The sequence below is a fragment of the Trachinotus anak genome, unplaced genomic scaffold, assembly GCF_046630095.1.
Source record: "Trachinotus anak isolate AG129_WGS33_773 ecotype Australia unplaced genomic scaffold, CSIRO_AGI_Tana_v1 ptg000010l, whole genome shotgun sequence".
Lineage (NCBI taxonomy): Eukaryota > Metazoa > Chordata > Actinopteri > Carangiformes > Carangidae > Trachinotus > Trachinotus anak.
Window position 1 is genome coordinate 28,771,172 of NW_027273861.1, and position 288,358 is coordinate 29,059,529.

At 42.9% G+C, this 288,358-nt stretch overlaps 3 protein-coding genes and 3 long non-coding RNA genes across 14 annotated transcripts in view; 2 read left to right on the forward strand and 4 right to left on the reverse strand.

The window, feature by feature from the left end:
* Positions 1–2,355: 2,355 nt before the first annotated feature.
* On the reverse strand, positions 2,356–194,946 carry pik3r3b (phosphoinositide-3-kinase, regulatory subunit 3b (gamma)). Of its 6 annotated transcripts, none has more exons than XM_071486604.1 (16): positions 194,374–194,946; positions 193,914–194,036; positions 192,884–193,221; positions 137,554–137,628; positions 136,244–136,321; positions 114,245–114,376; positions 103,967–104,159; positions 100,385–100,470; positions 15,294–15,429; positions 14,756–14,854; positions 14,219–14,399; positions 12,802–12,927; positions 12,388–12,707; positions 11,470–11,544; positions 11,116–11,286; positions 2,356–9,997 (listed from the first exon to the last, which is right to left on the reverse strand). In XM_071486604.1, the coding sequence occupies exons 3-16, from the start codon at positions 193,122–193,124 to the stop codon at positions 9,799–9,801; spliced, it is 2,112 nt and encodes a 703-aa protein (XP_071342705.1). In that variant the 5' UTR covers positions 193,125–193,221; positions 193,914–194,036; positions 194,374–194,946; the 3' UTR covers positions 2,356–9,798. The 6 variants fall into 6 exon arrangements, with proteins under 6 accessions (XP_071342705.1, XP_071342706.1, XP_071342703.1 ...); XM_071486605.1 differs by lacking the exon at positions 194,374–194,946 and adding an exon at positions 194,241–194,348; XM_071486602.1 differs by having other exon boundaries at positions 192,884–194,036.
* LOC139626311 (uncharacterized) lies at positions 44,605–52,887 on the forward strand. The gene is made up of 3 exons (XR_011692201.1): positions 44,605–44,889; positions 51,110–51,408; positions 51,651–52,887. It is a non-coding gene; the product is annotated as an uncharacterized lncRNA (long non-coding RNA).
* Positions 194,947–202,309: 7,363 nt separating the features above from the next.
* On the reverse strand, positions 202,310–204,114 carry LOC139626308 (uncharacterized). The gene is made up of 3 exons (XR_011692199.1): positions 203,816–204,114; positions 203,314–203,411; positions 202,310–203,224 (listed from the first exon to the last, which is right to left on the reverse strand). It is a non-coding gene; the product is annotated as an uncharacterized lncRNA (long non-coding RNA).
* Positions 204,115–204,264: 150 nt separating this feature from the next.
* Positions 204,265–209,308, reverse strand: LOC139626310 (uncharacterized). Its single transcript, XR_011692200.1, has 3 exons — positions 207,180–209,308; positions 205,153–206,470; positions 204,265–204,333 (listed from the first exon to the last, which is right to left on the reverse strand). It is a non-coding gene; the product is annotated as an uncharacterized lncRNA (long non-coding RNA).
* Positions 209,309–214,702: 5,394 nt separating this feature from the next.
* The window catches only part of pomgnt1 (protein O-linked mannose N-acetylglucosaminyltransferase 1 (beta 1,2-)), a 94,109-nt gene continuing 20,453 nt past the window's right edge, over positions 214,703–288,358 (reverse strand). Inside the window, exon 22 of one of the 2 annotated variants that reach the window (XM_071486610.1) lies at positions 214,703–214,832. In XM_071486610.1, coding sequence (XP_071342711.1) covers positions 214,766–214,832 — 67 coding nt within the window. In that variant the 3' untranslated portion in view covers positions 214,703–214,765. Of the gene's footprint in view, positions 214,833–283,807; positions 284,311–288,358 lie in introns of those variants that run through there. The other variant, XM_071486608.1, reaches the window with a different exon arrangement.
* LOC139626307 (tetraspanin-1) overlaps positions 272,612–288,358 on the forward strand; it is a 16,642-nt gene continuing 895 nt past the window's right edge. The window contains exons 1-6 of one of the 3 annotated variants that reach the window (XM_071486612.1): positions 272,612–273,114; positions 273,496–273,558; positions 277,861–278,067; positions 280,638–280,712; positions 285,368–285,466; positions 287,137–287,280. In XM_071486612.1, the coding sequence (XP_071342713.1) occupies positions 273,502–273,558; positions 277,861–278,067; positions 280,638–280,712; positions 285,368–285,466; positions 287,137–287,280 (582 nt within the window). In that variant the 5' untranslated portion in view covers positions 272,612–273,114; positions 273,496–273,501. Of the gene's footprint in view, positions 273,115–273,495; positions 273,559–277,262; positions 278,068–280,637; positions 280,713–285,367; positions 285,467–287,136; positions 287,954–288,358 lie in introns of those variants that run through there. The other 2 variants (XR_011692198.1, XM_071486611.1) reach the window with 2 other exon arrangements.

Here is a 288,358-nt window from a genome sequence, read left to right on the forward strand (position 1 = left end):
TGTGTGTGTGTGTGTGTGTGTGTGTGTGTGTGTGTGTGTGTGAGGCTGTGGTCCTGTTACATGACTGTATGTGTGACTGTACGTGTGCTGGAACGATTTGATTGGCACATGTCACGCGTGTCTGTCAGCGTGAAGAAGGAAGAGGAACATTTACAGCGTGGTGATTCATGCCCTGCTGCTCTGTTTAATGTCTCGCCGAGATCTAATTACAGCCTCTCCAAATCTCGCTCACTGCTTTTAATTAACACGCCCAAAAAAGGGAAATGGAGCAAAAATGTAAAATTAATTGAATGGAATTTGTAATTCAAAGTGCGAGAGTAAAAGAAGAAGGAGGGAAAGATCAAATATAAGTCCGTACTTTTAAGAGTTGACTCCCGCGGGGTTTCCTCATCCTGTGTTCTAAGGTTTGTGTGTTGTGTGTCTGCAGTGGGGCCACGGCCTCCATTTTCAAAACGAGGCAGCAGAATTAAGCTTTATATAGAGCAGAATATTGATGTGGACTCCTGCTGAGAGAAATAGTCTTTTAATAAGAGAGGGCTGGCAGAGAGGGCCACTCTCAAGGCTGCAGAGAGTCTGGATTAATGCAGCAGGCACGAATCATTTATAGAAGAATCACTCAAGCTCACACACTATTGATTTTACCTAACGGGTTTGCCGGCACACACACAGACACACATACAAGCACAAGTAAAGGACTTAATTCCATTGCCTATTCAAATAAAGTTAGTTTGGAAAAGACTTTATAAATTCTACAATACGATCTTTACAGTACTATTCATTACTGAATGAAAGGGTTTATAAATTCACAACACTGATCTTCCAGAAGGAAAACTGTTGGTGCTAAAATCAGAACCATTAATAGACGTTGCTTTGAGAAAAACAAGAAGGGTGTCGTTACAGAAACTGCAGTACAAAAAAATAAATCTTCCAAAATATTAAAATTGGCAACATTTAGCTATAACCACATTATCTCAGTCATGAGTCTATATACACACATAAATACATGCGTGTGTGTGTGTGTGTGTGTGTGTGTGTGTATAATATATATATATATATATATATATATATATAATATGATACATGTATGTATGTATGTACATAAATACACACAAACATATATGTACGTTTATGTACATGTATGTGTGTATGTAGGTATATGTTTGTATCTACATATATGCATGTACATATGTATATGTACATATGTTTGTATATGTTTTACATGTATGTATGTATTCATGTATATTTGTATGTTGATATGTTTATGTGTATATGTTCCAATGTTTTTCTATGGTTGTATGTATACGTTTGTTTGTACATATGTACATAAATGCGTACACACTATTATTTGCTTGTATGTATGTACGTATATATGTATGTGGGTATGTGTCTTGATGTTTGTATGTACATATGTATATGTACATATATGTATATATGTATTTTTATGTATCCACATGTTTCTAGGTGCGTACATACATATATGCATCTGTGTGTATGTATGTTTGTATGTGCATGCATGTATGTATGTTTTACTTGTATGTATGTATGTATGTTTTTATGTATTTGTATGTATATGTTTGTAAGTATGTACATAAACAAACAAACACACATACATACACACAAACATTTATGTATGTATGTATAAATGAATGAATGTCCATGTTTGTATGTACCTGTATGGACATACATGCTGTGTATGTATGTTTGTGTGTATATATGTATGTATGTGTGTGTGTGTGTGTGTGTGTGTGTGTGTGTATACGTATACATATATATGTATATACATATATATATATATATACATACATACACACGTATATATGTATATATGTGTATATATGTATATATATATGTATATACATATATATATATATATATATATATATATATATACACATGTATGTATGTGTATATATGTGTATATATGTATGTGTATATATATGTGTATATATGTGTATATATGTATGTGTATATATGTATATATATGTGTATATATATATGTATATATATGTGTGTATATATATATATATATATATGTATATATATGTGTGTATATATATATATATATATGTATATATATGTGTGTATATATATATATATATATATATATGTATATATATGTGTGTATATATATATATATATATATATATATGTATATATGTGTGTGTATATATACATATGTATATGTGTGTGTGTGTATATATGTATATATGTGTGTGTGTGTGTGTGTGTGTATATATGGATGTGTGTATATATACACATATGTATATGTGTGTGTGTGTATATATGTATATATGTGTGTGTGTGTATGTGGGTGTGTACAGACTGATCAAAATAAAATACATACACTGAGAAATCTGTATTTGAACAAAATATTTTCTTTATTCTGCAAGAGAACTGAATATGGTGGAGCTCCACTGATAAACGTACATGAGTTCAGCTCATAAACAAATGGAGAATCTACAACCAACAAACTATTGCAACCGATACGATAAAGTAAATTGTACCGTGATGGGCCAAAAACCATTTCAAAGAGAGAATACCAAGAGAAGCTGGTAGCGGGTATGGCAGAGGGTAACACTGAGAAAGAGACCGGTTACAGCCAGTCAAACAGCTGTATGGGAGCAAACAGTCATCACACATGGCCCCTTGTATGAGTTCTTGTTCCTGGATCTTAAGAACATTTCACTGTCTGGATTTAGTGTTTAAAATGTGGAACAGTTGTTTTTTAAGGCCTGTTTACACCAAACTTTATGACAGCACTGGTCATACTTTAGACTCAAAACATGGCATAAGCTATTTATCTTTATTTTACTTTATTTTAAGCTTAGTCTGTTTTGTACAGTCCTTATCCTGTACAATGGCCCATAACACAGTGACCTAAAGGGCAATGTTCACCAACTCTTCAAAACTGATCACTTTGTGGCGATAAGACACAGTTTCGACAACATGATCTGTGAAATCAGGACAACTTTCAGTAATGATGACAGAAATACTCAGAGCCCCATGTCTCAGTATTAATAAAATATTAGTGATGGTCCACTTTCTCAGTATTACATTGTCATAGCTTTATACAACTGACACAAAAGACTGGAACTTGTTTCAGCTGTAAGCAGTGATGTTAAATTTGCTATATTAAATTCAGATCTGAATACACCATAAACAGACAAATAACAGTTGTTTTTCAAAGACATCTTTTTTACCATTTTTCTTTTATACACAAAAAACAACAGTCAAGAGTACCAAATATGCATGCTGGATCTGTACGTATGTCAAAAAGGGGTAAAAGGGGGGTATGGGGAGGGAGGGGTGTCATATACACTTTTTTTAAAATCTTTTTTTTTAATGTTTTTCTAAAAGTTCTTTTTTTCATATATATAAGAAGCTGTCACTCCTCGAAGCTGTGCTGGGTACTGTGATCAGATAAGCAGTGGTAAGAACACAACACGACTCCTCGGTGAGAATCACAAACATATTCAAACCTGGCTGCAAATAAAACTTTGCAGAACTGCTTGAGGGCGAGTAGTAGTAGTTGTAGTAATAATAATAGTAGTAGCAGAAGAACAACAGACAGTTGCTATTTTAACAGTCCTGGGGTGGTAGTGAGTATAAACACTCAGAAAACAAAGGTAACAGTAGGCTTATTGTACATTTTTGTGACTGCACCTTTGAAATCAAAATGTACCTTTATTTTCTGAGAGGTGAAACTAAGCCTGTTTCCTGGAGTTATTTGAGTTAGAGTTGAGTTTTCTAAAGTGAAAACTCAACTAAACAGTCAGTAAAAATTAACTTGACAAAATGGATATTTTGGTTTGTCCCACTAACCCTTTCAACTACTTTTATTTCCACCTGTTTTTAGTACAACTACAAACAGAACCCCGCCCATTCAGAAACACCTGCATTGTGGGGTCTTGATGCACCTGAAGGAAAACAGTTGCCCCTCCATCATGAACCCCTGGCTGACAGAAAAGGGAATATTGCATGTTGTGATGGCGTGAGATATGAAGGGAAATCGTCCTGCAGATACCTCAGATCCGTAAGTGTTGAATTTATCTTGAGTGAAAACTGACATATCAGGAATAAAAAAAGACCAATCAATTAATGTGTTAAAAACATTGTTTAAAAATGTTTTGTCCGTGTTGACCTTCCGTACTTCCTGATTTTGGTACCACGTGTGGAAGTATCAAAAATAAATCTTGTACAGATTGAGATTTTAAAACAACTTAAACACAGAAAGAAGCTAAAACTAGCTGAAATTAAATTGTATAATTGTAAATTGTATAATTGCGCTTCTGTTGTAAAACATACGGAGCCCCTGAAGTTCCAAAAAAGGTCCAAACCTTGTGCATAATTATTACTAAGAATCCTTCACTGTGTGCAGACAAGCTAATATCTGCCCCTGTAAAACTGAATTTTGTTTTGTTTGTCAAACAGACGGAACCACAATACAAAGTTAATCAGAAATCCCCCAAATCCATTTTTGTTCTTGAGATTTCTACAGGACATTTTCCACACAGAAATAGAAAAGTTTCTAATGGCAAACCAAAGGAAACTCCAGCTACTGTCATCATGTGCAAACATATGAAGTTATGTGAGCGAGAAAGCTGTGACTTTTGGTAGTTTTCTTTTAAATCCTCACAGAAGTCGGTAAATACCAACTGAAGAAGACAGATCAAGTTAAATCTGATTGAGTTTACTGGGACATCATCGAACAAGGACTTTAAAGACAGATCCTTCCTAACAAAAGTTACCTGTTTGACCTTTTCTTCAACACAAATGAACAGCTCAACCAACAATCCTAGCTAGCTGTACGGGACACTCGTTCACACAACATAGTTTTATCTTCTGAGTTATGACAATATCAAGGCAATGGAGATTTAAAAAATCCCAAAAAAAAAAAAATCACTGAAACATCCCTTTCCAGTTGACAACTGAAAGATTAACAAGAACTGAAATCTTTGGTCTAAATGTCGTGTTTGGGAGGGGGCGGGGGGGTGAAAACGGTCAAAGAACAATGACTACGACTCAAAACAACCCTTCAAACTGTGATATATTTTAGCATTATCTGTGTATGTGTGTGTATGTATGTGTGTATATATGTGTGTGTGTGTGTGTGTATGTATGTATATATATATATATATATATATGTATATATATATATATATATATATATATACGTATGATAGATATGACATCTGTGTAAATGTGACTCGCAGACATCACAGGTAAATATTAACACAAGTCTCCTGTAGATGGTAATGTGTGCAATTTCAGACAAGCCCTCTGTGAAGGAAAAGATTCAAACATATCGCTGAGAAAAGTTTCAAAAAGCGCCTCCATCCCTCCTAAAGTAGCTCTACGTTTGCCTGTAATGAATACTGTACATCTGTCATAAAACTCTGAAAACCGCAGCCCTGCTCACCATAAAACAAAAGGGAACTCTTCGTTTTCCATTTTTTTTCTTTAATAAATGTATATTTCCATATAAAGACATTCAACAGTGAGCAATGCAATATTGTTCAAGTAATAGAGTTAGGGATTCTTTGAGTTCCCTATGCAAATAAGTCAGCTAATAAAAAAAGAAGCAAAAAAAAAAAAGAAAAGAAAAAAAAACCTTCAAGACTGTGTGGTGATGGAGGGGGAGGAAAGACTATGACATCCTGTTGGTGATGATGCTGTGTCTAGGCTACAGGAAGCCATGAGGGACAAGCCTCTTGAAGTGAGGACACTACAAAAGTCAAAGTCGTGGGGGTCTAGCTTAACTGACTGAGAGTGATTTAAGTATCAATGAAGAAAAAACCCTGATTTACTTTTTTTTTTTTTTTTTTCTAATCGCTGGCTTTGTCGTGTGGTAGTTTCTACGGTAAACTTGAAAACACCTGAGGGTTAATGACTTTGAGATGGAGACGTTTACAAGTCTGCCGAATCGAATGGGCCTGCATTTCCGATAGCACCTTGAGTTAGGATCATCTTGTTTCTGTTACGGACAAACACGTCAGTGGTGCTTTTAAAAAAAAAAAAAAAACCTGCTAAAGAAAACAAAACTGCTTTGGACCTGACGGATCCTTTTGTACATTCAAGATTATATCGACAAATCCCGCCTTACTGTCCCCTTAAAACTACAGTCCTGAATCTCCAGAGAGGAAGAACACAAATGAAACACCATCATCACAGCTGGACAGAAACAGACAGGAAGTTCATAAAGGCCCCGTCCCAGTTCCAGGGTCTGGTCTTTAAAAGGTGAGGGTTTGTTACGTCTCACAAATGACCTGCACGCTGGATCCTAGGGCCAAGCTCAGTACGGTGCCAGACAAAAACTCTAGGTTGGATATCTTTACCCTGAAGCATCATATAAATATTTGCAGCCACAGTTTAATTCAAAGCCCCCACCCCCACATCTCCTCTCACCAAATGTCCAGCTGTGTTGATACTGTCTCTTCCATCTTCCTCCGCACTTGCTATTTTTAGCTACACTACGGTGGCAGAGGGGGCTCGTTGGGCTGGCAGCTAAATCAAATTTGGTCTGTTCTCACAGCTGTAATATGAGTTTACTTTGACAGTTATCATAGTTTTCATGTAACTTTGTCTACTTCTTGTTTTTAGCCATGTCTGCTCCAACCTTGTCTACGCATGGACACTGTTCCACAGAAGACCTGGAAGTCACAGTAAGTACAATCCACCTTCTTTTGTGCATTTCTAAAGGGCCCATTATAGAGCCATATGGAAATACCATCAGTTTTATAAGTTTTTATACTTGTCTAAGGTGGAAATGTTGGCAAATTGATAAGGTTTAAATAATGAAAACGTTGCCAATTTTGCTGCAGTAACTGCACAAACTGATGACATGATTACAGAGAGCAGTAATAAAACAATGAGGCCGTTTCAATTATGTTATCTTGTTACGACTTCTTGGAAATATCTGCGTGATCCTAGTTGATGGAAAATTTCCTGAAATTTACTCCAGTGGTTTTACATCATTTTGCTGTTAGCATGCCTGGAATTCAGTGTCAGAACAGGCCAAACTGGACTCAGCGCTGCCGGCATTAGGACGCACCAAACGTGTTCAGTCTCTGCTAAAAAACCAGAACACCATGAAGAGGTTACTATCAATGGCTTTCAGCTCCACAAACCTCACCTCACCCCAACTCATCTACCTCATCAGGATGGACTATTCAAAGGGGTGGGGTGGGGGGGGGGGGGGTAGATAACGGTGATGCTGTCGAGGCTCACTACACTACAGGGTGTTGGGGACATTGAGACGGGTGTAGATAAACACATGGTGGGTACAACCAAGGTTGTATCATTCACTCACAATGACTCCTCTGCAGCTTCTCAAACAATGGCCCTCTTCCTAAAACCTGACACACTCTCTCAGATGTATGTGTGTGTGTGTGTGTGTGTGTCGGTCCCATATACTCTAATGCTGGCTTATTGTACTGTGAAAAACACTGCAGACGACAGAGGGGGGAGGGTGCTTTGTCTGACTTTGTAACCAGCGTTATCTCGTCTTTTTAAGTGTTATCCTGTAAAAAAAATTTAGTTTTAGAGAAGGGGGTGGAGTGAATTGAGAACAGCTGCCTTTGCCATAAACCAGGATCATATAATCATTTCCCCCCCTTCCTTGCAGCTCCGCTAACCTTCGCTTTTCATTAGGACCTTAAAATAGCTGGATATTATCAGACAGGCAGCGATGGGACGACTGTCTGGAGCGATCTCTCCCCAGAGGGAACAGCCAATCAGCGACAGAGAATTTCCAGGAAGAATAGAATAGAATGCAACTTGGTTGTGGTTTTTCTCTTCAGTTTTTGAAGATAGCTTTTATTGTGTGATGCATTTTTGTAAGTCTGACAGAAAATTCTTCCACTGGTTATAAAGTCAAGCACCGGGCAAGAAGTTCTGTGTTTAAAAAAAAAAAAAAAAAAAAGGGAACCTAAGCAATCAAACAAACTTAACTCAAGTTCACTCCAAAAGCTTCACTGTGCACTTTGATTATCTCTCGGACCTTAGTGCATCTCACTCTCTCTCTGTTTGACTGCTGAACTACATTAACACAATGCTAGATTGCACGTTCTTTCAAGTTTTCAGTATTTTCTTCTAAAGCCTGTGTCTTGAGCTCGGGACGCCGCCTCCGCCTTCTCTCTGCATTACACAGAAAACAGTTTTATCAAAAACACAAACAGTCCCAGTTTTCAACCCACAGTCGTTAGCATATATGCATGTATCTCTCTCTCTTTTAAACCACACATAAAAAGGGTTTCAGGTCTTATGGTCAGACTTTCTTTTCCTCCAGAGGATGATTTTATTTTGGTGAAACTGACCATCTGTAACCGTTTCCTGTCTGGTTCACGCGTCCCCATTTGTGACCTCAGCATGTTACTCTGTGGTTCGGTCAAACAGCATTCGCTACGCAAACACTTCAAATACACTATTACTACACGTGTGGTGAGGCTAAGCTGAGTGGAGCAGAACAGTCCACAGGAAACTACTGGATTTCAACTAACCAACACCTAGGAAACAACATTTTTTCCCATGTCACTGCTGATTATTTTTCAGTTGAGTGTCTAATTGATGGATTAATGATCTCAGCTTTACTTCTGACTGAACCACAGGGTGACGTACAGGAAGCTGAGGTCACAAAAGGGACTGGTTTAAGTGCTTTTTGCTCAGCCATCTGTATTTACAGAAGGTCTGAGCATCTCCATTTATGTACCATTTGCCCCCCCCCCCCGCCCCCCCCAAAAAAGCTATTTGGTGCAAAAGCACATGGCCCAAAACTCTGTTTTATGTGTGGTCTCAAACACACCGTCCGTTTGCTTTCCTTCACTCTCTCCATTCACGAAAAGAAAGAAAAACAAAGAAAACACGCTGCCCCCCCCCCCTCCCTCTCCACACCAACTTTGGTCTCTGGTTCGAATCTGTGACGTTGCCATTTAAAAATTGGCAAAAGAAGAAAAAAAAAAACTTTTACAGTTAGTATAAAAGCAAGCCTTTTGTCCTTCTTAAGACTACAGGACTGTTGTGTCACTTGTGCTCCCCCTCCCCCTTTCAACTCCCCCACCCTCCCCCTAAACCCCTCAGCAGCAGCAGTCTACATGGAGGAACACTTAACAGAATAAGCGCCCGTTGTCTTGTAATGCTACATTATTTTTGCTTTTCGTACGGAGAGGGACAGAAACAAGACACTTGACATCATCATCATCATCATCATCTCCTCTTGCATCTACCACAAACAAAGTTAGGAGTAAACAAAAGAAAACATATGAAACATGAAAACGACTCCAGAAACAAACAAAATAATAAAAGTTGTAATATAATCATCTGAGGTGAAAAGAAAAGGTTTAAAATGGGAATGTTTTGTTGTCGTCTTCCGTCGTCATTCGTGTGTTTTTTTTTTTTTGAGTTTCTGGTAAAAAGTCTGAGCTGGAGTTTAGGTAGCAGCGGGGTCAACCTGAAACTCTGAAGTTGCCTACTCCGTTTCCTTCCTTCCTTCTGTCGCTTTTTTTTTTTTTTTCACATTCACAAACATTTAAAACTTCCTTGTGCAAATCAAGCAGTCTTTAGAAAGAATGCCCTCCGAAATTGTTCTTGTAAAAATATATAACTCCAAGGTGGCTGACGTGTGTGTTGCAGCAAGTGTTTAATTCGTTTCTATCTATCTTTGATGGGTCTGGTGTTGGGGTTGCTTTGTATTTCAACCAATCCCCTCCCTCCCCTCCATCCTTCACTCTCCCCATTCTCCCTTCCCCAAGAGGGGGTTGGTTTGTTGTCTGTGTGGGGGGGTCGTGGCCAGGTGGGTGGGGTTCATCTGCGTCCGGAGGGCATCTGTGCGTAGACGGGGTATGCGAGGCGGACGTTGAGCGAGTCGTTGTGCTGCACCAGGGAGGTCTGGTGGTAGTGGAGCACCAGGTCCTTCAGGCTGCTGTACAGGTTGTAGGGCTCAGCGAAGCCGAAGCCGCGCGGTGTGCTGTAGATGACGCAGTGCTTCACCTCACCTTCAACACTGACAGAGACACAGAGGAAATAGGTTCAATCAGCTGCCAGGTCACAGGTTTACACGTGGTTTAATCTTGTGGCTCAGACTGAAGCAGATACTGTTTCAGTGTTGTTCAGAGAAAACTGTGTGTTCTTCCTGGAAGAGACACTAGTTACATGGAAATGGAGACTGTTTAATTGGTTTCATTGATTCCAATTTACTGAGTCCTGTATCCAGTCTTTTAGTTAGTGAACGTTTAAAAATGTGAAGTTTTTCTACAGGCAAACAGAATCAGACATGAAGGAAAATTGTTTCATTAATGAATGGATGGATATTTCCTTTCTCGTGTTGATTTAAGGAGGAATTTCATTGAAAGAACTGAACCTTTAATTCTTTTACTGGCACAAAATTACAAACTTCCTGAGAAATTATGACCCATTAAATACAGTGTTACCATTCTTTATCCAAACTAAAACAACAGGAGCTAAAAACCTTAACATGCAGCTCCTTCAGTTTCCTGACAGTTGGCCAACAACAAACGCTCCATGCCACATGTTTCATTAAACAGGAAGTGGGAGTAATGTCTTCTACATCTGCTGTCAAATCATTTGAGCTGATAAATGTTAATTGCAAACTGAGGCTAATGTAATTAAGAGTCATTTTTTCACAGCCCTTTAACAAACGTCATCTCAAAGCTCAGTTTCTGGAGTTGAACTCACTGTGGCTCTAAGAACAAAATTATGTCACAACTGCAGATTGAAGTGCAGAAGCTGAGAATCTTCAAAATGTGTGAACGAGTCACCGTCACTCCGTCTCTCTTTTATGTAATAACCTGTTTCTGGTACCTTCACCTCCTTTGTGACTAAAGCTGCTCTTATCTTGTGAAATGCTCTGGAACTGTGTTTTGAAAATTGTTTTATACACAGTTAATGAACATTTCTGTTGACACCGCCAGTGTATCTGAGGCTGCTTTATTCTCTAAAACTCTGACCTTGTCATGATCACACACTGCACCTGTGTCTTTTGCACTCACACACGTGTAGGCGAGTGAGTTTCAGTGCAATGTGACATCTCATTAAGTGGAAATTTTGATGAGCTGTCAAGTCAGATACACATTCTTACAACCACGTCTTGTGTGTACTCACACTACAGAGCAGGCGTAGCAGCCCTTCTTGCTGCTTTCTCGGATGAGGAACGCTCCGTCTGGCTTGCCCAGGAGCAGCTCCTCCGCCTGCGTCCGGTTCAGGTCCCCGACGAACCAGCTCTTCTCGTCGTAGTGAGGCAAGTTCTCATCCTCCTCGCTCACAAAGTAGCCTCTGCACCCACAGCCACACCACGAGAAAGACACGGGAGGAGAGTTAGTCACAGAGACATAAATAATACTCTCAGTGCTTTAAATGACAGATTCAATTAACACAACAGCTGTGAACAGTAGCAGCGTTAACCCCGCCTCCTCATCTTCATCTCAAAGTTTCCGCAGAGAAAACAGAAAAACTTACTCGTCAGTGTTCTCGTTCTTGATTCCCAGCCAGTCGTTAATTCGTTTCTGACGAACTCCTTTGTGATTGAGCCAGCTATGGAGGGAGAGAGAGAGAGAGAGCCATTACTACTACTAGGAATCAGTTTAAAAGGCTTCTTTCATTGACAGCAGGGTTTATGGTGCAATGAACGAGCACGAAGCTGAACAGAAATCAAATTAGCCAGCATCCAACAAATGTCTGTACAGAATGATTTGGGACGAGGCCAGGACTCGTTCTAAGAACCAAGGCAGGAAAGACCCACAGTAAGAGGAAACACAAGTTTCTCATCAAGCAGCTTGAGAGTCACTGAGGTCTTGAATGTCAGATATTTAGCTTTACTGTTACCACTCTAATACTTCATGTGATCATTACTATAATTGTTTCGGGCTCAGATCCTCTCTTCTGATTGGCTGACTGACCTGTTGTTACTAGAGCTCCAGAGAGAAGCCTGAGAGAGGAGATGTAAAACTACACTGAGATGGTTTTTGGTTCTTAAAACCACAAATATATCTTCTGATGGAGATCAACACGTAAGATAAAACACAGGAAAAGTTAAAATATGGGACCTTTAAAATGAAACCACTTTCTCATTCAACTTGAGCATAGTCGGGATGAAAAGTGTGAGCTGAAGACCGACTCTTCTCTATCTACAAAGTCTGAGATCAACATTAAAGCAGGAATCCTATATTAGTTGGAAAAACTCTTTCAGAACGACATGGCCGACCAATGAGTCCCCTAACGTTGTGAACATTGAATGACTGCTCTTATAAAAAGAGTGAGTTTGAGGATAAAGGGAGACAACAAATAATAAGGTAATTCTGATAATTAAAAAAAACAAACAAACAATACTCTCCCACGATCTAATTATTTTGATCTAACTCCACATACTGTACTTACACTAGATACTGATCCCTGATCTTGCGGAGCTGTATGAGGTCGGGCTTCAGGCTGTTCATCTTTTTGTCCGTCTCGCGGTTGTCCATGGCTTGGGTCTTCAGGTCCTGCTCCAGCCGCACCTTGCTGTCGTGGATCTCCCCAAGCCGAGACTTGAGCTTCTCGTAGTTCATCATGATCCGCTCGATCTCTTTGTCGTTGCCCTCGCGGCGGAAGCGCTCGATGTAGTCCTTGCTGTAGCGCTCCTGCGTGTGGCACTGCTCCTCGAAGATCTTGATGGTCTCGTTGAAGGCTTCGATGGCCGTGCGCTTCATCTGGATCTCCTAAAAGGGGGCAGAGGTGGAGGTGAGTGAGTGAGTGGACAAGAAACCTGATTTTTTTCCCCTGTTCAGTCATAATATGCGAGTAGGTGTTTACCTGCGACGTCTTAGTGTATTCTTCGTACAGTCTGTCGTACTCTTTGCTCTTCTCCTGGTACTGATTGTGATATTCCTGGAGCTTCTTCCCAACAGCATCAATATTATCCTCCTTCACCAGCTGGTCCTGAGAGATGCAGGGGGAGAAATGACAGCATTAGAGATTGATGCCAGGATGAGGAAGAAGGAAAAGGCGATGTGTCAGAGTGTGAGCTGTGAAAGAATGAGAGCTATTTGTAATTAAGGACAGAGGGAAAAGTGCACGTGCATGTTTGCTCCCTTCACCCCTGATTCTGCTTACCGAAGGCGACTTCCGAACAGGCTCGTTAATAAACCACCCACAATGCCCTGGGTGTACGCAAGGTGTGCACGGTCGAAAATATTGCATCGCTCTGAGTAATGACTCGCCTGGCAAACGAGTGGAGCGAGGGAGGGAGGGAATAAATGCAACGACGGCCCTTTGACACGGTGGATGTGTGCAATTATTTAGGGGAGTGTGGCACGAGGGCTGTGGAATGGGGCAATATTTCAGCGAGCAGAGATCCTGCTGCCGCTGCAGTTTGGAGTGGAAGCAACCAGCACGAGCCACAGGGTGTGGAGGGAGGGGTGAAGGGGGTGTAAGAGAGGAAATGGTAAGAAAGGTGTTTCAAATGCTTCACAGACTTGTAATTTGGGTCTAATTTTTGTAGTTTTCCTGTTGGTTGTGATCTCATTTGCTTTATCTCAGACACTTGTAGATGTGCCAACACCAGAAGGCACAAACGAGTCCAATACAAGCCACCAGACAGGTTTTAAACAAATACAATTAAATGGAATAACTCACTTCATCACAGAAAACTACAGCATTTGGCCATAACGTGTGTAAACACCTGAACATTACACCTCTATGATGGTTGAACATGTCATGAGGTAAAAAAAAGTCTGGCTCACGGTTCACTGGATGGGGTTGAATTTAAAGGTCCCATATAGTCTAAAGGTAGATGTCCATGTGTTTCTGATTATAAAGCAGGTCTAGGTTCTATATTAATACTGTGAAAGTATCAGAGCCTCAGTCTTCTCTCAGGACTTCTGTAACTTTGTGATGTCACAACAAAGAAGTCTTGAGAGAGGAGATGCAAAACGACAAATATATCTTCTGATGGATATTAACACAGGAAAAGTCCTTTAAAAGGAAAGTATTGTCTAAAATATCATTGCAACATTAGAACAGAGGATCTGAATCTTTGTGACCTGTGACCTCTTCTCACAGACTTCAGTTGTTTTGCTTACATCACCAAGTCTCTGTTTTTCTAAAATAAAACTGAAGAGAGAGGCTGCAAAAACCCTGGATTTCCCTTTTAATGAAGCCATAACAAACAGACAAAGTGTGTCTTGTTGGATGTGTGTGTGTGTGTGCGGTGTGAATATTTTATGTGTACCTGCTGGAAGCGGGAGATGGGGTACATGAGCTTGACGTCCAGCTTGGTGTTGTACTGAGCCAGAGACTCGTGTCTGTAGTGGCTGATGAGCTCCACCACTGAGCTGAACGTCAGGGGGTCGGAGAAACCATACTTCCCGTCCCGGTGGTAGATCTTTATCAGCTTGTTGTTGCCCCCTTTCCTGAACACAGGAAGGAAAAAAAAAAAGAAAGGCAAGGAGATGAGAATGTATCCACAGCACATTCAAACAGATTCTTGTTAGTATTCACACTTTAACAGCTTCTCCTTCAGAGCTCAGTTCCCCCTGAAACACGTTATTTCCAGGGTAGTGGGCGATTTGCTCCAATTTACCAGGATGCTGCGTAGGCAAAATGCTTCAACACATGATTTCCCTCAAACTCCAGTTAACTAGAGGGGGTGGTTGTATAAAAGTGGAGCAGAAGAAGCACTCTACCACTCCCTCCAGCCTCCATAAATCGCCTTGTGGTTTTAAATAACACTCCATTCATGATTCTCTGATACAAACTAAGAGTTTACCTTAGTGTGAGCGTGTAGTCGCCCTGCATCTTGGTGGAAGCGTCCCGCACCAGGAAGGTCCCATCAGGCATGTCTCTGAGCTTGTCATTCACCTCCTCCCTGAACACAGAATCAGACCGTACAGAGAAAAAAAAGCAGTGTTTGAGTGGGTTGAGTGATCTGTGCACAGATGGTGTTCATTTTGAACCAGTCTGCCTCCAATTATGAGTGGCAGGCGGTGAGGACTTTCCCCGCAGCCACACACACACCTCAGAGTAAACAGTCCATCAACTAAATGATGTTGGGAGTGACTGGATGGACTGGTCCCAGCCAACGGTGTGTCTCTGCTCTGCATGAGTGTGTGTGTGTTAAAGGTGGCAGACTGGCTGTCTGCACTGTAGGTGTGGTTATCATCTGACTGTGTGTGTGTGTGGACTGTGGCTGAGAACTAACCTACACTTATGGAGGTAAAGCAGAAAGAGTGAAGACTCATCACTTCAACAGATTCACACTAACAAAACTGCCAATGTTATGACAAAGGCCCCTCTCAGCCCCTCACCTGGATATGTCTCCCCAGTACCATTCAGCCTCTTGCAGTGAGCCTCCTGCTCCCCCGTCCTTGGCCCCGTTGTTGCTGCCCCCTCCCACCCCGACTGAGGAGGTCTGCTGGGGCTTTGCCGGCTTTGGAGGAAGAGCTGGAGGAGAGAAGAGAAAAGATGTTACTACTGATAAACACTTTGTACACACACACACACACACACACACACACACACACACACACACACACACACACACACAGACTGAGATAGAGACGGGTCGAGACGAGATATTTTCCAGATATTTCACATTAACACTTTGAAGTTCTGCTTCATACAGTCATATGCAGTGGAGGCCCACTTTCAGAGGTCTCAGACTTTTGGGCCCCACTGTGCACAAACAATTACACCAGAAAATGAATGTTTCATTATGAGACATGCACACATGCTTCATATGCAAATTTCACCACAGAAGCTGTATTTATATCTGCACACAAATGCAGCAGCGGTGCAGTTGGCGACTGTGTTATTAATCACACGAGCAAAGAGCGACAAACAGAGCCCATACATCATCACTGTAATTATTCTGTGTGTCATAAACCACACACACACACACACACACACACACACACACACACACACACACACACACGAGGCTTAAAGCAGTTAGTTAAAGTTACAGGCTTCCTATAAGAGAGCTCAGGACCTGAGGAGGGATGGAGATGTTTGTTACACCTGCCAACGCTCTATTTTCCCAGAGTTTCTCCTGTCTTTGAACTCATCCTCCCTCTGAGCTGCTGACGGGAAACTTCCTGTTCATCTTCTGTGGTTGTTATCACAGCAGATAATGTGAATTTTAAACCTCTGATTTTATCTCAGGATCATATTTATGACCATATAGTTTTTATATGTGACAAAAATAATAACCTTAATAGACATAGACATTTTTTCAACGCTGTGCAGCCTAATGGAAGCTTATTAATTAAAGCACAAGAACAAAAAAAATTCCCTAACCTCAATGCAGAAATTACTGTAGTACAACAAGCTCTCATCTTGCTTGTAATCTTCATTTATTCTTTGAAGAGAACGTTTTGGATTAAATATGAAATTTTATTTGGTTTAAACAAAGTGTGGTTGGTTGTGTTTAGAGATCAATAACAATCTTCAAAGTAAGGGATGAAGAATCTTATTAAGCTTATCAATAATATCCAGTGCCACTGATAAAATGACCATGAGTCAACTTTGGAGCGATTGCAGCTTTAAACCTTTGGGTTTTTGAATGTGTGGAGACCGTTCAGTCAACATTCAGATCACAGACTGCACCTTTAATCAATCACCAGGGAATGCTAACAGGCTAACACACAGTAGCACTTGTGTTTGCTGCCATGGTGTGTGCAAACAGAGCTACCTTGAATATGACCCATAATACCCCCCCACCCCCCCCACCCCACACACACACACACACACACACACACACACACACAGAGTGAAGCAGACCAAGGTTTACAAGACTCCAGGCACATCTGGATACAGTTTAAGGAACAGTAGTGTAATTACTGGAGAGCTCCTACATCACAAATCAGTTTACACACACACACACACACACACACACACACACACACACACACACACACACACACACACACACACACACACACACACACACACGAGCAGCGTTCCCCTGCAGCAGAGCGCTCACGTGAGACAGGCTGGAGCATCCGTGACCGTTCTGGCTGCACAAATCACCACACAACATGCACACACAGCTGACAGAACCAAGACAGGGGAATTCCCACAATGCACTGGGAGAGCTGAACAAGACTCAAGAAATGATAGCAGATATGATCTCTGTGCATGTGCAGTTAACACGATCATTACTCACAGTGTTAACGTGTCACTTCACTCACTGCTACTGTGTTACTGCAAGTGAGCATAACACTCAACACACTTCTACCCACCTCCATCCCCACCCCCACCACAACCACAACCACTACCACTACCACTACCTCTACCTATGGACTATACTGTGAAAAAAGTTACAGTCAGTTAAACTCACTGTTTACATTGTACAACTGTACGGTTTGTCTTTAAAACATTTTTCTGGCCACTTGGCTGCAGCGGCTCAAGCTGAAAATATATAGTTATAGTTCCAGAATATTAGTTTCCCACTGGAGTCTTGTGCCCAATTAAAAGAATGTAACTCGAATATTCACTCTGCTTCTAGCTCTGATTTGGACGTTAGTACATGTTCCTTTTGTATGAATTGTTAAATAAATAGAAAGTGATCCTTTTTCATAATTAAGATTTTAAGAAAAGCTATTTTTAATATTCAAATTTCCACACAACTGTAGCTAGACACTGGAGGTGGGGTCAACAACCTTTACTTAGGGCCCCACAAAGGCTTTCTCCGGCCCTGGATGCTCATGACTGCCTCCACCTGCTACCTTGTAATGTATGTGATTTCAAAACACTACAGGAGACAGAGGTTGTGTATTTCTGATTCTCTCATAACGCATAATGTGAATTCACAAAAAGAACTGATAACAACCGGTCGAGGCAGACGGCCGCCCACCCTGAGCCCAGTTCTGTTGGAGGTTTCTTCCTGTTAAAAGGGAGTTTTTCCTCCCCCCTGTCGCCAAGCGCTTGCTCGTTGTGGGAACTGTTGGGTTTTTCTCTGTAACAAAGTAAGGTCTTGACCTTACCCTGTAAAGTGCCTTGAGATAATGTATATTATGATTTGGCGCTATACAAATAAAATTGAATTGAATTGAATTGAACTGGTAACAGTGGTGAATGTAACAGCCTGGGGCCTGTTGCTCGCTTCATGCTGAGAAGACCTCATCAAAACATGTTGGACTGCTAATAAAAAATAATTGGTACAAACACACACAGCAGATTTCAGTTCAGAGGAATGTAGGGAGGTGCACGGTGGCAGCTCCTCTTCCTCTCCTGCTCTTTGTTCTCCTTCTGCCCTCCTATACTTCTCACTTTTTCCTCGCCCGCTCTCCCCTCTCCTCCCTCCTCTCTCACGTCACCATGGCAGTCAGTTACTGCGGCCAAAAACTGTCATTCTGCAGCTGCACTGTTCCCCTCTGTCAGCACTTTATGGACTCACACACACACACACACACACACACACACGTGTGTACATGTACACTTCCATACACAGAGTGGAAATTCACTTCATATTTAAATAGAAACTTTTGCAATATTAAACATTTCAGGAAAACAGAGGATTAAACAAAGTTAGAAAGAAAAACAAAACATTTTCAAACTGCTCTAACATCACTAAAACATGACGTTCCAGGTGTGTGTGTGTGTGTGTGTGTGTGTGTGTGTGTGTGTGTGTGTGTGTGTGTGTGTGTGTGTGTGTGTGTGGGGAAGTACATGGACCACACAAAGGACAGTATCATATGGGACAATAGGTGGGTCACCAGGGCTGTAAATAATTACTATTTTTATGTGCAACTAATAAAATATTTTTGCATCACTGATTAGTCTTTTCCTAATTTTGCTAAATAAGTTGCTTGAGCAACATTTCAAAAAACCCAAAATATGGCAATGATATGAAAATGCAAAAAGAATCAAATCCACACAATAAACAACTAAAAGTTATGATTTGATCCTTTCATTTTATTTTTTTATTGTCATCAGCAACATAATTGTGATTACTTTTTGATTTATCATTTCAGCATCACTATGAGAAACAACAGGACAATGAACAGGACCAACACACACGTACACAAGTCCTTTGTTGCAAAGGTCCATTGGAAACTTGAAGCATTAAATAAAATCTACGGAGCCAAGCCCCCAATCAATACCTCTGATTGGTCTGTTATTCTAAACATCTGTCCTGCATAAACACAACTCAAACTTACAAACTGACAACTGTCCTAACAAAGAGGATGCAATCAGAAGATGTGAAAAAATGTGAAAACTGAGCATGTTACACAACTGTAGTGTCGGAAATCTGAGAAAATATCACAGCTACAACTACTGTGCGAAACCCTCAGAGCGAGGGACGATGAACAAAGGGGACCGTCAGTGCAACCTCCCCTCCTCCCCCCTCCCCCTCACCAGACAAAGGAGCAGCGCTCTGACACACACACACACACACACACACACACACAGAGCGATATCACTTGTCATCACACATGCAGGCAAAAACCCACAGCTCTCCCGAACAATGACCATCAGCACAGACTGACACACACACACGACAAACACACAAAGCATCAGGATGGGTCTTGGTCAACCTCTGGCAACACAGCAAGCTTACAAAAAAAAATATCATGTGTGCACACTCACAGCTGATCAGGGGTACAGCATCAAAGATCTTCACTGCAACACGAGTTCACACACATGAGTGAAATTACTGCACAGACTGTGAGAGCGACAGAAAACTCAAAGCATGAGGCATGAATCAACCTAACCAGAGGAAGCTGCTTTTATTTCCACAACTTTACATCTGGGCAAAGTAAGGGGCTGCAGGTGGTGTGTGTGTGTGTGTGTGTGAGCATCGACTGTATGTGGGTGTGTTTCAGCTGTCATGCCTGTGAAAGCACACACACATGGAGACACCTGACAGCTTTCCTTTTGCAGTTTCTTCCATACCGAGGCTGTAACTAATATCTTAAATTGTTTAGACAATAAAATGTCCTGTATTAAAATTACAATATATAAAAGAAAAGAAAAGGAGAAACTCTACACATCTAAGAAGCTGAAACCAGAGAGTGTTTTTTTTTCTTAATAAGTGACTTAAATACTGATTATTTGAGCACCAGTTCCCTCAAAGCTGAGCTACAGAAGCACAACAGCAGCAAGAAACCAATAAACCCTATTGCACAGACACAGACACACACTCTGCAGTCTTTGAGCTGAATGACAGAGGAGGAAGGGGGCTGCAACGACAAGACAGAGGGGAAAAAAGAAGAAAGAAAGAAGTGCAAAAGTAGAAAAATGCAGACAAATGGATGCAGAATGGAGAGAGAAAAGTGGGTTAAGCAACTGAGAAAGAAAGAAAGAAAGAAAGAAAGAAAGAAAGACAAAGAGAGGCAGAGTAAGAAGAAAAAAGAAACAGCCCAACAGAACAAATCTGTCCCGTTCAGTCTCTTACCGTCCTCCACCATCGTGCTCTCCGTTAACTGCATGCTGCCACTCGTCTCTCAGCTGTTTCCCTCCTCCCTCCTTCTCTTTCTCTCTCACTCACTTACTCTCTCCCTCTCTCTCTCTCTCCTCCTCTTCCTCCTCCTCCACTGCCACCTCCTCCTCCTGCTCTCCGCTCCGTCAGACTGAAGAAAAGAGCGAGCGAGGCTGATCCTAAAAGACAGATGACGCGCTAACTAATCCCTGCATGGAGGCCCGCCCCCTCAGCCAATCAGGAGACAGCAAGGATGGGGTGGGGGTGGGGGCCAGACCTCACAAGAGAAAGAAAGAAAGAAAGGAGGAAGGTGGAGTTGCCCGGTGGTATATCTGTTCCCTCTGGGTCACCACACACTCACACACACAGCCCCTCAACATCGAGCGTTAAATCAACAGGTTGTTTCTATTGAACTCAGAGCGACTGGCAGCTGAACGTGTGTGTAAGAAACTCATTTATTCATTCATTCACTCTCATTTCAGTCAGGTCAGTGGATAAATCCAGCACTGACCTTAAAGCCAGAGACCACAGTGACGTCTTCAAACGTCCAAAAATAAAACACCAGAGGCCGGAACCAGAAAATATTTGGCTTTTTTTTGCTTTACACCAACCGTTTGCTTCAAGATGTGAACACACACACAACCAACTGCAAATTCACTCATATTCATATTACTCATGGGGCAATAATCTGTTTATGAAAAAGTAAACAGTAATGAAATCATAGCAGCTACTGAATTTACATGTCAACAGATTCATCACCGTGTCAACTGAGCAAACTATCCACTGACAAAGACAGAGATGAGGTCAAAAGCTGCACAAAAGGACAGTAAGTAGTGATGGTAATATTCTGTCATAGTTTCAGACACTGTTGTCTGTCACTGTATGATGTAGGTTTAGTCTATGGGGAGATTATGATCCTCATAAAAGGCTTCTTATCACTTAGCAACACATATGGACGGCAAACATTCAGTGGATTACGTCTCCTATGGGCCACATGTCAATCCAATCCTGCAGATGATGATTACGTCCTGTATGTAAAGAGGCTTTGACACATGAATGATGCCACAGACCCACTCACCTGCTGTCATTCATATTAGCCACTTCAGGTCTGTGCTACAGCTCTTTTGTCCCATTTTCAAAAATCATGTATATTTCCTATACATCTTCCAAAACATGATGCTTTAGATTTCTGAAATGCTTTTCTACTTCCTAGGTTCTGCTCACTTCAGAGTGATATGCAAATAAAACTGAACATGAACAAACATGGAAACTAGCAGCTGAGATGTACTCAGGTCGCTCCATCACGCTGCTTTGTAGAGTTGTCCTTGAATATAGAATTATTGAATTGCCCTCAGCGTTGTTCTCCAGTGTTGTTCTCCCTTTGCAGGTGAGTGCACTCATGCAAATCTCTTCAAATCGACTGCTTATTACAGACAACAGTAGAGCTTGGCAAAGGATTAATATATTAACAAGAATATCATTCAGAAATATCACAATATGGCCAACGTACAAAATATTACATATACAAGGCATCAAATCTGTGTTAAAAAACCTTCATTATATTGCTTCGTTTTAAATCATCTTTGAGCAACAGTTTAGAAATTATTCCACTGAAAGACTAATAAAAGCAGCTTTACAGCTTCTAATGTTGGCAAAGTAACATCACTGTTGCATAATAATGCAGTGTAAAGGGCAGATTGATTGGTAATATCTGCTCTACATTACCACAGTTGCACAAAATCAAATGCAGACATCATGTAAACTCTGAGGAATGCAGATCCAAGCCTGTGCAGGCTGACGTTCCTGCTGTTCTACATGTGAACAGAAAACTAGAACTAGAAACTGCTGCCAATGAGCTAAGACATGCAAAGAAACTCTGGCATGGTCCTTTAACAATAATACCCCGGTGATTTTCCATTGAAAGATGAGACTCATCGTTAACCCCACATCCACACACACACACACAACCTTCACACACGAAGTTGCCAGTGGAAACGCAGGCTTTGCCCTCCCCTGGGGAGGGCAGTGACACTCCACCTGTGCTAATCACCCTACACACAAAGGCAATACACACACACACACACAGACATACACTTTAACTGTCACTGAGGCGTTCACGTTTCAATTCCAGTGTAATAAATATTCTAATGACCATCTGCAGGATGCTCATCTTCTATTTTCTCTATCTCTCTCCTCAACCCTTCATCATCCCTCTTTCCCTCTCTGTCATTTCTCCCTCTTTCAGCCTCTCTATCACCACCCCTTTGCCTCTCTCTCTGCTTTACAGATTACATGTCAGGTATGTAAACACAAAGACACACACACACTCTGCATACGATGAGACAAAGACACGCTGAGAGTCAGAAAAAGATGCAGAGGTTTAGGTAATGTTATTGATGACTGGATGAGCTCACTCAGGCAACAGAGGTTAGACACACACACACTCTGAAAAGACCTGAAATACTGTAAAACATGCTGCAGGTATGAGAAAAAGTGCATCTGCATTGTCAAAAATCCGCATCAAAGGCTGCTAGTGGGAACAGCAGGGGTGCTTTTTATCAACTTTTCACAGCAAACCCTCTCAGATCCTTCTTTGAAAACTAGCCAGATTCTGACTGCTCTGAATTTTATTTCACATTCATCACTGATAACTCAAATCATTCAAATTAATTCAAAAGAATCCACAGTGCAGCCTTTATGTATATTTATGTCTTTGCAAACTGCAGTATTAACAGCATGGGATGCTTGACTAAGCTGGGACAAAAAAAAAAAAATTTAAATAATTTTTTTTTTAAAAAATCATTATTTTTCAACCCTGACAATGACCCCACATGTAAAGCATGAAAGACTGAATGACTCTGGGCGTAAAAGCCAAGGTCCAGTGGCCGTCAAGTGTGTGAATCATCAGCAAAGAGCCAGTGTGTTACATTTACATCCACCGACGCATTGAGGAGCATTGTCCATTCAGGAAAAAGGGAGGTGTTAACTTCAAATGAGCAGAAAGAGGCTCTGGATATGTCACCAGCCCACTTCACCTGGACTTCAATATGCCTCAAATGAAAGACTGCACTTCAGGATGCAAGAATCTAACAGAAAATATAACTGTGCATGAAGCTGAAATGTTTTTTTTTCCTCTTACTTCCTGACACAAAATTCACACTGGGTGAAAATACATCCAGGATATTAAATCAATGGGATTTTGAGGTGGAAATACTTTCTTTGATAAAGCATCTTAACCTAAGGGGGTTGTATTGCATTATCTCTGCAATGTGCCAAAGATGAGACATAATACTGTCACTTTATGGTGGCTGCAGAGTATACAGTACATCTCAATAGACAGATGGGGGAAGAGAAAGGAGAAGAAAAGGGATAGAGCTACTGGGCAAACTGTATGCCTGGGGATGGGGGTGGGAGGGTGGGGGTCAAATGACACTAGCACAATTGCCGAGGAATGAATGAATGAATCGCATTCAGTCCTGGCTGACAGTTAGCTGTAAAGGCGCACAAAGAATTAAAGAATTATAGCTGCGTGTCAGTGAAGGATGTTATGGTTATAAAATGCTCCGGAGCTTTTTATTCCCGGTTTCACTCATTACTCCGGTCCCTCTCCGGTTTCTGCCCCCCGCACCCCCCTCCCCGCTGTCGGCACCTGGCAGAGCTGATGTCGGGGTGATCTGCATGGAGCTGTTCGGACTTCATTTCATTCAAAAGGAGATTAGTAATAGATTTTTACAAAGTGCAGGGAATTGCAAAAATAGTTGTTGGCCTAAAGGAGGAAATCTGGCTACACTGAAGCGCGTTAACGTTTTGTGCCTTTTTGGTAAAAAATGATTCATGCTGCGATTTCTGCCATCTTTCCCATTCATTCATCACATAAAATCATTTGCAGATGCACAGACGGATTTCGGCTGCCTCCATGCGCGGACTTCACGGGACTATTGTCTGTCTGCAGCCTCGGAGAGCTGCAGCCGCTGTGTCAGAGCAAAAAGGCACATTTCTGCTGTAGCAGACGCACCAGAGAGCAGGAAACAATGAGTATTTTGTGTTTACAGCGTTGTCATTTGGGCTGGAAACTGTTTTTATTGCTAAACTAAAAGACAAAAATGTCGCTAAATGGTTTCCCTCCAGCTCAGGTTACGGGCTTCCCGCTAGAACAAAAACTGATGAAGCTAGGATAATGTGCTTTTTCGTGCAAATGTAACTGCAGAGGTGCCAAAAATGACAAAAATAGCATTAAAAAAATGAGCAGACACGTAAAACCCCCCGGGAAAGACGACCCAAATACCGCTAAGGACCGCCGAGGGGGGGTAACAGCAGGATTTGTGCTTTAAACTTTCCACCAATTTGAACAAGACACCAAACGCAACACCTCCTCTCTGCTCCCCGGCTACCGAGCGTCCATGCCCGGCACTAGCCGCGGCTGTCCCCGGCCTCCTTACCTGGCGGTTGGTCCATTTCCAGGTAAAAGATCAGCTCTGTGGAGTAGGGCATCATCACGTCCCGCCAGCCTCCTTCCTCACCGGCCTTTTCCGTCGTCCAAACTGTGTTGTACATTGCTTTCGTGCGGCTTAATCTGACAATCTTTCTCCACGGAGAGGGGGGGAAAAAAAAAAAGCTTATAAAATACGAACGGATGAAAACGACAAAAACAAAACGAACGTATAAAAAAAGCACTTGATTAGATAAAGTAATCTATCTGTCGACTTGGAAGTCTCGTATCTGAATCCCTGCTTCAGACGCGAATAAATAGACGAACTGTGAACAGCAAGCACCGGGCTGCGACTGCTCCCTCCGACATAATAATAAAGTTAATAACTTGGGGCTCTTCATGAAGGCTCTGTGTATATGTATATACACACATATATATATATATATATATATATAAGCGTCCTTTAACCGGTGGGACAGTAGATGCCAGCTCTACATTTCAGGCCCCGCTCCCGCTCCTCCGCGGGTACCGGCGGCTCGCTAGCTTCATTTTAAGAAGAGCACTGACAGGAGGAGGCTGGCGAGGGCGGACAACGGCTGGAACAAACCACTACACCGCGGCTCACGGGGGAGGACACAAAACTTCTCCAACCGTGAACACACATAAACATATATCCTTACCCTGATGGATAGTATATGGCGGATTTTAACGCTACGTTTATATACTTTAAGAAGGAAATTAGTCCATACACCTTTTCTATCTGTATTTTCTTAATATCGTGTCACCTCTATCTCACACTCGGAGTGGTTACCCCCCTTTTTCTTCGGCCAACCGCTGAGTGAGCCAGTGCGCGCATGCTCAGAAGCTGGATTTCAAAGCCAGTAGGGAAATTACTTCAGCCTTCAAAGAGCAGGTTACAGATTCTGTGGTTTTCCAGAGACATCCTCACCTTCTTACTGACAAACTCTGTGTGACTGTCCTCTTTACTACCACTGGCGGCTGCTGGTTCACACAGCAGCAGCCCCCTGGGATATGACATAACAGGTTACAGGATAATGAGATCCCAAACATTCTTCCAGAACACACCTGAATGGTTTTACATTTGTGAATGCACTTTCCCTACATTACATGCAGATACTGGTTTCTCTTCATTTCCATACAGGTATGGAAATCAACTTGAGACGGGGACTTGAGTTATGTAATCCGTCACTGTTCAATTACCATGCCGGTTTTTATTAATTTTTCAAAAGGAGAAGGCTGCTGATATTCTATATTGTTCCTGATGTCCAATAATAAAAAAAAAACAAAGTCAACAAAATGTTGATTCTTCTTACAACTGTTTTTTGTGTGACAAAAGCTTAATATATCTTATTCCTCTGTCATCCAAAAACACATTATGACATCAATGAGCCACATTATTGCACCTACATACACCATCTTAATCCAGCACTGAAATGGTCCCCAACAAATGCACTATTTCAACATTTGCTAAAAATTACACTCCTCATTTTAAGGCAATGAATATAGCAAAAAAATATAGATAATATGAAAAATACAGGAAAATGCAAGCACCTCATTTTGAGGTTACCATTGCACAGTAAATGTGGTGCATAAACTTTTCAAATGAATGTACTCTTTCCCCTGCATCAGCACACAAAATGACAACAATGGTGGAATACTCAAATCAAGCAAGATTCAAGTCTCTGTTTCAAGTTGATTTTCCTACTATAGTGAATGAATTCAAATGAATTCAAACAATGGGTGTCTGAAAGGTAGGAAAAACACATTTAAAAATCCCATATCATCACAAAGTTGTTAGGAAAACGGTCAGCAGCAATGAAAAGTGCAATGACACAGAGAGTGTAATGTCTCTGAGATTGTAGATTGTGTCACACAGACTAGACTGTGTGATCTACCTTGAGTTTATGCTCCCACGTCAGCAACTCTCCACCTAGCTGTAGTATCTCTTAGCAGGATACTGAACCGTTGCCTGCTCTGTACCCAGTCCCATACAATGACACATCTAAAACATTATCATATTCACTTATACTAGCTTTGTTAAATTTATAATGGAACCCTGTCCCAATGACAATGTAAAATGTATTCTCTTTGATCATAATGCCCTTTTCCACTGCAGTGATGTGTTTGTGGAGCTATAGTTTGTTTGCTCAGTGGGCTTATTTAACTGCAGAGGAGGAAAAGGTGCAATTTACTACATGAACCAACCTACAGTGAGGTAAGCCCAGTTACAGTAAATGATATGGAAGCTTAACTATGAGCTTAGGGATGCTAGAGAGGTGCAAACATGTATTTAGGAAGCCTATAATACAGGGATTACTGCAAACTCACATTCAAACACACACCTGCTAAAATGGATATTATGGATTTGCAGGATTGTTGGTTCAGGTCTGTTTCAAGACTTATCTGTAGGGCGTCTTATTTTCAGATTTTATTCTTTTAAAGCTGCTGTAATCAACATTTTTATATTAACGATGGATCAGATCAGCATGTGTTATGGGAAAGGAGTTTTCGGCTCATTGTGCTCATTTTGCAGTGGGTGTAATTATCCTCAAGTCTGTTTGGACAGAGTCAGACCATCCACTCATCCCTTTTGGATCAAGTGTCTCTTTAAAATAATTCAGATGTTTCAGATCCAACAGTTTAGGCTGATGAAGATTTCTAGTTTCTATCACTGAAAGTGTATTTTGAGCTGTTGCAAGTGAGCAGTCTCAAAATTTGGGTAATAATCTGTTTAGTGATTTACACTCTGTACAAAAAATGTAGAGAAAGTTTCTTTTTTTCCATGAAAACTGAAAAAAAAGTAAAACTATGAGCCTATCACTTCCTCTCTCTGTCTCTATTGCTGCTCTAATTACAGAAAGTAGAGCACTTCTAATAACAAAAAAAACACTGGTATCGTCATAATCAGCTGACCCCCCCTCCCCTCCACACAGAACACAGTAGAGAACCAGACTGGCCCAGACCCCCAGTCATCCACATGGTAATCTCTTGCTAACAGCGTAATATCAATACAATATCTTCAGATGGGGGCTGCTGCCACCAGTAATTACAGCTGCTCTGTCTATCTATCTGTCTGCCCAGTGTCCTACTTCAGGGAGCAACAATAAATGAAAGGTCTGCTCCCCAATCTGCCATCCGTCCATCCTGTCCTCCCTCTACATCCACCCACCCACTCATCCATCCATCCGTCCATCCGTCCATCCATCCAGCTCTCCTTCCCCTCCCTAAACTCATCTGTCGCGTCTGTCCATCACAACAGAAGAAAAGGAGGAGGACGGAGGCTCCTCTTGCCCCAGCCCTCCACCCCCCCAAAAAATAAGAAGGGGGCTGGGGGAATGTCTGTGAATGAAATCTATTTAAAGCAGCAGACACGCACACACGCATATTGATTGTGTGTGTGTGTGTGTGTGTGGAAGGGTTGGTGGTTGTTTCACAGATGGCTCGTGCCGGACACACACAGCCCAAAGCTCGTCTCTGTCAAGTGTGTCGAACAGGTTTAATTGCTGCTGCCGCTGTGTGTGTGTGTGTGTGTGTGCAGCCAGGCAGATGGATCCCTAACAATGACACAGGAACTGACTCTGCCCCTCGTCATACAAAAGAGAAAGAGAGAGGAAGAGGGAGGGGCAGACGGAGGGAGGAGGACGATGGGAACAGGAGTATTAATCTGCGCTGTCCCCGGCCATCAGCACGCTGCTCCCCATTTAACCTTCCCAACAATAGAGCAGAGTGGCATCAAGTGGCTCATTTGCATAGTGTATGCATAATCACATATGAAGCATAGTCACATATGATCCAACCCCTCCCACGACTCTAAATAAACCCTCAAATTCTAATTATGTTTCCATCCACCTGTTCTAGGGACATTGTGAATCTGCATATATTAAAAAGTATAATGCCAGAAATATACAGAAAACGCCACAGAAAACTTTTTTAAATCCTGGCTGACAATGCAAACAAAAAAGAAAATAAAAATTTGTTGCTGGAAAAGTTTTTGCCTGCTTCAGCTTTCTCTTTGCAGTGTTTTCATATTGCTGCCACCACTAAGGCACTCAACTCCACCAAATAATATAAAATAATAAAGGACAGTTGGGTAAAACAATACCACAAATTCATTTATTAAAATAATAATTGATAATGATATGCTAGGTGGAAAGCAGGTGCCAACAAGTCCTCCAGCTTAAACAACCATAGAGGTCGCTTGCCCCTACCCTGGGATATGACCCATAGGAGTTTACCAGCGGCAGATGTAGGACCTTTGTTGTCATGGTAATGACAGTAAACATGCTTAAGGTTAAGGTTGTGAAATGATCATGGATAATTGAAACAATGTTGACTTTCACTCCTTAAAACCTACTCCGTCAACAGACTTCCTCATTTGCCCCATCATAATTAACACGGCTGCAGTGAGGTTGCCAGGTTTGGTACCATCATGACTGTACTAGGACCAAAACTTACTGACTGTACATGGCAACCACACTGTAGTTCATTAAGTAATAGTTCCAGCACAGGAGTCCCCCTAAAACCACAAAGTGTTGAATTACATCTATAAAGAGATATTGGTTGATTGGTTGGTCAGGCCAGCAAGAGAGCCAGACGAGACATTTCTCTCTGCTTCCAGTCCTTATGCTAAGCTAAACTCAGCTAACCACATCCAGCTCTGTGTTTTACACACAGACTTAAGACTGACATCCATCCAAACATGTCAGTCTTGGAAAGACTGGAAACGAGCTGATTTCCCAGTGTGTCACACTATCTCCTCAAACTACGAAGCAGAATAATGAAACAGTCAGATGTGGCACCACGTGGACCAGGAACAACATTCAAGATAACTGGTTACAGACTCACAAATCAATAATTTAACACTCAGGGAGGGGCCATTGTCCAGAAGGAGTACTTCTAGTCTGGATACTTGTTGTACACTTAACTGATTATCCTTTTGAAATTTTAACTTAACAGGGGAATAAATGATGCAGATTTGTGAATCCATTATGGTTTTGCCAGTTTCACTTCTAAATACCTCTCCTGGTTTGTGTGTGCATGAGTGTGTGGCACAGAGACTGCAAGAAAGGAATCATGTGCATGTGTGCATGAGAAAGAGAGAAGCCCCAGGTGAGCTCCTGGGAATCAGGTGTTGAGTTTGCCGTTTCTGTCGCCATGGAGACCAAAACATCCAGTGAGGTGCTAACAATGTCTCCTTTAAGGGGCTTTAAGCACAGACAAAGGTGCTGCCTGGAAGCTCATATCACATGCCGCCTGCTGAGTTAAATGCAGCAGGGGAGCACAAATCCATGCAGGCATGATTTTTCAATCATGAAGGTATGTCAAACCGTAAGTAACACAACCTCTTCAACTTTCATTTTTCGAAAAAAAAATCTCCCCCTAAATGAATATTTTTCCCACGTCACGCAATATCACATGAATATCCTCCATCTGCTTGTTCCAGCACTTCATTCTGTCTGTATGAAGCTAATGTTGAGGAATTATAATCCCAGAATGGTTCCATCAAACAGTGATATTTAAAGGTCCCATATTGTATAAAGTGAGATGTGTTTTTTATAAATACTTTTATTATTAATACTGTGAAAGTATCAAAGCCTCAGTCCACAGAGAAATGCACACAGCCTGTATTCAGAAACTGAGCCTTAAAACCAGCTGTCAGGACTTCTGGAACTTTGTGATGTCACAACAAAGCAGTCACTGCTCTCAGCCATGCTCCAAGCCCCGCCCATCTGGATCCACCATCCAACCTTGCAGGACTTGGTTTCTCTAAATGTTCACCTGAAATCTGCCATATTTAAATTGAATCGCTCAGAAAACAGTCAGCCAATCAGAAGAGAGGCTCAGATCCTCTGTTCTGATTGGCTGACTGACGTGTTCTTACTAGAGCTCCAGAGAGAAGCCTGAGAGAGGAGATGTAAAACTACACTGAGATGGTTTTTGGCTCTTAAAACAACAAATATATCTTCTGATGGATATTGACACTACAAAAAAACACAGGAAAGGTTTAAACTATGGGATCTTTAAGATTAAGTCTTGTGAATCATTTTATATACAGTTGAAATCCAGACTAACATAGTTGATATCCTTGGAAATGTAGGAATCCTTCCTTCAATTTAAAATAAAGTCGTGTGAGGCTGAAGAGTGTTTGGCCATGAGGCGTATATTTAAAGTCACAGACCCACCTGTTTGTCTATCAGGGTTTTGTCTGTCATGTTCCTGAGCTTCAGTGTAGCAGATTATATTTAAACCGTAAGAAGGAGACAGAAGAGTTTCTGATAACGCTGATGTCTAAATATGTCCCTGGAATAAGTCTGAAGCTAAAAACTTCAAGTCCTACTGTTGCTGCTTAAGAACAAGCAGTTCAGTAAACTAGTTGTAATCTGTGGTTTTCTGTGTGTGTGTGTGTGTGTTCTAAATTGTGCACTATCTATCTGTGTATGTGTGGAACACAATTGAGGTCAAACACCACCTGTGCCCTGAGCTACAGCTGCCCCCCCCCCCCCAAATCAGAACATAGTGTCATGTTCTACTACCACAGAATAATATAATCATTTGATTCAAACTCTACTTTGTGAAATGAGGTAGAAAGCCAGACACACTCTGACACAGCTGACGGTGCCCCCGTGACCCTCCAGCACCTGCGAACAAGCAGCTTATCTGGATGACTGTCTGCATCACACACACGTGTGTCTTATAAGAATTTCCTTACACTGAAACAAGAACATAAACTTTATAATATACGGCCAAAAGTATATGGACACATGCATTTGACCACCTGGCTTATAATGACCAGTGTGGGATGGTCTGTTACTCTTGGTATGGACAACTACACCCCTTAGTTCCAGTGAAGGGAATTCACAAACCCTCATCATACAGTTTTTTAAAAATACAATAGTGTCCTTTCAACAGTTTGTGCTTGTCTGTACAGAAATTGTTTTCCCAGTTTGGTGTGAAAGAACTTGACTGGTCTGGTCTGGACAGAACCCTGACCTCAGCCCCATCCACCACCTCTGGGATGAGCATGAATGCCGACTGAGAGCCAGACCTCATCACTAAAGATCAGTGTTGGCCCTCACTAATTGTCTTGAGTCTGAATGGGAACAAATCCCTGCAGCTGGGTTCGACATCTGGTGGAAAGTGCAGCATGTTAATGCCCATCATACAACGGTGTAATGCTTGTCCACATACTTTTGACCATGTTACTTCAGCATGTGTGACAATAGCTAAACACACTGGATGAGGCTCTAGTTATATACAGTTTTTTATTAGACACATATACTGTGAAACATCAACACAAATAGAGGGAGGTTTTAGGTTTTAGTTATTTTCAGATGTAGATTATAAAGATGCTTCTCTCACTCTGACTGTGCTAGTCACCTGCACACATGTGCACCATGTGTTGCAAAGTACTTACAGAGTGTAAGCAGTTGCGCTGCATTAGCCAAAATCTAGACATACAGGACTCAGGTCGGGTACAGGTCTCAAATTTGTCGTTATTAGTTGGGTTCAGGTCTTAGATACGAGGGTATGGGCCAAGTGTGGGTCTAACAGGGGTCTAATGTAGAGATGCAACTGAGTGGTATTATAGAAATTGTTGGATTCATTGTTTCTGGAGCTTGACACATTCAGGACTAGGACTAAAAGTCAGGTCTCTGTCTTAACTTTATGCAAGAGCAATCTATCACTGCAATACTACTTAAATCAAAAAACGTTGTACATACAGTAAGAGAGGCTTATCAACAACTTAATAGATATGTATTGTTCTCGGCTGGTCTTTGTAAGAAGCCTGTAAACTCTTTGAAGTGGAGGACAACTATATCAGTCAGAGAAATTGAGTTTTTCTTCCACTGCTTTTACCAACAAATGGGCATGTGTGCACTTTTCAGTTTTGTCTTTTATAGGTTTAATTGGTCCCCTGAGTGGGCATGTGTCTGTGTGACTTTGTGTGTGTGCTGTAATAACGCAGTGATTCAGAAAGAGACACAATAGTGTTGTATATCTCCCCGACACATTCCCTGGTGTCAGAGAGTCACTACTGTACAATCTATCAAGCATGTGGTTAAAGCTTTTTTTCTTTTAGAGGAGAGCCTGCAAATTGCACATTTGCTGTCATGGGAGAAACAGAGGCAGTGGACTGAGGGAAGGAAGGATGGATGGAAGGAGGAGGGGGAAGGAGGGATCCTAATCTGCCCGGCTGCAATGCTAGACTGAAGCAAACGATGCAGGAGAGACAGAAAGAGGACGACAAAGGAAGTGAAGAGGTGAAGTTCTGGTCGGGACAGTGATTGTCTCGTGGATTTAGGAACAGCAGTGCTTTAATGTATGAGTGTGTGTGTGGATGGAAGGGCAGGGGGTGGGGGGGTGGGAGGGTGTTGGACTGTACAGTGATGATGAGGCTGTGGGTTGCTCACTGCCTGCTCTATTTCTGTGCTTATTATCCACGGCCCTCAGCGCTTTTCATATTTTGTCTGCTGCTGTAATAACTAGAGTGGAAAGTACAATTTAACTGAAGACACGAATAGGCTGCTAAACATAGACATTGGTGGAGTGGGGTCTGGGAGAGCACACACACACACACACACACACACACACACAAAGAGAATGGTTGCATAATATGGCGCGGCACTTTTGTATATATTATGCATAAGCGTTTTTGGAGGGTGCAGGGATGTACACAGTGTGTCATCACTGCTACATTATCATTAAAATTCAAAATGTGACTGAGCAGACATTTTTGTTATCAAGTTTTTTTCAACATTAGATTTTCTGTGGTTGTTAAATATGGCAACGTTCACACTGCAAGTCATTAAAACTCTGCTAGAGACGATGTCTTTGTCCCAAAGTTTCCAAATTAAACAAACATATTAGACTCAATCTGAGGTGAATATCTAGAATATTCAGGCCACGTCAACACTATTACGTTTAAGTTTTAAAATGCATCTCTTTTGCTACGTTTACTCCTGCTGTCCATGTAAAACGTTTAAGTTTGAACTCTGGGGTTGTGTTGTAGTCTGGACAGACAGAGACCACAGACTTTTGGAAACAATGATAGCATTGCTGATCTTGTTGTCTTTACTAGTTCAGTTAAAATTCTACATTTTAACCCTACAACTGTCTTTGCTGTTCCTCCATCATAGTATTTTCTGCAACTAATCAACTGCAGAGTAGACAATTGGCTTCCTGTTTACAACGCCTCGAGCATGCCCAGTGTACGTGAATGGTCATGTATGTTTGTGTATTCAGGCGTGTTAGCAGGACAGACAGAGATTGTTTTCATTTTAAAATGAAAATGTATTAGTGTGGACGTAGCCTTATTAGATTTGATGGTGCAGCCATGAGATACACTGCTGGATTTAGAAGTTAGAGTTAGTTAGAACAAGCAGATACATGAGTTAATGATTGAAAAAGGTGCCAAGTAGAGTGAAACAGAGGAGTTCAAGTTTCAAAGAGAGGATCTTTTCATCTGGTCCTCACCTCTGCAAAGGACTGAAGGATTAGATTTGGGGTTATTAATGAGGGTCCTCACAGGTATAGAACTGTATGTATGTGTGAGTGTGTGTGTGTGTGTGTGTGTGTGTGTAGTATGCAATCATGGTGTCAGTGGGATAGATCCACTGCAGTGAGCCATGCAGAGAGGCCATATTTTCTGCTACAGTTACATATGGCCACTGAAACACTCCCCCCATGCATGTGGTGTTCAGAGGTATTTTCACCATAAAAATAATATTTGCGAACACATATTTAAATTATTCAGCTTGTGTGCAAGTGTGTGATGAACCTCTGACTTTGTACAGAGAACATCACGTCAGTTTGTCTCTGTGATGACAAGATCACTAAACAATGAGACAAACTCCTTCCTCATGATCTCTAAAATACTTACGTTATGCTGAGATAATCACTTAAACATTTAATCAAATCATTTCTACCCATGTCTCCTCTGGAGCTCATCATGCACTGCAAAAAGGGAATTTAAAGACAGTACAAAAGCTTTGTTTCTAGGAAATGAATCTTATTCTTGTTTAAAAAGAAAAGTAATCCTGTCAAGCATGTTTAGCATTAGAAAAGTAATCTCATTTTAAGAAAACACACTAACAAACTTATATTCCAGCTAATACTGAGCTGATTTTACCCAGGAACAAGCTATAATGATGTTTTACATAATAACCCAGTAGAGGAACAAGACTGTTTTCCTTATTCTAAGGGTAAGACCAGACAACTTCTCAATTTAAGGATCTGATGAAACGACAACATTTAAGTTTGTGGATCTGTTTGTCTGCATGTCTCACAAACACCAGAGAACTGAGCTCATGGTAGTGTCTGAGAACATTTTCTGATCTAAATACAAACTAATGGATTCTAGAAGTTCCACTGTTTTCTGACTGAGTCACGATGTGATGATACATGCAGTAGGATCCTGCAAGCATCATCGTGAGTACAGCTGTTCACTGTTAACTTATTCTTGTGATTTCAGAAACATTTATGCAGTTCCCAGGTGAGAAAAAAAAATTCACAGCCATGTTACACATGCAGAACAAAGAAGCTCAGCAGACCCCTGCTAAGTGCCTTTCTTCTGAGTGAATGAACATCTGCAGGGGTAAGACCAGGCTTAAACATCACAGACTAGACACCATGCTGCAGTTCACATCACTGAGGCCGGTTAAAATGCATCACTGCCCCTGGTGGATCCTGCACATCGGATTTACATCGGCTGCTTTGGCCTTAGTGAGCTGTGCGCTGGCCGCGAGTCATGTGCACTCCAACTCAACACGCCGATTAGCTCTGCTGCCTCAAACTTTCCAGCTCAGCTAATTCAATGAGGAGCTTTCCCCTAACTTAGCTCTCTTGATCTCTCCTCTGTCCACTGAACCAGTGGACTCATTACTGTTGAGGGTGGATTCAGGTCCTTTCCTGGCATTGACCGATCCTGTCTCACACAATTAAACCGGTGAAAACTGCTCCACCTGTGCAGACTCAGGTTGTGTCACACACACACATACACAGGCAGATGTCAAGTCTCAAATAAACTATGGGATTGCTGTGATACAAGAGTGTTGTTGGGATTCTGATGGGAAAACTAAGGAATTTATATGCTCTATGTATTAACTTTAATTATGTGGTAATGTGTGTTTTTTTCTTCTTTTCTTTCTCTTCTGATTCCCTCTGACCCTTTAGCATCATTTTCAATCCAATCGAGTTCACTGTTCTCTGCTGAGTTTAAAATTGATGCATGAGTCAAGCAGACCACAGCCTCATTGCCTAAACCACAGGCAGGACTCTGGATGTGAACCCCAGTCTCTGGTGTGACAGTCCTGCACTTTGTACATCCGCCTCAACCCCCTCCTCTTCCTCATGTTGCCTCTGCATGTTGAAAAATGATGTTACAGGGGAAAATAGTGCCTTAAAAAGCGACACCAAGGAGTCTGGGACCATGAGTTGGGAGTGAGAAGGTGCTGAAGTAACAGGATCAGGTAAAGGCCAAACTGGGCATTAAAAATGCAATTTAAATACAGGTCCAGGACATGATTATTTTCACTACTTAAATTAAGAAAATTATATTTATGCCCATCCAGGGACTTAGTCAAGAGGGACATAATTACAGGATTGGGACTGAAAGTAATGGAATTGGGTGAGAATATAAGTGCCAAATTCATTTAATCTTGGGACCATGGTGTGTGATTATTTGCTCAATTTAAATTCAGAGAATCACATTTCCACTGTGCCGTGCATACTTAGGGACTGTGGACAGAGGCTCTGGGATAGTCACATGGGAAATAATTACAGGGACATGGAGTATCAGTAACAGAACTGAGTGAAGGCGAGATTGGAAATGACCAACACAAAGTTTAACTAGACAGGAAGAAATAAACCAAGCAGAAGAGGGAGGAGGTTTCACTCTCGTGCCTCCCTCTCCTGTGCATTTTTGATGTTAAAAGGACTAAGAATATGATTCTGACTCTTGCAGTGAGATGGATTTTTGCTGTTGTGGTCAAAAATAGGGACGATGCCCCCTCAACCCGATCTGCCTCTTTAGTTGGGTGCAGCGGACAGGGACACGGCTGCAGAGCAGATAGAGAGGGGAAGGGCAGGAGATAAATGACACACACACACACACACACACACACACACACACACTAATACACACTTTCCAAATGAACCAGACCCAAATCCGTCCGCTCCTCTTTTCTCTTTTTTAGATTGCAATATCATGCTGGCTGAAACTCTCTGCGAGCATCTGCGTTTTTTTCCTCTCTCTCTATCGCTTATGTCGCTCTGTTCATCTGTTGAGCTGGCTCTTTGTTATGCTCGCAGACAGACAGACGGACAGGCAGACAGACAGACAGACAGACAGAAATCGAAACAGTCCACATCTCTCTCTCCCTCTCTGTGCAGGCAGACAGAGCCAAGCAGACAGGAGCTGACTCGGTAACGGGTGATGTCATCCTGCAATGTGAGCGTCCCCGTGCTCCTGATCCCATGATGCAACACTCTGGTGACACTGTGAAACAGGTTGCTGCTGCAGGCTGCCTCCAAAACTGCTGAGCCGCCTCTCTTTCTCCTTTTGCTTCTCTCTCCTTTTCTGTTCTCGTGCATGTTTTTGCTTTGCATCTCTTCAACATTTCTCTGCCCTAAATAAACTATTCCCTCATTACTCCCTCTCTCCAGATCTCTCATCTCCGCCCTACATTTTTATTATTTCTGTTTTTTTTTTTTCACTTGATCAGATCCCCTCAGCACCATCCTTCCTGCTCCCCCTCTTCTCCTCCTCCTCTCCTCCTTTGCTCTCTTCTATATTTGCTCTCTACCCACACAGCCCCAACCCCCTCTCCCTCTCCACTGGTTGTCAAGGCAGCAGGGCACCATGGCTCAGCATTATTCATGCAGTAGCACAGTCAGCCAGCCGCTCACACAGACAGACAGTCAGACAGACAGGCAGTCAGATGGGCACAAAGCCAAGTAGGAAGGCTGCAAGGCCTTCAACCGGTCCAGCAGAGTCAGGCAGACCTGCTCTGGAGAAACATTTAACTCCTTCCTGTCTCCTTCTTCAAGGATAAGCCCAGTTTTATAACAAGTTTGGTTTCATTGTCATAGTTTCATTCATATCCTCAATGAGAACAACTTATCACGTTATTTAAGCAAGTTAATGGCTAAGATCTGGTATCAAACATCACACGTCTTTACTGCTGACCATTTCTAATGTATGCTGTAGTTTTACTTATCATCAACTTGTCTATGGGAGTGGAAATGAAAACTGAAAAATTAAGCCGACACAGTGAAGAAGCTGCAGTTCCTCTAATGACCACTAGAGTCTGGCTCCAGCAGTGAGTCAGTCCCCAGAGACTCCCATGTTCAAATGTCCAACTTCACAGCAGAAAGAAACATGTTTACAGCCTGGTACAGAAACTGTTCTGGTCTCTAGAGCTAATTTCCTCCTTCATGACGACTGTATGGCTGAGTTTTATAGAACTCACCTGTTTACATTTTATTAAGGCTTAGAGTTATGAATAATTGAGGGCATGGCCTCTTTGAGTGACAGGTGGGTGAGTGTATGTAAACTAGAATGCACTGAAGTCTCGGTTCCACACATGCCCCACCTTTTGACCATTTTGGTTTTTTATTAGCTGGGGGTTAGGCGGAGTCAGGTATTGCCAAGATGGCAACGGTGCAGCAGCCTGCTCTTCAGAAACCTGTGGGTGACGTCACGGAGGCTTCATACATCTTTTGATTAATTTGAAAAGTCTTCATTGGATTGACCAAAATAAAAGCAGACTGTGATTGATTCCTACTTAAACAACTTTTAGGTCTATAAAAGCAGATTTTTATCGTGACCAGGAATTAATTGAAACCACATTTAAAAATAACTGAATGACATGCCGTGCAAAATGGTTAACAGTGAAGTAAAGTGTACAGACTGATGAGTGGTTAAGGGGTTAACGTGCAAAGACACTAGAACGGTTCTTTAGAATGCAACAGGAATAAGAGCCTGATAAAGGACTGAGAAATGCAAATAAATGCACTCAAGCTTATTCAAGCTTGAGAACAACTGTGGTGTGTGTGTGTGTGTGTGTGTGTGTGTGTGTGTGTGTGTGTGTGTCTACTTCCCATTGAATCGTTTGAGGCCTTGTTTTATCAACAGCGAGCGAACAATGAGCAAGCTCTCGGCTCGACAGCAGCACTGAGGCAGAGCTGCTCTGGACGAGATTACAGCAGAGAACAAACGTTTCTTATCTGATCTCTAATACAGTACATCAGTCAGGAGGATGACCTCCTCCATCTTCCTCTGCTCCACCCAGACCTCTCCTCTGACTCTCTTTCGCTCGGCTGCCACCTCTCTCTGTTATCTGTTTATGGGTCTCGCACAAGCACTTGCTTTGCATGCACCATGACGTATCTGAGTTAAAACAAAACTGGCTTTGAAACCAACTGCGTCGCTAATAAAACGCATGTTCAAACCTGTGGCAGAGTTTCCTCTACACAGTTTAAACAATTTCACAGAGAAGAATATGGGACAAAGTGCTTGATTTACCAGTCTATCTATGCTCCAAACGTCATGAGCTATGGGTGGTGATACTGTGGATACAAGAGGCTGAAGTGAGTCTCCTCTCAGGCGGCTGGGCTCACGGTCAGGGACAGAGTGAAAAGCTACGACATCTGGAGGGAGCTGGAAAGACAGTTGAGACATGTGGTCAGGTATTCTGGACACATCCAGCCAGGAGGAGACCCTGCGTCAGATCAACAACACACTGGAGCAGAGACAGGCACCTCAACTGCTGTGTTTAACACAACTACCAACACAACCCAGACTCACACAGGCAGCAGAGAATGATGGACGGATGACTAGCATGCTAGATTAGCATGCCAGGCTTTATTGGATAGATGGTGACCTGGTGATCTCCCAGTGATGTATAAAAAGAGCTGCGGCATAGTTTTCCTCGCTACCAATTATGGCCAAATATGGTACTGCAACAGGAAATTCCCTTCCAGCCCAGAAAGCATTTTCTCCACAGACCGCCACTATGGAAGACATGTACAAAACTGCTGACAGGGCGTCTTGAACAACACAAAACATCAGTTACTCCTCTCTCTATATGAACTTTAAACAGTGAAGCTTTCAAGGTGCCTTCAGATTGAATGTGAAGTGAATTTCGGAGGCTATTTCAGAGGGTTTCAACCTCACTCTTCAGACAAATCTGAGCACCTTTAATATCTGGAGTAGAACCAATAACATGCAAGATGTGCCAAGTCAAAAGATTACAGCTGTTTCTACATCAGATTTACTGCGACTGCACCATCATAGGCATAATGGTCTCATCAAACCAGCACAATGACCCAGTAAAGACTGTAGAAAACCTTTTCTAACCCAGTTTAGGTCGGAGGAGCAGCACAGTTAAAGCTGTGTCACAGGCAGGCAGAGCTGAGTGTTTGCTGGCTGGAGGTGTAAAAGCAAAACAGCAGGTCATCTGAATGGACAGTGAGAGACGCAGCAGCAGCAACCCCCAGCATTTACAGGATGTTTGTGTGTGTGTGTGTGTGTGTGTGTTGGGGTGGTGAGGAAAATCTGTGGCAGGTGAACAAACAGATTCACCCTGAGAGCCAAAAGGGACAGACAGAGCCTGTGTTTGTCACACTCACACACTGCCTGCTGTGGGGACAAAGGTGGAGGGTCACAGAGCCCACAGGGCCATGGCAACCACACACACACACACACACACACACACACACACACACACACACACACACACAAACAGGCATGCACACACAGTTACTGTATTTCCATGACACCCACAGCTTACACTAAACTAAATGAAACACGTCAGAGTGAGCCAAGCTGACCGACCGACACCGCCTGACATAAGAGGGATTCCAACACCCCCCCAGGCGGAAATGGAGGATTTGCTGTCGGGGGAGAGGAAAAGTAAAGAGGGGGAGGTGAGGAGGAGGAGGAGAGGAGCATGTAGGGTAAACACGATGGTCCTGTGGTGGAGAAAGTATGTAGAGATGCTGCCAACAGGTCCGGAGCCGGAGCTGCAGAGCTGTGGGTGTTGGAGAGAGACAGCAGACACGTCTGAGCGTGGGCATCAGCTGAGCTGCTACCAAGACGTGATGTGACCCAGTTCCATACAGTATGATGGTTTTGTAACTGGTATATTCTGTAAACATCACTGTAAATTCAGCAAAAATTTACTTTTGTTTTCTTCCTTCTTTTCAGCAATGAGCAGCAGTGCATTGTGGGACAGTCCAGCCCACTTTTGCTTAATTTAAATCAGGGGCTGATTTTTTGAGGAGGACAGAGGAGAGTCTGACTGGTCAGGGAGCGCCAGCAGCACCTTCTCCATCACATCACAAGTCAGATATTAAAAATAAAGAAAGTCCCTGAGTGTTTTCCAGTAGATGTTTGGTGCAGTCATTTATTTAACACAAGTAAACAACCTTATGAAGGCTTCGTGTAAACATCAACCACTGAGTTGATGTCTTCAAAGCAATGATTCCAAGAAACTTAAAGGTCAAAGTTTAAAGGTAAAAGGTCAAAGAACTGGCTGTGCTGACAAAGTGTGTGTGTGTTTTTGTTTTGTGTGTGTGTGTTGGCTGTGCCTTGGGCTCTGCCCTTGAGACAGCCACGCTAAGACAGAGAGATAAGAGGAGGTAGGAAGACAGATGGGTCTTTCATTCCTCAGATCTGCCGACCTCCTAATCTTACTTTGCTCTCAGTGAAACAAGTAAGAAAACACATTATTCTACCTTTAACGCTGTTCGTCTTCTATCCTCCATCTATCAGTGGATGTGCTGAGAGTTTACTTCAATTTCAAATCGATCCTCAGTGTCAGACACTAACTTCCTGTAGGTTTGAGTGGTTTAGGTGACGCGTCCCTTAGAGAGGCAAGATTGGTGACAGAGACTTTGTGGTTTCAAATCCTCTCTGGGTCTTTAAAGTTCCCCCAGACATTTTTAAAACTCTGTAAAAAATACTTTGCTATGATTAATGTTTTGTTTACCACAGTTTTCCCACATAGACACTAGGTCTGAAGCCCCGCCCACCACCTGCTGGCTCCAGGTGTCCAGGTGAAAGAGCAGAGAGGATGAAGATGTTAGAGGAGGAAACATCAGAGACTCAGCCTCATGTTGGAGCCTCAGTCAGACCCAGACTCAGAGGAGGAGTCTGTTGAGACCAGAATCAGAGACTAGCAGACGGATCAGAACGGCGTAGTTAGCATCTTTTATTTGTTTATGTTGTTTGTTAGCTTGTAACTGGCAGTGGCTGACACAGTATTAGTGGTTGTGCTAATGCTAACTCTGGCTCTCTGTACTGACAAGTTTTCAGGTTTATTTAGCCCTATAGCTAAGTGTTCTTGTCTTTGGTCCCGACCCTGCAAAGAGTTAACTCCAGCATGCTAAACAGAGGGTGAAGCGAATGTCTAACTGAGCATCTGAATATCATTGTGACAGCCAAAGACCGAGATAAAACAGCAGCCAGCCTGCCGTCTCTCCCCCTCCATCACCAAATGCCCTGCCTCCAAAAAAAAAGATCCCCTGGTTCCTGCTGTGCTGCTCGGAGGTACTGACTTTTACTGAAAACCCTTGATCTTGTTTTTGGCTTATAAACTTTCTCACCTCATTACTCAGCAAAATGTCACAATGGCTCCTTGGTGGAGCAGAGGAGTTGAAGTGTGAATTACTGACATCAACACTGAAATGACCTGAAATAACTTTAAGCCTGACATAAAAAGGTCCTTTGGTGTCAGGAGCGAAACTGAGGCTGCTTGTTTTAAAGCTGAGAGCGCCACAATGCACCGTATGAGTGTGTGCGAGTGTGATCAGCTTGTGATCCACTACATATGAGATTAGAGGTGAGGCAGGCTGGGAGCAGGAAGGGGGATATGGACTGAAAGGATGGCTTAGTAATGTGGAAATAGCTAAAAGGCACAATACCTCTCCCCTTCCCTTCAACTCAGCAGCCAATGCAGCGTAACAGATGAGAAAAAATAACTTTACAGAGCAAGAAAATACACACATGCACACAGAACCAGCTGTGGAAGCTGCAGAAAAGCAAATCCAATCAAGGTTTTTGCAATAAATAATCAAATAGAAGATATAGGGCAGATCGTGAGGAACAAAAGCACTTCTTTACATTTCATTTTCCTCATTTTGTGCAAATCTACATGAGCAGTGTGTGTGTGTGTGTGTGTGTGTGTGTGTGTGTGTGTGTGTGCATGTGTGTATAAACAGCTGATTAACCTTTAACCTGCCTATGCAATCAGCACTGAATCTAATCCAAACAGTTCATCTTCCTGTTGCCAAAAAGTGTCACAACATTCTGGCATTTAATGTGTCACTGTGGTCGGCTGGTGGTCACCATGGGCAACAGTAACCCATGGTGACGGAGCCACACTGGGCCATCAGGGCAGGGACGTGACAAGCGACACCATTGTGAATGTGTGTGTGACTTTGTGTGTGTGTGTGTGTGTGTGTGCATGCGTACACGTGTGTCTATGTGTGACAGTGTCTCTTTGCTTTGTGACTTTGTGGCCCTTCACACTGAATAATTGACGGGGGCCATGTTTGCTGTGTCGCCCTGTAGGACACAGATGCTGCTGATGAAGTGTGTTCGTGTGTTGAAATCTGTGTCAGGTTCACTCAGTCGTAAAGGTCACACAGGGATGATTGTGTTACAATAAAGAAAAGTTGCAACTAGTTAGGAGTTCATTAATTAATGTGTATTATAGAATAGTGCTGTGTAAGCTTAAAGGTCCATCTCTTCATTAGGAAATGCTTGTTATTAGCTGAGGAAGATGAGGTCCGATTGGCTGACTGTTTTTTGAGTGATCCAATAAAAATATAACAGATTTCAGGTAAACACTCAGAGAAACCAGATCCTGCAAGGTTGGATGGTGGGTGGGGCTTGGGGCATGGCTGAGAGTGGTGACTGCTTTGTTGTGACATCACAAAGTTCCAGGAGTCCTGACGGCTGGTTTTAAGGCTCAGTTTCTGAATACAGGCTGTGTGCATTTCTCTGTGGACTGAGGCTTTGATACTTTCACAGTATTAATATAGAACCTAGACCTGCTTTATAAACAGAAAGCACCATCTACCTGTAGACTATATAGGACCTTTAACTTAAAAAAGTCAGCTGTTATACTCCTATATACTGTATTATCTCGGTGTATCAACATGGAACCTGTGGAACAGCTCACTGTCAGTGGATACACAAAGAAAATCAGTTATTGTTAGATCCTGGTGCTACTTAATATTTAACCGCCATGCACATATCTGTTCTGTCATGATGATGACAAGTGTTTAGCTGACTGAAAATATAGAAAAAAAAAAAAAAAAACTTTAAAGACTGCAGTTCCAGTTACAAATATTGGTGTGAATCTTCAATTAATATAATCTAACACAGACTCTACAGACATTTAAAGTTATAGTTTCATGTCATTTTAAGTTTGCACTTGATTCAAACTCTATTTCTAAAGCATCTTGTAACTAACTCAACATAACTAAAGTTTTGTTTCACGGTTTCAGAGAGGTCTGACTATTTGACTGCCAAGAAGTTAGACTGAGGAGACGCAGGTGAACATAATCCACTGACAAGATAATTGTATAATGTACTGGATTAATGAGATTGTTAGAGGAGACAGAGGGCAGGGTTCCTGTCCAGGTTGAAAATATTTGCCCTTGTCATTCAGAGTATGTAGATGTTTTATATTCTGTCAAATTGTTTCTATCTGAAAACTTAAATGACTGTAAAAAGAAGAAGTGAGAGCTGTGGAGCAGTAAATGGATGGTTTAGCTAACGGGCAAATGCCTTAGTCCACTCAACCAGGGAGCCCAGTTACATAAGCTCTCCATAAAAGTTAACAGAGCAGCGTCAGAGCTTTGGCATCCACTATTCTGAAAAGACTACAGGACCAATGTTTTATTCTACCAGAAGGAAAGTGCGTTGGACCAGAGCTAAGCTGGATTTCCTCCCTGGTTCAGTTTGGGACAGCAGAGACTGAGGAGAGTTCCTCACAGGACAGAAGCAGAGGTAATCCAGGTGAGCCCGTTACTTTAAAACTCTGTCTTATCTGCACAGTCATGAATGTGACACACAGACACAGAAACGCATTCATAAACAGACTAGGCTTGAGTAATGAGATCTGCTACAGTTGGCTTTCAATGCTAATGGGATTTTAAGTGTGTCCTTACTTAGTCTGATGAAAACCTTTGGATGAGGAGCAGTTGTTCTTTCTACTGGATCTTCCTATTCTACCTCTCTCTGAATTTACCTATAAATTCATCCAATGGTTCAAGGGCAGTGGCAGCATTGTAATGTTTTATTCTTAGTCCAGGGATCCAATTTAAATAATTAGAGTCAATGTCAGCCAGTTGGTCAGTCCACTATATTTGGTTCAGAGTGAAATGTCTTGACCATCCACTACTATGCAGCAGCTGAGAGCTTGGTAAAGAGCTGCTGATGCATTAGCATTATCACTGTGAGCATGTTAACAAAATGATGTTAGCTTTAAATGAGCTCCTAACCTGTGTTTCTTTCTGGCCAAAATCCAAAGCATTTTGAATAATGTATAGTATGAAAACCCAATAATGGCAAGAAAATCAGTTGGAAAGTTTTCCTGTAGAGGATTAAATGGGGCTTTAAATAAAACATGAGGTCTGGAGGTCATCAAAAGCAGAGTGGAACCTGGAGAAAGCCATTTTATTGATGACATAGACGGCAGTATTATCGGCATAAAAATGTATATTGGTGTGCTGAGGTGGAAACAAAATCTTTCTGTGTAGAATAAACAAGAGGGGACCCAACATGGATCCTTGTGAGACACCTTTATCAGCATTTTGGGGATTTGGCTTGAAACAATTTCTAGTAACACTAAATTCCAACAGAAAGGTTTGGACCAGCTGCAGGCACTTGGATCTGTTCACAAAGAGAGCAACATGTTACTTTTTTCATGGATTTAAACAACTATTTACTGGCAAAGAACACAGTTAAGTGTCTATCAACGTATATAAACATTCATTATAGCCTCAGTTGTAGATAATTAGAGAATTGTTTTTAGAGGCTCAGTTCTTCTGCTGGTCCTGGTGTATGGATCTCACAAACACTCAGAGGTGACATGAAATCAACATTTATCCTTCTTTACCATTGGCCAGCTGTTACCTTAGCCCTTGTCATTTACTCTGCCCCCAAGCCAATCAGGCTAAGAGGGTACATGTCATGAGATGAAGCAGACAGAGCTCTTTGTCTGCACTGTACATGGTGACCAGGAGGCTGGTGTGCTTCACTCCAATCTAGGCCACGCTGTCACCCACATGCTGTCTGCTGAATAATTATAGCTGAGTCGCGGGCCCACAGTGACATCCACAAATCCTGAGTGCAAATTAAAAAAGACAAATGTAAACCACAGCACACACCAGCGCGCAGGGACAGGACTGCTTCATCTTCTCACTCCTGTCCATTAATATTTCATGTCTTCAAAAACCTTAAAGCCCTGTATCAGTGCAGTGTATCATGCATGTTTTAGCCAATGTGCATTATTTGAATTTCTACAAACCATTTCTGAAAACATGCTGCTGTGTTTTTAACTGTTCTCTTTATGACCTTCACAACATTTATTCTTTTCATTAAAAAATCAAGCAGCTGGACAGTGTAGCAAGAATATTTGAACTTCCTGTTGAGATTTTTCAAACAAGTTGATCGGAAACAGGTTGAAACATTTTACTGCACAAACAAATGACTTGTACTTGTTTTGAGAAGATATGGATTTACAATTCAAATAACTCAGATAAAGACCTCTGCAACATGTGCTTCCTAGAAAGTTGAGAATTCTGTTGAGAACACTGTAGCGTAAAGGTCACGCAGCAGCAAAGCTGTCTTTAAGTTTGCCTCGGGTTAATTCAAGTCAAGGATCAAGTCAAGTCCAAAGATAAGAGGGTAAGTGAATTCTCAAATCTTCATAAGCAAAACTGCTGTGAGGCTTTGCAAGACCTGCCAGCTGCCATCTTTTTAGCAGGTCAAAACCAGATATGTTAATGTTCTGCTTTCGAGTCTCAAATCCAGTTATGTCTTCAGGGAGTAAAGTATAAAGTGGCGTTGAAATCCATGTCAAATATGATTGAATAGTTTTTGGGACTTAGAGTCGAGACTCATGAGTCTAAATCTCATGTCTACAATTATGTGGAAGAGTCTGGGAAGATTCATCTCCATAAGAGATGAAACTGGACGGAGTTGGTTCATCCATCAAATGAACATTTTGTCCATTTTTATCATCGTGTAAGTCGACGAGCAGATTGTGTAATAAGATTAGAGAGGTCAGCTGTAACATGTATTAATCAGGCTTTACACAGAGACGCCATGCACAGTGTGTGTGTGAGTGTGTGAGTGTGTGTGTGGGGAGACCAGGAGGACTCCCTTCACACAACTCTCATGTGCACAAACAGACACACACAAACACACACGGCTTCTAATTCATTTGCTTCTGTTTTCTTTGTATATTTACTGCAGTTCAACCTTTCATTTGTTAAATTAATTCACTTTCAGATGTTCTGCCTTTTCTTGCTTTGTTAATACAGCATCAGTTTGAAACTGATGTTTATTTTGATTGAAGCACATCCTCCTGTATCTGTCCTGGACACGCAGGGTTGAAATTAATATTCATCTTATCATTTCACTCAGAATCTGAAGGCTAACGCGACGGTTTCCTGAGTGTGTGAGGACCACAGCAGAGAATTTCTCTGAGCTCTCAGCTGTGCCATGGCAGGTTACTTTATTTATTTATTTTTTGCCTGAAGCTCTGCTGCACAGCGTGACGTCCGTTCAGCCCACCGGAGGACTGAGTCAGAGCTCAGGACGAGGAGATGTGTTAATTTAGATGCACATGATTTTAAATGGACTGTAACCGTGTGTGTGTGTGTGTGTGTGTGTGTGTGTGTGTGTGTGTGTGTGTGTGTGTGTGTGTGTGTGTGTGTGTGTGTGCATGTGTGTGTGTGTGGGAGTGTATGTGTGTGTGTGTGTGTGTACAGGGGGTCTTATCAGGTTGAGCAGCTGTTTCCTGCTCAAACCCAGTGGCCAGCAATGCAAGACCACTGAGTGGCCACAGGGCAGATCCAACGTGCATATGAAAAAGAGTAAAATAAAAAAGAGATCATGTTTCTGTGTGTGTGTGTGTGTGTGTGTGTGTGTGTAGGAAAACGAGAAGGATTGCAGTTGCAAAGTGAATGTATATGCAGGTGTGTCTGTGTGTGTGTGTGTGTGTGTGTGTGTGTGTGTGTGTGTGTGTGTGTGTGTGCACTTGTGTGTCCAAAATGATGGATTAGTGGTTGAGGTTTGGAGGATTGGTGGAAATGTAGCATGAAAGCTCTGCCCTGGGGCAGAGACGCTACTGACAACTGGTGACCAGTGTGTGTACGTGTGCGTGTGAGATATAGAGTGTGTGTGTGTGTGTGTGTGTGTGTGTATGTGTGTGTGTGTGAGCGTGTTGTGACATTTATGCAGCTCATTGAGGCATCTGTGCTTCACAAATGACCCTGAAAAACCTGGCACACTCACACACTTAAAGGATAATTCTGCCATTGTTCTAATTATTCTATATGTGTGTTATTCTCAACAAATCTAATCAACACAAAACCAACAATGTGTACGTCCATTTCTTAATACTTCCTGTCTGTGGCTCTCAGCACCGAGCCCATTGGTTCCAGCTGAAGGTGTAAACCTTCAGAAATTACTTCACAAATATATAGTTTCATTTTTTTTAAAGTCCAAGTAATTTCCTGAAAGGTCACTGAAGTTTTTAGCAAACGTCAAACAGGAGGAAATAGTGGTTTTGTTGGGGACTATTTTTAGTGGCGGATTAATCCACATTTGGTGATGCAGTAAGTATTTAGGGCAGAAGGGTATGTTTTACTGAGTCATTGAAAACAGTGAAGCTTTATGGCACACAGGAATGTGATATAACACAAGAAGGGGGATACGTTGTCAGTGCAGATGACGGCTTAATTTCTATGTTGCATAAAAAATAGACCCAGGGAGAACCAAGATCAGGCTCTGTTCTGCAGACGAGCAGAAAGTGAAAGTGAAGCGCTGCAATACACACGAACATGAACACACTCAAACAGACACACACACACAGAGGAACATGATATTAAATTTCCCAGAAGTGTAGATGTGAACATCGCTCTGAATAAGCTGTTGCTCTCTTCTTGTTGTTTCTGCCGCAAAATGGATTTTTGCACAAATCTTTCAAAACACAATCCAATCCTAGAGTGGTTATAAAGAGAAAAGCAAGTTAAGTTAGAGTATTTCTACAGACCCTTGTGGCTTTAAGCTTTTCATTCAGGTATTTTGTGGATTAAAAAACTGTAAAAAGCACAAATCTTGCTGCACTGTGAGATTTCGAGTCCTACACTGCACGCTGAACTTGAAATGAAGCGGCAGGGAGGTTTTCTCCTGCGAACTTTACGATTCCATTGGGTTTGACTTTTTGAAATTAAATTATGGCTGTTTTGGGTGCATGCATGCTTCATGGGTTCATACCCAGACTGCAAGTGTGGCACATATCTGATCTTTTCATGGCTGTCTAAACCATGAGAAACCACGCAGGATCTGACTTTCCTTCGTCCAGACAGCCGTGAAGAGATCAGACATGAGCCGCAAAGAAAAGTCAAAACTCAAAACTCAGTCAAAACTCACTGTGATTAGATTAGAGCTGCAGAATGCACAGTGCAGATGTTATAGTGCTTTAAAGCCAAAGCATTTTTTTTAAAGTTAAAATGGATTTAATGAATCATCAGTCCACAGTTACAGTATTTTATATATATATATATATATGTTGTGTTCTACATCCAGATTTATAGGATGGCAGTGGTTAAAAGTGACTGTGAGGTTCAGTATCCACGTAGTTGTTCTTAACTTATAAATTTTTACTCAGCAAAGTTCCAATAAAACATAGATTTTTATCTAAAGGAGCCTCTGACTCTTAAAGTTTACCTCGGCTCATCCTCGAGTCCTTGAAACCATGAAACTTTGAAGTGAAATATGCATTTTTCAGTCACTTGAAACCTTTGAATTTGATGGTAAAAAGACACATTCTTTATCCTCTTTATCACACTACTGATTAAACCAGTTAATTTAAGGTATATTCAAAAGAGCAGCACTTGCACCAACACTTAGATGATCTCTTCTCGCCTGGATTATTGTTACTCTCTATTTTCGTCTGTAAGTGAGTCTGAAATTTCAGAGCGCAGCAGCTTCTGACAAACTCTAAACAAAGAGAGCATCCCACCCCCACTCTGGCTCAACTTCACTGAAGTTTAAGATCCTCCTGATCAAATTATCACATTCACAGCCCCCCATGGCCCGCTCTTATATTTCTGAACTTATATAACACTACTCCTCATCAAGTTGCTCTTACATTTCCCACAGTCCAGGCTCAGAACAAAGGGACTGTGCTCTTTCTGTTTTAGCTCCAGCTTTATGGAACATCCTCCCCCTCATTGTCAGGTCGTCTAAAAACTTTTAAAACCCACTTGGCTTTTTATGAGATTGTTGCTTATTCCTGTTGGTTTTATCTGTGTTGTGCTTTTGTTTGGTTTACTATATCATTTTTTATTATTGAGTTTTATGGAGTTTATTACTAATTGTGAAGCACTTTGTAGCTGCTGTTTTGAAAAGTGCCACAGTTTCTCCTTCTTCTTCTTCTTCTTATTGTTATTATTATTATTTCATGGTGCTCGCCAGAACACCTCTGCCTATCGTTTCCTCTGTGAACTTATCTTTTTCCCAGCGTCAGCATGAGTCAGCTGGAGCTGAGCGAAGCAGGATCGATTAGTTGATTGACAGAAAACTGAATCTGGAACAAACATTTGCTGGTTCCAGTTCCTGAAAATGTGAATGTTTGCTGGTTTTCTTTGTCTTTTTTATGTTAAAAATTTGTAGGAAACCAAAAGGTTTAGGTTAAATTCACCAATCTCTCTCTCTCTCTCTCTCTCTCTCTCTCTCCACACATCTCTGTGCACCTCTCGCCATCTGTTTGCACGTGTATGTGTGTGTGTGTGTGTGTTTTCTGTGTGTGTCAGTTCGTCTCCCTGTCAGTGTGTCACAAGCTTCACTGTGGGAACATCAACCCAGCATTAATGACAATGATGCGTCAGTGACATCTCTCACTCTGACACTGGCCAGATGCACAAACGCCTGCAACATCAATGAATGACAACCGAGTGTGTGTGTGTGTGTGTTTTTGTGTGTGTGTGTGTGTGTGTCTCAGATCCCCTACTGTGCCGGAGCAGGGGAAAGAGAGGGATGACAGAGAGGAAGAAGTCATCAGAGAGATGGAGAGGCATGGAAACAGAAGAGATGCCGATACGAGGGGGGGGGGGGGGGATTCTGCAGAAAGAAAATGATGATATGGAGATTTGCCATTGAGAGGAGAAAAGGAGGGGAGAGAGAAGAAAGGGAGAGCGACATCTGCTCCAGCTCCCTTCACACCAACGCGACACATGAGGGAGGACGTCGGCCCGGCTGCCTGAATTTATTACACTAATAAGATTCGTCCCACAGCTCGATGTATGTTAAACAAACACAGTCACAAAAAGCTGTTCCACACTTCAAACTTTTATCTTCATGACTGTTTGCTTTATATAGTTCTGAAATGATAGAAGACGTTGGTTCAACCACAGTTCATCATTTAAAAGTTTCCTTTGAATGACATTGTGAACATAATGAATTTAGTTTTAATTATTTTAACTTTGTTACTGCAAATTCATGTTTCTCATGTTCTTAAAATGAGCCCTCTTTCCTCTTTCAAGTTCTAGGAAACTAAAACTACACTGTCAACCCTCTGACTGTGGAACGGAGGATGGATGGAGGAGTGTTGTGGAGCAGCACAGTGTGACTGAGATGAACTGGTTCCTGTGACCACATGTACAGGAACAAGTGTAGCTTCCTGACTGAAATGTCCACCCTGGAAGGCGGAGCTATAACCCTGCTGAACATAACCTCCTGCATCGCCATGAACACTCAGTGTGATGGAATACATTCGTACAGATGTGGAGATAACGGCCACTTCAGCAGTGACTGATCAGGTGTGCGGGGTTTGAACTTCTCTCTAAAGCTCTTTTTTTCTATTTCTGACACTTTTCACACAAACAACAAAGAGCGCAACACCATGAAGGCCTTCAAGGAGAGACTGTCTGGAAATGTGCTACAGAGACAGAATTCTTGGAAATAGAGATCTAGGAAGTGGTTGGATACAGCGAGGAGTAGAGGCCATGATGGCGTTTTTTCACTTCACCTTCCTAGGTGGACACAGAGAGGTGCTGGAATGAATCCTAAAACCCAGAAATACATTAGCATTTTAGCACTTCCTGTTCCCTCGTCCTGAAGTCTCTGGGTTTCTTGATTGGTAGCTATAACAAGATCTGTCGTTGACACAAGCTCAAGACATTTTCACACTTTATCCTACAACATAAAATCCTTCAGTAAATCCCTCAGCCCTGATTCCTTGAAGCTTTTCGTTTGCTAACAAGCGTCTAAATGAGACGACAGAGGTCGTCGGGGACGTTAAACGTCATCACTCAAACATGAAGACTGATCTCCTCACCAGTCCACCTTTACAGCCTCGCTGTGTTTCTACAGACTGTCACTAACTCTGTCAGAGGAAAGGCTTCTGTAGAAGAGCTCAGAGCTGAATCAGACCACAGGCTGAAGTTTATTGTTTATTCATTGGCTTTTTGTGGAGGGAACCAGGGTGAAGTGGCGACTGAGCCGAGTGGAGATGAAGCTGAGGCCTGTTCATCGGACTCCTCCCTCTCACACGGGCTTTCCTCCCCGTCCCATCCCTGGTTTTATCGTCACAGGCTAATTGATTGTTGACATCATGAAAAGCAACATGCAAATGAAGCTAAACAGGCCATCGAGCCGGTGTGGGGATAATTAATGACGAGGAAGGAGAGAAGAAGAGGGGATATTGGAGAACAATGGAAGCTCCCGGACGTACACAACACCAGGCGACAGAGGAGAGAGAACAAAAGCAATATTACAGAGAATGAGGTGAGGCGTTGGTTGGGTGGAGGGGGGGTGGTGGGGTGAGAGTGTGTGTTTGGGAGGGGAACAGGCGAATTGGCTAAGAAGAAATGAATGAGGAAAAATGGTGAGGGCTAAGGCATTAATAATTAAGTGTGACACACACACACTCACAGACACACTCACAGACACACAGTGGGTAAGCCATGACACAGATAAAGGATAATGCCCCCCTGTCCCCTTTACACCCCCCCCCCCCCCCACCCCCCCCCCCACCCCCCATATTGCTATAACTATATTGGGCTTATCGCCTGGACACAGGGCACCATTCACCACCACAATATCATCATTATTTACACCCAGATGGAGGGGGCCTATTGTTAGCTGGACACATGTGTGTGTGTGTGTGTGTGTGTGTGTGTGTGTTGTAGATAGGGTGGGTGGGGGGGGTGAGTGGATAGTGGTGGCTGGGGGGGGGGGGGGGGTCGTGGGATGGATGGCGAGGCCACAGATTTATGTCCGCCTGTGTCTTGACCTTGTGCCCTCGTTGTCCATGGGAAGCCTCCGCAGGTCTCTGTGCTGGTGCTGGTGTGTGTGGGGTGGGGGGCGGTGGGCGGGGCAGTGGGGCGGGAGGTGGGGCGGGGGGAGTCTAGGGGCGAGTGCCACTGCTAACAATAGGCCGGACAGTGGGAGAGAGGGGTGTGGAGATCACATATGGAGGCTTGAGTGGGAGGTGAGGTTTAAGGTTGGGGTGCAGGGCAGACAGACAGACAGAGTCCATGTTCAAAGTAATTGAAGGATCAGTATTTGGCATTTTCAATTAATGTTCTGACCCCAGTGTTTCAGTCTGCTCTGCTCTCAGACACAGGAACCCTCAGATAGTAAAGCCTGGTGACAATGGCAACAGGAAAATCTGCCCTGAATGTTTAATAAATGTGACATCTGCTGTCGGGGGGGAAATGAAGCTGAATGGTTTCTGCTGTATGTTGAAGACTTTTTGTTTTTTACAGATGACAAAAGAGATCAGTCAAAAATGGGCTTTATTTGTGACAGTGAAATGAGAACATGGGCATCAATCTCATGTCTGTGTCTGTCAGTACAGAGCTGGAGATATGACGTGGTTAGCTTATCTGAGCTTGGATTAGCTTAGCCTAGAAGCTAGAACCAGGAGGAACAGCAAGCATGGCTCTGTCCAAAGTTCAGAAACACACAGACGTTCTCTCCTCTCCTTTCACTCTTAGATAAAGGTAAAGAAATCTTTAAAACTAATTAACACTTTCATACCCAGGTCCAGTCCAGTTAACCCTCTCTGTCCTCTGCAGGTCAGGAGAGCTCAGGATAAAGTACCAAAACTCAGAACATGGTTCTAAAGCTCAGGATATGGTTGAAGAGGAAAATGTAGAACAAGCTTGAAATATATGTCGACCAGAGAGTGACATACACTCAGCGAGTTCATAAAACACCTGACAAACAGACAAACAAGCCCGGCTGCAAAAACATCTCCAACCATCAGAGGAGTCGGAGGTGACAGGGCGTTTCGTCAGAGGTCATACAGTCAAACAGCAGTGTTTCTTAAAAGCTCGGTTTCCAGAAAAAACTCTACAAAACCCTTAAACAACGACACCCAGGTGGTCCAGGGAACACGTTTCCAGTTTCAGCTTCTAACCCAATGGTTAACCCGACATTGGGTCAGGCTGGGTCCTGAGCAGAGAGCGGTTCAACCACAGTGATGTTCCCTTCTCAGAGGTTTTTAAAAAATAGTTTCTAGAGTCCTGAAGGATGAAACTCTGGCATTTCAAAAGAAAGTCTGAAAAACGTTCTGTGTAGCAGAGCGAGCCCATTTCTTCTGGTTTTTTTATATGAGCTGCTCTGAGCGATTCTTTTTCAGCACAGCCTCCTCCTAACATCCATCCTCAGCGTTCATGCACAACACTGGCAGCAGAATACCTTTTTTTTCTTCTTTGTTGACATGAATTTATCTTCCAACCCGTTCTGCAGGTCCTGACATTCAGGGCTGAGGGAAAAAAGATGCATATTTGAAATTCATCCATCATCACTGTGGACATGACGGACACTGTTCCCAGGATGTGTCTGTAATCTCACACCGTCTCGATTACTTCTAATTAGTGATTTTTTTATTTTAGTAAACTAGACCAAACTTGTAGCGGACATTTTTGATGAGCAGGAACGAGCCGGCAGAGTTGTAAAGATTTCCAGGCCTGGGGGGTCTGTGGGGAGGCATCAGAGGGGTGGTGTGGAATATTCATCGTAAGCTGGATGGAGAGGGAAGAAATCTCAGCTGTGGAGAAAAATAACTTGGAAGGAATTTTAAACCTCTGCATCAAGTGGCCTTTTTAATACGAATTTACCAATACGTTGCCTCCCCTCATGGGGAACGTACAACACAGTCAAGTACAACAGCACAGCTCAGGGGTCACTGATCAAATCCAGTGAAAACATCTTCAGTGTGACTGAAGAAGCAGAAAAGATGCTCTCCGATGAAACCGCAGCGGCTGCCTCCAGACAATTACAGTCACTGCATTACCATCTCCCCCTACAGCTATGTTCATACGCTCTGAGTGGCTGAATGCTGTGGGGACGGTGATTTATGGATAAAAAGGCCCCCCTCCCTGGAGGACCCTGGCAATCTAATGTGAGGGCACTTTATCAGCCTGAGCACAAATCAAATCCACATGTGCAAAATAAATGTTGGAAAGGGAGTTGAAGGGTTATCAGAGCGATCTGAGATGAGCCAAGGACTCTGGGAAAGTTTGCATGATCAAGTCCTTTCCCATGTAAACGGTTTAAATAATTCATTCACTTTGTCGTATTTTTGTGATGATGGGAAGGTTTGGCTCATCTCATGACTGAATACGCAGATGACTGCTGCAGTCGGTGTGTTGATGTTCTTTCATTCACTTTGTGTGAGCAGGTGTCGCGGTGACAGAGGTGTGCAGTCGCTCTGCAAAGTGTCGTCACTGAAAATGAGAAGATTATAGTTTCTTTCTTCAAAGTGCTTCGTTTTCTCTTCAGCTTTTGTCTTCATTTCTGTCTTCAAGTTCTGCATGTCCCCTTCATCCACAGGAACATATCGTGTCTTGATGTAGTCCAGTTCTCTGCAGATGCTACACAGAGGAGAGATGGTGTGAGACTTGCTCATTGCTCCTTTCAACAGGCCGAGCTGTGGCAGTTTCCAGCCGCTGACTTCCAGCCGCTCTGCCTGGCTGTGCTGGGTGAAGCTGCGGCTGCAGTGGTCACTGCTCAGACTACGGTTCTATGATGCTGTGGATGTGGCTGCAGTAGCTGTACCGTGACTTCTCTTTGCTGCTTCTATTAACATTAACCAAGACAGCATTGTTAAGGATTCGAATCTGCAGCTTCAATCCGATATGACATCCAGTCACTGTCAGTGCAGTCGATCTCAATCAGCCTCAGCAGTCAGAGTTATCTATGTAGCTGCTGTCACTCTATAGTCACAACATTTTCAGACAAAACCTCCCCACATTATAACTGTTAAAGCTCTGTAGCTCTCAATCTGACTTAAATGAGGACTGAAGACAAAATCTAGCGCGGATATAGTCTGAAGAAAAGAAAAAATATTTAATCCATAGTTTACTCAATTTAAAGGTCCCATATTGTATAAAGTGAGTCCAAATGATCCAAATCCAAGAACACATTTGTTGTCCGACCAGCTGCCTACCTGTGAGCAGTGATATGCACACTTGGCTGCCCTGATGGACAAGCCCATTCTGACTGTAACAGCCTCTGTAATTTCCCCCTTGTCTCTCTCTCTTTCTCTCTTTCTCCCTGAGACACGAGGTCAATAATGTAAATCTGAACACTTGACTCTGCACGCGAGCGAACACATTCAGGGCGCTCTGTGGGCTGCAGATGCTTGTGCTGAGCATCACAATTCGATTACACAGATTAGACTTACACAATCCTGCCCTCAATAACAAAAGCAATTTTGATTTTGGAGCATGCAGGGGAAATGGAAAGAAAATAAGGAATGTGAAAGAAAAATGCTCTGTGGAGCAGAGCCTTCAGGGATCAGGAGGAGGGAGGAGACTCCCAACATACAGGGACGAGTCAGTCTGGATTCATTTATGTCCGTCCATGAATGAAATGTAAGAAAAGCAGGAGCAGAGGAATGAGGCTCCCATTGTGTCCAAAATGCTGCAGCTTTGTCAGCTGCTGAAATCAGCTGTGAGGCCTTAAAAGGTAAAAGTATCCAGGTTATTACAGGGAGGAGGCAAAAAGAGATTAATCTGATCTAATCTGAGATTAAAATATTTTCTTCATAAACCAGCAGCGTCTACCTGTCTCAGTCAGACATCCGTCCACCACCAGTTCACAATGCTGCAGCTCGGGCTCAGCATCTCTACTCTCACTGCCCTTTTATTTTAGGATCGATTTTTAAATTCTTTTCATTTCTTTTGAGACTTGGAGCTGGACCCTCCCTTTATTTCTGAGCTTTTATCCCCAGGACGCAGTCTGAGATCCTCTGGTGATGCACTGCTGGCCTTTCATTGGTCCAGGCTGAAAAGCAGAGGACACGGGCCTTTGCTGTCAGGGCCCCTAAACTCTGGAACAACTTGCCAGAGGAGATCAGACTCAGCTCCCTGTTTTGTCTTCTTCACTTCTTAACACACAATTAAAAAAAAGAAGCTTTTATTGTGTGATGTCTTTTTAATTTCATTTACATTTTACTTTGATTTGTTTGGATGTTTTATAAGTGTGATACAAATTTTAAAGTTTAATTATTATAAATAAAGTCTTATTATAAAAGACATCTTCAACCACACTGGATGATTCTGCAGCTGATGATCTAAATGCAGATCTGTGCCCTTTTTTTTTTTTTAAGCTATTTTTTTGGGCATTTTTTGCCTTTATTGACAGGACAGTAGAGAGTGACAGGAATGACACGCAGGAAAGAGTCAGGCCGGTGCTTGCCTGCTGAGTGTGTCCGCTCATGGAGTACGTGCCCTAACCGCTCCACCATCGGGCCACCCAGATCTGTGTCCTTTACGTAAGATGTAAGATGGAGAGTAAACAGACAGGAGTTCACCTTCTGCAGAGTCCTGGTGATACGGGGGGGGGGGTGTTCGATTAAAAGGTCAACGTTCGCTTCAACACAACACGAAGACGCTAGCGACGACAAGGTCGAAGACAACAACAAACATAACGACAAGGACAGCAACAGTCACAACAACGTTAATTACAATTAAATCAAAGATAACGACAAATTCAAAGGCAACATTAAAAATAGTGACGGTGAGAATGAAAAGAGCTGTGAGAAGGACTTCACCCACACAAAGACGACAGTGACGGTGGAAAAACAGGGACATCAGATCATTTTTACAGACACACAGACTCCAGCTGTGACAGAGCAGCTTTGGATCTTTGCTTCATCATCCCGTCTAAAAGAGTTTTACCAGAGTGTGGATGGAGCCTCAAACCACGGAGAGGAAGACGGGTTTTCAGACTGAGCAGGGTTAGTGTAGGTTCAGAGGTGTGTGACGTAGCCCAGTGTGTTCACTGTTTTCTTGACAAGATCTTACAATCGAATTGTGTTTGAGGAAACCATCACCTCAAATCTGAGGATCTGTAGTTACAGAGCCGTGTAACCTGTCTGCAGAGCTCCAGTAAGATATATGGATTCAGTAATGCAGTTGTGTGTGGACTTGATCATTTGTGTGTGTGTGTGTGTGTGTGTGTGTGTGTGTGTGTGTGTGTGTGTGTGTGTGTGTGTGTGTGTGTGGAGGAGTGATTTAAATAAATAGAAAGAGAGGAAGAGCCGTGCAGAGAGGAAAATTAATGGCACCTGGGGTAGAATGTTTTACATGAGAGGGTAAAAGCAGCTGAGTCAGCACATGTGCTTAACCTGCACACACACACACACACACACACACACACACACACACACACACACACACACACACACACACGTGCAGGGACAGAGATTCTTTACCTGCCAACATATACATTTGACTGTTATGCACATGTGCATACAATGTATGTATAATGTGAGTCAGTATGTATATATTATGCAGTGTGTGTGTGTGTGTGTGTGTGTGTGTGTGTGTGTGTGACTGTCCAGATGGGAGTAATTGTGACACAGAGCAGGAGGTGGAGTCTCTATCAGAGGAGACGCCAGCACGACCAGGCCATTGTCTGAGCGGTCAGAGGTCATAGGGGAGAGATGTGTGTGTATCTGTGTGTGTGTGTGTGTGTGTGTGTGTGTGTGTGTGCGTGCGTGTGTGTCACTCGATGAGAGACAAAAAATCTTTAAAATCCCCGAGTCATGTCTTTATGTGTCTTAAAATAAAGATCGCTGAACTTGAAGGTTCAACTTTGACCTTGACAACAGCGGCTTAAGAACTTCCCAGAGCTTTCAGTCACAACTCATGGGCTTCATCACCAGATATAGATGCAGCTGAAAGCTCTGATAAAAAAAAAAAACAAGATGTGGAAATGTCACCAGGTGACAGTCCCTGACATTCGCTGAATTATTGCACTGAAGAGAATTTTCTACAACTGAACAGAAAAAACTGAAAGAATAGTTTTTGGCCCCAAAGAAGAAAAAATAAAAGTCAAAAACTAAAACCTACAAATCAAGCCAGAAATCTTGATGTAGTTATCGTCTCAGACTTTGATGCCACCTTAATGTTGTATTTTAATGTATTTCCATGCCTCATTTTAAACTGCCTTGTGTCTGAATGGTGCCATACAAATGAACTTCCTTGCTTTAAATTTACATTAAACAGACAAATCTTAAATAGATTATGAAAATATTAGGATGGTTTTAAAATGTACCTCATTTTAATGACCAGCTTTACTGTACATGACCTATAAAGTGTTAAACCACCAGTGCTCAGTTACTGAGTTTTACACATCAGACTGAATTTAGGTGACACATTTATAAAATACTGCACACAATGAATGGTGCATTAATGGTGCAGAAATATAAAAAAACAAAAAAACACATGGAGCACTGGGTTTGTTTCACTCAGTGTGAACTTTTGTGATAATACTGATGGAATCTGAAATATTTTTTATCAGGTAAAATTAGTCCGTGCATATTTATGTCTGATGGTTGATATTTTATGAGTAGGTTTAATTCCTATGTAATTTTGATTTTCAGTACCTGTCTTTGCTCTGTGCTCAGAGTCTGTGGGATTAAAGATCATTTCACTCAGGAGGAAAATTAATCTCCATTTTCAATGTTAAATTTTCCATTTAAACTTTCCAATTGAGCTTTTTTAATAATAATAATCACTTCTTAAATATTTCTTTACACGTCTCTTACAGTTTTTTCTCTCTAATTGTTTCTCTTTTAATTTGAATGAAATCATGATCGTGACCTCTCAGACGAACCTGCTGCTCAGTGTGACATGATCTCAGCTCTCAGACAGATTTACATTTTAATCAGGAGACAGACATAAAGAGAAGGAGACAGGCTGTACATTTTAATTTGTGACACTCCACTGAGACGGACAGACTCACAGACAGAGGTAATATCCCCCCTCAGGACCCTCAGCAGGCAGTCCGTGGGCTTACAGCCGGCCGCCTCACTGCCTGATTGTCCATTTTATAGGCCTATTGATTCCCTATCACCTCCCTGCATCAATATACCTCAGCTCATCTCTCCCTCCTTAACATGCATGGAGGTCATGATAAAAGATCTAATGGATGGAAATCCTATTAGAGGAAGAAAAGTATGGAGGGAGGGGCAGACTGAGACAGAGGTGGAGGAGCTTCTGGGATTTTCTATTGTCTGCAGTGAAGCTGCTAAATACAAATGGAGAGGATCAAAATGTCCATTTTAGTGTAAATAATGATCAGTTTACAGGAAGTTCACAGGTCTTTAGACGACCAGGAAGCAGAGCAAAGTGGAGGAAATGAGTCGATACAGAGACGATTTCTTTAGACAAGAAGATCTAATAAAAATGTTCAGAGCTATAAATGAAATCTCCCAACAGAGAGATGAAGTGGAAGCAGCAGTTCTAGGTGTTTTTCAGACATGTATAAGACCTGCTATTTTTCCCACAGACAATACAGAGTGACTGACAGTTGGAGCACGTCAAGGCTCGGACGGATATGAAACTGTTTTAGAAAACATCTGATTCTTTGATTTAAATAAAAGAAAAGATTTAGAGTACACAGCTACGCTAACAGCTCTGTGAGGCTGTGCTTTAAGCCAAATGCCTACATTAGCATGCTCGCAATGCTAACATGCAATGTTAGAGTGTTAGCATGCTAACATTTGTTTATCAGCCAGTGCAGATGAAGTTTAGCAGGTACTTGGTCATAAACGGAGCATAACTTTGACCAGTATCGTCAAAGTGGGGGGGGGGCATGAATGTCTGCATCAAATTTCACAGCAATCCATCCAGTATTTGTCTTTTAGTCTGGACCACAGTGGCAGATCAACAGACATGACTGGGGACTCTGTTAGCATGGCGAAGCGCTGAAAGGTACAAACTGCAGACATAAAAGCTGTGTTTGAAGATGCGACCATTTTGAAAGCTCCTTCAAATGTGACTGAGAAATGCAGCTTTTCCTGGACAACAAAGGATCCAACAGGTGAATCCATCGTGGCCCAAGATTCATTGTAATGAAGATAATATGGCTGCAAACAACACCAACAGAAAGTATTTGGTTTCAGCTCAGTTCAACAGCTAATGGTACAACTGTCAAAGCCAACCTCAAGTTTCTGTGGAAAAAAGTTACATGTTGTGAAGGTTGCCAGGTGAGAAGAGCTGCGCTTCGCGATGCTACTGTAAGGGCGGGAAAGTGCCGGAAAGCAAAAATCCTCCTTAGAGGCTCCGTCCTCCAAAGGATGCAGACCCTGAACTGGGACACATCTGAAAACTTAAGGGGAGAAGTCAGCTTTTACTCCCAAGGTGCACTTTGGTAAGAAACGTCCAATCACAGAGCTAAAAAATATGTTGTTTGCACAGCTTACAAGAAACTAAAGTGAAGGAACGTTGGTTTGCACCTCTGTCTGGATTCTTCTCCAGTCGAATTGGCTGCAGAGGCTCATGGGGCGTGGCAGCTTATTTACGCCATTAACCGAAACAAACTGACAGTAAAATTATTTTCTCAGGAAAAACCCTGAAATAATCAAATCTCAAAGGGAACAGTGGCAACAGATACTTCCAGAGGCATCAAACTATGACGCCTGCCCGAAATCCCCAGATCTGCTCCAAGCTGAGTGTTGATGTTCAACTGAACGGTGAGCTGCGACTGACGCCACATCTGCAGCAGAGCCTCTGAAGAGGTGCATGTGCAGTTAAATTAAAAACAGCAGAGCTCGCTCTTCAGAGCAGTGCTGGAGGATGACACTGCAAAATACTTTGTAATTGGAGACATCTGAATGACTGTAAGTGACTGAATGAAATCATCATTTCCAAAAAGATGCACACACACACACACACACACACACACACACACACACACACACACACACACACACACACACACACACACACACACACACAACCCCTCCACCTCTGCCACCACCTCCTCCCCAAAAACACGAGTTGTTAAAGACTCTGCCCGCCTGGTATGAGTGTGTGGCAGCCTGTGACGACATCAGAGAGGAAACAGCAGAGAGGATCCGTCTGGATGAGGATCCACTCAGGCCAAAAAAAGCTCCTCTTCTCTGTACTTTGTCAAAACACCTGTTGATCTGTCATCAGTGTCTTGTTGAGTCTTTCTCCTCATCAAAGTTCCTCCAGACTTGTTTTGAACTCTGTAAAAATCATGTTGGAGCCTCAGTCAGACCCAGACTCAGATGAGGAGTCTGTTGAGACCAGAATCAGAGACCAGCAGACGGATCAGAACCGTTAGCGTAGTTAGCATCTTTTATTTGTTTATGTTGTTTGTTAGCTTGTAACTGGCAGTGGCTGACACAGTGTTGGTGGTTGTGCTTAAATGTAGTAGCAACGTCCTTGTTAGGACCAACTTTAGCCTGAAGGCATCATTTTTACATTACTGCACATTTAGGAGGTCTGTATTCATCCACTGCTGAAAGTGCCCTGTACACACACACACACACACACACACACACACACACACACACAGACAGGCACACTAGGGTTGAATATCGGGAAATGAGATCCTGGTTATTTCCCAGGAATTCTCTACAAAATCTGCTCCTTTCCCATCAAAAATACCACCGTGAACTGAGATGTTTAGCACATGTGTTTGTGTGTTTAGGTGCCGAGAACTATCAAATGTAAGCCTCATCCAGACCTCATTAATGACTGCACAGCTGTTTAACCTTAACTTGTTGTTATTACGGTAAAAATGACTGGACTTTCAGCTGCAGCAATGTCTGTGTGAAATCTGTCAACAAGCTTGGACTTGGTTCAAACTGGGTTTTAATCAGACATGCGGGACTCCAGCACCGAAGCAGCCAAAGCTCGACAGGTGGGGCTTCGAGTGCATATGATCACCCTGAGCAGCACCTCCCCAGATGGGTGCAGAGGAGTTGCAGAATGAGGGTGGGGGGTTGCAGAGGGAGAGACATGAGGCAAAGACACTGCGTGAGATGAAAAGGACAGGTGCATTGTTCAATGTGAAGTCAGCGTGGCCCGCTCGCTAACATGTTCAGCAGCAGCATCACAGAGGATATTAAGGTACTTTTAAAAAAAAAGTCGAGTGGTTAGGGCACGCACCATGTTGAGCGCAAGACGCTCTTAGCAGGCAGTCACCGGTTCGACTCCCGACTGGTCCGACTCATTCCTGCATCTCCCTCCCCATCATCCCCCTCTCCTGTTAGTCTCCACTAAGCTATAATAAAGGCATAAAAAGCCCCCAAAAATAATTAAAATAAATAAATAAAACCCTTAGCACCAAAATGCTGCATTTTTTGTCAGAAATAGTTCCCTTCCAGTGAGTCATGACTGAGTCAAAACTAAACACACAGACATGATAACATATTTTTAGATTCAATGCAACTTGCCCTTTCTGAAGGTATCATTATATCCACTGATGGTCACAAAAAAGCCTGTCCTTATCACTGCAGAACTGGCCTGAGGATCTTGTTTTTAAGATTTCCTCAGTATCACAGTATCCAGTGGCAGTTGTCTGTACATTTACAGGGTGCATCGCAAACAGGACCTGTTGATTTGCATACTGATGGGGTGACGGAGGTGCGCAGTTGTCTTGATTTGTTTGTTTGTTAGACTTTGAAAATCCCTGTGTAAGAGCAAGGAATCAAACCACCGAAACAACTCACTAAAATGTAAGATACATTTCTCACCTGTCAGCGTGTTCAGTAATGACCTCAGGTGAGTCCTACAAAGGTCAGACAGATTCAACAATCTCAAAGGTAAGAGTGTCCTTTTAAGAGGAGCTGTTCAACTGATATAACAACCAGTCCTCCAACCTGAGCAACCACTCGTTCTTTCAACCCTCTGATGCGACCCATAGGAATGTCTCATGAAATAGCGCCCCTACAGTGGCAGGTGTAACGGACCTTGGTTGTCATGGTTATATTAATAAACATGGCTAGGTTTAGGAAAAGATGATGATTTGGGTAAATATAAGTACTTCCTCAACATGAAATGGTCTTTGTTGTCATGGTTACAATAATAACAATGAACGGTCATGGATAATAGAAACAACATAAACTGTTACTGTCACATGGGAATCGAACACCGCTCTCCTGGGTCATATTCATCCATCCACCCCAACCTCCTCCTGACGTGGACTTTGTCGCTCTATAAACTACGTCACCGCACTTTTCCCTTTGCTCCTGTCATCATTACGATGACCACTAGATGTCGCCTAGCAACAAAACCTAACTACGGGTCATAGTAACCTGCTGACAGACGACCTGTGGGCTCGTTGTCTTCAGGACAGTCTCAGATGAAGCTATGACAGCTTCCTGTTACCACTATAGTAACGATATCACATTTAGGGGCTACAATCTGCAGTGGAAGTAGAAGTAGCTGGAACCAAAAGCAAAATGAAGTTGAGTCGGCACCATGTGGATAATATAATACATTATAATATAATATAATATAATATAATATAATATAATATAATATAATATAATATAATATAATATAATATAATATAATATAATATAATATAATATAATATATACACGAACTGAAGACAGCAGGAATAATATTTTATGATTAATTTCAAATTTGGGGGTAAAAGTGAACTCAAGCCTGAACAGGAATCATGTTCTTCTTCAGTGATTTATTCCCTAAGAAGCTGTTTTAAAACAACACACACTAAACTGGACGGTTGGTGACTCACAAGGACAAGATCAGTGCTGAACACAGGTCTGATGTAAATGGGACATTGATTTCTGGGTGGAGGTTAACACTCTTGTGCTGCTGATAATTTTTCAGGAAACACAACATACACCTCATCTGCCAAACTCACATACACACACACACACTCACACACACACACACACACACACAGTAACATGAGCATTATCATTAGGACAAGGCCTTGACAGTCTAGTTGGGGACTGTGGGCCACCGTGACGGAGATAAGGGTCCATCAATCTAACAACCCCCCCAGCCCTGATCCAGGTCTTTCTCTCTCCACACACATAAGATTCATGTTTTCTCAGACCAGATGGCTCCCCTGTGACTCACACTCTGCTAGTTAGCACTGTGGCTAATCCGTTAGCCGAGGCCTCACAGCGTCGTTACCTTCACAGAGGTTACAGTTCAACCTCATCATCCCAGTGAACACACTCACTCACTTCTGTCTCTTTTCTTTCATTTCATCACCTCATCTTTCTTTCTTTTTTGTTTTCAGAGAGAATTGCAGCAGAGGTTAAAGGTCGACATCACCAACCAAGGATACTTTCCTAAAAATTGGAAGATATGCTCATTCATTATGTTATTCATTCTTTTTACTCAACTTTCATTTCCTTTTTTGTTTCCTTCCATCTTTTTTCTTTCTTTTTCTTTCCTCTCCTCCACTCCTGTACTTCCTCCTCACCTCCTTTCATTTCATTTCTGCCCTTTCTGCTCCCCCATCTTTTTTCATTTATTGCCATTTACTGTCCTATATTTCCTTATTCTTCACTTCTTTTATATCCTCCTCATTTCCCTTCCTATCTTTTTCTTTCCTTTTCCTTGTTCATGTCCTCATGTTTCCTTTCCTTTCCTTTCCTTTCCTGTTTTTTATTCTCATCTCCTTCTCTGTCTTTTTGTCACCCTTTCCCTTTTTCCTACTTGTCATCTTTCTCTTCCTTTATTCCTTCCATTTCCCCTAATTTGTTTTAATTTCCCTTTTCTCTTGTCTCCTTTATCTTGTCTGCATTTTTCATTCTTTCCTTTTATTTCATGTCCTCTGCCATCCTTATCCTGTCCTTTCTTCTTGTTTCCTTTGCTGTCCTTGTTTCCTTTCCTTCCCTTTCTTCTTAACTCTTTTATGCAATTTCCTTTTGCTTCTTTTCCTCTTTTTCCTTTCCTGATGTTTCTTTTCATTTCCTTTCTTATCCTCTTGTTTCCTCTCCTTCTCTCCACCCTCCCCTCTTTCTTCTCCTTTAATTTCTTCTTCTAATTTGTCGCTGAGGCTCAACTAGCAGCCTCATTACCCCTTCAGGGTTAAAGTTCAACATCATTGTCACACTCCTCTGTACATGCTCTGTATTTTATCTTGACCCTGCTATTAGTTACCCTTCTCTCTTTTCATTTGTACCTCCCTCTCCTCTTTCCTTCCTTCCTTCCTTCCTTCCTTCCTTCCTTCCCTCCTCAGCTAATTTGCTCCCCCTGTCTCGGAGCATCATTACCTCTGCTCAGGGTCAATGCTGAACGGTCATTAACTACAGCCTCTGCATCCAGATCACTCATCCCCACCCTGATGCTATCTGTCTGTCTGGATGACAGCCACAGACCTTTGCTTGTCTCTCTATTTTCATGACATCTCCTCTCCTTCCCTCATCTCGTTTCCTCGCTCCTTTCTTTTTGTTGGTTAACCCTTTGCTGACCAGAGGGCTGAGTGTGGTGAGTCAGACAGCGGAGCTCAGATTAGACAAAGGCCAGACGGCATTATGCGGACAGCTGAACTAAGCCCTATTAGAGAGAGTCATTACCCCGTCTGTCTCGTCCTGCACGCACACATACAGAGGAAAAATCTGCAGAAACTCAATGAGTCCAAACTAAACTGTGTAAGATCCGGATCTGCACCCTGTTCAGAAAGACGCATAACTGTTAGCTCGTATAGAAACAAATGAAGGACACTGAACAGGAGGAGAAAGAGAGGGAAGGTTGAAAGGAAAGTTAGAAGGAAGGTAAAGTGGAAGAAAGGAAGGCTAGGTAGGAGGATAGCCTGGATGAACCAATCAGCTTGCTTGATGCTCAGGCCCTCAATACACATTTGGGAGATTTGCGCCTTGACAGCTCTGCAAACCTCTACGACCTACAGTTTTCCCATAATCCCCTTCTCTGCATTAACAAGCAGAGACATTGACCTGTAACATAGAAGAACTGTAATTCCTGCCTGTTCCCCAAATTACCAAGTACAAGAGGTTTTTTTTTTAATGTGGGTAAACCTGCTAAAAAAACACTACCAGCTGAGTTCACCTGAGAGGAAACACACAACTGCAGGGAGAAACATCACTCCATGGAGATACCGAGCACACACACACACTGTGATGCAGACTGGTAAAACGGATCCATTGCATCTCATTTGCAGGTTGTCGTCTGTGTGAGATGCTTCAGTCAGTGATTGTGTGTTTTTAAAACTTATTTCGGGGCTGCAGCTCACTCTGTCATCCCCAAGTGTAGCTGCAGTGTTTCTGGTTTAACAGCACTGTGCTGGGCAGCTGACAGGTCTGTTTACAGTGTGTGAGCTCTGAAAGAAAAGGGGAAAAATTAGTGTGTTCACCTGCTGATCACTGCTGACTGGAGCAGGAGCTGATAAATACTCACATCTACTGCAGAGTCATTTGAACTGCGAGTTGATGCCAATTCCTTCCACTGATGATAAACGCCCAGTGTTAGTGGATCTTAGCAGATTTTATGACCAGTGGAAAAGGGGCTGTAGATTCTGGCTCTGACACAACTAAAGCCTGCAAAGCTCTGATTGGCCCAGTTGTTCTTACAATGGCAGAAACAGCAATAAGAAGGGAACATTTGAACTTCTGGAGAACTCAGACATGTGTGGGTGATTCACAGGTCTGGAACCAAGCTTCTTATCATTTCTTTCATGAATATAAACTTATTTATAAAACCTAGAAACTCTGTGGTGCCAACCACTGGAGATGACGAATCAGACAACACATATATTAGTCATTTTTGTTATTTCGTTATCATTGCTGTTTGAGTAATAAACAAAATAGGTGAAATTAGGAGCCTTTTCTCCTCAGTTTCATGGCAGCTTGTTCACACACCACATGTGCAGAGAACATTGCACATGTGGCTGTAGTCTTCATTTGCGACAGTGTGTGCAGCTGTTCTGGAGCAGCACAATGTTTGATGAGGTTATGAGGAAGGTGATATTGCAGTGCATTAGCAGCAATGTGCTAAGATGGTACATAACCTGCACAATCTACACAATCCACACACACACACACACACACACTCAGATCTGCCCAGTCACAGCCGGCTGGGGAGAACGGATCGATGGGTTGTGATGAAAAACCATCAATAAAGTTTAATCCTGTAAAAGCTGAGGCTCCTCGCTCGCCTGCCTGGACTCAAAACACCTGTCACTCACACATTCAGCCTTTACACATCACAACAGTAACCGCATTGTTCTGCGTCTCACCTCTATCGCATTACTGTAAAACCTGTGTGTCTGATGAGCTCAGAGCGTTGGGGGATCTTGTCAAAACAAAAAGATTTCTTGGCTTGTTGTGGTTTGGCAAAGGTTCATAAATACAGAAGTGTTTACCCTGGTTAGGGGGCGTGGCTGAATAAAAATGTAGCAGATTTCAGGTAAACACTCAGAGAAACCAAATCCTGCAAGGTTGGATGGTGGATTGGGGCATGGCTGAGGGTGGTGATTACTTAATTTGTCCTTATGGCTGTTTTTAACGCTCAGTTTTAATATATATTCACAGTATAATATTCACAGTATTAATATACAACCTAGACCTGCTTTATAATCACAACACACATGGACGTCTACCTTTAGACTGTACAGGGCCTTTAAGTGCAACAGCATTTGATGCCCCTGGCATAAATCAAACACACTGTACAGACAGAAGAACTTATCAAGGTCTGGAGCAAATGTGAGTGAAAGTGTCAGTGCTGGGAAATAAGCCAACACCTTGACACATGGTGTGTTTTGTCCTCCATCACCATCATTAAAACACCAAATGATGGAAAATCCTTTGGATGGATGGTAGAACTGTGGAAAATCTATGCAAAGCAGCACTGAAACAGCAGCTTTTTCCTTTGATTTGTCACACATGTACACACATGTGAAAGCACAGAAAACAGCTAGAAACAGTATATAACTAGAGGGTCTAGGAAATAAATGATTAATCAAAAGCCTTGTCCTGGCTGAGCGGCCGCTGTTGTGCTCTGCACTCATACCACAGAAAGCTTTCAGTGCTGGCTGCAGTTCAGCTGGGGACACTGAGTGGCTGCTTGACTTGACCCCAAGTGTGAACATTTAATCAGCTTAGCATGGCATCCCTGCAGCCCTCTGCTGCAACTAAAACCATACAGCAACGCTAAGCCATAGCCACTGACCCACACTGATCTCTGCCTCTCACTCTCCCTCCGTTTACACTCACACCATACTGTATATAATGTACCTAAACAGAATGAAACACACACACACACACACACACACACACACATGTGCACACAGACAGCTGACACAGCTGAAAGCCAGCAGAGCTTACAGGGGCAGAAAACACAGCAGACATGCTGAATCCTATTTAGCCGATGCTTTTAGTAATGTAAAGTGCATGAGAGTGCACGTAAAAGCAGGGGTCCGCGCCGCGCTGTGGGAGCTTAGGCGACGTTACGAAACTGAGCTTAGGTTAAAGTGCATTAGAGCGAAGGGATTCAGAGAGAACATAAGTCCACAAAGAGAGAGGCAGGTTTATTAATTCAAGTAATTGTGTGAGTGTGTGTGTGTGTGTGTGTGTGTAAATGCATTAAACCTGTAGGAAGCAACTGTGTGGGTACGAGAGTGAGGAAGAGAAAGAGAGAAAGAGACAAAGACAGAGAGAGAGATCGAGAGAGAGAGAGATCGAGAGAGAGAGTGGTGAAGGTCCAACAGTTTAAATTTCCGAAGTGGAAAATTCCCACTCCCAGGATGTATTCCCCAGAGAGGGAGCTGTGTGCAGTGAACGCCTCGTGTGCATTTAGCAAACACACAGATGGGGGCTACATACATTTCTAACAGGGTGGACAGTGGAGGATTCCTGTCATACAGCTGCTGTCTTTTCATAGGATTCTCTGTGCATCTCGGACAGAGTCTATCTGGGTTCCTCCATGAAATTTCCATTTTCTTCCTTTATTTTAGTTTTCAGTTTTCGCTTTTAATTTGGTCAGACATGGATGGCCTGTCTCCGTCCTGACAGAAGTTGTTGGACTGTGAAGACACCAGAGACAACGACAGAAATGAGTCAGAGTCTTGATCGTTCTCTCCCTGACAAAGTCTGATATGGTGGATTTTATAAATACACTGCAAAGCTGTCATTAAGTCAGTGCTTGGGACTAATACACTGACACATGGCTGCCTTGAATTACTAGAAAGTCAGCCAGTGATGTGAGCCAGAGATTAAGAAAAACTGGCTTTGGTCTCTGATGCATTTTAAACAGTGTGTAAAACACACACGAATGACTGCAAACCTTTACAGAAAACAGAAAGAAAAACCAGAGTGGATTCTGAATATATGAACTTTCTGAGCCAAGAAATGAGGTAAATGTGATAAGAACTAATGCACAACAAGATGCACAAGGCTCATCATTATACTATTGTCATTTACTGTTGTATTATGTTGCACTCGTGACTGTTCCGTGACTGAAAAGACAGAAAAGAATAATACACCAATCAGACCGAGTTTTCTTCTCAGTATAAATCAGTCACTGATTTAGTTAGTTATTTCCCACACCAGTAAAAACACAACCAGCCAATGCCCAACTCATATATGGTATGGATGTAACACTAGTTGTTAAAGTGCCAGGTTATAGATGAAGATCTCCTGAGACAATGAGCACAAGAATCTTGATGTTGGAGTAGAGTCGCTGCCAGTTCAGGTGGTTCAGGCATCTGATTCCCTCCTGGACGGCCCCTGTTGGAGGCATTCTGGACATGTCCAGCTGGAAGGAGGTCCTGGTTCAGACCCAGCCCTAGTAGAATAAATCTGGCCCATACTGGGGCACTTGTTTTTTTTCCTCTGGCTGAGTAAATGCCTGGTTCCATGGCCTGAATATAGCCCATTTAGAGCATAAAGGTAAGATGCTACTGTCACATCTGGACCAATTCTGGTGCACACAAAGAAAATCTTCCAGTTTTCAGTCCAGATCAGAGGATAAGAGTCAGACTCTGCCAGGATGTGGAGGTATATGGGCCAGACTTGGGCCGAGGACCCAGGCATATGTTGGGCCAGAAGTTTCATTTTGCTGTCTGAGATTTCTTGGTTTATTCCCCACAAGGAGTGGTGCCAGCCATGTGAATTCAGACTGACGGACATACTGTTGGTGTGAATAAGTCGATATTTACATAAAAATAACACTTTCTTGCAAACCGAAGATGTAATTTCATGTAACTGAAATAACTTTTAATGCCACTGAAATACACGACCATCAACTGACAGAGTGAGATTTAAGCAAAGGGGTTCTACTGTGGTAGAGTTTCAGCTCCGGGATGAGGTGCAGAAACTCAGCATCCTCTCAGCAATATAAAGCATGAGAGACAAAATCTTATCATCACTGTTAAAGAGACGCCACTGGTGACCAGCTGTGCAGGAAATGATACAGAACATGAGGAAGTGTTGTCACTGGGACCAGTGTACAGTGGCTTCAAGCAGCGGACAATGGAGCCACAGTAAAATGACACAATAATATTATTAAAACAAAGTAAGTCTTGAGTTTTCAGTCTTTTTTCTTTGTTGTAAAAAAACAAAAAGAGAAAAGAACAAAAGTGGATTCGGTTCACTTCAGGGTCTATTTGTTCACACAGGGTAAATAAATTGGGTTTCAGTGGCTGCAGCCGAGTCTGAGATGTTTTACACGACTGAGTCCTGACTTCAGGAGAGGAAAGCGGGAGAAAGTTCAGCTGCGATTCAGTGACCTGTCCTCATGTTTTGTTGTTTATTTGCTGTTCATGCTGCCGTGCACAGAGGCAGAGCTGATCAATCTACATCCCGTGTCACGCGAAGAGCGATGTCAGGAGCTACCCCTGCGCTCGCCGCCTCCTCCACCTGACACAGCGAGAGGAGGACGAGAGGGAGAGGTAGCGTGAGAAGGAGATGGAGAGGGCACGCAATCACCACCACCCCAGTGTGCATGTGTGTTTGTGCATGTGTGCTGCTTTTCACACACCAACACACCCACACCCACACACACCCACACCCACACCCACACCCACACACCCACACACACACACACACACACACACACACACACACGCACACACGCACACACGCACACACACATGTTATATCAACCCCACTCTCTCTCTGTTGGAGATAAAACTCCAGAGAAAAAAAAACACATGTGCTGAAGTGCTCTATAGACCCCCCACCAACACACACACACACACACACACACACACACACACATACAGTTTCCAGTGCTGCTGTCTTTGAGTCTCCTTCGGGCCAATGAGGGATCTCAGAGCTGTCAAGATCACTGGGGCCCCTGAGGGGCATCTATCATGAAAAATGGAGAGAGAAGAAGAGGAGAAAGAGGAGAGGAGAAGAAAGAGGAGAGGAGAGGAGGAGAAAGGAGGAGAAAAGATGGGACAGAGAGAAGGAAAGGAGAGCGAAAGAAGAGAGAAGAGACGATGGTCGACGCCGGCTTTTCCTGGAACGAGTGAACTACTCTAGTGAGAGAACTGAAACATGTCAGGCTCTGTCACGCAACAGGGCTGCACTACGAGAGCCCACAGAGTGTGTGTGTGTGTGTGTGTGTGTGTGTGTGTGAAAGAGAGAGAGAGAGGCAGAGGGAGGGAGGGAGGGAGGGAGAGAGAGAGAGAGAGAGAGAGAGAGAGAGAGAGAGAGAGAGAGAGAGAGAGAGAGAGAGAGCGCTCACAGGGACTGTGTGACAGACCAAACACTCCTCAGAGATAGAAGGTGGCACATCTCTGACTGTTTGCGTGCTTCAGTGCATCACTCTGCAGAGAGAGAGAGAGAGAGAGTGTGTGTGTGTGTGTGTGTGTGTGTGTGTGTGTTTGAAGTGTTTGAAAGCAGTCATCACTCGGGGTCAGTGTTTGCAGTCAGTCGCTCTTGGACATGTTTTTTACACATTCATACACTCACTGAAACCTCATCACCTTCATCTCACGGTACAATATTTATCCTGAGTTACTTGTAGGAGGAAGCTGAAGAACATTTCACTGAGAGAACTCAGATCCACCTCTCATACTCACTTTTAGCCTGAAAGCCCAAAGGTTTTACTGAGGAGAGCGGGAGTGTGAGAGGGCTGCGCTGTGAGAACATGTTGATAAGAACCTCTGAGCCCTAATTCTGTCAAAACATTTATTCAGAGAGTAAAACTAACAAAGAAACACCAACAAAAATGTCAGTTCTGTGGCTCCAGGATGGATCTGTTTTGAGGAGTTTTTGCTCTCACTGGTCCATAATGCTTTGCCGATGTAATGTTGCCATGGAGTCGGTTAGTAAGTTGAAGGTTACACTGTAGATCTGCTTTTAGCCTGCGTTTCTTTACATCTTAGTTAATCAGCATCCTGAAGAGATACATTAGCTGGAGGCAGTTCACCATAGACAGAAACAACAATCAGTTACTTTTGACACTGAAGAAAATGTTTAAATATGATGTTTTGAGGCAAAATCTGAGTATCATGAGAAAAATATTTTTAAAATGTGAAATAAATTCTTCAAAGAACTCTAGGATTCACTCTAAAGTCTAATCACTTGCTTCTTGGTCCATGGTCTAATTCATTAAAATATGAAAACCAAACCTTAAGATGAAAACAACTCTCACTGTCCTTTAAAAAGCTAAAATGACCTATGCTCCTCCTGTGGTTGAACTAATAAAGTCTCTCAGCAGCAGAGGTAGAAATGTGTCGATGTGGTGGCCAAGCTTGTTAGGACAGAGTTTCACGTCAGAGACTGTGACTCATGTCCCGTCGCCTCATAACAGTCGCCTTTTCTCTCAAACCAGAACCAACCAGTTTCTGCCTAAACTTGGTCAGACTTTAAAGGTCCCATGTTCTACTCTTCGTCTGTGTTTTATCTGAAGAGTTGATCTCCATCAGAAGATATATTTGTGGTTTTAAGAACCAAAAACCAACTCAGTGTAGTTTTACATCTCCTCTCTCAGGCTTCTCTCTGGAGCTCTAGTAACAACAGGTCAGTCAGCCAATCAGAAGAGAGGATCTGAGCCTCTGTTTTCTGAGTGATCCAATAAAAATAAAGCAGATTTTACATAAACACTCAGAGAAACCAAATCCTGCAATGTTGGTCCAGGTAGGCCGTGCTGGGAGTATAGCTGTGTGTAGTGACTGCTTTGTTGTGACATCACAAAGTTCCAGAAGTCCTGACAGCTGGTTTTAAGGCTCAGTTTCTGAATACAGGCTGTGTGCATTTCTCTGTGGACTGAGGCTTTGATACTTTCACAGTATTAATATAGAACCTAGACCTGCTTTATAATCACAAACACATGGACATCTGCCTTTAGTCTGTGTGGAGCTTTAAAAACCTTTAGACTGTGTGGAGCTTTAACCCAGAGGTTACAGGTCAGAAAAAGCTCACATCAGTCATTATCATGTACTTCAGTGTTGTGTCTGTTTCTGACTCAAACGTTCAGCTGTGACCGAGGCCTCCGAGCGCTCGATCATTATGCAGAGTTATTTTATGAGCTAATGATGGAGTGAGCCACAGCAGCATGGTGAGATTAACGCCTTGTAACTGGTTTATGCATTTAGGTCAGAAAAAGTGAACAGTGTGAAAACGCTGATGAGTGAGGGACAGGATTTCACACAGTATTTAAATAAACTTGAGCCTGTGACTGTAGACGCCCTGTGGCACTTTGGAGACAAGACTATTGACGCTGTCTGTGTGTGTGTGTGTGTGTGTGTGTTGCATGAAGGTGTTTGTGAGTCTGTTTGCTTGATAATCTTCTATCCAACAGGCTGATTTGGTAAGAACAAGGCTGTGGTGTTGCAGTAAAAGCTTTACCACCACACTACAGACACAAAGACTGTCAGTCAGAGAAAACAGGCAACGTGAAGACATCGACTCGAGCCTTGGGAAAGTGTTTTCTGGAGAAAGAAAAAAAGGATGAATTAATTAAATGATAATTAAAATTACAGTTGGTTGCAGCCCAACATTAGAGTACAGGTTTATCCACACCCCATGATTATTTGCCTTTTATGTGAGAATTTACATATATCCAGAAGCAGCAGGGGAGTGGACTCATGTTCAACACAGTATAATTATGTAAAAACGAAGAGGGAATTTAAAGGAGGAAGAATGTGAAGCAGCCTCGGAGCAGAGAAGCTCGTCTGTGCGCTGAGCTGAAACATTTTGGTGACACGGTGACATGACAGGCTCAGATGTGTCCTGTCCGAGTGTGTGTGTGTGTGTGTGTCACAAAAAGGAAAAAACAACAAGGGAGGCTGAGACGATGACGGAGAATACATGTCTACATGAGTGAGAGTGAGATGATTTGCTGCGTGTGCATGAGCGTAAGAGTATTGGCAGATTTCCTCTCAGAGGAGAAAAAAAAAGACAAAATTGAACGAATCTGTGAAGGAAAAAGAATCAGGTCCATGAACAATCCCACCACATAAATAATACACATCTTGCATATTCATGGCTGCAGACTGAAAGAGGACATGCTGGTGTGTGGGTGTCAGCCAGAGGGCAGCCTGAATGAGTCTGTACTTCTCTGAAAGGCTCTTTTCTACCCGCTGGCCTGACTGAAGAGGGTTTGGACGTCTGTTAGAAAACCAGTCCTACCACTGCCCCCTCCGACCCGACCCAAACAGCAGAGCTGCCAGCTCTCACAAAGACGACATTCACACACAGTCGGAGCAATAATGAATAATGAAAAGGATTCAGCTCAGTCAGACGGTCGTATCATTTCACATTGGTCATATCAAAATGTCCGATGAGCTGCAGGATAATTGGTGTCATTGGGCTCTGACTGAATCTAACATGGAAAGGACATGAAAACACTGGAGTCAAATTCATATGAGGTAAATGTCAGTGGTGGAATTCAAGGGTTTAACCTCAACTGTTCTGTCCAAATGTTCCCAATAAAGTTTACATTACATGAACTCATTCAGCAGAAGCTTTTGTCCAAGGCGACGTATCAGTGAGGGACATCACCAGAGCTGCAGTGCAGCAGCAGACTTGGTGCAAGGACTGAGAAATTCAATAAGTGAAGGAGTCGCGGTAAAAGAAGTGAACTCAAAGTGCATGTTAGGGTGTCAGAGGTGTTAGGAGAGGAGGTGCTCTCAGCGTTAGCATGCTAACATGTTCATATTGACAACATGCTGACTGTTAGCATGTGTAGTGTTTAACATTTCACAGTTTAGTTTAGCATGTTAGCTACATATGCTAATTTTCAGTCGCGAACTTTAATTCTGATCTCGAGGTGGCGCTATTAACAGCTCAAGTCATGATGTCACTTCCTGTTTAGCCTCTGTTTCCACCTCAGGAACTCAGTGCTTTCTCTCACTCAGCGTTTCTGTCTTCAGTCTTTCTGCAAAAATGAAGCTGCTCCTGGACTTCACTTTCTCTCTTCTCAGACGTGACTTTAACAATGTGAATCAACAGTTACTTTGTGAGTGCAGAGAAAACTACAACTCCCATGATGTCATCATTACTCACTAACACTGACATCTTTCCAGCTTTTGAGCTGTAGTTTCTGCTCTCTCTTTCCTGCTGTGTGTCCACGTCTGACCTGACCGTGACCCCTTGACTCCCCTTTATTGTTGAGCCATGACATTTCACCCACAAAGATCTAGAGCTTACGGGAAATGGTGTTCGTTAGAACTCAGAATATTAAATTAATGATATTAGATCATATTTTTTAAAAAGTAATCTAAGTGAGCTAGTAGCACAGGCCTCTGTTCTAAGGCTGGATCTCAGTTATTAGAGTTGGTAATGTCCAAAGTGGCCGACTGATATTTCTTTCCTTTGGGTCAAAATGAAGTGAAAGTGCATCAATTCAGTTTCATTCCTCAACTCTGTTTTTATTTCATAATTCGAGGTTAGGTTAGTTCCACCCCTCAAAGGAAAAAGAGTAAATGAGCCGAACTTTGACCTCTGCTGGCTTCGCTGCCTGACTGACTGCCATCTTCAGTCATGTAATGAGGCGTTTCAGTTACCAAATTCTGAATCCCTTCAGCTTCAGATCACACAACAAAGCACCGTGGCCGGGATCCAGACTGTCACAAATTCTGATCTGGCCTGCATACAAATGAAGCTTGTAAATTCATTCTGGCCCTTCTGGTTGCAATTAGTGGTAATCTAAGTTGTAGCTGCCACACAGAGCATGCTACTGCCTGCTGCATATCAAACAGCTGCGGCGCTCGCTCGCTCGCTCATACACCAATACCGGGCAGATCAGAGATCAGAGGTCGGCTCAAAACGGACCAGAAAACAGAAGGAAGGCTGATGCTGGAGGCTGCCGGTCTCTCAGCAGACAACGATGTGCACACAAACTGAACGCACTCCTACAAGTTAGATGGTAGTTTCTCAGCTTTAAAGCTAAAGAAATTCTGCTTTAAATTTTTTTTTTTTTTTTTTACAAATCCACTTGCAGTCAACGTGGGGAGCATGCCAGAACATTTCCAGATGGAGCTGAGTGAATTACAGCACGAAGGGCTCAGAGTTAGAATCTGATCAGGACGAGCGTGTTTACTCATTTCAACCCAGGATATTCAGAAGCACAGACTGCTGAGTGCAAGTGTGAACAAATACTGAGACAAATCTCCTTCTCTTGGGCTTTGGTCCAGTTCTCCACCTCAACCCTTTTCCTCCATTTGGAGTCGCATTCAGAGAAACTTAAAAAAAAATCCACAAGCGTGTAGAGGGACACTGTTCTTCTTCTTCTATTTACTAATAGTGTTTCACTACTTTGTCGGCTGCAGACACCTCAATTTAAGAAGTGTAGGTCCCACATTGTATAAAGGTAGATGTCCATGTGTTTGTGATTATAAAGCAGGTCTAGGTTCTATATTAATACTGTGAAAGTATCAAAGCCTCAGTCCACAGAGAAATGCACACAGCCTGTATTCAGAAACTGAGCCTTAAAACCAGCCGTCAGGACTTCTGCAACTTTGTGATGTCACAACCAAGCAGTCACTGAGGAGTGTCTGAGTCATACAAGTCTAAAGTCAGTCAAAATGACTGCACCTGGTTCTTTTGAATCTACATATTTTCACCATATTGTGTCCACGATTTGTAGAAGCTGGTGAAAAAGATTTTACTCCAGAAAACATGAAGTGTGGAGATGAGTGAATATATTTAATATTTTAGTGATGTATTCTACTATATGTGATGATGTGTAATATCTACAATATGAAGGCACCTGTGTTACATCCCATGTCTGGGTCCTTGGCCCGAGTCTGGCCGATATACTTCCACAGATTCTGGACAGATTCCGGCTGTTATCCTCCAGTATTCTGCGTGTTTGCTGGAATCAGTCCAGATGACTTTCATGCTGTATATGGGTCAGATTCAGGTGGATGCTGGCACTACACTGGGCCAGAAGAAAACAAGCACGTGGCCCAAGAAAGGGCCAGATTTATATCGCTACCTGGGATGTCTGCGCTTCCATGAGGAGCAAACACCACTGTGGAAACGTTGGTGTGTGTTTGGGTGAGTGTGTGTTTGTTATGTGCATTTCCTGACTGAAAAAAAAACCAACCGACCACGTCTGTCAGCTGTGACGTGGTTGGCGAGGTGGGATGTGATGTGTAGGACAGTAGTGACCCAGCAGACGACCCATAGGTCAATACTGCAGCTCTACACAAAGACAGGAGGAGCAGGCTCCCTCTTCTCTGGAGAGCCTGTGAGCCTGAAACACTCACACACACACGCACACACACACACACAGTTAGTCCTGATGTGTTATTTCTTGTGTGTGTGTGTTAAATGTTGCCAATACGTCAGTTAGGCCGTGCCTGGGAAAAGCCGCTACCACAAAGAATGAGAGAATAAGAGAAAGAGAGAGGGAGACTGACAGGGACAGCATGCTCTCTCTTTTTCCTAGTCTGACCTCGCCCTGCACACAGCTCCAAAATAAAACAAAAAAATGTAGGTTTCCATGTGGGGAAAATTCCCAGGATCGTGTCAATTTGTCAGCAGCTGCTGTGAAAACATGAACATGTGGGTAGAGAGACAGACACACAGAGAGAGGCTGAAAAAGTGTGTGTGTGTAGGAGAGAGAGAGAGAGAGAGAGAGAGAGAGAATCTGTTTGTTTGTTTGGCTGTGTAGCCAGGGATCTGCAAATGTTTAAAGGGCGATTCTGTTTTTTTTCCTTTTTTTGTTTAGTTTTACAAACTATAGTCGGTCTTATTTTCATAGTTTTGGAAAATGGGACTTCGCAATTGCTGAAATCTGGAGACAACCACAGTTTTAAAACAGACTAAAGAAGACATGCAATCAGACAAGCAGCCAGTCACAGCAAGTCAACAGAGCACGACAAGTCTGAGCTTTAAATGTGAAGGGACAATAACTGCTGTCGGAGTGTAAGGGATTATAATTTCAAATTCAGTTATCAAATTACAGTTACTAACCTCTTTGCAAAATAACTACAGATTCTGTGGCTGGAAAGCTGACCACGCTAACATGCTAGCATTAGCCAGCAGACAGTCAGCAACAGCCGTCTCAGCTTAGCAACGGGCCACGTAACCAGGCAACAAGCTGACTGAGTTTTATATCAAAACATATTTGTGCAGTTTAAAGTCCAGCCGTGCACAGTCATGTTAGTTTCCTCCACGTTTCATTTTCAAAACACTGTAAGATGATTTCCAATCAATAAAGAACTTCCACACAGAAATCTCTGCACAGACTTCACCTGAAATCAATTCATGTTGCTGCTGTCATAATTACAGGTGTTGGGACCTTTACATCGGACATTTTGGTTCTTGTTTGTTGTCTGACTGGATGTTTAGTGACGACCGGTTTGAACAAAACTTCCAGTAAATATGCTGTTGTCTTCCTCATATGCTGAGGAGGAAACCTGAACATTCAGGTTTTTTTTTTTTTTGAGGGTGGTTGCAAATGAATTCTTGGCCCCTGTGTCTGCTGGTGAAGGTCTGACTGCCTGTAAAACCACACGTCTCTTCTTCTGTTTCTACACGTTGAATACAGATGATGTAATGTGTGGGTTTGGAGGTCATATTGACACATTGATAGTAAAATGTTAAAATAACTGATAATAATCAAGAGCAGAAGAAGCCTGTAACTGAACTGAAGTCTGATTTAAAGGTGTAAATTTAACGTGAGTGAGAATCCAGACGCACAAACCGACAGACAGCAGCGTAAAGATGCTTCAGAAACACCCTCAACAACACAGTTGTTCACTTGTTTGTGTCTGATTTTCTTGCTTTGTTCAGATTCATTGTCCTTCTGAAAAGAATTAATCAGTTTGTGTGTGTGTCTTGTATCTGTGTGTGTGTGTGTGTGTGTGTGTGTGTGTGTCCATGTGCGTGCAAAGAAGCAGAAAAATCTTTTTTGCTCCACATTCCACTTTGACAACATCATTAGCAGCCTGGCCGAACTGGCAGGGAGGGATGGGCTGGGTGAGAGACTGGAACGCACACCACACACACACACACACACACACACACACAGAGCAGATGGGAGGCTCTTTGTCTTCTCACATCCACACATCATTGTGGATGATACCAGACACAGATGCCACCTATGACCTTTCACTTCCTGGTAAACACAGGTAAACACAGGTAAACTGCCCCCCCCCCCCCCCCCCCCCCAGCTCTGAGAAGGACAGAAATAACAGAAATAATCATAATGCTCGTTCCCTCCATCCATCATGTATTTCTCTCTCGGCCTCCTCCCGCTGCAGAGTCACAATAATCTCTCTCTCATTACTTCCTACAAAGTCTTACACTGGGAACAGTAATAAGGCTCTAGTTGTTCTTTTTTTCCAGCTCCTAACATTATTAAAGCTGGGGAGGGGTGGGAGGGGGATGCACCAGGCTCAGTACAACACACAGACACACAGACATAATCAGAGCTGTGTTTCTATGGCTGCTGTGTATATGCAAACATTAATGAGCAGCAGTGTAGCACAGTAGATATTAGGTGACAGATTTACAGCCGTTGAACTGAGGAAGTCCAGCGAGTTTCCTGTCGCAACACACATGAGCACACAAAGAGGAGAAAAGAAAAAAACTCTATTAAAGTAAGGTCTGCAGAATGACAGAGTGGCCAAAAGTATATGGACACCTGAACATTACAGTTGTGTGTGATTGTTTTATTCTGCAACTATGGCAGTAATCTGCAGCTATATGTTGTTATGTTATGTTATGTTATTTAATGTTGTTTCCATTATCCATGACCCTTTATTGTTGTTATTGTCACCATGACAACTATGTCGCCATAGTAGCACTATTTCAGGAGACACTCCTAAGGGTCGTATCAGAGAATTATGGTTGTTCAGGTTGGAGGACTGACTGTCCACATACTTTTGGCCAGTTAGTATATCACTGAAGAGCTGTCAAAGCATCAGGGGAGCTGCAGTTGTTGAATTACAAAGAAATAATCTTTGTTTAAAGTTATTTTTTCTGCTTTTCAGTCAGACTGAACCCTTCATGAGAAAATAAACTCAAAGCAGAAGAGTTACAACTAAAGCTGAGCTGGGAGTGCGTGACAGGCGTTTCACCTCCGAAACACAGAGCGTGCCCAGTAAAGTGAACATCCTGCTGACAAATACACGTTAATGTCCCCAGATTTAGAGATTTATATCTTTTAACTATCAGTGCTCTCTGACACAAGTTTATGGATCTGGTAGTTGATTGGCTGCTGCTCTGAATTCTTAATTCCTGAAGAGCTGAATGTTTGCAGACACCAGTTTTTATTTAACCAAAACAATAAAAAAAAAAAGCAGAGCAGAAAGACAGTTGAGTCCAGCTGTCTTCATTTGATTATTCAAGATATGACATTTCTAAATGACATTTACAAAGAATTAACGGGCACCTAATTGACATTGAGGAAAAGGGGGGAAGTGGACCCCTAATAAGAAAAGTCCTGGTTTATAACACACACACAGACACACACATACACACACACACACACACACAAACAGCGGAGCACAGGCGGGTCATGATAATTAACCCTTATAATCAGGACTCGGTCCTTGTGATATCACTGAGTAATTGCAGACTTCTAATCCTCATTTAGAGTAATTAATCATATGTGAACACAGAGCTGCTGCCAATTATGACGCATAATGAGAGCTCATTGAGCATTCATCAAACACGGCCAATCATTCATCCTCAACTCTTCATCATCCCCAGCATCATCGCTGCCATTGTCCTCCTCCTCCTCCTCCTCCTCCACCTCCTCACCATCATCTCCATCTCCAACATTATCCTCACTGTCATCACTGTTACAGCTTCAGCTTGATGCAGATTCTGCAGAGTTGCATTTAAAACTTTCACAGCCTGTGTTTTATTTAGTTTGCAGTTCAGTTGTATCATTGGCCTGAATCCACTGGAAAATCCAGACTCATGGACGTTGTCATAAATAATGTGATGTGTTTACTTTTGTCACGTCAAGTCTGCAGCGATGTCGGACTGTGAGGAGATAAAATCAACCATGAGATGCAACTAAAGACCTCAAGTGTTTCCATGGAGATGAGATGAAATTCCTGATCCCATGACTGATCATGTTCATATTGACAACTAATAAATGATGTCTGCAGGCTCTGCTGCATCACACACTGACAACAATTATGTTCAGAATGAAATTTTCCCTTTACATGAGTTGCGCACTTTAAACCATTAACTCAAACTGTAAAAGGATGAAAACCAACCTGTGCCACTTTTTCTTAGTTTATATGAGTAGTAATTTGGATGGTGCTGCTATTTATTAATGAGCTGCTATATGTAAGTGTTTAAATTTAGTTTTAATTTCAAAGGTTTAGTCTCTGCTAACAAGCCAGCCTCAGCTCATCCCGCCTCTTGTTTTCCCGCCTGCAGACAAGTCTCTCAACTTTTTCAGCTGAGGTTTTATTTTCAATGTCAAATTTTATTTTCAATGCCAAAGTTTAATGTCGCTGTTCGAGCCCCACACAGACCCAGCCTTGGTATTCTGTGTTCTACGAGCACATGTACATGTTCTGGCTGCTGAGGGCGATGATGCTTATGAAAATGCACAGAGAAATGGGCAAATAAAGGAACAGAAGAAGAAGACAAACACTGTGTGTGTTTTTTTAAGAAAGAAGGAACTTCAACAAGTTTCTGCTCATTTGTGTTTCCTTTGAGTTCATGACGCTTCGTCTCGCTGCGTCTCCACAAACTCTTATCAGCTTGGTGTCTCAGTGTCTGCAGCGCTGGGGTTTTCTCCGTTATCTACCATCCTACAGTGTGTTGCACTAAGTACCGTGTCAAAGACTGTGTGTGCGAGTGTGTGTGTGAATATAACATCAGATATGGATTATCTCTATGAGGAGGCCTGGCCACAGTCGTCGGCTGCCTCATCACTTATTAAACAGCCTCGCTGTGAATCTCTGAGATGAAAGGCGACTACCTCAGAGACTCCATGGCAGCCGGCTCAGTCAATTTTCAGCCTCGATCAATAGAAAAGTTCTTCAACTTTTGACTCAAGTACAATTCAATAGGAGATATTGACACTGAAGGAGGCAACAAAGTACGTGGCAAGACAATAGGAACGACATTTTTGGCCTGGCAGGAGCCACACTGTTGTGTCCTGGGGTCAAAACTGGCCTGTGCTTCACTTTCACACTCCTCTTTTTATTCCTTCACTGCTCCTCCTGAATAATAAATAAATACAGGAATAGTGTGGGCTGCCAGCTTCTCTTTGCATGAAACATTGATGCTGTCTGCAGATTGAAACTAAAGCGGTGACCCTGTGAATCCTCGTTGGCACCCAAAGGCTACAGCTTGTCTGAAACCAGTGAAAAAAAACAAAAAAAAAACCAGCTTCCTTTGAACAATGACCCCATCACCTCTCGGTTTTATTGATAATCCAATAGACGCCACGAACCATGAACACCTGCAAACTTTCACTGACGTCCAAAAGTTTCAGCTCCCTCCCAACTTCTCCTGAGTTTAAGATGGTGATTTGGCTTAAAATAAATACTTCCTCTAAATTAGACGATCTTTGTTGTAAAGGTTACAATAACAGTGAACAGTCATGGATAATAGAAACAACATAAACTGCTCCTGTCACATGGGAATCGAACACCGCTCTCCTGGGTCATATTCATCCATCCACCCCAACCTCCTCCTGACGTGGACTTTGTCCCTCTATAAACTACGTCACCGCACTTTTCCTGTCATTATTACTGCCTAAACCAAGCCGTGATAGTTATTTATGTAACCATAGCGACAGAAGGAGAAAAAACGACAACCTTAAAATAAGGGTTGAAAAAAACGACCTGTTCAGGTTGGAGGACTGGTTGATCTTTCCCTCCCTTAAAAGTTTTAGGTACCTCCTCCTAACAACACCTTCACCACAGCTTGTTTGCCATAACCATCATCTTCACTCTGGAGTTGCTATGCATGATTATTGTAACACCGCTGTCAGCAGCAGGGACCAGGTCAGAATGATTCTGATGTTTTGTCACATTGTTCAGTTTCAACGCTCTTGTCTGGTGGAAGAGTTGGTTTACAGCCTCGTTGTTCAGCAAATAATCGTTGGCTCAGCTCTGCTGCAATGAAAGCCTGACCCACAATGGAGCATTCAGCAACCTCAAGGTTACAGGTCAGAGCCATTATCACATATACTTCTGCAGTGACACACACACACACACTCCCTGCTAGGAGCTTCTCCCACTTTTTGACTGATTTAATAGAAAACTGCTTTAGCCCACTGCTTATCCATTAAAGTGTGTATTCGTGTGTGTGTGTGTGTGTGTGTGTGTGTGTGTGTGTGTGTGTACTCCTGTGTAGGTGTGTGTCTGTGTGTGAGCTGTGTGTGCGGTCATCGAGGGGAATCCCTTTAGGTTGAGCGAGCGGGGTCGAGTCAGAATGAAGCTAATGAGATTAGTCAAAAAGTCGTGAATTAAAGTGTGCACTGAACTCATTGGGAAGCTAATTTAATCAGAGGTCCTTGAACGCAGCACTGCGCTCAGGACTGATCAGCCGCTCTCAGCCGCTCTGATAAGACGGAACAGCACAATGAGGTCGCTGACTGAGGGCTGAGTGAGGACGCACTGCGGCCACGTATCAGAGAAGTGTTGAAGGAGAAACACACATGCAGACGTCTGCACCTGAACACAGTTTGAGAGAGTTTACTTCCTGATGAGGAAAAGGTCACCACCAGAAAAAAACGGATCAGTTCATGTGGTTTAATCACCACAAACAGTCAAAGACAACACAAACTTTACTGAACCTGATGGCTGCTGTCACTTTGTATAGACTGTGTCCTATGTGAGCTTACCTGGTATATTTTACCACGTTACACATAATAATATCATATTTTTGTTTTCTTTTATAGTGTTGATGAACCTAATTTCTGTCTGCAAAATACATTTCCCTTCAGAAGCAATAAACATGAACTTGACCCCTCACTGCTCATAAAACCAACTTCATAGGCAGAGAAGACCAAAAAATACAGAATTTAACTGAACAACAGCTGCTAGCAAAGACAACAAAGTCAAGGTCTTGTATTTCATTATTCACGTTGCTTTCACCACTGGTCGCCGAGGCCGAAGAGACCCAATCAGGAGCGAGCGTGGGCGTCTACGTCATCGTTTCCAAAGGTCTCAGTTTCTGTCCGTGTTTTCAAACTAAAACATGTCCAGCAGCTTTTCCAAAAGTCTCCATTTCAGGTGCTCAACAACTTATTAAACACAGCAAAAGAGATGAGGTTTAAAACTAAAATGTAGTAGTGTGGACGTAACCTGTGATCAGAGGCAAACCTCTGTCTCATGCATGAAACTAGTCGAGTTACATGCTCATCCACCTCTCCGACCTCCAGACCCTCATCTTCCGCCTGCCTAGATAAAAGACACAACACTTGCTGCTCTGGTGCAGAATATTGGCACCGGACAGAGTAAATCATGTGGTACAGATTCATCCAGTGTAGATGTAACTCCTAAAAATGTCCTGCTAAAAACAGGTCTTTGTGCTTCTTTCCTCCATTCTCTCGCACATCTTTTTATCTCTTCACAGTCATGAAATCGCGTCACAAAACCTTAGAGTAAGTTGAAACATTTTCAGCATGCAATAGTCAGTGTTAGGGTTTTTTTTTCTATGGTCCATTACTTAGTCACCTGAACTTAACCAAACTTTAACCGAATACTTCTAGGTGCTAAATAAGAAGAAGTTTACATGAGTCATTTTTTGGAAGTAAATTGGAATTGAACTGAACCAAATGAGACAGTGATGCAGGAAAAAGAAAAAAAATGACTATAGAGGGAAAGGGATCAGGCATGGATGGAGAAAGAGGGAGAATGAGAGGAGGTGAAGATGTATAGAGAGGGATGGAGAAAAAGGAGAAGGAGAGGACATCTGCTGTTAGCTGCAGGGTTTGAGTCGATGCCAGGGATGAGGTCAGAGCAGCCTGCCGGACACAAACACTGACCACCAGGCTGACACACGGGTTAAGGCTCCTTATTTCACTGCTTTCACACATTTTCACTGACAAATCATCACATTTCTGACACAGAAACAGAAGCTAGAGCTCCGGAGAGAAGCCCGAGAGAGGACATGTAAAACTACACTGAGACGTCTTCTGATGGAGATCAACACGTCAAACACTGGAAAATATAAAATATGGGACCAGCTGGCTTCAGACTAATTTGGTTGTTGATTTGTTAAAAACCTGTCTCATCCTTTGACTTCTTTTTAGTGATGTCACCATATTGCCAGATCTCAGACATTAACTTGATGAGTACAAAATCATAACTGCAAAAAATGCTGCATAAAATTGTGAGAATAAGACTTTAGTTGTAAAAAAAAAAAGGCCTGTAATGTCCATTAATTACAGCTGAAGGAAAGACCACAATATAACATATGTAAATGATAATACTGGAGACCCAGACTTAGTTGTAAATTTTATCTTCTGGGATCTTTAATTTGGTAACAAACACTCACATTGTTGTTTGTGTGATGCGTCCTTCAGACAACCTGAATTACATCACCTGCGTAAAGGAAGGATGTTTGCCAACACACTGCACCTTTCCAAGGTCACTTATATAGGAAGGTGGATCATGATCAGTGTAATTAAACCATGCCTCACATCCAGTATATCATACCTATCATATAATATTCCACAAAATGTGGGAGACCCCATGGTGCAGTGAATATTTTTCAGAAACTGGTTAAAAATGACCCACTGCCTGCACGAGCTTATAAAATCTCAACAGCCTAAAAATATAATAAATATTTCTCTTTGTGTGAGGCAGAGACAAAAAGAAGGAGAGATTTTTATTATTCTTTTGAGAATACAAAACTCATTACTCTTGATCCCTCAAAGGCACCACAAACACATCAGAGCGTGCAGCTTGGTTTTGTGTGCATGTATGTGTGTATGTGTGTGTGTGTGTGTGTGTGTAGCTGCAGCACGTATGCAGCCAGATGTATGTGTGCCATGAGATCCAGCAGATTACCGTCACCTGTGGTTCTGCTGCCTCAAAGCTTGGCCTGTCGGCCACCAATTACAGCTCCCCAGCCGCCCATAAACCTCCCAGCATGAAAGGAAAGGTGAGATCGTCTCTTTATAGGAAGCTGAGGAGGAAAATGGCTCTCTCTCTTTCTCTCTCTCTCTCTCTTTTATCCATCTCAGTCCTTATAATATCAGGCAGATTCCACATCTTTCATATAAAGTGCCCTTGACCTTCAAGCAATACGAGGGGCTTGATAGAGCATCATAATGGGGCTCTATAACTTTCCATGTGGTTGAGCAAGCAGAGCACTGCAGGCTAGCGGGGCAGCTTGCTACAGATTAGCTGTTAAAGTGTGTTGCCATAACTCGTTGAGCCCGTAAAACACATAAAACACAGCAGGTCGGGTACAAAGTCAGGATGCTAGAAAAAAGAAAAAAATCCAAGTTGTTTACTCTACTGTTGAATCTGAAGGGAAAAAAAACGTAATATCAAAGTATAAAGGTGATGTTATTCTACATTATTTTCAGCAAATAGAAAGTATAGAGTTTTATCTTAAAAAAGCTCATTTGTTGGAATATTTTATCTCTTACTCTCATATTCCTATTGCCAAAAACTATAAATTGACCTGACAGCTTATCACATCTTATACACCAACATGAGCACTTCATGTTATTTTTCTTGTGGGACATACTTACATATAGTTAGTATTTGCACTTATGTCTTAATCTCATCCCTTTTAATTCACAGTCTTGCCCAAACATAAACATTGCTGTGAAAATGCACATCACAAAACCAAGGACAAAAGTGCTGCTGCTGTTTTTGAGGATCCTGCCTCTTGAAATGACATTACACGTTTGTCAATCATCCCAACTTGAGAGTATTTTTTTGTAGGTGAGTGCAGACCAGGGAAACGTATATGTCACTATGATGGGTCTTCTTTTGCTTTCCTAAAGGCTAGACGCTCGTTGGAGTAGACTTAAGCACTGCACAACTGGTAAAACTAAACTCACAAGAAGGCAGCAGCTTTTTGTGTACGTGACAAATTGTATGAAGCACACTGTGATGTGAAAATGTCTATCTGCTAAGCAAAATGCATGCAGGTTGGCAGGTCTGCCACAGAGCTCAATGGCACAGAGGAATAAGATATAATGGGCTTTGTATAAACAGACAATACAACCTGCATATATATACCTGGGTGTCATCTGCATAGCAGTGATGAGAGAAACCCTGTGAATGGATAATCAAACACAGGGAGGGGGTGTATATTGAAAAGAGAGGGGGCTCAAGTACAGGACCTTGAGGTTCACCTGTGGAAATGACGTGACACTTGAGACACTGTGAAGTTGGCTGAAACTAGAGTAGGTGGGGATTTAACAGTTCCCGGACGGCCGGGTGTCGGTTTTTGCCAGCCTCAAAGATTGAGCTGCTTTTAGCTAACTGTTGTTGGAGACCCCTGCTCAAGCAGCTCAACAGATGAGATATTAAACTTCCAGTGGACACAGCCATGACACCAATGGGATGATCCTGTTGATCTGTCAGCGCTGGATGTGGGAGGGGGGAACTAACCGCCAACGTGTTAACCATACCACCTTTCTACACTGACAATATATCAGTAAAGTGTGTTGGCATGTTCAGCTTTTCCTCAATGGTCAAAAAACAAACGCAGCTCTAAAGTAACGTCAGCAGACTGAAGAAAGACAGCTGATGTAAACATTTTTATTTTATCATGGCAGCGTAGTGGACCATAGAGGCTGCGAGGGAGATAAAAAGGAGGTCGGAAATAGAGGGAGGTGGAAAAAAGGGCCTTAAAAACACCTACTTATCCCTAGATGCTCCTGCATCAGTTCATTCCTAAACTTGGAATAAACAATTCGTCATCTACAGTAGCTCAGCTAACAGAGGCCAAATTATAGTCATCTGGGGTCATGAAACCCCGGAGGCTGAATTCACATCGCCCTCCAAGGCCGAGAGCTGCTCCAAACCGACCAATTTAGGAGTAAAATTCAACAAAATACAAGGCAGGACAAAATGCTTCGTGCATACAGATCAGCCCACTCTGTGGCCAGCTGTTCCCAGAGCTACCCAGAGGTAAAGAAAACCAAGTCATTAGTAATTCACATCGGACTGAGTCAGGAGGAGAAAACAGTAGGTCTGATTTAAAAACAGAATTATTACTGCTGAAAAACAACATCTCCCCAGTGGAAGGCGGAGGGAGAGAAGTTATCAAGAGATAAAAACACATCAGCAGTTGTGGAGCGAGAAACAGAAACAGATACAAACTGATGCCACGACCGCATGTTCAAAATACAGTTGCCAGAAACGTCTCACCAACATGGGGCCAAACCTGAGATCTCCCTGTGACAGTTAACCCAAAGTCCTCTATGAGCCTGTGCATCTGTTTGTCTGTGCATGTTAGAGCAAAAGAAAAATAACTTTTTTATCATTATATATTAATTTTAAATCTTTATCGGTTCTAATGGCTAAAATTTAAATAATTCAAAGGGTAATTTCTAAATCTATTTGCATTATGACCCCTGATTTACCCACATTCATCTGATCCCTGAGGGCTCTTCCAAAAAAGATCAGTAAAGATGGTTTCTGATGTATTGGCCATGAAACATTTTCAAAATGGCCATGAAAAGGCCACTAAACAATTCATGTGACTCTTTTCTGATCTATGGCCCAGGTTTGGTGACTAAAAAGAGAAATTGTGGTCAGTCATTAACTGTTTTCAGGAAAATAAATACAAACAGAAACCCCCAGTGGTGGACAGCCTGTCTACACAGGATGTATTTCTCCAATATGCTCCACTAAAATTTAAATCAATACAGATGTCTATACTAGCCGGAGCTGAAAGCATATTTTTACGATTCACGTCTTTTTACCTTCGACTTCCTGAGCATTGATTTGGTATCAGGCAGCAAATGGTAATGAAATGTTCCTGTGTGCAGCACAACTGTGGCTGAATGTGTCCAGACACTGACAGAAGACTAGTACATGATTGGTCGAGATGAGTCAGCTGCTATATGTGACCAACCATCAACACTGTCCTTTTTAGCATAATTTTAGCATACATTGAGAACGGTAAGTGTAGTTAGCATCTATTATTTCTTTATGTTGTTTGTTAGCTTGTAGCTGGCAGTGGCTGACACAGCGTTAGTGTGGTTGTGCCACTGCTAATTCTGGCTCTCTGTACCGATAAGGTTTCAAGTTTATTTAGCCCCGCCCCCCGTCCTCATCTTAGGTTCAATGATGTATGAATCCCTGGCTGTCTGACTCTGTTTTTATGAGACTGTCATTGGTTCACTGCAGTTCAAGGTGGAAACACTCAGTCATGTGCTGAATGATTATTTCACTCATCATGTGTCTTGTATTATATAAAAACATCATGTGGACGTTAACAAGGCGAAACACTTGATTGGACACTTGGACGGGCTAAACAAAGATTTAGTTAGAGGTTTTGTGTGCAGCTTTCAGGTCTGGATTTCTCGTTTATTGTTAGGAAAATGGATGACACAGCCTCTTCAGGATTCAGGTGTTTCACCACAGGGTTAGTTAAGAAGATACACTCCTGACAGGAGTTTTCAACGCCTGGGCTACAAGGTGGCTCCATGGTTCTAGTTTAGCTTGGTGAAGCAGTGGTCTGTCAGGGTCTGAGTCCTCCCCTTCCCTGGAGGACTGATGGCACACACATGTTGGAGAGGACCGCTGCTCTGATGCCTCGGCTGCCATCAGACCATGTCAGAGACAGAGAAGGGCTGAACAAAGAGACAGAGGTGAAGAGGTACTGTAGAGAGAGAGAGGTGGTGGCAGACAGAGACGTAGACAGGAGGCAGCACATTGGTATTCATGGCTGGTCTCAGCTCACCCATCCATCCCCGCCTCGTAGTCTTTACATCACATTTGCCCTTCAGCGCAGCAAATGTCTCACACACAGCTGGTGGAAACTACACATCTGCTCGCAGGGGAGCCGGACAGTCGATCACACACACACGCCTATGAGGGTGTGTGTGTGTTGGTGTGTGTGTGTGTGTGTGTGTGTATGCGCTCACACACTGTCCCACTGAGCTGAAGCAAAACAAGCTTTTTTTAATTGCTACAAGAGCGAATCAGATGTTTCATTTTCACTTTATGTGCATCATTATATCTTTGGGTCATAAGTTCAATGCATTATTGATGGCTTGCATTATAGCTTTAGCAGCATTTCCATATTATTATTATTCTGGGACTGTAACAGATTCTCCTCTGAGTAGTACAGTGCCTCAACTTCTGAGCTCCATTAACTGAGCAACCAGATACTAAGGACTCTGTGGGCGTCTTACTGCTGAGAGCTGATGCAATCTGAGCAGCACTCTGTTTCAATGATCCTGCATCCTAAGACCAAGTCTGAAATGATGGTATTACACAGGAAAATGGAGGTGAACTCTGATTCCACTTTATTTAACACAAGAGTGAAGAGCAGGGCTGTTAGATAACAATGAAAAGGTGGAATATGTTCAGAATGACAAAGAAATTTAAACAAATGTGTCTGAAAAATATTAATTCAATAAATCTATTTTGTAAAATGATGACACAATATGTACATATCTTGACAATACAATACGACCTACAGCCCGTAGATGATAATATTGAATTACCACAGATCTAACAGTTCAGAAATCTGTTGTATCAAGAAAGTTTAAATGTTTCACACTGGCAAATTTGAAACCAGGTGTCTCTGTCAAGGTGAGAGCTAAAATTTTCATAGAGCCATGATTTTAAGATGTGGCAAAGAGACTGAAGGACAAGAGAGAGGGAGGGAGGAAAGGATAGAAGGAGAGAGGGGCAGTATATGGCAGGAAGTACAGTCTCTGTCCCTTATGAGCCTTACAATTACATATGAGGGGATAAACATGGGAGCCAGGGGCTGTTTGATGTTAATTCAGGCTTTATATGAGCACATTACAGCAGAATTTGGACATTAACCAGGGGAGAGCTTCTTCCCAGAATGCATCATAAAATAACTCAACCAGAGAGCAGTGTGCTGGATGATGAGTATTATAAGATAATCCTCTAATAGAGACTGAGCTGAGGGATAAGGCTGTGCAGGGCTGAGGGATGGGGCTGTGTCGAGGGGAGAGGGCTACACTGCTGAATCTTAACCTTTTAAATGGCACTTTGGTTCCCTGAGCAGGGTCTTAAACATCCTGGGCCTGAATGAAATCATGGACTCAAGAGTTTAGAGGAGAGAACAACATATTAAATACAATTCAAATGTTCTGGGCTGAAGGAATCATCCTCTTCGCTTTGAGTGACCGTGGACTAATGGGGTGGAGGCAAGTGACTGAACATGAGGTAATATTTTTTTAGGATGACAGATACAATTTCAATTTCATATTAGAATTACATGAAAAGCAAAGAATGATTCTGGTTCATCCTCTGGGGACCATTAATGTCTGTACCAAATTTAAATTCAATCAATCACACAGTTATGGAGATATATGTGTTCTCCTTAGAACCACTCATGAACCTGCAGCCGGCAGTGGACACGGCCTTGTCTTTGTTCGCTCTCTGTAGCTCTAAGATTGGAACAAAACTAAAGGAGATTTGGTTCCCAGAGTTCACTGTGAAGGGTTCGTCTGAATGGATGTGACAAACTTAGCTGGAGTTTGTATTTAAAGATCAATTACAAGTTACATGATTAACCTTCATCAGGAGCAACTGTTTCATATCTGAGCTTCCATGATTTCATGACTCTCTTAGATTGACAGCAGTGGCCCTGACTGTGTGTGTGTGTGTGTGTGTGTGTGTGTGTACTTGTACTTGCTACATAGTAAGGACCAAAAAAAGTATTTTACTAACAGAGTGAGGACATTTTGGGAAAGTGAGGACATTTTGGCCGGTCCTCACTTTTTGAGACTCCTTCAAATCACATGTTGAGGGTTAAGACTTGGTTTTAGAGTTATGGTTAGAATTAGGTTTAGGTTATGGTTAGGGTCAGGGTTAGGGTTAGGTACTCAGGTGTGATGGTTAAGGTTAGGGTAAGGGGCTAGGGAATGCATTATGTCAATGAGTGTCCTCACAAAGATAGAAGTACAAGTATGTGTGTGTGTGTGCGTGTGTGTGTGTGTGTGTGTGTGCATGTTGTAACCCTCACCTCCTGACCTCTTGTTGGGACTGACCAGGCCACATGACTCCCTGTAACCAGCTAACAAAGTCATTTCAAAGGCCATTACCTTCATCGCTCGCTGTACTGTGACCCCTGACCTCATGATATGGTGAACGAGAGAGAGAGAGAGAGAGAGAGAGAGAGAGAGAGAGAGAGAGAGAGAGAGAGAAGAGCTGATCGGAGATCTGAATAACCTGGAACAGTTATATCCATGTAAAGACTTTTTGTTTTTCCAAATCAGTGAAAATGTTCTAACTGTATTATGAAGTGGCAGTTTCCAAACAGTACTCGTCTGAGAAAGTCTGTTACTCTGCCTTACAGACATGATTCTGCAAAATGAGCTGAATAGTAATTACTGTATATACTGTAACGTTATAGGAGGTTTATGCAGCATCGTTCATGCAAAGGAAGAAAAGGGGAGAATGGATGGATGTTTGTGTGTGTGTGTGTGTGTATGTGTGTGTGTGTGTGATTAGCTGGTACAGTAAGCAGTAAGGGAGTACAGCCTGGACAGGGACTGAAACCTGTCAAATACTGACAAACACACTCACTGAAAGCTGAGTACTCGCTTGACTTTAACAACGTTATACAACCATGATGCCGTGCACATATTTACACATGCTTGGGTGTCTTTGTCGATGTGTGTGTGTGTGTGTGTATTCATGTGTGTGTGAAGAGTTCACAGTCATGTCCTGACTCTCTTCCATTGGGAGGAAAGTGCCAGCTTAACATCCATGTAATCCTTCTGTACAGGGTCATCAGCAGGGCACACACACACACACACACACACACACACGTATACTGTATGTATACCCATACACACATGTAATATTTATGTATCTGACTCACATGCATACACACTGTCATCCAAATCTCACACATACAAACATGCCCTCACACACTCCCAGGTGCTCTCAGCTCTGACCTTGGCATAGTATAAGGGTGTGTGTGTGTCACTAGTTCAGGATAAGCTTGAGGTCATTCACACAGTAGAAGCTGAGAGACTCCGGACTTCAGATTTTCCCTTCATTGGTTTATAATCAAACAGCTTTTACACAGATACAAAAAACAAACATGTGAAATACTTTTATTTGCTCTGTTCAAGCAAAAGTTACATTTTGGAAAATGAGCTAATTTGAAAATTAGAGGGACATTCATCTAAAGTCTGTCATGTGAAGGAGAGGAGAGGATGTCAAGGACAATAGTCTGCCTTTCTTAGATTGTGACGTCCATATGAAAAAGGACAGGAGCCTCCACGTTGGGGTATACAGAAAACCCACACATACAGACCAATATCTACTTTTCGACTCACACCACCCTCTGGAACACAAGCTTGGTGTTATCAGAACCCTGCAACACAGAGCTGATAACTTACCCACCAGCTCACAGGCCCAAAGGGCAGAACACAAGCACCTGAGAGGCGCCCTCACAACTTGTGGTTACCCCAACTGGACCTTTGTGAAAACTGCTTCTGCTTCCAGAAAGAAAACCAGCAAAATGGTTGAGAAAGAAAAACCAAACAAGAGAAACAACATAGTCATCCCATATGTGTCTGGGGTATCAGAAAAACTCAGGAGGATCTTCAACAAACACTGTATCCCTGTGTATTTCAAACCCAGCAACACACTCAGACAGAGACTGGTACACCCCAAGGCCAGAACACCACACACCCGAAAAAGCAACCTGGTGTATGCAGTCCAATGCAATGAGGAATGCAAAGACCTCTACATTGGAGAAACAAAACAACCAGTGCATAAACACATGGCCCAACACAGGAGAGCCAACTCCTCAGGCTTGGACTCTGCTGTCCACTTACATCTTAGGGAGAAAGCCCGCTCCTTTGAGGACAGCAAGGTTCACATCCTGGACAGAGAGGACAGGTGGTTCGAAAGAGGAGTGAAAGAAGCCATCTATGTGAAAGTAGAGAAACCATCCCTCAACAGGGGAGGAGGCCTCAGACACCACCTATCTCCAATTTACAATGCTGCCCTTTCATCCCTTCCCAGGAGATTCAACAATTTAACCTCTAAGAAAAACAACTATTCACAAGTGGCATGTGACTCCAACGACTGTCGTTATAACACAATAGGGCTCTAACGAAGTGGAAACCAACTCTCCACCCAGACAGTCACTGTAACGACTGTCGCTGGCACATGGAGCACAAAGGGAACCATCATCAGCCTTGTGAAAGCCCCTCCCAGAGGTTAAAAATACCTGGGTCTCCACACCAGATAGTTGGACCAGTCCCAGCCTGGTCAGGTGCGAGAAAGAACTGATGAAGCCTCTTGGATGAGAGGTGAAACGTCTTCCTAGACAAATAACCAAGTCCAGTTGCTTTTGATTTAAAATTCCTTTGAGATACTATGACCTGGACAAATGAGAATATTCATAGGCTTAATATCACCCATTAAAGTTCCCATTTAGTCTAAAGGTAGATGTCCATGTGTTTGTGATTATAAACCAGGTCTAGGTTCTATGTTAATACTGTGAAAGTATCAAAGTCTCAGTCCACAGAGAAATGCACACAGCCTGTATTCAGAAACTGAGTCTTAAAACCAGCTGTCAGGACTTCTGGAACTTTGTGATGTCACAACTAAGCAGTCACCGCCCTCAGCCATGCGCCAAGCCCCGCCCACCTGGACCCACCATCCAACCTTGCAGGATTTGGTTTCTCTGAGCGTTTACCTGAAATCTGCTCAGTGTGCCTCTACTGATTGGCTGACTGAACTGTTGTTGCTAGAGCTCCAGAGAGAAGCCTGAGAGAGGAGATGTGAAACTACACTGAGATGGTTTTTGGTTCTTAAAACAATATATCTTCTGATGGAGATCAACACTTCAAATAAAACGGAGGAAAAATGTCAAATATGGACGTTTAAGAGACAGAATAAGGAAGAATATGATGGGGACTGTGATGATGTGAACAGGGTTTACCACCGTACCCTCCACGGCTACAACAGCAGCCAAATAAATGGCCTGAGAGAGCAGAGAGAGAACCAGTGTGTGGAGAAAATGACAGTGTGTGTAAGTGTGTTAGTGTATGTCTTATTCCTGCCAAGCCGCGGGCACGATTTGCGTGCCTGGGAAAGAAAACAGCTCATAACAAAAGCAGAGGGAGAGTGAGGGCCAGAATGTGAATGGGTGTGTTTGGGAGTTTACAACCCTCCCTTTTTTCCCTTCTGATTTTGGCGTGCTGGCTAACAGAGCCGCTGCACGAGGCCAAAGCTGCACAGGCAAGTGATGTGCAAACACACACACACACAAACACACACTGACACACAGAGTCACATTGTGCAGAGATGCTGAGCTGGAGCACTCAGGTGGAGTAGAGCCGGTCGTATATTCTGACTCCATTTGGAGAGCAGGTTGGGAGAGCAGCTCTCCTGAGAGGTCAACGTGCGTGAACACAGACACACACACTCACAAACCTTTGTGAAGGGGTTAACACACCGCCAACAGGCACTGAGGTGACCCTTGACCTCCACTAATGCTGTCTGGAGGGGTGGCAGGGGAGGTAATGGGTGAGAAAAATGCTCACACATGAACCTGACCTTGCTGCTTTAGCCTGCCTGTCTCTGTCTCCCTCTCTCTCTCTCTCTCTCTTTCTCTGCCTGCATTCATCAAACAAAGAGAAGCTCAGTCACATATACAGTCACTGTGCCTGCCACTGAAACAGCAGCCTGAGCTGAACACACACACACACACCCACACACACACACACATACACACACTACATGACCCATTAAAAGGCTGAACATCTCAATGTTAGTGGAGACCTGCACTGCAAGGTGCTTAAGCCAAATAATCATAATAATCACACACAGATTTCAGAAATAATGTTCTGTATTTTCAGGACATTCATTCAGACTGCAATGCATGAATCTGTATCAAAGGTCTGTACTGCAGCGCATCAAGCTGACACCTAAGGGCTAAAGGCTAATACAGCAAATTACAAATCCAGTGTTGATGAACCATAAACCATTCACAACAAAAAATCTGAGTGAGACAACATGAGCGGGCACAGCAGCTGAATGTCCCACAGGATCTCAGGAGAGTTGAGGGTGGATTGTTTTTGGCAGATCCAGTGTCAGTTTTCTGTAACATGGTTGAAACAAAGCTGCTGTCCAGTAAAAATCTCATCTCTACTGATTTTGAACTAATTAAATAATAACAAATGAATAATAGTAATAAAAATGTTAATTATCTGGGAAAAGCACTGTAAAAAAAAAAGGGCCTTAAGCTTAGAGCAGTGGGCTCGTCACCTGTTCAATCCCCAGGCAGGATAAATTAGGGCAGTGCATCACATCTGACTAAAGCAGACTCCCTGTCATTTACCATGAATGTTGCCGGCTTAGGTTTATTTGAAATACACAGAATTAATTAGTAAGTTAGTTGAGTATCATCAGAAAAACACAAAATATTACTTTTAATTTCAACCACTCTTCTGATGCATGAATGTAACAATAAGAAGAGGGCCTCAGATCGTACCCTGTGGGACGCCACAGGAGAAGATAGCTATGGAAAATTAAACAAGTTAACTAAAGAGGCTCTTACTCTAAGATAAAAAAAATTAACCAGTCCAGGGCTGTGAGATTAATTATAATCACATACTGAAGATGTTCTTTCACTGGCTCATGATTCACTCTGTCAAAGGTCAAAAACAAAATTAGGTCAAAGAAAAGTCTGAGGCGAGATCCGGCCTGCTGATCCACCCAGTGCTGGATGGAGCTGATGTTGTCCAGGTTATGTCCTTGTCTGGTCATGTTTCAACCGTAAATCTGACTTTCATCTGCTCACTAGTCCAGCGACCTTTTCCAATATCACCTTTGAGTGAACACCACTGCTCCATATAAAGGAAACATGACCCCTGAGCAGCCTCCATAATCACTGCCACCACCAAAGTGTCGCCCCTCGTCTTAACACTGTGGCCCTCAACAGACCAGCACAAACACACACACACACACACTGACCTACTGACATTTATACACACATGCACTGACCCTCAGACAGTGACCTCAGCAGACTGGCTTGGCCCTCGCAGTCAGCCACACACCTGCTGTCTGACCTTTCCTTCGTCCTAAAAGAGCCTGATTGATCTGTCCACAGCGTTTTATTTCTGCAGACGCAAACCAAAGTCTCGCATCCCTGAGCAAGTACGTCAAAGACCGAGCAGGTCTCTGCAAGTTTAGACCTCAGCATCAGTCCTCAGACTCAGGTGTTGTACAGGAGTGTTTGTATGTATATCTTGATTATTTTCCCCAATGAAAAATGTACAATATATGTTCATTAACTAATTACATGGTGCTATTAAATGTTGCGATTTAAATGTTATCAAAAATGCTCCCAATTTTAGAGAAGCGGGGGAAGGGGAGATAATGACGATGAGAAATATCTTGACATCTCGGCCATCCTCAATTCTAAGCTGTGGAAGCTTTGGACGCATTCCATCCAAAATTATATGCCTTTTTTAGGGTCATGACAGAATTGGGCAAAGCCGAAAATCTTTGCCAACAACCTTGGCTCTGTCTTCGAAGGACAATGGCATCCAGCATTGGCCATATGGTGTTTTTATTCCACCAAAGTTATTTGACTCTTTGAAAAGCTTTTACTGTTTCGTTGGAAGTGAGTTACCTTCACCAGTAAGTGCAAAAATATCTTGTTTTAAATGGTTTTTCTCTGTGAGGAAAACAACGAGGGTCATTTGATGTCAGTCGCCTACTTTCATCAGATCTGGTTTTGTTTGAGGTCATGTCACCTGGTGTCGAGTTAAAATCACATCTAATACTGGACGATGTTTCTCCTCTGGCTCGAAACCGTCTGTTCTCAGAAAGGATGATGGGTTTTTTTAAGCTTCGGGAGAACTGATGCTGAGGTCTGAGGATTTTCAGTTAACAGTTCATATCCATGAAACTAGACCTGCCATGTTCACATTCATATCCTCTCTGCTGTAAAACAGGAATGCAAAGAGAAAAACTGCCAGGTTCTGTTTCTCTTTACATCTAGATTGTAAACTGAACTAACAGAGCACAGAGTTAAAGCTGTTGTGTCATGCTTCATGCCCAATTTACCACAGCAGCTCAGGCAAATAGAAAGTTTGTGTTTTCCACATATTTCACAAACCAAACGTGTGTTTTCAGCAGCAGTTTGTGGTGCAGCGGGAGGGGAAAGGGAATGTCATGTTCCCAGTGTGAGAAACCTACACTTGAGAAACAAACTTCAGCCACTGAGCAGAAAGTTTGAACTGCATGTGTGTGTCTGTGTGTTGAGATGTGGAGCAAAGAAACACGTCGGTGCGATTGTTTCGTGTCCCAAAAGAATCCGAGCCAAGCGAAATCACATTCTCACACTTCTACACACAAATAAGAGAAAGAATTAAAGAGTGTTTGCAGGTGGTGTGTGTGTGTGTGTGTGTGTGTGTGTGTGTGTGTGTGTGTGTGTGTATGCTTATCATCCTACCAGGTGCCGCCTGCATCTCCATGAGACCTCCTGTTGCAATCAGAGCATCCAAGATCCTGATGTGATGCTCAGGGTTCACGTCCGCACTGTTGACAAAAACACAGCATGAACACTGAACAATGTCAACACTAACTTGTGTTCATAGACGTAGACAGCAGGAGAGTGGACTGTATGTGAGATATGTCGAAATTAACCACAGTGACCAGCACTAGGGTGGGAATCAGTTGTTATTGGTCAGCTAATGAGCCAATAACAGCTATGAACTCTCATTAGGGCTTGTACAGAATTATGAGAGACATGCTGGTATTGACCAGGGAACGTGTGTGTTCTCTGTTCTCATTGGTTTGGAAGCAGCAGCAAAAGGAGAAAGGTGGAGCAGAGAAGGCTTGAATTAAAAAGTTGTTGATGTTTCAGAATAACATCCAGTGTTGTAGCTAGGTGCTAGCTGATATTAAATTTGGCTAGTATAGCTAGCTACTAGTCTTTGGGCAGCCCTTGTTTTATCCAGCTGATTCTCTTTGTGTTATTAACAGTTATACAAAAAATGGAAATATAAAACGTTTTTAACATCTGGATGTGGTGTTCCTGTTCTTCTGCTTCCTGATGCTCCTGATGCTTCCAGGGCTAGGAGGAGGCAGCAGGGAAAACCCAGCTACAGGTGTGAACACTGATACTGCAAAATGTTATGAGTGCAAAGGATAAGACACAGTTTCTAGGGGCAAGTTGTAACATTGAGGAATTATATTGCAGAAAATTATAGGACAAATGGAACTCACTGGAACTGATTTCCTGGAACAAGTGTCCCACTCAGGCCCTGACAGTGACCGACAATGTGGCTCATCAATGTATTTGACAAAGGAGCTCAGTGCCACAGAGGAATGAACTATATCAACCTTTGGATACACATAAAATACTTTGGCTCAATTCATATTCATTAAGTATGTTTTGATCTTGGACTTTTCTTGATACTTGACCAGATCAGAAAAACATTGAATATCCCCAGACCTTGTAGAATCCAACAGGCCAAACAATAGGAAGATGTGTGACGTCTCTAAATGCTTACAGGCTGCAGTGTATACGCCAGAACCATCAAGGGTTCATTAACATTTAGCTAACATGGGATCTGGTTCAAATAGCATGGCATCCAACGATGCACTGCCCCGCTCTCTCTCTGCACGTTGTGCACGTCAGAGGTGAATTTCTTGACCCAGCTACGCAAACAATCACTGCTTCTGACTCACTGCCTGCCTCCTAAATTTCACTACATCTACATCTCCACCGTGCACGCACACACGCTGCCACAGGGAGAAATTCCTTGGTAATTTCTGGAAAAACAGACACAGGCGAGCTTGTGCAGGATGCAGAGAAACAAAACAGTACCATCCAGCCTGGTTAACGCCATTCTCTCAGCTCTGAAACTGCTGGATGTTGGTGTTATAGTGAAGCCAAATATCATGTTTGCAGGTTCTCCTGTTAGCAAGGGCAGATCCTTCACTGCAAAAATAACTGTTCTTTGTGCTGGATCAAGACATTTCTGTCAAGTTAAAAAAAGCCAAGATGTTTTTCCAGCTCTTTGGCTAGCTGTTTCACAAATGCTGAATGAAACGGGAATACCCTTCCCACCCAGATGCTGTGGGACTTTTTCAAGAGAAGTGAATGTGGTTGGAATAATCAATGGTTTTACGCAACAAATGGAAAGAAAAAAACAGATGGTTCAAATGCCAAAGAGCATAAATGACATTTCACAGCTGTGTGGGAAGTACCTTATCATTTGTGGTCTTCATGTTTTGATTTGAACTCAGATTTTATATTGGGCCATGAAACATGTACAGAACCAAATGTGCAAAAATGACACGTTTCCAGACAATTAGACTTTTGATTTTGAATTTGTTTTACCTCTTAAAAGTGTTTTCTAAAAATCAGTTATAGTGCTAGTGCTATATCCTGTTCATCTGACTGACAGTTGCAGCTCTTCAAGTCTTAGATGGACACAAAACTCTCCCGGCTGAATCATCAACACAAACTGGTGTTAGAAAATATCTGGTTCTTTGAGAGAAAGTCAAAGGTACAAACCAGGGGACATAAAAAGTGAAGAAGAATATTTCAACTACAGCTCCAGTTCAGGACCTGCTTCCCTCAGAGGACGTGGTCTACAAAGACCTGACCTTTACGAAGGCCGAACTGAAATGAGACGGTCTCGCCTACGGAGGACTTCCACTTCGTGTCACCAGCTGTGCCCGCCCTTGTGTCTGTTGCTTAGCAACCTCGACAACACAAGGCTTTACAGTTTTTTTTACAGTTGTACTGTTAGCTGCTCAACTGAGCTGAAACCGAACACTTGTATTTAAAAGTGTGATCTTTGGGCTGCCGGTCGAGTTGTTTGCTGCCATGTTACTTTCATCACTGAGGGCAGTGACACTTTGGGATAGGCCTCATTTGAAGGAGCCTTCGAAATGGGACAGCCTAGTCACGTCACTGTGACGCAACTGGTGTTTAAATGCAGCCTTGGAAGGATTCAGCTCCTGAACTGGGAGGCAGCTTTTGTGTTAGTGACTCATCCTTGTGATTTTGTGGGTGACTCATACCAGACACCAAGTTCATAAAAGTGTGAAATGCAAGGACTTCTATTTAATTTCATCAGTGGGTCATTTGGTGATAGCTAGTTACACTTAATGAAAATCTTTGAGATTGCCACTTTAAATCAGTTCTCGCTCGGTTTCTGAGTCGGTTCTGGATGACTTACGGTTCAGTGTTTGGTTCCATATTTGAATAATGAAGTGTTTTGAAATTGCTACAACTCTGATTCATGCTTCTGTCTGGCTTCTTATCCAAGGCAATGCCAGCTCAGGTCATTAGAATAATAGTATTCAGAGCCATCCACTAAACCACACAGAAAGAACAAACATGATTCCTCAGAAACAAAGATGAAATAATATGAACCGGCAGCCAAAACATAAACAAATTTATGATTTTATTATCCAGGAGACTCCTGTGTTTCTATGTTGAGGTAAAACCGGGGGTATTAATGAAAAGAACACTGAGAGGGGACTTTACACTGTGGGAAATTCCTCCCAGAAGTGGTGGTTTACAGAGAGGGGGGTTCTCTCCTCCGTGACTCAAGGTTTTGCTCCATTTTTCCTGTTACCTGCTTGAGGGAAGCGTCACTGTTTCCCCTGATAAACAACCGTACATATGCACCTCATTTGAATTTGAATTGATGAAGAAGCAAAGAGAAAGGCATAAAGTAAGTTGTGAGACACATCACGGTGTCGTGATCAAAGAAAATAACGCATGGTGTAGAGGTAAACGACGCCACAGGCTGAGGTGGAGCTGCACTGTTTTCTTTACACCTGGAAACATGTTCTGTCTCTTTTATCATGGTCATGTGCTTGGTTTAAATCACCTGAAAGCTGTGGTTATCTTACTGCTGCCGCCTGCTAATGGAGCTGAAACCAACTAACTGTTGACCTGTGTATGAGAAGACTGCCAGCCAATCAGAAACGTGTACAGGTGTGGTTTATGATGAACTGAACAGTTAACACGCTGCCTAAATGAATAAACGAGGGGTGAAGTCTTCTGTACCTGAGAGGAGAGTGCTTGAAGACGGCCTCGGTGAAGGCCTGACCCAGGAGTCTGGGGCCGGTCTGGTTGTGCTGGCTGACCCGGGCCAGATGTCTGCTGAGGTGGACCAGCAGCTGGTGGTTGGCCTGAGGGATGCTGGGAGACTCCAAGATCCTCTTCAGCCTCTCCCCGCACTCCTCCACACTCTGACTCTCTAGAAGACAAAAACAGCACATGACTTCTTTCGATTTATCTCCCATCAAAACATGTGCACTTCATGGAGCGCGATTCCTACACATGTATGTTTGATATAGGAGGCCCCTGGTGACTGGGGGGGGGGCACTGAAGTACACTGAAACCAGTTCGAGATGACTTTGTCTGTGTCATTATGCCGCCAGCATTCAGACAAAATAAGATGAACGTGCATCCATCTGTGTGTCTCGGTGCTTTGGTGACCAGCTGAGCGGCTCCCAGCATGCCACATGTATAAACACCAATCACATTAAAACATATCTCAGCTTTTCGCTCGTGCACACTGAACCCAGAGCAGACGTGCCCCCACTGCGCTGCCCGGCCAGCAGCACCTCCATTAGTATCCATCCGAGCATGCAACATCTTGCTGACTTTGAGGAGATGTGTGGCCTTGGCAGGACATCAGTGACTTGAATTCACAGCCAGTCCCGCAGCCAGCTGCTAGCCAGCTAGCCTGACAGACGTGATGGAGGGAAAAAAAATCACAGGAGCTTCATATACGGATGCTTGTAAAAATGTCACAGCAGGAGGCGGCAGGGGATAATACCAGCTCCTTTTCTTGTATTAGCCAGGGTTCAGACAATGGGCCGTGTTTGAAGAGGAACCAGACGTATTGATGAGCGCTCTCACCACAGGCCCTTTACCACCGCAAACAGGCTGCAAACAAGAAAACATCTGTGCCTGAGCCTGCTGTGTGCTCGGTTTATGACGGGGAGGCTCAGTGGGAGAACGCAGATCTGCCACCGAACACCAGACACATCATTCTGCACAAGAACCCACAGAACCATTTATGTCTGTCTGCTCGGGGATTTCATTCACAACAACCTTCTTCTTGATCCAGTGTCGTCATAGTGCATGTCTGAAATTATAATCATGTTTCACTGACTGCGTTCCAGGGAAATTAAAGCCACAGTTTTCTGACCAAAACTTCATCAGGAATCATCTTTAGAAAAATCAAATGCACAATGGTTTCCCTCTGTTTGAGTGTTGTTCTGTGTAGTGTGTTAAAGATGTGCAATTATCATTAAATAATATCAACTAAACCCTAAAGTAATGAAAAACTAACACAATTACTTTTTGTTTAGTTCAAGGTCCAGCTTTGACAGTTTGGAAAATGCGGTTCCCAACCAACCTCACAGAGGTTTTGCATTGGAAGTACGATTGATGTTTTTAAACTTTTTAAAACTAAATGATCTTTTACTTCATGATGATATGATGATATAACGTACTTCAACCTTCCCAGGGTGAAGTACGTTATATTCATAACCAGAATGTGCTGCATCTCTTTGATTTCATAACGTTCTCCTAATCTCATCTTCTTATTCAGAGGATTATAAATGTGAGAGAATAAAAACTTGGTAGAAAACGTGTTCAGCTTTGTGTTGTCCGGAGCTTTAAGTGCAGAAAACTGAGGTGCAGAAGAATTAGCCTGATCATGCTAAATGCAAACACGAGTGACCCTGAATATTAACCTCGTATATGTATGGAAAATAAGACTCGGGCAGATTTTACTGTAACTAGAGGATTATGTACTTAATATGGTTTAATAACAAGAATGAGTGGATTAAATGTTCGAAACACAGACACAACAGATGTTAAAGTGAACAGAAAATAAAAACTACAGTGAAATGCACAACACCACATTTCTGACCTTCTCCTAACCTCCACTTTAAGCTTTTCCTACTTACAGTGAGCAAACACTGTAGAGCAGAGCTGGTATTATGCAAAGGTCATAAAAGGTTAAAACCTCCAAAAAGAGTAGAAAACGCTTATTTTACTCACAGAGGATGAAAAATGTTTGTGTGGATCTCGGTTCACAGCAGATGAAACTGAACTTCCTGCCATTTGACACACAGCAGCTCTGTGTGTGTGTGTGTGGAGATGGCTAAACTGCTCCTCACCTCTTGACATATATATATTGTACGATGATTTGTACGATGCAGTGCTCTGCATGTGTACATGCTGTATGTATCCAGGTGTTAGAATGCTGATATGTATTGATCAACCATATGAGGTATTGGTGTATTTGGTCCCTCTGTGCAGGAACTGAAATGTTCAAATCAATTCCAATAACACAGAGTGCCAACAGAGAGATGGAGCAACTGACTGTGTGATTGACAGCTGACTGACTGGAAAGATGGAGGATGGAGGAGAGCGAGAGAGAACGAGAGAGAGAACGAGCTGTAAACTGGTTTAATATCCTCACAGCCCCAGAGACCAAGGTTCTGGTCCTGCAGAACAAAAGAGCCTCATTCAAAATCCCACTGACATTCTTAATAATTCCAATGTCTACAACATAATCTCACTTAACATTATAATATCTATTAAAAAAGCAAAAAACAAAGTAATATCCATTTTTATTCAACATTTATTTTTAAGCAGCCTATTATAAACACCATTTCCCATGAGTCCAAGGTCTTTCATGGATTAAATGTCACCAGTGACGGTGTTTACAGACTGAGTCAATGCTGAGGTCTGGGACTGGACACAGACGAACAAACACTGGACAGCTGACAACTGGAAGTAGACCACCTTTTTCCATGTGCACTGTATATCAGGTTGTCTATCTGCCTGTGTGTTACCATGTTGGAGGGAGGGGGGGTCCTGAGGTCAAAGGTCAGACAGACAGAGAGGAGAGGTCAAGAGATTTCAGAGGGTGGAGTCAAGTCTAGTGTGTATTTCTGTACTTGCGTATGTACAGTGAATTGTGTATGAGTGGTGTCTGCTGTGTTGTGTGTCCAATGCATACACATGTGGGTCATTTTGTCCAAAACCATTCGTATGTAAATGGTTACAAACAAATGAGTAAACTTAGCTGTATTTTAATAACAAAATTTTACCTTTCAAGCCAGTGTGACTGTAACGAGATATTCTTTTAATTAGGAACTAAGTCATATTATTTAAAGGTCCCATATTTTACATTTTCATCCTGTGTTTTATCTGAAGTGTTGATCTCCATCAGGAGATATATTTGTGGTTTTAAGAACCAGAAACCATCTCAGTGTAGTTTTACATCTCCTCTCTCAGGCTTCTCTCTGGAGCTCTAGCAACAACAGGTCAGTCAGCCAATCAGAAGAGAGGATCTGAGACCTGCTTCATAATCAAAAGGACATGGACGTCTCACTTCATACAATATAGGACCTTTAAGATTTTAATCCTAAAGTTATTGGTAGTAATGAAAAGTGCCTTTCAATAGACCAAGTGCCAAAAGTTCAGTTGGAAATCACACATGTATTTTCCACTGAGGTTCAGCAAACAAACCTTGAGCAGCTCCACACTCAAGCTGCTTCCATTCATTACAGTTAGTTTTCAAACCAAAGTCCAAACTTTAATGGATTCATTACCACTTGAAGCATTTATCTGACCACTGTGGATATCAGTCTCTTTCAAGGTCTTCAAAACCATATCTATATATATTAAATAAATTCAACCCCAGAGCATTATTTCCTTTTACTTATTCCTCAGCTTGACTTATTATAATTTCTACACCACATATCTTATGTCCTGTTTTCTGTCTATCTGTAATATACTGAATATGCTGCTTTTTCAATATTATTCCCACATTTACAGGATGAAGTCCGTCTCTGTCCAGGAGCGTGGGACACTCCGGGACATTCAGGGACGTTCAGGGACACTTGAGGTGTGTGTGTGTGTGTGTGTGTGTGTGTTTGGGTGGGCAGGTGGGTGGTGATGGATGGCTGACAATCTGCTGCAGCCTGATGGGGGTCATGGAAGTCACCTCTCTTTGTCTGACCACTACTGAGCATAGATGGCCACCACACACACACACACACACACACACACACACACACACACACACACACACACAGAGGCCTCCTCCCTCTATTATGGATTGTGGTTGACCCCGCTGGTCAGTGGAGGTCAAGGCTGGAGTGGGAACTTGGTCTGTACATCTGGCCCCATGGGACTCTGGGAGACTGGACAACTGGACAGTGGGGGGTGTGAGTGTGTGTGTGTAAATGGGCTCTGCATGACCCCATTTAATAGAAATGAAGTCAAGCAGAGCTTCTCAGCAGGAACAATTTTGGAGATAATTCACATTTTTATGACTTTCACCACAGACAGGAAACTCAATGGCCGGTTTCAGCTGCTTTGCTCAGAAGCACAAAGAAAACGGGCAGAAAAACACTGTCTGGATTATTTCACACTCATTTCATAAAACAGCTGATATGATAGTCTAAATGACCTTGGCAAAATGTATGTAGACACATTTCACCTTTTGAAACCAGAGCAGTAAACACTCATATCATCATATTAAAAACTGATATAAAAACATATTAAAAACAGGCGACCGTCCAAGCAAGTGATGTGAACATCTGACATCTCAGCCCTCAGACACAGAGAAGACTGAGCCTGAACCAGATGAAATAACGAAAATCAGACCACCAGACACTGCATTGTCTCAACTGCAGGGAAAAGCCATCTACGGTGGCCCTGAGAGCTCAACACACTGCACGTGTTGAAATTGCACAGATTCCAGGCTTGAAAACACGTGATACTCAACACAACACAAGTGTGCTGGGTTCATCAGTTCTTTTTTGTGTCCCCTGGAAACACTTCTGTAAAAAGTTTTTACAAAGATATCAATGGTGCACAGAGCTGTGACCTCAGCAGCTTTGGGATGAACCAGATCAGTGATTGAGAGCCAGACCTGATCCCTGAACATCAGTGCTGGACTTCACTGATGGTCTAATGTGTCTGAATGGGAGCAGTTAGACAGTTAGAGCAGCAGGTTAAGGAACATGGTCTTGTCCTCATACTTTTGGCCATTCATTGTATCAGTTAAATGAGAGACCAGGCTTCTTCTTCTTCTCTCCTTTTCCGGTCCAGATGGACAGTGGTCAGTCAGACTCTGCCAGCTGGCCTTTGTCCTCGTGGACGATGACCTGGGTTAGGCCATTAAGGTTAACTAACTCTGGCAAAACTAATGAATGAGAAAAGGATAAGAAATAGACAGGGGCGGTGGGGGGTGGGGGGTGAGGAAAAGATATGAATAAAGAAGAAAAAGGGCAGAGGGAAGGAAGTGGAGATTAAGTTATTAAGATAAGTGACCTGAGACCAGAGACAGATGGAGGATGAAGGATCGGGGGGGGGGGGGGGGGGGGGGGGGGGGGGGGGCATGTGGAAGGAAATTAATAATCACTTTGTGACTCAATTTAGAAAATAAAACAATGAGATACAAAGAAAACTTTTCCACCTAAAACCTTAAAAGTAAGAAGACCTAAAATCACAAACAGCATCGCATCAATTAATCTCTTCTCTGTGAGCATCATGTGACAATGACACAATCCTCACGTCTTCCTATGAGAAAAAAGCTGAAAATAGTCAAAGTAAAAAAATGGCACAGCCCTGATAACAAAAGGATGATTGTGGTGAGGATGTTGCAGGCGCAGATGAGAGGAGGATTACAGGAGGATTACAGCCATCTGATGACAACAAATGTAATTATTCTGTTACTGAAAAAAACAGAGTGACAGCAGAGTGAGGAAAATAGAAAATGACTGGACTCATTTGAGGGTTAAATGGAGTTTGACTCACTTACATTTTTAGACTGGATTTAAATTAAAAAAAAAACTTGTTCTGCAGCTAAATTTCATGTTCAAATGACTCTTTTTATACAAATATCCCCAAATTCACCCTGGTATCTTTAAAGGCCCCATATTTGACACTATTCCTGTTTTTAATCTGTGTTTGATTTGAAGTGTTGATCTCCAGCAGAAGATTACATCTCCTCTCTCAGGCTTCTCTCTGGAGCTCTAGTAACAACAGGTCAGTCAGCCAATCAGAAGAGAGGATCTGAGCCTCTCTTCTGATTGGCTGACTGTTTTTTGAGTGATCCAATAAAAATATAACAGATTTCAGGTAAACCAAAATCAGAGAAACCAAATCCTTCAAAGTTGGATGTTGGCTCCAGGTGGGCGGGGCTTGGGGCATGGCTGAGTGACTGCTTTGTTGTGACATCACAAAGTTCCAGAAGTCCTGACGGCTGGTTTTAAGGCTCAGTGTCTGAATACAGGCTGTGTGCATTTCTCTGTGGACTGAGGCTTTGATACTTTCACAGTATTAATATAGAACCTAGACCTGCTTTATAATCACAAACACATGTACATCTACCTTTAGACTGGATGGGACTGAATGATCTCAAGTAGATATATTTATATCTTTTGAGGAGTTTGAAAAATAAAATGTGTGCATGACAGTACAACAGGCAGGTCAGCAGGGTTGAAAGTGTTATTGGCAATCTCTCCCATCTCTGAACTTTACACTATTTTTATTTGAGGCCAGTGTACAGAGGATTTCCCCCACAATGAGCCACTGACTGGAAAAACGGCTGCAGATCAAACGGATAAGAAAATGACTCGTCTCCCGGAGAGCAAGACGGCCAGAGGAAAGGTAGGAAATAAAAAAGACTGAGAGGGGATTTTAACTGTTACAACATCAACAAATCTCAGGGATAAGACTAAGACGGGATGGTAACTGTCTTTATATGAGGAAAATTTTACTGATTCCATCCATATGGACATAATCACAAAGACACCCCCCTCAAACTCGAGTATAGTCAGTACAGAGTGTACAGATTGATGATTATAGAGTAAAGAAACTGGGGTGAAAGATACTGCTGTTTGCTGAAGGCAGCACCGTTTGATGTATTTGTTTTATCTGAGTCAAACTAAGACGAAATTCAGATTTCTTGGTGAAAACATCTAGGAAATGTTAAACTAAAGTTAAATGAACAGTACTTTTACTCCACACAATGGCTACTACAACTTCTGTCTTGATTAAAAATGAAGGTAGAGACATGTCAGTCACTGCTGATTGGTTAGGATGGAAATAACCTGGGGCTGTATCACAGAAACTTCCTGTCTTAAGTCTTTAAGTTAAGTTAGTAAGGCTGCATTTGAAGGAGCCTTCGACAGTCTAGTTGTGCCACTGTGACGCAGTCGGTCTTTAAATGCAGCCTCCAAAGGATGTGGCCCCTGAACTGGGACACAACTTACAGCTGCTAACAAGCACTTTATCATCAAACCACAACACGTGGTTATGGTCTACCATGAGTGAACAAGTTCCACCTGTTCACATTTGGTTAGTTGTGTAAAAGCAATAAAAGAGCAGTAATTAATTAAACGAGGAAGCAAGTTAGTCAAGTTAAAGTCACGACAGATGAACAGTTATCTGAACGTTAGGGGAGTTTATTAAAGATTTCAGGAAGTCAGGAAGCTTGTGTAATACATGTTTCCTGTCTTCAGTTATGATGGGAACATTGACTTAAAAACTATTCATCTGTGTGGGCCTTTTCCCGAAATCACATCCTAACCCTCATCACCATGGTTACCAAACAGTCTAAGACAGGAAGTGTCTGTGATATGGCCCCAGGTCACATACAGAAAACAGCCAAAAAATAATGCAATGAATAATGAGTAGTAAAATGAAAAGTAATTAGCAGTTTAGGCTGATTAAGAGGCCACAGTTGATGTGTTTTAGGACAAGTGGAAACTCCCACAGGAACCTCGGGTATCTTGTGTTTTGTTGCTGAGTGTGTACCTACGTACTGAGAATCCCTCAGAGCCTCTGGGGTGCAGAGTGGAAGGCTGAGTGAAGAAGTGAACACCTAATGACTTCATGAAAAGACAGCACAGAGGAACAGAAAAGACTCTCTGCACTTGCCCCTCAAGCAAATAGTTTATTTTTTCAGGGATCCTTTGATATCATTGCGTGACTCATCCTTACTGTACAAACTAAATGCTTCAGACCTCAAAGCCTTCTTATAATATCCTTTGATTTCACAGAAGAAATGACTCTATGGTCTTCATGTGACCCCTTCCCAAAAAGAAGTTTAATTTCAATGGGCTTAACCTCAGACAACCTCCGCAAAATACTTTATGCATCCTTTTAAAGTGGTTTATCCTGACTTAAAGTGTTTCCATGAATAAGTAAAATAAATAAGGGCTGTCACTTAACAGGATGAGGATTGGGAGAGAAAAGCACTTACATAATTGAGGGGGTTTTCAGTTGGACATCAGGTCGAGGAGCTTAGCCCAGTAATATTTTGGGAGGAGATTGCAGAGAAGCTGGTGTGAAGTTCCTGCAAACTCAAGACGATACTGAAGAACACACTTGCATGCACGATGCCAACACACTCATCTGCGTGTTCGTCTGTCCGTGTGTCTGTCTGTTTCCGACTCTCTCTTACTTCAACACACTGGCACGCACACCGCCCACGCAAGGCACAAAACTCGAATGTCAAGGGAGGGTTCATGAAAAATTGATAAGAGTGTGAGAGTCCCTAAAAGCTAGAGAGAGGAGAGGTGGGCAGCAGGTGAAAGGGTCAACAGGCAGGTCAGCGGCACAGAAAATGAGAAAAGAGGGAGTGAGACAGAGATTGGCACGGAGCCACATCTCAGCTCAGAGTTTGTTTCTACTGAATCCTGAAGCTGTCAGGAGATTAGCAGGAGTTTGACGCTGACGAGAGGTTACAGCCTCGTCCTCTCTGCATCCAGAAGTGGCAGAAATCTGTCAGGTGTGACGTGTGTCGGCGCTCATGCCAAGTGACAGAGGCATGAAAACACCACGAGCTCAGATTTATCTCCAGAGGTTGACCCGGCAGTGCGTGAGAGTGGAGGGAAAGGAGAGCACATGACTGAGGAAGCAGCTGGAGGCCTGAACTCACATCAGTCACCAGCCATGAAAGTGCTGCTCACAGCTACAGGAAAACTCAACATCTTACATTAGATGTGGGTCATAGTTGTGTTAGTATCCAACATTTCAACTCTGGCCCTGTTCTTAGTCGCTTTCCATTGCACAATAAATGAATTAAAATTAGGCATTTTTTTCTCTTTTCTCTGGTGTATGTATCCAGGCTTCAGATATCTGTCTGAGCTTCCTGCCTACACCGCAATACAGTGAAGGTCAATATGGAGCTGAAGATGTCTTTCCAGTGACAGTGTCCCTGTCACTCTGAACAATCCACATACTGTTATGTCTGCAGTTTATTAGAGACTGTTTCTTCAGTAAAAAGTTGCTCAAATTAAAATGAGAAATGATTCTCAAAAACCAACGACCTGGTACCGGTCAGACCCACCACAAAGACGTTTGAAGATTTACCTCCTCATGGTTTCATGTCTCCAACAACCAGTCAAGTTGAAGGAAATATGAGCTGTGTCCCAATTCAGGGGCTGCATCCTCCAGAGGCTGCATTTGAAGCGATGTGACTAGACTGTCCCATTTCGAAGGCTCCTTTAAATGTGGTGGAGTAATGTGGTCTTCTTTTCCTGAGTAACAAAGGATCCAATGTGTGGATGCTTCTATCCCACGATTCATTGCAACACTAACAGACAGCCAAGGATTACGCATTTAAATGTTAGTATTAGGTTTCAGCTCAGTTCAATAGTTAACTGTACAACTGTTAAAGCCTCAAGTTTTTAAGAAAAAAAGTTATGTGTTGTCAGGGTTGCTAGTTGATAGGAGCCGTGCTTTGCAACACAACGGTAAAGCCAGGCACAGCTGGTGACACAAGGTGAAAATCCTCTGTAGGCCCAACTGTCGTGTTTCGGTTCGGCCTTTGTGGTCTACGACGGCTATGCAGGGCCACACCTTTGTAGACAGCTACCTCTGAAGGTTGCAGCCGTGATGGTCACAGTCTCCCCTCCCTGAGTTACAGCGTTAGATAATGACCGGAAGAGTTTTTGCAGAAGACATCACAGTGAAGTGACTTTTGACCCTTTGGATATATTATGTCATCACATTTTCCTATTGGACATTTGTGTTATATCGTGTCTTAATTAGTGTGTGTGTTTTGAGGGGTCACATTGACCTTTGACCTTTGTCCACCAAAAGTTAATCACTTCATCCTTGAGTTCAAATGAATGTTTGTAGGTAATTTGAAGAAATTCCCTGAAGTACTTCCTGAGATATTTAGTTTTGATGAGTGGGACGGACAACCCAAAAACATTTCATCGGTGTGGAGGCATAAAAACTGACACCTAATACCCTGACCCTTTAATACATTACAGTGCTGCCACACTGTACCTTGGGCAGTGTAGACCAGCTCGCTGTAGACCGTGGCAGGGATGATGGGGGCATTCAGGTCCTGCAGGAAACCTCTGAGAGCATCGGTCAGGGAAACCACATCAAACTGGTCCAGATCCACTGAGAACGGATCTGAGGGGACAAAAGACAGAGACACAGACACAGTGAGGAGGTGTTGGAGATTAAACCTGTGACATTCTGGTGTTTTAATAACCTTTGTTGAAATAACTTTGTCCCCTCAGGGCTTTTGTAGGATGTCTGGGTCCAGACAGGTGAAAAAATACTTTAACAAACAAGTGAATTTGCTGTTAAATTCCCTTTAAGTAAAAACCGAGGAGTATAAGTTGAACTGTCTGAACTTCTGGAGTCTCAGCTTTGGCCAAAAAAACATAAGTGAAAAAATAAGTGTGGGATTGGATGAGTCATGATCTGATTGGCCAGAGTGTCTCAAGTCTCATGGTCAGTTGTTTCTGGGAAAATAGAGTACTATCATTCAGCTGCAGATAAAAAAGATGCTGAGATGTCCAATCCACGGAGACAGCTCACAGATTTATCTGCTGGTAGACACAACAACAGATAACAGGCCTGCGTGAGCGCTTCGGCTGATTAGCAAAGGACAAACCAAATGGCGCCACAGGACGATTTTGTCGTCCTCCATCTTTCACCTCAACCTTCCTCTTCTACTCTACCTCTCCTTGTCTTAACCTTCCTCCCCCTGCTTCCCTTCCTCCTCTACCTCCTTGACCTATCTCCTGCTTTTTTTTTAACTTTCATCCTCTCACACCAGCTCCTCTTTCTTCTCTTCCTGTTATTTTTCTTCACCCCCCACCCCCGCCCCCGACCTCCACACCATATGCACCAGACCCTCAGGAGTCAAAACGGCTGTTAAATCCCATTGATTTGCCCCTCTAACTAATGCCTGAATAAACTTAACCAATCACCACAGGCCAGTAAACCACCAGGCCATTAATATCAATGGATGACCTCTTCACATCGCCGTGCTGAGGCCTGTGTTATCGTGCAGTGATTTGTCTGGGGGATTCGATCACCCCAACACCCAGACAGAGCACAATTGGTGTTGCCATGGGACCCAGGCTCATGAAAAGATATTAATGCACTTTTTCTGTTGTGTGTTTGTGTGTGTGTGTGTGTGTGTGTGTTTGTGTGTATTAGAGCATAAAACAATTTGTTTCCTGAAGAGCAGATTGTAATTTGTTAATTTGAGAGAGCTATTTTTTATTGGGTTGGGATTTGTGCTGGTGATAATAACAATGCTGGTGATAGTGTTAACATCAGTTTGCACTTCTGGCAACAAAAAATTGTGTTATACTAACTAGTTATGCGGGCTGCACTTGAGCATGTAATTTCCCCTGTGGAAACTACAAACAACCAAGCTTCTTTTTTCCCCATTTAGACTGACAGTTGTTTGCGTGACTCTTTAAAGGTCCCATGTTTTACACTTTTACTGTGTTTTAAGGGCCTCTCTTCTGATTGGCTGACTGTTTTCTGATCGATCCAATAAAAATATAGAAGCCAAATCCTTCAAAGTTGGATGTTGGCTCCAGGTGGGTGGGGCTTGAGGCATGGCTGAGTGACTGCTTTGTTGTGACATCACAAAGTTCCAGAAGTCCTGACCGCTGGTTCTAAGGCTCAGTTTCTGAATACAGGCTGTGTGCATTTCTCTGTGGACTGAGGCTTTGATACTTTCACAGTATTAATATAAAACCTATACCTGCTTTATAATAAAAAAACACATGGATATCTCACTTAATAAAATATGCAACCTTTAAAAAAAATTCTAAAGAGGATAATACTCAGTGTAAGCCAAGGGTACATTTTAATTTTTAAAGCCCACTCACAAACAACAATTACTATCAGCAGGTGTGCTAACCTCGAATTCCAGGCTGTTACAGCTTGTTTTCTTGTTTACTTCCTTCATTAGCAGGTCTGTATCATGTTCACCACAGTCTTGCTGTGCGTCGACCTCTAAGAAAAGTCCATTCAGCTGATTCCAAATACTGTGCCACGACTATGTTTTCTGTCTGTACGACGACGTCCTATGGGAGTCAGCTGACATGCATTAAATGGCACGCCGCTCTGTGACGGTGTGTGTTACACAAGGAAAATTAAGATAAGCAGAAATGCCATCAGCTGGCATGTCAGCTTATGAATGGATAGAGGACAGAGTCAGTGTTCCAGGGATATAAGAACCATGTTAATGGGACATTGTGAGAATAAGTAGTGTACAAAAAAATATATGGTGACCAGTTTTAGTGGATTTAGTCGTCTGTATGTAGTTTTAGTTTCCTCCTGTAATATCTGAATCTAAATTTCCTTGTTTATTTGTGTGCATAAATTGTTTATGTGCTATCACATGTAATTAGCCTCTATGTTCACATGGTAGTAGTGTTAAACAACTGTAAAACACCTCTACTGAACCTAGGACAGTATATAACACCATGAATATCACCTATATCATGATGTTAACCCATATTCTTTTTCATGCTGCATTTAGGACTAGCTCTTCTTGTCTGCACCGCCAACATGGATATAAGGAAAACTATCCATGAATTTGATTTTAGAGGTTCAGTCGTGATCAGCTTTGTCAAGATCAACTCTGAACCTCAGTTTTGTTTAAGAGAATCTGGATGAGAAGATTAAAGCGTGCAGAAAAACTTGAATAAACTGTATAAAAATGTGTTATTTGCTAGACTGATAAAAACATACATAAGTAGAGATATCACCCACATGTTTTGCCTGTTTAACAACCTATTACTTAAACAAGAAACCAAACCTATCCCTGTTCTCCAGTTGGTTTTTAGGTTAAAAACAGAGCAGCCTCTCTGAACAAGGACGGCTCTGTGTAACGACTCTGTGTCGGACAATGAAAACATTCAGGTCGGCAAAACAGGATTCTCAATATATGTATAGATCCACACAATGTGTTGGCTGGTCATGAGTTGGTTATGACTTCAGAGAGTGGCAAGGGCGAGAGGCAGCAGTGACAAAAACTGCCTGTTTAAGACACATTTTGCTGAGACATGACTGTCTGTCTTTCCCACGCCACCAGCAAAATGGTGCGATTGTCCTAAAGAAATTGCACATGATTTCTTTGAAGTCACTGGGGTCATTATTCAGTGCTGTGAAAAATCAGACGGATAATGTGGACACAAATAAATAAAAGGATTTTACAAGAATTTACCATAGAGGCCTTTCACAAAATGTTAGGAATGACAGTTTTTTTAATCAAGGATGGAAAACGCAGACGGTTGCTTTGTGCAGAAAAAAGCAGCTATTTGTTTGTCTCAGACACCAAGGAAATTGGTGTCTGTATTAGAAACCAGCAGATAAATTGCTGATCTGTTTAAACATGATCTGTCTATACCCTGATGAGATTAATCCATGCTTCTCTTTTGCCCTGGTGTCACATGCGAGCTGTATGTGAACGTCCCACTTGGAATCCCCTGGTTGACCAGGGAGGCCTGGCAGGGTAGACATTTCTGTGGATGTAACAACAAACCGGACTGTGACTAAAATAATACATAAATAGATAATGTGAGAACATAACTAGAACTGTGGAAATTTGAGCACATATTAACTTTAAGACACTTGGTGATTAGGGTTTTTTTAAGGACAGTTAAAATCCACGAGGAAACACATGAGTTCACTCCAGAAGAGGAGGAAGCTAACATATTAGCTTCACAAATAATATTAGCTAATTAACCGATAATGTTAATAATAAGAGTATAAACTGTTTCGGTAAAACAGTTTGGTTTGTTGTCAGTTATAAGTCAGGAGTCAATGGTGCAAATATGTCTCTTGAATAAACTGTGAGAGCTTTTAGTTGTTTAGTTAGCGAGCTAGCTAGTTAGTTAGTTGGCCTGAAAAGCTCAGAGGAGTTAAAGTGCGTACAGGCCTGTGTTTTACTGCAAAGGAGGACAGTAAATGTCTTTGTTAAAGACAGACCAGTGTCTGCTGACTTGTTTATTGCAGATGTGAACCAGACAGCTGTTGAATACAGCTATGTCCAGCAGTCAAACCTGTTGCCAGTTGAGAAAGAAATGGATAGAAAATCAATTCCATGTCCTTTCCTGCTAATTATCTGAGAGCTGTACTATTCTTATTTTAAAGTTCCCCTTTAGTCTAAAGGTAGATGTTTTTGATTATAAAAGCAGGTCTAGGTTTTATATTAATACTGTGAAAGTATCAAAGCCTAAGAGAGGCTCAGATCCTCTCCTCTGATTGGCTGACTGACCTGTGGTTACTAGAGCTCCAGAGAGAAGCCTGAGAGAGGAGATGTAAAACTACACTGAGATGGTTTTTGGTTCTTAAACAACAAATATATCTTCTGATGGAGATCAACACTTCAAATAAAACACAGGAAAAGTGTAAAATATGGACCTTTGAATACTGAATAACTAAGTGTAATTTAAAATTCATAACTTGCGTTTTTTGGCCTCTTTTAGATAGTAGTTTTGGTTCTACTGTTAAGCTCTTATAAATTCACTGGCCTCTACCAACCCAGCACCAAACAGCAAACAACACTTTAATATAATGTTGATCTGTGTCTGCGAGGTGGGTAGACCTTGTTTGCTAACACGTTAGCCATAAAAACACAAATACAGCTTTTAATCCAGGTTGACACAGACGTGGCCAACTGAAGGGAGTTCTGCTGGCTCCGCCGGGCCGATGATGTCACAGGGGTGAGGTGAGGTGTGCCGAGCAGGACAGCCTCAGTCACCAGGGCAGCTTTAATCACACCTAATGAAACGGAGTCGGGCTCCGGGGCCACAGCCAACACAGCATCATTACACTGCTCACTGAGGGATTGGGAGCGAAAAATCCCCAGATCAATTCAATCCTCTCTCACTCGTTCTCTCTCACTCTCTCCATCCTCAGTGTTTCACCTTTCACCGTCTCTCTGCAGCCTTCCCAGAAAACATCAGCTGACATTTTTCTCATGTTATGTCACTTTTCCTGTTTCCTGTCCCTCCTCAAACCATTTCTTTTTAAAAACTGAAACGAGTGAACAAATGTACCAGTGTAGCAGGAATATTTCTACACACACACACACACACACGCACACGCACACGGAGGCTCAGATCCCATATGTTTGCTCTGCTTTGCATTTCAACGTGACCTAAAGACAGATATATAGAACATATGTCTACACACACACATCCAAATGTACACTCACACCCAAATAGGTCATTACTGATCACTGCTTCCTGCACATGTCTGGGTTGTGATGCATCGACAGGTTCAGGCCGATTTTTCTGATCTTCCTCCCAAAGGACCAACTTCAACCAGTCACTCAACCTTCGATCTGTCTCTGTCCTTCTCCTCCATCATGATTTCTCTCTGAAAACTCCCTCTTGTTCTTTGTCTTACACACCTCTTACATCATATCACTGGCCCTCAGCTGACGCACCACAAGCACAATGTACCTCTCCACACTCGATCTGTCTAATCAAGGACCAGCTAATCAAGGCGTTGTCTGTCAGGCTTTGTCTATGGATTAGTCGACAGACGGACACATGAACTGAGAGGATGGATTGATTGTTGTGATCAACATGGGAATCAAAACTCAGAGTTAGAATGAATAAGAAAATATTTATTGCCTCCTCTCAGGGAGCGGAGGTGGATGGAGGTGAGGTGAAGGCGGAGGGCTGAGGGAAGCTGGAGGCTGGTGAAGCAGGGCAGAGTGGGGATGAAAACAGGGTTGTGAGCGTGGCTGGATGACTGATCAGCAGGCACAGAGGGAGACGAGCAGCATGGACTGATCCACACTGGCTGAAACAACACTCTGGAGATGAGTGGCTGAAGAACCGGGGTTGATATACTGCTGATTTGATGAGTAGATGAATCGCAGGTGTGGAGGCTTGATCAGCAACCGGGGAGCCAGGAGAGAGAGGAGCGCCACGCCCACAACTCTGACGGGAGAACACGGGAGGCACAGAGGGAAAGAGGAACACTAGGAACACAGGGAATAAACTGGAGTCACTGCTGTGAGCGTGACACTGATGGATGGTTGAATGAATGGAGTGGAGCTGGGTCAATAGTCAAGAGTAGAGTCTAGTTATTGGACCGCTGCACCTCACAGAGGATCCATTTGGCAGGAACGGTTGATTGGCTTGGGGGAGACTGGGTGGAGGGTGAGATGTGGATGGATACTGGTTTGTCAAGTGAAGCCATTTTTATTATGGTCACAGAGTCAGACCACACAGCGTCACCTCTGAAGTCCCATCTTCACAGTGACGCTCTCAGGTTCACAAACCCTCCGACTAAACAAAACCAGGAGACTGTTAGCAGGACAGCTACGCCGACAACATTTAATATTTTTAACCACAAGAATCAACCATCAATCATCAACCTCCACCCTACATGACGGCAGCATCAATGCTGCATTCACCATCCCCACTGGGTATTGCAGTGACATGAAGACAGTCAGCCTCGATGTGCACGCACAGTTTTCTGCTCAGACAACAGTGAAGGTTGTCACAACATTGACAACAACGATTCTGAAGTTTCAGCTGAAGCGGGTCAAGGCTCAGTGTCTGCCACAGGGAGAGTTTTCAAACGGAGGAAATGCAAGGCCTGAACCTTTTCTGATTACTGCTGAGGCCACCGCTGTGAGGCGTTTAAGGACAGAACATTGATTGCCTCTCTTTTATCTTGAGGCAGAACGTACAGGTGCAGGAGACGTATAGAGGTCGTGTCACAGACGTAGACGGCGCACGGTGATCCAGTAAAGGACCCCGGCCAGAGGCTGCCTCGTGCTGCGCTCCGTCCAAGGCCCTAACATCCAGAACTAGCACAGAAGAGAGACGCACTCTGACTGAACTTGAATGTGAGCCATAGGAAATTTGGAGGACAAAATCAATTCCCTGTTCATACAAAATGACGGCAGTATGCTTTAATCAGATAAAGCTGCATTTTAATGTAATACACAAAACCCCTGTGTTCCCTCCCTGTGCATTGTGTGTGCAGTGATGAGTTGTGTGCGCCCTTGCAGCAGCATACCAATAAGAATCTTATTACACTACAAAAGTTGTGTGATCATCTGCTCTCCCCAGCATCACAGCGCCCTGATTCAGTCCAACAAGCAGTTTTCAGAGGAAAAGCTGCGACAGATTCCACTAGATTCTTGGAAAAGTTGGTCCCGGCTAATCCAATATCAGTGATTAAACCAAAGCAGAGGGTTACACACTCACAGGGGCAGAATTAGCTGTCAAAGAATTACAGCACAATGGAGATTCTCATTTAAATCAATGCTTTAAGCTACTTTAAAAAGCAGTTCTCCTGGAAACAGCAGTAGAAATCCACAGCTGATGTGTTAATGTGGTAAAGTATTATTAGACTCAACATTACCATGGCAGCAGCCGGCAAATTTCTATTCACACCTGATATGATTACTATATCTTCATAACCAAATGTCAGACTCTGATGCAGTGGATTACAGTGTTTACTCAGAGAGAGACATGGGTTTTACAGAATCAAATTTTGAGATAATCTGACATAATGCAGCTGAAATGAAAGGAGGCGTTATATGTTATGTCTGCTTGCACTGGCCACTTCCATGCAGAGCTACTGCCTGAGGGAGGTGGTACAACTGTAGAGGAAAATGCGATGTGGATATTAAATCTTTGTCATATCTAAGTATGACATGAGCAGAGACATGGAGAGCTCCGGGGGGAAAAGGTGACACAATCACTGCTCTTGTAATGTTAAAAAAAAAAAAAAAAGGTGTAGAGCTATTTGTTTAAGCTCCGGAGCATCTAAGGTGCACGCAAGCGGTTAAGTTGCAGCTTATTTCAAAGGTGAAGATTGAAGGTATGATCACATGATCAAATGTTAAAAATGTAAATAAATTTCAGCCGGATTATGTGAACAGTGACTATTTTATTTTATCACTCAGAGGAAAGAAGTGGCGGAGCGTCGTGGTGGTGCGCTCCATCACTGCTACGCCTGTCACGTGACTCCAGTTCATCAGAGCTGTTACAATCAAGCTCAGTATTACGTTGTTGCAGGTACACAAACACACACGTGATTGATACTGAGCATGACAGACACTGCAGAGCAAACACACAACTCTCTCTCTCTCTCTCTCTCATCCCCTCACTCAGTGGCTCTTACTGAGAAACCCCACAAACATGTAGTTTCATTATTTTTAAAAAAGGCTGATTTGAGTGATTTCCAGAGACAGCTGGACACTTTAGTTTTCAGCAAACAGGAGGAAATACTGCATTTATTCGGGACTATTTTCAAATGCGGATTTATCCACATTTCTTCGATGACTTCATTGTCTTTTCATGGGTTTGTAAACTATAAGAAAAATATAAAAACATCACCAGACCTTCGAGGCAACAGAACACAAGCAACACACAGAAAGCCGGAGGGATAAACAGGGGCCCGCTGCTTGTTTTTGCCCTGGGGCCCCCTTCTGGCTTAATGCAGTCCTGGTGCTGACAGTGTAACATTGAGAAGTTGAACCGCCTTTGGGAACAAACTTCCAATGCATCACCTTTACATTTGAATTTGATTTCAGAGTCACAACTAGAAAAGTCTTTTACCAGCATGTGGGTTCAACAGCTTCACAGCATTAGCTTTAATTAAAGGAAACCACACACTGTGTGTTTTATACAAAATATTATCCACATCAAGAGTTTTTCTACACATTATAATATCCTGGGGCTGCGTGTGGAGAGATTGTTTTACTTTTACACATTTCTGCCAGTTTAACTTTTATTATTGAGACCAATTTAACACCAGTTTCAGTAAAATCAAACACACAGAGTAAACACGTTAAAGAAGCCGAGATCAGCAGGATCACAAAGGAAACATTTAACATTTAAAGACACCATTAAAGACATTGTAACTGCTACTGATGAAATACTGCTGCTTAAAATTTTATTACACGTTTTAATGGACCTGCAGATACTTTGGGTTTATGTGTGTTTATGCACATACAGGGATGTTTGATTGCTTTTATGCATATTTGCCGATAACAGCTGGTTTCACTGTGCACTTTATTTGTATTAAGACCATATTTTCTTGTACGTTTTCTTCCTCCAAAGTTACTGAAAGGTGATTTTATCCACTTTTGATTGAGCTGGGCTACAAGTATTTACCCTTGGCTCCAGTCTTTGTGCTATGCTAGAATAAGCATGTCCTCGACCTGTCTCTGTATAAAAACATATACCTGAAACTCATACCTATATCTTCTTATCTGACTCTGAATGGGTCTTTTATTGAAAACGTCTTTGTATCATCTCAACATTAAGGCCTGGTCATATGAGAATTTATTAGAGTGAAATCACAGACTGAAATCAGGTCATTTCCCAGTACAACTTTTGGTGAACTTTTGCTCACACATTTGTGATATGTTGCATTAACAGTGCTTCACTTTCTGATTTTATAACTTTCTTCAGTCAGCTGTGTGACAGGAATCAATGCACATCTCTTGAATAAACTGTGTGATTGAGCGAGTTGACTTGCTAACTGATAGCTAACTGTTAGCGATCCAGCTAGCTTGGGGAGCTATTTTGGCTGGATAGAGTCAGATTGTTACTGGCTACCGCAAGACACACATTAGCGTGCCAGCTAGCCCTGCAGGTAACTACGCCACCAAGCTTCTAACACCATTTATTTTGTGATGAACAAAGACATTTAGTACAACTTCCTGTTTTGACTTAACCTCAATGTGACTGATTGATGATTGAACATTTTCTTATTATCCAATGTTATTTATTATTAATTGTTAGGAACTTATTTCACTGATTTTATAATCAAACTATATAAAATATATAAAAGCCAATTTAAGATTGGACAGCAAAAGATATCAATGGCTGTTAAAGACATAGATTCAGATGGCCAATCATCAGTAAGATGTTGTGTTGAATCTGGAAACAGCTTTGGAACAGTTTCAAGTAACCTACCAGGACTTTTGATTTAATTTCAAGCTCAAAATTGAGCTCTAACGAGACCCACTCAGATGCTGCTGTAGGCGCTACACTACAGCTGAGCCCCACTTCAGGGGCGGCTTCCGTCAGAGGCTGCACTGGCTGCAAGACCGGTTGCATCACAGCTGCCCCATTTCAACAGCTCCTTCAAATGTGGCCAAGAAACGCATCCTTCTTTTCCTGGGCGAGGAAGGATCCAACTGGTGGATCCTTTGTGAGCCCAACCTATCCCAAGATTCATTGCATGCCGGTAATGAAAATAATACGTCAGCAACCAACAACGACAGAGAGGCTGAGGCCTTTAAATGTAAGTGTGATATTACAATCGTCCACTTCTGCTCGGAAGAAGAAAACAAACCAGATCGTGATGGATTTAAAAAAGGAGAAGAGGACAGGAAAGAGAAGGAGGAGAAGAGCGATTTCTGTCTGACCACAGAATGAAGTGTGTGTGTGTGTGTGTAAGTGTGTGTGTGTGTGTGTGCGTGTGTGTACTTGTACTTGCTACATACTAAGGACCAAAAAAAGTATTAGAGTGAGGACATTTTGGGAAAGTGAGGACATTTTGGCCGGTCCTCACTTTTTGAGACACCTTCAAATCACATGTTGAGGGTTAAGACTTGGTTTCAGAGTTATGGTTAGAATTAGGTTTAGGTTAAGGTTAGGGTCAGGGTTAGGGTTAGGCTCTCAGGTGTGATGGTTAAGGTTAGGGTAAGGGGCTAGGGAATGCATTATGTCAATGAGTGTCCTTACAAAGATAGAAGTACAAGTATGTGTGTGTGTGTGTTTGGTCCCCGGGGTGATAATCTCAATCTGAACCCTCAGGACTGATTCTGTTTCTATACTTCAGCACTGCTGCTGTGTGCAGGAGTGTGTGTGTCTGTTTGGAGGTGTGCTGTATGTGCTAGTGTGTACATATTTGTGTTAGTGAACCCACTAACCTCTCTGTCTGCCCATCTGTCCTTGGCATTCAGCTCACACACACACACACACACACACACACACACACACGCACAGATATCACAACATGTACTGGGAGACTTGCAACAGGAGGACAAAGACACTGACGGAGTCTCTCACACAGGCAGAACAAAAAGCAGAGAGAAACTGAAACAGACTCAGACTGCAAACAGAGAGAAGTTCATCCAGAGGCCAAAATTTAATAAGAGTTGAAAGAGAATCTGCTTTAAAGGATAAATCAGCTTCTCTGAAAGAAGCAAATTTCTTTGTCTGTCTTACAGACTCTGTACACTGCATCAGTCCAAATACCTCACACTTCATTTTACATTTATATTACTGTATGTCGGATTTGAGAAGCCACCAATCTGATCTGAGAGTTCGTTATCATTTCCGAGTCGACGTGGAGCGTGAGAGTTTGGTCACAGTGTAAAACTTCTGAGTCGAGATTTATCGGAACCATCAGGTGAACTTTTGTTCTCTGGAAATGCTGCATTTAAACTGTTGAATTGAAAGTGAGGACGCTGTATCCTTCATGCTAAACTCTGACAATCCACAAAGCACAATAATAAGAATCAGAATTACCTCTGATACAATGGCTGACATGTTGAATTCAGGACACTAATAGATACATGTTATATAGACAAGATGTTATATAGACTTTCATTTAACTCCAAACACTTTTACTTTGCTGCTTTTTTTGAAATCAACATCAATCCAGAGACCGTTTTCCCGTAACAACCGAGCCCACAGGTCGTCTGTCAGCAGGTCACTATGACCCGTAAGTTAGGTTCTGTTGCTAGGCGACATCTAGTGGTCGTAGTGATGATGACAGGAGCAAAGGGAAAAGTGCGGTGACGTAGTTTATAGAGCGACAAAGTCCACGTCAGGAGGAGATTGGGGTGGATGGATGAATATGACCCAGGAGAGCGGTGTTCGATTCCCATGTGACAGGAGCAGTTTATGTTGTTTCTATTATCCATGACCATTCATTGTTATTATTGTAACCATGACAACAGAGATCGTCTAACGTTGAGGAAGAACTTATTTCAACCCAAATCACCATCTTTTCCTAAACCTAACCAAGACATGACTGTTATTATAGTAACCATGGCGATGAAAGTAGGTACAGGAGAGACTCCTGTGGGTCGTATCAGAGGGTTGAAGAAAATGACCTGTGTGGTTGTTCAGGTCTGAGGACTGGATGTTAATCCACCAATCACAGCTGAGGAGGGAGGTCTACCCGTATGGGCTTAACTCATGTAGAGAAAAAGATGAACTGTGTGTGATTGTGTGTGTGTGTCTGTGTGTGTGTGTGTCTGTGTGTGTCTGTGTGTGTGTGTGTGTGTGTGTGTGTGTGTGTTGCAGGTGGAGAGACCACAGGTATCGCTTCAGCCGTTCATGTTATTGGGCAACATATGGCAGAGATAAGTATCTGAGAGAGGAAGTCAACATACAGAGAGGAAGAGGAGAGGAGAGGAAGAGGAGAGGAGAGGAAGAGGAGAGGAGAGCACTTGGTCTTTATCTCTTTTCTCATTCATATTCCACATGCAGGCACACAGGTACACACCTGACTCTGCATCTGGTGAATCTGATACAAGAGTGTATGTTTAAAATTTACATGTAATAGATTTTCAAGGGATAGAAATAAATCTAGGAAATAAATGCATGAAAGCAGAAAGTGTGTTACTCTGTTTTCACTAAGATCAAACCTTCTGTAGTGTCAACAGCTGAGAGCTCACCTGACTGCGTCTGTGACATCACAGCTCACCTGACTGTGTGTCTGTGACACAAAAACTACTTGGTTAGGTTTAGGAACAGTTTGTGGTTTGAGGTAAAATAAGACCTTCATTAGGATTAGAGGACCTTCGTTGTCATGGTGACCATAATAAGAGGTTGGTTAAGGTCATAAATAAAAGGAACAACATAAAGTGCTGGTTTCACACAGAAATCCATCCTCCTGTGACAGTCTTCCTCCTGAGGCAGACTTTGATCAGATCACATTGCTCGTCTCAGAGGGATTGATCCACCTCCATCTTTTTCTGCTTAAAGTTGCTTGAGAAAAAAACCTGTGGCACAAAAATGGTCAAAGATACAGTAAATATCAGCACAGAATATCAACTATTGTATCAGCAACACGTGTTCACCATGAAAACTCTAACATTCATATCAGATTATTCTGCAAAGCAGTAAAGTTTTAGAGAAAGATCATGGTTATATATCTGAGCCGAGACCAAGCGTCAACCTCTGGGTCTGAAACATGAAGCATCAACAGTGAAGAAGCTGCAGTTCCTCTAATGACCACTAGAGTCTGGCTCCAGCAGTGAGTCAGTCCCCATGGACCCCCATGTTCAAATGTCCAACTTTACAGCAGAAAGAAACATGTTTACAGCCTGCTACAGAAACTGTTCTGGTCTCTGGAGATCATTTCCTCCTTCATGACAACTGTACGGCTGAATTTATAGAACTCACCTGTTTACATTTTATTAAGGACTGAAGTGGTGGAGAATTGAGGGCGTGGACTCTTTGAGTGACAGGTGGGTGAGCGAATGCTTGCCACATGCACTGAAGTCTCAGCGCCACACACGCCTCACCTCTGTGTTCATTTACGTGTTAGCCTGAAGAGTTAGGGGCGGAGTCAGGCACTGCCAAGATGGCGACGGAGGAGCAGCTCACTCTGAGCTTCAGAAACCTGAGGGTGACGTCACAGAGGCTCCGCCCATATTTATTTACAGTGTATGGATTAGACACAAACTTTGGTTGCATGCATGGAAGTTTGAAGAGCTACCTGCCCACACCCACCCCCACCCCGACCCCGACCTCCACACTGTTACTTCTTATGTGTAGCTACATAAAGAACACACTGCTTCCTACATGTAAACTGAACACTGGCCCTGAACAGATAAAAAACATCCTCAGATATAAATGTAATTCCATCAGACGGAGCTGCACATCTGTAGCCACAGCTCCTCAGACAGATAAGTGATGCAAAGACACAAACACACACACAAACACCTGCGAGCACTTGTGGATGTATATCTCTACATCTTGTTTTCTCCTCCAGGTGAAAAGTTCAAAAAGCAACCAGGCAGAAAAAGAATAAAAGGCTGCTGAGACTCTCTGCATGTGGTGACAAAGACTCATCAGTTCTACCAAATACCTCATATTAAGACGCATTGACGCACCTCTGCAGCCGGAGCCATGTATCTGTTTCCACCTCACGTCCATCCTCAGTGAGTGTGTGTGTGTGTGTGTGTGTGTGTGTGTGTGTGTGTGTGTGTGTGTGTGTGTGTATGTGTGTGTGTGTGTGTGTGTGTGTGTTCGAGTGTGTGCGGCTGCACTCCTTTGCTCCCCAGCTGACTGTAAAAAACGCTGGCTTCCAATAGGTTATTGACGGGCGCCAGAGGAAGATGATGACATCACCTCCAACCAATAGCAGGGCCATTGGCCAACAGACGATAGGAAGGATGGTAGGAGGGGATGGAGGGAAGGAGATGGAAGAAAAGGATGGAGGGATGGAGGAGAGAAGCGCTTTTAATTTGTGTTTTGCTGAACTCAGCGGCTCCTGTCAGCGAGGTAGGGAGGGGGAGGAAAAGGGATGGTGATGAATGAGTGAATAAAAAGAGGGAGGAAAAGAGACAGAAGATGAGAAGGGAAGAGAGAGAGAGAGATTGAAGAGTGCATAAAGGAGGTGCAGTGAAATAAAAGATTATTTAATGGCTCCAGGGCTGCAGATGGGTTGATAGGTTGTTAGCGGCGAGCTGTTAACGAAATGGATGGGAGGACGGGAAGAAAGAAACTCTCCATCCATCTGAAACTAAGAGGTGGATGGAGAGGAGAGAGGGATGAGAGGGAGGGGAGAGAAGTAGGACACGATTCTCATCACGTCTGTTGAAGTTTGAGAAATTATTACACACAAATAAATAATGATTGATCGTGTGTGTGGGCGAGCGAGCTGAGCTGCAGTGTTTCTGCAAGTCTGTGTCCAGCGTGTTTGCATCGTGTGTCTGTGTGTGTCTGTGTGTGTCTGTGTGTGTGTGTGTGTGTTGTGTCAGTGTGTACTGTTTCTATTGAGGACACAGTATATTCTGCCACAGTGAGAGCCAACATGAGTCATCGTTTCCAAAACAGAGACTGCCCACTCTGTGCCTGACAAGTTGGCACAGTGTGTGTGTGTGTGTGTGTGAGAGAGAGAGAGAGATAGAGAGAGAGAGTATACAATCATGTAATCATCATACACATTCTAACTGGGTCAAAATGTACAAACAGACCCACAAGACACTGACACACATACACACAAACCCAGCAGTGATGAAAAAGCCCATATGCCCACTTAATCCTGCACACAGGCCTGTTCATGCTTCTATGCTTGTGGGGACCCTCTGTGACTTTAAGCATCTCCCCCGTCACAACCTGAGCCTCAGTCTAACCCCTCACCCTAAGATGTCCAGTGAATCTTCTCACTTTCTGAAAATGTTTCACTTTTTCTAAATAATTTTAACAGTTTCTCATCTACGATTTTCTAATTTTTGCAAAATGTCCTTTTTTCTGAGATATGTCCTCAATGTCCAAAACATACTCTCAGTTTCCTAAAATGTCCTCATTCTCAAGAATGTCCTCACTGTCCAAACATGTCTTCACTTTCACGTCCTCATTTTCTTACATGTCCCTATTTTCTAAAGTGTCCCCACTTTGCCAAAATGTCCTCACTGTGCAAACATTAAAATGAAATGAATTGAAAGAAGTCTCCCTCAATTAAAATCTCTGAATTTTACTAAAAGTCCTTGATGTCTCACAGTACAGTATGTCCTAATTTTCCTAAATATCTTCAATTTGTCTTTATATAAATCTTCACGTTTCACAAACACTGTCACTCTCAAGGTGTAAAACTCAGTCTGGTCCTCACAGAGGTAGAAGTGCAAACACACACACACACACACACACACACACACACTCAGAGTTACTGGGCCAACACACTCAGCACTGTGTGGGCACAGCAGAACCAACCAGCTAAAAAAGGCTAGCTATCACCATGGCAACGTCTGGGCCGTGTACCAATCGGAGGTCAACTTGATGAGGTAATGCTCTCGAAAGCTTTCTGAGCTTTTGCGACTCTCACACTCTCTCTCGCATGCGCACACACACACACACGCACACACATGCACACACACATGCACACACACACACACACACACACACAAACAGCGTACATATTGCAGACAAATAACACAGGCTGGATCAATTAGGCAGGATCTGAGGTTGTGGAATGGCCTGAGAGTTTCCGTACAACGCAACAACTCCCAGTTACATAACATTATTCCATAACACATGCAGCACAAACACACAACAGGGAGCGAGGCAGAGCACTGCAGCACTTCTGACTCTCCTCCTGCAGAGTGATTGATGTTGCATCATGCTCTAATAATGATCCGTGAAACATACCAAACCAGCTCTGCAACACTCTGATATAGGTCATTAACTACAGCACCTCACCTCTTTCTACATGTTAACAAAAGTTTCCTTTTTTATTTATTTATTTATTGTTTTGTCCATCATCAGTTGTGCAAAACATGATGCCGCTTGACCTCCTGGTTCAACGTTGACCTTCAGTGCTGCACTCAGAAGATACTTTTAACCCCACTGATGTCTCTACACCTCCAGGTAACAGCAATGACGTCAGAAAGGAGAATCATACCTGACAGGTGCAGTGGCCAAGAAAACAAGACCAACAAGACCCAAGTTATTTAGTAATATTAATAATAATTCAATTTCTTCTGACTGTACCTGCAAAACCATAACTCACCTTCTGTCTCTCTTCACTGACAAATATTTATAATATATAATATTAAAACATTTTTATTAATAAATATACAATATACTAAATCAAACCATTTGCTGTCTTGTATTCAAGACTCATCTCCAGCCACAAGGTGCAAGATGAATAAAATCCTAAAGCTTCTGAACTCAGATCTAAAACCCAGTCAACCGTCTGTGATGTCACCAGATAAATCTACAGCAGAACAAAAGAAAAAAAGCATCTGCTCATAAAAGCAGAGGAAGCAGGAAGCCGCTGTCACATCTTTCCTAACCGAACATTGATGGAGCTGTTAGTATCATGTTTAGCTGTGTCCCAGATCTATACAGTCTGTAGTACAGCACATACTAATCAACCTACTTAAACATTTACACCACCAGGAAGTGATGGTGCAACTTTGGAGAGGCTTGACCAATATCCAAAATTTTTACATATTTTCAAAAATATAATACATAATTATATAATTGTATTTTATGTTTTAGGTGTTTTTTGTACAATATATATTAATATTATTGTATTTGATGGGTAAGGTGTTTTTTTATGATTTATAATTATATTACTGTATTTGATGTTTCACGAACACCATGCTGCCACTAACAGCATTTCAGTTTTATTTGTCACATGACAAGTAAGCGAAGCAGTAAAATGAGGGTCGGACTCAGCAGCAGAGCAGACTGTGCAAAACTGACAAAAAAATTCAATTCTTTTTTTTATTTTCATGAAATTATGAAAAAAACTGAATATTCAGGGAAATGTCTCAATAATTGATGTTCTCAAATATCCGACCAAGCCTAAAAGATACTGTTGAATAAATTTCTCAAGGAAACATCAAAGTGCTTTTTCCTAAGACTGAATATTTTTTGTTTTGTTGTTTTTTGGAGTCTTTTCCAGGCTGTAGACGTGTTTGTTCCATCAGACTGCAACACAGATGCATATAATAGGATAATATTATTATAATAATCACTAATCAGTTTGTTTTAAACAGTTCTAAGCTGGAACAGTAGTCGGGTCTGATTGTATTAAGTCTCATGTGCTGAAACTTCCAGTATTTTTAGACCCATTGTACTGAAATTTTACTCCTGTTAGGACGACAAACGTATCAATAAAGATCAGTCTGTCCACCAGAATTGTAGAAAATATTTAATAACAGAAATGTACAAAGGTTTTGAAGCAGCATTTGCTTAAGATTCTTTCTTTTTTTTGGTGCCTGGTGAAAAGTTTATATATTTGGTCTCGTGATCTCATTGTTTCTCGTATTGTGGCTATGACCCCGACAGGAAGACAGTAAGTTTCTACCCCTTCACTTTTCATATCATCTTGCTGCACAATTCACTCTGACACAACACTAACACTGAGGAAAGATGAAAAAAGATGATTCTGTACGACACCTCTGTCTTTGTGTTTGCCCTCCCACTGTCCATCCTGAGGGTTTCCCACACATCACACACACCACCTCTCTCCACCCTCCATCACTCAAACCACACTTTTCCTTTGTGTGTGTGTGTGTGTGTGTGTGTGTGTGTGTGTGTGTGTGTGTGTGTGTGTGTGTGCGCGCGTTAATGTGACCTCGCAGCCACATGTCAGCACAAATCTGTACACAAGCTACTGCATTTCATATATATTCCATAGGATCTGTCCATGTCTATTAGACCAGCTTCTGTACATAAAGCCAGTGTGACTCTGGGATGTCAGCAGCTGCATTTCTCTGCTTTTTCCACCATAACGTGCGCAGGGTTTCTCTCGTGCAGCCCCCTTTCCGTCTCAACATATATGTGGGTGTGCATGTCAAGCCTGCATGCTAAATTCCTCTGAGTGCCTACATGTCAGCTCCTCTCAGTTAATTACTTTGAGTATGTGCATATCTTTGGCCCCATGCTGACCTCCCACCACTGCCCGCGGTGGCCAGGTGTGTGTGTGTGTGTGTGTGTGTGTGTGTGCATGTGTGTGTGTGTGTGTGTGTGTGTGTGTGTGCATGTGTGTTCGCTGGGTCCTCCACACTAAATCTCTTCTTAATACTTAATACACTGGATTGGATTTGCAAGAGTTGTTGACTTTTTCTGCAGGGAAACTGGACAAAACATCCATCATAACAAATCATTTATTTTCATTTCATGTGCCATGACCCTGAATGTTTAAATTGAAAAGAATCTCTTGGATAAAACATTAAAGGGAATTTCCCAGTTTCACACAACCTGGAACTGATTTTCATAGTTTAGAACATACTGGACTTTATGAGTCAGAAGTTTAAAGCTGCACCAGAAAAAGATTTTAAAGCAAAAGGTCGGCAAGTTCCTCCCTGCTAACGATGTGAAAGTCGATTAAAGAGCAGTAGACATCCCATAAATTTGTGGTATATTTGCCCAGATAAATTTCCTCTCCCCTCCAAGGGAACCTCTGAACAGACCCCCCGGACCTGAAGGGGAATTATTTCTCTCAAAACACTGAAAACAAAAATTAGACTGCTCAAACTCTGGATTTCCCTCCTTTTGCTCTTCCCTTTGGATCCTGTAAATTGATCACAGACTGACAGGCTTGGTGCTTTGTGCAATTCACTGATCTGTTATGCTCTTTTAGAGAACTGATATTCAAACAGTGTTTGAAGTGCTGCCGCTCAGAGCTGCCAACAGGCGGATTTAGTGCAGAAGTTTGAGGTACCATCACAAAACTAACTCGTATTAAATACTTTCTTTAAATCTCACTGGAAATCGGTTTCAGAACAGCTACAACACAGCCTGAAAATCCAGCTACAGGCCAAACCTGGTCTTTCACCTCTGTTACCAACTTGGAGTTTACTTTGTACAGACAGCATTACATCATTATCTATTATATCCAAGCTGAACTTTTTACTGTAGAAGCAGGTTTATCTGGCTCCTCACTGTTTCTGAGTACGACACAGATTTAATGTAGTAATTTGTTAGTAGTGAGTTGTCACTTAAAGTGTTTGTTAACTGTTGAACTACTGTATTCCTACATATAAGTGCACCTACACTTAGCTCTGTCTGACTCCAACAGCTGATCTATGGATTAAACCAGTGTGAGCTATAGCTGCACTTGTGCGTATTAATACAGTGTTTGACAGCAAGATAAAGCAGTAAAACTATTTAAATTATAGCGAAAACTTCAACTGACATTAGTTTTTTTCTGTGGGGATGTTTTAAGTGGCTTAAATATGTTTTCACATCGCTCAGCTTCTGCTGCTGCTGATCACGTTGATCTGGATCTTCTGCAGGTAACACACTCACTATAGAGAAGTACCTCACACAACCCGATGTCTACTAACCGCAACTGTCACTTAAACTTATTGTTGTTGTAAAATGACAAATGTGGGACCACAGAAGAAGAACCCACAGTGTCCTTCAGGTGGAAGCTGTCAGTCGGACTCTGGCACCAACAACCAGTCCCAGAACTCCTCAAGAGCAGGATCCTGGTCTGCTTCAAACTGAGGACTGTGAGAAGTTTTCATGGTGTGAAACTTAACAGACCTGCTAAACTCTTAATCTATCTGTAAAAGCTACACCGTGCTAACAATAGTTCTACATATGAAAACATGAATTTCCTCTGGTCAGTCAGAATGAAGCTGTAAACATGTAACTGCGTCATGAATATTACACAACAGCACATTTCTGTTTCCACCTGTCATTTCTGTGACATGAGGTCAAGCTACAGTCTCAACCTATAATCATGTGTTTCTCTGTGACACAAACACACAGCTGCAGGTCACTGCTGCATGACTTTCAGCCAGTCACTGTAAAGAGACCAGATCCATTCAGAAAGTTCTGTACTTCAAGTATTGATTTCCAATCAATAGCATCCTGCTGTGAATGATGATGTCTTTCTTCTCTCTCCTCAGAGTCTGATTTTGTGACTTCCCCGCTTTCCTCCCAAAATAAAAGTACGGAGTCAGAGCACTCCCTGGTGGTGCCAAGCCTGAACTTCAGCATCTCAAACTTGGCCAACTTTTTTTTGTCTGAGCTACTTCAGCTTCGTTCAGCCTCAGCAGCCTGATTGGAGCCGGTGCAGCCTCAGCAGCAGTTTGTGTTGGTTTAAATCCAGAAAGGAAGAGCAGGGATCAGAGTTTAGAGCTGTGGTTGTTCACCATAAACCACCTGTTGCTTCTACATCAGTGAGCAGAGATTCAACGCCACATGAATGAATACACTGTGTGAGTTTTCTCTTTCTTTTAGATCTCTTCAGACATAAATTATATAACATCAGTGGCATCATCCAGCTCTAAAATAAATGTTTTTTTGGCATCATTCAAACACAGATCTGAGTTCTATATTGGCTTTATTCAAACTGGCTGCCTATCTAGTCCTGAAGCATCCAATCAGAGTTAGTAATAAAAGGCTGACTGAGCCTCTGAGCTGTATGAGCCATGTGCTGGACACTAAAAGCAGTTTGCATGAGGCCTGGGCGATAAAATGATGGTGATATGTATGACAGACAGTCCATCAGTCATTAATAATTATGGATATCGACTGATATAAAAATTTTTATCATGATAATATTTTTGGCCCCATCTTCTTCTTCTTCTTCTTCAGACATGATATCAACAAATAAAACTGAAATACGTGCACTGCTGAGAGGGGCACCATGGTCTGAGTGTATGTGTTGTAATCAAAAATTGACTGAAATCAGTTTTCACCATAGAAATAGCAGGATTGCAAATTTTCCATGGATTTTTTTTCTGCCCACTTGGTCAAATCCTGCACATGTCGGAATAAAAAAAAAAAAAAAAAGAAAACCCCAAAAAACACTTGAATATCGACAACTCAAGCAGCATCAGCAGGAAGCAACAAGTTATTTGGTTTCCTGCAGCTGCACCTTCAAGACATCATGGCCACTAATAAAGAAAATCCTCCGGCTCCTGAGATATTTTGACTTGACAACGAACCCGTCATTGACAAAAAACCAGTTTGTGGACTGTGCTGCGCACAGGTACCATGCACCACCTCAGGTAACACGACATGACATCTTCACAGGCACCATGAAGAAACACAGGTGACTCCTCCATCCACACCTACAGCCAAACTTTCACAAAACTCAATTCACTCTAAAGGAACTGAGCTACAGGCGTGTTTGTAGCAGTGCTGAGAAAAATGGAATCCTAGATTTGGAGAATAGTTGAATCTGATGAGCACTGTGAGACTAAAACATTAGGCTTTTTCTTCTAGAAGTATATGAATGAAAACAAGCAACAGCTAGCAGCCATCCTTATTACAAGCTGAGAGTGCCACACAAATAACTTAATAGGACTGGAGTGTGTACCTGTGTCCAGAGACTGCCGCAGCTCCACAGGTCCACCAGAGGCTGGAGGGGCTCGATACAGAGACTCGCTGTTCAAACCTGCAGAAAAACACCAGTGGTGGAAGAATAAAGAGGAAGTCAGAGAGAAAATTGCTGTGTGTCAGCCTGGAAATATGTTTTTCCTTTGGGCTACGACAGACTGATACACATTATGCTTTACAAATAATGTGAAGTCTGCTATTACGGCTGCAGGTTACAGATGGTGGGTTAAATTACATTTTTCACGCAGTGAATTATAAAAGGCAGCATCTGCTGCCACAGGAGACAGAGACACAACACATTTATTTATCACATCATGTTGGAAAGATGCTGATTTTTAAAAAAAATTTAAATACTCCATTTTATTAAAAGCTGCCAGTGTTAGTATAAAGACGAGTCTGTATCCCAGGTTCAAAGACACACCTACCACACACCTCCACAACTCACTGATTAACATGTTGTGTCTTGTTTGTCGAGGCCATAGTGAGGTTGCAAGGTTTGGGAACATACAGAGACCAAATCCTTTGCTTACCAACCACATATAGCAAACTGTGCTATGGCCAAAGAGGCTACACAGAAGTCTGGGCAGATGGATACACTGTTGTTTGTCAAGAAATAGTTCCTATATGTAACCTCCTATGGTTTCCATATTAAAGGCCTATAGGAGGCGGCTGTGGCTCAGGAGGTAGAACGGGTCATTCAGTGGTTCGATTCCTGGCATCTCTGCTCCGCATATTGAAGTGTCCTCGGACAAGATACTGAACCCCAAACTGCCTCCAGTGTAACATCAGTGTGTGAATGTGAGCGTGTGGCATGCGTTGGAAAAAAAAAGCTGTATGAACATGTGTGTGAATGGTTAAATCTGGTTTGTGGAGTAAAGTGCTTTGATTGGTCAATAACACAGGAAAAGTGCAATATAAGTGCAGTCCATTCATCCATCCATCTTCCTCCACTTATCCGAGATCAGGTCGCGGTGGCAGCAGGCTGTGCAGGGTATACCAGACTTTCCTCTCTTCAGCAACGTTTTCCAGCTCTTCCTGGGGTATCCCGAGGTGTTCCCAGACCAGATGGGATTGTAATCCCTCCAGCGGGTTCTGGGTCTAGCCCGAGGTCTTCTCCCAGTTGGACGTGCCTGGAGAACCTCCAAAGGAAGGCGCCCAGGAGACATCCTGATCAGAGGCCCGAACCCCCTCAACTGGTACCTTCTGATGTGAAGAAAGAACTAGTCCTTTAAAACATGAACATGATGAAGATTTCACTCCTCATCAGCGTTTATGTTCCTGTTCTCTCACCGTGTTTCTCGATGGCCTCGATGAGTCTCCAGACAACCACAGGGGCCGTGTCAGACAGAAGCTCCGCCTCCACACCTGAGCGACAGAGAGAGAGAGAAAGAGAGAGAGAGATTATTATTATTATTAATTAATCAAAATCAACCATTCATCCCTTCATGACTCTCTCATCTCTTTACTTATTAATGATGTACAATAAACTCCTCCATTTATTTTTAATGAGCCTGTCGTCTTTCTTTTGCATAAACAGCAGATTTTATTAAATATATTTAGGAGAGAAAATCACTCCTGTAGGAGCCGTCGTAAACACACAGACACACAAATACTATACTACACTACTACCGTACAACACTACTATACATTTTATTTTTATTTTATTAGGTGAAATACAAATTCGTTTTTTTCTTTATATTTCATTAATTTTCTGTCTGGAAATCATCAGACGACTATGAAATATTAACAGGAAGTTGGACTTCATTTGCATTCTGTGATGTAAAAGCTATTAAAGATCACAGTGAGCAGCTCTCTGGTCAGTTATTAGACCAACAAGACCCAGAGCATTTTCCTCACTATTTCTGCAAACCATCCATCCACACAGATGAGTTAGCGTGACTATATGTGTGTGCGTGCCCTCCAGGGAGTGGTTAGTGTGCTGCTGCCTGAATAACCAGCACACACACACACACACACACGCACACACACACACACACACACAGCAGTGTGAAGACCTTGTAAATGCCAGTGTTGAGTTCATGATCAGGTCAAAACCTCACATGCCAAAGGCTGATGGCACGACCCCACCGTAAAAAGACAAACACACACACACACACACACACACACACACCTGAAAGAGAAGAAACTTCTCATCTGCAGCTTTTTGTTGATGCTGTGAAACTAAATCAGCCACAACATTAAAAACAGTGACCAGCTGATCGATTGATTTTCTACCTGTTTGTTTCTGACCTTTGTGCCATGTAAGCCTTTCACTGGACTTGAGCTGCTGAAATTTCAATAAAATATATATATATATAATCATATATAATCGTATATTCATTATTTTAACATTTTAAACACAGTTTCACATGAGAGGAGTTCATCAGGACCAGCGTCAGAGATTCAGGTGAAAACCAGACTCGTGGAGCGCTGCCGGGAAATGAAATATACCTGTATAAGTGGTGGTCATGTCACTGATGTGCATGTGTTGTCTGACAGCACCGGATCAGGTGCAAACAGATACTGTTTTCGGCTTTTTCTTTGCTGTTCTTGATAACTGTCAAGTTTCTGTCAATGAAACTCACTTCCTTCCACAAATATTTCACATTAAAAGCCCAACAGAGAAGGGAGCGATGATCAGCAGGAACCTGGGTCACAACTAATGATTATTTTCATCGTCAATGAACCTGATAATGATGTGATTTGTCTTTAAAATGACAGATAAAACTGAGAGCTGCCGATCACAAGATGAGTCCAAGATGGCGTCTTCAAAATATGTTTTTGTCTGACCAAGTGTCCAAAACCCACAGATATGAGATCTATTACTGTCACACAGGAAGAAGAAAAGGGTCTGAATAAGGGACTGATGAGTACGACACCAGCTCATGTAAATCCAATGCTTTTCTATACATTTTGATTTTAAAAAAAAACTTTAACCTTTAGACACAAAGTGGAGAATAGAGTAAAATATCAGAATATAAAAAAGCAGATTCAGTAAAAAGACATGAACCTTTTCTTCTGTACTGTCATGGCACATGCAGCATCTCCACCAGTGTACCGTTAATAATCTCTTCACGTTCTCTTCTCCGTCCTTTGTTCTCTCTCTCACTTCTCTCTTCCTCCATCTCCTCGACCTCACTCACCCCCCCATCTTCCTCTTCATCGTCTTCATCCCTGCTCACCCTCTTCTGCTCGCTTACGCTTTCTCACCCTCGCTCGCCCGCTCAGCTGTTCCCTCGCTCTTTTGTTGTGCTGTTGACAGTCGTGTCACATCACAACACACACATATAAACACACACACACACACACACACACACACACACACACACACACACACACACACACACACACTCCCCTAAACACAAGAGCCAATAACTGTGTTAATCATTTGTTGAGGACACAATAACAACACACACGTAGCTGCTGTTTTTACAGGTGTACAGGGCTGTGTTTATCTGAGCCGCAGTTGTGGGTATGTTTCAGGAGTGAGTGTGTGTGTGTGTGTGTGTGTGTGTGTGTGTGTGTGTGTTTGTGTGTGTGTGTGGGAGCAATAAGAAGGGGTCGAGGAATTTCCGGAGATATAGGTCGTTAAATGTACAGTGCTTCCATTAATGTCACTGTCACAACACATCACAAAGGCAATATCTCACCCAGAGGAGAGGAGAGGAGAAGAGAGAGGAGAGGAGAGGAGAGGAGAGGAGAGGAGAGGAGAAGAGAGAGGAGAGGAGAGGAGAGGAGAGGAGAAGAGAGAGGAGAGGAGAGGAGAGGAGAGGAGAGGAGAGGAGAGGAGAGGAGAGGAGAAGAGAGAGGAGAGGAGAGGAGAGGAGAGGAGAGGAGAGGAGAGGAGAGGAGAAGAGAGAGGAGAGGAGAAGAGAGAGGAGAAGAGAGGAGAAGAGAGGAGAGGAGAAGAGAGAGGAGAGGAGAGGAGAGGAGAGGAGAGGAGAGGAGAGGAGAAGAGAGAGGAGAGGAGAAGAGAGAGGAGAAGAGAGGAGAAGAGAGGAGAGGAGAAGAGAGAGGAGAGGAGAGGAGAAGAGAGGAGGAGAGGAGAGGAGAGGAGAGGAGAGGAGAGGAGAGGAGAGGAGAGGAGAGGAGAAGAGAGAGGAGAGGAGAAGAGAGAGGAGAAGAGAGGAGAAGAGAGAGGAGAGGAGAGGAGAAGAGAGAGGAGAGGAGAGGAGAAGAGAGAGGAGAGGAGAGGAGAGGAGAGGAGAATAAATAGAACAAACAGAACAGAAGAAGACAAATGTGAAGAATGGAAAGAGCAGGAAGTAGAGAAGAAGAGATGGAGGTGACAATGACAAGAGGACAGAAGAAGAGAAGAACAAAGAAAAGAGGGTGACAACAGAAGAGAAAAAGAGGAGAAAACATGAGAGAAGACAGAGAAGAGGATGAAAAATGGAGAAACAAGGAAGAAGACAAAGAAAGAAGAAGAGGAACAGTAGGACAGATAGAGAGATGGTTGAAACAAAGACGACATGAACAAATAGAGGAGAGAGGGAGACAAGAGAAAGACAAGAAAAAAGAAGAGGACAAAAGTGAAGAGGATGAAAAAGAGAAGTAGAGGACAAAGAGGAGAGGAGAAGAAAAAAGAGGACAAAACAAGAAAACAACAAAGGGGAAGAACAAACTGAAACAAGGAGGACATAAAGAACAGAACAAAGAGAAAAAAAGACAACAGAGACAAATACCAAAACAGAAAAACCAGAGAAGGAAGACAAAAGAGTGGAGAACCAAAGAGGACAAAGGGGAGAATGGAAAAAGGAGGACATAGAAAGGAAGAGACGGACAAAAGAAGAAATGAGGAAGAGAAGAGAAGAGAAGAGAAGAGAAGAGAAGAGGCAGGAAAAGAGCGATGAAGCTGAGCAGTCATTGAGCTCTCCTCTCTCCTCCTCCCAGCTCCTATAGGGATCATATGGAGCCGCACACAAAGACTCCAACACACAGTGAGATCAACAGGCAGACACACACTCATAAACACACAATAAACACTACACAACTGTGACAGTGAGAGACAAAGAGATGAACATGTACAAAACTGTGTGTGTCATTATACACCCCCCATTGTACCCCCCCCCCCTCCTCTGGTCACTGGGGTGTTTTCATTAAAACATGCTCCATTGCACTATACTGCATAGACCCTATACTGCACTGGTACACACACTCATAAACACACACACACACACACACACACACACACACACACATTCCCCTACATCCACTCTGCTTGCAGTCATTCCCTTCCTGCTGTGTGGACACAAAGAGACACACACTCACATAAAGATGCACACACACACACACTCTCGCCTCAGACAGCTGCGGTCTCCGATTGGCAGTGTTTGAAAATGATGTATTGATCAGTGGAGTTGGTGTTATGAAGTAGACCCTGAGCCGCTGTTCTTTTCAATCTGAACTGATAACACACAGACACACACAGACACACACAGACACATGCACACAAAACCCCAAACATCAAGATAAGAGAGCGGCGTTATAGATTGAGATGTGTGTGTTACAGCTGAGCAGCACTGTGCCTATAGGGCTTCAGAGAAGTCATATATTAGGTTGTGTTCTCTTGATGTATAATATATCACATTTAGGTCAAATACTTAAACACTAAGTATGAAAGAGGGAAATTATTTTTTTTTGATGTTCACAGGAGATTATGAGTAAGTTTGATCTCTTTGGTCCGTCTGCAGAGATAAAGTCTCTGATCTTGCTCCTCTCTCTCCGTCACGCGGAGGAGCTGCAGCAGCCAGAGGTGCTCTGAGCTGCAGTAACACGCAGCGACACCAGGGGGCAGCTGACTCCAGACCTGACCGGACAGCGCTGTGGCCTTCGTCTGAGAGCTGCTGCTGCAGAGGAGAGTCACAAGCAGCAGTGGAAGGATCAGTTCTGTCAGTTCAGTGGCACAATTGAAATTTCTTATGAATTGTTTCTATATGAAAAGATGAGATCAGCTATGATGTAAAATAAAGTTTGACCAAAAGGTGAACTGAGTTTGGCTTAATAAGGATGCACATGGAAACTAACGCTCTCATGCACAGGGTCAAACTTATCTTTGACCTCAAGCTTAACCTAGACCTGCTTTACAGGTCTAGGTTCTATATTAATACTGTGAAAGTATCAAAGCCTCAGTCCACAGAGAAATGCACACAGCCTGTATTCAGACACTGAGCCTTAAAACCAGCCGTCAGGACTTCTGCAACTTTGTGATGTCACAACTATACTCAGATACACCCCAAGCCCCGCCCACCTGGACCCACCATCCAACCTTGCAGGATTTGGTTTCTCTGAGTTTATACCTGAAATCAACTATATGTTTTTTAATCACTCAGAAAACAGTCAGCCAATCAGAAGAAAGGCTCCGAGCCTCTCTTCTCTCCCCGTGCACTTAGATTCATTTCCTGTATCTGTGTCACATGGGTTTCACCATTGCCCCGCCCCTTTAGGAGACTAGCAGCATGTCCTGAGACACATTACGACCGATTCTTTTTCTCTCATAGTCACAGAAGTAAACAAGCCACAGATCTTCAGAACATCAGAACATTTAGAAGAAATCAGGAGAAAATTCACTTTGCTCGACACCTGTCTCAGAAACACACTCGTCAGATCTGGCAACGCAGATCTCTCTCCTCTCTCTGTTGGTTCTGGTCTGGTCTCGATGCTTTCCGACCAGCGATTCATAACATTACACCATGAATTAAAAGTTGAAACTGAAATAAAACTCTTTGCTTAACAATGCTATTATTTAACTGTTTTCAAGGGAAAAAGAGAATATTATTAAACTGATATGCAGGTGTTTCCTTGTTTCAGCTCGTCCCCAGTATCTGGACCAAACATCCTGTGTGTGTCCCACAAGTCAAACCCAAACATGGGCTCACAGAATCCCAGTGAGACGTCCATCTCCCCTCTGTGTCTGCTCTCAGCTCCTGCTGTGATTTGTTGAACGTGTTGTGAGGGTTTCTTTTCTCTCTCCTGCTGTGGCCGGACCTTCCTCCTGTTCTGCCACAACATGAGACAGATGGACAGGTACGGACAGAAAAACAGACAGAGAGATGAGGTGCCGGGCAGAGGTGACCTGCAGGCTGCTGGAGCATGACGGCTGTATCCTGTTACGAATGTGAAGGCTTGAAATGACAATCTCCCCTCTACCGCTGCTCATATAATTCTTTCCCTCCTCTTCCTCCTCTTCTTCCTCTTCCTCTTCATGATTGCCAGCCTCTCTGGTTTCTCCATCTCTTGCTCCTCTGCTGCTCTCCCTCCTCTTTGTTCCTTTGTTCGCTGCTGTCTCGGACAAAGCTTCTTCTTTTCAGCTGAGCAGTGGCCAACGATTTTTATGGCATTAAACACAGAACTTGAATACGATCCACGTCGTCCTGCTCATGTTGAATGTTTGCTGTTTCTGTCTTGTTTTCACTCTAATATCCTGTATCAGCTGATTCTGCAGGATTATGACAACAATTGGAGACAATAACGCACAACGCTGCAGGAAATACTTTCTTCCTCTGTGCTCTTATTTTGGTGCATTTCACTGTGTCCCTGCAGTTTAGCAAACAATGTAGAGGTAGTTTAAATCTACTATAAGCGCTCACATGTGTTTTAACCCATGCATAACCAACAGTGTTCAGCAGGTCAAGGCTTTGCTGTCAGGAATCAAAAAAAAAATTTCCTCCTCATGTGTGTTGAATCTTAAACAGCGTGCAGGAAAAGACCCTCCGCAGTGGTGATATTAGTGGCTAAGCCTCTGTAAAAAGCCCAGTGAAACCTTGATCCTCCATCTCATCCTGTCCAATCTCCCATGACAGCCTCCTGGTTGAGGAAACCCTCCCTGTGCTCCCCAGGGGCCCCAGGGGCCCCCCAGGCCCACAAGGCCAGCGCACACTCATGCGTCTCACTGCACACTCACACTCACATATATACATACATTAGCATACATGCATACACATGTAGGCGTGCAAACATGGATGCTGCCTTTGTCTGGAAATTCAACTTTCAGTGTAAAAGTCCCTGATTGTGAAAAAATTGATTTACATTCATGAAGCAGAGTCAGACATCAGCTCCAAGCTGCAGATGATGTCTCTCACCACAAACATATACCATCATTCGTCTTGCTTTGTGACCACATATACTCCAGCGTTAACTCAATATGCATCTTAAATGCACATTATGTCTTTCTTCTAGGCCTTTCCATCGTAATGTGAGGCTCCATTTGTGTTGAAATATGTTCATGCATATATTTATCTCAGCCTTCATTGCCTTGACTTTGGAGATCACTCCTGCACTTTGTCTTTGTTCACAGCTTCTAGAAAAACACAAACAGCAGACATCAGTCCACATTTACGGAGACAGATGCTGTGAAGACGTGCTACAGTATATAACACTATGCTATATACGCTACATGCATGTTACCTCCTCTGAAGGTGTGAACTCACTCTGCAACAATCAGTGTGCATGTGTCTGTGCAAGCATTGTTGTTGAGCATCATAGCGAGCTCGCAGGAGGCTGCTGTTGTTGTTTAATCATCTGTAGCAGCGGTTCCCAACCTCAACTCGTGACCCACTTGGAAATCTCAGAAATGTTGAAGCCCACATCTCACGCTGTAACAATACAGAGGCCAGATCATGCTTTGTCAGAGTGATTTTATTTTTAATGATAAGGATCAAATATTCAGGACTGAACTGAAACCAGGGGAAGCTCAGAGGAGAGATCACTTCAGTCTTTGACTTCCTGTCACTAACCAGCTATCTTAATTCTCCAGTTTTTACCATGGATGTGATCTTTTAGTGCACATCAGATAGAAAACAAGTATAAAATATGGTCCAGACAGACACAGTATATTCATATCTTACTCTATTTACTTGATGTTATTGTTGACCATGGATGAACCCTCACTTCGGTGTTTTCCCTCCTTCCAGCTGACACTGACGCAGCCCGGTCATAAAACGTGACCTTTGTGACTCAGTGATTCTGTGCGACTCCGCCAAGTGTGATTCAAGTCACTGCGGACAATTTTCCAAATCTTACTGTAACTTTTTGGATTGATTTATATTAGACTATGTGAAAGTCAACTTGGACAGATTCAAAATCCTTGACAGGAAGAAGTTATAATTTTTTGGCCAAAGTGAAGCTCTGGCTGTATGACTCAAGCAGAGACGGAGAAGGCTGCTTATCAATGCAAGAAATTTAAAAAGCCACTTTTCACAACATTCATTGCTCTTTCAGCTCTTCTCCGAGGCTTTAATCTAAAGGGCTTTTCATAGCTCATATTACTCAGAAGGTCACTAATTAAATTTATTTGCCATCTAACCTGTATCTCATTATTACCTCTACATGGTGCATAAATATAGAAATCCAATAACGCTGAAGTCCATATTGTTCAAGTCAGTATCTGGTTTGATTAGCAGCCAACTGTTGAAGTTGAACATCAGCCTGACATTATGTTCGATACATTATTAATGGTCCCTCAGAGGATGAGCCACAGTTCACATCCACCATCTGATGGACTTGTGTCACAGTGAGACTCAACCAAACAGGAAGTGTGCTGCAAAACCAAAACTAGGAGCTAAAAGAGGCTTAAAAAAGTTGTGCAGAGCTGCACAGTTGTAGTATGCAGTGGTGCTTTAATACAACACACAAAGGCCATAGGTATGTTAAAGAGTTATAAACATCTATAATCATCTCTTCTGTCCGTGCTACATATTCACACCTGCACTGTGAGGACTGGAGGAAAAAACTGACTGTCCACGTTAAAAATGTAGTTTCTGTAGCAGTTTGAGGTGAGTAAATCAAGTTCATTTTGCACCTTTGTCTCCTCCAAAAACAACAGAACAGTTAATATGGCCTCCAGAGCTGGAAGAAACCAACTGTCTTCAACTTTAGTTACAAAAGAAGCATTTATACCTTTTTAATACAATATTTGTTTGTATTATATTTTTTACCGTAAACTTCATTTTTCATAGCTGTATATTCAGTCCTTTGGTGCAGTTTTCCTCACTCCTGTGTGTCCTTTAAAAGACAGAAGGTTTATTGGCTGAAACTGCTCCTCCCTCCCAAAAAACTAAGCCTGTTCACAGCAGCATCATCACCAGGTGCTGCCCTTAAACCTGACACACTCCAACAGTAATGGTGGGTTCAAATACACTCAGCTTACTTGTTAAATTTCCAGTTAACCACTAAAACTTTCCAGTTAAATGTCAGACAAGGTCATAAACCCAGGGGTGGAGGGGAACTGAACACATTCACGTCAGTTTTAGGTACAGTTTTGAAATTACTGCAATGAATTCTGGGTAACCACTGCAGATACACAAGTTCAAACCAAAATCTGAGCAGAGCCTCCACAGTGACAACAAACACTGAATAATTTATCAGGATAATGATGTATGTGTGTGTGTGTGTGTGTGTGTGTTTCAGAGAGCCATAGCTGCTGGAGAGTGTGTAAAGTAATGAGTGTGTGTTCAGTTGTGCGAGTGTGTGTGTCTCCCCTGATAACACACCAGCTGCGGCTGATGTGAGACGTCTGAGTGGCCTTTATTGATTTGTTGCTCCATTTGCATTCCTCCAGGAATAAAAACTTTACCTCACTTAGATCAATGAACAAGGCCTGTGTGTGTGTGTGTGTGTGTGTGTGTGTGTGTGTGTGTGTGTGGGTGGGGTTGGTCACATTACTGCAGGCTAAAGTGATGAGATCAGAGGAACATTGTCCATCACTGTGGATTGCATGAGCGACCACATACACAAGTATCTGCACTTGTATACTTGTGAGGACCCTCGCTGACATCACATGTTGTACGTGTGATGTCAGGGGAATTAGTTCCTAATTTAACCTTGACTCTTAAACCAAGTCTAAAGCTGCAAACTGCTGATGACAGTGTGAGAACAAACAACCAGTCACCAACCTGAACAACCATCAACCTCTTATATGACCCGCAGCAGTGTCTCCTGAAATAGCATTGGACCTTGGTTGTCATGGTTACAATAATAAACATGCAGACTGTACCAGGAGTGGCATACCTAACTTTGTCACCATGGTTACTATAATAACGGTCATGTCTTGGTTAGGTATAAGAAAAGATGGTGATTTGGGTTAAAATAAGTACATCCTCAACGATCTTTGTTGTCATGGTAACAATAATAACAACATAAACTGCTACTGTCACATGGGAATCGAACACCGCTCTCCTGTGTCATATTCATCCATCCACCCCAACCTCCTCCTGACGTGGACTCTGTCGCTCTATAAACTACGTCACCGCACTTTTCCCTTTGCTCCTGTCATCATTACTACGACCACTAGATGTCACCTAGCAACAAAACCTAACAATGGGTCGTAGTGACCTGCTGACAGACGACCTCTGACCTCGTTTGTTACAGGATGAACGTCTCGGCCCAATTTTTGAAAAATGATCCCTTTACAATAATGATCCAACTAATTTGGTTTGAGAATCAGTCAGAGACGAGGAAACACATGAAAACAGAAGAGAAGAAGAAAAAGCAATGAAGAAAAGATGCAACAAACGTGTGTGTCACCAGTGTTCAGCATGTGTGTTTGAATCCTGATGTGTTTGCTGGATTAAGCATGAAGCTGCCTGTCACAGCGACCTCGGACCTTCAGCGTGTGTTTGTGCATGCATGATGCGTGTGGCACATTTCACTTGTGATAGTTTGCATGTATGTATGCACACAGCCACACGTGTGAACTCCACTGTGTGTGCGTGAGTGACATTTCATACAACACACATACAGATCCCACTCACACAGAGTGTGTGTGTTGTGTGTGTGTGTGTGTGTGTGTGTGTGTGTGTGTGTGTGTGTACTCCAGCCTTTGGCGCAGAATTCTGGTTATTTCTGCTTGAAGCTTTTGCCTTTGGCTGAACTTGTCTTGTTTGGTAAACTCCCATCGTGCCTCTCTCTTTTTATTGGCCAACAACTGCGAGAACAAACTAGAACAAAGTGTCAGAGCCAAACGGAGAGCCAAGAGGCCGAGCCCAGAGAGGGGGTGAAGCACTGGGCAGGGTGTGTGTGTGTGTGTGTGTGTGTGTGTTTTTATCGCAGCTATAAAATCATGAAAAATACAAACATTCCTAATGAGCTTGTTGAGGCCATATATAAAAATGATATACCAGGTCATCAGAGCTCCAACCAACAGTTTAACCACTGTTCTCCATCAGTGTTTTTAGCTGCAGGTAACCATAGCAACAGCAGCGATGCTTCAGACTCCATTAGAGGTTAAGTGACTGATGAAACTAACCTAACCATAAATTAAACTGTCGCCCAACACTTTAGAGGAGGATTTAAACACAGGCTGCAGGTTGTGGAGGAGTGACTGGAGCCGTCCTGGTCGACTGGTCATCGTTAGTTCAAGCCACCAGTCGTCACATGTTTCTGTTATTAATTTAGTTAGTTAAATATATATTTTTGGTTTGAGGCCACGGCTGAGAGAGAATGTTAAAAGCTAAGGAAAATGCAAACACTGTGCTACATTACAGACAAATACTAAACCATAACAATGAGCCTTTAAAATATTCATTTTGCAAGAGCTTTGTACGAAGCGAGCTGTTAGCCTGTTAACGACACCGGCTGTAAAGATTCTGAATGTGTCAGAACAACCAGCGAGGAGAACGTGCGCCCGTGCTAAGGTCTTGTTTGAGGTCGAACGTTTGCCTGCAGTGTTAGCATGTCGCCTTCTTCAGAGTCGTCCTTTAGCCTCTTCAGATGATCCACACTTTGGATTTCCTGCCTGATACTGGTGCAGTGCTGGTGTTGTCTTACTGTAACAGACCGTCATGTGCTTGACTAAAATCTCTGTGACTCATTGTCTTTAGATGTGAGAGGGCGTCAGACTTTAGTCTTTAAAGTCTTCTAGTGTGTGGTCGACTTAAGATGCCTCTCATCGACTTGTGACTCGGGGGCAGCTCTACAAGAGACAATGGTATAAGAGACATAATGTGGTCTAAGGTGCCCTGTTATAGAAAATAATCCACTTTTTTATTCTGCCCACTTACTGACCATTTTAAGAATTTTTACTTTCCAACGTGAAAAAGACTAAATGTACACAGACTGTACAGACAAAGAGGAAGAGAGAGGAATCTGTACATCCAGTAATTGCTACAGTTCAGGATTAGAGTGCAGAGACCACAGCCGCCTATTAAATCCTTCTTCCATAACCTACAGTGTAATGCAGTGTGTGTGTGTGTGTGTGTGTGTGCGTGTGTGTGCATGAGCATACACAATCATACATCACTTCCTGATGTACCATTTGCCTGTATTACACATTAATGAGAGCACAGGAGCCAGCGTGCACTCACAACTACGCACAAACACAGTAAATGAAATCTCAACACGTCCCCTCGTTGAAAACAGCAGCAGATCCCCAGATTCCTCTCATTTCCATGAATACAGAACGCGCTCACTGGCTGTCAACCTTTAACCGTCTTCACTCACCTTCTGCAGACACACAAAGCAGCAACACACTCTCACACACTGGCAGTGTTATACAGCAGGAGACTTGTTGTCATGCTGAGTGTGTGCAGCTTCGTCCTGAAGGACAAACAAGCAGATTTCTTTCTCCAAGAGCATCTCACTGCAAGAACTCTGAATATAAGAAGAAGAGATACAGAAAAAGAACATGAGAGAGGAAAAGAGCTCTACAGCTCAGAGAAATAACCAATGAGAGTTTCCCTTTACATCCAGGGGCTGGGTTTAGTTTCATCACTGGTACGGACACAGCAGTAGTTACAGCAGGTTTTCTGCTGGTTGGTTAGTTTACTACCTATTACCAATGTTGTGGAGGTGAAAAAGCTCCGGATGTCTCCTTTTTGGTGGCATCATATCATGAAGTACAAACCGTGTTGACATGGACGACATGAAGTCGTGTTCTGCAGTTCAGACAACAGAGAACAGGGAGTCATCTGAAACACCACGTTTACACCCATGCTCGAGGTCTGGACCGACTCACTGACAACAGCTCTCACCTCCTCCACGTCTGCAGTAAGTGCAATATTTGTGCCCCACCCTTTCAGCCAATCAAATGTGAGCATGCCTAAGTCATCTTATCTAACGAGTTCACTCCAACACTGGTAGGAACATGTCTGCAAACCTACGCCCATGCTTTATGATGTGGTCCAGCCGTTCAACTTTAGAATAAACTGTAAAACTTGGGGGGATCAGATCTTTGGTCCTCAGATGTAACCTGAGCTTGTAATCAGATAAAACACAAACCCTCCAGAGAACACACAGACTTAGACCACACAGAGATGTCGCCCTCATTCAGACACACAGCTGCACTCTTAAGTCTCAGCTGCCTGTTGAAGTGTGTATAATCCCCTATAGTGAGCAGCCCTATATGTTGTCGCTGGAACTGCAGAGAGGAAAACAGCAGCAGCAGCAGCTCGCTCAGCGCTGAGGGCTGATATGATACTGTACATAACAGAGCTGTGGGCTCCGACTCACATTAATATTTGACTAGGACTGTTGACATGCTCTGAGCGCCTGCACTGGTCACACACACACACACGCACACACACACACAGGGAGCCTCAGATCTGTATCACTCCAGGCGATCTTTCGTTCTTTATGTTGGAACAAAGCTCATTAATGGAGGAAAAACAAGACACAGCGCTTAGATAAATGAACACAGTTACAGAGACACACACACACACACACACATATATATATATATATATATACAGTGAATGCAAAGACATACAGCAGACAACCACACTCTCCCTGTGGAATAAAGCCCCAGTCACTGCTGTCTGCTCTTTAAAGAGACTCATCACCCACATTACAAAAATCCAAAATATAAACTTTCCTCCTTTTACTTTTATCCCCTAATAAATAAAAATAATAATAAAAAAATAAATAAAAATATAATTGATGTTTTAAAAAGAAATAATCTATTTTTTCATATTGATGTCTGTGATAAGCCAATGATAGGAAGTTTTATGTTGTCACCACTGAATCACATCATATCCTTGTTTCCTTTCTCAGTCTGATGCACAAAAGATCACATCCATGGTAAAACTGGAGAATCAGAACAGATAACTGGTTAGTGAAAAAGAGAGAGTTGGTGAGTCGACAAGTGATCTCTCCTCTGTCAAACAAAAAAGAAAAACTGAGCTTCACTTCAGGCCTGAATGTTTGATCCTTTAAAATAAAAGGTGCTGTGAGAGACGTTATTCAGCCTCCATATTTTTGCATCTTTGAGATTTGAGAAGAAGCCAGGAGTTGGAAAAGGTTGGGAACCACTGCAGTGGCCTTTTAGTGTTACTGATGTTATAATTATGATTTTTATTATTATTTATGACGTTAAGTGAAGGTTATTGCAGGTGGAGGTTGTGTTGCTTCCCACTGAGGTTCACTGATGTCAGATGTCAGTCAGTGTTTATGTGTAGCTCAGCCTCAGCCTGTTTCTGACCCGGCCCAGCTCTCTGAGACGACCAGAGCCCCCTCCATGAGAACACAGAGAACATCCACAGATTTGATTCTTCCCCACAACAATCCAGCCAACATTCCCACTCTCTCCCTCCCTTTTCTCTCCTCTCCCCTCCTCTTCCTCTCCTCATATTAACACAGTCCTCGTCCTGTGTCTCTCTGCGGGGCGGGACAGTGACAGATTGCTGTTGACCCCCATCACAGCTCTCTGACCCCATCCAGTTTTTCTGGAGGCAGAAGGAGAGCGAGAGAGAAGCAGAGGTGGTGACAGCTGATCCCAGTGCTGCAGTCGGAAACTGAAGTCTCTTCACTTTATCGCTTCATTCACTCGTTTCCTCTCATGACTGCGCAGATTTTCATTATGTATCTGATTCCCATCCACTGCAATCAAGCAGTTCAATTAAAACCACGTGATGGAAATGTATCATGTATCAGAGTGAGGAAGGCTCCAGGCTCCTCATCGCTGCAGATCTGGTCTGATGGTGCTTCATCTCCTCAGACCACATTTATATCACGTCTTCATCAACACACCAACTTCTTCACCTCAGCCACGTGTCAAATCATTTCTTCAATATTTCAATATTTGCTTTGAGGTCGCAGCTTCGTCTCCTGGTCCCGACAGGAGATCGTGGAGGTCTGTACTGTGGTTTTGGTCTCTGTGTCAGAATCGTGTCACTGTCAGTCAAGCTGCTTGTTCGCAGCTGTTGTTCCTCGGCCAACGAGGCAGAAACAAGGGGCCACGTGTTGGACACTGGTTACCCAGAATCCTGCAGACACACACTACTCATTTCTTTAGTGTGCATAGGTCAATAAACAGCAGGAACCAGTGATTTACAGAAGAGGAAAATTTACACACACACACACACAGAGAGAGAGAGAGAGAGAGAGAGAGAGAGAGAGAGAGAGAGAGAGAGAGAGAGAGAGAGAGAGAGAGAGAGAGAGAGAGAGAGAGAGAAGCTGGAAATCAATTGTAATTATATGAATCAGTCAAAGTGAAACAAGATTCCAGTCAGAGCACGACCCTCCACACTGCAGCGATCAGCTGATGGTGTGTCACTGTTTGGTCATACACATGGCCTTCAGCTGTGACACACACACACACACACACACACACACACACACACAGACACAGACACAGTGGTTCAGGTCCAACACTGGCTGTGGATGACATCATAATCTCTCTCTTTCAGTTGGACTCTGCTGCTGCTGTCAGACATGGCGCAGCACAGTTCAACTAACATCCCTCATCCTGTCTGAGCTACATGCTGGAACTATTTTTTGTTAATAGTGAGGTGCGGTAACCTTGCACCAGCCAATCACATCTGGGGAGAAAACACCTGTAGTTACAGCATGGTACACCTTCTAAGCCACAAACTGCACTTTCTATTGTTATTTCTGTGTCTGTACAATTAGCAAACAGCACTGAGTATTGAGCTTCAGAGGTTCTGTTCTGTTTCTTCCTGTTCCTCCCCCCTGCTTGTTCTTTAACTGTTGGGTTTTTCTCTATAATAAAGGAAGGTCTCGACCTGACCCTGTAAAATTCCTTGAGATAATATATATTATGATTTGGCGCTATACAAATAAAAACCGAATTGAATTTAGAGGTGTGATATTTCCAGGGTGACATTAACAAATAACCTTTTCACAATCTATTCTAACACAACAATTGAGAAAAATACTGTTTTGTAATATTTTTACGTGAAATTTGCATGAGGCTGGCACAGGGAAATGAAACAGCTGCTTTAAATAAGCTCTTCTCTGGGTCTTCACTGGAATCCTTTCTGCACGCAGCTCTTTGTACGAGAAACTGAGGAACCAGCAGAGAACAAAGCAGCAGCCGACAAAGGCGCCGTGCAGGATGTTTGTGTCGTTGCATCTCGGAAAACACATACGTGAATATTCCCGCATACAGAATGTGTCTTCATATGCAGAGTAAAAAAACTGCAACAGGAGTGTGAAGCTGTGTAGGCAGCCGTTTCTAAAGAAGCACTGCACTGTAAGATGGTGATAACAGAATAAAGGAGTCAGAAATGCCACATGAGCGTTTCTGTGAATTTAGCTACAGAAGGCAGAAAACAATCCTCACACACAGTGGATGTGTCACCCGGGGTGCAGTGGAGCGTAAACCTGCCAAACCTGAGTTTATTCACCTTTTCAAAGCTCTGGTGCATTTTCATGACATGAAGTCAGAGAATAAACCAGAGAGCAGCAGGAGGCTGATGCAACTCTCATAAACACGCAGGTCGGATATAAGAATAATGTCATTTTTATTGATCCCTGAAGGAAAATGCTGCTTCCACTGACTCCACTGCAGCGTTAAAACATGACTGCAGAGTGGATCTGCTGGAGGTAGAAGCAGTTCAGCGCCTTGCTCAGTGGCACTGCAGCAGGGTAGATATAGTTGTCAGGTCAGTTTCAGAAATGCACCATCATGCTGCCATAATGTGATCAACAACTTTCAGTTCTTGCCCATGTCTAAACAACTGTTTATCTTCATTTGATGAAGTGATCAGCTGTGAAAAGAGGCTCCTCCTCTTTCTGTTCACCACGTGAAGTTCAACTCCGTCACCGAGCTCAGAAACAGAGTGCTGCAGGAATGAGTCCTAACACCTGGAAATATGGAATATGGAATATTTACCACCTCCAGTTCCCTCACCCTGAAGGTCTTTGAATTTTTGAGTTTTTCAGTTAGATGTTAGTTGATGAATATTTCTTATTTTAACCTTTGTTTACTCCACAGACTGTAAATAAAGATGGACGTAGCCTCCGTGACGTCACCCATAGTTTTCTGAAGAGAGGTTCTGAAACCGTGGTGTCGTTGGTTTACAGCCTAACATGAGCTTTTTACTGCTGCTGGTTGTATTTAGGCTCAAACATCATAAAGTGGAGTCATTAGTGAAGATGATCCTGCTGAACCAAACCTGTCAGGATCAGAAACTGCTGCTGATTTTCTGTAATAATAAAATAAAAGACAATGTTAAAATCCCGCTGGTTTTTTGTGGAGGGAACCAGGGCGATGCTGACTTCAGGGTCAGCCTACAATAATACATCATCCCTGGAACCTGCTTGTGTGAACAGTTCAGTCCTTGTAAAACTGAAATTCTGCAGAAATTAGTCCTAACTGCCTCCTCCCCTACCTGACAGGATTTCACCACCTAGCCTCTAATCTCACAGCACACCTGCCCGCTCACCTGCCGCTGCTCGGTTCACTTCATTTACATGTCCCCTCGTAGCTGCAGCAGGTTTCCTGAGGAGCAAATCTCCCCCAGGGCTGAGCCGTGGATTAATCTTTTTAGGGGCCTCCTCTCGCTGGCCAATGGGCCATTAAATTGAGAGTGAGATAAATAGAAAGATGTAGAGGAAGGAAGAGCTCCATTGTCCTCTCAGCGGGGAGGCAGCACTAACACATGGAGTCATCTGTTCTTAGCTCTGTTATTTTATTATTTACTTATAACAGACATTCATAAATGCACACACAGACACACACACAGACGCACACACAGACGCACACTGCAGAACCGCTGAAAGCACAGCAGCTCAAGAGAAAATTAATGAATGAAATGCTGTTATTTTAAACTGTATTTAAGTGAGATGAGTGATAGTTTCAGTTCCATCCTTGGTCATCTCTCTCTCTCTCTCTCTTCTCACCACATCAGTTCACTGGCTAATTGCTCTCCTGTAGTGGCGACTGAATGTAATTACCCCTTCAGTGCAGATTAGTCCGAGCGCTCCCTCTCTCCCTCCGTCCAGCTCTAACCTTGAGGATCAGAGGAGCGCTGAGCGTCCTCCCTCCGGGCTCCTCCGTCTCTCATTAGCTAATTGAAATGGCTCTGGCTGGGAATGGGAGCAATATGTCGGCTTAACGAGGGAGCCGTTTAGAAGTGATTTGGGAGGCAGAGACCGTCCTTAGGAGGAACCAAGCCGACCGTAAAAATGAAAGGATTCTCAGGAAACACGTTTCAGATGCAGCAGATGACATTCACACTTCTTATAAAGGGATAGAGCCAGACCATAATCCTGTCTTTCTTGGCTTAAAGTCCCTTCAAAGGGGGGAGATAGTGAACTTCAACACAGCACACAATGCCAGATAAATCCTCCATACTGGAGGTTTTGTCACCTTTAAATCCTGGATTATTTATCGAATAGCTGAATATGAACTTTGAACTTGTTTACAAGCAATCTAAATGTCTCACATCCAAACAGCTTCCCGCTATTTTTATTATCCTGCATCTAATCCGGAGAGGAAAGGACAGTCTGGGACGCCTTTCAGTCCTTTCACCTGAACACACACACTGATGTTGGCACCGACAACATCGTGTTGACTTACAGCTGCATTTGAACCTGAAAATTAAACAGTAAATGTCAAGCTTCAGACCTAAACCTGAACTTTATCTTGAACTTAAACCTTAAACCTCTGAGTTCCCCAGATGAAAGAAATTTTAATTGTTTGGTTTTTAATCGTGTTCACTGTTATTTTGCTGACACAATGTGTTTAACAAGCTCATTAATAATGAATGTGATAACAGACACTTTTACTGTGTGGAGCGAACCTCCCCGTCTCTTTTTTCTATCTTTGTTTCCTGAAGAGTGTCTGTTCGCAGCAGACTTTGGCTTCTCCCAAAGTGCAGTGAAAATCCTGACATACAACATACAGTCGTGCACAAGAGCAGGAGGCAGCAGATTAGATAAATAAATACAAAAGAGCAAATCTTATAAATAACACGACAAGTAACAAGTATTCCCTGATGAAGTCAGTGCCATAGGGAAGTAAAGACTTCTTGTATTTGTTCCAGTTGGCCCTTGGGGGCCAGATGGAAGCAGTTCTAACTCTGAGTGCAGTGGGTGTGAGGTTTAGCGGATCATCTTCTCCGCAGTGTTGACAGTTCTGCAGAGCATGATTTTGCTCTTCACACTCAAGTTACAGAACCAGGCTGTTAAGTTACATGATAAGATGCTTTCAACCAGGCTCCTGTTGCAAACAACACAAATATGGCTGCTCAGACACACACACACACACACACACACACACACACACACACACACACACACACACACACACACACACAGTATCTGCACAACCACAAGAGGTCGCTAAGCAATGATGATCACTTCAGTCCAGACCTACTTTTTAATGTCAATATCAAAATGTTATAAAAACCTTTTGTCCAAGAATCAAAATTCCAATCAGATTCATTTTATAACAGAGAAAAACAGATGGAGTCAATGAGCCAGCTCTGTCTCAATTACTTGAATGTTTTTGATCAACAGGCTGATTATTATTTCAGCATCACATCAGTGGCCATAAGATGATCACACACACACACATACACAGCACCACAGACTCCTGCACACTCCAACACAAAGACGTTCATCGACTCTGACTGTATTAAACCACAAGAATGAAATCACTGGAAGCCTCTGCAGCAGCACCGGTGTGTGTGTGTGTGTGTGTGTGTGTGTGTGTGTGTGTGTGTGTATCTGTTTCACACTACCATACTCTCTGAGACAACAGAAAATGGGCGATGAAATGAGGGAGAGCTCCAGGAAAGAGCAGGAAAAAGCAATTAAAGCATCTTCTTTCATCCTGGCTGCTCACCTGGTCTCACGGGACAGACACACACACACACACACACACGGTGCACTCAGGGGAAAATGAACTGATTAGGGGTGTCAGACAGGTTTATTAGGTCTGTGTGGACGTATGTGTGTGTCTGTCAGTGGTCACCGTCAGACAGCCCCCGCACGGCGAGCAGCACAGCTGGGTCATCGTGTTTATAATTAAGATAAGACTAAGAGGCTGCTGCTATCACTGGTCTTTAATTCCTATTCCCTCCCCCCTCCTCTCTTTGTCTGCTCCTTCTTCCTCTCCTCCCATCACACCCCACCTCCTCCTTGGAGCAGGAGGTTGGTGGTGACTAGTTCCAGGTTACCTCGGACAGGTTACAGCCACCTGTTCTGATGGTCAGATAACCTGAAACCTGGAACTGACAGAACTTCCTCCAGGGAGGGAAGGAAAGTCATGGTTATGGTCGTGGTTCCTATAACAGAGGGAGAGAAGGAGACCACCGGAGAATGAAAGGAAGAGGAGAAAAACAGAGGAAAGAGACAGAAAGACAATGAAAAAAAGAAAATAAAAAAAAAGAAATAAAAGAATAAAATAACAGGAATAATGAAAGACAGAATAAAAAGACAAGAAATACAGAAATAAATAAATGGAAAAGCCCAAAAAGAAGAAACATGAGGGAAAACAAGAGACAGAAAGACAAAGAAAGATAGCAACACAGACAAAGAATCAAGGGAAAGAAAGGAAAAAGGACAACGAAAGAAAGAAAAAGGAAGAGAAAGAAAGAAAGACAGAAAGACAGACAGAAAGAAAGAAAGAAAGAAAGAAAGAAAGAAAGAAAGAAATCAGCTGCATCGCCTCTATGTGGACGTACAGTACAGTATAAGCAGCTGGATGCAGCTGTTTGCAGCTGGATGGGAGACAATGAGAACAAAGGATGGAGAGAACATGAGCAGCTCTGCTGTGCTGCTGTTTGAGGAGGTGGGTCTCCACCCTGAGCTGAGGGTGGTGCGCTCCCACCACGGTTTATATCTAAATGATAATCTTAATGGGGTCCTCGAAACGCTCTGAGGAGGAGCTGGACACTGAAAACCTGCTGAAAGCCTCAGCGATGCCACTTAAACCTGAATAAATCAATATTTTTGAGACTGAAATTGAATAAAATGACTCAGTAATGTGATTATAATGTTGACCCCACTGAGAATCAACAACTCTGCAGTTCTGTGTAGCTTTTTGTCTCATTGTTTAGTTTTTCCAACCAAAGGCTCAGAATGAGTAAAGAGTCAGTGAACCAAAGTTACAGAGGCACAAACATGGTGGAAATGAAGGTTGCTTTTTTTTTGTTTCTTTATTTCTTCTTTTTCTTTTTCTTTACAGTGAATATTAAGTCCTGTAGTTGGACTTTTTGGGTGAAAAACATTTTGCTGAACCAACTGTGTCCACAGCAGGTTGTGAGTCCAGCACAGACCAGGACTCACCTGAAGCAGCACCACAAGGTGTCCCACAGGTGTGCATCTTAAAATATGACTTCATACGACATCAAAAATCTTATTAAAGGCTGGTTGATGAAGAAAATACTAAAACTTCTCACACTGTAGCTTTAAAATAATATTCTGTATCACACTTAAACACACATTTCAGTATCTTCTGTTGTGCAGCGGTGTCTCTGTAAAGTGTGGTTGAAGTTTCATGGAAACACGTCTGCAGCCATGTGAACCTGTATTTAGACCCAGCACTGCTTCAGCTAAATGCTAAAGTCAGTATGCTAACATGCTCACAATCATCATCATGGTGGCACTGGAGGGAAAAACCAGAGGATCACCATCATTAGCATCCGTCTTCTAGGAGCCATGATTATCTGCACTTTGAGAAAATGGCACTGAGGGAAGGTGCAGGATTCACTCAGCCTCTGGGGTCCTGGGGATCTGAAATCCATCCAACAGCTGTAGATATTTCAGTGTGAACCCACAGAGCGACACTGTGAAGTTAGCGTGGCTAAAAATGCAGCTATAATAAAATACCCATCTTTGATAACAGGTAATGTACCACAAACCGTTTCTCATTTCACGAGGGGTTTTGGTGGAATCAGACCGGCACTAAGACCTGAAACTTAAAGACGGAGGAATATTGAAGCAAACACATTTCAGATGCTGATAACATTCAGGTATCTTATAAACTGATAAACCCTAATCCTGTCTAGTTTTCCATCCCTGTGGCTTAAAGCCTCATCAACACAGAGATAGTGAACAATAACAAACGACATCAAATAAATCCTATGTATTCCCCCAAACCTCTAAAATGTGTCTCACTGGGTGGCAGCAGGTCCGTCACAGGACGTCACAGTCCTCCTCTTAAATCAGAGGACTGAAGGAGTTTTAAGAGCATTTTAATGACGAGGTGATTAGTAACCTGTTGACAGTGACATACACCCACACTCCTGTCGCCATGGTGACGGAGCTCTTATTGTTCTTAAGAGTTTGTGGAGGATCAGTGGGATCAAAGCCAAGCACAACATCCACGCTCATTCCATCAGAGAGTCCGGTGACGGGATTTTCACTCATCACCGAGCAAACATGGCAGAGTTCAAACAGCCCCCCCCCTCATTAATTGGCTCAACTTGTCCACATTGAGAGCATTCAGCTCGTATAATTACCACCAGGAGCTTTTCAATGACCGAATGGAATTCATGATTGAATATGATTATTCGTGGGAGCTCTGCAGCTATTTGACTTTGTCACTTTGATGGCAGATTTTTTTTTGTTGTTTTTTTTTTTGTGTGTGTTCCTTTTACGCGCCACACACGTAAATCATCCGCCGCCTGCCTCGACAAACAAAGAGAGGCCACGGGAGTCGCTCATCCCACCGCCGCCTCTCTCTCCCTCTCTCCACACCTTTCAGCTGGGTGATTAATGAAACATGTAACTCATTTATCATCGCTAACGTCACTTTCCTTAAGACCTGATTTTAATGCTGACCTGGTGGAAAAGACGAGTGGAGGGGTGGGGGGGGTGGGGGGGGGGGGGGACACACAGCTTGCAGCACAACCTTGAAATGTCTGTCCCTGTTATGTGTGTGTGTGTGTGTGTGCGTGTAATGGGGTGATGTTGGACTATTATAACCATTAGCGCTGATCTTCCTGTCACAGAGGTTCGTTCAACTCCGCAGCTTTTGATTCACTTCAGAGGTCTGGTATACTCTGTGTGTGTGTGTGTGTGTGTGTGTGTTACCCTTATTTAAATATGCGCATTTGGCTGAACACACATGTTTCCAGGAGGCCACTTCACAGTCGCACCTGCAGTTTGACAGAACTAATATTTGATCTGTTGCTCAGGTTTCTGCTCCTCCTCACTGAACCTGTTCCAGTGGTTTCACATGTTTTTGCTCATTTTACACAAATCTCACAGATGTCACATTTCAGAGTAACCACTGCACCACCGTGCCGCTGAAAACATATTGAGTCAAATATTAAATCTTTAGAACATATGGACTAATTTACAATTAATGATGCATTAGGATTTTTAAAAATGTATTCTGTCAGTACAATATGACAATATACAAATACAATATAAAATAACACGTTTTAATAAATGCTGTAACACACACAGTGTGAAATCTCACTGAAATCGTCCAGAAAGTTAAACTTGATGTGCTTTGGTTCTGAAAAACATTGCAAATGTGTCAAAAATCGTATTAATCTGTCATCAGATCATAGCAACGACATATGAAACAATAAACACAACTTATCTCACAACTTGAGTGAATTTACTAACAACGATCCAACACAATCTCTCAGGTAAAACACAAATGTCTGACATATGCACAAGATATTTCCCGGGTCTGATAAGTGGTGCGTTCTTCATCCTCTATGGATGATGATAATCCATCTGACACTTGGTGAGATAATTTAGTGCAAAGTGGTGACAGACCAACCAACTCTGCAATACAGACATGCAACCAGCTAGATTAAAACTATACATCCAGAACTCTCACTGAAACCTGTCAGTATGGCTGCCAGCAGGTTAATACGTGGACAGTTAAAGACAGTAACAGTTAAAGTTTCTCATAGTACACATAAACTCTGAATATGTAACAATCAGACAGATGAAGTGAAGTAAAAACAACAACATCGCTCTCTGGCATGTGCTTGTTACTGCAGAGGTGGAAGTAGTGAAGTCCTGCCTCATGGTGGCATGTTGATAGGAAGAGAGGGATCCTGGTAATGAAGTAAGAAAGAGAAAGAAAGGAGAAAGTGACAGTGTGTGAACAGTCACCCTAACGCCCTCGCTCTCCTGCTTCCTCGCTCTCTCTCCTCAGTAACCGATTTGTCTCGCTCTCCTTCACCCTCCCCAGCTGCCTGCCTCTATGTGTGTTTCTCTGGTTATTAACCTGCTGTCAGCAGGAGGTGCGGGGCTCCATCCATTAACCCTGAGCACCTCTGGGCCCCTGGAAACCCTCTGTATACACACACACACACACACACATAAGACACATACCAACACACAGAGACACACAACAGGCCATAGGAAGTCTTGTGGTACATACGCTGCCCTGATGGAGGGCATCTTCTGCATTACTGAGGTCACTGTCTACCTGCATGTGTGTCACACACACACATGCATGGCACCATTTATACTGGAGCAGTATATAATACACAGCACAGACTGATGCGTTTATGCCCGGACTCTACAGCGGAGCTCGGGGCAGGTCGGCCATCAATACATGTATCTATTGACTAACATCAAACCCAAGAGGAAGTGTGAAACCTTCTGGTGTCTCATAGATGCTCAGATCACAATTAACAGACATTATTTATTACCTCAGTTCCACTTTGAGCAAATAAGTCTTGGATTTATTTGTGATGTCTTTTCTACAATACATTTATCATAATACATCATTATTAATATCCATCCACAGTAAGTGTATAATAATACATCCATACAAGTGCGTCCCAGCCGGGTTCATCACTTTTTATCACTGGAAACATTTATGTTGTGTTGTGTGTATTTGCAGCACGTGTGTTGTCAAATTGATGATGTTTTTTTGAATGTGTTTGCATCTTGTCTATTTGCATGTGTTTGTTGCAAGTTGCAGTGTCTTGAGCTCTCAGGGCCACCGTACTTTTCCCTCGACTTTCCCTTTCCTCTCTTTAATAAAGCTGCATCTAATTCAGCTGAACTTTTCCGGTCTGTGCTCATCTTCACCAGCAGAGGAACGACTGTCCTGAGGGGGGCTGTGAGGGAAAAGGTTAATTTATGGTTCATTGTCTGTAAAGTGGTCGTCAGAATCTGTTAAATCAGGCTCGGCTCTATGTTTGCATGCTAACATAACATGCCATTGATAAGGTGCTTATATTAGCATGTTAACAACTGTTGAATGCTAACATGCTCATAACAGCTCAGATTTCAAAAATGCATCAAAAAAATTTACAAATTTACAAAAAAATTTTAAAAATAAAAGTAACATCCATCCACAGTCACTGGTGTGACCCACAGGAGCACATCTGCATATTAGGACAGATGTTGGCTGTTATACAGGGCAGTAATAACAGTTTTACTGCAGTCAGATGTAGCATTTCCACACACTGAAGTGTCCTTGTCTTTGTGTGAGATGGACCTGAAGGTCAAGTGACATAAAGCAGAGGGAAAACGGGGGGGAGAGAGAGAGAGAGAGAGAGAGAGAGAGAGAGAGAGAGAGAGAGAGGCGACATGGGACAAAGAGAAGCCGAGGTTAAGGCATCACAGGATGAAGAGCAGCGTGCAGAAGACAAACAGAGCTGAGTGACACTGGAACCATTAAATATCACGATACTCAAGGAAGGAACTGTGGCGGTGTGTATATATATATAAAGCCTGGTGCCAAACCTCTCCACTGTAGCTGCTGTTTGCTCATTACTGGCAGGTTCCTGGTTGGAAAACAACCGTGATGATGTAAATCAGAGCAACAGAAACAGCAGCAGGTCCGGACGAGACGAAAGCAGCTGAAGTGGATTTACAGCAGCGGCGGCTCTTAAACTGACATATTTCCTGGATCGATATAACAAGCAACTAACAAGCAGCTGTGTCTAACATGAACACAACATCTGAGGGAATAATGACATGAAGACATGAAGTCAGGGTGATTAGTCAATGAGGGTGAATCTGCTTCAGGAGCCTCCACACAGAGGCTCGGCAGTTCTCCTGCAGCTGGCTGCTGTTCACACACAGGTTAACGCACCACTTAGCTGTACTTGGCAACAAATAACATGACACAACGGCCCCTTCACACCCAGCAATGTGACACAAGCGCAGCTCCATCTTTGTTGCACTTCATACCTCATTTCACTTTGGTGCCGCTCCAGGAAACAGGGTTGATGTGAAGACTGAAGCCAACAGTCAATGTGCCAGAAAAACAAGAACCACAAGCTACAGTAAAAGCAACAAGTCATCCAACCTGAACCACCATGCGGGTCACAGGAAGGTACCAGTGGACCATCACCATCATGGTCACAATAATAAACACACAGCTGACATCAGTTTCACACCTCCAACACCCTCCTAAACGTTGTCCCTCTACGTACTACATTACCTGACTTCCTCCTTTGTCTCCAGCATAATTTTCCTACAGTCACCAGACAACCTAAAGATCGTTATTACAAAAGTAAAAGAGGCTGAAAAGCTGCATGAAGCTGCAGAGCTGGAGATACCCCCCCCCCAAACAACTGATCCACTGTTAAATCAGAATAATATTGTTTAGAGGAGCTTTAAACAGAGTCATTGTCCTGCCTGAAGAGCATCATCACTGTATCGTTCTAATACGGCATCATGTTACTCACAGTATTGATGATTTGACACACACACACACACACACACGCAGGTATACACACAAACCTTGAAAGAGTGCGACCACCCCTTTGTCTCTGAGGTATACAGACAGTGTGTGTGTGTGTGTGTGTTTGTCTGTGTGTGTGTGTGCACGTGTGTGTCAGTGAGGTCTGCCAGTGTTTTGGAAGCAGAAGACCTCGGACATCAAATATTTATGGCGGCCGGCCGCTGCGTTGGGACCCACATGTGTGACAGCGGCAGGCGAGGCGTCAGGAGGAGAGCGGCATGAAAAATGGATGAAGTTCCAGAGAAAAGGGACCATCTATTCTGAGACAGAGATAAGGAGGCCAGGAGGAGGTGGAGGAGGCAGGCGTGCGGGGTGGGTGGGGCGGTGGGGGGGGTCACCTCGTGTGTGTGTGCACATGTGGGAGGATGTCAGTTGTCTACCCTTGTGAGATCCATCTGGGAGTTTCAGATCTTTTAGAGTCAGAGGACGATGCTGCACAGTGAGGTCAAAGCGTGGGAGGGGGAGAGTTTCTGTCGGTGCGAGCTGAGGGTCAGTGACGACTTCTTTCATCGCTCTTTATAAGAAGATGCAACGTGTTTCTGACGGTTTACGTTTATTTCCTACAGCTCCTGTGTCCTGTGTCATGGCACACGATGCTGATGAAGTGTACACTGATGATGCATTCACATGCTGCTCAGATGGTCCCAGTTCCTGAGTTGGGAAGTTCAAACTCAGCGTTCATGTGCTTTTAGATCTGAATGTGGAAACAAAGAAGATGTGCTCTGTTTTATTTCTCAGAGCGTTACTGTTTCCACTATTTGTGAGTACTTACTGCTAATTCACTAACTTTTCTAGCTAATCCAGGTCGATCTAAGTGGACAGCCGCTAACACTTTCAACAACATAACATGTTACAACTAAAATGTTTGCATAAAAAGGACATGAAACATGAATTTGCACCATTTATCAAAAGTTTCTCACCATCAACTAAACATTTACCGTCTCTGCATTTATGACGTCAACAACTTCCCAATATTTTCACCAACTTTCAGAGATGTTTCAACTTGAAACAATTTTTTCAGATCATTCCAACACCACATGAACGCAGGGTAATTGGCTGGAGCTGTCTCAAACACAACGGCCACTGAGGCTGATGGGTACTGTAGTACTGAGAGAATCACCACACGACAAAGTGACGGGGGTGAAATCACAGGTCTATGGACCCACTGACTGGACACGAAGCAGGAGCACTCTGCACTGCAGGTAGAGCTGAGGACACACAGGTGAAAAGAAAGGTAAAGAGTGAGCGGGGGAGGGAGGAGGAGGAGGTGGTGTTAGTGGGGGAGAGCTGCAGCTAAGTGGCAGTAATGAGAAAAAAAAAAGGGATGCAAAGCGAGAGTCTCGCTCGGTGACAGAGATAAGGAATTAGCAACGGAGCAGCAACTCATCTGAGCTGTCAACTGCACACCGGGAGGAGAGTGTGTGTGTGTGTGTGTGTGTGTGTGTGTGTGTGTGTGTGTGTGTGTGTGTGTGTGTGTGTGTGTGTGTGTGTGTTTGTGCTCGCCCGGTGCAATTAGTGTTATCAGGTTTGCAGTAGAGCCATAATAAAAGGAGCCGTTTGGAATATTTAACAGGCAGGTTGACTGACGCCTACAGGTACAGAAGCTGCCCGATGAGGGAGGTGGGGGCCGGGGAGGGAGGGTGGGTGGGTGTTATGTACTGTCGTCCACCATCTCATATTTAGAACACCACCTTTATTATTTATGTTTGTGTCCTTTTACATTTTGTATGTGCTGTTGTTGTGCGACGGCTTCGGTAACTTGAAGAAAACTAGTTTGGACGACCAAACGGAGCATCAGAGACAGAGACACGCAGCAACGTTTATTAGGCAAAACTAGATTAAAGAGGTTTAATAATGGGTTATTAACACTTCAGGTGCTTTCACTTTCATGTTCACCTCCACATAATGTGCTTCAGATCATTTGTCTGAACTTCCTGTCTGAATGCTTGTGTTTCTTGAAGCGTTGAGCTTTGCTTTGTCATCTTCCCAGATCCCAGCAACATGTACAATGTTGTTATAAGAAACAGAAATAATAGACAAAATAAAGATAAAAACCAAGTTATAATAAACCTGAATTATTTATTAATAAGAATAAATATTCCACCCAACAGACTGATAGCACTGAATACAGCAGCTAAATTGCTTTACTGTACACAGTATAGTCACTGCTGAATCAGTTAGTCAAATTTGTCAACGGACGGATAAAAGATATTTTCAGTAATTAGAATATTAAAGCTCCATCCAGTCTAAAGGTAGATGTCCATGTGTTTGTGATTATAAAGCAGGTCTAGGTTCTATATTAATACTGTGAAAGTATCAAAGCGTCAGTCCACAGAGAAATGCACACAGCCTGTATTCAGAAACTGAGCCTTAAAACCAGCCGTCAGGACTTCTGGAGCTTTGTGATGTCACAACAGAGCAGTGTTGTTTGCAGCAACACATAAATGTGGCTGTTTTTCCTTGTTTCACATCATTATTAATCAAATCTGTTGGTGTACGGACCAAATAAATGATGTGAAGACAGAACAATGGTCTGCGATGGGCATTGTTTCTCAAATTTAACCATAAACTATAACAATTCTAACTCGAGCCCCCGAGTTCTAAATCATATTCATTCATGAATTTATATTTGTTTTTTCATATACGTACATATGTGGAAACACAAACAAACATGAGAATCTCTGTGGACAGTACTATATGCGTATTTTGTGCCTATGTAAATGTGTGTGATCACCATTAGTTCTTGCATGTGCATGTGTTTATGTGCATGTTTGAGTTTGTGTAGCTAAATGTCTGTAGGCTACCTTCTCCAGCTGAGCCCTCCTCTCTCAGCAGGGGGCTCTCAGTGCTCCTCTCTCTTCTCCACGGTTCTTTAAAAGACACAAAAGGCCCCAACAGAACCTGAATCTTTTCCAGCACTAAGGTTTTATAAAGCATTACAAACATGTGAGTGATATCAGCAGCCGACTTCAGGAGGTTCCTTCACCATCCAGTTTGGCAGAACAATATCACACAGGGTCGTCATCTGCTCACGTGTTATCATTATAATTGCATTACTATGCATCCATTTCTCCAAAAGTGAAATTCCTGACAATCTTTGAGAAAACAACACATTTTTAAAACCTTTAAAGACTCATGTAAATGGGTTATTGTGTAATAAACCCTGAGATAATTCAAAGTAACATGAATAAAGTCAAATATGGCTTTTTAATTGTGGTTCAACCTGGAAAAAACCACAGATGAGATGAGTCATTTCTGGATACTGTCTTTGTTTACATGAGGAAACAGAGTCGTAACTTGGGAAAATGAATTAACAACATTATTTTAACAGGATGGCCAGAAGAGTTAACTGGAAATACCTTGGTAGCCTTAAGGGATATTAAAAACACTAATAAATAGTTTCCTATTAACTTGCAGGGAAGAGGGTGGGGTGGTCATTATGTGAAATTCAGCCCCAGGCCACAGAAAGGCTTTAGCCAGCCCTGGATCAGTGGCTCAACAGCGAGGCTGAGTTAATCCTTTGTATTTGACCTCTGCTGAGTGAAAGCTCATGTGCAAACTGAGTCTAAACGGCTCATATTGTTATTACTGCTGCTGCCTGTAATGTCCAGTGTGTTGTCAGGATGATTAATGCTCCAGATTAGTTAATGTGGAAACGGCACCTAAAAGAGGAGGAGGACAAAAAGGAAAATATACAATCGTCAGTTTATCAGCTGATATCGATCAAAATGTGAGAAGAGGAAGAAGAGGGGAGGAAGAGGGAAACGAGAGAGAAGAAAGCAGCAAAAAAAGCAGAGAAGAAGAGATGAGGGGAAGGAGAAGCAGAGAGATTAGTAGAGGAAGAGTGAACAAAGGAGGAGAAGAGGGAGGAATAATAGAAAAGTAGGAAAATGAAAAAGTGGATCAAAATGAGAAATATGAAGAAGAGAAGGAGGGGAAAGGACAGGGCAGAAGAAAAAGTCATTTATATGTGGACAAGTAATCGGTATCATACAATAGTACACACACACACACACACACACACACACACAAACACACACACACACACACACACACACACACACACACACGTCACCTTTCCTGACATCAAACCCGCAGGGACACCACACAGTAGCAGACGTCTCTGCGATTAATGTGTGTGTCCATGGCCGGTGCTGTACCTTATTTACATACATATTAAATACATACATAGTAACACACACACACACACAAACACACACACACACATGCACATATATATGTCATGTGGGCGGCATACAGCACAAACTCAGATACAATTTCAGAAGCATTTTTCAGCGAATGCTTAACATGAGTTTGACATTCAGGCCCCATTCTCTGTTTAAACATGCAGTGTGTGTGTGTGTGTGTGTGTGTGTGTGTGTGTGTGTGTGTGTGAGACAGGTGTCCCTGCCTAATATAAACCACTAATAGCTCAGACTTCATTGCTTATCTGTTTAGAAATGCTCTGAATGCTAATACACAAACACATGACGCAGGCTGGCAGGCTGATAAGGCCTCAGGCGACACCGCCGCCTTCCAAAATTAAAAAGCGAAAAATAAACACGGACGCTGTGAATGTTGATAAGCTCACACTTCACGTCTCCCATCACATTTCACGCACGTCAGAAAATCACATCTGCAGATCAGATCACTATTACTATGCAGTCACATTAGAAAATTGTACACGCAGAGAAAGAGGCTACGTGCATGTTTTAATACACTCGACAGCTGATTTCCAGTTAGCTCGCTGGCTTCCTCACGACCCGGTCAGGATTATTACACTGACCATGATTCAGTACAAACACTGGGATATGACATGAGCTGTGACGTGATTCAGGAAACGCGTCCTCGAGAGGCTGCGTTTGTAGACTGATTGCATCACAGTGGCGCGGCTAGGCTCCAACCAGTGGATCCTTCACAGCCGAAGCTATCCCAAGATTCACTGCGTAGTTTTTTTTATGACTTCATGGTGTACAACAGCCCCTGAACTTCCTCACATGCCGATCCTGTCTTAAGTGTTTGGTAACCTTGGTAACTAGGGGGAGGAAAAAAGCCATTACAGATGAGCAGTTCCTGAATCAGTGTTGTTTCATCCATATCGCTGCCTTTTTGTTGCTTTAGATCCTTTTATATTTATTTTTTATAAAGAAGCATTTTAAGGAGCAAGTTTATTCCCTCATTCTGGGAAAGATGTTCTGCTGTGGGTGGAGTTGTGCTTTGTTCAATGAATGAAGCGTATCAAGGTCAAGCACTGGAACATGGAGGGAAGACGGGAAACTCGGCCCAACATGTGTCTCAGTCCTCAGTCCGAGTCCAGCCCATATACTTTCATGTCTGGGCAGATTCTGATTAGTATCCCCCCTAGTTCTGCCTGACAGCTGGAAATTTTTCTGCGTGTGCTCCAGACTTGGTCCAGTTGTGGAAGCAGCGTCTGACAGGCAGGGTGTATATGGGCCAGATTTGGGCCGTGGAACTGGGTGTATACTGGGAAAAGTGTGACCTGGATTTATGTTGCTACCTGTAGCTCTAACATGTAGGCCGGACGACGGCAGAAATGCTGACGAGGATGAGTTAAAATAAGACAAGTTGTTTACATACACACACTCGTTCCAGATGATTAGTGTAATCTGGTTAATCTGCTCAACCTAAAGAATGTGTAGGATGCAGGTGGTCTCACGGTGGCCTTGCTGGGTGCAGATCCTTCATGTAACGACTCAGCAAACACGTTCACACAGGCTGCCCTTCATACTGCCAGCGTCAGCAGGAGTGTCACGTTCTGTTTGATCAATTAGTGGTGATCACTATCAGCTACAGGCATAAAATAATGTTTATGAAATGACTTATTGCATGATGCTTAATGAGATGAGCTCCAGCCTGAAAAACAGCCTCCTCTCTTATTGGATGTGAAAGTCCACCTGTGTAAAGAGAGGAACTAAATGAGCAGGACCTCTTCTGCTCACAAAGGTTAAAAAAAGCTTCTCAGTCCCATTTTTCTCCTGAGAAATCTTTTGATAGATTTATGTGCCCTTGTTTCTGAAAGGAGGACGAGCTGGAACTGGAACCTGCTGCTCACTCTTCAGGTCTCACACCACAGCCTCTCAAGTTTCTAAAAACTATTTTCACTTCAATCACTAAGTATTTCTTTATGAATAAAGCATGAACACATCATGAGAAATTACCTTAAGACTCCAGCTGAGTATAAAACCAAGATCGAGCAGCAGGAGAAAGACTTTCTGCTGGTAATTTCTGTCTGTTTCCACTAATCAACACTTGAATTAGAAATAAATTCATTCTCTAAAGAGAAAATATTTGCTTTATATGAGATTTTCTATTCCAATATGTAAATCGGTGATGATAATTATAATTTCTTTATTTGCTTTCCAAATCATTAAGACTCTGATAAAGCAAAGGTTAGAGGTCAATTGCCTTTCAGTCGAATCCCCGTCTAATGGATTATTGTTAGAATTTTACATTCAGTTCCTTAATGAGCTGCAGTCTGAAGAGAGGCCACATGTAATCCTGATAAAAGAAGAGAGGGAACAGAAACAGTAGAAAGTCTACAAGGTCAAAGCTGTCAACTAATAAGCAGCAGTCAGCTGTCAACACACTGCCGCTCCAGAGGATGTCAGGGACAAAGAAGAAAGCAAGAGATTACAATTACTAATTTATGATGGCTCACAAACATTAAGGTCAAACAATAGTGAATGGAGTATGTCAAGTATCTTCATATTAATAAATTGTTTGTATTTTAGTTTTGTTAGAATTTACACAAATTATTAGGGTTTCTTTCTCTTTTCTTCTTTTTTTATTCCTATTAAAAAAACAACATTTGAATTACATAGTTAAAGGTCCCGTACAGTCTAAAGGTAGATGTCTATGTGTTTCTGATTATTACAGCAGGTCTCTGTTCTATATCAATACTGTGACAGTATCAAAGCCTCAGTCCACAGAGAAATGCACACAGCCTGTATTCAGAAACTGAGCCTTAAAACCAGCCTCAGAGGCTCAGATCCTCTCTTCTGATTGGCTGACTGAGTTGTTGTTACTGGAGCTCCAGAGAGAAGCTTGAGAGAGGAGATGTAAAACTTCCCAGATGTTCAAAGATGGAACACATCACATACAGTAAACACACACACACACACACACACACACACACACACACACACACACACACACACACACACACACATTATATAAGCCATTAGAATCTCAGTCTGCAGTCAATAGATTTTAGTGGTAGTCACCCCACTTAATGGTGTCTACTCAGCCCCCCCCACCACACTGTCACGGGGCAGTGTGGGATTGTGGGACATGTCAGTGCTGCAGCATCAGCCCACGACCTGCATCAGTAGCTTTTATAAATAGAGCTTCCAGTCATCAATCCAATCATTGATCCAATTAAAAAGCAGCAGACTGAGCTGAGCTGCATGAAAACCAGGAAACTGGACACTAACATGCTAACTCTGCTCTGTGTGTGTGTGTGTGTGTGTGTGTGTACTTTATACTGATTTCTTTTTCTTTTAAAGGAAAGAAATCCATTCAACATGGTTATTAAACCTCAAGGATACATACAACATGTTTAAGTGAGTAATGTTAAATGTTAACAACTTCTTTTCATTAACAAGAAAAGTCCACAGGGCACCTTTAAGTCCATTCATCTTACACTCAGTCAAAAAGAAAACACACTTTGCAGGAACATTTGAAGCACGTTTATATGAGGAAGGGAATATTTGAGTAAAACATCTCTCTCGCCATTCAATTTTCTGTTGATGTTGCTTTTCAATGAAACTCAACACTTCATGCACAGATACTTCACATTAAAACTCTGACAGGCTTTGAATATGAAACATCGGCAAACATCTGATTAGTTTCACTGACAGAAGCTTAACAGCGATCGAAAAAACGTCAAAGTAGAACTGACAGGAATTAATTAGTCAGTAAAAACAGCATCAGAATGATGATTATGACATGACTTTGCTGTTGTACTGATGGAATCAAAGCTATGGAAATGTACATTAACCTGAAGGTACCATGTAAACTGTACATGTTTAAAGGTATTTGTTAGTGACCAGTCTCTTGTTTTTGTTAGTGCTTTGTGTGTGTGTGTGCGTTAGTTGGAGTAAGATAATAACCACTAAGCTGTTGCAGAGGTGTCCTCACTCAAGACTCAGCTGAGACAATGGCGTGCGTGCGTGTGTGTGTGTGTGTGTGTGTGCGTGTGTGTGTGTGTGCTGGGGAGGATAATGTGGGATGTGCAATTGTGATAAACCAGGGTTTTCAGCGGTGTATTAGCTCAGTGTTGTGTATTAGCTCAGCGCTAATACACCGCTATCACATTGGACAGATGGGAATTACTAATCTCAGGTGATGTGTGTGTGTGTGTGTGTGTGTGTGTGTGTGTGTGTGTGTGACAGGGAGGTTAGCAGCCCGCCATGACACAGCCTTGAAGTTACAATAATGCATCATTACCCAAAAACAATGATTAAATTCTTTTTTTAATATTTAAAATAAAAACAAACTAATTCCTAAATTATAAAATTTCAATAATTTCAAAAAACAGCCACATGTCATCTATTAATTCTATCATATGATATCTATTCTATATTTATTCATCTCTGGATGTTTCACTTTTGCTTCATTTTTCCATTTTTTTAAAGATTTTGAGCTGAATAAAAAAATACATAAATCAGGCTTGATTTACTGCTTAGAGAAGTTAATGAAAACATAATGAAATTCAACGAGCAGGCTCCAGTGTGAGGGACTCTGTGAGGCCTTGCGTGTGATGAGGTGTCAACTTTTAAAAGAGATAAAGATTAATATGATAAGCACTTTGGGATTAACATGAGAGTGGATATTAGGATGCATGCAAGAGTGAGAGGAGGAGAGAGAGGGAACGTTACTTTAGGTGACACGTCCTAGAAGAACAATCAAGGTTTGCTGGGTTTTTCTAATGTGAACTAAGGGTTTAACAATTGATATAAATCTTAGCATCTGCAGCTCTGCTCGCTGTTCTGTGAGGCTGCACTTAGACACAGGGATGCTCAACAACAATGCTAACATGCTGATATTCAGCAGGTAATCATTACCATCCTAGTCTGGTGTGTCAGCATGCTAACATTTCCATTGGGCCATCTGACCAAAAGGTCATATGACAATCTTTTCAGGGAGGATCACGACCCATGATCTGAATCACAGATCAGATTTGGTTGAACTCGTGATCACACGATTAGTTGTGCATGTGGTTGCCTGGACACAAAGCCTGTCACTTCAAATCAAATCTCTACATCCTGTTTCTGCTCTGATTTTACTCTGAAAGTCCTGACCAGAAGTTGCTATTTGTTTCTTTCCATCACTTTGACGCTTCTTTTTGTCTGCTCACTGCTACCACCCGCTTCCTGTTTCCCTGCCTGCAGCCAGGTCTCTCGTCCCGCAGATGGACTGTAACACCACTGTATTTTACTGCAGCAGGTTACAGTGGTTCTTGCCTTGTTAAGGTGAAGAACTGGTAGATGTGCTGCTACAAGAAGCTCACTGAGGCTGTAACCGTTAAAATGAGCTGTTTAGCAGCAACTGAACTTTTAAAATTAAATATCTAAATTTAGAAACTTTTAATGTACAATTCACCGGAAAAGTAGATCATATGCCAAAGTAAGACAGTCCATGATATAAGATCATCAGCTCACCCACCCCTACATCCAAAGTACAGCTGAGACTGAAGCAATTTGATGATGACTGTAGTTGCTGAGATATTTCAGTCTGCAAAAAAGTTGTGGACCAACCAACATGGCCATCACCAGGGTCAGCAGTGCGGCTGAACAGATTCGTGCAGCAGAGGAAGCTATCTTGACCGTCAGTCCCTGTGTGTCAGACTTCCTATTATGACACTTCAAATATCTTTTCATTAGATCCTACCTGCCTGGAAAACACTTTTCTTTTTAAGTCCAAACCCTGAGTTTGTAATGCAGATGCTCTGTTTAAAACAAGACCCTCCAAAGAAAAGGTCAAAGCCACAGAGGGCAACTGGTATCACAGGCTGAGTGGAATTGAATGAGTGGGTTTTATCCCCTTCCAAAATATATGCTCACCATCCCCGGAGCTAATGAACAGTACCATCGTTTTTCTTCTGTTTCTCTTTCAATTTTCTTCTCCGCTCTTGATTCCTCAAAGGATTTTATAATTCCTCTTCCAACAGTATGACATCGCTCCCGTTCATCTTCTCAAATCACATCCCTCTCTTCCCCTAAAGACATTTATGGAAGTGAGTAACATTGTGCATGTCTGCCGCTGTGATTAAACAAAAAATAAATAAAATTTGGCTACCTCCTTGCCTCTGAAAGTTATCTGCTCTGATTTCAATAAGAGAAGAAACAGAGAGGCAGAGAAATCCTCTGGGTACCAGGTTCCCCGTCTCCAAATTTCTAAATTTAAACTACAATCCCAATCACTCTGCCTTCCTCACTCTCCCGCAGGCTTAAAACTCAACACCACACACACAGACACACACACTTTCAAACCCGTCCTATGCCTGGAATCCCCCCTCCCGCCTCCCGACTGCCGTTTCATGTCCCGAAAATCCTCCCCCTCCCTCCCTGCTTCTTCTTGCCAGCGCTGCAGGAACGAGCCAGTGTTTCTGCGTTTGATCTTTTTTCTGCAGCCAAGTTCTTTTTTTGGGAGGAAAAGCTTCTGCTGCAGCTGTGAGATCCAGGGACGAGCTTTTAGTCACCACAGACGACAAGTGTGTGTGTGTGTGTGTTTGTGTGCGCAAAGATAGAAGATGGAGCTGCAGGAATACATAGAGAGAATTATTAGGATGGAGAGAGGAGAGAGGAAGAGGTTACATAACTACTTACTAACTCCTCAGGAGCTGGAAGAAAGGGGCGCAGCAGCAGAGGAGAGAGATTTTTAAAATTCAGAGTGGATCAAATAATAAATTAGGAGAGAGTCAAAGAGATGGAAAAGTACTGTTCCTCTGCTACCAAATACAACAACGTAGCTCCATATTCAGTGATATATGTACATACACACATAAAGATGACAGTATTCACTCTGTGATTTGTGTGTGTGTGAGACACAGGAGTGGACTTTCACCTCTGTCCCATCCAACTGCCACAACAACACTCCTGTCCCTGTCGATGTTGTGTTCCAAAATAAAGGCCTGTTTGATGGCAGATAAAGCGGTGAAAAATTTCAAAATAAAGCAAACACTTCAGCTGATATTAGCTTTCTTCTAAGGGGATTTTTTTAAAGTGGCTAAAACATATTTTTGCAGTTGGCCCCTGCTCCTGGGAGCTGATCTGACTCTACTGCAGGTAAGACACTGACTGCAGATAACTGTCAAATACCCTGAACCATCACTTTAATGTGTTGTATTTAATAACATGATCACGATGATACATGTTCTATCTAAAATCTGAATCTGCAAATTAGTGACCTGTTAAATAAAGGTAGTAAAGTAAGAAACATCAATGGTGCAGCAACTGCAGATAAAGGAAGAAGAAGAGGTTAGCAGAGAGGGAGGAGACAGTGTCTGCTGGTGGAGGCTGGCCTTCAGGAGAGACGTCAGTAATCCTTCCCTCCCTTGCCACTCGCTGCCTGTTTAATGACAGCAATTTCACCCTGCAGCTATCAGGCTCTGACACTTTTTCTCTTTATCACTCTGCTCTCTCGGTGAGAGTGATTGCTCTATGCAGCAGTTCAGAAATCCCTGTCCTCTTTTTCTCACGCTCCCTCCGTCTCTCACTTGCTTACTCCAGTAATTGACGGCAATTGGCCCTTTGTGGAGAGCCAGAGCCGGGCGCTTTGAGCCCGCAATGAGCTTCTCTCACCTCAATCCTCTCTAATACCTTCCTCATTTTCTTTGTCTCTCTCTGCTGCCAGTCTCTAATGGCAGTGCAGATGCTTTTCCAGGGCTCCTTTCAGAAAAACAGGACCCTTAACTGCCAACGGATTTGCAGAGATTTAGCGCTTGCTGGTTTATACAAGCGCAGGGCTGACAGTCCTGTCATCCAGCCCCATCAAGGCCGCTCCTCCCTTGGCTGGAGGTTGTCAGGTTTCCAACCTGATCTATCTGGATCACGTAGGAAGATGCACAAGCAAGCAGAGTAACCCTGAGATGAAGAGCTCTGAAAGATGGATTTGCAGATAGATTTATAATTCAGGGAACGTGAGAAGTGTGTGAGTGAGGGAGACAAATGGATCCCGCTTTTCTAGGGTTTAAACTTGAGGAGAATGAAAAAGGTGGTTTTTGTGCAGATATTACTGCTGCTTTTTCCATCTCTGAAATCAAGTCCAACAGATCATTTTTCTACAATTGGATTCTTGGGGGAAAAAAAGGACAGAATTATTAACAAAAGAAGCAGCAGAGACAGGATGAAGAATCAGCAAAGGGGGGGTGGGGGGGTGGGGGTGGGGTGGGGGTGCTTTAAAAAGAGAGTAATGAAATGATAAATGGAAAGAATAAATTGCCAAATGCAAGATGTATAACAAAATTTTCCACAGAGGAGAGCGAAGACGGGCTGGAGGTAAGATTAGATAAGAGGGCGAGCGAGAAACGGAGGAGAAAAAGATAAATGAGAAGGAGATTGTTTTAGAGGTAATGGTGTAGTGAAGTGGTGTTTTATTAAATGAGAAAAGCAAGTGATGGAGGGAGTGTTTGGGTGGAGGGTGGTGCAAGTGGATAACATGAGCCGGAGCACTTTAAAGTGTGTGTGTATGGATGTTCGTGTGCCCTGAAACGGCGTATAATTGAATCTCTAATGGACACAGTGGGCGGGCACGTGGCAGAAGATGCATGGGTCGGCTAATTCAGGGTGACAAATATACACACACACACACACACACACACACACACACACACACACAAAGACAACTGTGTAGAGGAAACGTTCATGTTATCAAAAAAAAAAAAACATAAATGTAAACGTCACATTTAGCTCACGTATAGCTGTGTAGCTGTGTGCTATTTCTGCTGCTCAGAGTTTTGTGTGTTAAGAGGAAATGAGCAAACAGAGCAGCTCCCTGCTGAGGGAGAAGAAACAGAAAATGGGTTAGGGGAAGAGAAACCCCCCAGAGGGACTGAATAATTAGCAGAGGACAGGAGAGTGACTGAGGGACGGCTGCACAGAAAGATGGAGGCAGCGAGTGAGGAGAGCGGTGCAAAGTCAGGGATGTGAGAAATGAGGACAGATCACACAAAACAAGGAATGATGGAGATGTGAAAATGAGGAAGAGAGGAAGAGGAGGGGGAGGAGAGAGAGAAGTCTGTCTCTGTCAGTCTGTCTCTGCTGCCACCACTATCACCAAGACCTACTCCTGGGATTTTTGGTGTGTGTGATTGTGCAGCATGTGGTGAAAACAAAGACGCCTTCTCCAAACCTTACAAACACAAAACTGTCACTTATACACAAGTGAAAACGTGATCTTTCAACACCACTCTGTGCTCTGTTCTGTACATCTGATTAACCACATGATGAACCATCTGCAGAGTCACAGCACAGCAGCACAACACAACAGAAGTCAGTACAATATATACAAATACAGTCTTGGGGCTAGCTATTAGCATGCTAACTGAAGGAGAAGAAAAGACGTGATAGAGAGTTAAAACTGGCGCTGTGCTCCACCTCTGGATACAGCTGTTGGTGAGAAAATGAATGAAGTTCGATGCTGAACTCACATCGTTCCTTCGAGACTGCTGAGTAAACAGCTGTAAACGCTAAAGCTAGCTATGTAGCAACAGTAAAATGTTTTGTGGATGCTAACATGCTTGTATTTAGCAGAAATCCTATGTACCACGTTTAAAGTATTAGCTTCGCATGTTAGCATGGTAAGATCATCATGCCAACCAATCAAAACGTTGGGATATTTCAGACTGAATTCAAATGGTGGACCAACCGAGTGCAGCCACTAGCATAGATAAACGTTCCAGGTTCCCATTGGTAATTTTCTTGGAAACAGGAAGTAGAATTGGAGAACTCCTCTTTAGCATCATGGTTCTCAACGTCCACAATTCAGCCATAATACTGACATTATGAATAGGTGTTTGATGAACATGTCTCTATAAACGATCTCATAAAGTGTCCACCTCCACACAGCTGTTTTAACAGTTCCCCCCAAACACTGTTCCCGTTACTTCATTATATTAATGCTTTAAACCCTGAGCAGAGCTTCAGGTAAAAAGCTCAAACTGGTGCATTAACAGTTGTTCTGGTTCCAGTCTGCTGTGGCACATCACCCTCTCAATAAACCAGCTGGAAACCGCGCTAAAGTCTGAGGTAAGTGCTTTTTCAGACTCCGCCAAGCTCTGTCCTCCCAGCCATGGTGGTAAAAATGTCCTTTCCACTGATTTGTCTTGGTCGACAGAGAAGAGAACAAATCCAAACTTTTGTCCCCGCTTCTGTCTTCTGTCAAAAGTCAGGGCCTCAAATGAGCCGCGACACATCTTGGAGAGACTCTGGAACTTCCTGATTAGAGTCAACGGGACCGATCGTCAGCACTTCAAACACTGCAGCTCGTCCAAGTGATGCTGAGCCTTCCAAAATCTTCCCATGAGCCACTCAGAGAGGCTCCGGGACAAAATGAAGAAACACTGGGAGAAAGGTTGACGGCCAACTCCGGCTGAGAACCTGATTAGACAAACAGGCGCCGAGGAGGGAGTCATCAAGGAAGCACTTCAGGACAAATGGAACAAGTTTCTGTGCTGACAGGTGCTAATCTGTGAGCAAGGGCCCAGTTATTGCTTAAATATTTTAAAACATTCATTCCTGAATAGGGACCAATGCAATATGAAACTGTAGATCCAAAACAGTTTTTAGACACCTTACTTTGAAAAATACTTTTTTTTTCTACAAAAACGTATTCTTTCTTCTTTTTATTCAACATTGCCTACATTTAAATAGGCTTACACAAGTAGGTAAAGTTTCTGCACAATTATGCCTGATTCACAGACGCTGGGAGAACTACTGCATATATGAAAAAAATCACATAAGCCTCAAGTGATGTCACTTAAGTCGGCGTCTGTTGGGTCTGAAGACCATGAGGTTGAAAATCTGGGTGTGTGTAGTTAGAATGAAGTGAGTTTACCAGACGCCTCACTCTGCTCGAGGCCAGAGGCTACTAGCACAGCACAGGTAAAGCTCTGATTGAACAGCTAGCAGTCAGGTTGCATTGTGGGTAATGTAGACACAAGGCTTTGACAAGGAGGAAGAATAAGTGAAATAAAAAGACAATATTTCTGGTTCTACTGCATACATTTTGATACTGTTTCTGTAACAATGTTTTTAATGCTAAATCTATATAGAGCTTTTTTAAGGCAGGACGGAGGGATTAACCACTTACACTTTCAACTTCAGTTGCAGATCTGGATCTGAGAGCAGCCAGGAGACCTCAGCCAGCTCATTCTTGGGAAAAAGTCTGAAAAAGTTTGGTCGTTTGAGGTAAGATCTAGTTTAAATTCTAACGTCATCAGTAAAAATGAAATCAATCTGTGATTGATCTGCCAGTGAAAGGAGGCTGAAATAGGCGCCACATTTCCTGCCTGCATCTCCTCTACATTTATCAAATAAAGGCAAAAATGATTTAAAAAAATAAATCTCTGAAAACATAAGATTCTTGCTGACAGGTTTCAGACTAACTGCAGTTAAGACAGAGAACTCGTACAGGACTCAAATTTTATGTCACAGCTATTGGAAAACATTTGGCATCTGATCAAAGATCAATAAAAGAAAGACAGAATCAGGCCAGATATCAGATTGTCAAGTTGTACATTTTGATCCATGGTGTTGTTGAAACGTTTCCATCTGTACCAAAGTTCAGCCTGATGAACAACACACAAAAACCAAGACGACATGGACAGAGTTTCCCACAGGTTGAGAGTTACTATGGTGCTGGTGCAGCGTGTGATCGATGTGCAAGCAGAGACTCCTGCAGTTCCGAGGGTAGCATGTGTGACTTTCTCTATCTGCAAACTACAGATGTTCCCAAAATGCCTCACATGCAGCTGCACAAACACAACTCAGACAGTTGTGTATCCAGAACTTAGTTAATGTAAGAGCAGAATGACGTGTTGAAACCAGGTGGTTTTATCTACCTGGGCGGGTGTTAATCTACCTGTGTGGGCCACACAAGTGGAGCCTGTGTACGGGAAACGCAGATGGGTCTCGACTGAGGTCACTGATATACATAAATCACATTAGAGGATAAGGCTCATGGGTGCTCTTACAACATAACGACGGAGGTTATTTCCTTTGTACTAACTGGCCACTGGTGTTTTATCTGCACGCACACCCCCCTCCTGGAAAAGTGAGACTCAGAGCGAGAGAGTCATCCAATATTTATCTAAACTGGATTAAACCAGAGCCGCACAAAGCCAGAGGGAAAATAAGAGGATGACAGGGAGGAAAAGAGAAAAAGGACTAAATGACATTGAGACAACAAGAAAGAGACGATGTGGGGGGTGGGGTGCTGGAACAGAGGAGTCAGACATCACTGGACCAAACCAAGAGAGCCAAGTGTGTGTGTGTGTGTGTGTGTTTGTGTGTGTGTGTGTGTCAGAGATGGCATGGTGAGTTCAGTGGCAGTTCAGCTCTACCCTGGAGTGTAGCCTCGGTGCTTTAAACTAAGTTCAGAGAAAAAAAAGAAAAAATGAGATCAGAACAGAGTCTGCAGAGACACAGAGGGGACGAGAGGAGGAGAGAGAAGAGGAATAACTAATGACCGGACGGTAAATATGTCTCTCATCTCTGAGCTCTGCCATTAATAAAACATTAGGCTGTCTCTACAGAACGTTACTTTTCATCTATAATTATATCTCTGCTCCACGCTCTCTGTAGATCCACAGCTGAAGTCCCTTATTTTAGAAGCGATTACAGTCTTTCTGCTCTGCTAAAATCTCCCCCTTTTCCCTCCACAGATTTGAATGGGCGGCGTGTTCAGGTGTTTGAAGGCGGAGGTAGGGAGAGAAGGAATAATGATCAGAGTTATCAGAAACGGGAAAGGTTGAAGTTCAGGAAGGTGAGATTTCAGCATTGAGAGAGCGCATTTCAGCCTGCGCCGCAAACAAAGGCAGTAAAACACAGGTATTATCTGTTATCTGCTGCTGTAATCACTGCCTTGTCTCAGGATGCACACACACAGTGAGAGCTGATTGCAGAGCTGAGAGGTGAAGTTTTTTCCCACAGATTATAGAGCGAGACGAAGACGAGTCTACAGGCATGGGAGCAATTCTGTGCAGAGAAAATGAAATGTATGGAGGAGCGTGGGTGAAAATTCAGGGGATCACTGAAGTTATTACAATTCCTCCTAAAGGGAACATGAGCGTCTGCACCAGACTCAAGGCAAATTATCCAACATTTGTCAAGACACGAGAATGTCAACCTACATGCTATGAAATTTCATGATTTTTCAAAAAACAAATAATTACATTTCATTGCATGAAACAATGTAGATATGTATGTAAATACAGTGGAGAGATTCACATCATGAGCAGTAACAGCTACACCGTCGCTCACGTTACTGTCTTATGTGTGCACTGTGCTCCGGGGTGTGGTGAGGAAAATAAAAGTTAGAAGGTCAAAATGTTGGTGTCAAGATGTTTAAATAACAAGAAATATTATGTTTCACTGACACAATAAAGTATTAAAAATAGAAATGATTATATATTATATTATATTATATTATATTATAATGATGATGAGTGTGTGTTGCTTTTCCATGTTTTCCATATATGTTGACCTGTCAACGTTACACTGACAATTAATTGGAATTATTTAATTAGAAGTGAACTAATTGAACAAGTGTTTTATTTTTTTTTAATGTCTGGGTTAATGCTTCGTATGAAAATCTTTGGTGTGGCCTGTGAAGAGGAGCATGTTAACACAAGTCACAGTATTTGCTGATTAATGCATTAATTAGTAGAATTAATGAGCACGTTAGTATAACTGGTTATGTTTAATAGATGACGGTGGTTGTGTGAGGACATCAGTCAGCGGCAGAGTGTGAAAACAGCTGAGAGTCATTAAACTTCCATAAAGACGTCTTGTCTCTGCGTGACAGAGCGAATAATGACACACACACACACACTCACACACACACACACACACACACACACACACACACTCACACACATTCCCACACTCTTTCCCACACACTCACACACACCTGCCTTTATACATGCATCAGTGCAAAGCCACGCAGCGTGACCGGGAAACAGCACAGTAAGGAATTCTGAAAGGCCAACAGGAAAATGTTTCCACTCAAATTACAAATGTGGCAGGAATGAGGAACAATGGAGGCAGAGAGAGAGCGAAGGCAGGAGGAGCAAAACGCTGACCTTCAAAACCAAATCTACAGGAATATGGAACAAAGCACCTCATGCCGTAACGCATCAGTTGTGTTTATGCTTTGGTTTTCACACACATACACACAAACACACCGATTCGACTGACTCTGCAGAACTGTCACAGTGAGGCTCGCACAACCTACAGCCTCCACAGCTCACATTCCCACGAGTCAAATCCACAACTAAAATCAATCTGTTTGATGAAAAGGACAAAAGAAAGGATGAGGATGAATACAAGAAGCTGAATCTTAGCCATAGAGAAGTTAAGTCACATTAGATCCTGCAGCCTCAGAACCAAGGCCCCAGCATCACCAGGTTTTAGCTGGAACTGCAGGTCACATGACGCCCACTGGCCTGTGACAGATCACGTCCCCGTTGCTACGGTATCGACTCGAGCTGTTTGGAAAAAGTCAGCAAAGACGAATAAAACGATAAAAACTCCAAGCTAAGAGCGACAGTGTGCATCACAGAGGAGCTGATCCATCTGCTCCACAGTGACACTGCAGTGGCCGCTGTCATACATCAGCGCCTCCGACGATCTGCACGTCTGACGGAGCAGGAAGCAGGAAGCAGCCCCGGCAGGTGATTCGTCTTCACTGTCATTTTAACCATCAAACAAAGACACTGCAGCAGTCCACACACTCACTCACACACACACTCACTGTGTAAACCCAGGCCTGTGTGTTTAACCTCACCTGCCTCTGGAAACACATACAGAGTACAAAGTGTGTGGGGTTGTCATGGCAAAATGTGTCATGTGTAAGCAAACACACTTTCACTGTGTTTGACCTGATGTCACAGCAGCAGCAGTGTGTGTCTGTGTGTGTGTGTACATATATTGCTGAAGTATAGTGCAGTCTTCAGTCTGTTTAAGAGGCCTGAGCTTCTTCTTTCCTCTGTGAAGATGAAAGCCGACAGGACGAAGACAAACTGCTGCACTAGAGAAACACTGACCTGCTTTTCCTTCTGCACACAGACCCTCCTCACATCAGGAGGATTCTGCATCAGCTCGACCTGCCTGCAGATGTTCTCCTTCTACTGAAAAATTACATCTTACTTATCAAAAATATTAAATTGCATCCTACATGTAAACACACACACAAAAAGGTAAAGAAGATGAAAATGACCGTTTGTCACTCAGGATTCTGTGAGGATGTGCTGAGAATGTGGTGCATGTGGAGTCTGAGGGTCTCTGATATGTTTGTTCAAAAGGAATGAGAAAGAATGTGTCAATGATCAGTCTGTGAAGGGCAGACAGTGTGTGTGTGTGTGTGTGTGTGTGTGTGTGTGTGTGTCAGCTTTAGCTTCTGTCCCTCTTCTGGCTTAACAGAGTCTCTTTTCACTTCAAAAGCTCTCCAGTTGGCACCGAATAATCCCAACTGGTTTCTGTGGCGCGCACACACACACACACACACTCTCCTCTCTGTGTCAGTGGTGCCAGGCAGTACGATTCTCTTTTCATCAGCTCAAATACCAAAACAAAGGCTGTGGTTCATGGACGCTGGTCACAGCCCAGTTTATCACCTCAACACTAAAACCTTCTGTGATCATCAGTGTGAGCTGCACTCACCTCCACACAAAGTGCTGCAGTTACATCACCAACATGTTCCAGGTAGCAGGAAGGTGTTATTGTGCTTTAATCTACATGTTCTCAGACCTGACGTCCTCGACTAACAGATGCCCTTCAGCTTTTCTACTGTTCTACCTAAACTTCTCATAAATCCACTGTACAGTGCACAAAGTTCTCCTAAGGGCCCCTGATGATTTGTGCTGTAGCTACCCTGCATGTGAGGCATTTAGGGCAAATGTGTAATTTGTAGTATCTGCCACTTGTCTGCATGTGGCGGGGCTTCTTTGCCTGGGCCCCCCATGTTTAGCTCTCTCTGCAGGAGACCAGAGCTAAACAGGACGTGAGACACTGGTAGTTTGGATTTTTAAAACGCTGTTTTCAGTTCATGAGACAGAGACAAAGCTGCGGAAAAGTTACTTTTTTAGATGTAAAATACAAAATAGAAACAGAGGTAGAAACATAAAGGATTAACTGTTGCTTCTGCTCATACATCATTTAAAGGTTAAAACAAGATGTAAATTTAAATATAAGCACAAATGATAAATAGACGAAAGATTTTTTCACAGCCTCTCTCATCTGCAGACCCTCTCTTTATGAAGACGTCATGTGAAAACATGTTGTCATGGCCTTTATAACGTGCTCATTAATACCGATGCTGCAGTAATGTGCAGCTGCACAAAGGTAACGCCTCACACGCTGAAATGTATCTCTGCTGCCAAGATAAAGACGAGCTGCTGTTTTTACAACAGCTGAAATTACAGCGGTCAAATGACTTGTACCAGAGTCTATCGAGAGACTTGAGAGGGCATTAAACGCAGTGAGGAGGAGGAGGAGGAGGAAGAGAAGGAGGAGGAGTTGGAGGCCGTAAAAAGCCGTGAGGTTTTATAGGAGGCCGTAAACAGGCAGGATATGGGGGGGGGGGTATAAGAGAGAAAGCAGAGGTCTCTCCTGGTCTTTCACCCATGTATTCCTTTTTAAACATAAAACCTGGTCCCGAATCGCTGAACATGGGTCAGCGATTCGGGATGTATGGGGGGGGGGCATACAGGTGGAAGCTCGGCTCATGACGTATAAAAATACTGCTGCTGAACAAAACAACACATCTGAGCTTCTCACTGCAGGTTATCGACTTTCTGACAGTTCAGACCTTCTTATTCTACAGTTACACACACGAAGGTTTCCACCACATTTACATCTGACGGCTCTAAACATCATCTCATAACCTTCAAATAGAAAAACAGCTTTATTTGAATTTAAGCCATTCAAGGAAAGATGAAGAAAAGAAAGAAGCAAAGACAGGAAAACAAAATTAAAAAAGAAATAAAGTTTGATTTCCTGTTGCACAAATGTTTAATCTTTAATTCTGATTCCACTTAAACATCAGGGGGGCCTGTTTTTGTGTTGTAGGTGTGTGCGTGTTGTTGTTGTGTGCTTTTTCTTTTAGTGCTGACAAGTAAATCCTCCCCGGCTCGGGAGGAGAAGCCTCTCGGCTCAGCGCAGTGATCCCAAGGCCAATTAGGCAGCCAGTAAAATAAAAGCTTTATTGACAACAGCTCTCCCCGACGGTGCGCCTCGCTGCGCCTGCCGCAGCTCTTCGCTCCGTGACCTCAACCTCTCGCAGATGTTTCCCTGGAGCTGCAAACTGCAGTTTAACAGACTGTCCAGGTGGGTCACCGCCGCGCAGCATCAAAGAAAGAGAGAGCTGCATCCTCGCAGTCTCCCAGGATCCTGTGCTCCTGTTTTATTCATCACTGTTTGCCATGTTTATTTGAATTACCTTCTCTTTTCACCGAGCGACTCAGCCGCCTCACCCTATTCATCAATTTAACACAGGCGCTGTGTGGACCTCCGTAATTGACTTTCAAAACAGGGACAATAAATCTCACCTCCTCCACAAACAATAACACTTCAGAGATTAAAGACATTAGCATTCAGACGGAGGACAACGTATATAACACTCAGGTGGTTTTACCAGAGTAAAAACAGGAAGACGACAAGGAAAAGTAAAACAAGAAGAAAAACAAAAACATATAATCACTGAGCTTAAAAAACACTTTTATTTTGGAGGTACAAGAATCTGAGATGTAGAAAGTCATGGTTTCATCAGGTTTTCACGTTTGCTCAGTTTTCTGCAGTTTTTAAAACACTGAGATGACGTCAACTCATGACAACTCAGCAAACTGTATCTATGAGGAAAACCATGAAATCTGCTCAAAAGTTCTGGAAAAATGATCAGTAATTATGTTCACACGTCAAGAACGAACTGCTGGTTGTGTTTCCTGCAGAGCTGCCTCAGAATGAGCAGCTACACGGATATGAACCAGTTAAACTGTTGTCTTGTTGATTTCTCTTTCTGTTGAAGCTTATCCACGACTGTTAAACGTTTCCATCATAAACTCTGAGAGGCTGATGTTACCGAGGCGACGCTGTGCAGGAATTTAAATGAGTAAAGGCAGGAGTTTAACGCCGTTCTGACATCATATATCCTGCGTCTTTACAAGGCTCTACTGTGCATCACACCTTCACTGCCGGTGCATATTGTTAGTGTCAGTGGCTGTTTAATCGACAGACTGAGCCGCTGACTCCCCGCTCGTTACCACAGACTAACTGGCGTGCAGCCCTGCATCAGGCCGCGTGGAGTCGCAGTGATGGAGGCCCGCCGACGCACTGCACCGCAAAGCACTGCAATGCTGACTTTAAAGCTGGAAGTGGGACATCTGCGTGTGTGTGTGTTACTGAGTACCAAAAAAGAAATTAAATGAGTTCAATCTGTTTCCAGTAAAAAAAATCAACTTGTCTTAACAATATTGTAGAAATGAGTCACTTCCCTGAAAGCTGCTGTGATCAGAGGCCAGCCCCCGGCACCGGAGTCGAGAACAGTGTGTTAAAAAAAAAAAAAAAAAAAAAGTGAGACATGTGAATATAAAACCAGAGTGAATGAGTTGTTCAGGTGGAGGATGGAGAGCGACAGGAAGAGAGAAGCAGCCAGACGATGTTCTGCCAATTCACTGCTCCACATTTCCACGTTCAGGACACACATATCAGACACAGCAGAGACATACTGCAAAGCACACACACACACACACACACACACACACACACACACACACACCTGTGCACATGCACACATGCACACAAAAAGGTGAGCAGGTTACTATGACCCATCGTTAGGTTTTGTTGCTAGGCGACATCTAGTGGTCGTAGTAATGACCTACTACCAGGAGAGCGATTCCCATGTGACAGGAGCAGTTTATGTTGTTTCTATTATCCATGACCGTTTGTTGTTATTATTGTAACCATGACAACAAAGATCGCCTAATGTTGAGGAAGTACTTATTTTAACCCAAATCACCATCTTTTCCTGAACCTAACCAAGATACCACCGTTATTATAGTAACCATGGTGACAAAGGAAGATATACCATTTTATTATTGTAAACATGGTAGCTGAGGTCTGGTAAACCTGTCGCCGCAGGAAACACTGCTATGGGCTGTATCAGAGGGTTGTTGGCTGTTCAGGTTGGAGGACCGGACTAAAACAGACCGAATCACCTGCAGGAGCAGCAGGGACAGATTCGGGCCAAAGTCGGCAGCTGGAACTGTCCTGGTGGACTTGTGGTGTCTATTAGTCTCAGGTCTGGCAGCCAGCAGCCGGATTTAGGCTGAAATTTTGGCTTTCTGTGTTATGAAGAAAATAAAAGCAGGACTGGTTTCAGTTTTATTGATTCTGATCATTCTGAAAATTTCCACTTGTTATTTATTTATTCTGTCAAAGTCACTGAAGCTCAGGAGGAAACAGAAACACAAGGTTCCCTCCCTCCTCCTGTCTCTCTTCATCAGCTGCACTTCACATGGCTGAGCCTCCACAGAACAACAGCAACTCATCTCAGTGCCTCCTCCTCTCTCTCTCTCTCTCTCTCTCTCTCACTCACACACACACACACACACACACACACACACACACCACTGAAGGCCATTAGACTCTGAACAGACCTCCTCCTCAAACTAAATATAAATCTACAAATGCAGTCGTTTAGCCCGGTGAGCTCGCGAGGCCGACGCCACGACCATCGATCCCCTGAACTCATCGCACCGTGGAGGAGCACAGAGCTGATCACACGCTGTCGACCAACAAACACACACACACACATTTCCACGCTCATCATTACACAGTCGCTCTGCAAGGCTGGCAATTACTGCCCTGTGTATTTTCCCACCGTTCCTCTGGTCTCTCGCTCTCTCCCACACATTGTGTTTGATCTCCCAGTCATTACCCAGCATGGCGGCGTTTCATCACCCCTACCCCGCATCGATCGGCCGCCACGCTCGCCAGCGACACACCTCCGAAGACGAGGAGACACTCAAAGTGCCCGCTGCTCAATTAAAAACTGTGATTGCTATTGACCACCTGTGTTTGACACGTGTGTGCGTGTGTGTGTGCGCATCAGGTGAAACATACACAATAGAGAACGACAGTCTGAAGGTAATGAGCTGCTCTTTGTCCAGCCTCACCTCTGAGTCATATTCACATGTTGCTATCAGTTTGGGGGTAAATGAAATGTCGTTTTGCAGCACACTGGTTGACGTCATGGTTCCTCGCAGCCTTTGTTTGTTCCTGTCAGCCATGAAAGGCCATTATCTGAGACTCTGCATTAATTAAATACCAGATTTAATGAGATCATTTACATTTACTTGAGGTTCTGCCAGAGTTGCTGAACATCCCCTGTAGAGGTCAATGTGTTGGAAGACAAAGGTGTCCGTGCACTGTTGGTTAAAGTGTTGGTGTGGAGAGTTTCCAGAGGCAGAAAGAGCCGAGCAGTTTGTTCAGGAGACACCAGATTAAACGTTTCAGGCTTCATCAAAAACAAGTTTCACATTTAGGCTTCTACACTAAACTGGTTCAACTGAGGAAACGGCTCAGAGACAGACATCAGATCTGCACAGAGTTCAGACTTGGTTTAAGTGTTAATGTTAGAGGAGGATGATGATGGCGGTCTTCTTGTCTAGCACTAAATCTCTCTGCGGTGATGAAACGGTCAATGCTGCAGCACATTTGCTTTTCTTAACCAAACTTTTCCCAATCGAAAGACTCGGTGCAGAACGAAGCGACGGCGTCTCGTCCTCAGGTTTACATCTAATTGCCTTCCTCATTTACATGAAAGAGAAACAGAGTGCGCCGAGCCACAGGGCTCATCTGCAGATAAAAGGCGTGATCAACGTTATCACAGCAGAGCAGAGCGCCGCACGCGATTAGCCATCAGCATGAACTCTGATTACCTCGATGCTTCTCCCATACAGCTGTAGGTAGATAGTGACGAGGAGTGCGTCAGGGATTCATTAGCTTACTGTCATAATTAATGGTGTACAGAGCCAGCAAATAGCTCTCCTCAGGGAGGGGTAAGGCATCAGGTTGGGGAATGTGGGAGGGCGTTCACAATCACACAGTGATAGTGTTACAAATTGATTCGTGCAGTAAGCCCTGTTAGAGCTATTAGGTATCACACCTGATTAAATCATCTTGGCTACTGGGGGAAGCTGAACTGTTCAGGACAACAGGTGGAAGAAGAGGGAAGGGAAGAGGATGAAGAGGTAACGAAAGGATGAGGTAACGAGGCCATGGGCACGATTTATGTGACTTTATCTGAACTGACCAGTGATCCCTGATCAATCCTCCTCCTAGAAGAATGTGTTGTTCCAAAGAGAGAACTGGCACAGAGCAGGGTGTGCCTGAGTGTCAGCAGTGATGGAGGCCACACATCAGTTAGCTTCCCTCTGCACAGGCCTTCCTGCTCCTGCTGCTGCTGCTGCTGCTGCTAAACCACCACTGATACTGGTGATTTGTGACTGCAGGAGTGTAGCATGTCAGGCTGCCAGTGCAGCAGCCAATCAATTATTCAGGACAGATACAGCGTCGTGCGCCTGCTGGATGTGGGATGGATGGATGGATGGATGGATGGATGGACAGAGGGACGAGTGGCTCAGCCAGCACACATACTACAACTAAGAGCATCAGGGACAGCTGGAAATGAGACAGATATTAACCCGAGCCCCGGAGCGGTATGGATGTTATTTATATAAGACGGTCTGAACCTTCTCCCATAAAAGAGACGGGCAGCCAGACAATTAAAGAGAGCGGAGAGGCGGCAGAGGAAGGAGAGGAGAGAACGCTGCTCTGCGTCTGACCTATTTAGCAAATGCAGAGCCATAAACAGTGCAGATCTGAACGCACTCTGCAGCAGGCAGCCAGGGCTAAAACAGAGCTAACCACCCGACCCTGTAAAAAGCCTAATCAAAGTCTGCAGGCTCCAGAATGGCTTTTTAAGTGGGGCAGCCTGTTTCGTAATGCTTTTTACATTTTGTGCTCGAACCCTTCTCGTCCGTGTTACCATCTGTTTGTGTTCAGTCTTAAATAAATCATCAAAAAAATCCATCTGCACTGAACAGATACACACAGCTCGCAAGCTAGTGTACACTCTGTACTCAGTCCTCTGACTGGAATTAACTGGAGGAAATATTGTGAGTAAGAATAGACATGAACACTGATTCAGTCCGTGCACGCCGACGACAGCCTCTGGATCACTTCAGGAGTCGATAGTGAGCCACAAAATGTCTGAATGTTTCTGAGAACTACAGAGTCAATAAGAAATATGATCATTGATCCGCTGCTCCCAGAGGTCGTGCAGCAGTTCATGGATTACAGGACGGAGGCGGGAGCTTCATCGTCAACACACAGGAGTTCACATACACCTAAAGATTCTTGCGCCAGACTTTGGCAAAGGGTTTAATTCTGGTTCACTGAATAGATTTTTATTTCATGCCTTTGGTAATCGTTCATTGCTAAGATCCGGGAATGCGGCAACATTTTCAAAAGGAGTGTTACTGGTGAAGAAACACATGCACGAGACACTCACTTTCTTTCTGCTCCCAGATATCAACAATAAACTTGACGATGATACATAGGACGGACAAAACTACAAAATATGACCCATTTGGAGTTTTCCTTAGGGTCAAACTGGGCAAAACCCCCCAAAGGAATCTGTAAAGGGAATCCTCCAGAGGAAGGACATGTTAACTCTGAAGTTCTGTCTCAGTCTGGAGATGCTCCTCTAAATATTTCGTAACATGAGCCCCTTTTCTGAACCTGGATGCAAACCAAGAAACCACACTACAGTGCAGCTGTAACAGTCTAAGCATGAAAAGAGACGCAGTGAATCTTCCAAAGCTACGATGGTAATGTACGAGCAGGTCCACAGATTATCATTCAAACCAAAGTTGCTTCCACAGAATAGAGGACTAACATGTCGAGTGTGACCTGAACCCAGTCAGGAAGAGGAGATAGGGCTGGTAAATGTGGTGCAGGGTCGGTGTTTGAAAGAGGGGTTCAGCTGGACTGGAGCTGGATGATCAGAGAGGTTATCAGTCTGATAACTGGCCAAGAGGTGAATGCTATGTGCCACTATTGACACTGCTCTATATTTGTGTTTCAGTTTTATTTTTCCAGAGATGAATACCTCTGAGATTTCTGTCATTTTTCTGTGCTGGGAGCATCTCTGATAAAATTCCATTCACCTCCATTGTATTGGGTGGAGGTAGAGATTTACAAGGCCTACACGTTAAAATCTGGACAAATAAAACCAAAACCAGAATACAAGAAAGAAGTAGAATAGAAGAAAGTGTGTCTGTCTGCAAAACCAGCTCTTTAACTGTAGAGTACCTTTCCTCTGTCGTGCATCGCACTGCAGAATAACACCACACTCAAAAATGCAGTCTGGCATCAAACTAGACTGGCGTAACTACACTTAATGTTACCATTTTCACTGCGAATTCACAACAAACTCAAAGCACAGTTAGAAATAGCAACTGGCACTAAAGACACCTGGATCCCATTATACAACTATGGCACTCAATAGAGCGTATACCTCTGCCAAGGCCAAACAATCCTACACATCAGTCAGATACAGATTACCACCTGGATCTGCGCCAAATCGTACAAACTCATAGATCTCAACCCCATCAATATATCATACATACATTATTTCCTGATAAATTGACCAAAGGGTCAAAAAATCTCACAGAGCAAAGAAAAGTGATTAAAAATAATTCCTGGATCCACCCCTTCAACTGGATTAGCACCAAAATTTCATGGGTTCGTCACCGACCCACTCCCCATCCCTCCACCAACTTTGGTGCAAATCGGTTCAGAACGTTTTGCAAATGCTGACAAAAGCATGAAGACGTGGATGAAAACACAACCTTCTAGGCGGAGGTAAAATAATGTGCAAGCTTACATGGAGGTTTCAAATAGTCGCAGCCTCATGTTTCAACTATGACTGTTGTTTGCAAGTTGCAATCTGTGAGTCCCACGGGGCTCTTGCATGCTCATGCATTGGTGACAATTATAGCCTTTGTTTTGATTGGTGAGATGGGATTTCATGTTGGAAATTGTAGTCTACAGTATGCACATGTGGTGAAATGGGCCCCAAGGTAGCAACAAAGCCTAACGAGACAACCCCCACCGTAACACACACAAAGCTTTAGTGCCAGTGAAATGGGTTGAGAGGTTTGTACGTTGTCAAGCTACAACTTGAAATTTGATCCACTTTACTCAAGTGTTCAGAATCCGAAAACACCAACATGACTAATACCAACTGAAACCAGACACCAAATGCCAAGCACACAACATACTGTCTGAGCAGAGCAGCTCATACTGAAGTCTAACACCAGGGTTTGCTGCCAAAACTGGCTCAATGTTATGTTTTTGTTCTTTTAATGTGGATTTCATTCAAAGCTGATAAGCCACCAAGAACAGAATCCAAATAACTGCAAGATATTTTCAATCCTGTTGAGGCAGCACTCACCTGAAGCAGCAGCTGCTCCTAGAGGCTGAGGCCCGACGGCGGTCTGTTGCCCCCCAGGGGTCGGTGGTACAGGCCTGGGCCAGGATTTAGCTGCAGGAGGGCCGACTCTCACCACCCCGACGTACTCCACAAAAGTCCCTGGAAAGTCTCCCTTCTCCTTGGTCCTCTCGTTGGTGCCATGCAGCCAGCCTTTGGGGCTTCGCTCGTCTCCTTCCTGGTACTCCAGCCCTGCCGTCGCCATCAGCGAGGCCTTGGGGACGGTGAGCAGGTCACCTGTCTGGAGGCTGATGTCATCACCACGTTCCCGCTTGTACTCAAAGAGTGCCCGGTACTGGAAGCTGTCAGATGCCATGGCAACAGGAGTTCATGGGGTGATTCCGAAACCAAAAATACAGTTTCTGCCTGAGATTTGCTGCTTTAAAAGTACACGGCTTGAAAAATACCAAACGGAAACTCTGCTGCTTAAAAATCCCTGAGATTAAACTAAAACTCAACCTCGACCTGGGAAACCTGTGACGCCGCCTGAGATTTGCTGTGTCGTGCTGACTTAGATGATAAAAATCTGATCCCTGAGGTGGAAAATGACACCTTTTGACGAGCAGATCCAACTTTTTTTAATCCAAAAACTCGAGTCCTCCAAGCACAGTGAAACTGAACAGTTGTTGGTCTTTGCTTTAGTCCTGTAGATTTTGGTTAAATGTCCATGCAGTTCTTTAAAAAATCCACAGTATGAAGCCAGACTTCAGTCACAGCTCTACAGTCTGAGGCCTGCAGGCTTTTTTGATCCAAATGAAGAGACTGACTGACCAGCCACCACACTGTGCCTGTGACAGGGGAAAAAAGAGGAAGGGGTGGAGGGGGAGGCTGGAAGCTGGAGGGTGGCACAGTTTTGTAGGACGGGGCGACCTCCAGACGAAGCCCCAAAGCTTCTGTGGATTCTTCTGATGTTAATGAGAAAGTGTTCAAAGCCTACACTGAGTCAAGTCATACACCCTCACACACACACTCACACACATACACACACACACACCTGAGGAAATCCACTGCAGTGCAGAATTTGGCTTCTCATTCAGAGTGCCCCTGTGTGCACTCTTCTGCGTGAGATCTGCGCCTCGCCTGTCTTGTCTGTGCAGCCTCCTCCAGCTCCTGCAAACTTAAATTGAAGTTATAATGTTAACATCACACACTTTTACCACTTTTACCAGTTATTATTATTAAAGCAAGAACATGTTTATATGGCTCAGGCCTGAATATATTTTTACATCTCAGAGATAAATTTGGGGCAGAACATTCTCAGAGCATTAATATGAAAACATTACAATTAGAAATGAATGTAATCCACATGCAGAGAAAACACCTCTCTCCTCTGTTCTGCGGGCCGAGGAGTCGCTGAGACGATCAGTTACAAGCGTGACGAGGCGAATATGAACTTCAGTCAGACAGCGTGTGCGGCTGAACTCGCCCTGCGCCAGTCTGCCCGCAAAACTCACCGCTGACGCTGCGCGGCAGAGCTCCTCTGCTCCAGCGACGCCTCGCTGCGCGAACTGTCCACAACCCGAGCCCCGCAGAGCGAGTCCAGACATCCGCGGAGCCCCGTCAGGGTGGATAAACAGCGGCCGGTCCAGCAGACAGGCAGCCTGCTCGGTGCTGTAGTGAGCGGCAGCGCTGATGTCAGTAAACCCCTCCTCCCTCCTCCTCCTCCTGCCGTCTGCAAATTATGGCAGCCGGCGGCGGAGACGGGACGGGACGGGACGGGACGGGGTGGCGCACCGCTGCCGCAGCTGCAGCAAAACACCGCAGGACCCGGTTACGGTGCTGTTAGTTTCTGCCGCATTTGTAATTCGGTCTTTTAATATGAACTGGTGTTATGCTGTTACAGAGGCGCAAGGCTGGATGGGAGTGTTGGATGCTGGGAAGCTGCAGAGAGGTGATGAATTATGTAACAACGCAGTGACCTGGAAAGGAGCCGCTGCGTGTCCCGGTGCGCCGGGGTCGCATTTTAAGAAAAAAACAAAAAAGCACACAAAAGACCCACAGCTGAGGATGGAGAGATGATAAGTGAGAGGTGGATGATGGGAGAGCAGTGCGGTCGTTCTGGGCTGTTGTCTAGCGCGCACATGACGCAGCAGCAGACAGCGGCAGACTGCTGCGTCATCAGGTGCGCACATTTTCAGCCCAGAGCTGCAGAGCACATGGTGGGGACAAACTGTGCGGGGCAGGAAGGAGAGCTGCACACCACTACTTCTCCTGCCTGCAGAAGGCCCAGTGAAGAAACGAAAAGAAAATGGTGAGGGAATAAGACAGTGGGAGAAGTTTTAGATAAACTTTTTTAGCAGCACCTGTCAAAATAAGGCACATTTATTTTGCCTTTTTCTGGGGTTTGGTTTGGGACAGTGGGTCGGTCCTGTCCCCCTGTCTCATTCCTATTTCAGTTTGTCAAAATCTTAATGTCTTTACTTTGATGGGGTTTTTGTATGTTACTACACAGATGTAATAAAATAAAAGTGGTCTTAATGCAGCCTATTACATAAATGCAAAGCCCTGGCCTGATGCTGGCAGGCATGGGACTTTAATTATCTAGTGTACACGCCCTTCTTGCACATTTCCCTCCTGTCTAACTCTTGAGTGTAGACTGACAGTTAAAGGAAAAAGCCCCCCCCCCCCCCCCAAAAAAAAAAAACATGTATTTTACAGGAAGAATCTAAATTAAATCATGTTAAAAAATCAATACTAAAGGTAAAATATCAGTGGCCCAAAGGAGACACGAAGAAGAGCCATTAATGTCAGAGGCACAAAAACTAAACCAGACAAAAACATTATTATTATATAAACTATAGCACTGAAGACACACCTGCCGATATTTCAGGAGACGCTCCTATCAATCAATCAATCAATCAATCACATTCATATACATATATATATATATATATATATATATATATATATATAGCACTTTTTAAACAAATTAAATGCCATTCAAAGTGACTGACAAAACAAAGGATAACAAGGGATAAAAATTGAGAGACTAATGCACACAAAAAACAACAGAGGAGAATAAAATAATTAAAGAATATTTGAAGTAATAAAAAGATTAAAACATTAGCATTGAATAATAAAACAAGAAAGATGGGTAGTTAAGATGATAAAAGGTAAATATTAAAAGATGAAACAGAAATAAAGCAATATAAAACATTACTTAAGATAACTCGATTTGAATAAAATAGTAAAAATGGTGATGAAATACAATTTAATAAAATAAATAATAATGATGATAAAAATAAAAGTAAAAAATGCTAAAATCAAAAAATATAAAAACTAAGAATACAAATTCAATTAAATTATAAAACAATACATAAAAGCCAGACTGAAAAGGTGGGTTCTAAGTTTGAAAATATTAATATTTTCAGCTCCTCTCACATCCTCTGGAGGGATGTTCCAGCAGCTTGGAGCATAATGGTTGAAAACAGCATCACCAAATGTCTTTGTTCTGTTTTGTGTAACAGCTAAAAGATGAGAACCAGAGGACCTGAGAGGCCTTCCTGGTTCATAAACCGAAATCATCTCTGTTAGATAGTCTGGTGCAAAATCACGTAGTACTTTATAAACTAATAAAATAATTTTAAAATCAATACCTAAACTAACAGGTAACCAGTGTAAAGATTTTCCTTTGGGTTGACCTGTATGATTGTTCATGTTTGAGGACTGTTTTTTTTTATTATCAATAAATGTTCATTTCTTTATACATTTGAAGTAATGATCTTATTGAGAGGAGGCTAGTGCAGCTGAAGTCCAGTCAACTTTGTTGTTGATGGTGAGTATGTGCAGTGTAGACCATCAGTATCTGGATATTTTATTTTGTAAACCAGCTCACTGGCTTGTTGAACCTGTGTGTTGAACAAAAATGAGTTTCTGGGCCTTTTGAGTGGCTGGAAACATTTTACTGAAAGCTGAACATCTTTCCAGTGTCTATACATTCTCTCATCTTCTGTAAACATAATCTGGTTTAAATCTTTCTCTCTTTCTGGGTCAGCCTCATTTAGTTTCTTTTTTTATTTGACCTATGTGCTTTGGGGATGTCAGGAATACAAATAAAGATGCTATTTTTTATCCCATGCATAAAAAAACAAGCTGACATGATTAACAGTCTCTTGATGTGTCGATCCCTGTGCAGAATAAAAATAAACCAATTAAACCCACAGTATGATCATCAGGCAAATGTGCATGAAAAGACAAAAGCAAACCTCGGAGGATTAATCTGAAGCTCGTCTGAGATCTGTTTATATTTGCTGATATTTAACATAAGAAAGAGATATTCAGTGGATAAGTGAGGTACTCAAACTGAAGTGCTCTTAAAGTCTCCTGTTTCCTCTTCATCTAGTCCTGGACCCACAGTCTTTCTGCTCTGGGGTGAAACTGATCAAACTAAAGTTAAAAAGTGTTTCCTGCAAAATGCAGAGATAAAATCAACATAACAGTTCACAATAACATAAAAATCTAATCTGCAGTCTACAACACAAAATAAGCTGTCAGGCATAAAAACTATCAAATCTGTTTAAGATTAAAAAAAATACTGCTTCAGAGTTATTGTCATAAAATCAGGTCTTGAACCTCTGAGCTCTGATCCTCTCTTCTGATTGGTTGACTATCTTTTGAGTGATTGAATGAAAATACAGCAGATTTCAGGTAAACACTCAGGGAAACCAAATTCTGCAAGGTTGGAGGGTAGATCCAGGTGGGCGGGGCTTGGGGCGTGGCTGAGGGCGGTGACTGCTTTGTTGTGACATCACAAAGTTCCAGAAGTCCTGACGGCTGGTTTTAAGGCTCAGTGTCTGAATACAGGCTGTGTGCATTTCTCTGTGGACTGAGGCTTTGATACTTTCACAGTATTAATATAGAACCTAGACCTGCTTTAGAATCACAAACACATGGACAGCTACCTTTATACTGGATGGGACCTTTAAGAAAATATCCGTTGTCTTGGTGCAGTCAAAAATACATTTTACATTTTGGTAAATCTGCACCATAAAAAGTCACGCTGCAGATGTGACATGCAGCTCCTGATCACACAAACCTACAGACAATAATCAGCCAGATTAATACTGAAAGTTTAGAAAAGATCTAAATTTGATAAAAGGAAAGATCTTAAGTTAAACATGTGTTATGACATCTGTGTGTTCAAATTTATCTGTAGATTTTGCTGCAAAATGCATCAATCTGCTTCAAAATGAGTCACAACAGCCCGGTCCACTTCCTCATTTTAGTGCACTAATAAATCTGTCGTTCATCTCTTTCATCATGTGACATTTAGTTTGACACGCTGCCATGTATGCAAATGTAAAGCGACAGAAATCAATGAAGAACATGCTGAGATGCAAGGAGATGCAATCAGGATAATACAGGCATTTAGTCATGCTTGTGTCTCAGCATCAGACGGGGATGATTGTCTTATCTGTGACCCTCGACTCCCCCTGTTTCTTATCTCTCGGAGCCACATGCCAGTCAGAGGGAAGCCAATCTTAAAGAGAGGAAAGTGTGACTTCCCAGAGGAGATGGGGGCTAGTCGTCCCAGATTAAATGTGTCAGATTATACCAGCATCATCATCCTCCATCACACTGGGGGTGTGCAATTGCTCACACATGCAAACAGTGTGTGTCTGTCCTGTGCATACACAGCAGTGTTCCCATGGAAGCAGGAGTGAATGTTTGTTGTAGGCTGTCAGGACTGAGTACACATCATGGCAGACTGATCAGTGTTGTCTCTGCTCATGGCAGCTGCTCTTTCTCATACAGCGTCGGTGCATTTGTTTGACATTACAATGTGTTGAAAGATCCTCCATGTGACCTGATGACTTCACCAGAATCAGAAGAAAGATTTGACTGGGATCTAATCCTGCGAGAAGCCTGGATATTTAACGTGTTTATGGCCGGGTCTGTGACTATAGGCCAGGGGCGGAGCCAAACACTGTAAACATTCAGGGCTTATCACAAATTTAAGGGACTGAATGAAACCATCAGACGTTTTGCATCAAGCCTGCAGACTCTGCTAGTTGTCAGGTGACCTATAGATGGAAATACTTCCCCAGTAGCTAAAAGAGTTCCATTGATTTGCTGGTCCAATCACAGAGGCTGAGAGGAAATGACACCAAGTTGAAGCTGAAGACATAATCATCTTTCTAAAAGAACAAATATATAAATGCTGTGGATTTCTCATGACTCAGGCTACAGAGGGTTGCACAGTAAATCAGAGCCCTAATCCCAGAAATCCATAATTCAGTGTCTAATAAAAGTCTTTTTTCAAAATAAAACTTCACATTTTAAAGGGGTCTTTTATTGCAACCAGCCCAGGGCACACATGCGTTAATAATCATACTGTGCAATCAGTATCTTGATATACCACACCTGTCAGGTGCACGGATGATCTTGGCAAAGGAGAACTGCTCTAACGCAGATTTTAATACATTTGTGAAGAAAATTTAAGAGACATAATTTCTAATCGTTCATTTCAACTCATTAACAATTGGAGAAAAAACAAAAGTGTTGCATTTACATTTACATTTTTGTTCAGTTCAGTTTATTTTATATTAGGAATGAACCCATTGTAGGCTAAAAGTTATGGCTCATCATCTGTGCACATTGGGATTTGTCCCAGTGTGCCTAATGGCCTGTCTCACGCGAGCAGCAGCCCGGCTGGTCACACCAGTGGAAGTGATTCTGCTCCTCTGCTGCTTTGAGGCTGGTTCTGCTTGAGGTTTCAGCCTCTAAAAAGGAAGTTTTTTCTTTGCTACTGTTTCTATAATCAGTGTGAAAAAGAGTGTGGTCTAGACCTGCTCTGTCTGAAAAGTGCCCTGAGATAACTTCTGATTGGCACACAATAAATAAAAAATCTCATGAATTTATAATGTAAAGCTTTTTATGTGTTCCTGGACAAGCGGGGCATCATTTTTTAATTGAAGGTGCACTCCACATTGTTCCCGCCCACTTTAACCCATGCTTGCAGAAGTATGTTTTTCTACTGTTCCACCTGTTTCTAGTTTAATCTTTTTCCATGTTTGTCCCTAAATGAATGATTTCCTTCTGTGCTCTCTCCCCTGAGCAAACCCAGTGTTAAACCTCTCTCGTCCTCTCTCTGTTGACTCACTGGTTAAATGAAGGCGTGCTGTCACCATGACAACGTAGGAGGCACAAACAGCATCATCAGGCAAGACAAGGGACAAAATTAAGATTCACACTCTGCAGGAACAGCAACATTCTCACTTAACAGATTTAACAACGTATTTGGTTAAAAAAGATTTTTCATTGTTGCTGGTCTTTGCTTTTAAATATATAAAAATCATGTTTTCTGGAACAAGATGGATTTCTCTGTGGACTGAGGCTTTGATACTTTCACAGTATTAATATAGAACCTAGACCTGCTTTATAATCACAAACACATGGACATCTGCCTCTGGGACCTTTAATTTAAAAAGAAATATGGATTAGAGTGTTAGGAATAAACACATGAGTCCATTCAGTCTTTTCTAAAAAAAGAAAAAAAAAAGTTAAATGTGGGAAAATAACCACTCTAATGCAGAATATAACCAGCACTCTCTACTATTTAACCATGACATCACTTCCTCTTTGGTGCTGAGTGGACAGAAGGTTGATGTACTTCCTCCATCCTCCTTCACAGAAAAACAAAGAACACATCTGTGTTTTTGCTGCTCGCTATAATTAGCTTGATCAGGACTAAAGCTGAAGCTGAATTTGCTGATCTGTGATCATCATTGCCACGGCAACTTGACAGGGTCAGAGTTCCCCGAGTCTCGCTGTGAGTGTGTGTCGGACAGCAGCGCTCGAGTCACCTTTGCCAGTCCACCCTTATCTCCTGGTTTGATCCTGTCCACATGTGGAAGTGCGTCCTCATCAGGGTGTGCGAGCGCACATTGGTCCTCACTGCAGCTGTAACGAGATGTTTTCAGACGCACCAGTGCCCTGCGGATCCACACACACACACTCACCTCATTTATATAACCATTCTCTGTGCTGTGTGTTAGGATTTGCTCCAGTGAGCAGCAGGGGTCAAGAGCTCATTGGTGGCCCAGGAGCGTTTCCTCCGTCATGAGCTCGCTGGGCACGTCGCTCCTCTGCTACGCCTGGAGGAACCCACCAGATAAGACCTCGCTATGTTGTCAATTCAATTACCCCCCACATTACTGCAGGGAACATTTGTTTTCCTTATCGCAAGCAGACATGTGTTCTGAGTTTGCTGAGCTGGAGACAGGAGCAGGGAGGACGTAAATGTACGGACACACCTTGTTTAGTCACAAACCTCAAACCAAGTTCGGTCACAGTGTGAGACGAGCAGCTGGAGGATTATAGAGTTCAATCTGTGGGATGATATGTACGTTTTACTATGAGTGTAGAGCAAAGTGTCCAACTGTGGCATAGGTTTAACTTACAGACACTCACAGACATGTTTTAGACTATGATGAGGAATAATTTTATTTATTACAGCCTAGTCTTTTGTGATTTTGTCTCTTCTTCCTGTGCATTTAGAGATCATTGTACTTAACAAGAGGGCTGCTGGTAAGTAGGCTGGAAACAAATCAATAGTGTGGGGGTGGAGAAGAAGTACAGGGTCCTGGTGGACCACTTTGTCAGGTGGTGCAGCTGGATGACGAAAGAGATGGTGGTAGATTTTAGGAAGAACAAATCCTCAGCCTCTCCAGTCTGCATCAACAGGCTGCAGCGAGGCCGTGTGAAGAAGGGCCTGAGTTGGCCTTACTTCCTGAGGAGGTTCAGGTCTTCCAGTGTCTGCAACAAGATGCTCCACATGTTTTATCAGTGTGTTGTTGCAGCACTATCTTCTTTGCTGAGGTGTGCCGGGGTGCAGGTCCATGCTACATCACTGATCTGAAAAATAAAAGGCTGCGTCCCACCTTTCTTCCAGCCAGTGCAAAGTCAGTGCACGGCACCAGGTGCTTGTGTGGACACTGCACCCGAAACCTGCTCACTGACAGTCTATGACATGACATCCCACTGTGTAACTGGAGATGTGGCACAAAAGTACTGGGTGGATGTGACCACTAAAACCACAGTTCTGTTCATTTAGGTTAAACACATGCACTGTGTAGCTGTTTGCCTCTGCTTCCGGTCTTTATGCTAAGCTACTCTAACCATATACTGACTCTGCGCAGGGTAAGGCTACTGATATTATTAACAAGACCAAAACCAGCAATGAATTATTCAGTCTCTTTTACTTCTTCACAGCTTCTCAGAACAAGAGACTCAGTTGTTTCCTTAAACAGCTGCTCAATGTTTAGATCAAACGTTACTCACATAGAAGGAAAATAGTGGATTTGCTGGGGACGAGTTTCAGCAGCGGGTTAATCAGTCAGTGGTGAAGACTTGTGAACCAGTGCAAACGTGTGACTCACTCACAGTCAGATCAGACTCACACACCGTTGGTACAGGGAAGATGTTGATCATCTCATCTCATCTCTGAAAGAAACTCAGACAACAAAATGAAACTATCTGGCTCGACATATGTCTGGGTCCTTGGTCCAAGTCTGGTCTGTATTCTTCCATGTGTGGACAGACTCCAGCTGGTATCCTCTGGCTCTGCCTGACGGTTGGAACATCTTTCTGTATGAGCACCAGAATTGGTCCAGATGTGGCATCTGATGATCATGGTGTGTGTGGGCCAGATTTGGGCCGTGGAACCGAGCATGTGCTTGACTAAAGTACTGAATTAGTCCTTAAAACGACTGTTACTGACTTTACAGCTTTCCTCTATGTGGAAACACACAATAGCACCGAGTGTTATTTGTTGTGAGATGTAAACACACGAGGGAAATCAGGTGTCTCCTCTCTGTCACGCTCCGTGTGGCGCACACGCCACATGTCACTCAGTGTGTTTTTAATGGAATAACTTTTCTTTTTTTAAAGAAAAACTGGGGAAATGAAAACAGACCTTGGCTCAGAGCCGGACTCCTGAGATCACGCATCACCCCAGCCCTCTTCCACTTCGTCTTCCTCCTCCTCTTCATGTGATTTATATCTGTAACGTGAGATTAGACAGGCAGGTGCATGTCTCTTCACATCAGCGCTGCTTCCAGGTGACCCACTTACACAGCGAAGTGAAGTATCAGGATGCACAGCTCTACTGTCACGCAGAAACTTCACACAAAACGGATTTTCTCCACATATGTTCACATATGTTTGATATTTAATTTAAATATGCAGCATTTCCTGTCTGTTCCCAGAGGCGTGAAGTGTTCTCTGCAGCTGCTGGACGACGCTGGAGCTCAGTTTGGAAGAAAGAGCACCCGCCTCTGGAGAGCATCAGCCGAGCACGGAGCGCTGAAGTGGGAAGAAACGAGTGAGAGGTGCTGCTTGAAATTGGCACTGATTCCCTCCCTCCTTAAAACCCCTCACATCCCTCCACCCACCTGCTCATCAAATCCCAGCAGCATGGAGGATGGGTACGGAGCATGATCTGGACAGGAGATGGGGGCCATGAGGGGAGAGGAGCAGCTGGATGCAGAGCCTGGAGAAGGTGATGAGAGGGTGAAGAAGATGAGAGGAGCAGAGAGGGTGAAGGTGTTGGAAGAAGAGGAGAGAGAGGGGGAGTTTTTTTTCCTAAACATTACTTGATTTGTCTTTTTATTTATTTTTAAGAGTCAATTCACAAAAAACCTCAGGACAACTACAACAACACTGACTAACAAAATGAAATGATAAATTAATCTCAAGATCCACAGATACAACAGAAACCTATAAATAACATAGGGAGCTAGAGGGGGAGGGGTCAGTGCAATAACCAAGTGTCCATATCCAAACAAAAAATAACTGTATTTATATTAAATATGATAAAATGAAAGAGCTCTAAAGAAAATTTAACATATAAAATTTTTTATTTGATGAATATAAAAACAGTTGATGGAACTTTACCTCATTTTAATCTGGATAAGTTTGATGTTGTCAGTACATGACACATTAAGCTTCTGCTCCAGGAGAGATCCTGTGTGGAGTGATAGTGATGATGATGATGATGATGATGATGATGATGAGGCTGCAGAGTTCCTTGAATTAATAACAGAAAAAAAAAACGTTGTCCAGGGTCCAGATGTTCGTCACATTCATGGTTTTCTGTTGTTTCACAGAGCTCAGGAAGGACAGAGATAGTGGAGACGGTGTTTTTGAATCTGTTGATGCTCCAGGAGGATGAACGTGATGAATTTTAACACGTTGGTTAAAACATGGGAAACTGAAAATGGAGGCAAAAAAAAAAAAAACATGATCAGTCACCAACACAGTCAGGGTTCAGTGAAAAGTGTGATATTGAATCCAGGCTTTATTCAGTCCTGCAGCAGTCGTGACCATCTGAACATCTTTCTCACCTGTTAACTCTGTTCTGTGAAGATGAGGTTGTAGAAACACTTTGACACGTTTGGTCTTCTAATGCAGACCTGAATTAGGATGCAGGACACAGTATTTGTACAGGATACAGGATGAGGCATTTCAAAGTGTGCAGTACACACGGGCTTAATGTAGTTCTCTGTGAAGACTCTGAAATGTGAATGATAGCAGAACAGACAGGAGGGATGGATGAATCAGGGAGATGGAGGATGAACAGCCTGTGGTGCTACAGAGCTGTTTGGATGCTTCATTATCACTTCAGATCCCTGCTCACGTTGTCACGTCTCACTTCTAATGTTCATGTTGTGCAACATTTTTTAGTGATAGTGAAAAACAGGATGAAAATATGAATTCATCCTCTGTGAACCAGGCTTCATGAGTGATGTCAGGCTCAGAAATAGAGGAAATGACTGAATAAAACATCAAAGCCAGATGAGGTCTGATCAGAAACAAACAGCTGGATCTCTGCTCTCAGACAAATGAATGCATGCAGGCTTTTTACAGCAAAACCTGGACAAAGATGTTGATGTAGTGGTTTGTTCATTTACGTGTTTCGCATTTGTTGTTGCTTTGAATGAGTGAAATGAATCTGTGGTGACAGTTACAGCAGCAACAGTTTTAACATCTGTGGGTGTCCACATACTTTTGGCCACTATGTGCAGTAATACAGACGAACATTTCTTTTAACACAACATGATCTTTGACACACAAAGAGAAATGCCTCTCTGACACAAACACACACACACACACACAGTGCTCCTGTGCTCATTATGAGCAATTACAGAGACTCTCATCATTGGTGCCTGACACCAAGTGTCATCACACACACACACATGCACACACACAAACACAAACACAAACACACACACCTGACAAAAACAGTTATCATCTTCCTGATCTTCTTCTTCTTTGGCTCCCTGCTGTTCTTTCATCAAGCTGCTCGCACCAGACTTCTCTGCTTCTCTCTCTCTCTCTCTCTCTCACTCACGCACACACACACACACACACACAGTCTGTCTTCCTCAGCGCCTCTGTCCTTGCACAGACCTGTCAGAGTGGTTGACCTTAATTTTCTTCTTCTTGTTGGAGAGTAAACAGGAGAGAAGCACATTAACGTCTGGAATATTTTACAGTCATGGCAGAGGGTGTTTTACATTCATGCCGTGCGCGTGGCGGTGTAAACACTCAGTACATATGGAACACAACGATAACGGTGATGCACTTAGAGAGAAGCAGCCGCGCTGATGCTCTTATCTCTGCACAAAGTGACGGGAAAAGGCTCCAGGCAACTTGAAAAGTGTTCTGGGCTTGGAGCAGAGACACATGTATACCATATAATTAGTTGAAGGAAAACACATTTGGTGTGTACACATCATCCATATTTCACAGTCTTCTCCTCTTCTGATAGCAGCAAGCCTCACTTGAAATAACAGTAAATTAGCTGTGACACTGTGAGATCTACTTCTATAGGAGTTTCCCCGCGGCTGTAATCTGACAGGTGAAACCTCCAGCTCTTTAAAACTTTATGGCTGATAGAGCTGTAAGTGTGTCAAAGCACAGGAGGAATGATCAAACTCTCTCTGCTGCAGCCACAAACCAGAGGAAAGTAACTCAACAAATGTATTTCACAGCAGATTAAGTGCTTCCTCATGCCATGGACTGATTATGAAACAATGGGCCCCTGGGCACAGACGGTAAAACCCCTCCTTCAAAGAAGCAGCCAGATGACACCAGTCATTTTGTGGTAACTTTAGTTATTCTGCATCTTTTTTTGTGGTTGTTTTATGTCTCCTTGTAATCATTTTGTGTCTCTGTGGTTGTTTTGTGTCTTTGTTTTGTGTGTTTTCATTTGAAGATATGACTATGACAACAAAATTTCTAAAACTTGCTTGTCATAGTCATATTTGATAAACATAACCAGAATATACTTTATTCAAGAGCTACTTCAGACAGACAGTAATCCATCATCCCTTATAGCAGTCCAGGCTCTACAGGCTGGGGGTGTCGTGTACTGCACCAGTTGAAAATGTATATGTTTATTGGGTAATTTAGTGCAATTTGTGATTTTGGGTTATAAAACTGACCTGGACTGACTCTGGGTTTGTACTCCTTTTTCTCCCAGAAGAAGAAGCAGCTCTGTCCATGTGTAACAGTCCGCCCCGATACCTGCAGGGCTCCGTCGTCTCGCTGGGGAGGAACTATGTCAGAAATCCTTTTATCTGCCACAACTGTTTATCTGCAGCTATTTATACATTAAAACTCTAAAACTATAGGAATATACTGCGCTGCATGTTGCAGGGTAGGTTACATCTGGAAATGTCAGACATACAAAGAAGCAGAAAGATGACATTAAGCACGCCCCCCCGTCCCTAATAATCTGCTTTCAGCTCATTTTAGTGAGGCTTCACTGGCTGTGTATTAAAATATAATTAAATATGAATCGAACGGGGCTGAGTTTGACTTTTAGATTGGCCATCTCTCTCTCTCTCTCTCTCTCTCTCTCTCTCTCTCTCCCTCTCTTTCAAGTTTAAATGCTTTATTTGCATGAATGGATGAAAGTATATAAGATAATGTAATGTGAAAGCAAATGTAAAATATCATACATAAATGCATGTATGCATATATAAAATATAAATATGCAGAAAAATGTACATATTAACTTCACCCATTGTTACAGCCTCACAGCTCTGTTACCTTATTGTTTCAAGTAAACTAAATAGCACATTAATTTATTTATAACGAAATCATCAACACCAACACAAAGAATTAGACGTGAGGTCTGTGAAGTCAGTAGAAGTCAGTAGTGAGGTCTGTGAAGTCAGAGAGTGGCTCGGTGGAAATGTGCTGTGTGGATGTTTTGTTGTAAAATCAAAGAAAAGGAAATATAAAAACCCACAATGCAGAGCTGTGTGTGGTGAGGAGAGCTGCCCCCGGGCCGACTGCTGCTCTGGGTTATATGAACGGGCCACTCTGGGCCCAGGTGTGTCCCGTCCTGCTCATTAAGCTCCTAATTGCTCTGCAGCCCTGGAGACACATACACACATTTGTAAATACACACACACTCCATCATTTCAATATTTTAGATAATAGTTTGTGTTTGATCTGGTCTCTGTGCACAAAGCCAGCTGGACCGGTCCTTTCAGAGCCCTGACCTCAACCTCCGTCCAGCAACTGTGAGCCAGACCTGGTCACCCAGCCTCACTGATGCTCAGGTGTCTGAGCGGGAATAAATCCCTGCAGCAGGTTCAGCATGTGGAGGAAGTTAGAGCAGCAGATTATCATCATTTAAGGGTTTCAAGTTTTTGTGGGTTTTCCTTGGTGCCGACAGAAGCTGAGGACTCTAATTAGCAGAGACAGTATTTGTGTTGTTTCTGTATTTTCACCCAGCAGGACACAGCATCTCCTTTACCACATCATTCATGGATGTTTGGATTTTTTCTGCCATATCAGGGAGATATTTTTCTCTGGTATGTTTTTATACCGAGCAGGGGAGCAAAAACTGATCCACACACACCCCAAGTCTGTTAATCCAAAGGAGCCTCACACATTAGGACAGTCAGGCATCGCGAGGACATTTTTCTGACTCAGGGTCAGGATGTGGTCGGTGTGGCTGGCGTCAGTTCTCCCACATTACATCCGGTGAATTCTCCTCTTTGTCTCTTTCTCTTTCCCCTCGGCTCTCAGTGACTTTCCTCTCATCGCTCTTCCTCTCTCCTCTTGTGCCCGAGGGTTTCCTAACCTCCGCTCTCTCCCTCTCTCTCTCTCCCTCTCTCTCTCAACAAGGACACAGGCTTGTTTTGCATGTGCACATCAGGTTGGACTGTGGGCTGCTGACGTGAAGCCACGCGTGGTGGTTTCTATGAGCATAAAATGGAGCGTGGAAGATGTTCGCTCACAGATGAGCAACGCAGCAGAATCCGACCGGACAGATCAGACTCGGGCAGCAGCTGAATGATGTTCATGAGATTCATTTGATTGGTGCACTTGTCACCGGAAATGATCATTGTTTTGATCCATGAAACTCAGAATGAATCTGAGGAGCTGGAAACATGCTGCAGATCAACATGCTGCTAAACAGCTGTTTGTATTTTCCTCAGTCTTTTGCTCTTCATGTGATTTAGTTTATGAGCCTGAACAGGATCCATTAAAATTTGACCTGTTTATTACCTAAATGAAAAATGCATGTTATCTGTCTGCTGCCTTTCCAAACATCTCATTTAACCACGGTTTGAATTACGTAAACATTACAAAAGTCGTGCCTGGAGGAATCAATTTCAGAGTGGACCGCACTGTGTCATGATGTCAGAACGTCTCGTGTGCCTCACAACCTCAAGTCTCTGCCTCCATGCGTCATACAGACACTGTAGGTAAATGTCGCGGTGGCTAACTATCTAGCTTGTTTAATACACATTAATACACTGAATTAGATTGTTTCAAGTATCTACAGATAAACGCTAGAGTCAACTACTGTTTGCATAGTCTGGTTGAAATGTAGACATTTTTAATCACTTGAAGAAGAAGATGAAGGGAGATAATAAAAACAAATGAAATGGTGAAAGCTGTTATACTCAAATTTAAGGTGTATTGATTGATTTCAAAACACCAATCACACATTGAGTAACATTCACCTTCCACCAGAGGCTAGCTGATCATTTCCACAGTCAGACTGTTACACATGGACAGAGCTGCTGGAGATCAAAGCTAGCTTAGCTTGGTTATGTTTTCATAGCCTAGCCTGTTAGCTTAGCTACCTTTTCATAGCCTTAGCTGTTGGCTACATTTTCCTAGCACAACCTGTTAGCTTCGCTTGACCTATGCCTTTATTATTTCCATTTAATGCTAACTTATACGTCCACTCCACCACATTTCAGAGGTACATTTATAACTTTCTACTCCATTACATTTCTTTGAGCTTTAGTTTAACAAGATACTGTAAGGACTGTAACACCAAGCACATGCAGTGTACTGGGTTCCCATTAGCCCTGCAGAAAAAGTTGATTCCTCTGATTGGCACTGTATTGAAAAAAGCTATTTCATATGGTTAGAATTCCTCCTGGGCGCCTTCCACTGGAGGTGGTAGGAGGTCTCGGGGTAGACCCATAAAACAAGAAATCACATATCTCCTCTCGCCTGGGAGGAGCTGGAAACGTTGCTGTGGAGAGGGATGGAGGAAGTGGCAGAAAATGGATGGATGAATGGATTATTTCACAAACTAGTGACAAAGGCAGTTTTTTTTAATGAAGTTTCCCCTGGAGATTGTCCCCAGGTTTAATGTATAGTTTGTATAAATAATTAGTAACAGAGGAAAGAATTTAAGGCACCAGGGCCATCTGAACACTTTAAACCAGCTGGATCAGTGGATTTAAATTCAACCAGCAGCTTCACTTTCTATGTGTTGCAGGTCTGTGGGGTCTGTAGCAGCAGTGGGGAAATAGATGAGTAGGAAGTCGTTTGCAGGAGCTGCAGCAGATTTATCACAGGTAACCCAGCACAGGTGTGGTGTGGTCATCGTTCTCTGGCTGTTGTTGCGTCTCTCTCTCCTCTGCCTCTCGCTCCGACTCCGCTGCATTACTGCTTCTTTATCTCTTCCCTCATCTCTCATTCAACCCCTCTCACATTCAGTCTCTCTCTCTTTTTAATGCTTCAGGTGCTGCAAACATCCTGAACAAAGACTGCATCCATCCTCATTGTTAAATATCTGAAAAAGATAATTTTTATCAACAAATCTTCAGGTTTTATTTTCCTGCATTTTACTGCCCGTTTGCACATAAAGGCAGCCAGACAAAGTGTCAGATAACGTGCTCCGTCTGCACATGAATATGATTATTGGGACGGCAGATTAACAGCAACAGTCTCGGCTGAATAGGATTGTAACGACAAACCTCTCGACAGCCTCACACAAACATCACACAGATTGACAGTGTGTGTCCCTGGAGCCGGTGCAAGATGTCAGCAGTGCGACAATAACACAACACAAATCTGCAGACAAAGACAGAGATGATCATGGAGAGAGACATCAGGATAAATATGATTGAGTGGAGGGAACCTGAAAACACAAATTTTCCTGATGAAGACGTCATTGTAAACTCATAAAGGACGGCGCAGTGTGTTTCTGACTCCCCTGCAGCCGTCAGCGAGGTGCATTATTACAGTAAAAGACTTGTTATATTTTCCTCAGTCTCTGCTTGCTGCGTTTTTATTGTTCCATTTGCATTAGGTATGGCACCTCGGGTAGCACTCAAATCACATTAGAGCGTGCGGAAATGAAATCAGAGGCCACATATTGATGTTTCCCGCTGAAGCAATTAATTCTGATTTACGGCGGCTTTGGGGTGAGAAGCTGAGGGACAAATTTAGCGCACGCTGCCATAAATAATGTTTTCTTTTAAAATGAAGCAGCACTCCTTCACTGTTACACGCTCTCATGTCAGCCAGGGAAGCTTTGCTCCAAATTCAGATGATTAGGAAAAATTAAAATGACATTAAATTTGTAATCTGGTTTACAACATGAAACTGAAATAAATTAGGCTAATTTCTAAAGCATAACTAATAACTTTTATCCTTAACTGTAAAAACAGTGCTGCTTTTAGACTTTATGTATTTTAATTTAGGGAATAAGATAAAATAAGTTAGGATGTTATTCATATAGCAGAGATTGGGGACAGTTATAAGACTTTTTACATTTCTTATTTCACATATTCTAAACTGGACCAACCAAACTTTTATATATTAGACTTACATCTGTCCGCTAATTACCCAAATCATCTAAAGATGATAACATAAGAGACATCATTCACAATATTTATTTGATTGGAAGAATTCAGATGTTGCAACTGAGCCCAACCCTGTGAACAGTTGCAACATATCAAAATTACATGAAATTTTACTAATAAAATGTAGCTTTTTATCCCAGTAAAAATATTATTAAGAAAATATACATTTTTAAATAATATAATAGTACTATTTATTTACACAATTATTTTATAGTAGCATTAAATTATTAATGTTTATTAATATTTCGTTTGGTTTCGTGTAGAACAAAGGTCTATCTTGCGTCAAAATAGGCACAAGTGATCTATCTTATTGCTTATGATGAACAGAACAGGCTAATATTTTCTTATATGTTAAAGTGATGATTCAATAACCTTAACCATGTGTTTCCTGTTGTAACCATGATGCAGAAAACCCCTTAACTGAGCGAGGTGATAATTTAAACACAAACTGAGATCTTTCTCTAAATCAAACCAGGTTGTTTTTGTGCTGAAACCCAACCAAACCTCAACCGTAGTGCTGACACAGACAAACGTGCTGCTGATGGAGGCGTCAGATGAGGAAATGTGTCTATGTGTTGGTCCAGAAGTTAACTTGGAGGACAAGTTTTCTTACATAAAAGTTTTTCTTATAGACTTATATTTTCACAAAACATTCAATTCAAACACTGACCCAAACAGAAAGAGCACCAGCTTCAGTGGTCAAAAAGTTGTTTTCCATTTGGTTTCAAAATCACATTTTTCTCCTGCAATAGTGACGATGCACCACATGATCAGACCTGACAGAGTCCAGCGGGATCCATTTGGCTGCACCAAATGAACATGAGGAGTCTGACATACAAACATAAAATGAAAAGTTTGAAGACTGAAAGTTTCTGATAGACTGAAGCCGACCGGTTTCCCTTCTGATGGTGAGAGAGAACGCTGTGTCTTCTTGTTCTCCGCTGCTTGATTTCCAGCTGAGATATTAGAGCAGGATTTCACATTCTCTTACTTCTTGGCCTCAGATATCTCAATACCAGACAAGACACTACAGAGAGGCTGGGTTACATGGACGGCTGATGCAGAGACAGAGAGAGGTGTTTTATGTTATTTTACTTCTAACTCCCATAAGAAACTGAACTTGACCCTGTGAGACTTCTCTTTTTCCCCTTGAGCTTCTTCTCTTCTTCAAGTTTCCAGCCATGGAAAGCATCAAAAGTTGTTGTCTGCAGGGCCTGTACGTCAAACATCTGTAGAAACGCCTACTGATAATGCAGAAGGAAAACGTGACTAGAAATCTTTTCTCCACTGTGATGTGCGAACACTGGCCCTGAGAGGCAAGTGGAAAAAAATGTTTGTTTTTGTAATATTGATCTTCATCACAAAGGGCTGAATTTCTTTTTTCTTTGATGTGCTACAGCCCTGATATAAGCTAAGCTGAAAACAGTGACAACAACACTGTGCAAATGGACACATGTTGAACAAGCTGAAGCAACAAACAGGTGCACTGATCGACAGGTGGCGGTGACCACAGACTGCAAACAAAGATGGACGCAGCCTCTGTGACGTCACCCACAGGTTTCTGAAGCTCAGAGTAAGCTGCTCTGCTGTTGTCATCTTGGCAGCGCCTGACTCCGCCCCTAACTCCTAGGTAATGCAAAAATGGTCAAAGAGGTGTGTAGAGCTGAGACTTTGATGCATGATGGTTTGCAGCAATCATACAACCACACCCTCAATTCTCCATGACTTTAGTCCTCAATAAAATGTAAACAGGTGAGTTCTATAAAATTCAGCCCGTACAGTTGTCATGAAGGAGTAAATTATCTCCAGAGACCAGAACAGTTTCTGTACCAGGCTGTAAACATGTTTATTTCTGCTGTTAAGTTGAACATTCGAACATGGGAGTCTCTGGGGACTGACTCACTGCTGGAGCCAGACTCTAACTGCAGCTTTCAGCTCTTCACTGTTGAAGCTTCATGTCTCAGCCTTCAGGTTGATGCTTGGTGGTAACACATCAGGATGTGCAGCAATGTGCCAACAGAAATAGGAACGAAGAAGGTAACAAGTAAACATGGATGGATTTGAAACACTTAAAAAAAAAAAGAAAAAAGAAGTGGCTTTGCGAATGTAATGTGAGTAAGGAAATGCGTTCAACACATTTGTTAGACGTCATGGATGTGATTCTGTAATGCTGAACATAAACTTTTAAATGTATTAAACACTCATGCATCATGTGTTTGTTGCTTTTGGGTTGAGAACATCCACTCTCGTCCTGAACGCTGCCGATGACAGACACCACCTAACAATCACCATAACTCAGCATCAGATGCCGGAGGAGCAAACAGGTGCAGCTCTCCACCGCCTGCAGCTGCAGCCACCCGCCGCCTATGGGGCCGAAACACTGATTCAGCAGCGTCTACACCCAGATCACCTCGGGGAAACGGCGAGAGATCCCTCTGCAATAACAGCACATTGGGTGCCTCAGCAGAGAGCAATCAATTAACAGCAAGCAGTCTCTCTCTCCTCTCCCTCTCTCACACTGTAAAACCTGTCGTTCTCTCCATCCCTCGTGTTCTCTCTGCTCTTTGAGGAGAGGAGACGACTTCAAAGGCCAGTTGTGGTTACAGCAGCTGTCTCCTCTCTTGGGTATAAATATTCCATCAGCAGCGTAAAGTGAACAGCGTCCCGTCTGAATACAGTAAGCTGCTCCGACACTTTCATTAAATATTCAGTTATATAGGCGACTGTGGGAGCACAGCATGTGTGTGTGTGTGTGTGTGTGTGTGTGTGTGTGTGTGTGTGTGTGTGTGTGTTTGGGTGCAAGAGGAAAAAAAGGCGAACAATGTGTGGTTGTGTGATGTGTGTAAGTGTGGGAGTGTGATATAATGAGATGAAGGCAGTCGGGTTGTTGAAGAGATAGACCTGCGATCAAACATCAAACAAAGGACAGGAAATCAGAGGACTGTGCAGTAAACTCTGGATGTGATGTGATGTGTCCCAGTTTATGCTCTGCTTCCCTCAGAGTCTAAAAGCACTCAGCTCCATAAAAACTAAAAGTCCACAGCCACACGAGCCGCTCTGCTCTGCTGCATCAGTCTCGTGCTAAATTGATGGAGTTCTCTTTTTAGAGATAACCGGAGTCATTAAGACACATTCCACAGGAAATAAAATATCCTATTAAATAATAATCACATATATATCTGGACCAAATTTAGGTGCAATCCATCCATAACCGCTACGAGATTTCCCCCTGAACCCAAAATCAGGATTAATAATATGGGAATGATTAATATCTGTGGTTTAGTGTTAATCCAGTGAGTGGATGTTGCAGCCCAGTCTCCCAGAAATGATGTTTCTATACAACGAAACTGCAACAGCAGATGTTTTTAGTAGGAAAGGTAATGGCTGAATTATGAAGCACCACATTTATTACTGCCAGCAGATTCACCAGCAGGGAGGTGGCTGGGGTGGATGGTGGACAGAGTCCTGTCTGTGGTTAAGGTCAGAGAAAGACAGTGGTCTGAAACATGAAGCATCAACAGTGAGGAGCTCAAAGCTGCAGTTCCTCTAATGACTAGAGTCTGGCTCCAACACTGAGTCAGTCCCCATAGACTCCCATGTTCAAATGTCCAACTTTACAGCAGAAGTGTCACAAAGTGTCATTTACCTTAGTCTTGGCTCCACAGGCCTCTTTGCCTACTTTTGGATTAGCTGGAAGTTAGGGGCGGAGTCAGACACTGCCAAGATGGCGACGGTGGAGCAGCTCACTCTGAGCTTCAAAACCGTTCTTCAGAAACCTGTGGTGGCGTCAAAGAAGTTACATCCATCTTAATTTACAGTCATCATAAGCTGCTGCTCAGACACTTAAAGCAACAACAAATCCTCATTATGTTAGTAGACAATATTATCTGATAACAATTCATTTTCCTACAAAACGTAGCTGCTGTTGCAGTTTAGCTACACAGAAAAGTAAAAGACAAGTCATCAAGTGATTCATCCTCTGGGGACCAGGAATGTCTGAAAGTCACTCCGTCCAATAGCTGTTGAAATATTTCAACATATTCATTCAATATTTATCTGGACCAAAGTAGGGAACCAACCCAGAGTCAGGCCAACGTTGCTCCCACGCTGCTCAAAAACTGCATTTCATAAACACTGACAGCTCAGAGAAAACACAGCAGTAAATGAATGTGGTATAAAGATCCCGTTGTGTGTGTGTTCCCCTGTGTGTGTGTTTCAGCAGTGATGAATGGTGATGCCGCTGCAGGACGTCTCGAGGCCGGCAGCTGTGATGATGGCAGAGCAGACTGTTCTAATGAAAACTGACTGTGAGGCTCAAGTTCAGCAGCAGCAGAGACTCGAGGCCATATTTCACTTCAGCACCACACTGTCAGGTTTATAGAAACACTGCTGGCTGCGGAGGAATCCACAGGCAGTCAGCCTCACACACTTCTTCTCCTTTTGTTTCACTCCAGCAAGAATCCATCTGCTCTTCCTGATGTCAGTTCCTAAATCCGGACTGAGTCTGTGTGGTTGTGAGAAGCTGAGGCCTAAAACCGGGTCCACATGACAGAGAAGGTTAAGGAACAATAATTCACATGTCTTATTTCCAGCTTGGCTGATTGGTGTGTAAAATGTGAGCTTGGCATTTAGATTATGAGTCAAGTTTAAATGAAATCTCAGTCTAAACACATGGGAATCCACTGACCTGCATGGTAATGACAGTAAATCTGAATAGTTTGACCTTTCATGCTGCCATTTACCTCATCATTAGTTAACAAAACCTGCATGTCTACATTTTCTCTCTGTAATTGCTCACTAATATTTCATCCTGCTGGCTGAATAAGTTTTATGAAGCAGTTTTTATTCAATTTGCAGGCAAACGATGGAGGAAAAAGCGCAGAGTGCATCATTTTTTAGATGAAATCTTGCTTCCTGACAGCTTGTCTCTCTGCAGGTGTTTCTGATGGACACTTGATCTTAAAGTTACACTCACATGTGAGAGCGGAAACATCTCCCACTTCATCCCTGTGAGGCTCCGTCCGCTCTAACACACATGAATGAAGCCTTCAGGGACCACGTGAAAAGGTCTCACATTTTCAGTCTCACCAGTCGCCTTTCAACAGGCAGCAATTATTCCCTGTGTCCTTTTCCCATCGCTGCACGTTTTCTCCACAGCTCCCAGGAGGCAGAGAAAATACAACATGTATGTATATATATATATATATATATATATATAAATACACTGAGTTGTCAGTTTATTAGGAACACTGAGCTAAAAATAACAGTCCTGCAATGAATCCTCCTTCATCAAGGTTATAATGTTCAGTATTTGTTCAAATTGTCTCAAAATGTCTAAAAACTATTAGACTGGTGTTATATGTTTTGTTGAGCTGTTGCCTCCCCCCCAAGTGTGTACAAGATCATTTACAGACTTGTGAACACTCACACTCCACTTGTGTATGTGCCTCTATGGCCGCCACTCATCTCAGCCAAGGGCACTGCAGTCGTTCCTCCTGACAGACGAGTCACTCACCCCCCCACCACCACCACCCTGCAGCTCCACATCTCTCTCCTCCTGACAACATCTCCATCACTCCTCACCTCCTCTCCATCTCCCTCCTCATCCAGCCTGCTCCTCCTCCTCCTCCTGTTTCCCCTCATAGAGGAAGAAGGAGGGAAGACAGATGAGTGTATGAGGCCCAGCATGGAGCCGTGGTAACGATGCTGGTGATGGAGATGGTGTGGGGGGGTGAGGAGTGGATGGATGGAAGGATGGAGGGATGAATGGGAGGGGAGAGCCGAGGGCACGGCAGGAGGTCGAGGTAGAAAAGGTGAGATGAAAGTGGAGCTGAGGGTGGAGGGGCTGATGGAAGAGGAGCAGGGCTGCACTTCAAAAAGCTTTATTTAACACTGGACTTTCTTCAGCCCCCTCCCTCACCACCTCACATCCGCTCCCCCTCTGCCTCCCAGCGCTAAATGATGCAATGTGCTATCAATAGTGAATGTGTGAATTCTGCATTTTTCAGGCACCCAGGCAACACACCGAGCTGCACACTAAGTTATTCACATATATATAGAGTATATACGGGTGAGAAACACACTCCTTCACGCCCACCAGGAGGCTGCAAGTCTGCGTTATCTAACTCCTACAGACGGCTTCAGCTGGAAAAAAAGAGTCTGCTTAAAAACTGACGGAAATTGGGTCATGTTCTAATTTGCTGAGAGTAAGAGAGAAAGGCAAAGATCAAACTGGAGGAAGCTCTTTTCTGTCAGCCTCTTCAAAAGAGCCCAAACACTCTGAATCTTGTCCTGCTTCAAATTATAATCTTTATGTCTTTTTTTTCTTGCTCTGAAGAAGAAGATCAGAATCTGGTGTTTCTCTGCTTTGGTTTTTTAATTAATGACCAGAGGCTGCGCTGCAGAGGAAAGACAGAGAGGGGACATGGATTATTAAAAACAGAGTCTGGTTGATCTGTTTTTAACTGCTCGAGTTTTATTTACCTTGTTTCTTTGTGAAATACTTTTTCATAAACATTATTCCCATTTTTTTCTCCATCATTTTCACAGCAAATGATGAATATTACACGACGAGTGCGTCGCAGATTTCTCATGTTATTTCTTGACCCACATCTCAGTGTTTCTGGTGAGTTAGACACAACGCAGATCTGCACCAGTTTTCAGGAAACTTCACATCAGAGACGAAGAGTCTCTGTCAGAGCTGGGACCTCGTTAGAAACAGATGGGAAATTACTGAAAAAATGCAGCTTTTTTTATTTTCAATATTAGCTCTAACAATGAAACAATTAGTCAATTAATTTGCAGATTTTGAGGATTTAGTGAAACATTTCAGCTGAAATCTCGTTCTGTGGTTCCAGATTCTCCAACGTGAACATTTGCTGCTTCCTTTTGTTTCATGTCGTTATAAACAGAACCTTTGATGAGATAAAGTGTTTGAAGAAACTGGGAAACTGTGATGGGAACTTTTTCACAACTTCACTACATTTACCAGACAAAATAATTAACCAGTTACATAAGAAAATCATTTTTAGCATAATCGATGATGAAAGTAATTTTCACTTGCCCCACTGTTTCAGGCCTCGCTTCATGCACGTCTGTCAGCAGCTGACTGGACTGTGATGCATGAGAATTCACCACTGTGGGTTTTGTACAGGCTTTTGTCCACTGGGTCTTTTCCCTCCCTGTCAAAGACACTAAAGATGCTGTAAAACCAGCTGCACATATGAACTGTTAAGGCTGAGACTCTTGTTCCTGAGAGAATCTGTGTCAACAGGGACCTCATCAGGCTGAGTGGTTTTGCAGATGAAGTTATTAGACTTCTGAAAGGTTGTGGGTCTTAATTTTAGTAAAAGTATAATTCTGCAGCCTGTGAGGCTGGACAGCTGACTGCACAATAAACTGAATAAACATGAGATCTGTATCACAGCTCATCCTCTGACAGGGAAACACTGGACCAGTGGTGGAGCGACCTGCTGACCAACATTAACCCTCTGACATCAGTAAATACACAGACTTCAACCATGAACACACTCACACGTAAACGATCTAATGGAGGGAAGAAAGCAAAGCGCAGATTCTCCCTCCGTCTGTCTCGTGAATAATTTCTCTGCTGAGGGAAGAACAGATTTTCCTCCCAGGTAAAGAAGAAGAAGCCTGTGGGCCAGAGCACGTCAACGCTCATCTTTTCAAAATGTGAGAGAGGAGCATCATCAGGGTGGGTGGAAGCTGCTGCCACAAAAAACTGTGTGGGTGGTGTCAAGATAAAACTGAATTAAACACATGAATAATGTGAGTTAAAAACCATTAAGAAATTAAAATGATTAAGATCAGCTGAGAGGTGCAGCTAAAAAGGACCTTTTCAGTTTAGTTTTATCCTGATATGAATGAGTAACATGTTCCAGCAGCTTGGAGCAGGAAGGCTAAAGGGCAGTTTCACCAGACCAGACCTGGGGGGTGGGGGGGTCTAACTGGGTCATAGATGCCAAAATGACAATGAAAATAAATAAATAAAACCAGGAAAAATAAATCACATAAATAAATGATCCCTAGAGACAAAACCCTGGTGTAAGAAAATGTTTTCGGCTACGAAGAGCAACAGGTTTCAGGCAGCGAAATGCCTCTTCCCTTCATTACATACAGACCCCCATACCCCCACCCCACCCCACCCCCCATCGCCTCTCGTCCATCCTCCCATCATTTTCACTTCCCTGTAATTCGACGTGAAGCAGCAGATCACAGGGAGGGGCTCTGGGCTGAATTGAGACGTGACTGTGGGGATGATTTGAGCATCATCCTTCTGAAAGCTGTGGAATATGACGCCCTGCGTCTCTATCATGGATCCTGCTCTATGCCTCAAACTGATTCATGTTAAGAGGCGACAAAAACAACCAAAAAAAAAAAAAAGAGCCGGATTTTGTGCTGGTTGACGCATCAAAGGCAACACAACAAGAAGACAGAGGGTCACTGCAGCAAAACAAACCTGCTGCCTTCAGAATCACTTCTGGTTATGAAGTAAAAGTGAATAAAAGTTAGGATGTTAAATAAACAACATGACGACGTCCACACCTGTCGCCCCACTGCATCAGTTTAATGTGAGCCCCTGCAGGTCAGCTGTTACCAGTCACCACATTTGAACAGTGGTAGGAGGCCAGTAGTCTGACACTGGGCTCAGAGGTGAATCATCAGGAGAGGAAAACCAGGCACCTAAGGGGAAAAACTGGCCCCCAATGGCCCCTCTTATTGGCTAATTTTGCAATAACAACTTCAAAACCCCCTTAAGCCTCCCACAGAGGACCACTATGTAGTCTGCTCCCGTAATGATGTGTGTTATATCCAGCATCTACAGACTGCCTGCATGTGAGGCGTTCAGGGAACATGGTTAAATTGTAGCCTATAACAATAACCTGCATATGAGGCATTTAGGGGACATTGGTAAATTGTATTGTGTACTGATAGTCTGCATATGAGAGGTTTAGGTGACTCCTGTGAACTGTAGTGACAGAAAATGGCAGAAAAAGTGAAGTGTTAATTATTCATTTTTGATAAATGATTATGAAATATGGTCAAACATAATTTTGCTTTTGTTTTTTCTTTTGCAGGGGGGGCAGTCAGAGAGCTCAGTGGGCTACTGTGGCTGACTGGTGCTTCATTTGTCAAACACCAAACTGTGCATCACGGCCAACATCTGGTGAGGACTGTGACAGACAGCCTGGCTGCCAGATCATTGGTTTATGCTCACTATGTTAAATCTGGAATAAAATCTGCATAAACACAGGTGAATGACAACAGCTGTGCTTCACCATCAGCTGCACCACCACAGTTACAGGCAGCTGTAGTAGTCGACAGTTGTCTTCATCACTTCCTCCCTCTGTGGCTGCTGAGCCTCGGCCTGTTAAGCCTCTGCTCTGTGATCATCTGTTAAAAAACAGACCAATAAACCGTCTGTGAGTCTCCAACAGCAACACAACTTCAGCACTGAGCTTTTCTCGTCTGCACACTGGACTCTGAGTATGTCCTGTTTTGTCAGTCGGGCTTCAGTGTCTGTTAGACTTACAGAAAGCAGAGTTCTGATTGGTCTAGCAACGGGGGAAACTGATGAGCTCCTGGTGTAAAGAGAAACCGGATCAGTCAGGACCAGGTCTGATCCTCAGGACGCTTCTGAACTGGTCTCATGTCCTCAGCCAATAAACCGGTCACATGAAAACGTCCCGGATAATTTCTTTAATGTAAAATCAAAGCTGCTCTGTCCTGACTAACAGCAGTGCATCATCACACACACACACACACACACACACACACACACACACACACACACACAGAGTGAGTAATGAACTCATACCATTACTTGTCACACTTATAATTAGCAAGTGTGTGTTCTTGTGACTAATTGCTAAATGATTAAAGCTGAATACAGAGACCATTAGACTGAGGTGTAAGTCACACAGTCACACAACAACTCTGTATCATACACTGTAGACACACACACACACACACACAGTCACAGGTTCTCTAATGATGCTGCTGATGGGAAAGTCACAGCGGGAACATGATACTCATGAGGAAATCTGTGTGTGTGTGTGTTTGTGTGTGTGTGTGTGTGTGTGTGTGTGTGTGTGTGTGTGTGTGTGTGTGTGTGTTTGTGTATGTGTGTGTGTGTGTTTGTGTTTTTGTGTGTGTGTGTGTGTGTGTGTGTGTAGTCGACAGTTCACAGCCTCACTGCCCCTGAGACGAGAGAACCTCAGGAATCCAAGGGAAGATCTTTTCTGCGAAGCTGCAGATGCAGCCTGTCGGCATTTTAGAGCTTTACAAGCTTTACTATGTGTTATCTCCTCTTGTTAATACAAGCTGATTTAGTCTGGTGTTTAACTACCCGACACACACACACACACACACACACACACACACACACCTGAATGTATAATCTTTCTTTGTGCAACGTTCGATTTTCGAGCCTTTTCGATTTTTTTCACCTCCTCTCCTTCTCCTCCCTCTTCATCCTCCTCCTCCTCCTCCTCCTCCTCCTCGTCTCCTCCGGGGCCTCTGAGCAGATAACCAAGCTTTGTGGCCGTCTGTCAACGTCTGGCCAACAAAAATCAATGGTACAGCTGATCAGTACGAGGCCTCCTGCCCTTCTGGGACCGGAGTCTAATCCTTAATTTGAGCCGTGACAATGACCTTCTCTCTCATTGAACCCTCAGCACTGTTAAAGTAACAATGGTTATAATGGAGGGATATTTAGAAGAAAACCAAAAATGATCTTGGAAATCATAAGGTTATTTTGAATGTTACGAGTTTTCAGCACAAACACAACATTATAACAGTTTGTTGAGTTACTTTGAAAACGCTGTATGAAGTTAGGGACGAGTCCTGTTTCCATTTAGATCCAGTTCTCGATCAGCAAAATACTCACAGTGGTTCTGATGTTAACGAACCTTTCATCTCCTCCTTATTTTTTAATAGGAAACACCAAATGTTAAAAACATGCAGATGATGTGAGCAGCTTGTCATTCATCACCTTCACTGACTGCTGCTCTCTCAGGTTTTAAATGTCTGTGATCACCGGCAGCAGATTATTTGCTCCCATCATTATTTCTTCAGCCAAAAGAAGGATTCATGACTTCAGTGTAAACATGTGGTTTTGGGGCAGATCTTGTCACTCAACAGTTAAATGTAAATATGCCAGCACAACCAATGTTTTTTTTTACCTGTGTAACATTATTCTACATCTGCAAGTGAATTGGGTTTGTGTGTCTGAAAGACAAAAACATCTGTTGTCGAACATCTGCAGGCCGAGCTTCTCTGAGAGGTCGCTTCACCTGCAGCTGACTACATCTGGCCACTGGGCTTCTAACGGCGGTGACAGTGAAAGTTACACTTTGAATTGTTTAATCAGATCTGTGGGAGGTCCGGGGACTCCTGGGAGAACAGGAGGAGATGGAGCAGAGTGAGGATGAACGAGCAAGTATCAGAAAAAGATTAAATCCACCAGGGGGGCTGAGAGGGAGAACAGAGACGGAGAGAAGTGGCTGAAAAAGCAGGTGTGTATTGATCGAGTTCAGCGAGAGGCATGATTGTCTGAGCTGATGAGGAGGAGGAGGGGGAGAAGGAGGAGGAGGGGAGATGAACGGCAGCTCCACCACCACATCAGGCCCAATTTGTCTCCCATCCACCTGAAACTGTGACATCATCACTCTCCTTCCTCACTGCTGATTCAAAATCTGACCAAAACACACATTTTGACTGAAAACGAACAGAACAACACACTGTCACGTGTCTCTTTGTGCATAGTCACTTTATTTATATACCATGTTTTTTACATTTCCCTGTGTTATATGTTAATTTTAATATTATTTATTATATTGTCTTTGATGCTGCCTTGATTGACACTGTAATTTCGTTGGCTCTGCTTTGTATCGTGATGATAAACTGAACTGAACTGAAACATCAGAGTTTTGTATCAACCATCACAGCAACTTACTGTAATTTTCATGATGAGGTTTTTTGTAAACCGTTTGCTGAGAGGGAACAAACACAGTCTCTTACACACATTTGCTTAATAATGTTTCACAGGATTATTTTGTTTATTCTCAGTCTTTTTTTTTTTTGGATACAGTGCAGCTGTCGGTTAGATTTCATGATGTGGAAGAATTTTGTTAATTTGTTTCTAAGGATTAGGTTTTTACCTATTAAGGTGATTACCCTGAGTCCCAGCAGCTCACCTGGTGGAGTGAGAACCATGAAGACTCAGTCCTCATCACAGGGGCTGGGGTTCGGGTCCGATGTGAGGCCCCTTGCTGCATGTCCGCCCCCCTCCCTGACTTTCCTGTCTCCTTCTCAGCTGTAATAACGGCAAAAACGATTTAAAAAAATGGCTGCTACAGAATAGAGCAGCTTCAGATGAAGAGACTCCTGCTGCTGCTGCCTGCAACGCATTCAGGTGAACAAATGAGACAAAACTTTTCCCCCACCACCAGTATGAACCGAACAAATAAACTGTCCGGTCTCTGAGGAGGAAGAAGAAAAAAACCCTGATGGACTGATGTTTTATTGCAGCTCTAGAAGGCAAACACGCTCTACAGAGCACAGATAATCCCTCCATCCCTCCACTCACTTTAATGTTTTTGGCTTAGCTTCAGGACTCCATGCACACAATCAATACGATTAGTTGAGCAGACCTGTGACCACTCACACACACACACACACACACTGACTCTGAGAAAATTTGTCACAGGGAAACACACAGAATGAAGAGTGTGTCCTCTGACTGGAGATAAGCAGACTTTGAATTGCTATCTGGTTTCTGGAGAGAGCGAACATGAAAAAAACAGTTAATGGCAGTGTTTGCTCTCCTTCACACACACTCACTCACTCACTCACACACACACACACACACACGTTCTTAATTATGTGTCCTTCATGCTGATAAAAGTGTCTGTGAGGAACCCAGAGGCACAAGCCCAGAATCCATCACTGACATTACCCTCTTCTTCTTCCTGGGATTGTTTGATTGGAGGTTCCAGGGCAACAGTGTTGCTAATGCCAATTGATGTCAAGAGACTGCGGGAACTAATACTCATCACACACACACACACGCACACACACACACACCACACACTGGTTTATGTACTAAAGAGCTGCCAGATCCAGCATTATTGTCCTTTTCCAACCTAGTTTTGAGGTTTTCCTCGCAACATTTCATGCTGTTGTGTTGGCGGCTCTGCCTTGGAGATAATACAATAAATAATAAAGGCCCCATATTTTACTCTTGTTCTGTGTTTTATCTGACGTGTTGATCTCCATCAGAAGATATATCTGTGGTTTTAAGAACCAAAAACCATCTCAGTGTAATTACATCTCCTCTCTTTGGAGCTCTAGTAACAACAGGTCAGTCAGCCAATCAGAAGAGAGGATCTGAACCTCTCTTCTGATTGGCTGACTGTTTTCTGAATGATCTTATTAAAATATTGCAGATTTCAGGTAAACACAAATCCTGCAAGGTTGGATGGTGGGTCCAGGCTTGTGGCGTGGCTGAGGGTGGTGACTGCTTTGTTGTGACATCACAAAGTTCCAGAAGTCCTGACGGCTGGTTTTAAGGCTCAGTTTCTGAATACAGGCTGTGTGCATTTCTCTGTGGACTGAGGCTTTGATACTTTCACAGTATTAATATAGAACCTAGACCTGCTTTATAATCACAAACACATGGACATCTGCCTTTAGACTGGATGGAGCTTTAAATTTATAAAGAGCTGACACAGTTCAGAGATCAAAAATTCATCATTCCTCAACAGAAATTAAGGATTTCTTCCCCCTGTGACACCTGCTGGGCTCCGGTCTGGACAGTACCCGAACGCACTGAAGCTTTCTGAGGGTCAGAACCTACACAAATCTGCCAACACAAAGATTCATGTGTGTGAGTGTGAAGCAGCTGAAGGGTAAATGGACAAAGAGGAGATTGACTTTGGAGCAAAAATATAATTTAGGCTGAGAGAGAGAGATTTCACAGCCAAAGACAGATTGTGCAGAAAGGATGAAGATGAGGTGACAGAGGGATGAAGTCAAATAAAGGTTTCTCACGCATACACACACACACACAAACACACACACAGACAGACACACACATACATACATTTTTGATGTTGCTTGTAATGTTGTCCATTTGTCTCAGTGGCTGCCCCTGTCACTGTATCATCAGAGTGCTATCCCAGCATGCTCGGCTGTACTCTGCTGGGCTTAATGTGCTTGGATGTGTGTGTGTGTGTGTGTCATGATGCAGGGCTGGTGGAGAGGCTTAGAGGACCATGATGAAATATGACACAGCGATCACTGCCTCATGCAGCAGTCTCGGCCTCATCATATGAGGCAGGTGTGTGTGTGTGTGTGTGTCTGATGGTTATTGCATGAGGACAGTGGGGATGAGGGACCGGGGATGTAATCAGCTGTCAGTGTGATGCAGGACAGGGCTCCTTCCTCTCCTCTCTCTCCCACACACAAACACACAAACACACTAACACACACACTTTCTTGGATGCATACACCTAAAAATCACTTACTCGTAGACATATTTAGAGCCCACAGTGTCTTCAGTGGCGAAATATTTAATTCATTAGTCAATCAACAGAGTATTAATTGACTACAATTATCAGGCCTGATTAATTGTTTGTATCTTATAGAGACTGAGCTGAACGTCCTCTGGGGTTTGGACCTTTGACATAACCAGGATCATCACGTACATTTCTGACATTTGTCAGATTAAACTACTAATTAAACAAAATAACACTGATTAATGATGAACATATGATAATATGTAGTGTGTAGAGCCAAAACAGATTGTTTGTGATTATATTTCTAATTACTGCATTCATTAAATTATTACAATGATTCTGATTAGTATGAATATCATTTTCATGTTTTGAAGTTGTCCATTTTGTCTTTAGTTAATTAATTATTCTGGTTTACTGCAGTCATGTAACGCACTGAAACGTAGTGAAATGATGGTTTGATGGTTCAGCCTGTGCAGCTTCAGGAGCAGGTTCTGAGTCTTTGTGAGGCTCAGGACATTTTGTTTCTGCGTTTATTAAACTTGTTGTGTATTTGATCAATGTGGCAAAAAGTCTCTGGAAGCAGTTGAAAGGTCAGAAGGTCAACATGTGGGCAGTATCACATGACGCCCTCTGACCTTTCAACTCATCATCTCTGCTTTGGTGGATGGTATCAGGGGATCTGGAGACCTGCCAGGACCCAGAGCAGGAGCCCTTTGACTTTCCACATCGTCCTCAGGACAAAGTGCACATTTTTTCTCTGTTGCTGGTGAGACTTTAAGAAAAGAAATATCTTCAATATGTCACTGGGGTGTAATGAACACTGGACCTGGGGTGGGGCTTTGGACAGCTCACACTCTGCTTTGATTATATCTACCTGTTGATTAACACATTTCCAGGATATATGACGTTAACTTCTTCTCTGCGTGTCTGCAGCGTGTTGTCTCTGTGGTGCAGATTTGTGCACAGTTTCCCCAGAGGGCGAGGTCACTATTAATTATCACCAGTATAATGATTCGGAGTTTTCCAACAGGCCTTTGACCTTCACTGCGTGAGTGAAATCCACACTGTCACATGACGTTCCCACTTCATCCATTAATGCTTGATTGGGGCCACAGAGGGGGCCATGGCACGGGGCTGACAGCGCTGTCACGCTCTTTAAATCACCACAAAGTGACTTGTCTCTCAGTGAAAGTCTGAGATTTAGTTTAATATCTGAGCCTGAGATGAATACAATGACGACATCTTTTGGTTTGTGTTTTTTTTTTTTTTTTTTTTTTTGTCGAGTATAAATTAGAGAAAAAAAATGATATGTTCAGGTTTTTCTGTGCATCCACAGGGACTGAAGCTGTCACCTAATTCCTGTAATGGAAAATCTTTACAGGTGTCAGAGAGGTGTGACCTCACACAGCCGCGGGAAACAGCCCAATGAAACTACAGAGCCTGATATTAAGTCTCATGGCGCAATCACACATCAGCAACAACTCAACAGATCCCCCCCCACACACACACACACACACACACACACACAGGGTGTAACAGTAGTCAGCAGGCTGTAAAAACCGAGCAGTGATTGGATTACCTGTAATACAATCAGATTCCTCCCCATACTGACCGCACTGTGAAATGATATCTAATCAGAGTTACTGCTGAGGGACGGTCCAAGGGTGAGCAAAACACACACACACACACACACACACACACACACACACACACACACACACACACACACACACACACACACACACACACACACACATCTACTCTTACCAGCAAGGTGAGAAAAAAAGTGACATATGAAGAAAATAACTATCTCCTCTCTCATGAAACATCCTCCTCACACTCTATCACCTCCATTACAGCCTCACAGGATCTCCCATCATGTGCAGGTGAATCCTATCATCAGCTCAGCAACAATACACCACACGTCTCCATTTGCACCCCTTGGACCATTACACTCACTGTGTGGGATTCAGCATGGACAGAGCTCACACACACACACACACACACGTTCGGAGGAGCTTGATAATGGGTCTATGAATCACGCTGAATCCTATCAGCAGCTGAACAAAGCCAGGTCTCAATTTGCAACCCCTGGTCCGTTCCATTTGGCAAGGATTCTGTAAAAGATGTGGAGGGTCAGCTTTCCATCAGCGCCGCCGTCACAGACACGCCGCCCGCACCCCATTCCCCACGGCCCTATTCAGGGCCTAATGGCAAATTCAAAAGGGATTCACGGCCACAGATTCAGAGCGAGCAGTGGCCTTGAATATGGAGTGATCTGACTCCCTGCGTTGCATCCTGCACGACCTAATGCTCCAGACCTAATGCACACCCCGACGGCTGAATATGAATGCAAGTCTCTGAACGTGTGTCTCTTTGTGTTTGATGTGTGTGTGACCCTGCTCTCGAGTATCCTTTCAGAAGATTACTACTGTACATCATCGCTGTATGGAACTGTACTTCACTCATATAATGGGCGTAATTATGACTGACCTTCCATACAGGAACCATTTTCAAAAGAATCATGTATGTAGCTTCATAAGTTGATGTGTTTTGCAGTTCACTGCTGTTGTATATAATTTAATGTCTCGCTCAGAGATATATCTTGTCATTAAAATACTAAGCTACTTAATAGATATTTTCCTAAAATCAAAAAAATCCCATTAAAAGACCAAAACAAACAAATCACTTGATCAAAAGCCAAAACACTGGCTTTTGCAGAAAATAAACCGACAAACAAAATGTTTTCTTCAGCAGGATAATCTTCACTAATGACTCCACTTTATGATGTTTGAAAACTTAAATTCAATAAGCAGCAGTAAAAAGCTCATGTTCACCTTCAGCTTGTAGTTTGATTCAGCTCTGAGCTCTTCTACCAAAGCCTTTCCTCTGACAGAGTTAGTGACAGTTTGTGAGAACGAGTAGAAACACAACGAGGCTGTAAAGGTGGACTGGTGAGGAGATCAGTGGAGAACGTCCCCGACAACCTCTGTCTTCTCATTTAGACACTTGTTAGCAACCGGCCTTTTTTTTACAGACGAAGAAGCTTCAAGAATCAGAACTGAGGAATTTACTGACGGATTTTATGTCGTAGAATTAAACATCATAATATCCCGATGTTGTCTTAACCACAGACCTAAAAAAACCCATTGACTTTTGAACAAAGGAACAGGAGGTGCTAAGATGCTAACGCTTAGGACTCATTCCTACAGCTCTCCTACTACAGATGTCCATTTTACAAATAAAACTTCACAGATGTATAATTTAGTTTTATAAATGAAGTGGGAGCTGAAGTTTTTAGTAAACGTCACTCAAACAGAAGTGGATTTGTTGGGACTATTTTCAGCAGTGGATTAATATTCCCAGGAGAAGGGTGCGTGTCACGTTGAGTCAAAATAAACTACAGTGAGTTTGTGTTCGTGGTAATGAAAGAACATGTCACCAAGTGCAGCGCTGAGGCTCACTGATGCATTTCTGATTGGACAGCAAATGAGCTCTGAGCACAGAGGAATAAGATAAACCAGGGTTTGATACACACTCATTACATGTTGCACCCAGGAGCTGTTTTCCAATTAAGGCCCAGCAACTCCCTAAAACCACACAAACACACACACACAAACACACACACTCACACACACACAAACACACATATAAACTGTGGTTTATTTTGACTCCATCCCACCAAATATTTAGTATTTCATTGGTGAAAATAGTCCAGACAAATGCAGTATTTCCTGGTTTTACGAGCAGGAACGATTAAACAAACAGCCCAACAAAAACAGAAGAAGTATAATAGTGTGTAAACAATGAGTTTTATAAAACTACAAGCCCCCACAATGTCACAAATATCTTAGGGACTTGTTGAGTTTCCATTAATTCTTGTGATTGCATGATCACAAATCCTGGAGGGGCTGGAGGGGATATTGTTTGAGTGTCAACGTGTCTGAATCACAGCTTCTCTCACAGAAAATGAGGCCAGCGTGGAGCCAAGTCAATTTAACATCAACTCACTGTCATTTATCTCTGTCAGCCCCCAGCTGTCAATCATCTCTGCTGCATTTGATTGACAGGTGCAGAGTAGAGAGTTACAAGTGTCTCTTTAACATGAGCCCAAATAGAGACCAACATGTATGGACAGCAGGTCAGCTGACTGATGAGAAATGTAAAGGCTCTCCTGGAAAAAGCTGCACACACTGACGACTAAAGCAGAAACACACACAGTGGATGTCAGGTGTAAAATCACCCACGAGCTCCTGTGTGATAGATGTGAGAGGCTCCAGAGTGCAATCCTGCAGCACACACCAGTCTGATGAATAACATGTATCATCATAACACACACACACACACCATAGACATCAGAGTTCATAGGTCAGACCAGACCAGACACCAAACAAATACATCTGCTGGATCCAAGATCATCTCTCAACTCAACCTGTTCTTCTTGACTCTTTACTGTCCTCACATGGTTTCTACTGTCCTCACATGGTTTTTATGATCCAGTCATCAATTTCTCACAAGTCTCTAATGTGTGTCCAATGCTCACAAGCTTTACACTGTTCCACTGCGGTTGTTCTGTCAGCTCTGTGTCTCAGGTCATGTTTCTTTATGTCGTGTGTGTTTCCCGCCACAGTGATCATCCTGCCCTAATGTCTCCCATCGTTTCTGCACTCTTACTATAATTCGTCTGTGTTCTCCCTTCCCTTGTTGCCAGTTCGTCTTCATCCTTCATGTCAGTCGTACCAGCCTAATTTTCCTTGTGTAGTTGCTTCTTAATGTATGACCTCAGTTTGGTTTTTGACCTCACCTCAGGCTACTTTTGCCTTGATTGAAATGACCTGTGTACTGAACTTTGTCAATCTTGATTCCTGAAAACCCTCGCCTGTGTCTTGAGTTGTGCTTTTGAGTCCTCATCTTGTGGTTTTTCTGCTGTCCTCATGTGATTTCCTGTTTCATGAGGTGTTCAGTACTTCAATCTAAATACTGATACTGATGTTTCAAAAGACACTTTCTGCTGTGGAAAATAACAGTTGGTAAACACATTTTATTCGACGTAAGAACAGTATTGAGAATAAAACACAGCCAGTGTTGCACAAACATCCTGAGACGCCTTCATCTTGGGAACTGCTTTGTTTCATGAAGGATGGAGTTCTGAAGTGCCACCCATGACAAATAAACATGAACAATAACATGACAAAGCACAGAGGAGCGGGAAGGGCAAAGCACAGCTGTCGCCAGATGAAAAGGAAGTTTTAAGGACAAGATGAAGGGAAACACAGAGGGATGGACATGAGGACAGCCACCACTGTCATAACTGACACAGATGTTAACAAGTCCCACTGCATAATGCAACATATGGGCCTCATGTACACACACACACATACACACATGCTTTTACACATCGGCAAACACGCGTGCGTCGCTTCGAATGAACACATACAAAGACAATGTCTTTGTCTTTGGAGCGTTGAGCTGAATGTGCCGAAAGCCATAACTCACACCGATCAGACGGCAGCAGTGTAGATCATGAGATTGAAAACAGGGATGTGAGATGAAGGAGGGAGCAGTGTAGACTTTAAATTAGGTCACTACTATTTTTCCTTGCTTCCTTCTTCATGTGCGTGTCTGAAGTTGCTGTACAATTGTGCTGATTTCCCCAGGGCTGGCTCAAGATGCCTCTTTTATTGTTATGGCCTATTAAACCCCTATGATAGAGGGGCTGATCTCGAAGTGGCATCTGCCCACACACACACACACACACACACACACATGGATCTCATGCCCCAGGTGCATTGTGGGGCTAAGTTAACCAAGGAGGCCATTTGATGTGGAGCAAATAATGTTCTCTAAAAAGGTCAGAGCAATTTAAGAGTATTTTTATTGTTTCCTGTGATGGCCCACAGCTGTGGCAGACAGGGTTTAAATGCTGCTTTTATGTGCTTCCAGAGGTAAACTAGTGGTGCAGCAGGATGGACTGATACATATTTGACTGGTGCACTTATGATACATGGATGACAGATGTTTAGATAGAACATAATGGCTTTTCACAGCATGTTATGCATGCTTGTTGGAAGTCGCAACCCTATGCACAGCTGTTGTTGCTAGGTGTATATATTATGTTTTACTCTTACAATGGCCTAAATGTATTTACAAATAATTATTTTCCTAATGGTTTTGTCTTGGATGGAGCAGCAGGGTCAATATTTAGAAACACACATAAGTCAAGCTATGACATTTAAAAGCAGTGAACAATGGAAAGCCTTGTGGAGACAGTAGAAAGCTGCAATGGACAATAAAAAGTGATGATGAGACACTAAAAGGTTTAAGACTCTAAAAATTTACAAGGAGGTTGTAAAAAGCTGTTTGTGGTTTACATAACCACATTTGGACAGCAGAGAGCTTTATGAGGACAACAGAGAGCCTTAGAAGGACAGCCAAGCCTTATGAGGACAGGAGAGCTCTATAAGGACATCACAGCCTTATGAGGACATCATAGCCTTATGAGGACATCAGAGCCTTATGTGGACAGCAAAGCCTTATGAGGACACGCTGAGATTGTAGTTGAAAGCATGTTAGAAGGCCAGTGTGGAGAATCAAACACAATGGCAGAACAATCAAGACTCTTGTGAGGATACTTGACATCAATTTGTTAAGACAAAAAGCGGCACTGTGAAACAGTAGGAAGCCTTGATTGTTTAGTACAAGGCCTGTCAGAAAGTCTGTGAAACATAGCAGAAAGCTTTGTTCGCACAGTAGAAGGTCACATGAGGACAGTACAATCACCATGAGGCTCGAAGGGACAGGGGCCTTGGTGAAGACTTCAGAAATCAATTATCATGTTGTAGAAAGCTCTTAGAGGGTAGAAAGCAGTGAACTGGTTATTTGTCAGTTCTTCACAATAAACACAAATGACTGTTACAAAAATGGCTCATATGAGTGTTTTCTATAAAGAATCTTTCATACATTTTAGACATTTTTTCATTTCTGATTTTCTTTGTCGGAAAATGAGGCAATCCAGGTGTAAATAGAACTCACCAGTCAGTGTCCCTGGATCAGACTCCTGTCAAGGATCTGATCCAACCCTACTTCAACCAAAGTTCATCTTATAAACACTCACCATCCTGCTGCCATGACATTAATCCTAGGTTGGCTAAGGCAACCATAAGGCGGTGGGTATAGTCCAATAAACCATTTAAAATATAAAATCCAAGTTAGTGGATAAAATCGAACCATTTTAAACACTGTCTTTTGTTATTGTTTTGATTGAGAGACCGCTAACAGCCAAAATGACATACTGTGCATTTAAAAACATTTCTATCCCCTACATTATTAGCCATGCTCCATTATACACTATAATCATTTAATAATATTGAGATATGGAGATTCTAGCCCTGATGGTATGAGGTTGGTTCTATCCATGGTGTGGTTACTTTCGTCAGCAAAGGTTAACTGAGGGACAAAAAAATGCCTCCCTCAGAAACTCTGATATGATATTAATCTAAAAATATAACCACCTCATGTGCTGCTGTATCTGCCTCTACATGGCAGATGGCTACTAAACTGGGAAAGCTCAGGATTAAATTTGGAAACACTCTAGACACAACTTACGTTACAGGTTACGTAAAACACTTACACTCTGCTGAAGTGAAAGTCTGTTCAAACACAACTTCCTCTCCACTCTGGTTATGTAAACGGACCAGCAGCAGGAGTTTATGTGAGGTGGACTGTGCGCGTCTTCCGACCAAATTAACCCATCTAGGCGATATAATTACGCCCTGAGTGGAGATGCAGTACTTGCTCCTTTTAAATCACTTGGGGAATGTACTTGTACTGTATATATGTGTATTCATGCATATGTTACTCTCTCAAGACCTACAAGCCTTTGCTGCCTTTGTGCAGATTACATGCTTCAATAAAGACCGACACCCTCAGCTACTGGAGGTCGGGTCACTGCTGACGTTTATTATTCATTTTTGCATTTTTCCTATGTTGCTACTGTCATCTGGATTAGATTAGTCGTTTTTGATTTTTTTTCAGTCTTTCTTTTTCCTTCATTTTATCATTTTTATGTGTGCAAATTAACAATAAACCCTTCAAATGCACAATGCCTGACGTCTAAAATACTCCAAACTCAGCTGTCTTTCCTCATGAATAAAGATGTGATGTAAAGGAGGATGACAAAGACAGCTTGACAACTTTGTTCAACTCAATGCATTTTTAATGTAAAGACCTCCATGTTGAATCTATAGATAAAGGAGAAGATTAATTCATCATACATAAAGGAGAAGATTGGGTAAAGGAGCCATAATTGCAGCTCATGTGAACAGACGAAGGCTGAAAGTGATTTGATGTATGTGATGTAATTTAAAGGGTGTCATAGAGATAAGAAAAGAGAGAGAGAGAGAGAGAGAGAGAGAGAGAGAGAGAGAGAGACTGGACTCAAAAGGCCGACACCAAAATGTCAACCAGCTCAGCTCACTGTGGAAAGACAATGAGGCGAGAGAGAATGAGAGGACGGCAAAACAAAGAGGGGATGAGATTAGCAAACTGCTGCTGTTAAGAGATAAAAGGATGGATGGATGGATATATGTGCGAAAATATGTAAGCAGCTATTTCCAGATGCCATCTTTGTTTGGGTCAAGAAATCCTTTTGTGAATTTTGATCAAATAAAACCTCACTAATGACTGTATGACATATGTAAGGTAAAAACTGGAGCTGTGTATAGATATGCGTTTGTCTGTGTGGTGAGATGAACCAGCAGGTGGTCTGCTGGACTGAACAGGCTGTGGCCAAGTCTGTTCTCTGTCTAGATTTTCTACCTGCATTGGCGTGAACTAAAGTCTGCAATACTTAATTCAGCCCACCTTTCATTGCCGGGACTTTGGGAACAACTTTGGACGCCCAGTTTCTCTGGTCCAATCTGACAATCCATTTTTTTATATTCCCACAAACCACTGGTACTACATGGAAGGTCAGTTAGAGAGAGTAAATGTTTGCACATATTCACATTTTTAATACTGTATTCGAGACGTAATATGTAGAAGGAAAAAAGTTAGAAATGTACTTATCCCAGTGCATTTGTTGGGGTCTACTTTTAGCGGTGGATTGATCTACATTAAGTTTCTTGTGAGTATTTGGGGCAGCAGAACGGTGTGTGTGAGAACAGAGTGTGTGTGTGTTCATGAAGGAACAACAGAGTGACTCACTGATGTGTTTTTAATAGTTGCTGGAAACAGCGGAGCTCAATGTCTCAGAGGAATAAGATGCAGCAGACTTTCGTCATTATAGAACTGTCAGTAGGAAGCATGAAGGGAACAATGTGCACGTCCACAAGATGGGAAAAAAGTCCGCAGCTAAAAAAGTACATCCGAGGTTTTAGAAGCATCAGTAAACGTGATGAGGTGAAATCTTGGGCAATCAGATGATGATGATGATTTTAAAGAGTTAAAGTGTAACTGTCATTGTTTTGAGTAACTTTATTCTAAAGTCTAATTTCTACTCACGTGTCAGGGGGTTGTGTGTGCAGGCTGAGAAGCTACGCTGCAGGTGATGCTGTAGCTGACATGTGCCTCCTTAAAAATGTAAGTGCCAAGGCTGTGGCGGCTACAGAGATGCTGCTCGGGGACCCCAAAATTTAGTTGGAATAGGCAGATTTTGACTTGTCCTTCAAGTTTCTGATGCTGGTAGAGATCATTCAGTGTGAATACATCATGAAGCATTTTTAAAAAAAAAAAAGGTCCATTTAACATCAGCAACACACATACAATAGAGCCATTTCAACTCCAAACCGATATCAACAAGTGACGTCAAAGACTGGACTATAAATCAAAGCCTCCACCACAGCTATCTGCGATGGGACTTCCATTAACCACCTGAGTCACTTGTGAGTATTTTGTCGACATTTACACTGATGAATGTAAAACATAAACAGTTTGTACCCGACAGCCTCAGCTCTGCTGAAACATTCCCCACTGATCATTCAGAAGATTTATACCTGTCACTGTGAAAGCTTTGGGATTCACTCACGGTGTTTGTGTCTCTGTGTTGCATGCACTTCCACATGTGTCAGATATCTCTGGGTGATGATGTCATAATGCCGTCTCCCAGTGCTGTATTGATCAGTTTGTCGTCTGTCAAACACGTGGTGCAGCTGAATGGAAGAGTGCAGCATTAGTGGAGGCTAATTGCTTGTCCCGGCTGCTGTTATTAATCCAATACAACCAGTGTGTTTGTGTAGATGGGAGAGAGATGAGGAGACCTTGAGAGAGAGAGATACAGATTGACCATAAGCCTGTCTGGGATAATGTAATCTGTGTCGACTGGTGCTTAGGAACTCGTCACAAGGGTCACATCCATCACTCATGCTGCACCAGCGAGCTAATGAAGTCAGCCTCCATTTCAGCGAGAAACCATTAGCGTTAGCATGGCTCATATAAACACATCTAATAGATTATTAATTCTCCCACTTCACCAAACATGTGAGGAATGGGTGGGAGGTAAGAGTCAGAGGTTATGGGAAGGGGAGTCCTGTCTGAGCGGCTTCACTTGTAGCCAAAAAGCCTCCATGACCGAGGTCGAGCAGGGATTGGGGAAAGCTGGGCTGTAAATGAGGTGTGATGTGTGCTGGGACCAGGCTGCTGTGTGGGTTCTGCTTGAACTGAAGTGAGAAAACAGAAGCCAGAGAACAGCTCACATCAGGTTAACGTCAGCATTCACAGAGCGGGTCTGTAGCCGCGGGGCGATCAGCTGGGCTGCTGCTGAGTCAGCGCCCATGTGCCGTGAGATCTAAACAAAAATAAAAGTCAAAAGCAATAAATGCGTTCATTAAAATTCACTTCATGGGCTAATAAAATGTTTCATTCTGGGCTGGCAGTTTGAGCAAAGCATAACACCCCATTAAGTTTGCTGGATCTCCTCTATGGTCATGATGTGAAAGTGTGTGTGTGACATTTTCAAGCAAACACTAATTTGCTGTGCCTTGAAATTTTTATTGTTCGACCAACGTGGGCCTCAGGCCACCAAAAACGCCTCACGCCTGCGGCACAGGAACATGTGCATAGGACCTGAGGGGCGGCGGCTCGGTTCAACGAAGGACACACCAACGTGCCTCGCCTTCACTCCTCCCACTCATGATGGCAGAGTACAACATGTGAAACATCTCCTAGGTCTTTAGAGATCCAGGTTCTATATTAAAACTGTGAAAGTATCAAAGCCTCAGTCCACAGAGAAATGCACACAGCCTGTATTCAGAAACTGAGCCTTAAAACCAGCCGTCAGGACTTCTGGAACTTTGTGATGTCACAGCAGAGCAGCCAACCAGGGCTTTCATGCCAAGCTAAGACTTAAGATGCTCCATCTGTCCATCAGCTAACATTGTCAATGCAGAAAATGAGCCAAGGTTTAGCTCAGAAACCCAACTTCATAACCCTTTTCCAAAAGCTTTTTTCATTTAAATCTGGATTTATAAGGTTCATGACGAACACAGTAAATATGCAGATTTCCCATTTTTTCCCTTCATGCCCTCCTCTCTTCTCATGTGCCAGTATCTATGGAGCTGAAAAATAAAATAAGGGTGGAGAGGTGCACATGTCTCCCAGCATTAACTCAGCTCAGAGTCACAGAGCGCAGACACTAACCGGAGCCCCGTGCACACAGCCGGTGAACGCCCACCATGAGCGCTGCCCAGTGTTAGCGTGACTGCAGCCAGAGTTCAGGAGTTGAGCAGCTGTGGCAGCTCTTTAACGAGAGCGTGAGTCAGTGCTGCAGGAGGACGGAGGCCCGGGCACGGGGCAACCTCAGCGCTCTGCAGCTATTAATCCAGCTGTGGAGATCATACATGACATGTGGCTCCTCCACCAGATCCACATCTGAACACATAATGATCACTCAACATGTATCATGAAACAGCTCAAAGAGCAGTTTGTTCTGGTCCTTCATGGAGGGAAATCCTGCAGAGAAAACACAGTGACTCCTCATGACCCTTTGTTGTTCATGACAAAATATTTATCTCATGCCAGTGCAACCAGTTCATACACAAGACTGTCCACTGACCAAGCAGCAAGTGAACAGCTAAAGATCTAATAACAAACTTTTCCACATTAAAATGTCTAAAAACAACTGTCAATGACGTCATATCCTCTATGTCAGCACAGTGGTTGTCTGGCAGAAGCTCAAAATTGACTTTATCCAGTTTTAAGCCACATTTTTACACCTTTGTTGGTATAATCACTGTTTATTTTGGAGAGGAGGAAACCAGATAATCCAGCTCCTGAACCGCTGACACTGAAGGAATCCAAACCAGGGGAAGCTGACAGCAAACTCCCAGGATCCTTCACAACATCACCAAATGCCATCTTTTCTTATTGGTTCGATTGAAAGACCCCTAGCGGCAGAACTTACAGACTGTACGTTAAAACTATTTCTAGTGATCGGGTCAGATGGCATCAGTGGCAGCACCTTCTAGTGGCTGGAGATGATTCCTGACAAACCTACAGTGAGCGTTGCCTCTTTTAACCACGACCAATCTCATGAAGTGACCACTTAGCGGAAATAAATAAAGAATAAAGACGAGAATGACCAAAATCTAACTCCTAACTCTCCAAACCATGTTCATTCTCTAAACCTGACGAAGGAGTTTTGGTTCCTAAGCCTAACCAAACCTTTACCACAGCATCATCCCGTCACAAACGGGTCAGTTATTTATTTTTCAGCTGTGATTGTTAAAAGTTTATCTGCATCATATCTCCTGTGCACCAGCTGAGGAAACACCAATGAGATGTCAGGACTGAAAACCTTTATGGTCTCTCAGATTTGAAGGGGTTGTTGTTGTAGACATATAATAGCATTTTAAAGCTGGAGGCATGTTAAAAAAAAAAAAAAAAAGAAAACTAAACAAACACATTCTTGTTCTTGGAAACATAAGCTGTGACCGTCACACTTCTGCAATCTGTTTAGAGAGAAACTATTTCAACTATTTTCAACAAATTAAACCAGCGACTATTTCTGTCTGATATCATCTGTTTCCCACAGATCCACCCCAGTAAAGTGCTGACATGTTGGACGAACACCAAAGAAAATAACTTCAGCCAAGAAGGGTTTTTTTTGTCAGTGTTTGTTTACTGTTTAGCAGAATGTCTTAAAAAGTACTGGTTGGATTTCAGTGAAGCTTTGAACATTTTTGATATATTCTCAGTAACCACCTCATTTAGCTGCCAGTGACTGACACTGTGTCAGTCCTGTTCAGACCAGATACAGATTTGACATTTTCTGTTTCAACATGAGCAGATTTGTGAAGCCTTGGTATCGTAGATAAAGAGTTTCCTCAGCGTGGCTGTGGATCATCCAGACTACTGTGACTAGGGAAAGAGATGTGGCAGTTGAATTGTTTAAATGTAATTTTCAGAAACTAAAGTGAGTGTCTGGCCCTTTGTGGCCCTGGTTACAATAATAAACTGTCATAGTTTGGTTAGGTTTAGGCACAAAAACTACTTGGTTAGGTTTGGGTTAAAATAAGAACTTCCTCAACATCAGATGATCTTTGTTGTCATGGTTACAATAATAACAACTAACGGTCATGGATAACAGAAACAACATGAACTGCTCCTGTCACATGGGAATCGAACACCGCTCTCCTGGGTCATATTCATCCATCCACCCCAACCTCCTCCTGACGTGGACTTTGTCGCTCTATAAACTACGTCACCGCACTTTTCCCTTTGCTCCTGTCATCATTACTACGACCACTAGATGTCGCCTAGCAACAGAACCTAACTCTGGGTTATAATAACCTGCTGACAGACGACCTGTGGGCTCGTGTGTTACAGTCTCACCTGGACAGAACCCACTGGGGGAAGTGACCCAGCATACCCTGACACACAGGTAACCATGTGATGTCATCGAAACTACATGTCATTGAAACCACGTATGTCCATATTTGGTGATTTTCAAATTTTCACATGAAGATTAAATTCTCTTTTATCATCAAGTGTACTCAGGTGTTTTTGACGTCTGTTACATGCTGAGAGATGCTGAAAAAAGAAAATCTGCCACCTCAACATTTTAAATAACGTTTTTCAGTGGACAGTGAGCAGGGTGATAAAGGCTAATTATAAAAGCAACAGGAGAGCTGGAGATCTCAGTCAAACCCAGACAGATAAAGTAAGTAAATCAGGTGAAACAAAAAAACACAAAAAAATTAAATAACAATAAAAAAAAATACTTTGAAAGGACATATTTTTAGTTTCCTATTGACCTCAAGAGAAAAAAATGCACTGTGCTGCTTCAAACCAAACATTTACACAATACATTATTGTGTGTTTGTATTCATTTCAGTAAATGGCATGCTATTAACATTTCCCTAACGAGTTTCCATGTTTAATAAATCTCCCTGTGTGTGGCCTACAAAAGGTTGTGGAGCATCAGGATGAATATTTCTTCCTCCAATTTGGTTGTTTTCAGATGTCCAGTATTGTTGGGTAATAAAAGCAGATTGTAATGGAAGCAGATTTTATTTTGATTTGTGTTAAACCTGCAGAGCAGATGTGATGTGTCTACCTCAGTCATGTTGACTTGAATCAGACGATTTTATTCATCAAATTCCTTAAATAACGATGCAGTAGAGAAATCCTCTGCAGGGGAATGAGAGTAATTTACAGCTGACCTTTTCCCCGATGACCACAAATCTTTGAAACAGCTCAATTCTTCTTGACATAAGCTGATGTGTCAGAACACAGAAATATGCAGCAGCAGCAAATACATCTGTCATGATGAAATGGGTTTCAAAAGTCAATTGGTAATTTTACATATGTAAATTACACATTAGATTCATATATTGTATCTGGAGTCATAATGCATGGTCGCTGCTGCTCCTGCAGCTGCAGATCTGTTTTATTCAGCAATGACATTTATATTAAAACTGAATGTCAGTGCCCAGATTGACGTCAGTCCTTTTCTCAGAAGTAATAACCTGCTGTTCTGACCCTCTGAGGCTCCTGTAGGCAATGCAGTCAATAGTTGTTTCCCAATTCAGGGGCCACATCCTTCAAAGGCTGCATTTGAAGACTGATTGTATCACAGCAGCGCAACTAGGCTGCTTCAAATGCTTCCTTCTTTTCCTGGGCAGCAAAGGATCCAATGGCTGGATCCTTCATGGCCCTGTGTAATAACAATAATAACTTTATTTATATAGCACCTTCAAAATCCGAGTTTACAAAGTGCTCTGACAATCGAAGCAAAAGCAATGATAGGCAACATATCCCAAGATTCACTGTGTGTCTGTAAACAAAGCAAACGGCTCTGACAGAGAGTCTGAGGATCACACTGGGTCTCAGCTCAGTTCAACAGCTAAAGGTACATCTGTGAAAACCAAGGACCTTAAAACCTCAAGTTACTGTGAGAAAAAGTTAGGTGTTGTCAAGGTTGCTATGTGCCAGGAGCTGCGTTTTGTGACGCAGCTGTAAGCGCGGGCAGAGCAGCGTCACCAACTCGGGTAAATGATGAAATATGATCCAGGTTTGAGGCACAGATGTAAGAGCTGGAGGACTGATCAGAAAAACACAAAACCTTTTTCCTCCACCTCATCAATCACAAGGCAAACTGTGAAATACATGTGTAGATGTGTAAAGATGCTGGAGAGTTCAGTCCAGTCTTCAATAATGTCTCATCGGAGTGAAGGCAGATTTGTACATCTGTGTACAATGTCCACAAGCAGGCTCCCCTGACTGCAACAGGAGATCTGCAGCTTATATCATCATCTGTTCACGAACTATATTTGTAGAGTTTAACAGACAGTTTCATGTACACTACACTTCCTGAAAACCACAGCTGATCTGTTCGCGACACTCAGGACGCTCTGGTGGAGGTGGCGCAGTGCGCATGTCGAGTGATGTAACAGTCCTCTGGGTCCGTTTGATTATTACATCTAGACGGCCTGAGGGCGGGTCAGAGCAGGGGCATCTGCACACAAACAGTGGAATTATTCCACCAGGATGTGCACGTGTTTAACCGGCAGGTGAGTTGTTGAGCTACGTGCACCTTTACTGCAGGACGACCCTGTGTTGTGTTTGTTTTGCCAGAGCTGCCTGCAAACACATGAACAGACTCACAACTCACAACTTATTAAAGATGTATCAAAACTAAAACACACACACAATCATGCAGTGATGCTAAAGTCCCAGTGAAGCACACACACACACACACACACACACACACACACACACACACACGCGCACACACGCAGCCGAAGAACACATCAATATTAGATTGACCAACCATCACATACACACACACACACACACACACACACACACAGAGCCCTGCATTAGAAACATGGAGCCCGTAGGTGATAAAATTGAGTGGACACTAAGTCTGACACCATTAACATAACAGTTATCAATATCATCTCCTGAGGCAGACACTAGATTTCTCTCTCCGTGTGTGTGTGTGTGTGTGTGTGTATGAGTGAGTGAGTGAGTGAGTGAGTGAGTGAGTGAGTGAGTAAGTGTGATGAGGTCAGGATCACACCAATCAAGGCTGTAATGATCCAGTGGGGTAATTAAGACTCTAACAGCTAACTGCCCAGCTGGAACACACACACACACACACACACATACACACTCAGAAAAAATTTGCATTATGCCATTTGATTTCTGTTCAGTGTGGAGCTGGACTCAGGATGGGGGTGGGGAAATAGATGACCTATGACCTTTAACATGTAGGATGTGGGGCCTCATTAAAGTCAGAGTTTCCACAAGCAGAGAAGAAAAAGAAAACAACAAGAAGATGACATTGATTATTGTGCTGCAATAATGAGGCTTTAATTGCTTTGTTAACCCAGTGAATCACATTTACTTTCACTGATACATGATGATAATGTTGTGTCCTCAGTTTGCTGGAAAAGAGCATTAAGTTAATTAATTATTTCTGAGAACAGATCTTCCTCCTCGTGCTGCATTCAACAACCTTCACTAATGAAATGGTGAATCACTCGGTGCTGTTTGTGCAGCTCGTTTCTCTGAGTGGACTGTGAAACTGTGTTTGGTAATGATAACTGAATGTGACCAATTTTTTATCAGCTGGATTTTGTCAAAAATCTTAACAGAAATGTAATGAGGACAGTTTGTGATTTTAAAGATCCATATTTTATCTTCTCCAGTGTTTTATCAGAAGTGTTTATATCCATCAGAATATAAAATATATAAAATATATCTGTGGTTTTAAGAACCAAAAACCATCTCAGTGTAGTTTTACATCTCCTCTCTCAGGCTTCTCTCTGCAGCTCTAGTAACAAATGATCCAATAAGAATTATAGCAGATTTCAGGTAAACACCAAATGGTCAGCATGGCTGAGGGTGGTGACTGCTTTGTTGTGACATCACAAAGTTGCAGAAGTCCTGACGGCTGGTTTTAAGGCTCAGTTTCTGAATACAGGCTGTGTGCATTTCTCTGTGGACTGAGGCTTTGATACTTTCACAGTATTAATATAGAACCTAGACCTGCTTTATAATCACAAACACATGGACATCTACCTTTAGACTGTGTGGAGCTTTAACAAGTGTTGTGCATTGTGTGCGTGTTGTGTTTCTTGATGCAGAAGATGCTGCACAGAAGTAGAGGGTGGGTGGATAAACTGTCTTTCACTAACCCAGCTGCTGCAGCTGTGATGTGGATCTTTCTGAGACAGCCCCCTCACCAAGACCATGGTGTGTCTCCGTGGTTTAAATCACTCCCCCAGGTCCCTGCTGCCCCATGATCGCTGCTCTAATCAAATTAAGAGCCTGGTGCTGTGTGTCTGTCAGGAACACACTGTCTCTGACTGTTTGTCTTCAAGTGAGAAGAAGTAAGTGAGAGAGAGAGAGAGAGAGAGAGAGAGAGAGAGAGAGAGAGAGGTTAATTGGACCATAATTTACTGCCAATGAAGTAGGAGTGAGGAAGAGGAGTCGGCGAGGGAGTGATGGGATGAAACAGGATGAATGAATTTATATGGATGGAGGACCCTGTGGCTACTAAGGTCATGTTCTCTGTACGTATGACCACCGAGAGGTTTGTGATAACATTAAATTCTGATCATGTTTACTGGCTGTTTCTTCAACAATAACATAAGAAACACTTTATTTATCTCTGTAGGGAAATTCACAAAATTCAAATGTGGCGACTTTGAGGCAAAGCAAGTTAAACTAAAATAAAATGTGTTTCTCACACAGTCCTGGCTGTGCTGTTTGGAAACATCATCTTAACCATCTGAGACAGTCAAATGAATAAATTTAACGTGAAACAAATTAAATTTACTTTTTTGTGTCCAAGCAAACATTTGTTAGATGAGTGAGGTTTTATTTGGGCTGAGAGGGACCAGTGTAACGGTGCATCATCACCACCATCTGGTAAGAAGTCCTGCTGGACAGATAGATGGTTGGTTCAGCACAACAGGGTCTGGCTCCATTTTTACTTTCTTTGTTCCAAAAAAACCAAAAAAAACCAAAAAAACAAATAAAAAGCAAAAACAGTTTAGGATCAGGTGACGTGTCTGTACATATATGAATATATAAATGAAAATGTTCTATCCTGTCTGCAAAAAAATCTGATACTGAGTCAATGTTTTAAGTTAAAATTAAATAAAAACTAAATAAAATTATGACTAATTATCTCTTTTATTTCTTCCATTCTTTGGTAGAAATGGGTTTGTATTGAGTGAGTAAAGACATCCAGTGTGAAAATAAAGGAAGTGGTTCATCGAAACTCTCATGAAAAAGATGTACAGTAGATAAGGGCTGGGGCTTGATGGAGGGAGGGGGGTGACTTCACCCCCTGAGTCTCCTGGGTCGAGGAGTGAGAGATTAGCTGTCGAGTCAAACACAGAACCCCCTTCCTCCTCCTCCTCCTCCACCATCTGAACCTCCCTCCATCTGTCAGACACCGCAGAGACGTCCAGCAGCCTCACAGCGGGACGTCCACACACACACCTGCATCTAAACAAACACGCACAACGTGCACTGCCGCATCTGTGAGGACACTGTGGACCTGAACCCACTCACATCAGGCTCCAAACAAAGAGACTGAGCGTGATTCATACCTTCACCAGCACACTGTCAGCCCCTGTTTATTATCAGCTGTGTGTTATAAACATGCATTGTCTCAAATCATCGTTCTGAGTTCTGCTCAACAGTTTAACTATTGTTCAGTCAGAAATCAATGTGTATTAAACAGTTGGTAACTATAGCAACGGTACTGATGCTGACTGGTGAAACTAAACCAATCATAGGTTTCATAGGTTAACCATTCTTCAGAACATGACGGACTCACCTCTCTACTGTGTGTATGTCTGTGTTTATTTCTGCCTCCAGCTCTGGATGTCTGTTGTAAAATAAGTGGATAAGAGAACGTCAGGGGTGTGGATGTGTTGGATATTATTATTGATTGGATGGTTGCTCCATTGATTTTTTTTTTTTTTTCGTAGTTTTATGGTAGTTTGTAATTATGCTGGATCAGCTGGATTGTGCCTCCCAGATACGTTTCCCCACAGGAACAGTAAAGTATCTCTCATATCCCCCTGTCTATTATTTCATTATATTATAGTTGATATACAGGAGTCACTTACAGTCTGATGAGGGAGCAGGACTGATGTAGAACACTGATTAAACTGTTGACAGAAAGTATCGCTGAGGTTTCCTGATATGACTGAATGGTCACCTGAGAACTGTATGTGTGTGTAAACACTGTGTTTTCATCACGTTGTGGGGACTCACCTACCCAATATGATTTTGATGTTGATATCGTGATATAGAAGCTGATTGTCCTGGATGACTAAAAGTTCAGTCTTAGAGGGGTTTAGTTGAAGGTGGTGTTCCTTCATCCATGTGGACCAAGATCCACACAGGCGCAGTTGGTTGTAGGGTTAGAATTAAAGCCATGGTTTAAAAAACAGATAATTATTTTTGGTGGTCTTGGTATAAGCATGATCTTGGTCCACATGGACTAGTCACCAGGATTGACAAGGAAAATGGGAAGAATTTAAGGTTTCCTCCATTTTTAAAGAGTAACATAACACTTTGTCAGTTGCCCAGAAGTCCTCCACTGTTCCCAGTCTATAGTGTTCATATTTTCCCATTTCCAGAAACAATTAAAATCATTCTGTCCTGTCTTTATCAAGACATATAAAGACAGAAATAAACATTCAGTGGTGTGTTTGTGTTTGATTCTTCCTGAACACACAGACGAAGTAAATTCAGGTCCCACCTCCAGCCGTCCAGAACCACAGTAAAAAACACATCCTTTCATCTGGAGTTGTAACTTCAACACAGATCAACAGTTTGTGACCGACAGCTGTTGGGTTGCAGCTCCTCATGAGATGAATGTGACCCATTATGCTGATGGTGTAGAAAGCTGAAGTGGACATTACACACATGATGTGGGAAGATGCTCTGAGGAGCCACAGCTGTGAACTGTAGCAGAGGTTTTTGTTGGAGCAGCAGTGGCCACAGGTGGTACTGCAGCTGACTTCAACCTAACACACACGCACACACACACACACACACACACACACTCACACTCACACTCACACTCATCCTAAATTAAAACGAGGTCATGGCCCCTCCCACTCCTCAAACCAAGGTCAAGGCTCAATCATTTTCACCTCAACACGCCAATTTCTTTTTTCCCCTCAGAGGAGACTTTCATTTCTCTTCTATAACTCTTCCTTTATTTCTCTCTGCCTCTCTTTTTCTATTACATCCCCCCGCCCCTCCCCCCCGCACCCCCAGTCCACTCCTTCTATGACACATATGTCAAAAACAGACATCACAGTCTGATTTTCACTATCACAGTGTTGTCTGTCTCTTTGTACCTCCGGCAAGAATCCACACTAATGAGCCCTTGTTCATTTGCAGTGGTTTTGATTTCACACAGAGGGTATTCACCTACGCAGACACCCAGAGGGCCGAGGCGTACAGCGTGTCCTGCTGTCAGTCAGGAGCCAATAACAATGAGAGCGCTTTTAGAATATGATTCGATGAAACTGCTGAGCAAATAGTCTGTGGCTCTGCCATTATTGGGTCTTCTTCTGCATATCTGCTGCTCAGTGCAATATCTGCTGATGGATGCTGAGCGCTGAGGTCCGACCACGAGGGGAAGAGGAGCACAAAGTGTTGTTTTATTAAAGTCGTGTGTTCCCTGTCAACTGATGGGGAGCACAGCACCTCTCCAAGGTCTTTAAAGGTCCCATATTTTATAAAGGTAGATGTCCATGTGTTTGTGATTATAAAGCAGGTCTAGGTTCTATATTAATACTGTGAAAGTATCAAAGCCTCAGTCCACAGAGAAATGCACACAGCCTGTATTCAGAAACTGAGCCTTAAAACCAGCCGTCAGGACTTCTGGAACTTTGTGATGTCACAACAAAGCAGGATTTGTTTTCTCTGAGTGTTTACCTGAAATCTGCTATATTTTTAATGGATCACTCAGAAAGCAGTCAGCCAATCAGAAGAGAGGCTCAGAGCCTGAGAGAGGAGATGTAAAACTACACTGAGTTGGTTTTGGTTCTTAAACCATAAATATATCTTCTGATGGAGATCAACACTTCAGATAAAAGTAATAAGTTAAATATGGGATCATAAGTATAGATTTGAAATTCACTTTGAAAAATTTAAAACTTTTCTGCTCATGTAATGTGATATACAGATCATCATCAAACCAAATGGTTTGAGGTTTACCATCATTACTTGGCCCCTACTCTCTCTCTCTCTCACTCTCTCTCACACACACACACACACACACACACACACACACACACACACAGACATACTTGTACTTCTATCTTTGTGAGGACACTCATTGACATAATGCATTCCCTAACCTTAACCATCACACCTGAGTACCTAACCCTAACCCTGACCCTAACCATAACCTAAACCTAATTCTAACCATAACTCTGAAACCAAGTCTTAACCCTCAACATGTGATTTGAAGGTGTCTCAAAAAGTGAGGACCGGCCAAAATGTCCTCACTTTCCCAAAATGTCCTCACTCTGTTAGTAAAATACTTTTTTTGGTCCTTACTATGTAGCAAGTACAAGTACACACACACACACACACACACACACACACACACACAACCACACACACACACACACACACACACAGTTGTGTTGGGTTCATAACCATTGGTTGATCAAATCATGTGACACATCCACTGCTGAACAAAGAGGAGAGAGATTGTTGCTAAAAGCAAACAGAGTGGTTTCATTTAAACACTGAAACTATATCTGGAAAAATAAACACAGATGCAAACACAATGACCAAATGCATACACACAGGCTCACACGCTCTCGGCCAATCAAAACTGTTCCTCTCGGCTGGATGGTGATTAAAACTGCCCGTTTGTTTGAGACGTGAAGAAGACGAAGAGTTGAAATAAAACCTCGCCACAGGGCATCATTGCGTTAAAGCACACAGTCCTGTATATATGTATATGTATTATATGTGGGGGCAGTCAACCCAAATGAACATATACTCACAGCTCTCACACACACACACACACACACACACACACACACACACACACACACACACACACACACACACAGAGTGAGACACATTTAGCAGAGAATGGACTCAGAGAATGTCAGAATGTACAATCCATACTACAGCCATGGCCTGAGGCGAGGCCGTTAAGGAGACAAATGGAGGGAAATAGAGTCTCAACAGCCACTGCTCTGCCTTCATCCTTACACTCACACTCTTAATCACACACCCACGCACACGCACACACACACAGTGGTTCCATGCGTTAGCCTCACCTCTGCTCTCCACACAGCATCCAGCAGCCTTTTGCTCGACCTGCAGAGCCATCACACTCCGGTTCGCGACAACCGCCACAAATTAACCAGTCGACTCTTAACCTTTCCAGTGCAGGAAATACATCACAGCCGAACCCCCCCACCCCCCCACGCCTTCTCTGCTCCTCATCCCCTCTGCAGGCTTTCAGGCTGGTTACTGGCCTTTCACACTGACAACAGCACTCCAGCAAAAACAACGCGATAAGATGTGTTTGTGTGGTTGTTTCATACCTGCAAAAAAGAAAATCAAACACAAATCCTGTTTAAAGTCTTATCACAGATCAGAGCGCGACATGGAACATTTCATCAGAGTCATGCTTCATTTCCAGGGTCACAGGTTCAGCAGCTGATTAGAGGCTGATTATCAAACTACGCAACACAACATCATCACAAGTTTGTCTCGGAGTCTGAGGACTTGGCCCACCCCTTTTGAAAGCTGACCTGTGCCTCCACCTTCGTCATATGGTCATGTGACCTCCCTCTCTGGCCTCAGTTACGACGCTGAATGCCGGACTACTCCTGAACCAGAACAGATTTTAGCACCTTGCAGTGTGATTGCCACTTAAGCTGAAAGCTCGATGAGGAGCCAGGAGGGGGGTGAGGAAAGGATTTTATTATTATTTTATTAGTGTCATTAAAGCACTTAATTCTGATGGAGGTGGGATTAGATCCCAGTGAAGCCGCTGAAACGTTCTTCTGGTGAATTCTTTATCAGCTGTTATGTGACTGTAGTGTGGGGCAGCTGCTCTGCAGGTAAATATTTCTCAGTATAATAATAATAATATAGAATAGTCTGACACCTGCTCCATACTGGATGTAAAAGTTACAGCCAGGAGCAACACATACAGAGCTCAAGTCTAAATGATGCCCTGGTCATTAAGTCGGGATGTTCCACCCAGCTGGTGCTCGCCGCTCCTGAAGCCTCTGAGGAGCTTTGTGGTGCATTTTCACACAGGACGAAGATTGTGGGTTTTGACCTCAATCTTTTATGGTGTAAGAAATCACTTCATGACCAGACTGGGGAGGAGGAAGGATCACAGCGATCAAGAACTGTTTCCACCGTTACATGTCCCGTCCAACAGTGTGAAGGCTTTAAGTTCAGCACCTGAGTAAATACACTGATGTGCTCGTTATTTTCCAGCTCACACAAACTGGCTCCATCATCATTTCAAACATTTAGCTCCATCTTTTTGTGCTCCTCCTCCTTCCTCTTCTCACACTCTACATACACTGTTTTCTCTCTCTGCAGGGGGGCAGGGGGCAGAGAGGGTTTGGGGGGGTTTGGGGGTGGGAGAGATGTTTCTATAATTCTTCTTCATGCATTGGGGATCCCTTCCAGGCATTTGTATGACAGAGGGGTCTTTGAAAGTAAATTAGGCTCTTTTTAGGCTCCATCAGGCACCAGGCTGAGGACTCCAAGGTCACATCTAATTTGATGTGGAAGTGGTTTTAAATATTCATCCATGACCCCAGGTGCTCCCCTATGTACAGGCAGCGAGCGCAGAGCAGCAGCTTGTTAGCTGCTGTCACTGAAAACACAGTGTTCCCAACACTTGCTCCAGGCAGGGAAGTGGAGGAATAAACGTAACGTTCGACTTGAATTACGTTGGGGGGGGGGGCGGGAATCCCCGCTGCATCCGAACAGGTGACACTTCTCATCCTGCTGAACACATTTTTTTTCTCCAACCAAAGTCGTCATTTGCATGTAAATTTGGGGAGTTGCTTCACAGCCAATTAAAAACTCGCCCAAGGAGTGTGTTCTTTTATTAATAGTTTGACTGTGGGCAGGAGGGTTTTACAAGTTCTAGCGGGCACTTCACAAACACCACAAAGTGTTCAGAGCAGCCAACAATGATCTTAAAGCTGAAAATATCTCTCTGTAAATCCTGCTCCATACTTGGAGGGTTTTCAGGGTAAGGGTAAGGGCTTGGTTCTGCAGAAGCAGCTTCCTGCTGACAGCTTCGGTTCTTCTACAGATTGATTCTTGTAGATTTTTGTCTTTTATCTGTTCGATCGTTGTTGGTTCTTTGTGTCACACCAATGAGAGCAAGATGTCTCAGCAACTACAGATCAGACTTTCCTGAGGTTTTCAGATTTTAGTTCAGTTTTAGATTCAGTGTTCATGTTCTCAGATCCATTAGAGAACATTGTTATTATTCATGTTTGGGGTCTATTTGGTTGTAGTCACAGAGTAAATGGTGCCACTGGGATGTTGAGAGGTTGTTTCTATTTTTCCAGGTTAGAAGTGTTGTCTTTTTAGCAACTGCTAAGGCGACCGGTTTGGGTTGTGTGTATTTCAGTGTATTTAAGTCTAGTTTAGACCAGCTGGGTCTCTAAGAAACCAGGAGAGAGATTCTCCACTCAGACAACTGAGAGAGGAACACAACTACACAGATTCTACAGGACTCTTCATACACCTGTAACAGTGAACACAAACACAAAACACAACAAAACAACTGTACATTTACAGCAGGATCCACTACAGGTTCAGTAAAATCTAAAATCATCTAAAAATCTGAGTTAGGTGGAGGAAGCGACTCACCTGAGGCTGTTACAGCAGATCAGGCAGCGCAGGGCGACGCTGGAGCTCAGACTGCAGCTGCATTCCCACCTAATCAGACTACGATTTACCACAAACACAAAGCAACGTCTGTGGCTTCAGCTGCACACACAGCTCTCCAAAATGACCACACAGTCTTTGTGTATGTGCAGTTTTACCTCTTCCAGTTGAAATGTAATCGACTGCAGGCAAGATGTCAAAACCACAGTTTTCTGTGTGATTAAGACAGAGTCTGTAACATCTTAATGTCACTGAGGGGTGATGTAGGATTTGTTATTCACACCTGATTGTAGATTCCCATCCCTTCTTTTCAGTTGGTTAAACACCTGTAACTCTGTTTTATTTGTGTTGTGCACAGAAAAGCGGCGGAAACCTATAATAATAATTAACTGAATTAATTAAGAATAAAGGAATCATCTGTAGGAAAAGTAGTAGAAAAGTACACATTCACACGTACACACATTTACACACACATTTACACACACACACATACAGCGCCGGGCGTCGCTGTGTGGCGCCCCCACGGGGGATATGACAGATCTCTTTGATCTGTGTCGCTGAGATCACACAAATATTTAACAGCTACAGCTAAATCACCAGCAACCACCGCTGCTCTATATTAAATCTATTATTCAAAATGAGGAGCGTAAATATGCAGACGCGCAGGAACATGCATGTGTGCGAACATTTACACACATTTCTAAGAGTTTGCACTGACGATATCTTCATCATGTGCTCGGTTAGTGATGATTCACATGTAGTAAGTGGGACTTATTCATCAGGTATTGAGGATCCCTTCCCCGTGAATGAGTTCAGGTGTCACCTCCAGCAGCTCCAGGCTTTCTCCCCTCGGTGGCTGAACCTGCTCATCCTCCACTAATAAAACACTTGAAGCATCTAAGAAACATCCAAGAGTTGCCCATGGATGTACATACCTGTCCACATACTTTTGTCAACTTTTGTTCTGGCTCTTTTTCCTGGTTTGAGTGACGCCCCTTAGGTCCAATGACAGATAAGTGAAAGTGATAGTTTGGGTTATTTGACAGAGGCTGTTATCTACAGTCAGTTACTGTTCCTGCAGTAGATTCAGATCAGCTCCAGTTTAGAGAAGCAGCAGGAGCTGAGTGATGAGCTGCGGCGGACAGGGCCATTCAACCACTAAAAGTCATCTGTAGTTTCAGTTGTTAACACAAAAATGGCAAAAATTAATTTAATACTTGAATCTCTACCCACATGTGAATGCAGCTGAACTACCTGCAAACTACTGCAAAATGTGGTTAAACTACTAGTTTACCTACTAGTTTAACTACATGTGGTTCACTGCTGCACAACACTGCTAGCAGGTTAATATCAGTGAGTAGATCAACATCTTTAGAACTGAAGAAGCCTCTTGGATGAGAGGCAAAACGTCTCCAAGAATCAAAAGAAGTCCAGCTGCCTTCAACCTCAGCACTTAATGACAGTACCTGCTCTAATTCAGTGTGAAAGGGAATAACCTGAGTCTTTTCTCGCAGAGGTGTGGTGTTGCTTCATAACACTGCAGCTCTGCTTAACAATGAACCAAGCTGCAGTTAGTCCTGCTGTCACACACACACACACACACACACACAGCAGCAGCAGCAGCAGCAGCAGCACAAAGCAGAGCGCAACACAACGTCCTTCAGGCTTTAACTTCACATTTTCCATCAGGGTGGAAACATGAAGAAGCTTCTCATTCATCTCCACATTCTTCACATTAGTTTCCTCATCTTATAGAAAAAGCATCAGTGTGTTTGATGAAGGCACAGATACATTTAGATTTGAATTTCTTCTCATTTTTGAGGGAAACTGTTCAAACCTCTGATACCTCCCTGCAGATCTGTGTCCTTTAGCTCAAGCAGCGCACAACAGTTCTGAGACAAAGTGGAACTCTTTTCATGTGAGATGTGCATATTTATTACCAAATACAAAGCTGAACCACTTGACAGGCTGCACACAAAGAGGAGAGAGAACATGGGGAAGAGAGAAAAAGCACAGTTGCATCGTTATTCTTTTTTTTTTTGTAGTTATTTGTAGTTATTACAGGGACAAGGTCGGCCCTTTGTCTGACAATCCTTGCAAACCGAGGGACGACGTCAAACTCTGAAGTTTGTCTCAGCTCTTGAGAGGATGTTTTCCCAACAAAGAGACCTAATGTGCTGTCAATGCATGGGAAGGGAAGAGTTTGAACGCCTCTGCTTTTCTTTTGTTCTCTCTGCATCCTATAGACTCTATACTGTGCTGCTACGAGCGCCTCATCCTTTGTGCTGCTCAGAAAAATGTCCTACAGTGTCCCCTAGTGGTGCTTTGGAGAATTACACCCCCTCCCGTCCAAGTCTGCTGATGTGAAGTGGTTTCTTTGTTCCAGCTGTTGCACCAAAATGAAGCTTTCATGGTAACAAATCCAAACAGTTTCCAACACAGCAAGGACAAGAGAGCAGCACCTTCCTCCTACTGACTCTGCATGAAACACAAACATGAACAAAGACACACAAAACCTGCATTTGCCACCTACTCAGGGTTTTTCTCCCATGTCTCAGGTTTCTACGATATTAAAACAACACACTCTCCTCCCTGAAGCCCCAAACTACAAACTACAAAAAATCCCAACAGTCAGGTTCTAATGTGAAATCATTAGACGTGTTTGGTTAAGAGTTGATTCAGTGGGAGTCTGCAATTTTACAGTCAGTGAGCATGCAAATAGGCAGGTTGTGTTTCTGTGATGGGACAGAGAGCCGGGGGGCGGAGGGGGGGTCTCTCTTGGTATTTATAAACATTGACTGACACACACACACACACACTCACACTTATGCATGAACACACACAGCGGTATAACTGGTACATCCTCTTGATAGGTCAACCATCCAGAACCAACTCACTCTCACACACACACACACACACACACACACACACACACACACACACACACACACACACACACACACACACACACACACACCCTGAGGCTCCTCACGTTTCCCAATCACATTCAAATTGTTTATTCTTGCAATTCATCCATGTTAATGACTCTGATGTGTAACATACTGATTACTTCACCAGCACTGAGACGAGGAGAGGCAGCAAGTGTGTGTGTGTGTGTAAGTGTCTGTCTGTGTGTGTGTGTGTGTGTGTGTGTGTGTGTGTGTGAGGACCAAGTTAAGGTTCAGACCTTGAGACTGAGGACATTTTGGAAACTGAAGACATTCTTTAGAAACGAGAATCTTTGAGAAAATCTGGATGAGGCCTGCGATAGAGACACGAGCACGGTGGCCAAAAGACCACAAGTGGAAAGTTAAGTTTAAGCTGGAAGTGTGTGTGTGTGTGTGTGTGTGTGTGTGTGTGTGTGCGCAGGACACACAATAAAAGGCAGGGCTGGAGTGAACTGTCTAACCAGTGTGTGTACTGTACACGGTGTCAGAGAGACTTGCTACAGGAAGCATCTTTGTCTTGCACACACGCACACACACACACACACACACACACACACACACACACACACACACACACACACGCATGCACGCACATTCACACACATGTAAAAAGTATTTTTCCCAGGAAGAGAAGCAGGAGTACTCTGCCGTAAACAGATGATCCAGGTCCAACATGTTTAACGTGCTGAACCTCCTGAGAGTCTCTGGCAGCGTTAACGTCCCTGTGGAGCTGTGGATGTGTCGCATCTGTACCGGAGTATCCAGAGAAATAAAGAACAACGTGAAGGTTGACACTCATTATCCATGTCACTCTCTCTCACACACACACACACACACACACACACAGCAGGATCAACACTGTCAAGGAATCTCTCTCTCTGGAGACAGGCCAGGATCCACCTGTCTAACAGACGTCGTCTTTCTTCTTCCCTCGGCTCTTTTCATCTCTCTCCTCCTGATTCTCTCCTTCACCACTTTAGTGGCCTTTTCCATCCCCGCTGAGGTTTCCTCATTGAATCAGGCCCCATCTAATCCGGCCCTGCACAATCCACAGGGACACACACACACACCAACACCCAGCAGTAAAACTTGGTTCCTTTCACGAGACGACGACAGAAAACTGGACTAACAGCCCTCCGTGTCTCTGTGGAGGGAGGGGGCCGCTGCTGCTGCAGCCTCATGACCAACACAAACAGATCATTTGTGGGTCAGCACACTAAACTTTGTGTTGAGGCCAAGCTGTGAATCGTCCTGCAGAGCAGTCAGCTGGGAGAAGACACAGGTGGAGGAGTTTAATATCCTCCTGCATGTGTTCAGGCAGGCGACATGTCTCGACCTCATATTCCTCCTGCGGTTTGATATGATTCATAATATTTCATACTTCGCTTGGAGGACGTGATCCACACACAGACAGTAGATCGTCTGTGTGGTCTCCATGTGTGCTACTAATAAAACTAAAATCACGACATCCACGCAAGAAGAAGAGGAGCTGCTTCAAAGAGCCTCTTAGCTTCTCTTCAAACAAGCACATTGGTGGGTACGTGGACGTCCTCACCAGAATGTCCACCGCTCATCCTCCGATGATAAAATTTCCCTCACACAGAGTAAGTAAAATACTTGGCTGTAAACCCTTTGAAATTATTTTAAGTCCAAAAATATTCAGTGACAGCAAATCGTGACGACTGGAACCAGAGGGAAAAAATACATTAATTATTTCAGCCATTAATCATGTTATGCCTCATCATCTAACTTGATTTGTATAGATTTATGTTTTAGTTGTGACTGTGCCACACAAGTTAAATCAAATTCTAATGTTTCAGTTTGTTGCTAATGACACGATTATCTGCTCAGTTTAGTTTTTGTCTTGAAAAAAGTTTTACTTTGTTTCAGATTCCTGTTTTAAATTTGGCTTCAGTATGATTTAATATCTCTGGTGTGTGTGTGTGTGTGTGTGTGTGCATGTTTAGTGCTCATCCTCGTGTGTCTCCACAGGCCTTCGTCTCCGTGATTCATCCCTCTCAGCTGACTCATTGCTCATTGTTCCAGCGACTTATGTAATCAGAGCTTCAAAACATCAGCATTGTTTTTTTTATTTCCCAAGTGGATGTCTTATGTCTATACAACACACACACACACACACACACACACACACACACACACACACACAAAGTGAGAGAGAGAACATGCACTGAACATTTTCTGGAGCAGGAAGAAGTCAAGTCAATGCAAGAGTTTAATTTCACTGATTTCACGACTATGAAAACCTCCTGTGTGGTATCAGCGTCGTTGCTGAGGCCCTGACTCGTAGTTTATGTAACCTACTCATACATGTATAGTTACCATAAATACAGTATAACGTCTTAATACATGAGTATAAATCCAGCTTCAGTCTCACCTACAAAGCTCTGACTGATCCACCCAGAGAGACGTCCATCAGTGGGTAACAGACCCAGTGGTGAGATGTGAGATGTGGAGCTCAGTGGCTCGGTCCAGCACTTTGACCTGGTTCAAATGTTTTCACATTTTTCTGTCTAGAAAAGTATTAGATGCTCATTTATCTAAGAAAACGCAGACACAGAGAAAAGCCAAGAGACATTTGTCTTTTGAGACAGACAGCTGAAAGAGAAAAGCCGTGGAGTGAGAGACACTGGACGAACAGAAGCTATGAGGGGTGGGGGTGGTGGGGGTGGGGGCTTCAGCTCTCCATAGGATCCATATTAACTTTCCTGAACAAAGAAAGCGACCCCTGCCACCGTGATTCCATTTCCCCTTGTTTAATAAAATCAGGGTTGACCCCAGCTAGTCCCTTGTTAATGGTTATCATCTCCACTCCTCCTTCTCCTCCACCCCTCCACCCCTGTTCCCATGCTCAACACACACAACACCCCCCCCCCCCCCCCCCCCGCCCCCACCATCCTCACATACAGCAGCCCAGAGGGACTGGCCCTGATATTTACACAAAGACAAGAGGACGCTGTAGCCTGCTGCGCCAGCTGCACTCAGGAAGAACAAAAAAAAAAAGGTGCATCAGTGGTGAGACTTTAAAGACAGATGAAAGGTTACCGTGTTCCCATATTTAGAGCGGGTTATGGGACACAGAGGACGGCTCAGGGAAAATGTCTCCCTACGCACCGTCCTCTGTCTAAGATTTGACCAAATCATCCCCGAGTGTGCAATATTCAGCTTTACTGAAAACAGGATGATGTGCCTTTTTCAAAGGGACTTTGATCAGTGGAAAAAAATCAAACAATAAAAGCTTGAGTGTGTAACGGTTTAACCCAAAGTTACTTCAGCTCCAATTCAACGCCTCATAAATTTTAGATTCTGTGCACAAGTTGATTTACATCTGTTTGATGTGGTTAATTTGAGCACTGTAAACAGATGTGTACAGATATGAAAAAGGATTAAATCATTCATTAGTCATTAGCCACTTCGCTTGGTAAGACCCATAATGCACTGCCAGGTGTCTTTGTATAGAATAAAGAATAAATTCTGCTGCAGTGCCTCCAGCATTGGTTTGTGTCCAGAGTGGTCATGGTATTTATTTCTAGCGCACTATGTTCTAGAATCTTTGGCTGCTACTATTTTGACCCTTTGATGCGCCCTTACTTGTTGTCAAGCTGCCACAGACACTTCCTGCAAAGATTTTATATAGTGGAGCAAGATACTTCATGGCAAGTTATGTCTATGGGAGCAAAAGGTCACGGTTCTGGGCTGAATTAAGGGGCGTGTCAGGAGACCTCAAGTGTTTAAATCCAACAACCGAATCGTCGTTTGTGAAGATCAAATGAGTTGGAAAATAAAAATATAACTTAGCCAGAGCTCATCTATAGATAAATAAATTATTAGACATGTTCATAATCACACGTCAGATATGCTAACGTTAGCTTCTAGTTCAGACAGACTGACAGTTATGTGTTGTCAAGCAAGAGAAAACAGTTCTGAAATGCAAAATGATAGAATTTGAATCGTGATAAAACATGCGATTCATCGCGATTAAGAAAAACATTTACAGATTCACAGCCCTATTATACATGATTAGATATCATGCTCGCCCAGTACATAACTAGTTCACAAGGTAGGAGGATGTTGCAGAATCACTCCATTAGCTTAGCATACACAATGTAGGCAAACTGCCTCTGGTAATTGTAAAGTTCAGCATCTAAACTTAGCGATGTTGACGTTTTAATGTAAGCGGTAAAGCTCTTCATCGTCCTATGTCTGACTAGCTTTCTAGCAAGCATGACCTTAGCAGGGTAACGTTCCACTCATTGTGTAGCTCCCAGAAAGCGAAGGTGCAACATAACTGTTAGTTCAAGCCGAAAGCGGCGAGAGCAAAAAATTCATTCAGCGGCCCTGCCCTGTAGATGATGTAGATGAAATAGACAGCTAGCAAGTTTGTTATAAATTAACCGCACTGATTCCTTTAAATTAGCAGCATTAATTAACTGATTGATTTGCATCAAGTTGTCAAGCAACAATGTTTTGTATGCTATGGTGCTCACCATAAAGTTGCCTGGACTTTTTCTGACGCGCACATCGTCCAAGACAACAACGCTGACGGGCATGTAGCTGCTCAAAGATTGACTCTTTCAACTTTGATGTTGTCCTCGATTGTAGATGCTAACATTAGCTAGAAGGCATTAGCTAGCTAATGAGGGCTGCAGGTCAAGCAGGTTTGAGGCTGTTGTGTTTTGTTTACAGTGTTATCTGGTTGTTAGCATCTTTCAACATCACAGTTTTTTTACAAATAAGAATACAATAAATAGATTTAATGCACTGTATTGACTCATTCACACACACATGTACACACCGACAGGAGGCTACCATGTGAAGCACAGGCAAAGCCACAGCGAGAAACGCGGGGTTCAGTGTCTTGCTCGAGGACACTTTGATGCATTGACAGGAGGAGCTGTGGATCAAACCCTGTGATCAGTGGACCAACCGCTCTGCCTGCTGATTGGCTGCGTACACACATTTATGCGCCTGTGTAGGTGAGAGAGAACTGCTTGTTTTATCTAAATCTTTTATCTCTTTCAGAGCGGGTAAAGACCAGTGAGCCTCTCAGCAGATCAGCTACATTCAGCAGACAGACCAGTTCTGTGGCCATGAAGAGACGACCCGGTTCCTGGAGAACCGAGGGCAGCTCGATCCATGCCGAAACAGTCTGTTCAGATGAAAGCAGGAGCATCGAGTCGAGTTTTTCTAGACAAGTTATGCTCTGCACTGAAGCGTCCATAATGAGGCATATGTTGTGTATGTGTTCAGACAAACACACAATTTTTCTACATTTACTGCCCGGGCCGGCAGGTTGGCAGGTGCATCTGCTTCTTGCGGAAGACACGGAGCACTGATTGGCTGAGTCAGCACAATCCTCTGACACATACATAGATAGCTGTCGCCCTGTTAATATATACATACAACACAGACACACACATATGTAGGAAGACAAAGACGTACAAAAAAAATGCACCTACACAGAATACAGTCACATTTTTGCATATACAGCGATGCACACAGACAGTGTGTAAATGCATGGAAGCACATACACACATACAGTACATGCACACAAAGGCAATGGAGGGATACTCATCTCTCAAAGCCACAACAAAGGTCAGGGAGGAGTAATGAAGTAAGAAGCTCAAGGAGAAAGACAGCGAGAGGCAGAAAATAGGCAGTGAAGAGAGATGTATTGTTATGTGAAGAGCTGAGAGACAGAGGCCTGTTACCAGAGATGGACAGATATGTTGGAAAAGGAGTCAGAGATGCAGGGAACAAGACATGAAGGATTTCAAGGGTAAATGACAGGAGGGAAAGAGAAGGACAAAGAGGAGGAGGACAAACAGGAGACATCTGAGCACAGATGGACCATCAAGGTCAGCCGAGGAGATATAACACGTCAGAAAGGAATCGTCTCTCCTGTCCTTCAATCATCTCTCCATCCATCCATCCATCCATCCATATATCTATCCATACATCTATCCTAGGCACTGCCAGGCTCTGGCACACACACACACACACACACACACACACACATACACACACATACACACACATTTCGGGTTGTGATGAGAGTCCATTCATTAAAGTGCGAGAGCTTTCGTATGCAGTGGAGCTACCTTGCAATCACCTCTGCAGCATCCCAATTACCTCCGGTCTAATTGATGTTAGATTTATTAAAGTTAATGAGCCAACTGGCCATCTGTTGAGCAGCCGAGGCAGCACGGGGGACGACCGGCAGCGAGGGCAGAAGACGCACGACAGAAAAAGCTGCAAGGGCAGTTCCGGCTCGCACGGGAGGGGGAAAAAAAAACCTGAGGAGAGACAAAGAGATTCACTGCCAACTCCTCTCCTCGTCTCCCTCCCTCCCTCTTTTTCCTCCCTCCCTGCAATCAAAGACAAGCTCTCACATCACCCCGTGTTTTTTCCACTCTCCCATACGTCTTGCATCCTTTTTATGGCGTTCATATTTCAACTATATGGCTCTATATATGGCGGGTATATATATGGCATATGATTAACGGCCCTCAACCAGCTCTGTATGTCCAATAAATCATAAATATATATATTTTACAGACTTATATACTTCTTGGAGCCGGAGATGAAATTTTAATTTGAGATAGCGGTTCTGCTGCTGGCCAGTGTATATTTTATTTTTTCTCTGAGGCCCAGCGGCGGGCTGTTGGGGCCCCTCTTAACTCCCTTTGTTGTGGCTTCATCCTCTAGTGGCTTTTCAAAAGGCTTCAGAGACTCTGGAGGGCACAAATCAAATCCTATATGTGTGTGAGTGTGTTTGTGTACATTTCTGTGTAAGTGTATATTTGTCACACGCATGTGTTTCAATAAACTCAGCCCTCGCTCGCAGAGTCCAAAGTTTTGTGTGTTTATTTCTGTGTGCCTGCAGGAGCAACTACAGGTAGACACCACTATTAATCCCTGTCAGGTGCACGGATATGAAAATGTGTGTCTGACAGGTGTGTGTTGCTACCGGTTGTGCATTTTGTTGCATTTATCTTCGAGCCAAATGTTGCTGCTTCCTCACCGTCTTCTCAATCCAACACCATCCCACCCATAAAAAAAAAAAGGGGGGGGGGGGGGGGGGGGGGGGGGGGGGCAAAAAAAACATCTGGACTGAGAACTGGCACTAGTTATAAATTATTGCCTACAGCAGTTTTTTTTTCCAAGCACATGGATCCAATCTTCTCCGACTTCCAAGGTCAGAAATGTGAAGGATTTGGAGTAGTAATGTTGAAATTTGGTGTGACAGTTCGAGCTATTTTGTCATGTCATTTCAGGCTCCCTGCTGTGTAATTATAACTACAGCAAACTGCATCTGGCTCCACAGTCAGACTGGGCTCCATGAATTTACTAAATAAATCCCCAAAGGGAAAATGAGAAGAGCTTATGACATTGGTGAGTAAATATCCTCTCAAGAGTCCAGTCTCCAGTATGTGCATGTAGAACTGCATGTATAATAATAATTTTATTATTTTACACTTTTCCTGTGTTTTATCTGAAGTGTTGATCTCCATCAGAAGATATATTTGTGGTTTTAAGAACCAAAATCCATCTCAGTGTAGTTTCACGTCTTCTCTCTGGTAACAAAAGGTATTTTATATTCAAAATGCAGATGGACATCCACCTTTATACTGTATGGACCTTTAAACCATTGTCCACTAGCTCAGCTTACACATCAGCCACATTAAAGGGCCTCTGTCTCTGTTATTATTGTGGTTGCTTTTTTTAGTCTTGAATGTTTTGTTTAAAGCAACAGAATCAAAATTATTTAGAGTTTCTTTTTTTTCTTTTTTTTATTAAAAAAAAGCAACATATGATTATGTTATTTATGAAATCATCCATAATGAGAAGCGTGGACTGTGCCAGGTGAGCTAATAGTGAGACATCAGGGTGTAATGAATGACCACCCAAGTGGCTGATGAACGAACCAGCTGATGCCAAATCTGACAGTTTTGAGTTTTAAGGGGAATCAGTCAGAAAGTCCCAGATGGAGGAAGTTTCACTATGTAATTTTATATAATGCTGCTCTGCTGGGATATAAACTGCTCCAGAGGAGAGGTTAGGGTTTAAGAGAGACAGGGCTTAAACTTATTGTCCCGTTAGTGACCACTCTGGAAATCTTACAAACTGGCAGCTATCTCAGGAGGCTGTTGGTGCTCACATGTTTATTTTACCTGTTAGCTTTCGAGCTCACCAACTAGCTGTGTAAATAATCACTATGTCACTAAGTTTAAATCAAGACCTATTCCAAGATGACACAAAAATGTATTTAACTTTGCTTTTTCTTGTGAAATATCACCACATTTCTCTGAACTGACAGTGTGTCTTGTTTAATTGATTAGAAAGTCTTACTGACCATTTTAAAGCTTCATCAGTTATGTCCCAAATTATTGAGGTCCCCGAGCTGCTAAAATGTTCTCACTGAGATGCTCAGATGTTCTTGTTACAGGATCTGGACACAAACTGAAACCACCTTCCTTTAGGAAGTAGTGATGGAAAATGATATCTAACGCTAACAAGAGTGTATTCTGTAGAGTTTATAAGCAGTGACGATGGGTAACTTGTTAGCTGAAAAAAGCTAACCTCTTGCTCTTTGCAGACAGTAACTAACTAGCATTGCTCACATGAGGATGTTCAATGGTCAAATGTGATGGTGTGGTTATAAAAGAAAAATGGCTGAATTGTTCTGAGAATCAGATGAGTCTGCACGCCGTGGTGTCACAGTTGAACATATTGCCGTTACTTTCAGTCATGCTACGTACTGTAAATGTCACATTGCTTCCTGCACTGGTGCTGAAATTACATTTGACAGAATTTGTCTCCTGCATATTCATCCAATATAAAGAACACTGTAGGCAGAGCTGCACTGGGCTCTGCCAGCGTGAAATGAGGAACTACAACATATTCTACATGGTTTCACACAAGACACAGGACATAAACGTGTGGCATCTAATTTAATGCAGTCTCTATTTTAGACTGTTTCAGTTCACTTTAACTTTATTTTTCATTATTAGATCAAGACTCCAGATCACTGTGCTCCTGCAGACACCGCTGCTAGATTGTGGTTCCTTTGTGTGTTCACGTGCTGCCTGTGTGTGTTGACACGTGTGTTCACTGGAGCCGAGATGTGTTGCAGTGTCCTACACCTCTGAACTGATACTGTAGTGAGCAGCAGTGTTAGGTGGGTGATTATCTGCCCTGCGGCTGTTGATACTGTACAGAGATGTTCCCATGTGACAGCCAGCCGCCATTTCCTCCACATGAAAAACACACAGGCGCACACTTTAACAATAATATCCATCTCCACCAGTTTATTACTGAGTCCTGTCTCTTCAAACCCGTGAAGCAGCCTTCGAATAAAAACGCTGCTCTTCTGTCTTCTGATAAGACTTTGCTACAATCAAGTGGGATTCCTGTGTGTCACTTTATTTTGAAATTTGTACCATGTGAACACAAAATAAACTGAAACAATAAAACCAGATTTTGACAGGTCTGGCTAAAAGACAGGACCAAAACATTAGGTAATAAGTCACTCACCTTAGCTGGTATTTTACTAGAGTGGTGCAATTAATCAAATAATAAAATCAATATAAATCAAGTGAACCCCAAACATTTAGAGCCCCTGGGGCCCGGGGCCTTGGGGCAGTTGCCTGTTTTGCCCGTTTTGCCCATTTTGCCCAATTAGTAATTCAGCCTTGAGGCTATGCTCATTAGTGTTCATTTATTATTGGTTTTAGTCTTTTCATGAGAATTGTTAATAACAATAAACAGATAATACAACTTTAGTCTTTAAGGCTGTAGCCAGGGTGTAATTAAATATTCATGAGCATTTAATTCTGCAGTAGTTGCTTCAAGGAACCCTCCAACAAAACATATGTTTTGAGCATCACGCACTCGGCCCCTGAAGGCTGGGAAGATTTAATTGTTCCTTCACGGAGGACAGAAGCTCTAATGAGCTTGGATTCGGTCGGTCAGTGAGGACCCAGGTTCATGATGACGAAGAAAAGCAAATGTGCACGGAAACGTCTCAAACCACCTCTCACTGTCCATCTATAAGTTCAGTGTGTTCATTTTGCCAGGATATATTAAATACATTTTCATGTGTGGCTGTTACAGTTCGCTAAGCCACTGACTGTAACAGCTACCAATCCACACTTGCTCCAGACACAGGCAACAATAATCATAACCAGAAACTTGACAGGACTGGTCAAAGAAACAAACATCCAACCCTGTAGTGACTTGTCCCAGAGGCAAACTGCAGAAGTATGTTGACATTGTTATAATGCTGAGACACAACGAAGTTGTGGATGTTTTGCCATAAAAAGTGTCAGAATCTGCTGTTTGCATCCTTAACCAAGTATCTTTAACTATGACCCTGATGTTTCCAACTCTATTACAAGACGACAACAATAATGCTGGAATCTGGAAAGTGAAAACCTTTTTTTTATATCCAGTGCCATCATGTTCTTCACCTATCTTACTTTCTGCAGCCTCTGTGCGGGGCAGCTACAGAGCGGTTAAAGATAAAGGCAGGACTTTAACAAGCAAAATGATTTAATTTACTTAAACAGGAAAAGGAGGTTTTTAATTGTTGCAGTCTGTAGTTACTTCAGTGATATGCCAGAAAAGAAGATGTCTCACTCTGTATGAACAACAGAAACACTCAGTTCATTTGTGGTTGAGCCAATTGAGATGTTTGTCATTTTAACCACCAATAGCAGTGGACTGATCAGTGCAGTGACTGTGTCATCGTTACTGTTGTTGTTCTCAGGTTGCTCGGACTGAATTTTGTGAAACCTTCCTTTAGCACACAGTGATCCTAAATACATTTTACAGTTCATACACATTTGGGAAAGTATTTACAGTTGAAAGAAAATGTCTCTAAAACTCCACTGTCCCCACATGTAGCTTCCAAAATGGTTAAAAACATGTTCAGATTCAGCCTAGACATTGAAACTATAGTGAAAGGTGTCAGTTTTATGTAATGTTGCCGGTATGATGTCGATATGACTGTCAACGCAGCCGTGAGTGAGTGAGCCGTGACTCACAGGCAGTGAATCTGCTCTAACCCATTAACATGGGCGGCGAAATGAAAACCAGCACGTTCCACGCAGCCAGTGTGTACCTGGCCTCAGCCGAGCAGTTCTAGTTCCTTAAGATGGATCAAACTTTAACCACAGAGGTGTCAGATCAGAACCCAGTATAACTTCACCCCAGTTCAAACCACAAGGTGAGGGGAAACAGAGGGTGCCTCAGCCAACTGAGCCACCCAGACGCCAGCCTTATTGTTCAAAGAGCTGAGGGGTCATTGCTTTATGGGGGGCGACATGGGGACGCTGTCTGCTCCAGCTGGGCCTAATGATAACCATGTGAGCACATGCAAGTCATTCTGCTGCTCTTAGACAAGCCAAAGTGACTCCCCACTGTAGTCCCACACTGTAAATTGTGGTCAAAGGTATAAAGAGCGAGGGAGCAATTTCGGTGAAATCCTCCCTTAATGTGGGACAAAGCCACGGAGGACGCCACAGGGATGAGATTTCAGTCTCATCACCTTTGAACTCGGTTTGGGTAACAAAAGGGAAAATGGAAAAATGAAGATAAAGTGAAGTGCGACGGTGAAGGTGGAGAGAGAAAATAGACTCCAAAGGTAGAAAGAAGGAAAATTAGAATGATTGAGGGAAGTGACAGGGGATGCTGCAGATGAGAGAGGTGGAGGAGGAAGAGAAGGGAGGCAGCCGATCAAATTTTATGGTTGAGTTATCCCTTTCACAGCTCCTTGAAATAGCCAAACAATTTACAATCATCCAAAGCATTAACCTTTCACGAGCCAGAGGGGCTCATTGTCCATGATGCCGCGATGAGACACTTTGCATGCCTGATGAAACAACACAGGGAAATAACTCATTCAGCGGGCGACACAAAGAAACGACGAGGAGGAGGAGAAGGAGTCGGAAAGGGAGACAAAAGAAGGGAGAGGTAGATTAACGGAGGAGGAGAAGGAGCAAGAGTCGTGTTTCAAGGAGGACAAGGAGTGATGTGCTGGAAAAGCTTTTGTTAGAGGAGGCAGATTGGCTCATGCGTCAGGGTGAGGGATGGCAGGGAGGGTGCAGGGTGGCTTCACTGCCCTGCACACTCCCCACTTAACATTTTTTTTTTTTTTTTTTCCAGGTGGGAGGAAGAGGAGAGTTAGAGGGGAGAAGCCGAGAGGAAAGGGGAAGCGTTAAGAGCACAAGAAGCAGGCTTGATTCCCATCTCGTGGCGGGGAGCCAATGTCCATGCTATTTACTGCATGACAGCCTCCCATATCTCCATCAATCCCCTACACAAGCTGGAAAACAGAAAGGGGGGCAGAGGGGGGGAGAGAGAGAGTGTGTGTGTGTGTGTGTGTGTGTGTGTGTGTGTGTGTGTGTGTGTTTGTAAGTGAGGAAAAAGGAAAGGAGGAAGAAAATGAAGGAGGAAAGGAGACAAACAAAGAAGTAGGAGAAAGTGAGAAGGAAGCAACATCGGGAAAACAAGAAAAGACGTCTTCATAGGTCAAATATTTTGGACCTGATCTGAAATAATCGGACCCACAAGAGACTCACAGTAATTCACCTGAGGACCAGGAGACCAGATCCAAAACGAACCAAAGGAAAATTAAATCTTATCCAAAAAGTCATTCTTCAGGCATTTCACAGCTCACACTTTTAATGAGCCTGTAAAATACGACAATGTGTCACCTGTGGACTCACTGGTGTCCGTGATGTCCTCAGCGGTAGCTACGGCCCTGCCCATCATGTGATCAGAGCTGATCATGAGTCCACCTTGATTCACTCTGGACTGAATATCATGTGGACCGGGCCTGAAAACCCTGTATCTCTGGGCAAACTTAAATCAGCATGAAAAGAAAATGAAATGAAAAAAATTACCTGTGTGTTCTGTTCATTCTTCCAACATAGAAACCGAGAGAAGAGAGAAAGTGAACAGATTAGGAGTTAATGCACTCACAGAGGCAGAGAGGAGGAAATGAAAGTTCCTGCACTCTAATCTGTTGGCGCTAACAGCGAACTTATTAGACTTGAGTTACGCTAATTATTAGACCAGATACAATTACAGTCACAGAGACAAATTGAGATAAGGACGAGGGGGAAATGGATTGATAACAGAGAGAGAGAAAGAGAGACAGAGACCAAGAGAGAGGCAAAGGAAGAGCATGAGAGCTGGAGATAAAGAGATGGAGAGGCTGCATACAAATGACCCCTTTTAGCTAATTAGCAGCACCGCTAAGAGCCCTGTGAGAATTGGCCCCTATACGTTGCTGCCGCCGCCGCTGCACAGTGGCCCTATAGGTGGTGAGATCGAGCCTGTGGCCACAGGGGCTCATGAGCAATGTGTGTCATCGCTGAATACCATCAGTCACAGAACAAAGGAGGCACACGGGTCAAAAGCAGCGATACACTGCTACTGCTGCTGCTGCTGCTGCTGCTGCTCTTCTCTTCCTCCTCTTCTTCCTGTCCTTCATTTCCTTTCCCATTGACCCCTTCCTCCTCATCCCCCTCTTCTTCATCTCTTCTTCCCCTCCTCTTCCTATTTCTTCCCCTCTTCCTCACAGCCGTCCTGTTCCTTTGTGTGTGAGTCAATTAGCTGGCCCTTTAGTTTTGATTTATAGACCACAGACCTCCTATGGCCTAATGGATTGCTGTGAATTAATATGCAATGCTTGTGTGTGTGTGTGTGTGTGATAAATTAAAGAGCAGGAGACACAATAGAGGTCACAGAGGTACCACTTTCTATACTGACTGTGTTTAAATCTGCGCCGCTCCAGATTTTCAACCCTCACTTGAAAGAAATGATCAATCTGTTACGTCGACATAATGGATTATGAACAATAACACAGAAACCGCGGCGCTCGTTCAGATTAAGGTTCTCAATATCGCCCGCCATGTGGAAATAATTAGGCGGCTCATAAAGATCGGGACCAGCGATTGTTGTTGTGTGAACAACAGGCGTCGTTGGATGTCAGCGTGATACGTTCAGGGGCGATTCATCAGTTCGTATTTTTCTTCCATTTGTCGACCGAGAACAACGCGGAGATTAGAGACACATCGTGCCCCGGGGGTGCAGAGAGGAGAGGTCAGGATGGGTGCAAGTATACATCACCATCATCACCCTCATCATCATCGTCATCATCATCTGACTTTTGTAAGACACACACTCTGACCAGAGGCTATTTACACCAATCCAAAGTCAAGAGGCCCGGTGCTGGTGGTTTATAGTTCACAGGGTCATGAACTCTGCGGTCCACATCAGGGAATGTCTGCCCTGCTGCGCGCACACACAAACACACACACACACACACACAGGCAGTGTATCATCGCTGTCAGGTGAAAAACCTTTTATCTGTCAACTTTCAGGAACTAACTAAGAAAAACAACTTTCAGCACAGAGGCCATAAAGGGGATGTGAGAGGTTTCTACAGCTCAGGGGCGAATCTCTGACCAATCAGATCAGTCATTTCAGAGTAAATCAGTCCTCTGAGTCACAAACCTGAGCTCTAATTACTCTTATTTCTACACTTCACTCACATTCGCTCCCTTGAATTCGACGGGAGAAGTTATTAAGATAACACTGTCTCCTAAAAATTACATTAATAAACTGCTCATCTGCTACAGCAGGATATATATTTCCAGGTTGAGATTTTTTTTAGTGGTTAATCTGCAAAGTCACAAAGTGTTGATAGTTAATGTAAAATCTGCAGAACTGTTTAGTTTTCATCTGGTTTTCCTTCAGTAACTGCTCATGACAATAATGTACGATTTTGTACATTACATTATTTTTCCTCAGATTTATTGAGAGAATTAAATAATAGTACAGAGGCAGTACATATAAAATGCATTCTGTTCCTTAACTAACATTTGGAACTACATTACCCACATTGCCTGCGAAGTTAGTGATGGTTACAATTGGCGGAGTGATATGATGTAAGGCCATAAGGTGATGTATGACGGCTGTCAGTGTTCAGTTATCTCACTGTGGAAGTGGACCTTAAAGTGGATCAAGTTCACCAGATGAAGCTGCTCACATGTTATTCTACCAACACAACTATAGATTGATTCAGTAAGAACTAAGTCATTGTCATAGTTTCACCACCTTGTTTGATTTTTAATAAAAAGGAAACAACCAGCGTTAAAATATGATGATGCTGAGTAAAGTCCCAGCACTTGTTTAAGGTCAGCAAAAGATCCTGTTGATTCATTCATTAGCTGCATCACTTATCCTTCAAGGGACATTTGGTGACGGTGGGGCGACAGCACCAACCACTGCACCATCGCGATCATCATGTTGGTTTAACTTCAGTCTCTCTCTAACCTCGACCAAAATGCTTTGTATCATAATCCCACTGGTTCCCAGTGATTTACTACCTGTGACCCTTTAATCTGACGCAGCATCTCACTGCTCGCCCTCATGATGGGTCACATATAAGGTTTCAGCAAGTCAGCTGAGGAAATAATTTTCCCCTTTTAGGAGAAAAATCTACATAATTTTGTGTTTCAGAACTGTTGCTAATTTCCTAACCCAGTTGAGGCCCAGTCCACTGTGTACACCAACCACCAACACAGCATTAGCTTTAGAGAGGTATTTCATAGTGTAAGAGCACAACTTTCAAGTCGATCAGGGACCTTTGTTGTGTGTCTTTTCCTTCATGTCCTGTCGTCTCTCTGCTGCATAATAACTGCAGAAAAATATTAAGTCAAAGGCACTAAATCTAAAAGATGAAATTAAAGGTTTAGTAATTTGAGGGTATCACTTGCACTTTGAGGGTAAGAATCACAAATTTTGTCAATCTTGTTTGTCAAAAAAAGTTCCCTTCTGGCATTTACCTCCAGTGTCAAGGAAAGTTTCCAAAAAAGATGGTGTGCAGTGAACAAAAAAGAAAAATTGATTTATAGGAGGTTTTCATGTGCCAACAACAAATTGTAGCTGCTGTGTGACGGCCTGGAGTGATTCCTCATTTCCAGACTGATTACCATGAGTCACAGAAACTCCACCAAGGATCCAGAGCTTTTAACGAGCATTAAGACCATTAAAGCTGCTGAGCACACACGGGATGATATTATATCAAACTTAAAATCAAGTTAAAGGATGAATCAGTGCTCACACGGGATTCACAAGGTATACATGTAATGGCAACAGCCCAGCAGCAGTAGATGTATAACTGCCCTGGAGGGACACTGATAGTACTCAATCTAACCGACCTCATTAAGGGGCCGTGTTTTTTACCTTCTCCATCTCACCCAAGATCTCCGCGCCTGTCGCCGCTTTCATCAGAGGTGATGAAAAAGCACCCGTCTAATCATTTCTTTTTCCACGTGCTGCGGCTGCAGAGTGTGTGCGTGCGTGGACGCGGGCAGAGATTATTAACGGTTTAATGGCTAACGAAGCCTGACAGGTGCTCCTCTCGTTGAGATTAAGGACCAGTGGGTTAATGACGGTGTGGGTGAGATTGTCATAACTCACAATAAGGCCATTAAAGTAATATTACTGAGAAAGTCTTCAGCTGATATGTGCTCAACTCTCCAACAAGGTGGCATTGGGCTGAGGGTCTCTGCCATTTCTCAAAGATTTTTTTTTTCTCTCTCTTTCGCCTGCAGCTCAGTGAAAATGAGTTTGACTCAAAAAAGAATCTCAGGAAGAAACAAAGGAAGACATGGAAACCTTCTACTGCTGCCTTCAGCCATAAAACACTGCTGGAAAGATGCAGGTCAATTGACAGTGGCTTTGAAATGTGACTTAAATTTACCACTGACTTAAAGGCATCATGACACGGTGATTACAAATAAACATTATTTATTTTTACCTGTTCTCTGTTCTGCCTTCCAGGACAAAGAAGAGCACATTCCTCCACTCAGAGAAGCACTGATCACCAGCTGAAGCTGCAGGACAACAATGAAGAGAAGTGGCTCTGACAGGCCTCACTGAAGTTCACTACTCCCCTCTAGTGGCGGCCGTGGTGCCGCTGCAGCTTCCAGGAGCCACAAGAACAAAGGAAGGAGAGATGAACAATAGAGTCGACAGCAGAAAGCAGCAACAAGCTGAGACTTAATGCAAACAGGGTGAAGAGAAAAACTGGGTTCTGTTGCTTTCTTTTTTCCCTGTGCATTGAGTATAAATAAGATTTATAGTAATATAGGTTTGTTTATCCTCCTCACCTGATGTTATTATTGTTGTAATATCTCCAGTCCTTCAATAACTTATCACAAGACAATTAACACTCAAGTTGCATAACAATTGTGGTCAAACCTCAATTGTTGTTCTCTATTCAAGCAGCTTATTTCAACCTGTAGTTGTGTTTTATTGTAGGTGATCTCTAGCAGCCGTAAAAATAGGAACAAGTCCGGTGACATCGTACAAAGAGCGACAAAGTCCATGTTAGTATAAGGTCGGGGTGGATGGAGGAGTCACCAAAACACAGTTTCAAACCAACATTGTTTGTTATCCATGATGAGGCTCCTCTCACTTTAAGGAAGTACGTGTTTTAGCCCAGACCACAAGATTTTGCCAAAACTAACCAACTAGTTTTAGGGCCAAAACCTAACTATTATTGCAACCATGGCAACAAAGGTCTGATACACCTGCTAATGGTACATTCCCATCCCATGGGTCGTACCAAAGGAAAGGGACAAGCGATCTACAGTACATGGTTGCTGAAGTCGGAGGAGCTGGTCTGGATATCAGCAGGGAGCCACACAGCTCTGGATCAGTCAGTGATGGTGAAGCACGAGCGTCCTGCCTGCACCAACACTGTCCTGTTATATAAGCTCAGTCATCAACAGTAAAGCTGCTTGTTTTTAACCAACCGCTCAGTCTTAGTCTGTCAGGCTCCGTCTCATTATCTAATTTTCTAAATGAGAAGAAAGTGAAATGTTTCTATACATTTCAACTTTACTAATGACCCCTACATTAAAAATAAATACAAATAAATAAATAAAAACTCACCATATATATAATTCACTTAGATTTACCAACACAAAACAAGACTCTTGTAAACAGGGTCTTCACCTCACAGGTGAAGTAACTGATAGATCTGATGAACGTGTTCCCACCTCTGATACCGTTCAGAAAAAGTCAAGACGTGTGAGCGAACATCGAGGACATGAGTTTAAATCTTTTTACATTGATTCTCGTAGTGAAATTGGAGCCAATGTGACACAACATGAGTTGGTTTGTAAAAGTTCTGTTATGACACCACTGTGAGAGATGACCAACCTCCTTGACAAACCCAATCGTAGAGCACGGGCGGAGCCAGAGGGGTGGTCACGGGTGGCACAAGCCCCCCCCCCCCAAAAAAAAACTTCAAACAAGTCTTTTAGTCTGTTTGGATTTGGTCCTGTACAGGATAAGTGGGGGGCCAGTCTCTGTCCAGGGGCCCATTGTCTCATAATCTGTCTTTAGCTGTAGGCTACTGGACTTACACGCATCAGTGATTTATTGATTTCATAACAGCGTTGCTATTAATAATGCACAGTTTAGTCTTGTGAAAATCAAGGCTTTAAATCTGAGTCAACACATTTTTAATCATTTTACAAACATGCACCACTTCTCTGAATCTGTCTGCCCCCCCATTAAAAAGTTTGTAAGCCCCCCCCCCCCCCCCCCCCCCCCCGTCCTGAGAGGTTGCGACTTCCTTACCGATCCTGCAGAACATATTACTTCACCTCTGACTCTCCCGTCTCAGGTGTTGAGGATTATTTTTGGTCTTTTCACAGCCTGACAGGTGAACTGCAGAGACACTGTACGTCTTTTCAAGCCTCTAATCCCAGAGGAGATGATCCTGAGCTGTGAATCTGTGTCACCGTGTACCTGCAGGGGTCAGAGCTGTCACTCTAGCCAGCCTGTACCTGTACCTGAACAGCACTCAGCTGCTGTCACCTGTGTCCTCCAGGACCACACCCAGTCCTCCGCTGGCTCCACCAGCCTGAGGAAAAGCACTCATCAGATTTCTGATCCGCCGCCACAGGCTTTTTACCTGCGTGGACATCTGCTCTGTACGGAGGATATATATAGACAGAAACACCTGAGTCGGAGGCTCAGAAAACTCCTGGTTTGTTTTGCTCTTGGAAACTGAGGATACAGGCTGACAACAGGTTTAAATCTGCTGTGGATATAAAGAGACATTAATACAGTTAAGGGTAAGACTTGTATTTTATGAGCTGTAATGTCTCAGCTGGATGTAAACACTTTACGTTTTTCCCTGTAATTTGGCTTCTTTTTCTCCAGTTAACAGATATCTTTATTGTTTCTCCCAGCTGTGCCTGTTATCATTAAGACTCATTGTCAGTAACGTCATTTTCACTGTAATTTCACAGGGATGTGGGCTGGATGTAATAACGCAGCAGCCGCGTGAAGATTGGCCAGATAGACTTTGTTTCCCAGTGTGTGTGTGTGTAATTGTGTGTGTGTGTGTATTTGTGTGTGTGTGTGTGTGTGTGTGAGTGTGTGTGTGAGAAAGATAGAAGCTCCCGGCTGATGAAAAAAGAAATGCTATAATTTATCTTCTCCTTTTACTACAGATTAAAATGGGCTGCTTCACATTCGTCAAATTGATGATGGTCTTGTTCAACTTGCTTATCTTTGTGAGTATATTTCTGCTTTGATTGCATGCTCATATATGATGAAGTGTGTGTGTGTGTGTGTGTGATTTATTGTGTGCAGTCTTTACATGAAAGTAGTGAGTGAAGTTAAAAAACAAACAATGCAGAGAGAATCCCTTCTTCCCGCCCCTCGATGCAAACACAGACGTTACATAAACATCTCAGATCGCTGAGCCAGGAGACCTGAGTGATGCTCCTTTCTCTCCACTGCAGCAATTTTCATCTCATTAACTTCAAAGCCTCTAATTTTGCCTCCTACGTCTTTGGCTTAATGTCGATAACTAATGTGGTTTGTGAAATGGAGAGAAACTTTGGCAGGAGTAAGCTGAATTCGCCCGCTGAGTCGGGTCCACCTGGACTCCCGCTGTCACAGATGAAGCTCTCAGAGAACAAGTCATCATTTTCCTCACATCTCCCATTTCTGCCTGAGCGCCGCCGCCTGATGAACCTGGTGCGGCGGCTCTAAAAGTCATAGCAGCACATTGATTATGATGTCCCTTTGAAATGTTGACCAGCCGAGCAGAATGGTGAAATGATTCTTTTCAGCTCATAAAGACGACGCTTAAACGTGACCATTCAAACGCTTGGGCCAATGAAGCTGCAGTCCGAGTCATCTCCTCCTCATTAGAGGACACATCTCCAGTGGAGGCCATTCATAAAGTACAAAACTCAATATGAACAATGTTATAGTTTCTCTTCACCGAAAAACTCACATGTTCTCATTTTAGCAGTTCCTGTCCCCTGGTCCTGGAGTCTCTGGGTTTGTTGTCTGGTTTTTGATTGGATGTCTGTGGTAAACACAAGCTCCAATCTACTTGTACAATATAAAGCATCCAGACCTCCCAGGTCGTCTGGGACAGGTTAACTCAGTGTTTCTTTGCTCCCCACCTGTGGAACAAGCTTCCTGAACACTTGACATCTCATTTAAATCAGGGCTTAAAACATCATTGTTTGCTGCAGCTCAGCATTAACTTACATAAGTCACATCTTTTTAATCCATATTTGCATTTGCATGTTTTTAATGTCTTTTATCACTGCAGCATTTCTTTCAAAGAGTCTCCCAAGTTTCTTACCTGATTTCAGGCAATCTTGATATGACTTATCTAAATATTTTTATTTCCAATTTTCCAATTGGCTTTTATTGTTTTTAAATACTATTTTAATGTCATCGTAATGTTCTGTTTTTAATATGTTTCCATGCCTCTGTGAAACACTTTGAGTTGCTTTGTGTCTGAATGTTGCCATAGAAATAAACTTGCCCAGGACATAAAACCCCGACGTTAAACGTCATCAGTCCAACATGAAATCGATCTCCTCACCAGTCCACCTTTACAGCCTCGCTGTGTTTCTACAAACTGTCACTAACTCTGTCAGAGGAAAGGCTTCTGTAGAAGAGCTCAGAGCTGAATCAAACTACAGGCTGAAGGTTCGTGGTGGTGACGGTGAAGTCATGTGACCGTGGTGTCGTTGGTTTATAGTCTAACATGAGCTTTTTACTGCTGCTGATTGTATTTGGGCTTCAAACATCATAAAGTGGAGTCATTAGTGAAGATGATCCTGCTGAACCAAACCTGTCAGGATCAGAAACTGTTGCTGATTTTCTGTTACAATCTAAAAGACAATGGAGAAATCCGATGATGCTGTTTTTGGAGGGAACAATGGTGATGCTAGTATCTGGGTTGGCCTACAAAAATACATCATCCCTGCAGCTCTGAATTGAGGAAGCAAAATACTTCAGTTAGAACAGTTAGGTGCTTTTTGATTTACAAATTTCCTGTCATAGCACTAAGTTTTGTTTCCCCATCCATTTATGTTTCTCTGAACCTTAACTTAAACTTGCAAACTTTGCCTAAAGGATAGTTTAAAGTCTCTCTAATACAACAGTGCTTTAAGAACTGAATGAAGGCTAACCTAGCCTTTAACCTTAACAAGTCATCTGTGCAGCAGCAACACCTAGGGGCCAGGTTACGCTGGCCCAATGCCACGTTCTCACAGCCAGGAGTCCTGTGAGACAGCGACAGACTAGAGCCTGAATATCAAGACCAAATCCGTACAGTGTGACAGCTGCTACGAACCCCCAAACCAAGCAATCAAAACACGACATGACATGGTGTGGAAGACACTAGCTATCTCCATTTCCTGACAGCAACCAGGTCCACCCATCCTCCCTCTGTCTCTCGCGCCTGTAGAGAGGGTCCACACAACCTCAGTACAAACCTGCAGTGTATTAAACGCCAGTGTCTGAGAAAGTTTAGGGAACTATGGTCATATGGAAACATAGACTGATCATACATAAGATTAACACAGAGGACCACTGGGATCTGTGGTTGTTAAAATTTTAGCTCCTCTGCTGTGGGACTGTGACTTGACGTTGCCGTGGAACCGCTCTAAATGCATTGGAAATTAAAAGTGTCTCCGTGTTTGCTGTGTGTGCAGATCCGAGGTTGAGTGTTGGGACTTAATCAGATTGTCTGTTCACAGTAATATGACCCATGAAGATGGGTTTTATACTCAACTGATGTCTTTCTCATTTCGGGCCTTTCAAAGAACCAATTCCATTTCAATTGCGGTGGGACGGGCCTGTTCTCTTTTCCACTCCCTCGGTATCTTTCTATCTCTTTCTGCCATTCACCTCCCCCTCTATGGAGGCTGTGGCCTTCCATTCTGCAGCCTGTTATTCATTCCCTCTCCTCTGACCCTAATAGGCTATATTTCCCATCTCCATAGATAGGACACTGCTTCTTCTTTTCCCCCACCCTTTCAAAAACCTGATTTACTTCCAGTCCTTTTGCCACGTGTGTGTTCAACTGACAGGGCATCCACCTGCATGTGGCACACCACCATCAAAGGGATTAACCATCTTCCAAAAAAAAAAAAAAAAAAAGACAGTGTGCCAGCTATAATTATGCCTGGTGAGGGATGATGGTGGCAGACATGGAGTTAGAAGGGGAATATGCTTGTCGTATCGCATTTAGATAACAGTGCAATGACGGCACTGAACAGGTTCGAGAGATGAGAAGAGAAACCCCAGAGTGAAAGGAGGGGAGAGATGGAACGACGGAGAGAGTAAAAATAGATAGAAGAGCAGGAAAGAGACAAAGAAAAGGGGGGGGGGGGGTGATTTCCACATGGGAGACGTCAGCATCTGACGTTAGGTGTGGAGTGTCAGGGCCTGATGGAGAGTAGAGGGGGGGCCCCGTGACTGCAGTGACTCTGATGGAGTCTGACAGATAATATCAGGTTTCAAACATGGTTTCTGCAGAGATGGAGGGAAGAAGAAGAAATCACTCAGTGCAAGGAGCGCGGGTTGAAAAACACAGAGTGGAGGAAGGAGGATAAAAGGGTGGAGGGAAAAAAGAGGAGAGAGAAGGTCAGAGGTGGAGACATGAGGAGGGAGAGGCAGGCAGAGAGAGTGAAGAGATAATGAGAGTGGGATCGGGTAATTTCCAGTCTGTAATGTGAAACATGTGACATAGTTCTGAATTTGTTTGTTATGAGCAGGTTTTACCAGTTTCACGCCCTAATGGCTGCTCACCTTGTTGTCGGACATGAACAGAGACCATGAAGAAGAGATAAAAGATGTTTACCTACTATTCATTCTCTGATGATGGCCTTAAAAATGTTTTTATTCTACCCTCCTTATTGACTTGTTGTTGATGCAGATCTGAGAAAGAAAAAATTCCTGCCTTTTGTGTTCACTTAGTTTCTCTCATCTTCACCGTCCAGGCTATAATCTCTTACCCTATGTCTGTAGACTCCAAAGCTGGCTTTATCCACCATCACAAGTTGATCACTAAATGGATTTCTGTCCATTATGCCTGTGTGACACGAGTGGGGAGATAAAGGTGGTCATTTCCTTCAGAGAGGTGAAAAGAGGCCAAGTTGTTGCTTTGCTTCAATACATAATGGGAAGCCAGAGGCAGCACCTCTCTGAGTCTCACAAAAGAAATCCTGCTCTCTGAATGGAGGGAAGGATATTGAAGTGCCATGGTGTCAGTGAGAGGTAATAGTAAGACAGAGTTAGTGATGTAAGACAGCTCCTCATTTCCAAAACCTATTACCCCCTCAAGAGCTGTTGACTTGACCCCGTCTGAATGACTGCCAGGCAAACAAATGATTGACATTTTACTCACCATTGTTAAGTGTGGATTACAACCTCTGGAAAGCTGCCTGCTCAGTGTCCCACTTTAATAAATGACAGGGATTTGTGGGCTGCATACATGCACATGCATAGTTTTTTTGCACATATGTATGCTGATCATGTTTTCCCGGCTCCTCCTGCAGCTGGGGGGCCTGACCCTGCTGGCCATGGGGATCTGGGTGAGTGTGGACGGAGGCTCCTTTCTGAAGCTGCTGGGGCCTTTCGCCAGCCAAGGAATGCAGTTCATCAACGTGGGCTTTTTCTGCATCGCCATCGGGGTCATGTTGGTGCTGCTGGGGCTCCTGGGCTGCTGTGGGGCCCACAAGGAGAGCAAATGTCTGCTACTCACGGTTGGTGTATCAGACCTACTTTACGTCACGTCCATTCAAATGCAGACTCAAGCTGAAAGTCAGCTTCCCCCAAAATGTTGATGATTTATGTGAGTCAAAAAGCCCCCGAGTCAAGTCTAATCTTGTGAATCAGATCTGACAGATCTGCCATTTTCTTTACTAGCATCATTGTAAATAAACGATGCAGGATAACAGAATGGTAAACTTCCCAAAGGTTTGTCAAAACTAGAGACCATCTCGTGATGGGATCACACCAGCCATGATGAGGCTGACGTTCTGACCAATTATCACTCAGTGGTCATTACCACATTATTACATGAGAACTCATGGGTCGGACCACACCCATCTTGGAACTTGAACTCAGTTTTGTGAGTATCTTGCATATTGTGAAGCTATAGTGGCAAATCTGTGCGCAGACACACACCTGCCAGTGTACTGAAAATTACCTCAGTTATAGCCCCTGCTATAGTAGGTGCCTCCATCTTTTTTGACATCTGACGATTTGAACAGTGACACAGACAAACTGAATGCAAAAGTAGTGTGTCCGCTAGCTGTTAGCAAAAACAACAGATGTTTAATCTCCACATGCAGCGTGTAATCCTCTGAGAATTACCACCAGCTTTGTAGCTCTACTGAGTTTTTTAGCTTCTTTTAGCTCCTGTTTTGGCTTTGTGGCACATTTACTATGTCATTCAGTCTTTCATCAGACAGGTGCTGATAGACCCAGTGTGCACGACCTGCTCAGCCCCAAACAGCACACATCACATCAGCCTGCGTCTGCTGGATGTTTATAGACAAGGAAATTCAACCAAGAAGGAAGAGTCAGGAGGGATAGTGAGATGTCATCTATTCATATCTTGTGTCTCATTGCCCTTAAACTGAGTACAACACCACAAATGATCGTTCATGGGTTCATGAGGTGCTTTTACACGCAGTTGCTCCACATTCAGGATCTCACCCATCCTTACATTTACGTCCGACTCATCAGCAGCCCAGCTAATATCCAGATCTGCCCCTCCTGCCTCATCCACATCAGCATCACCACCCTCCCCCGAACAGCAAAGTGTACATTATTATGCTCATTAACAACAGATCTAACTACCTCTTAGTCCACTGCAGTGAGTCTAATGAGGAGCAGAAGCAGTACATTTCCCCCCGCAGAGCCCCCACATCTCCCATTGAGCTGAATGATGAGGGTGCAGCAGATCCTGCGACGATGCAGCGCACATTAGGCTCAACATGAGACAGCTGTAATGGACTGAACAAAAAGAATGGACAAGCTGATAGAACGGATCATTCAGGCTCCGCGTTTCCTTATCGTCCGTCTCCAAAATCAGCCAAGCTTTACCGCCACTGTGACTGTTACACACAACAATAACTATGTGAGGGGCCCTGGGTATTCAGATGTGCTGATGATTACAACATCAGAATTTTTTATGGTGCTTTACCAAAGAAAAAAAATATATATATAAACACATTTATTTTATCTTAACAGATTCTGGTTCCCTTTATTCTATTTTCAATCTTTTCAATCTGATTTTTTATTATGCCTCCATGCCGGCGACAGCCAGGACCGGAGGCTTTGTGTTCTCGGGTTGTTTGTCTGTACAACCGTCCATACCTTTTTGTGAACGCCATATCTCAGTAGTGTCTTGAGGGAACGTCTTCAAATTTGGTACAAACATTCACTTGGACTCAAGGATGAACAGATTAGATTTTGGAGTCAAAGGTCAAGGTCACTGTGACCACTTTTTAGCTTTTAAGACATCACACAGCAATACAACCATGTGGTGGTAATTCTAGTTTGATTATTATTATTTTATCTTAAAGATTTTTCTTTAATTGTTTTTTTTTAATAAATGGATTGATAGTTTAGATTGAATACCACTCGCCATTTCCTAAAGCCTAAGGAAATATCTTCATATTCCCTGTTTTGTCCGACCAACAGTCCAAAACCCAAAAATGCTCAAGTTACAAAGGAACAAAACAGAAGAAATGAAAGTCTTTACATTTTAAAGCTAATTTAAAAGCTGTGGCCAAACACTGAGGTCATGAGGTCAAATCAGAAATCTGACCAGATTACAACATTAAAAAGTATAGTCACATTTTTTAATCAAGATTTTATTATTCAGTCGTTCTATGTGGTCTTTATTGCCAAATACGAAAGGGGAGGTGATAGTTAATGTGACGTAAGTGTAGAAAGTAATTCCAGTTTTTCTGTCACTGATAATTATCTGGGAACATGGTGACATTGCTAAGAATAAACATCAGGCAGGTTTCAAATTTAATCATTTGTTGGCTCCAGGTTTGCTCTAAGAACAAGGAATTTAAAGATGTCACCTTGGACTCTGGGATGAGCATCTTTCATCAATCATTTTATACACAAAATGTCCTAATGTTATTGCATCTGATAAAAGAAATAGTTGAGCAAAGTATGAAAAGAAAACCCTTGCTGCAACAAACTGGATTTTTTTTTTAAATTGTGAATTTGTGACTAAATTTCCTCCCAAAAAAACAAGATTATTATTAGTGATATTAAATCCTCCTCTCCTCTTCTTCCCTCCATGCAGTTCTTCTCCATCATCCTCATCATATTCATTGCTGAAGTGGCAGCAGGAGTCGTGGCTCTGGCCTACTCTTCATTTGTAAGTTCCCCACTTCAACCCCCCCCCCCGTTTACAGCCTCATGATGCCCCAGCCCTCCTCCTCCGCTTCACTCCCTCCCTTTGTCTCTTTAATTCTCCTCGCCCCTCTCTCTGTTGTTCTCTTTCACCCTCTCACCTCCTCGTCCCACTCCCTGGATTTTATCTCCATGTAAATTCTCCATCATAGCCGCGGCCATCATTGAATTACTGGCTTTATGTCCGCCTCACTACATTCGGCTACTTAATGACTCCGGGATAGCCCGGGGCTGTGTGCGCTGTCTCTCACTTTGAGCAATTTATTACTCGGGAATATTGAAGCTAAAGCATTTTATATGCAAAACAGCCTATTTACATATGTGTCGCCATCTCTCTCTCTCTCTCACACACACACACACACACATGCACATGCTCTATTTCCACTTAGTCCCTTGTATAATAATTACAAGGATTTCAAATGAGCTGCATAAAAGGAGGTTAGTGAAGACTGGGATCCTAATAAAGAAAATAGATAGTGGAGTTTTTTATCCAATCAGACGATGTATCTGAGGCCCCAGGACTGAGAGAGGTAATCTAACACACAGCCATCTGCAGGGAGGAGCGGATGCGCTGCTTGGGAATTTTATTTGAGTTTCATTTCAGTTTGTGTTTCTGTTGTTGGTTAAACCAGTTTGAGCTGCAACTGCACTGCAAAAAATATCAGAAACAGCTGAAGACTGTTCCAACGCCTTCAACCATCTGTGTTCACGTTTCACTGACAAGTGACATCTTGTGGCTGTGTGAGGTACAACTGCAGCTGGAAGTGGCAGCTTCACGTACACATCACTGCAGAGTTAAGCGCCTCAGCCCATCAGGAAAAAACGTCTTCCTTTCTCCCAATGTTGACGCAACATTGCGCAGTAACTTCTGCCACTAAGGGTCTCTCAATCAAAACAAGAACTAAAGACTGCGTTTGGTCACATTGTGAAGTAGCAAGGGATCATGGGAGTTGTGTCTCAGTTGTCAGCTTCTCCCAGTTTGGATTCTTCAGTGTCAGTGGTTCAGGAGGTTTTAACCTGGATCTGAATTATTGACAGAGGTCTCCTCCTCTCTACAGCTAACAAGACAAGGTTAGCAGCAGTCTGAGCTCCCGACCCTTCCCCGACAGCGTGCAGCAGACACGAGACCAGGAGAAAGCCATCAGAAAGTTTTATAACCCACCTCAACCTGCTCTGACCACCAGGAGAAATTAACATATGCAAACACTTAAGGTCGTCAAACAGCATTTTTTCAAACAGACCATGTAGATGAATCAAAAATACAAAGTGAACTTTCGGCTGTGACAGATTTATTCCTGTTATTAAAAAGATTTTTACTGAATTCTTAGATTTTTAATTTATGACTCAACTACCGACAAAAACAGCAAGAGAAATTTTTTGCAGTGTTAATTTCTGCCTCTAACTTCTCCCACTGTCTCTGCTTTCCTGCAAATTCTGATCGTGTCCAATCCCAAGTGAAAGACGCTGTGAGAGCGAGCGTGTGTGTGTTTGTGTGTGTGTGTGTGTGTGTCCTTGGAGGCAGAGCTGGCTTCGCTGCTGCTGCTGCTCAGGCAGTTTTGTTGAAATAAATCTGCCCCATCTCTCACCTGTCATTTACAAAAGCCAAGCTAACCAAGGCGAGCGATGTAAACGGCATCTGGCAGGAGGCGAATCGACAAGGCAGAGGGAGGCGTGAGCTCCCGTCTAAAGCTCAGTGGAATGCGAGACATAACTCACAGATTTGTCTTCCTTAAGGAGATCACAGATATGGTTTAGAGCCAATTTAACGCGCTGTTTGCTAGCTTTAGCATCATCTGTTCATTACAAACACAAAGGACATCGTCAGCTCCATCACGGATATGAGCGCGAGAGAGCAGCTGTCCATCTCCTGCTTTTGATAAGACACAGTAAACACAATAGCATCAGAATAATGAATATGGGCAATATACATCTAATATGCATATATATGGCAGCCTGTGTCAATAAGTAAGAGAAAGAGGCGCAGACAATGAAAGGAGACAATAAATATAGTGTTGATCTATTCTGTTCTACTTATCTGTGGCATAAATCTGCCTGTTGGCCGCCAGGCCTCCGCAGCTCATCTAACCGAAGAGCCAATAACCTTCAGGTGGTCCGAATAACTGAGATTTAATAAGCAATTCCAGCAGGCATTATGAGAGGCCGTCAGTGTTCATGGTTGTTCTTTCTGTCCCCCCCTCCAAGTGATTCGGAAGTGACCAGGGTGGAGATTTATTATCGGGGCTGATATGGACTTCACGGTGGATTAATGAAATAGATGTGATGTGGCGTTTAATGAATCACCCTGACGTCTGGGTGCAGTGAAGGAATGTGCTCTCAAAATGTAATCCAGCACAGATTTCTGTTTGCTTTCATTTCTCGTCAGGAGGAGGGAAGAGCAGCTGGAGTTAGTCATGCAAGATGACTGACTCCAATTACTTCAAAGCTTTAAACCTCCACTAATCAATATCTTTATATGAAGAATGGTGAAAAAACACTTTGGGTAGAGTATAAGGCAAACAAGAGCTCAGTTTCCAGCAGCTCTGTGCAGCTTTTTAGCATCTTTCAGCTCATTGTTTTGATTTTTACAGCGCACAGCTTCACTGTTCTGGTTCAGTCTCAGTGTTTCCAGCTGCAGCAGGCAGGTATTTTTAATCCAACCCTGGTGTGCACTAACCTACCCAGAGCCAAACAGCAGCTGTGAAGCAGAGCAGATGTGATTAGTCACTAGCTGGTGAACATCGTGGAGCATTTAGCAGCTAAAGAGCCAGATGTTCTGTCTTCTGTGTGAATAACAGACTGAGCTTTGTCAGGTCAACACAAACACAACCCCAACTCCTAGCTGATCACTGAAAATAAAGACACTTCATGCTGTCCTGAGGAAGTTCCCAGAATCCTGAAAGACTCTTCAGGACAACCATGAAAGGTCTTTTATTTCAACTGATGCTCAACTCTTGAATGCAATAATAAAATATGAGAGGCTTTGTTGATGGTAAATAAAGCAGGTAGGTTTTTGCTTTTGTATTTTCAGATTGCATACAAACACACCACCAAGCATGTCCTATCTTATGACAAAGGTTTTCATTTATTGCCCTCCATCTGAGGGAACAACAACCAATTAGCAGCCGGCGAGTCGCTACAGTAAAAGATATCGATAATTATTTGAGAAACAACAACACACTGGAAAACAAGAGATCAATAACACATGAGGCTGAAGATTTTTATCATGTGTGTGGAAGGTGTTCACTCTGCTGTATTGATAGATGTCTTATCGCCTCCTGTGCTGTGTGTTGATGCAGGCTTTGTCCTGACTGTCCACAGTGTGTGTGTGTGTGTGTGTGTGTGTGTGTGTGTTTGTGTGTGTGAGGGCCCATCAGTGTGTAAGCATGTGAGTGTGTGTTTAACAGGATGTGGCGAGGCGCGGGGCCGAGTGACAGTGATGAATTAGCCCACTGGTAATAACCCTCTCTGATCTCAGCCACTCTCCCAGCTTCTTGGGGGGCACTTTTAATTGTGGCGTGTATCCCAGCATCCCCTCGGGCGTCTCGCACGCCTGCCCCCCTTCACTGTACACACAGAAAGAAAAAACACACACTCAGACACATGAAGCTGACAAACACACAGCTGCACGTGGCCACATGCACATACAGTGACACACACTCTCCCTCCTCATCAAGTAGGTCTTTGTGTGACTGTACGCGACAGGATTATTTATCAGAATGGAAAAAACAGAGTGAAGAAGAAGGAGGAGGAGGAGGAGGAGGTGAGAAAGAAGCTAACCTGTGTGTTTGTGAAGGAATTTCTCCACAACAAAAGACTCTCCCCAGCCTGAAACCTGACCTGCCTTTTTCACACTTTGGATAAACACAACTATCAGAGAAAATGTGTCCCGACCAAAGACGTCAGGAGCATCTATATATATGTAAATGCCCCCCACCCCCACCCCCTCCATTCGTTTACAACCATAAAAAGGAGAAGAATGGAGAATAATGGCTCGTCCATTTTTTGATTTATTTTCATTTTTTTCCAGGTGCCAGGCGGGGGCCGTTTATTTCCCAGGTGCTTTGTGTGAGAGAAGATTTATTTAATTTCTGATGAATATGTGACTCCCAGAGAATTACCTCTCCTGCCCGGGAAATCAGCTGCAGTGTTTTATTTTCAGGGGCTTCCACAGTGTGTGTGTGTGTGTGTGTGTGTGTGTGTGTGTGTGTGACTGGTGGACAGTAAAAGCTCTGCGTTTCTATCAGTGTATTTGCATATCATCTGCAGGAAGGACGGCGACCCCGTGAATTGATGGGGCTGCTGAGAAGTGGATCTTTTCACCTTTAATGGAGTCAGAAGATTCATGTTGTGGAAAAAATTAGGACATGTTAGAAAGTGGGACATTTTTTGAAGATAAAACATTTTTTGTTAAGTGAACTTTTAAGGACAGTGCTTTTATTTTAAACAGGTGGGGACATTTTTGAAAACTTTTTGTAGATAAGTTTAGGATTAAGACTTTGCTTTGAACATTAAATCAGAAATGAGTGTAGGTCAAGGTTGGAAATGAATCATGTCAGCGAGGCTCCTCACAAGTGTGTGTGTGTGTGTGTGTGTGTGTGTGTGTGTGTGTGTTTTCCACAGGCTGAAGGGATCCTCAGAGCATGGGCCACCCCTGCTTTACAGGAGAATTATGGGAGTGATCCCGTGGTGACTAAGATCTGGAACACCACCATGACAGAGGTACAGTGTGTCTCAGGTTCTGCACTTTAACAAACAAACGGGTTTTGCATTTCTTAGCTCTGCGCATGTGTGTAGGCTACACTTAATATTTCTGATCAGGTTTTAAAGATTCAGTTAAAGATCGTCACTGCCACTAGATGTCGCACTAGACCCACTAAACACACAACAAGAGGCGCAACTGAATAAAGTTACCCTGTGGACACGAGAGCCAACAAAAAAAAAGGTCTAACGCGTTAGCCCACGTTAGCATTCCCGTGATATGCTCCATGGCAATGCTGACAGTTAGCCAGTTAGCAATAGCAACTTTTGCCAAAGACATTCATAAAATTGGTAACAGCAAGTTAGCGAACGTTATCATGCTACTGTAGCCGTCACTAATGAAACATCATGTAGCATCAAGTCACTGACACATGGAGGAGAGGAAAACCAGAGTCCAGCTGGAGCTTTTAGCAGCTGGTAGGGTTCTCCACCTCAGTACAGACCAGGACTCGATCCACAGTCGGACTGGGAGAGAGATTCAGTCTTGGACTGATCCAATGGAACCAGCTGTACAAATGACACTGACAGAGACTTTAGTGGAGGAAATTCTGGAAGGTCACTTTCACCTGAACGCTACATACTGCACTGTGTCATCTCACGTGTGGGCAGTGCCTGTGTGTTTATAAACATGGGGAGGACCAACAGTTTAACATGAGTGACACATATGTGCACTTACATACACACGCTATAAGCCCGGCTACCAAAACACAGAACAGAGAAACTCAGATTACAACAGACACAGAGGGGTGTGGCTTCGTCTGTTCAGGATGTTATGACTCCACTATATCTTTAAATAGTTTTTTTTGTTGTTTAAAATCTCTTTACAGAACCTTTAAATTGATTTTCGTGGTGTTCAGTTTGGGGAGTGGGGCTGATTACAGGCTCTCTATGTAGCATTGTTCTGCTGTGTCCTCAACCGAGCCGCTCTAAGAAAACAGCTCAAACAAACTGTCAGCAGCTAAAGTTCAAACCTTAAATTTTTCAAGTGAAATCAAACAAACAGAGGCTCAGCTCTATACACTGTTCATACAATCCATCTGCTTTTGTCAATGAGTTCACCTCAGCTCGCAACAGCCTCGGCCAAGGTAACTGAGGAGCCTCCATCTCTTACTTTACCTCTCTGAATAAGAAGCTTTTATTCTCACTGGTGTCACAGGCTAACAATGGTTATGTTTACAGTGGTAAAGTATAATAAAACCTTCAAGAAAAGTCAGAGCTTGTGCTGTAAAAAAAAACATATTTTCACACCTACAATTCATTGTGTCGAGTCTAGCTATTCTCCAGTTTCTTTTACTTAAGGGTTTTTTAGGTGAGTGGAATTTAGTGCTCAAAGCATCTCAAAGTAACATCTGTCAAACTGAAAGCAAAGTGGTGCCCCTGAGACAGAGTCATTTTTACTGGAGATAACACACAGACTTCATTGTTCACGGTTTTCAATGGTTGACGACCTGAACTCTGAGCATCATGAAGCAGAAAAGCTTTTAAACTTTCATGATTCAAAGTTTAACTACACGAATGTACAATAAATAAAAGTTATATGGATGGATAGAAACTACATCACTATGCACAAAACTCTTCCCTCAAGTGTTTTCCGACTGTGTGATGTCGCTGTGTTTTCATCCTTCTCCCAGCTGAAGTGCTGCGGATTCACCAACTACACAGACTTTGTGGGCTCTAACTTTGAAAACGAGAATGGAGGCAGCCTGCCGCCCAGCTGCTGCTGGACCAACAGCACCCCCTGCAGCCGCGACGAGGCCGACCGCAGCGCTGTGCAGGTGAGACGCAAAACACCGCCCTGGGTGAGCTTCAGAAACAAGTACAGGCTTTTTGGTATGAATAGGTTGGACAAAATATGAGGAGCCTCTCCCTGTCAGTAGAGTGAAATACAAAAACTGAAAATTACAACATCAACAAATGTAGGATTTATCACAGGCTGTCGTGTTAGTCTGCATTAGTTTTACACAACCACCAACCGCCAGGACTGAAAACTGAAGCCAACACTGAAGAGCCAAAAACGGCAGCTCCTCTAATGACCACTTTAGCCTTTGAGCAAGACGCCGAAATTGTCAGCTATGCTAACGATGCTAACAGGCGTGTATGCTCGACACAGTTATTAAATTGACATACACCGAAGACTCGGATCCACAGAAGCCCCACCTCTTTGTCCATGTGTGAGTCTGAATGGCGCTAGGTGGAGCCAATCACTGCCAAGATGGCAACGGTGGAGCAGCCCACTCTGAGCTTCAAAACCTCTCTACAGAGTCCTGTGGGTGATGTCATGGAGGCTACGCCCAGGTGTACCTAATAAACTGGCAACTGGGTGAATAGTCAGTAACAGTAGCGGCTGTGTGAGGCTGCACTTGGGCACAACAGTGCTTCCTGATAAATGCTAATGTCCGCATGCTAACATGCTCACAATGACGATGCTAACATGCTGATGTTTAGCAGGTATGTTTACCATGCTCACTGTCTTAGTGTAGCATGCTAACATGTTAATGAATTACCGCTTAACTCAAAGGACAGCAGTGACATTTTGACCTGATGATGGCACTAGAGGAAAAGTCAGAGCCATGAATGTTACTATGATTCATCCGAAGGAGAACATGAATGTATGAATGTCAGATTTAATGGGAATCAATCAAACAGTTGTTCAGATATTTCAGTCTACATCAAAGTGCTGAAACGACCAACCAACATTGTTTTCTGGGGCTAAACTGGGGATTTTCATTATTTATTCATACTGAATATGGCCAAATGATTAATTGCAAACATTCAGTAGATTGAGTGATGGTTGTTGCAGGTGTCCCTAATTTCCTTACAATGAAAACATGTATGTCAATGTGTGTCCTGTTG

Bases quoted from the DNA above. Each gene is read 5' to 3' on its own strand.
- pik3r3b (XM_071486602.1), bottom strand. From the start codon at position 193,235: ATGGCATCTGACAGCTTCCAGTACCGGGCACTCTTTGAGTACAAGCGG. The intron at 104,160-114,244 runs GTACAGTGTGGC...TTTGTCTTCTAG, and splicing joins GCTGGTCTACACTGCCCAAG to AGAGTCAGAGTGTGGAGGAG. The intron at 14,855-15,293 runs GTGAGGGGCTGA...TTCTGTGTTCAG, and splicing joins TACTGGGGAGACATATCCAG to GGAGGAGGTGAATGACAAGC.